Source organism: Lissotriton helveticus, chromosome 1_1, assembly GCF_964261635.1.
Source record: "Lissotriton helveticus chromosome 1_1, aLisHel1.1, whole genome shotgun sequence".
NCBI lineage: Eukaryota > Metazoa > Chordata > Amphibia > Caudata > Salamandridae > Lissotriton > Lissotriton helveticus.
This window is the reverse complement of record NC_136057.1, coordinates 152466340-152754697: the sequence shown is the minus strand read 5'-3', so window position 1 is coordinate 152754697 and position 288358 is coordinate 152466340. Positions and strand designations below refer to the sequence as shown.

The window sequence follows — 288358 nt, the reverse complement described above, 5'->3', positions numbered from 1 at the left end:
AGAGGAAGTGAGACGCACCAGACTATGGGCCTAATTTCTGAGGAATTAGCATAGGGCAGCGGCGCAAGTCGTCTTGCTGCATTGACCTACGCCAATGTGAAAGGACAGAAATGCACCATATTTATGAAATATGGTGCCTTTCGCCAACATAGGCACCCTTGCACCATGGTGCAAGGGCGCCTCCAATGCAGGCAAGAGTGTTTTGTGCAGTAAGGGACTTCTTCCTGCACAAAAACAATCCAGAGAGGCATTTACTTCTTTCTGTTGTAGAATACAGGAAACGTGGAAAGAGGAAAAATGTTTTAGCGCTGTTTTGTGATTAAGTAAATCTGGAGTACTGTCAACATCCATCAGTGCTGCGCGGGAAAACCCACTGAAACGCACATGGAACACCTCCTTGAGGCAGAATAAAGCAAAGCAGTGACTTGCACTATTTTGTCTTACTCCATGAAAAGCCACGCATAGATATGATTGAGAGGCTTGCACCTCAAGAGCGTCAAAAAAAGTGACACTCCAGAAGCATAAATAAGCACCTATATTTAATAAGGATGTTTCTGCCCTGTTGTGTCCTATTGCAAAACTTTGGTTGCTGCACTGTGCTCTGTTTTAGTAAATCTGCCCCCTGTGCAATAAAGACAACTCACAAAACACACATGACACACATTTTGAATCAGTTAGGGCCCGATTCACAGAATGAACTTAAGACTCAATCCTAAACTTACTACTATTTTGGTATTCACAGAATGCACTTACTACTTTTGGCATTCACAGAATGAACTTACTACTTTTGTTATTCACAGAAGTTAGGATTTTGTCTTAAGTTTGTCTTAAAACAAACTTAAGACAAAATCCAGAATGAATTTAAGACTCAATCCTAAACTTACTACATTTTTGGTATTCACAGAATGCACTTACTAATTTTGGTATTCACAGAATGAACTTACTACTTTTGGTATTCACAGAAGTTAAGATTTTGGGCCTCATTTATGAGAAATGACGCATCGCTGCGTGAAAGGAGCGATGCGTCACTTCTCAGTGCGCACTCCTTGCGACAAACCTGATGCATCATATTTAATGTATGACGCATCATGTCGCAAGGAGTTACAGATACGTCAGTATTTCTGACGTATCTGTAAGCGCAAAAGTGACGCATTGCTGGAGTGTGTCACAAAAGTGACGCAACTCCAGCAATGCACCCTTTCACATGGGGCAAGCCCCATGTGAAAGGGTCTGCGTCAGTCTTGCGCCTGCTGTGAGGCAGGCGCAAGATTTTGACGCAATGGTGTCCTAGAAGTGACGCAGTGAAATCTCATAGATTTCACTGCGTCACTTCTACGACCCTTTCTTGCGTCAAAACGCCCCCCTTGCATACATTATACCTGGCGCAGGTATAATGTGGCGCAGGGGTTTACAAAGTGACGCATCTACCCAGATGCGTCACTTTGTAAATATGTCGCAACAGGGTGCATTTTTTACGCCACTGGTGCGTCACAAAAAGTGATGCACCGGCAGCGAAAAAGTGACGCGCAGCCTCATAAATGAGGCCCAGAGTCTTAAGTTTGTCTTAAGAAAAACTTAAGACAGACTTAAGACAGACTTAAGACAAAATCCTAACTTCTGTGAATACCAAAAGTAGTAAGTTCATTCTGTGAATGCCAAAAGTAGTAAGTGCATTCTGTGAATACCAAAATAGTAGTAAGTTTAGGATTGAGTCTTAAGTTCATTCTGTGAATCGGGCCCAATGTCACTGGCTAGGGAGACTGACTGTGAATCAGGGTCAAGTGTTGGGTCAAGAGCACAAAGATAATGACTATTGGAAAATTTAACACAATATAACACAATCCAACAAACCACACCATACCCTGACTCATCAAACACGAATATTTCAGGAGAAGCCAGCATATTAATAGAGACAATAAAATAAAGTATCAAAATAAAGAGGCCTGAGGTCTCGTGGACCTTGATGTCAGGTTAGAAGCTGTCAAAGGGTCACTTCTGCAAGATGTGCCGCATTTCTATAGATGAATCATCACTTGTGCTTTATGAAAGTATCCCACAATTTCAGTGAAAAATGGTCACGTAAAATGACTTCTTTGGATTGAACTCGTGCCCATGTATAGCTTCCCAGCTGCCCTTTATTTAGCAGGACATATATTTTTATTTAGAAAACTCAAAGCTGCATTAAGGGGGGGAGTAGCCAGAATGCTCCACTTCAGCTCTGAAATAGGCATGGAACAAAGCCTCGAGCCTGAGCCAGACAGGATGTAGCTTCTATTTGTGCCGCAGGTGCAGTGGCACCGGGTCCCAGAGGCCAGAGTGGCTCGCTGAATACTGATTGTTGTTGTATTTCACAGTTCAAACAGTAGCCAGGGGGGCCATTTTATTCCTAGCACAAGGGCCGATGACACTCACTACCCTACTGGAGCCGCACGGCTCGCCGGAACCTAGCTCGGGGTAGTGTGACTCGCATATGATTGTCATCAAAACGTGTGCAAATGTTAGTGTTTACTGTCGAGCATCCATTTTAGGATTGTCAACGCGGGTACAGAAACAAAATGGATGCAGCTCTCCGAAGGTCACGGCTACAAGGGGGCCGTCCTATCTTGGAGTATCATGGGATGAGACATCATCTCTTCTCCCTCTATCAGGAGGTAGAAACATCCTTCTTCCCGACCCTCACCACAGACCCTGCAGACTGACTGAAAAGAGACACTTGTTTCAAGGTAGCGCAAGGATGGGCTCCAAATCTGTGAAACTTGATCAGCGGGTGAAAAATACATCATCGGAGGGTGTTAGAGGATGATGGATCAAGAGCAGCTGTTAGATTCTCCCCCACACATTGTTACCTTCCTCAGTCGAAGGATCAGGGAGAATGGCTTAGGAGCAGTGTGGGGCCATGCCCTTCACATACAGGATGGGGTTGAGACAGCCATTAAGGAGGGATTTCTAACCACCTCTTCCTGAAGTGAACCCTCCATCTGCACTCTTCATGTCATCTGTCTAGACTGTTATCAATTTATTTATTATCAATTTGTTTACATTATTCGGATAAAACATATCCATAAAAGAGCATGTTACATTTCAGCATACAAAATACACGATTGCATCATAATGTCAAGTGTAAGTTCAAATACATTAAAACATTGTTCATAAAGTGCACATCGTATTGCAGGCGCACACAGCAGTTTTCAAGAAAATGCCTACTCGAAAGGCCAATTCATCATCTTCCAAGAGAAGGATAGATCTATATGCAACTTCAAGCTTGGCAGGTGAAGTTTTTTTTAAAAGAAATGGTATTAAAAGCCATTTACCATACTCTGTATAAAACTTACAGAAGAATAAAAAGTGCAATATGGTTTGCCCGCTCTGGCCGTCACACCTGGAGGCACGAGATTTATTTATTTATTTATGCGTTTTTATATAGCGCAGACTTTACCCGAAGGTGTCAGAGCGCTTCACAATAGGAACAGAACTGATACATGAGAACATTACAAGTGAGCAAAATACAAAAGCAAACGTTACATTAAATGAAGCAAAAATGACAATCATGAGCCAACAAAATACAAGAGGTAGCAAACGGTGCATTACAAAAGTGACAATCGTGAGCCAACAAAATACAAGAGATAGCAAATGGTGCATTACAGGAAGAAAAAGTGACGTGTGCAGGTAACAAAAGCGTACAAAGTAAACATAGAGGTATAATACTGCAATATATGGAGGACACTCAAGCACAAGAACAAACGTTACGTAGGCACTGGTGGCACTTGTGCAGGTATCGAAAACAAAAGAAAGAAAGTGACGGGTGCATGTTACACACGAGTACCAAACACAGGTAGAAAGATAATACTGCAATAAATGGCAGACTCTCAAACCACAAGAACACACTGGGAAGACACTTGCATAGTCATGTAAAGTAGATTTTTCTATAATGGAAGGGCTTCCTTCAGATAATAGAGAGGGCATGGATTACATGTGGAAGTGTCTTTGAAGGAGGAGAACTTTGAGGTCAGTTTTGAAGGCCTGGGAGGAGGTGGTGGTCCAGAGCTGAGGCGGAAGTGAGTTCCAGATTCTCACTGCGCTGATCAAGATTAGCGTGAAAACCAAGGGAAAAACAAAGTAAGAATTTCACAGTGCCCGCTCTTAAGCGAAAAAGGAGTCCCCTCACCCAACGATCTATGGGTTTTGTGAGGTAACTGGCCAACTGGTGAAAGGTACTCTCAAATGACATAAAAGCAGCTACGGTTGGTTTCTTAGGCCCCCTATCTAGTCTTGCCTTGCTATAATGTGTGGACTGTGCCATTCAAACTCCTTTTTTGCTAAAGGTATCTCTACCATTTGGGCTTGCAAAAATGTGTTCATAATTAACCCTGCTTAGATTTGAACTTACCTCTGCTAGCCACAGGATGTCCATTCCCTTTTCGCATTTAAGGCAATCTCCTATGATATCTCATGTGAGGGTTGCCGCTGGATTTTTCCAAATGGCTAGCCAGAATAGGGCAGGGCGTGCCTGTATGTAAGCTTCAATATAATGTAAGTACAATTCACTATGGCAAGTGTATTGGGACATGGAGATGGGGGCACCTAAAAGTTTCCGACAGAATCTGTTTTCTTCACGCTGGATGCTACAGCTCCTTGAAGAGCCCCAAACCTCCGTGCGATAGGTTACAGTGGAAATGCACTGAAGTTTAAAAAAATGTAAATACCTAAAACAGCCTCCTTCATCCTAGGTTGTGATAGGCTAAGGACCACGTTAACGGCTTTGGAGAACTTATTCCTGTAGTATGCCATGTGGTCAGACCAAAGCCAAGTAGGGGAAAGTGCCATTATAAGAACATTTTTTTTAATTAGTGCAGTGATCTAAAGTAGCCATAACATCGACAAAACCTCGTACTAAAAGGCGTAGAGCGCTAGGTGTGCGCCCCATTAAAATTGCATCATCGACGTATAATAGGGCGGATAGTATATTGCTGTTAACTCTGGGGACATCATTGTTTAGTTTAATCAGTGTTTTATGTAAGTTGTTAATATATATAATAAAGAGTAAGGGGGCCAGAACACATCCCTGCCTGTCTCCTCTACTAACCGTGACGTCACTAGAGACCTCACCCCCTATATTGATCCTAACTCGAGCTTTAAGTCCTTGTGCAAATATGTTAGAAAATGTACTAAAGCCTCGTCTAGCCCATAATCTAATAGGATTTACCATAGTTGTGACCGGTTTACCTAATCGAAAGCTGAAGTCAAATCCATAAAAGCTAAATAAATAGGTGACCTCTGTGCAATTGTGTATTTCCCAATTATTGGATTGAGGTTTAAACATTGCTCGATGGTGCCTACTTTGCTCCTAAAAACTAATTGACATGTTGTAAAATAAAGTTATCTTTGGACCAAGTTTTGATCTTATTATATAAATCCCTCTCTAAGATATTCAGAGTGTTTTCAATCAGGGAAATAGATCTGTAACAACTAGGTTGGGAGCGGTCGCCCTTTAAAAAAATTGAGAGGATGATGCTAATTGACCAGGTACTAGGTAGTGGGGCATGGGTTAACGTTCAGCAAGAGTGGAGCCCAAAATCGGGTTTGTGGGTTGATGAGGACAATAGGTAACAATAGGTAACCCATTGAGCCAGGGGCTTTATTGCCCAGCCTCTGATTTATGGCTTCCTCGACTTTGGATAGGTGTATTAATACCCCTATGGGGGGTTGAAGCCCAAACAGATCTTCTTCATAGGTAGTGGGCGGAGGATTGTGCCTACCTAGACTTACCTTGTAATGGCTCTTGGATGTACCCATTTGTGAGGCACGTGCCACCACCAAGATTGGGCCTTGACAACTGTAGCACAAAAGCCCAGATTTTTCCACCCATCCCAGTAACCTAGATCTTCTTCATGTGTGGGTGCTGAATAAATCTTCGAAAATTAGCTTACCAGGCCTGGCTGGTTATATTACAGCAGATCGGAGTTAATAGTTGTCCCACTGCCCTCAAATCTTTAACGGCAGCCCAAAAAGTTTCCCATTCTTTAGGCTAGCAGCGTTGGCACTCACTATTGAACCATCTGGGTCCATGCTGCATAGCGACAGCAGGTTTTGATAGCGCAGATGTTATAGCCTCACAAAGTTTAGCAAATGTGCTAATAACCTCTGGGTTAGGTTCCCGTCCGCACTGGCAGGAGTCAAAAAGTTCCAAACTGTCTCTAACCACCATATGGAACAGATCAGCACTATTAACCCTTGCCACACTAATTTTAATTTGTCTGTTGAGGGTACCAAATCCCTAGCACTGAATTTTATTTGGTACGTTGGCCTCGGAGTCAATTTAAGCACTACTTGGATTGGGTTGTGGTTGCCGTGGTGTGTAGGGACAACCACGGCTTTTGCTGAGAAGTCTTCAAGGGCAGGAGGAATAAATAAATAATCATTGGTGGTTACACTACCCCTTGGTTGGGTCGGGTGGGTTGTTATCATTAGTTGCAGCAATATCCATGACATTATTCAGGGCATGGTTCCGCAAATATTCCTTTAGCTCCACGCCCCTGTGGCAGATTTTTTCTCTACTCCTTCACCTTAGAGCCACGGTTTCTTTACTGGAGAACTTAGCATTAAACTCTCCACCCAGGCAGATACCGGCTTTTGTATCAGGGTCATTGCAATTTTCTAGGGTAACAACAAAGTCAAATTAACAAGTAAAGTTTATGTGGGGGGAATTGTGGAAAACAATTCATTTTTCACTGCTATAAGGCCTACCTGTCCCATAAGATAACGTTGGGTTACTTTATTACATTTAATAAGTGATAACTTTTGCCTGGGAACAGGTACAAAATCTAATGTTTGGTGTCTAAAGAATTGTAATTTAAAAACCTATTTAATTGTAAAGTCAGATTTTAAGTCACAATTCTGAAAACTACTATCCGCAGCACTTTCTCTGTTCTTCACATTCTCCTCCACCATGAACTGGACTTTGTGTCGGTATTTGAGAAGGTAACTGTTTTAGCCGGACTAACCTGGTCATTGTACCCGGCCAGTACTCCATTGCAATCAGCCTGAACGTGTGACTTTCATCTGGTGTAGCACAACCAGATGACTCAGAGTAGTGCTTTTAGGTGCTATAGTTACCTACATCTTTGAAAAGGCATATCTCCAGTTCTACTTATTGGATCTGTGTTGTTTTGGTGTCAAATAATTTAGGAAATGTTACTCTACTATGGAATTTTTCTAGTGTTATGCATTGTAGTTATTATTGCTTGTGTGGTGCATACTTTACACATTGACTGCTTCTGTGCCAAGCTACCAGAGGCTTAAGCACAGTTTAATTTAGTGACTTTTGTGGTTCACCCAGACAGGGAATGTGGTTGTTGCTTGAGAAGGGTATATACCCCTAAACCAAAAATCCTGTTTCTCACAGCATCTTATTGTGAATTCAAAGATCTTACATCATAACTTATACCTGATTGATCAATTGTTAGCCACATGCAACTCCACAGAGGTTCAATAACATTTGCTTACCTGTAAAAACTACACCTTAGACTAAGCAGTACATATTGCCCGAAGCATAGAGAAATCATAAGACGGTGCTAACCAAATCGAAGCTCTCTTGTCTATCATAAATATGGCCAGTGCATCAGATTCCCAAACACAACAGCATCAAAACTTAACATTACAGCGAGGTAAAGTCACATCACCAAATAAACAATTTGTTAGACATGTGTGCTGTATGGATCACCCTCATGTGTCAAGTGCAAAACAATGTCCTGCCATAGATCAGGAGCTATGGAAGTGAACAAAATTGGTCAATTTGAAAATCACTGTCACCAAAAAGTGGTTTGGAGGATGTCCATGCGAGAGAAGCATGAACAAGGTATTTGTTGAGAAAGAGGCAGAAAAGGATGTAATTTCCAAAATAGAATTCCCACAGTCAATCTTGGCCCGGATGAGGACCTTCCATTGCAATACCACATCTGTCTTAGGATCCAGGTAAACAATTTAGGGGCTGAGTTGGATTCCTCCCGCTACATATAAGATGGGGATGAAGCTGGCATCAGGGCAGTTATCCAATCCCCACTACCTGGAGTGAATGATCCATATAAATCCACTTGGTGAAAGGACCACCGTGAGGGTGCACTTGCCAACTGACAAATTGGTATCGGTATTAACTCCTCTTTGAGCGACTGGATCCTCTGCACACTAAATTCAGTTGATAGTGTAATAAATGGGCTTTGAAAAGTTGATCTTGCGTCAAACACCAGAAGAACACTCAACTGGCTCCCCTTGTCTGTTAGCGTTATGTAAAAATTCTGATGTTACACTAGTGGTGTAAGCTGTGCTCAAAATATTAACATACTGTAACAAAGATTTACCTTATTAGTTATCCTGTGATACCTAATGCATGAATGCTGTACTGAGTACGACAGCTGTGAGATGTGTTACTCACAATGCCGGCTGTGTCTGACTGATATCTCTCTTCTCTTTCTCACAGAGACGCTGCAAGCCTCTCCATGGCGCGAACCAATCTCCGGCAGCTATGGTGGCCATTCTTCATAATTCCTTCCGTCTCTGGGTCGAATACTGAGACCGCGTCCGAACTGACCACCGTACTGATCTTGCTATTCGTCTTGCTGTTGCTGCTTATTGTCCTCGTCTTCAGTTGGCACAGGCTGAACCTTGACACTGACAACAAGTATCACCCCCGGCGACTGTGCCGTGGTGGCAGCGATGAAGAAGATGACCGAGGACCCATTGCATCGCTTGCCGGAGCTGCAGCTGACAGGTGGCGGGTCATTCGGAACCGAGTGATGGGGGGCTCATCTGTCCAGCTCAGCCAGCCTGAGGATGGCATGGAGCAGGAGCCGACAGGACCCCCACAGGATGGAGACATGGAAAGCAACGAGGAGAACGATTACCATCAGGATCGCACCAGCGAGTTAGATGATGAGACGGATGGCGATGATGATGATGATGATGATGATTACTCAAGCATGGGAGCAGCTCAGCCAACGACGAAGAAAGAGATGGATGCCTCTGACCTGCCTTCTGAGAGAAGATCGACCAACATCCAAGCAGTGGACACCTTAGAGACCCTGCTACCCAACTTGTCCGGCTCTGCCGTCTGGGAGGACGAAGGCCCAGAGGGCAGCGTCAGTGTACATGTCACCGCACTGTAACAGGCACTGGGGCACAAGATAAACAGAGAACCCATTCCCAACATGAACTTCCTGCCATCTTGAATTACTGCGAACAAATAAAACATTGATACTTCAAGACCAACGCCTTGAACAAAACCTCTTTTCATCCTCTCCAGGATGGCACAAGTTGTAGAACTCCACACATCTCAAACCACAGAACCATGGGCCCCAAAGGTGAGACATACCAATGATCCTGTGGTGCATACTGTTGATATCATGGGACATGTGAATGATACTGTGGGACACACTGCTGATCTGATGGGACTGATTGATGATCCTGTGGGACATACAGATGATCCTAAGGCACACACCAATGATCCTGTGAAACATTTCGATGATCCTGTGAGACATACCAATGATCCTGTAGGTCATACCTATGGTCATGTAGGACATACCAATGGCCCTATAGGACAAACCAATGATCCTGTGAGACATACCGATGAACCAGTGAGAGACACCAATAATCCTGTGGGACATACTGATGATCCTGTGGGACATACCGATGATCTAATGGGACATGCTGATGCTCCTGAAGGACATACCAATGGTCCTGTGGGACATACTGATGATCCTGTGGGACATACTGATGATCCTGTGAGACATACTGATGATCCTGTGAGACATACGGATGATCCTGTGGGACATACCGATGATCCTGTGGGACATACGGATGACCCTGTGGGACATACGGATGATCCTGTGGGACATACGGATGATCCTGTGGGACAAACAGATGGTCTTGTGGGACATACGGATGATCCGGTGGGACGTCCTGATGATCCTGTGGAATATACAGGTGATCCTCTGGGACATACAATAATACTGTGGGACATGCTGATGATCCTGTGGACATACCAATGGTCTTGTGGGACATACAGAGGATCCTGTGGGACATACAATGATACTGTGGGACATTCTGATGCTTCTGTGGAACATACTGATGATCCTATGGGACATACTGATGGTCTTGTGGGATATACCATTGACCCTGTGGGATATACCATTGACCCTGTGGGATGTACTGATCATCCCAAAGTTGCCAAAGCAAGAGAATCAGTTAAAGACACCATAATACTGAAGTTGACTCTACTCTGATCTCTTTTTCCTATTATTGAATGTCCACTGTTTGCACACACTAATCAAAAAATGACCCAGTCCTCAAGGCAACGCAGAAATAAGTCAGGCTGTAAACAGTTCTAGATCGTCCAGAGAGCACTCTAGTTATATCTCTATTCATAGAGATTATACCACCGTTTCAGGCTGTTGCCAACGTTAAAAATTGAGCCCATCTCTGATAAACAGAAAACCATCCAACACAATACAGACATTCACTCAAAGGGACAACATTTAGGAAAAGGTGTGAATAGCTAGATGACACCTCACGGGCGCACCACCAATGGGGCCCCTGGTTGGTACTCACCAGGTCGGCCCTGTTCTCATCATCGGTGTCAAATAGCTTAACGAAAACGTGTCCAAGACCCAAAGTAAGAAAAATAACAGTGAATGGTGCAGTGTACAAACAACATATATGTGACACAAGACTAACAGCGTTCAACATATAACACACACTAAACTGCGCAGCAAGATATTACTCGTACTTTATTGATATCTTTTTGTTGCATTGCAGTTCACTTTGCACAGAGCCAGAGCGGTAACGGTATGAAAGCAAATGTCTTAACTAGGTAAAAAGCATTTTTAATCCATAACAGGGTGCAAAGTGGATATTAAATATGCAGTATTGCTACAGGCAGATGCCCACATATATACATATGTGTGTCTTATGTTTTTGATTTCCAGCATTTAGAAGCACAGTACCGCTGGCAGTGACATCGTAAATATACGTTGGCCCTGAAGAAATTGCCTGATATTATACCTAAGGCAATGAAACATGTCGGCTACGGGTTGAGTATGAGGCGATAGGTAGTATTCATATCTCACCCTTTTATATTACATGTTGAACTGCAATGCACCCTAGGTTCAGAGGCTGGAAGTCTAGAGCAGCTGACGTATCATTTGCCTCTATACATCTGGTTATTATGTGGTCAGAGCCTGGCAGCAGCACGGACCGCAGTGTGAGTTGTACAAAGACCCCATCCTCTTCCACCTCCCCCCAAAGTGCAGGTAAAAAGTGGTGATAGTCAGCAGCAACTTGGGTGTGGTCAGCAAGGCTAGGTCTATAGTATTCAAGATGCAAGCCGGTCCACCCTGAGCAGTCAACCAGTTGCGTGACCCACTAGAAAACAGGGCGATAAAAGCCGCTTTGTACCGAGCACTGGAAACTTGTAGGGACGTCAAACAAGACGCCAGCTCAGATGGGGTGAGGCTGGAGGGGTGAGATGGACACTAGGAACTGGACGACAGCATGCTGCTCACCATGTGAGAAAAGTTTTTGAAGATAGCTGACTCGTGTGAGGGCCATCAACAGAGAAGCAATTGATTCTGGGGCCTTCTGGGCTATTATGCCACAATTGCCTCCTGTGCAGAGGTGATAGGTCATCGCTTCCTTTGCACCGAGTATGTGTAGGCTTCCATCGTAGCTTCTGGTGTTCAACTAGTGTTTTACCAATGTTAGCTCCCATTTGCTTGTGACATAAAAAGAAAAAGAGAATATTTGATTTGTTTAGGTTTTTCCATTTTCGTTATTACTTCCCTTTAGGAAGCTGAAAATGGCTGACCTTGTTGTAATTAGTTTCTGTTTCATTCACATTTGTTTTCTTTAAGCATAGCTTTCATTGCTATTGATGCTTAATATATCGGTACATAAAAGTAGACGGGCTGTCAGGAATTCCAAAGGAATGTCATTTTCTCTTTCATCACTTTAGTGCTTGGCGAAGAGCGGAGTGTAATTACAGCACTATTAGCATATTGTATTTTGTCATGTCACTGGGGAATTATATTAAAAGAGTGTAGTCCTCCCAACGGCCATGTGAGAGTCAGGCAATTAAAAGAGTCTAGTCCTCGCAACGGCCATGGTAGAGTCAGGCAACTAAAAGAGTCTCGTCCTCGCAACCGCCATATTAGAAGAGTCAGGCACGACTATGACTTACTGAAAGAAGGGTCAGATTATATTTATTTTTATTTTCTAAATATTAATAACAGGACCGCAAAAGCATGGTGCATCCTTTATTGAAAGGAATGATGGCGGCAAAATGTATTATAGAGTTCAATGACAATCTTCTCCAAATCTGGAAGCAATTCCAACCTTGAAAACGCATGGGTCATTTTGAATTAAAACTTTTACAAAGATATTTAGAAGATTTATTTTCTTAATTACAGAGATCCCCCTGGCCTCAATGAATAGCAAATATGATTACACATGTGGCAAAGTCTCTGCATAGCAAAAAAAAAGGTATTCACAAAAGGTTCCTAGAAATATGCCTGAAAACCTGCGATTAGTGCAGCTTTCCAGGCCTACTTCTAGAAAGGTTTTAGCTCTTCAGAAAGTCATAAATCTACAGATCTGAGGGTGCAGATTTGCATCTTTGTGATTGAAGCCCACATCATCAGATTTCTCTATATTTGATTACAGATCCAAGCATTGCTTATGGGTTAGGCTCTTTCAGTTTAAACCCTTACGTATGGAATGTTGTGCTGTAGGAGCTGACAGTGAGCAAAACACCCAGGCCGTATTTATCATAGGGTTGCATCGCTTTAGCACCATGCAACGGTGTAAAAGTGACACAACCCTTAAGATGCGATTTGTAAAGCCACACAAGACCCCGAGTGGCTTGATAAATCCGGAGTGACGCAGCGCAAATCGCTGTATTGCGTTACTCTGCCCCAGGGAGGCGTTCCGTGGGAGGTGCGTGGGTGTTCCCATGCAAAAGCCATGGATGTTGACGCATTCCCAGATTTACCAGATATGGTAGAACTGGAAATGCGCCCAAACTGCTACGTCTCCCCTGGTGAGGCGTAGCGAAGAGAAATATATTTATTTCTCCTCGTTTTTTTTCTTTCTCTGTGTGCTCAAGGGGAGAATGCCTCACTGGATTTATTTTATGCAGGAATGAGCCACTTTTGCCATGAAAACAATCTTGCTAACAACATAGGCACTCTTGCACCATGGTGCAAGAGTGCGTACGTTGATGTTACGCAGCGCATTGTGCGACAACGTTGGAAAAGGCAGGAATTCACTGTATTTCATTAAATATAGCACATTCCTGCCCTTTCCCTGTCACGCAGCGCAGCGTTGCAAGGTGTCTCACTGCGCTGCGTCACATACTGATAAATATTCCCCCCAATGGCTTAATGTCTATAGAACTCGTACCTGCCAGGAGGCATTTCATATTTACTGAGAACAGTATGAAAACAGCTGACTGTTACCCTCTGCAGCCAGGCTGTGACCCTTTTGTATCAATGTGTGTTAAAGTGACACAATAGCGATAAAATACTTCTACCGAATGTGCCGCATAATTCTCCCTTTTTCTGCACAATTTAGTCAAACTTGCCACATAAACTAGTTCTTCATTGCCACTTAAGCACAGTGTCCCCTAAAGTATAACTAGTAGAATTATCAGTTCACTTGTAATGATAGGTTTCGAATTGTAAGTTCAGATTCCATTTTGCTGAACGCGCAGTTCTTTGCTCAGATGCGTTGCAGTTTTTTTGTATACATTAGTTACTTGTTTTTAAATGAAAGCTTGATATTATTTCGACCAAAGACCTTTTTAAGTTTTACTATTTCTTTAAAAGTTCTGTCTCCGCAACCCTGCGTCCTGCCATGTTTTTAAATATGTGTCCTTTGGGTTTGAATTGTTGTATGAAGGACACTATGTCTACAAAAGACATAGAAAACATACTGACACTTTTTGTTATCCAGTTTTTTCTCAGTTTCCAGTGTGTGTAGCATTGGCACACAGGATTACAAGATGCCCAGGCTCATGAGCTGTTTCGGGATATACTGATTGCACTTCCTGAACGTTATAAGTTAACGGTGTTAGTGAAACACAGTGCAAACTTGAGTCATTTATTTTTTTGAAAATATTTTTAAAGCTACTCTGGACTAATGTTTTTGAGCCTGACATTATTGTAATCTATTTCTGATGTAATGCTGTAATGATAAGACTGGCTAATGCAACAAACATGTTCCTTTTACTTTAAATATTGTTTGTATGTTATTAAATTGATTTTCATTTTTGAATTTCTCTCCATTTTTGTGCTGTTTTCGACAAACTTGTAAGTATGCCGCTTATTTTGTGGGATTTCTACAAATGGGAACATCTGAAGGGATTTTCTGGCATATCTATAAAGAAATTAATCAGCGTGGCGCTGCAAGCTATTTAGCTGCACTGCGCCATTTCAAAAACGTAGGGATGTTATGTTATGTTAATAAAATGTATTGAGCGCACGAATACCCGGAGGTGTCTTGGTGCTAAGACTGTAGTAAGCCCAGGAAAGAGCATCTAATTCTGAAATAACCATGCTTTGAACCCCTTTCTAAAAGAGGTAAGTGAGCTTGCACTTCTGATATCAATTGGAAGCATGTTCCATAATTTCGCTGTACCATACGAAATGCTTCGGCCTCCCCAGCTTGAGATCCGGATCCTCGGAACCTTCACAAGTCTGGCGCCAGTAGAACGTAACTGTCTGGCAGGATGGTACCAAGTGAAGAGATTTTTAAGAAACATTGGTCCAGTGTTGTTCAGGGCCTTGTATGTAAGCATAGCAATTTGAACTTGATACGAAGAGCCACCAGAAGCCGGTGGAGCCTTCGAATTTACTTAGCTACTGACTTGTATTTAGAGATATTCAGTAGTAATCTTGCTGCTCCGGTTTGTACCATCTGAAAATATTTTTGGTATTATTTCTGCATATTCAGGTAGAGTTCATTGCAGTAGTCTAACTTTGACTGCGTAAGTGCAGTCACTACTGTCCTTCTTAAGTCGACGGGGATATAAGGTAGAATATTCTTACGTTTCTCAATCAAAAAATGGGAGGCAGACACAACAGCATTGGTCTGCTGAGATAAGGTAAATTTGTTATCACTCAGCACCCCTAGGTTTTTTGCCTTTTGAACTAGTTTTGGCAGTTCTCCCATTTCCGCCGGCCACCGAAGGTCATCCCACCTGGGTTGCAGATTCTCAAAGATCACCACTTCGGTTTTCTCAGAGTGACATTTAAGACAGTGCTTTCCCATCCATCTCTTTATTTCCATCTTACGGTTTTGAAACTGCAATGTTGGGGAGGCTTGATCTTGTTACGATGCCACCACCATATGGGTGTCATCAGCGTATGAAGTGAGACTAAAGCGGAAGTCTTGGATCAAAGGGACAAGTTCTGATACATAAATGTTAAAAAGGGATGGCCTAAGTGATGAGCCCTGTGGGACTCCACAAGGAAGGACGTAAGGATTAGATTTAAACTGGTCCAGTGTCACTGTTTGTCTTCTTTCCTTCAGAAAAGAGGATAGCAGGGCCGGTGCCATACCTTGAACCCCTAAAGTTTCCAGACGAAATTGCAGTAGGTTATGATCCACAATGTCAAAAGCCGCCGACAGATCGAGGAGGACCCTCTGTCCACCACAGTCCTAATCTCCTTGATGGCTTAAATTTATGCTGTTTCTGTACTGTGTTCAGGTCGAAAGCCGAATTAGGAGGGATTGAGTAAATAGTTTTTTTGTATAAAATTAGTTAATTGTTCATGATTTTCTCCACTATCTTGGCTGGGATAGGCAACCTGACTCTCGGGCGATAGTTAATTGGGTAAGATACGTTCAGATTAGTTTTTTTATCAATGGGATTATTGATGCATCCTTCCATGGAGCCGGAAAGATACCAGATGTGAACATGTTATTAAAAATTTCTGTGAGCAAAGGGCTCACGTCCTTCGCTATATCTTTCAGAAATGCAGGCGGACTAGGGAATAATGGGGATCCAGACTTAATTTCTCTGATGTGTTTTTCCACTAGTTCAGGAGTAACTTGTGAGAAGCTGTGAAAAATCTTTCCTTTGAGATCTGAACGTGGGGGTATTTCAGTAGGTAAGCGAGTGGGGATGGCTTCAAAGACGTCATAGATGTCTTTAACTTTATTTCCAAAGGCCTCTGCAATGACATCACAAAAGCTTTGGTTGTTCTTGGTGCATTTTTTTTTAGGCAAGGAAGAAAGCTTCTCTACCACGCTTAAAGAAAGCAAATGCCAAACAGGTCTTTGGACGAGTTCTTGACTCTCTCAATCTGCCTGGTAAAAAAAGGCACTTTTTTCTGAAATCAGCAGGGTTTTGCATTGAATCAATGCAGATTTATAGTTGCTTTTTTCTGCTATGTCATATTTTGCTCTCCAGCTTTTTTTCGAGTCTGCTGCATTTTTGTTTTTCCTGTCGCAGAGCCTCCGTAAACCAGGGGGACGATGGTAAGTTACGATTGCCAAAAATTATACCAGTGGGTCCCATGGCCTTAATGGTCTCATTTAGCCATTCTGTGTATCTGCTGACTGCTAGGTCTGGGAGTACATTTAAAAGTGGTTGTGTCCTGTCCAATTGGGATTGAAGTATGGCTTTATCAACCTTGCTCCAGGCATTATAAGTTAATAAATGGGTATTGGCTACCTCTCCCTTCTGGACTTTTGTGATCGTATAATCGAACATGATTAAAGAGTGATCTGACCACGTAAGAGGGTAAAGATCTGTCAGGCCCGATACAGATGTAAAAATGCTGTCAAGTGTGTGTCCTGCCTCATGTGTAGGCTTGTGCACCATCTGAGATAAGCGTAATGTCCCTAGAGTCTCTAGGGGAGAGTTTGTATCTTAATCTCCCTATCCTCTAGGTATACATTAAAATCACCCAGGATAGTAAACTCGTTAGTGGAGAAAATAGGCTCCATGGGCCCGATTCACAGAATGAACTTAAGACTCAATCCTAAACTTACTACTATTTTTGTATTCACAGAAGGCACTTACTACTTTTGGCATTCACAGAATGAACTTACTACTTTTGGTATTCACAGAAGTTAGGATTTTGTCCTAAGTCTGTCTTAAGACAAACTTAAGACAAAATCCTAACTTCTGTGAATACCAAAAGAAGTAAGTTCATTCTGTGAATGCCAAAAGTAGTAAGTGCCTTCTGTGAATACCAAAATAGTACTAAGTTTAGGATTGAGTCTTAAGTTCATTCTGTGAATCGGGCCCCATGAGAGCATCTAAGTTATTAGTGAAAGTACTTCTAGCGCCTGGAGGATGATAGAGAAGTATGCCGCTGGTGGGTTTTTTTGCATTTAATTCTAGTGCAAAGTAAAGTGCTTCACAGTAGGGGGTGGGAGCTGGGGAGAAAGTTGCTTCAAACTGCTCACGGTATAATACAGCCACCCCACCTCTTCTCTTGATGGGTCTATCTACCCTGATGACAGAAATCCCTGAGGGGCTGCTATCACAAAGTCCGGGTCTGAAGTTACATCAGCCCATGTTTCTGTGAGGAACAGAACATCAAATTCATATAGGGATATAATGTCTGCTATTTCATATTTGTGTTTAGCAAGAGATCTGACATTGATGAGGCCGCAGCGCAGCGTACCTCTGTCAGAACTGGGGGTTCTAAATACTTCACCTCATGATTGTTTCTAGAGATTTGGGGCGCCCTAACCATCTGTTGTGTTGGGAGTGAGAATGGCACCGTGTTTACAAAAAATGGTGCACCCTTGTTTTCTCCTTTGCGCCAAAAAAACTGCCTAGTGCCAGCCCAAGCACCCTTTCACCATGGTGCAAGGATGCCTGCGTTGCAGAGATGATTGCTAATGTGCAGGGAGGGACACCTTCCTGCACATAAACAATCTTTAATTGTGATTTGCTCCTTCTGTAGCACACATGGAAAGAGCAAAAAACGAGGAGAAATAAAGGTTTTTCCCCTTGTTGCACCATTCTAACGCCACCCTTTCAATGGCGTTAGCTGTTGACGCTGCTTCAGATTTAGAATTTCTGACGCATCTGTCAATCCTTGCGCCATGGTGCGCCGTATTGTAAATACGGTGCATCCATGGTGGCGTAAGGGTTTTGCATGGTGGCTGAGGGAAAGTGACACATCTCTACGTGGCACAGGTATAATGTAGCGCAGGGGTTTACAAAGTGACGCATCTGCCTTGATGCGTCACTTTGTAAATAGGGCGCAACGTGTTGCATTTTTTTACACCGCTGTTGTGTCACAAAAAGTGACGCACCAGCGGCGCAAAAATGATGCAAGGGCCCATAAATAAGCCCGCTGTATTTAAGCTTTCACGAAATGAGTGAGCTGGGCAGAAAATAACAAATGCTATGCCCCCTCCCCCAAAAAATGCACTAGCCTTTCCAATGCAGCATGTCAGCTGATGACGTGTAGGGTTGGCTTGTCAGTCATGGGCCCCTAGGGCCAGTCACAAGGAAGGATGAAGGAAAAGGGACACCCTTGAGCGCTATCCTAGCTTCTGATTGGATAAAACACGTGAACCTGGCGCTGTCACGCTGTTTGCTGCAGATGCATGCTGGGAATTGTGGGTCCTTGAGCTGCAGGGCAGGGAGTGTGTTGAGGACATCCTCAGCATCTTGCACCTCCTCTGTATGTATGAGTGCTTAGCATGTTTCTGGGTCTGTCTGCTTGTGTGCACCACTGTGCAAATGTTTATGTAAGTGAGTATTCGTTTGTATGCGCCAGAGCACGCCAGCCCCTGCAGTTATTATTATTATTTTGTTTTTACAAAGTAAGTGGTGGCTGGCAGCAGGCACAGCAAAGGAAGCTTGCACAGAATGAAACATGTCAAACAGAAAACAAAAGTCACTGCAAGACTGCCACAAGCTGTTTTAGATGTGACAGAATGCCTATACAGCATCGGTAATGGTGAGCGGGAGAAAAATGCCTTTGTGCGAGTGTGTGCAGCGACAGCAAAACAATAAAGAAAAAAGGTGCAGTGGCACGATACTCTGAGTGAAAGGGGCGTTCTATAGATGTTGATGTGGGTATTCCCACGCAACATCCATGGAACCGGACACATTTCTAGGTTTATAAAGTGTCGTAAACCTGGGCAGTCTGCAACACACATAGAAGGAGCAAAGCGCCATTAATGATTGTTTTCGTGCACAACAATCACTCCTGCAACACATGCACCCTTGCACCATGGCACAAAAATGTCTGCATTGGTGCACTGCTGCTGTTTGTGCGCTGGTGCAGGGGAAAAGGACAGGAATACACCGTATCTTGTGGATACGCCACATTCCTGCCCGTTTATTTTAACGCACAGCAGGAAGGCTTGCTGCGCTGCCGTGCATCAAAATAGAGTAAATAAGGCCCCTAGAGTCAAGCAAGGTTTTTAAGTTAGTCTCAGTATTGGCCATGTATTTAGTAAGGCGCCTTGTGTAGCCAGTGGGATGCTTCAGAGAGATTGACATGGTTATACATCTGCTTAGAAAAGAGTATGATCGGCTCTAGGCAGTGGCATAGTTAGACCTTTTGACACCCGTGGTGGTCGGGGTGTTTGCTACCCACAACGGCTGCAGGTGAGAGCGTGGGGGTGCCGAAGGTCCCTGCATTTGCTGCCTCCGACACCCGCAGGTAAGAGTGGGGGGCTCAGCCGCCCCCAAAACTCATGCCGCCCGGGGCCGACCAGCCCCACTGCCCTCACTTTCTACACCTCTGGCCCAAGGCAGTCTGATCAGATGGGCCTCACCTGTATCCAACGTTCATCATTCACAGCCCCTGAGTGAGATTAGTATTAGCTGATGGCAAGTCTAAATAGTCCAGTTTTCAAAAGTTTACTTGTGGATTTGAAAAGCTTTGAGTCTGAGGTAGGAGGTGAAGGGACAGCACTGTGCATATTCTCTTCTGAAAATATTGTATGTGTTTTAGAATCTATCAGGAGTCTTCTCATCATTTGAGGCTGTGCCCCTGCTTTCTGTTCCTGGAAGCAGACCTAGGAGAGCAGGAGCACAGAAGACGTGAGACCTGGCCTTGATGGAAGAATTTATTAAAAATATATTTCCAACCCTCGCTCACCCAGCATCCCCGCCCCCTCCAGTGTCCTTTCCCGCGTTTCCCATCTCCCAGCTGTCCAGTCCCGCCGCAGCACTACATAATGGCGGGGGCTGTGCAGCCAGGCGCAGCGGGCGTACCACTGGTGTGCCAAAGGCAATCATGTGTGTGTCTGTCCGCCTCTGGACCGCACCGAGCACCATTCCATTTTTTTACAGTCTTCCAGTGTCTCCTCTGACAAAGGATCTGAGGAACCACACAAAAAAGTTATGTTTTTTTTGCACAGGGAAGAAAGTGACTCAAAACCTGGGGTGGTCTGTATCAACAATGAATCATTCACTGGGAATGCAAATATAACATTTACAAAAAAACGTAAAATTATGTAAGGTCTGCAGTGAATTCTCATCACACGGGCACAGACAAATTCATGACTGATCAAATTGACCCAAAGGAAACCCCAGTTGAGATCTGATGACCCCAAGTCTAAACCTTGGTAAGAAGGAACGCCCACAATTATGGGGAACAAATTCCAGCTATGGCTCGCAACCTGAGGTGGTCTGTATTAACAAATAATCATTCACTGAAGGTTTAGTTAGTTCAATCTCCTCCCGAACAACTCGTCTAGATGTTAAAATGTTTGGGACGCACCACATCTTATCGTTAGCTGTTTGAATCTCAGGGTTAAAAAAAAAGGGGCGGGTCTGCCACGACTAATGAGGGGGGACTTCAGATACTGGATCCGAGGGATAAGATGGCCATGATCACATGAAGGACAGCCCATAATGATACCCTTATTTAATCTAGTGAACTCGCTCTGTCATACAGAAAGCCATAATGGGGCATGTTTGGTTGAATCCTCCAACCTAGGCCCAGTTCCCCTTGAAGCATAACACTGGAGTAGCTCTGAGGGAGACCCAGGGTACCGCAAGGCGCTATTCTCCTCTATCTTTAAGGAGCTGTGCTTGCGATGATCCTAAATCTCGGCACCAAAAGTCATGATTGAAAGACACTTGCACTTGCACTTGTAAACTTCTAAAAGGTGTACCAATGGGTCCCCCCCAAAGATTTGATGCCAGAGAAAAAAGTGAGCCCATAGCACCTGCAAAAAGAAGTCCTATTGGCTATGGCAATGCTTATTGGTAGCAAGCAAGGACAGTGCTTTTGTAGTGCTGAGTGATGATGTGGTTGGGCTGAGTGATGTGGTGGTGTATTAAAATGATGTGGTGGTGTCCCAGAGTGATGTGGTGGTGTCCCAGAGTGATGTGGTGGTGTCCCAGAGGGATGTGGTGGTGTCCCAGAGGGATGTGGTGGTGTCACAGAGTGATGTGGTGGTGTCCCTGAGTGATGTGGTGGTGTCCCAGAGTGATGTGGTGGTGTCCCAGAGTGATGTAGTGGTGTCCCTGAGTGATGTGATGGTGTTCCTGAGTGATGTGGTGGTGCCCCTGAGTGATGTGGTGGTGTCCCAGAGTGATGTGGTGGTGTCCCAGAGTGATGTGGTGGTGTCCCAGAGTGATGTGGTGGTGTCCCAGAGTGATGTGGTGGTGTCCCAGAGTGATGTGGTGGTGTCCCAGAGTGATGTGGTGGTGTCCCAGAGGGATGTGGTGGTGTCCCAGAGGGATGTAGTGGTGTCCCTGAGTGATGTGATGGTGTTCCTGAGTGATGTGGTGGTGCCCCTGAGTGATGTGGTGGTGTCCCAGAGTGATGTGGTGGTGTCCCAGAGTGATGTGGTGGTGTCCCAGAGTGATGTGGTGGTGTCCCAGAGTGATGTGGTGGTGTCCCAGAGTGATGTGGTGGTGTCCCAGAGTGATGTGGTGGTGTCCCAGAGTGATGTGGTGGTGTCCCAGAGTGATGTGGTGGTGTCCCAGAGGGATGTGGTGGTGTCCCAGAGGGATGTGGTGGTGTCCCAGAGTGATGTGGTGGTGTCCCAGAGTGATGTGGTGGTGTCCCCGAGTGATGTGGTGGTGTCCCCGAGTGATGTGGTGGTGTCCCAGAGTGATGTGGTGGTGTCCCTGAGTGATGTAGTGATGTTGTGGTGCACGTGAGTGGTGCCCCTGAGTGATGTGGTGGTGCCCGTGAGTGGTGCCCCTGAGTGATGTGGTGGTGTCCCTGAGTGATGTGGTGGTGCCCCTGAGTGATGTGGTGGTGTCCCTGAGTTATGTTGTGGTGTCCCTGAGTGATGTGGTGGTGTCCCTGAGTGATGTGGTGGTGTCCCTGAGTGATGTGGTGGGGTCCCTGAGTGATGTGGTGGGGTCCCTGAGTGATGTGGTGGTGTCCGTGAGTGATGTGGTCGTGTCCGTGAGTGATGTGGTGTTGTCCCTGAGTGATGTGGTGGCGCCCCTGAGTGATGTGGTGGTGTTCCTGAGTGATGTGGTGGTGTCCCTGAGTTATGAGGTGGTGCCCGTGAGTGGTGCCCCTGAGTGATGTGGTGATTCCCCTGAGTGATGTAGTGGTGCCCCCGAGTGATGTGGTGCAGCAGCACAGAGACTTAAGCTAAGAACACGCAGGGTTGAGTGCTACAAAGCGCGTTCAGTTTATCAAAGCACAGAATATTGGAGCCGGGAAAAAGCAAGGGGAAACAGGAAAACACAGGGAGAGTGTATAATGATAGCGGCAGCGAGGGCTGGGACTTGGACCGCAATCAAGTACGGGGTCGAGAAGGCACTGAATGGGAGAACACGGAAAACACCCAGGGCCAAGGAAGGAAGATGCAAGCACACGGGTGAGCAGGCGGAGACCAGCGGGCAAGGAGTAGCAAGCGAAATGAGCTCTCGGCATTGCTGTGGCGGGGGCGCGGGGAAGCGGGAGCGCATTCCTTTGAAGTCTGATGCGGGGGCGGGGGAGCGGCAGCCTTTGAAGTCTGATTGGGGGGAGCGGCAGCCTTTGAAGTCTGATGCGAGGCACAGACAAATGGTGGTGTGTGACGTGGCTGGCGCTGTGCACGTGCACAGATCACATGAACTGTGTCTAATCCGCCGTTTTGGTAGACTGTTCTTTTCCCCTTACTATAATCTCGCCGGAGCAATGCGCAAGCGCATTGGCTCAGGCGAGACCTAAAAATGGAAAGGGTTGGAAGGCTTATTTTTTAATAATTGTTAAATCTGCCTTGAATGAAGCCACTTGCTCAATAGCCAAAAACTGATAACAAATTGTAAACAAACGGGAAAACTCAGATTAAAACTCATTAACCTCACTTAGACAAACTGGTCCAATTCTGTAGTTAGAACAGCAAGGACCTGGGAATGTACGTACATTTCCAAACTGCAGACAAGGACATGCAGGTTGGTCATTCTATGTGTGTGTTTCAATCAATCAGTACACTTATAGAGCGCGCTACTCACCCGTGAGGGTCTCAAGGCGCTAAAGGGAAGGGTGCTGTCATTGCTCGAATAGCCATTTCTTGAGGTGCTTCCTGAAAGTGAGGTGATCCTGGGTCAGTCTAAGGTGTGCGGGGAGTGAGTTCCATGTCTTTGCGGCCAGGTAGGAGAGTGATCTTCCTCCAGCGGTGGTTCTGTGGATCCGTGGAACGGTGGCGAGGGCGAGGCTGGCTGAGCGGAGCTGGCAGGTGGGGGTGTAGAATGAGAGGTGGTCGTTGAGGTATTCGGGTCCTTTGTCGTGGAGCGCTTTGTGTACGTGGGTGAGCAGCCTGAACGTGATCCTCTTGTTGACGGGTAGCCAGTGCAGGTTTCTTAGGTGGGCTGATATGTGGCTGTGATGGGGGATGTCGAGGATGAATTGGGCAGAAACATTTTGTATGTGCTGCAGTCGTTTCTGGAGTTTGGCAGTGGTTCCTGCGTAAAGGGCATTTCTGTAGTCCAGTTGGCTGGTGACGAGGGCCTGGGTGACGGTCTTTCTGGTTTCTGTGGGGATCCACCTGAAGAGTTTCGGAGCATGCGCAGGGTGTTGAAGCAGGATGAGGATACGGCGTTGACTTGCCTGGTCATCGATAGGGAGGAGTCCAGGATGAATCCTAGGTTACGTGCGTGGTCCTTGGGAGTAGGCGCGGAGCCCAGCGCTGTGGGCCACCAGGAGTCGTCCGAGGCGGAGAGGGATTGTCCGAGGATGAGGACCTCCGTCTTGTCTGAGTTCAGCTTCAGGCAACTGAGCTTCATCCATTCTGCGACATCTTTCATTCCTTCTTGGAGGTTGGTTTTGGCGGTGGCTGGGTCCTTGGTGAGGGAGAGTATCAGTTGTGTGTCTTCGGCGTAGGAGATGATGTTGATGTTGTGTTTGCGTGCGATGGTGGCGAGAGGGCTCATGTAGATATTGAAGAGGGTTGGGCTGAGTGAGGAGCCCTGGGGTACGCCACAGATGATCTTGGAGGCCTTGGAGTGGAAGGGAGGGAGGCGGACTCTCTGGGTTCTGTCGGAGAGGAACAATGTGATCCAGTCCAGGGCCTTTCCTTGGATCCCAGTGTTGTAGAGGCGGGTTATTAGGGTGCGGTGGCAGACGGTGTCAAAGGCTGCCGAGAGGTCTAGGAGAATGAGGGCTGTTGTTTCTCCGTTGTCCATCATGGTCCTGATGTCATCAGTGGCTGCGATGAGAGCGGTTTCGGTGCTGTGGTTTTCTCGAAATCCGGACTGGGACGGGTCGAGTGAGTTGTTCATCTCGAGGAAGGCGGCCAGCTGTTTATTGACGGTCTTCTCGATGACTTTGCCCGGGAAGGGAAGGAGAGAGATTGGGCAGAAGTTCTCGAGGTCTTTGGGATCCGCCATGGGTTTTTTCAGTAGGGCGTTGATCTCTGCGTGCTTCCAGCTCTCCGGGAAGGTGGCTGACGTGAAGGAGCTGTTTATGACGTTCCGGAGGTGGGGTGCGATGATGCTGTCGGCTTTGTTGAAGATATGATGAGGGCATGGGTCAGAGGGGGATCCGGAGTGGATGGTGTTCATGATGGGGTGGTGTCTTCCGTGCTGATGGGTGTCCATGCATTGAGGGTGGTGGTGGTAGGGGTCGTTGGTTCTGTGATTGGAGGCGGGATCTGGGGTCCGAAGCTGTGGTGTATATCCACGATCTTACAGTGGAAGAATGTGGCGAGGGAGTTGCAGAGGTCTTGTGACGGTGTGATGTCGTTGTTGCTGGCGCTGGGGTTGGAGAGCCGATGCTGAAGAGTTCCTTGCTGTTGTGGGTGCTCTTGTCCAGTCGCTCTTTGAATGATGTCCTTTTGGTGGTGCGGATCAGCTGGTGGTGTTCGCGGGTGGCGTTTTTGAGGGCTGTCATGTTTTCTGAAGTCCGATCGTCGCGCCAGGTTTTTTCGAGGGTACAGCATGATTTCTTTGATTCTTGGAGGGTGTCTGTGAACCATGATGTTTTCCTGTTGCTGGTCTTGCCTGGGGGGTTCTTCCGTGGAGCGAGGTCGTCGGCGCAGTTGGTGATCCATTGTGCGATGTTGTGGGCTGCATTGTTGGGATCAGTGGTGTCGGCTGGCGGGTTCTGGCTTAGTGATGAGAGGAGCTGGTCTGTGGTGATTTTGTTCCAGCATCTGCGGGGGATTTGTTGTGTGCGGTAGTGGGGTGTATTCTTTTTGAAGGTGAAGTGGATACATCTGTGGTCGGTCCAGTGTAGTTCTGTGGAGTGGCTGAAGGAGATGTGGTTGCTGGCGGAGAAGATGGGGTCGAGCGTGTGGCCGGCGAGGTGGGTGGGTGTGCCAACCAGTTGCTTGAGTCCGAGGTTGGCCAGGTTGTCGAGCAGGGTGGTGGTGGTGTTGTTGTCGTTGTTTTTCTCTAGGTGGAAGTTCAGGTCCCCTAGGAGGATGTATTCTGGCGAGGCTAGGGCGTATGGGCTGATGAAGTCGGCGATGGTATCGCTGAAATCTGTGCACGGGCCCGGGGGCCTGTAGATGAGCGTTCCCCTCAAGGTGGTCTTGGGGTCGGTGTGTATTTGGAAGTGTAGGTGTTCAGCGGCAGAGAGTGTGTCTTTGGCATTGGTCATGACATTGATGGTGTTCTTGTAGATGACAGCGATTCCTCCTCCGGTTTGGTTTGTGTGGTCCTTCTGGGTGATCTTGTAGCCGTCCGGGATGGCTATGGCGATGTCTGGGGCCGAGGCCGAGTTCATCCAGGTCTCATTGAGGAAGGCGACGTCTGGTGTTGTTGAGTCGAGGAGGTCCCAGAGTTCGACGGCGTGCTTGTGGACGGAGCGGGTGTTGAGGAGGATGCACTTGAGGTGGTTGTCGTTGTTGCTAGGTCTGGCTGGCAGGGGGCAGGATCGGAGGCAGGTGAATTTGCAGGTTTGACAGGTGAAGGGTCCATGGGTGCGTTTCGGGGTGGCTCGGTAGCAGGCGGGTGGTCGTCCGGTGTTGAGTGCGTTGAGGGCGGCGGAGTCTTATTTCAGACGGGTGCCCTGGCTCCGGTGGGGGGCCAGAGGGCCGGCGCTGGGCGTGGTCCGGGCGTGGTCCGTGCGTGTTCCAGGCATGGACGGGCGCAGACGGGCTTGCCTTGGGCGCGACCGCTGTGCGGCCTCCATATGAGGGGTTGAGGGTGGGAGGAGCAGCTGGGAGGCGGGAGTGGGGCGGCGAATGGGGACGGCAGGGGGGCGAGGACGCAGCGGCGGGGCGAAGGCACAGAGGGGATCGGGGGACAAGCGGGGGACGAGGGTCACAGAAGGCAAGGGGTCACAGAGGCAATGAGAGCACAAGGCAATGGGGGCACAAGGCACAAGGGGAACAGGAGTTACAAAAAACAAAAGAAACGGAGAGTACAATACAAAGTGGTGATCACCTGAGGGGTCTCAAGCGGCACCAGGAACGAGGGTCACAGAGGCAAGGGGTCACAGAGGCAAAGGGGGCACAAGGCACAAGGTGAACAAGAGTTACAGAAAACAAAAAAAAGAAAGAAAACGGAGCAGCACAATACAAAACGGCGATCACCTGAGGGGTCTCAAGCGGCACCAGGCGACAGCGGGGACAGCGTCACAGGAGGACCGTGCGGCGGCTGGGGGGGGAACCTACCTGCGGGCAGGGTCAAAGATCAAAAACTGTTTGGGACAGTTTTGCAAGAAACATTCCCTCGACTTACGACAGATGGAAAGGGTCACCTTTTAACCACAGAGGAGATCAAAGTGTAAGACTTTTTCGTAGCTCGACTGTCTAGGATATCCTCTCGTTTTTTTTTGGTTAGCTTAATTTTAGTGAATTTAACGCAGACCTCTTAGAACCCGACTTGTCCTCGTTTTGTGATGAGCACTAAAATGCAAATACCACTTGTGCATTGGTTGTGGTGCAGCAGCCTAGGTCGAGATGAAAAGCATGCGCTTCTATTTCAGTGATGCAATGGAATTAATTTCACCCCATGCTCTTCTAGTACATCAAACACTTATTTATATTTTTTTATTTTTTTTATTTATGCAAGGAACAGACAAGATACAGAGACAATAAACAATACAGTTGCACCACCAGCAATACAATTAGATCATATGAGCACATCGAAGGATAACAAGCAAAAAGGTATAACAAGCACCAGAATTTGTAAGAACATACAAGACACTTTATATAAGACAATAAGGGAAAAGAAATTGCAGTTGATATTTCAAAAAATATCCCCCCAAAAAAAAGAAAAAGAACAAAAACCAAATGGCTGAATAGGAGCACTACTACAATCAATTAAATCCATTCAGATATAGGGGTCCATATTTTTAACCCTTTACCATTCTTGCGAATACTCTTAGTTTTGAGTATAGCAACTTCAATGTTGTACATAGATAATAACTGGGCCCTCCAGAAAGAGAATAACGGGGGATCTGGAGAAATCCAGGGGCATATTACCAACCAATAGAGATAATTTTTGTCTCTAACTTGTTTAGAGACAAAAATTATCGCCGCACATCGGCGATTTTTATCGCAGATAAACCTTGCTATTAGCAAGGTTTATCGCAAATGCGATAATAAACGGCCGCAATGCATGAATATCGCTGAAAAGTCAGCGATATTCATGCATTATCGAGCAAATGCTCTTAGCCATGTTATCCACCTCCCATTGGTTAACATGGCTAAGAACTGCTCAGGGCAGGTGTTAGCTTTTGGAGATATTCGCGCTTAGCGCGAATATCTCCAAAAGTTGGTAATAGGAGATAGCGATGTTAGCGACTGTTTCCAGTCGCTAACATCTTGGCACGCCCACTTTGCATGTCATTAGTGATAAATATCACTGACATGCAAAGCGGGGCCCAAGATGGTCGCTATCTCCTATTAGCTGTCGCTAACTGGTGTTAGCGACAGCTTGGTAATAGGGAGATAATTTTATCTCCGCTTTCTTGGCTTTTAAAGCCAAAAAAGCGGAGGTAAACCCCCTTGATAATATGCCCCTCAATCCTTAGTAATACAGGCATGCAGAACCGCCATACAAATAAAAAGAAAAGCAGCACGTGCCTCCGGTATAGTTAGAGCATTTGAATCAGTGCCTAACATGACCAGCTCGGCAGAAATGCAAATTGGGGGGCCAAGTAATTCTATCAAAAACTGTTGAATGAAACTTAGTAGATCTGCGAGCTTAGGACATAAAAAGAACATATGTTGCGCATCGGCAGCATAACAGCCACATCTGCTGCAGCTGGCCCCAGCTCCAGTAGTCCATTTGGAGACTTTCCTGGGAGAATAATACAAATCATACAAAACCATATAATGTTGTGCCCGCATCCTCCCAGAAATCAAAACATCATTAGCCAGAGTAATAGAGGTACGAAGGTCAATTGTCACTACATCAAATACTTATTGAGTGAAATGCGCCTGACAGACAAGCGCAAGCCACAGTCAGCTTCTGAAGCCCATTACAAAAATAAAATACACATTCATTTGGTACCACGAAAAGCACAGGACAGCCGAAAGTAACATCCTCAGAACTGAGTACCGTACTCCGCAGCCGGAAGCATGGCATTGATCTATGCATTGGTCTACGCATCGGTCTAAGCATGGGTCTAAGCATGGGTCTAGGCATGGGTGTGCCAAATTTAGTGCATGCAGAATTAGAGGGATGCCACCAGAACCTTCTTATACCAAGAGGAGGCTGCAATACCACAGTCACGCACTGTGGATGGGGGGGAGGGGAGGGGCATCTCAAAACAGTGGTTGGCTGAGAGAAGAGAAACTGAAAAGTTACAGACCTGTTAGAGACACCACAGACCTGGTGACAATCTGCTGGGGTCAGTTGCATGTCAGACATGACCCTGCTTTACCTCCACCAGCCTTTTGAGTGCAATAGCCCATCAAAATCCTCCCAGTTACATATAGTCAAGTCCGATTTGCTGACTTGAACTGTCTAAAGCATTCTAGCCACAACGGAAGGTCCCAACCTTACATTTCACGATGCCTACAAACATCACGTCACCGATTTATCACTCTCTTTCCAATGCACAGCGTCCTTCAGAACTGCACACGTTCCAGAGGAGACTTCCGTGGACCAGTGGTGCCGTCTGCTCCAGTTCCGGTTGGATATGACATCAAACGGGGAGGATGAATAACTCCAGCAGCATCCTCGTGCATCAGAGCCTGTTTGTTTGTCCTCGGTGTATCAACAAACCATGCAGGTTCTAGGCCATGACGTAGGTCTCAACCTTGGAAACGACTGATGGGACAGCTGCTTTGTAGCAAAGGAGGTTGGACCAGTAACAGGAAAGAGAGAAGCAGATTTTGGGGCAGACTGTGAATATGAAGGCATGTAGGTTTCAGGCTTTGTATGACGTGACTTACTCTATGCAATCCAAACCATCAATTTCGATGCACATTTCCCACTATGCCAGTTTACCACTGACATCATGCCCTCATGAGTTGAGTACCCAGAATGCCCTGCTCACCTTATCAAGTTTGGCTTCGATTTCTACCACATCTGTCTCCACGTCATCTATTGAAGCCCTGGAAAACAAGAGCCGCCCCGAAAAGCGGACGTTCGGCAGCGTCACGCCTGTTGTGTGGGGGGGGGACTTCTGCCTTCTGCGGGAAGCCCTAGCCCATGGCCGAGAGGAGCAGTGGTGACGCGGGGCTCCCATGCCTGAAAGAGAGCCCCACGGTGGCTGCAGATGTAAGGAGGGCTGCCGATGCACGTGCGGGGCTCCCATGAGTGAAGGAAGCCCCGCGTGTGCCAGGTGATGCAGGGATGACACCAGTGTAGCGACAAGAGGTAGGTGTAGGTAAGTGTAGGTAGGTGTGTGTGTGTGTGTGTGTGTGTGTGTGTGCGTGTGTGTTTGTGTGTGTGTGTGTGTGACTGTGTGTGTGTGTGAATTGCCTTAGAAGCCGGACAGGAGATGTGCACGGCGCATGGCTGTACGTGCACGCACACATGCTGAAATCGCCGAGAGCTCTGCGCACGTGCCCACCTCCTGTCCCACTTCCCGAGCAAGTCGCTAACAATAGAGGCTTTGCGCTGGTTACACCAGCTCGACCTAAAAATCGGTATGATGGATGCAGACCTCCAAGACTGGAGAATCCCTGAGACACAAACAGCATTATTAACGTCGATACAGTCCTGGGCACACATGTATGATCATATATCAAACAGGATTGAAGGGTCTTAGGGAAGTTTAACGACCCTGCCAGGCTATATCCCCTAATAACTAACATGAATAACCAAAGAAAACCTGGGAGTCTAGAAAAGAATTGGGCTTGGGCCCAAAGCAGTTATTTGTTTATACTGCTACGATTGCGCGTTTCTTGATTTTAATCTGAAAGAGATTAACAGCAATTAAAGTTTACCGCGCTGTTTCTCTCTATTCAATTTTTAACTTTCACGTTTTTGCTTTTTGCACTGCACTCTTCCCATTTAATGGTCACGCATATGGTCTTCAAGCAATTTGGGGGATGTTACCCTGTCTATCATGGAGGGCATGGATTGTGTCTCAATGATCTAGAGACTTACCATCCCTACCTTTGGATGACCAAATGATAGTATTGATCATTAACAAGACTTTGATGGGAATCCATTTCTGGACAATGGGTCACACCTACTGTTGCTGGTGGCTATGTGCGTGGTTACATGTACATTTTGCTTAATTTAGAAAGGATGTCACTTTGCACCTAAGCGTTGGGCATTGGTCTAATCACTTTCTTAGATTAATTTTATTCTTTTCTAGACTCCCAGGTTTTCTTTGGTTATTCACACATGTATGATCAAAGGAATTTAAAACATTTGTAGAAAATGATGTGGTCGATGCCGGTTGATTTTCTAATAGGGGTGAATTATGAAGATTCTCAAGTAAAAGCAACAATGCCAGCCGACACGTGTTTCGTCCACAAGTCGATGCCTGGGACTCTTCAGGGCTTGTAGCGCTAGGAATCAGGTCGGACACACCCGAGAGAGACGAGCAACGTTCTGGAACCAGAAACACAAGGCTCCAGTTTACTACGGACGAACCCGCACGTTGTTTTCCGCATCACCATCTTCTACCGATTATTTTACGGCCATACCGGCCCACCTGAACCCCGTACCAGGTTGGAATTAACACCGGTCTACAAATCCTGATTCCTAGTGCTACAAGCCCTGAAGAGTCCCAGGCATCGACTTGTGGACGAAACACGTGTCGGCTGGCGTTGTTGCTTTTACATGAGAATCTTCATAAATCACACCTATAAGAAAATAAACCGGTGTCCACCACATCATTTTCTACAAATGTTATAAATTCCTTTGTTCACACATGTGTGCCCAGGACTGTATCAATTTGTATTGAGTTAAGAGCCTTGCTCTGTCTGTGGAAAAGTAAATTTTGCCATGTTCTGTGTCCCTACGTGTTCCCCATCTTATGTTATATGTGCATGATTAATATGCATATGTATTCCCTTATGATCGATTAAAGACGCAATTACAGTTGTGTCCAACTCTAGTATGCCAAGTTTCCAGTTCTCGTGAAAGCTACGAGTATTAGGCCTATGTAAAGCTATGTTGCCACGTTTCACAGTGTGCACGTTAATTCAGTAAAAGTCCCCGTTTCTAGGCCTCAAAAGGGCCCGGACACCAGATTCAGCTCCTGTCTCCTGAACCCTCGCTGAGGAGCGATACAGCCCCCACCTGTATCCCTGACCCTTCACTTACTTCCTGCCTCACAGTGCCCGGCTCGGCCTGGCTCTGCCTGCCAGTCTGCCAAGAGTATGTTATGATTCTAGTTATCAGTCCAGCCCTCCTTCTCTGCATTCCTAAAGCTACTGAATCGCATCAATAGTTTCAGTCATCGTCTAGCCTTTACGTCTCCATGTAAGAGAAATACTGTATTAATGGTCATTTAATATTCCTCAACACGCACTACATATAGAATGATGCATGCACCAGTCTTAGAGTCTGTTAGCCCTTACCCTGATAACTTTTGGATTCTATCAACATGTTCTCTAAACATCAGATACTAGATAGTGTTTAGGTACATGTCGCTCTGACACTCCAGACTTCAGTCTCTTCTTCTAGCGCAGAAGTCATAGCCCCCAGTTCCTCCTAGTAACACGTCATTGCCAGCTTGCGCGCACCACTAGGTTAGAGGTCCCGGCTCCTTAGGTAGCCCCCTCCATGTTTCCGCTCCGTTTATGACATATTCTGTTACGTTTACATCACATGTCTATGTATACGCCTCTTGTTCCACCCACTTTATGCCTTATCTTTCGCGACTGCTATGAACTCCACCCACTGCTACGCCTACTATACTGAATGTAATACAATTGTTTAACTATAAATATTGTGCACTGTTATTAAAAGTTACCCCTTATGCTCCCAGATCCTGCCCCCCGGCAGCTGCCATCCTATTCCCGTGCAGGTTGTCCTGTTCCTGTCCTTTATGCTGTATTAAAACCTGCAAACTCCAGCTACCTCGAATCTTGACTCTTATTTATTGAGCTATCTGTTAATTAATTATTCCGAAAAATAGATCAGGTATTTAATTATTTATTTACCACATAATGGCGCCCGAACAGGGACTTGCCCTTTCCCCACGCGCCGGAGAAGCCACGCCAGCCCCCTGACCCTCTGCAGCCGTGACGGAACCATACCGTGCACGTGCAGATATTTCTGCTTCAAGTATCTCTCAGGCCCACGGAGGAGACGGAGGTTGCGGTCCAGCATCCAGACGAGGCGGTGGAGGAACGCGGCGAGTCCCGACCAGAGCCCAAGCCGAGAGTCCAAGATCCGAGGTATCCGGAGGCCCACGCGTAACTGAAGTCCGAAGTTCGTAGTCCGTCGTCGTAGCAGTCCAGTCCAGTCCGAGGCCTTCCGTTCTTGCTGCCCGGTGAGTACCGTTGCTGGGGTAGTATCTAGACAGGGTCAATTAATTTGTCTCTGGTCCGTGGGTTTGGGTACGCAAATCCAACACGAAGTATCCACCTAGGTGGATGCGGGTCCTGACGTGTCTCTTTATGAGACCGGTATGTTTCGTACTGTTTCAGCAGTGCATCTAGTAACTCTAGTAAGTTCTAGTCTCGAGAAATTCATGTGTTTCTGTTCTCAAGTATTCCAGGTAATGTTTCTGTTCGAACTGTTATTTTAAATGTCATTTCAATGTGTTTTTAATGTCGTGGTATGAGTGATCAGTCTCAAGTCATTATTGTGTTCATTGTGTATTGTATTGTGTCCAGATCCCAGTTCACGTCATGCCTCTGTTCTCAAAATTACGTCAGTTAAGAACTAGAAAAGGTCTGCTCGAGGAAGCAGTTCCTGTCCCACCTAGGGACAGTCCAGGTCATTTTATGTATCATAAGCATGGCATAAGTGCCATATTATATCTAGACTTATGGGTCGAGTACACTAAGGAATTAGAAGAGAAATATAGATGGCCTGTATCAGGCACATGGGATGCCGAGTGCATCATGCGAGTAGAAGAAGTATTATGGAAAAAGAAAGCCAGACAGTCACAGAAAGATGCCATCGAGTTATGGCGCAAAGAATCTCATAAAAGAACCGAAAAAGAAATCAGAAAGTCAGAATTAAGTAGAGAATCCTCAGAAAGAGCCCAAGAAAGGGAATTAATCGAAATAGGTGAACGAGTTAAAACCGAACAGTCAGACAGACAGAGGAATGCCCTTATTAAGGGTATGTACCCTCTTCTTGCCGAAGGCTTGCCAAAAGCAACCCCAGAGGCATCCAGTAATTTTCCGCCACCCTTAGTTCCGACCAAGCTACGTCACAAACCGACCGCAGCTGATATTTTTCTCTCGTCCTATTTGGACGACACAGTCCCAGAATATGCAAATCCTGTTCCGCCAGCTCCTGTAAATAATGTAAATCCTGCTCCTCCAGTCACCGGGGCACCTGTTACAGCACCTGTTACGGTACCCCCGGTCCAGCCTACATTACAAGTACCCGCTACACTGGTCACTCTGCCAGCACGAAGAGTATCAGTCGACGATTCCAGTTTAGGGGCCGCGGGAGGAGGTCCTCCGGGAACCCCGCCGCCACACAAACGTGTAACGTCAGTCGAGTTACATGAACGTGCGTTACAGCGCACGCCCAAACATCAGTCTGTTGCAGATATCAGACGAGCTCTTACCGAATGCCGTTATGATCCGGTCCCAGGTGATGATAGTATGGTTATATATTCATTACGTGTAAGACGGGTGACCGAGTATTTGGACACCCTACCAAATATGAAAGAAGATCTAGACAGAATATATCGTTTCATTCGTACAGGAACAGACCCAGAAAGTATTGGCGAAGTCATGTTTCTAAGAAAAGCTGAGATTCAGCTCATGCTATTAAAGTTTCTAATTAATTGTTTAATAAGGGAACAAGATTATCCGACTAAAGATCCGACCGAAATGAAAGTCCTGACAAGGTGGAGTGATAATATAGCCGAGGGAAGACACAGGACGCTCAGTTGTATAGAGAGTATGTACAAGAAAATTCGTAAGGAAATAATAAGGTTACACGAGAAACGCAAAGCAGCACAAGTAAGCGAGAAGGAAAACGACTCTTCTACTGAAGAGGTAGACGACGAGAATACCGCCAGAATAGCGTATGTAGGTAAAGCTAGACTTCCCGACCGACATTCACGTCTAGAACACAAGAAAACTGTTCCTCTTCCAGCACCAGAACAAGGTTCTCTAGAGCAAGTATTTCAAGCTACCGATCACATTCTGAAATCACGAATCGGTTATAGTGAACTTAGTACCATGCATGAACAAGAACTAGCCCGATCAGCAGTCCGATGGGCTACTGATTCTACCACTTTTCCAGACGAAATAGTGGCACAAATGTTTCTGAAATTGCCCCCAGCCGAGCAGCGACTGGTGGGTATGTATATGATCCAGCACCTCATTACATTGTATGAGGGTCAGCATTCCGATCCAGGTCCGTTCCATGATGTTCTGAACGAGTTACTCCAGTATAAATGGAGAGGTCTAGGTACCGACTTAATTAGTATCATTCTAGAACAGCGCCACAAATATAGAACGTTTCTGAACCCGCATTTTGTTCACGTCTCACCCCCAGAAAGTAAACCCTTTTACATAGACCGACAGCATCCGTTACGAGAAGTACACCCAGTTAGGACAGCGGGTGGTGAAATGCAACGAGTATTTGTTTACACCCCGATTACAAAGATGGAACTCTTAGAGATGAAAAAGTTAATTCCCTGTCACGATAAAGATCCAGCAGGGTTCCACCGTGAATTAAAAGACATGCTCCGTATGGGAGAATACACGTATCCAGATATAATTAAAATGTTAAAGGTCCTGTTGCCCGCGGGCATATATGAAAAACTCAAGGAGAAAGAATGGGAGGTGGGAGAGAAAAAGATAGATTGGGCAGCTCTAGAAGCTGAAGAAAATACACGTGTACCAGGTACCGGTCAAGGAGATAAATGTAAAGAATTACCTGAACTGTTAATACAAGTTTTGCCAAGATTACTAGCCACGAAAAAGGAAGACTGGGATGCAATCTCAGCCTGTAAACAGAAACCAGACGAAGATACTAGTGATTTTTATTCTAGATTTGAGAAATGTTTTAGCATCAACAGTGGTTTAAAGACGAGTAGTGAGTCATACCCTCATCTTTTTGTTACTAAACTAGTCGAGAATTCAAGTCCACAAGTTAAAAATAGAGTTTTGAAAGTCGAGAGTACCTGGCAAGCTAATACTCCGTCCCAAATGCTCCAGATGCTCCAGTATCACCAGAATAGAATCAGGGAAGAGCAAGAACACGAAAGGAAACGTATGAAAGACACGAAAATGAAAGTATTAGTTGCACAATCTGTTCCACAGGACAGTCAGAAGAGGGGTCCAAATCAAGCCAGTCATCCTGCAGTTCCTGTTAAAGGGACCTGCAATTATTGTAAACAGCCAGGTCATTTTATAAACGAGTGTGCAGTTCTGAAACACAACATAGCCACTGGTAAGACTAAAGAAAGACCACGTCCGCCTAGACAAGAACAAGTTTCACAGACTTCCCAGTTACCACAGAATACACCACAGAAAGTTACCGCACCGCAGCCTATAGCTGCAACACAGCATGTTACACAGCAGATGTACCAGTATGCACAGTCCGAGTATCCAGAGTACCAGCCGTATTCATGAAACAGCCTAGAGAGGGAGGTAGGCTTGCCTATCATCGAGATTCCTGTAGATCAAGAGGGTCCCTATGTTCACAGTCAAGTATTAGGGAAAGACAGAAAGTTTCTGATTGATACAGGGGCAAGTAGGACTACTATCAGTCATGACGAGGTTCCAGGGGCTCCGCTCTCAGGCTCTAGAAATGTTTCCCTTGGATTTTCAGGAAAGCCTATTGTAAACGAGATATCAAAGCCAGTTACTCTAGAAGTAGGTCCATTGTCCCGAACTACTGACCTACTACTCACGAAATCATGTCCAGAAAATTTGTTAGGCATTAAAACCTTGAAAGAATTAGGTGCAGTCATATGTTGTTCCCCAGAGGGAATACGTTTGTTTTTACGTGACTTTAAGGGTCACTATGTATTACGTGATTTTGATCCAAGATTATTGAATGTTCCGCAGCATCTATGGGCACAAGGTCCAACTGATGTTGGTTTTATGCAAATCACACCCCATCGTGTGACTCTCAAACCAGGTGTAGTGTTACCACGAATCAGACAGTACAGATTGCCACCTGAGGCTGTAGCAGCCTTATCCAAAATTATTGACGAGCTCATTGTTCAAGGAGTGGTTGTAGAAACTGACTCCAATGTATGTAATTCTCCTATCATTCCAGTCATGAAACGTACTGATCCAAATGCACCCCCAGTATATCGATTAGTGATTGACCTTCGAGAACTCAATAAATGTATCATTCCCCAGTACCCAGTTGTTCCAGATATTTCATCCCTATTGACAGCTATTGATTCTGAAGCTGTATTTTTTACAGTAATAGACCTCAAGAACGCATTTTTTAGTGTCCCCATTCATCCAGACAGCCAGTACCTTTTCGGTTTTTGTTTAAATGGAAGGAGCTATAAATTCACACGAGCTCCTCAAGGTTTCACAGAAAGTCCTAGTATTTACAGTCAAGCACTTAAGAGACAACTAGACAATATTCACATGCCAACTGACACTGCCCTGCTCCAGTATGTCGATGATCTACTGATCACAGCCCGTTCTGAACGTGCCTGCGAGCGTGCGTCACTTACAGTCCTGTATTTCCTAGCCGAGATGGGGCACAAGGTGTCCCCTTCGAAGCTTCAATTCTGTGTCCAGCAAGTGATCTACTTAGGCCACTTACTGTCCAAGAGGGGTAGGCAGTTGACACCTGACCGTATCCAGTTAATAGCGAGTCTTCCTCAGCCCAAGACCCAGAAGGAGGTACGAGCTTTTATCGGCCTCACTTCTTACTGCAGACAATGGATTCCTCAGTATGCATTTCTAGCCAAGCCACTGATACAGTTAACGACACAGGAGGCAGCCGTATCGACTGTCCTCCCTTGGACCCAGGAACATACACTTGCTTTTAATGAGTTAAAGAAAGCTTTATGTCAAGCTCCTGTTCTAGCTACTCCGAACTACAGTAAGCCTTTTACACTTTTTGTCACAGAACGTAATGGTACAGCATTATCTGTTCTCACACAAGATCAAGCAGGACAATACAAGCCCTGTGCTTATTTTTCGAGCACATTAGATCCAGTAGCCCAGGCTCTGCCTGCGTGCCTCAAGTCAGTTGCAGCCACAGCACTAGCTATCAGACAAAGTGATTCTATAGTGTTAGGACATTCCTTGACAGTACAAGTTCCACACTCCGTGGAAGTTCTTTTAAACCGAACCCAGACTCAGCACTTGACCATTGCACGTTTAACAGGTTATGAATTGACACTGTTCCAGCCACACATAGAAATCAGACGCTGCAACGTTCTAAATCCTGCTACACTGTTACCGTCAGTTACTTCAAATCCTGCCACACATGACTGTGTGGAAGTAGTTAACACCATGACAAAGCCAAGACAAGACCTGACAGATATTCCATTACCAGATCCCGACCTGACACTTTATGTGGATGGTTCATGTATGAGAACAAGTACAGGAGAACTAGTAGCCGCGTATGCAGTGACTACTGAGACTGAAGTTATAGAGACACACCGTATTGACACTCTGTCCGCTCAAGCAGCAGAGCTAGTTGCTCTGACCCAAGCCTGCATACGTGCCAAAAACCTGAAAGTTAACATTTACACAGATTCACGTTATGCATTCGGAGTCGTACACGACTTCGGAGTGCTCTGGCAGGAGAGAGGTTTCATGACTTCTCATGGAACCAAGATTCAGCATGGTCTCCTTATCCAAGCTCTGTTAGATGCAATACATTTACCAACAGCTATCGCTATCATGAAGTGCAAAGCACATACGAAAGTCACTGACATTATTTCCCAAGGTAACGATCTAGCAGATCGAACAGCCAAGTTTACAGCCCAGACTCCAGACATTCCAGTTAACGCAACACTGACACACGCTGCAGATCCGACTACATGTATGACAGTTAAGGACCCCACTCAAGATGTCATAGATATCCAGTCACATGCTACTCCCGAGGAAATCAAGAAATGGTCCGAACAAGGAGGGGTCCAGACAGATCAGGGATGGTTGACGAAGGGAAAAGCCACATGGTTTCTCCCCGACTCAATGGTTCAAGTCATTATTAATACCGCACATAGTCCTGCACATTTAGGAGGAAAAGCCATGTTAGACAGTATCCAGAACATTTGGTTCAACAAGCATTTACGAGCTGCAGCCAAGCAGAAAGTCCGTACCTGTATGATATGTTGTCAGTTCAATCCAGGTAAAAGTGTCCCGGTGGAACAAGGTGGATTCCAACCTCCTGACCACCCTTTTGAGGTCCTCCAAATGGATTACATTCAGATGGAGCGATGTCGAGGTTTTAAGTATGTCCTTGTAGTTGTATGCGCTTTGTCCAGGTGGACAGAAGCATATCCAGTTCCAGACTACACAGCAGCGACCACTGCCAAGCAGCTGGTTCGTGAATTCTTCCCCCGTTATGGACTCCCTAGGGTCGTGTACTCAGATAACGGCCAGCCATTCTCATCAGAGTTGATGAAGTATGTTTCCCTTCTGTTAGGGTACCAGTGGAAGTTTCATTGTGTACGCCATCCTGAAGCAGCAGGTCTCGTAGAGAGACATAATCAGACCCTAAAAATCCGCATCGCCAAAGTTTGTAAAGAGAAAGGTGTAGACTGGCTAGTAGCTCTGCCAGTCGCCCTATTTTATATGCGCATGGTCGCACATTCCAGATCAGGTCTGTCCCCTTATGAGGTCGTATTCGGCCGCCCCCCGAACATGTGGGGTACACCTAGACCCCGAAGTATTACCGATGTTTCCAGTAATATGCTGACAGATTACCTAGCTTCCTTGATGTCTGCCCTACACTCTTGTCGTTCACAGGTTGCTGCCGCATTTCCAGACAATACCGAGGTGAAACCACATGAGGTCATTCCAGGCGACCTAGTCCTTGTGAGGAATTTTGATCGTTCAAGTCCGCTGGAGCCCCGCTGGAAACTGCCTCAACTTGTCCTTCTGACCACCCGCACGGCCGTGAAGCTGGAAGGCCGCAAGGGGTGGGTCCACCTGTCTCACGTCAAGAAGTTTCATGGACTCCGAGAAAAAACTTTTTCCAAGAACATTTTTAAGGACTGCCAGAATTCTAAAAACTGCCCTATTCTTAAGGACTGTCCCGCTACAAACTTTGATTCCAAGCCTCCCCTGTTAGAGGAAACTCCGCAGCAGGAGTATAAACAGAAGCTCCGGTCTAGTAAAATAAGTCAGCCAGTTTAATTGTCTAAGTCCCCCTCGGGTGAAACGGTTAGACAGGTTTCTGACATGTATGAGATAGACCCCCATAGTGAGAGAGTTAGTCAAAACTCCATCAGATGTATTGTTATTCTATGTTTTCTTCTATTTCTAAGTTTGATGGTTACCTGCACAAGTTATGCATTACATTTATGTTTTCCAATTTCTCATGTAAATAAGTTTTCTAATGCTACAGTAGAACACACATTTAGTGATCTGCCTCCTCACGAGCTATCCTATCGTCTTGCTATGAGAAATAATACGTTTATCAGGATGTTACACTATTCACACCAGACCAGCAATGCCACTAATTGTTGGGTGTGTGGTCGACTCCCCCCTTTCCAGACACCGAAGGGAGTTCTGCCACTCTTTCCTTATCCGTTTTCACATAATGGTTCGTGTGGAGCGTGGTCCACGTTAACGTCATCCTCAACTGATATGTCCCTTCTGAATAGTACATGTTTTCCAGACAAGCAAGGTCTCACCCATAGAACCGGGTTAGACCTAGAAAATGAAGTTTATAATTTAGGTAATTATTCTTCGAATTTTATGGTCCTGAATGTTCAGTCTGATACTACTCCAGATTTACCTGCTATTTCAGTACTACCAGTCAAAGGCGAATTATGTGTCCGAAAAAATGGTTCCGCACATGTAGGACATAGTGATTGTACTACTATTGTCAAGTATAGTGACAGTGGGAAATCTATTTTCAAAGCCTCACGTCATTCTTATTTTGTGTGTGGTCAGACCGCATATGTTCGTCTGCCCCTCGATTGGGATGGAACATGTTACATTGCCTTCCTACTGCCACCAGTTTTCCTAGCCCCATCCGATTATCATAGAAACACACATCTAGTACACATTAGACATAGAAGGGAGATTGAGTCCCCGATTGTCGATCAAACTGAAACTGCTCTAGAACAGTATACAGACTTCAATAGAGGTTTCTTCTTCTTTATAGGACCTATCCAGAATAGTAAGTTAATCCGTAGGTTAACCAGAACCCTTGAAGCAGTAGTGAATGAGACTACTTCTGCTCTAGGTAACTTAACCGAAGAGATTTGTCGTGCTCCAAAATCGTCTCGTTCTTGACGTCATACTGGCCGATAGAGGAGGAGCATGTAGAGTCATCGGATCTAGTTGCTGCATTTTCATTCCTAATAATGCGCCGTCTGTTTATTCAGCTATAACCAGACTTCATAAAATTGCCCATCAGTTACACCAGAATCCAGGCACCTGGACATGGTCCGGTTGGCTCTGGAGTATAATCTCTGCCTGGGGATGGAAAGTATTGTCATTCCTAGGTATAGCAGTAATGATCATTTTCAGTTGCTGCCTCTGTTTACAATGTGGCCCTGCGATTTGCGGCATTTGTGCTACATCCTGTATTCCAAGTCCTAGTCCTAAGTCCCGTTCCAAGACAATTCGAGACGAGCAAATGATACTGTATGAAATGATAGATGGTATCATGAATATTGATGTTTCCTGATGGAAACGTAGTGACAAGGAGGGAATGTGGAAAAGTAAATTCTGCCATGTTCTGTGTCCCTACGTGTTCCCCATCTTATGTTATATGTGCATGATTAATATGCATATGTATTCCCTTATGATCGATTAAAGACGCAATTACAGTTGTGTCCAACTCTAGTATGCCAAGTTTCCAGTTCTCGTGAAAGCTACGAGTATTAGGCCTATGTAAAGCTATGTTGCCACGTTTCACAGTGTGCACGTTAATTCAGTAAAAGTCCCCGTTTCTAGGCCTCAAAAGGGCCCGGACACCAGATTCAGCTCCTGTCTCCTGAACCCTCGCTGAGGAGCGATACAGCCCCCACCTGTATCCCTGACCCTTCACTTACTTCCTGCCTCACAGTGCCCGGCTCGGCCTGGCTCTGCCTGCCAGTCTGCCAAGAGTATGTTATGATTCTAGTTATCAGTCCAGCCCTCCTTCTCTGCATTCCTAAAGCTACTGAATCGCATCAATAGTTTCAGTCACCGTCTAGCCTTTACGTCTCCATGTAAGAGAAATACTGTATTAATGGTCATTTAATATTCCTCAACACGCACTACATATAGAATGATGCATGCACCAGTCTTAGAGTCTGTTAGCCCTTACCCTGATAACTTTTGGATTCTATCAACATGTTCTCTAAACATCAGATACTAGATAGTGTTTAGGTACATGTCGCTCTGACACTCCAGACTTCAGTCTCTTCTTCTAGCGCAGAAGTCATAGCCCCCAGTTCCTCCTAGTAACACGTCATTGCCAGCTTGCGCGCACCACTAGGTTAGAGGTCCCGGCTCCTTAGGTAGCCCCCTCCATGTTTCCGCCCCGTTTATGACATATTCTGTTACGTTTACATCACATGTCTATGTATACGCCTCTTGTTCCACCCACTTTATGCCTGATCTTTCGCGACTGCTATGAACTCCACCCACTGCTACGCCTACTATACTGAATGTAATACAATTGTTTAACTATAAATATTGTGCACTGTTATTAAAAGTTACCCCTTATGCTCCCAGATCCTGCCCCCCGGCAGCTGCCATCCTATTCCCGTGCAGGTTGTCCTGTTCCTGTCCTTTATGCTGTATTAAAACCTGCAAACTCCAGCTACCTCGAATCTTGACTCTTATTTATTGAGCTATCTGTTAATTAATTATTCCGAAAAATAGATCAGGTATTTAATTATTTATTTACCACATGTCTCTTGTTTCAGGGGTTTTTGGGTCCTCCTCTGACCTGGCAGCACCACATACTCCCACTCTCTACACGTCCTCATCGGACAAGGGTACCTGTATGAGCGCCATTTACCTGCTACCCTAAAACCCTTCACAGAAGTTATTAGCATTATTAACGTTGGTTAAAAGAGGTGCCCTCACCTCAATATTACCTTTAAACAAATCTAGAGGGACTCCATCCGGGGCCTTGTTACTGGGGAACAGTAAAATGGCCACCGTAAATTCTGAAAGGTCAAAGGCAATATTAAGAGGCCAGCAAGGGGCATGACCCTCAAAACCACCATCACTGTCATGGCAAAGGGAATAGTTTGTTTTAAATATGGGTACCCCACTCTTCAGGCCCAATATTCTGTGTCAGATTGTTAGCAGGGGTCTTAAACAATTTACTGGAATAAACCGCTTTCCAAAACTTAGAGGCATTATTATGAGCACAGGAAAGTACCAGCTCATCCCATACCTCCATGCAAACTTCTGCTTTACATTTAGATAAGGCCCTTTTATAAGATTCCTGCAGTTTTACTTCCTCCCTAATGCAGGGAATACGTTTTAGAGCTGTTCAAGTCTAGCATTGGCTGGTTTACTTGCGGAGTAAACCCCCCCGCAAGGATTGGCCACTCTGTTCCTTACAGTTTTTGTTAACAGGGCCCTAATATGTAACGAGGAACCGCAGAAGGGCCCTAGATCCCCAGAAGGGCCTGAGAACCGCAGAAGGGCCTGAGAACCACAGAAGGGCCCGCGATCCCCAGAGGGGCCCAAGATCTGCAGAAGGGCCCAGGAGCTAGTGAAGGCAATGCTGAGTGATAGGGTAGTAGAAGATTCTGGGAACTGGTGCCATGGGGTTGTGAGGACCACTCTATGAGCCTAGATCTGGGGGATGGAGCACACTACTGGCTGCCCCACTCCAAGCAGAGTACAAGAGTCATCACCCAGAGGTGACTGATGACCAGAAGGCACAGGGACGTCTAGCAGACCAGAAATGAGCATCCTTGACTTTCAGTGGACAGCATTGGTTAGCAAATTCTATGGAAAAGGGGGTGGAATACGCTATTTCATTAGTGGTCCTCCGTTTTGGGTGCTGTTTCCTACACCTGCGGTTCGTACCTCGTTCTTGGAGAGCAGCAATAGTCCTCCCAATTGATACGAAAGGTCCCTGGTGTGATCCAGAGAATTACCGTCCAATATCCTTGCTTGATGGCAGAGCTATGGGAAACTAGCGCTGGGTGGAATGTGAGGCTGGGCTCAAAGGGAAAACATCTCGGCAGGAAATCCAGCGCAGCTTCTGGAAAGGGGTGGACACTGTGGAGCCACCAGGAGGCTCTATTTAAAATGCACAAACTATACTTAGTTAAAGACAGCCCCTTGTAACCTGACCTTTGCAGTCTTCACAGCAGCTTTTGATTCAGTGGGTCAGAGACTCTTGTGGGCAACTCTGATGCACCAGGGAATGCTGGTCTGCTGATAGCCGCCATGGTGCATCTACACCAGGGTTCTCCAATGTCGGTCCTGGAGGGTTGGATCCAAACTTATTTTTTAGCATATCTGCATTTAGATAAATGTAGTTATATAAAAATTTGGCATGGATCTGTCCCTCCAGGATTGACATTGGAGAACCCTGATTTAAACCATCAAACAGCCCCCAGGGTCATATAGAGAAAAGATGTGGCTTGTACCACTGACTCCACAATAAAGAGTGAGTACCTCGGGATGCGTACTCTCCCCATTATTATTTATTCTTTACATAAAGAAGGTGCACAGGTACCTCTTTGATTTGAGTTTGGGTACACGCAAGCTCGCCAAAAGTGTGGATTCTACTCTTCTCAGACCACACTGTATGTTGAACCCAGACAGTGAAGGAAGTGCCCCGTTTAGGGCCACCCGGGTCACTAATGACCACCTCTCAGTCTTCCGTACTAAATGAAGAGTCGGTCAGACAGTAGAGAATACAAACCAATAACTGTTTATTCATATACACTCAGAGCAGAGCCCCATCTGTCCTGTTGCTAGAAGGGCTACAGAGGGAACTGAAATCAACAAGCATAAAGATACATTATGTACGTTTCGTAACTGGGCTAGAACGCACCCACAGTGGAATTTTCCAAGGAGGTGCATCTAAAACAGTGAAATACAGAAAAAACGGTTTCAGGGCTCATATCTTATACAAAGTTTCAAGGTTCCATATGGAGCCCGCCACCAGACAAGGGGGAGAAGGACTCTATCTCGCGAGAAAGCTATGTGCTGACATGAACAGTGTGCTCATTACTGAAACAAAACCCAACTGAAGAAATGAAACTCAAAGAGGAGAGTTTCTCGGCATTAAACTAGATCAGTTTTGAACAGCCTAAAATGGCGCTCAAATGAAAATGGCACAGCGAATGCTAACTTACATGAAGCATGCGTGAGCATAATACATTTCTATTCCAACAACAGAACAGTCAATACAAAGCTTCTGGGGTGCAAAAACTGTTGTGACAACAAAAATCTCAGTTTAGGTGAGCAAGTCAAAGCACATGATAAAGAACCAAGGGGTATATCAGCAAGCGGCAGCGATAATTATCGCTGGCCACGTTTAGCGTGCAAAATCCTATTGCCGCCTATCGCCATATTCTATCGCCCGGTCAGCGCAATATTTACAAAGCGCAACGCCGAGGCAATAGAAATCCCGGCAACAGCAGCGATAAGCAGGAAATATCGCAGGATTACCTGCGATATATAACAAAGCGTTAGGGAAAACATTATAAATAGGGAGAAGTGGACTTAGCATTATGATCCACCTCCCATGCAACATATAGCTAAGTCGGGAAATTAGCAGGTGTAGGGAACCGGCAATATAGCCGTTTAGCGATTTCCTAGTTAATTGGGAGAAGCTGTGTTAGCGATTATTCCAGCTGAATTTCAGTCGGGAACGCCTAACTCTCATCTAATTAGCTATGCGAGGCAAGGCGCAAAGAAAATGGGCCCAAAGGCATGGATTCACGCGTTAGCATGTCCGTGCTGATAGGGCAATAGAATTATCGCCGATTTTCATCCGAAAACAGATGCTAAAGCGGCGATAATTCTACCGCCGTGCCTTGTTGATATGCCCTCAAGAAGCTAACAGAGTTAATGGAGCAAGGCAGGAAAAGGTCTTAGGATGTGACAAGGTTCAATCACGAACAATCAAGACTAAAGTAAACAAAAAGCAATAGAACAGCATGCACCAAGAGCCAGAATGAGGGAGCTGAGCTGATCTGTACTGGTGAAGAATCAATTAAAACAAAATCAATGCTAGTAGCCAACAGGATGTAAGTAGAACCACAGCTACATATAAATTGTAAATTGATACTTGTATAGCGCACTACTCACCCGCAAGGGTCTCAAGGCGCTTGTACGAATACCGCTGTGGAACCCATCCTGGCTTTCCCTGTGAGGTGTCCACTCCTGGGCACCCCCAAGGTGGAGGCCAGGCATCCTTAGTGTTGTGGGGGCCGTTGTGGAGATTAAGCAAGCTATTGCCCAGAGTTGCAGAGTGGGACTCCATGATTGGAATAGGCACCGAGGTGAGAATTATCAGGTCCGTGGAATTTTGAGCCCAAGACCGAATTGAACCCTGGTCCCGGGCTAGACCTCTGCATCAGGGTTTGCCGCTCTAACCATTGAGCCACACTTATATATGGTGCTGATAGTTGGGACTTCATTAAAGTAACGCAACCACAAAGAATTTGAAGTCACATCTTGAGAAACTGACTGCAGCAGGGGCCAGGTACCCCCTTGAAAGCCCTTAGGTTTGAACTGCGTCTGAATAGTACAGAGAGGAGAATCCAACTGAAACCAGCCTTAGTTTGGGCCAGGTTCCATGTGGATTCTGCTGCCCAACTTTGTTTAGACTTTTTATTCGCCACGGTGGGTCTTGGTGGATCAGCGAGAAATGGTAGGGTGAAGCATGTGGGTAAAAAAAAGTAAAACAATTAGCAATGGTGGCTTCTGTGATAACCCGACTGCAATCAATGCCTTGCGCCGTTCGGTCATAAAAGCAAAGGTACTGGAAGGAGCACATGCAAACTGCTGATGGTGCCCGAGAAAGGATCCTGCTATTAGGCTACGAAGGGTCTGAACCATCAATGGAGGCCAGCTCTACATGGCGATAGTCATGCCTGAGTATCCACAAGTTTTACTCTTAATACTAAGGCCTTGGGGCATATGTACCACAAAATGTCGCAGCGCTGAGCTGCCCTAATTTGGCAGCACTGCGCTCCGACATTTTAAAAACGCAGGGATGAGCCATATTTACTACAATACGGCGCAACCCTGTTTTTCCCTAATGCTGGCGCTAAAGGTAGCTGCCTAGCGCCAGCGCTGATACCCTGCACATAATCAACCCAGAATGTATATTTGTTACTTCCATTTTGCTGCATTCTGCACACATAGAAGTAGCAAATCATTATTAATGAAGGAACACCTTCCTGCACATAAACAATCATTAATCGTTTTTTGTAGAATGCAGCACACATAGAAAGAGCAAAAACGAGGAGAAAGAAAAGCATTTCTCCTCATCCGTCATTCTAATGCCTGCTCTTGCATGGCGTTAGTTGTTTGCGCTGCTACAGATTTACACCTCCTGGTAAATCTGGGGCAGCGTCAAAAAGCAATGAGTGTTGTGGTGGAATGCCCACAGCAACACCCACTGCATGCCCCTTTTTGTGTAGGATATTTACAAAGCGGCGTTAAACCAAAAAAGGGGCTTAATGACAGTTTGTAAATATGGTGCTGGAGCGTCACTAAAAAGTGATACTTCGGTGGCGCTTGTACATATCCCCACAGAGTTTGCCTGTGCAAGCACTCAGCATGAAATGGCACACAAATATGAAAAACACAGGCATGTAGAGCTGTGAATTTTTTGTGGAGGGGGGTAGTCACTTTATATTTCCTTGCACACAAAAATGATGGCTCTGAGAAGACTGTCACCCTTCCAGTTATTTAAAAAAGCGGAATACCAGAAGTTGCAAGTACGCGATGATGTTATCCTGCCACACAGACATGGAGGCCATCTTTTCACCTGGTGTACCTTATGGTCTTTAGTCATGGCGACTTATGAAAGAAGAGCACCTGGGCAGGCGGGGACAGTGAAAATGTCTGTCAGTGACCAACTTTCAACAGGATAAGCTCCTTTTTGTGCTTTTATGTGTTGGTGTATTTTTCATATTTTAAACTTCTACAATGTCAGTAATGCTTCTCATTATGACTATTGTATGACTTTTAGCTGTAACAATGACTACTTAAAAATAAATAAAAGTATTTGTATATCTGTGCCATTTAGTTACCTCAAAAAGAATAGAGGCTCACTATCCTATGTCAGACTCAGGTAAGATGTGGTCAGATGTTCGGCTCCTCGCAGCTAATTCCATGGGGACACCGTGCTTTCTGCATACGTGATGCCTGGAAGAGAATCACAAAGGAATGCATATAAACAAACCCCCAACAAATTCGCACCCACAACGCAGATCTTCAGCAGGAAAGCCTCGGCCCCTCAACCATCCCCACTATCCACGCATGAAATGTTGCAATCACCCTTGACGGCAAGCTCGACATGACAGCCAAGTAAACACACTGACCTCCACTTGCTTCCACAACCTTAGGATGCTCAAAAGATCTTGAAATGGCTATACACCAGGAAAACAGTTACACAGGCCATGATTACCATCAGACTCGACTACGGTACGACACTCTACGCAGGAATCACGAAGAAGTTCCTGAACTGCTCCGAACCAATTAAAACGCTGCAGCAAGACTCATACTCAACCTTCCTCATCGCACGCACATTATCCCGCAGCTCAGACAACTGCACCGGTTCCCAATCCACAAACGCACCCAATTTATACTCATCACACACAGACACGAAGCACTACAAAACACTGTACTTGCATAGGTTTACAGCCACAAACACCTCTACATACCTCCCAGGCATCTACGCGCAGTCGGGCTGTCGCTGGCACACACACCTCGCAGCCGTGAGGCAACAGCCAGAGGCGACACCGTCTCATATCTCTCCCCCAAAGCATGGAACGACCCACCGCACATCGGAGCTACCGCCCTGCTCCTCATTCTTTCTCGAGTTCCACAAGAAGCTGAAGGCCTGGCTCTTTGAATACCCTCCTCACCTAGGAGACAGGTGCAACTCACCTCCAATGCACCAGGATTCCCTCATGGGTGGCTGTGCACTATACAAATAACATACCATACCATGCGCATTCACGCTGGGTCAACTACAGGATAGTTATAACTTCCTGGGGTGTAGCTAAGGGAGTTTCATTGAAAGACGCGTGTATGGCGGTGTCCTGGGCGCACCTGACACATTTGTAATGCATTGTAGACTCCACATGGTAACCACTCTTCAAAGGCATTTGGAGAAGCGGATTCCAGGTCAGTTTGTAAACAATTGGGATGTTAATAGCTTTTTCTTTTTTGAAAAAGAAAAAATAAGATTAATAAAAGGGACTGCAATTATGTTTCTTGCTGATATTACTGCTTGGTACTCCCCAATCAGTAAGGACTGGGACGAGGAGGACAGTGTCAAGGATTAGTTACACACTGGTAATCCTTTCACCCTGACGTCTAGGCCTTCGTCATAACAATCCTACATTTCCACCCTCCCTCCATGTGAATTGTTATGACTCAATTATTACAATACAGAAAGTGAAAGGGGAGAGAATTGTGTCAAGGAGGTGGTGGGAGTGTTTTTTTTTTTTTGTAAAATAATTTTTATTGCAGAGGTAATTCGGGTCATTTCACACACATACCAGTCAGCTCTTAGGGTCGTGATCCACGTCCGTATCTCCACCCACTATGTACACTGCCTTACAACCCACATCCCGGAGGCTGGGCGGCGTATCATGGTGTTCAATCATTAGTCACAGATGTCACAGTGATTCAACCCCCTCCGCTTTTGTGTGAGTCGCTCCCACTGCATCCCCTCCTCCCGCGGTGGTGTAGTGGTTCCCTTCGCAGTAACGATTAATTTAACTGTTTTCTCCCATCTCCCTCCCCGTGTCCCTGGTGTCTGTGCCAACGCGTCATGTTCGTGAACGCAGTCGAGTTGGAATAAGTAGGATCTTGGAAACCGTGCTTAGGTGTGTGTGTCCGGTGTTTGTGCAGTGTCCGCCCTGGTCTCTCCTGAGGGCTCCCCATGTAGCATTTCGTCGTCATCTTCTCTTGTGTCTGCACTGTCCCTCAGCTCTTGGACTAGGGTCTCCCATGCTAGCGCCGCTTCCTGAGCCTTTTCATTTGCCGTGCGCCGGGCCAGTTGGTACCTAAGTGTGCTCTCCGCTGCCGCCCATTTCAGAAATTCGTGTAACCATTTTTGATGTGTTGGTGCTGTCTTAGATTTCCAACCCCTGGTGAGCTCCCTCTTTGCAATCAGTAGGCCCATGTCTATGAATTTGCTCGATGTTTTGGTTTTGCGTGTGTGTGGAAACCAGTGTAGGAGGGTGACCGCGCTATCGTAATGCAGGGTTCTTTCCGTGACCTCATTCAGGGTGACCCCAATTCCCATCCAATACTCCTGCAGTCGCGGACAGTCCCTAAGCATATGTAGCAAGTCCGCACCTATTAGCGCGCATCTGGGGCATGCCGCGTCCATCGCGCCAAAGTATTGTATTATTTTACTCGGAGTGAGGTAGGCCCTATGCAGGATGTAAAGGTGTATTAGTTGGAAACGGGCGTTTCTAGTACTCTTCCTAGCTCGCTGAAGTAGTCGGGACCACGTCGCGTCCGGGATCTCTTTTTGCAGGTCCGTCTCCCAGTGCGTTTTGAGGCGCGTTAACGGTGGAATGTTTTCCGTGCTCATTCGGGAGTAAAGACAGGTCACCGCCTTGAAAGTGCCCGCTGTCATCATCGTGTATTGACATGCCAAGGACAATTTAGGTTCAATCAGTCCTTCCCCCCAGTGTTTCTGAATTGCCCTCGCCACAGCTGCATGCAATAAATAGTCTCCATGAGGGAGGTCATATTGTTCTTGCAGAGATTGGAAGTCCATTAGCACCCCGTCGGTGTACAAGTCGCCGACCATATGAAGACCCGCTTCTTCCCACAATTGGAGGTTCGACCAATCCCCTCCGTGCGGAAGCGCCGTCAACATCCCTAAAGGAATCTCAGGTGCGTAAGGGTGGCCTGGACCCGCACGTCGTTGCATGCGGTTCCAGCATAGCCGCAGTGTCCTTTCCTCCTGGGTCAACCCTCTCAGGAGCAGTCTCTGTTGGAGGGCTACGTACGCCAGCACGTGGCGGGGGGTGCCCGTGTCCCTCTCGTGGTCAGGACCCCGATATACCCTTGCCACCTCCTGCGTGAAGAATTGTAGTTGCGCCGCCAGATAATAGAGCTCGAAGTCTGGGACCGCAAGCCCCCCTGGTCTTTAGGGCGCATGAGAGTCGCCAACGCTATGCGCCGCCTGCCTTCCCCCCATAGGAATGACACCACGTTAGATTTGAAGCGCCTGAAGACGTCCCCCGGTATCCATACCGGAAGGGTCCTAAAAAGGTACAATAAACGTGGAAGTGCGATCATTTTGAGGAGGGATACCCGTCCCGTCATGGATAAGGGAAGGGTAGCCCAGAAGGACATGTTGCCCTTCAACGCTCGAATACAGCGACCAATGTTCCCGTCCAACAAGTTGGCGGGGTCGTGATAGATGTAAATCCCAAGATAGTGCAGGCAATCTGGTTCCCAGCGCATGTTAACGCTTGCCGTCGGCCGCTTCTCCTCCTTTCGGAGTGGGAAAAGGCAAGTCTTCGCCCAATTCACCTTCAAGCCCGACAGTGCCCCGAATCTCATTAGCAGACCCTCCGCGCCCCTAACCGCTTCTTCAGTGTCATCCAAGAACAGCAAGAGATCGTCCGCATATAGCGAGATATGATGGTGCACCCCTCTCGCTTCGAGGCCACGGTATGCATCCCCTCTCCTAGCCATCATTGCAAACGGCTCCATAGCCAGAGCGAACAGCAGAGGCGACAGGGCACAGCCCTGTCTCGTTCCTCTGCCCACCTCGTAGCGGTCTGATATCAACGCTCCCACTCGTACCCTCGCTCCTGCCCGCGCATACAACACCTTGGTCCATTTTATATAGTCATCCCCTAGGCCAAAACTCCGCATCACTGCGTAGAGGTAGTCCCATTCCAGACTGTCGAACGCTTTTTCTATGTCAACTGACAACACTACTGGGCCTCTCGCTGCCTGTGGCGGGTCTGCTAGCAGCCTTAGCAGCCGTCGTATATTGTGGGACGTGTTCCTGGTGGGAATAAAGCCCGACTGGTCCTCGTGTATTAAACCCCTCATATGTGCTACCAGTCTCCCCGCCAGAATCGTGCTCAGGATTTTGTAATCCGTCGTCAACATTGATAACGGTCGGTATGATGCCGGATCTGTGCCATCCCTACGCGGTTTTAGCAACGGTATCATGATCGCTTCGCGCATCGATTGGGGCAACTCCCCCTTCTCTTTGGCTTCATTATACACCGTTCTAAGTTTGGGGGCTAGTATCTCCATATACTTCATATAGAACTCAATTGGCAGCCCATCTATCCCCGGCGTTTTGTTTCGCGCCATTTTCGCAATGGCTCCTCTAATTTCCGCAAGGTCGATCGGGCAGCCGATTGCTTTGGCGATGTCCGGGTCAAGTCGGGGTAGTCGTGATTCCACCAGTAGGGCTTCCGTCGCCCCAGGTTGGTTCGCCGTTCCCCTTTTATATAAAGCGCCATAGTAGTTTGTAAAGCATTGCACTATACCTGGTTGGGTGTCGTGCACTTCCCCGCTCAGATCCGTTAGGGTCAGTATCGGGGAGGAACCTTTATGGGGGTTGGCCAGCCAGGCTAGGAGCGTTCCCGTCTTGTCCCCCTCAGCGAGAGTCTTAGTTAAATAAGATTTATAATCGAAGCTGCGTAGGCTCTCCATTGCGACCGCAACTGCCTCTCGCGCTGCACTAACCCTGCCCTGCAACTCGGGATGGCCAGGCCGTGATTTCTCTGCGTCCCGCAACGTCCGTTCCGCTCTGTCTAAGTCCTCCACCAGTGTTCGACGTGCCCCTGCAAACTTCCCGATACAGTGTCCCCTCACCACCACCTTGAATGCGTCCCATTCGACCGCTCTGGAGGCGGTGGTCTCCTCGTTTTCTGCAAAGTATTGGGTGACCCTAAGTTCTAGGTCCGCCCTGAATGGCGGGTCATCCAGCGTGTCCGGTCGGAGCCGCCACGTTGGAATTGGTGTACTTCCGTTCATCCAGGCTAAGGTGAGTAGCAGGGGGTTATGGTCTGAGATCGTGCGTGTTAGATACTCCGCCCGGGTCACCAAGGGTAATACTAGTTGGGAGCAGAGGAACGCATCTATACGGACATGGAGGTCATGCATGCAGGAGTAAAAGGAATAGTCCCGTACACCAGGGTGCTGTGCGCGCCACACATCAGTGAGGTCCCATTGCCCCTGGTGGTGGGAGTGTTTAGTGGCGTAAAGAATGGAATTGTGGGATTGTGGTCCCGACTGGTTCTTACACAATAAATGGGACAGTCGTAAACATGTCTCTGAAGCAGGAAAGCATCTTTAAGGGCTGGGACGAGGAGGGCCTAGACCTGGGAGCTATGAAGGTTCCTGGCAAGTAACTAACATTCTTTCTGCCATCTTTACTTAACTTGACTCAACGTGTAATACGGTATTTATTACCTTTGTTAAAGGAGGAGAGGGGCATTCGCCTCTTTTTGAGCCATGGCTCCTCGATACACTCAACAATTACAATAAATATCATATTACACTTTGTGTATCTGCATATAATACCACACACAAATGCTTCTTCCCTTCCTTCTGTAAATTACTTATTTCTTTTGGTTTTAGTTATTTGTAGTTTAGTTTTCAATTCTCTTTCTCTGTTTTGTTTATTATTATTATTATTATTACTTGAGAACAATATAACACCTATACGTTTTCTGTACGGTATTTCTTTTTTTTTATTTCAGTAATTTTTTATTGAATAAAAGAGATTTATATATACAGGGCACAGCGTACAGGGGGTACAGTTAGCAAAAGCCCCCGGGGGGAGGCCTGGCATAACATTTCTTATGTGCTCGTTTTCATTCATTTTACCCACCAGAAACAACTGTCATGAGAATGTTGGTCTGTCGATCAGACAGCAGGTGGCGCTGTTGGAGCACAAGCAAGATGATCTTCTTTCCCTCCTTCAGTCCCACCTCAGTCAGTCCTGGCCCGCCCTCTTTCATATCAGCATTTTTTTCCAACTTTCATCCGAGCCCCCATCTGTTTCCATATGCGGTGGAAGTAGGAGCAATAACCTTGCTGGAGTTCAGAAGGTGCGTGAGCAATAGAGAAGTCATTACATTTTATCTTGTCATAGAGGTCGAATGTCAGGCTGTGTCTTCTGATACATTTCTGCTTATTCTTTTAACATAGAAATTGATGCCCATTTCTCATTCTCTGACTGCAAAGTGATATGATTTTATAATGTGAATTATGTGACAATGTTATGTTGATTTCTAATCACCTGTGAGGGTATCTAGGCACTTGCTGAGTGTGAAAGAAAAGGCTGTAGAATGTTATTTTTTTTTAACACTACAAAACTTCAACTGTACAAATATTTCTAAATGTAGCAGCAGTTAGGAAAGCACACATGTAGCACAAATGTAGTGTGATTTCTGAATTTGATGGAAACCAATGTTAAAATTAAATTAAATTACAATTAAAATTAAATTTAAAATTAAAAATTAAAATGTAATTGAAATTTAATAGGATCAAAACAATCAAGACATTTTACCAAATTATAAAGTCACCCTAATCTGATTTGAACAAATTATCGTTTATGCTCCTGACAACGCTATCATTAAAACTTCAGTTCTCCAAGGGGCATATTAGCAAGGCAGGCGAAATTACATTATTGCCGCGTTTTCGACTGCAAAGCGGCGATAATTTCATCGCCCTATTAGCAAGCTGTCGCTAACATCAGTTAGCGACAGCTTTTAGGTGATAGCTAACGGTTTGGGGCCCGCTTTGCATGTCAGCGATATTTATCGCTAATGACATGTAAAGTGAGTGTACCCAACCTGTTAGCGACTGAAAGCAGTCGCTAACATCGCTATCGCCTATTATCAACGCAGGCGTAGCGATTAAAAAATTCAGGCTAAGCGCGAATATCGCTGAAAACTAACGCTTGCTCAGACCACTTTTTAACCTGTATATCCAATGGGAGTTGGATATTCCGGTTAAGACCCTGTTGGCGTTAATGCCTGAATATCGCTGGATTCCCAGCGATATTCACTAATTTTGCCGCTATCACCGGACATTTTATCGCATTGGAGATAAACGTTGTTAATAGCACGTTATCTCTGCGATAAAATCCGTCGATGCGCGGCGATGAAAACAATGTTGCTAAGCTTATTTAGCGATAAATATCGCTAGTTGTTGATAATATGCCCCCAAATTCGGTGGGCGATTCCTGTGCTGATAGTAAATGACATTGCGCTGCCACTCCATGCTTTAGTGATATATATCTGTGACAGTAGCTCCAGAGTTCTCCACCCCACCCCCCCCGCTCCATACCACACACCCTCACCAAGCAGTTGCTCCAAGGGCGCATCCGATTGCGTCACTTGTTCTTTGTGTGAGGCTTGGATTCTTCACAACCCCTATGCCTTCAGTGAGGTAACCCGGATTACCACACCCCCACTCAGAAAACTGTTCCAGCACCCCTTTACGATCCTACTCCAGGCTCCCACTCGCGCCACAGTGCGCATCGTTCCCTCCTCTGCTGCTCCCCTATTCCTCTTTTAGCCCCATCTGACGTAGCTCCACCTGAGCTCACCTCCCCCCCCTTCAGCATGTAAACTCACCCTCCATCAGCCTAGCTCCCCCCTCTCAGCTGCAGCTTCAGACCTTTTAGTCTACCGCCAGGCTCTCCCCCTTCTGAGGCTGACACGCGCCTTCCCCAGCCCCTCCGTCAGGGACATCTTGAGGATCTCGGGGTCCCAGGGACAAATGTACTTCGGAGGCCCGTGATCAGCTTTGAATTTATGATCCAGTTTCAGCTCTTTCATACCCTCTTTGGCCAGGCGACTTACCGTGCACAATCACACTCGTTAAATTTCTAAATGGGTTTACATCTACTATTCAGGGATAGTGACTTGTGTTTTCAATATTGTAACACAGCAGCAGCTCACTAATGTTACTGCACATAATCCCTGTGACACCCTCCCACTTCTCATATCTGAGGTCCCATTTTGCGCTAAAAGAAACCTTTTCTTATGGATGTTGCAACATTTCTCTGCAAAATGCTTCTAATAGACTCTCACACGTCACCCACATTAAAAATAAATTAAAGGAAAACAGTGCGTAAAACAATCTGTTTAAGAATGATTCAAGGTCATCAGGGCGAGACTCAACAGAACAGAGCTGGCTTTAGGCCCATGGAAGGCCAGGGCCCGGGCCAGATCCCCACTTTGCCCATGCCTTAAAACGTCTCTGCCCTCCGTGACTCCACTGGTGGCCCTCACGTAGTACCATCTGCAGCACGTGCTGCAGCTGTTCCAGGCAGGCTCACCACATGGGTGTTGCAGGCACTAAACCTACATCACACCGACCTCTAGGTCGCGCATGGGCTCAAGAAGAGGGGACCAGCACAGTGACTTTTTTTCAGCCTCTTCAGACACGGGCAGCTGCTGCTGCTCGCACTGTTCTGATAAATAACTTTTTTTTTTTAGCATTCCAGTTTATTTTTCCTACAATTATCTATGTTAGCCAATTAGCAGCTTCGTGTGAAAGGGTTTCTCTGCCTTCTCACCCACTGCGCTATTTAACCCCTGATGGCCTACAGGCAAAAAGGGCAGAAATTCAGGTACTAAATTTAATTTTGCATTTCACAAGTATTCCACCACCAGCCAGGGCTTTAACTGGGCTGGGTCCCTCCTGGTCTCAGACCCGGTAGTAATTAAAAACGAACATTGAAACAAGTCCCTTTTGGGTGCATGATGTGTAGCATATCCCCATTTAGATAAATATAGTTATCTTAAAAATCTGGCATGGATCCGGCCCTCCAGGACCGACATTGAAGAACCCTGGCTTAGAGCATAGTAACTCAGGCTGGGCTGCTAAGTGGTCCCAAACCTTCTTTTTGCTCCATTTTCACAATTGAAGTGGATGAGGTGACTCTGTAAAGTTTTAGAACCAGGCTGACAAGAGGTTGCATGTAATGTATAACACCTTCTGCCAATTTTGGCGTTTTACCCAACAGCACTTCCCATGCTGCGGTTTAGAGCCCATAATGAGGATGTTAAAAACAGAACGGCAAGCCCCACAATGCAACATTCTGTTACCTGAAGAGCCAAGGATGGCTGGTGACAGGATTTTGAGTTGTGATGAAAAAAGTGTGGGGTCCATAAAAGGGGCGGGCCTATACATAGACCGTGGCTTAAACATATACGCTAAAATTCCAATAGAGTGCCACCCTGCCCACACATTTGCATAGAATCACAACTGCAACTGGCATATGTGACCATCGCTATGTGTGCTTTGCAGAGAGACCAAGGATTGAATGACCACGTACTCTGACACCATTTTGCCCCGCTGATAGGTACTGATGGAAATTCGTACTGCCTTCAGCCACAACGCAATTGTGCCCCTTATAAACACCTGGTTCGACTCAGATTGTGCACTAGACAAGAGTAATATGCTGCCTGAACAAAAGGATGTGACACAAGGTAGACAAGTGATGAGCAGAGAAACCACAATACTATCAGAGACAGACCAGGGATAAGCAGAAAACCCCCCAGTACGGTCAGAAACTGACCAAGGATGAGCAGAGAAACCACAGCAGTATCAGAGACAAACATGTGATGAGCAGAGACACCACAGTACTATCAAATACAGACCAGGTATGAGAAGAGAAACCACAGTACTATTAGAGACAGACAAGTGATGAGCAGAGAAACCACAATACTATCAGAGATAGACCAGGGATAAGCAGAAAAATCCCAGTATTATCAGAGACTGACCAAGCATGAGCAGAGAAACCACAGTAGTACCAGAGACAAACATGGGATGAGCAGAGACACCACAGTACTATCAAATACAGACCAGGTATGAGAAGAGAAACACATTACTGTCAGAGACAGACCAGAGATGAGCAAAGAAACCCTAGTAGTATCAAAGACAGAAAAGTGATGGTACAGAGAAACCACTGTACTATAAGACAACCCAGGGGTAAGCAAGCAACCCCAACTACTATCAGAAACAGACCAGGGATAAGCAGAGAAACCACAGTAATATCAGCGCCACACCAGGAATGAGCAAAGAAACCCCAGTAGTATCACAGACAGAGAAGGGATCAGTAGAGAAAGCCCCAGTACTATCAGAGATTGACCAATGAGAGCATAGAAAACACAGTACTATCAGAGACAGACCAGGTGTGAGCAAAGACACCACAGTACTAACAGAGACATACCAGGGATGAGCAAAGGAAGTCTAGTAGAATCAAAGACAGACAAGTGATGAGCAGAGAAACTACAGTACTATAAGAGAAAAACCAGAGACAAGCAAAGAATCCCAACTACTTTCAGAAACAGACCAGGGATGAGCAGAGAACCAGAACTCTGTAAGAGACACACCAGGGATGAAGGGAGAAACCACAGTACTATCAGAGACACGCCAGGGATGAGTAGAGAAACCACTGTGCTATCAGAGACAGACCAGGGATGAGCAAACAAACCCCAGTAGTATCAGAGACATACATGTGATGAGCAGAGAAACCACAATACTATCAGAGATAGACATGGCATGAGGAGAGAAACCACACTGCTGTCAGAGACAGACCAGGGATGAGTAGAGAAACAATGGTACCATCAGACACAGACCAGGCGGGAGCAAACAAACCCCAGTAGTATAAAAGACAGACAAGTGTTGAGCAGAAAAACCATAATACTATCAGAAACAGACCAGGGATGAGAAGAGAAACCACATTGCTGTGAGAGACAGACCAGGGATTGTGGTGGTGAGTCTCAGCAAGGCTTACCAGTGCCAGGGGTTCGCCCTTCTCTGCACAGAGTACTCAGACCATAGAATAGAAGTTGGCACAGAAACTGGAATAGAAAATACAAGATTTATTAAACCTAATGAGGTGGATCTACATTCACACAACACCCTTCGGTAATGTATAAAGTAGCACCCTGATTGGAAGGAGCTTGGTCCTTTTATACCCACACAGGGGCTCAAAAGAAGGCGGTACAAGTACAAGAGAAGGTTTCAGGTACATAAAAGCTCATACAGAAAATGCATAGTCAACAAGTGGGAGGAGCTAACAGTTGCTAATTCTGGTGAACACATCCTGACATTTACAGACTAGGGACAGCTGCAAGGACAGCTGCAAGCTCAACTGAGCATGTGCGAAGCAGAAGAGGCTAACTATAACCTGTCTCTAGGCAGATTTCAAGAGCAGACAACAGCAAGGTAGGACAGAGCACATGGCACGCACGTGGTAACACATGGCAAACAAGATGGCTGCCAGAAATACAAAATGGATTCCACAAAATGGACAAGATAGCCTCTAAATACAGACTGGCTTCTGCAAATGCTAACCCAATCGCTGCCAAATTACAACAGATGACCCTTTTAGTATTAGCTGAAGACAGTCGTTTATCCGGGGTAATCTAGATATGCATCCTGTACATCCATTCTCATCAGTTCAGTGACCTCTTTATTTAGCATTTGTTGGGCTTTCATTTCTGCAACATTTCTCTTGGCAGGTGTACAAGCAGTGACGCAAATAGAGCAAAGCATAGGACCACAATGTATGCATATACAGCATGTAAATAGTATCACCAATAGTATACATAGAATAGTCAGTAGCTTCCAGCCCCAAGTAATAAAGAGTGTCCATATCCAGTTCGAAAAAGTCCTTATACCAGTCTCTGGGTGAATCTCTGCAGCAATCGTATGCAGTTTAGAGATTGCATCATATACTGAAGGCGAGTGATCCGGAATGAAAACAGCTGCTGCCAATGATGAGACATGCACCACCTCGATCAGCCAGAATCACATCTAGCACCATGCAATTCTGGAGTGCTACTATCCTCGCAACTTGCAGCTCCTCTGTAATGTTCCCAAGTGCCAGAGCTGTCTGATTGGTAACAGCTTCCACAACACGAGTCAATCGCCTTATCTTTCTGCTGTTCAATAGAGCACCCGTAAAGAAGAATAATCCTAAGTTAAAATCAACGTATTGTTGTAGAGCAGTTTCAGTTTGGTCCACTTCATCAGTACTTATTGTCCTCCTATTTCTGTTCTTGGAAATGTCATTATACAATTTAAAGTCGAGGTGATATGACGCAGGTGCCAAAAACACAGGGGGCAATAAAAAGGACACATAGCAGATCCCTGACCACCCAACGGGTAGTTGATAGTATCCCTTATTTCCGCGCACGAAATAGGTATTATATGAAGACGTAAAACTGCTGTTATAAGCACCTTCAATGGTCAGAACTACAGTACATTCACTTCTCCCCACTGGAATTCTCCCAATACTACTAATACATAAATCTGCTTTAGCTCTGGTCACAGAAATTACAAAAGGTCCATTGTTCTTGATAGTTCTCATATTCGTGAAGACATATGGTGTCGAAATATTGTCAGGTTGATACTCTTCCCATTTCCATTTAGTCCCTTTAGCTTGAGGATAACCATCTTTATCTTGATAGCATACTTTATTGAGGTGAAAGTTAATCCCACCTACTGAAGGCTTTCCAGATGCAAACAAAAGCGCATACGAAGCTTGACAAGAACCATTGTACGAGAATGGAAGAGGAATGAAAGGTGTTCCTCCCTTTTTCTGGTGAGCAGGTATCATCCCACACACCCAACAGTTGGTAGTATTTGTGGCATTATGAGTATGATGCAACATCTGGATGAATGTATTATTTAGGTAGGATTGTCGATGCTTCTGCTTATGGTAGGGAAGCGTAAAGTAGTGGTGTTCAACTGGCACTAGAGTAGTGGCGATCAAAAGTTGTCGAGCAGGAGCCACTTTCTCAACAAACCAAGCTATTATTTCCATAACCACCATAGCAACAACAAACCCTATAGCACAAATTATTTTCTTATTGCAGATCTTAGCAATTGTTGAACTTTCAACAGACATAATTACTTCGTCGCCAAAAACAATCGTTGGAGCTCTTATCCCTGGGCAGCCGTTGATTTCTTCACCGAGGGTCAAGACGGGTGTCACTAAACTATGCAGGACTGACCCCCCCCCTTTCCACATCGGCATTCCGTTTCACCAACCCAGGGTGGTAGCTCAACCTGTCTTTTTCGGCAAAGCAGATTCTTTCCTTGGTCTCAGCATATATCGGGATTCTCCAGCGATCGTGTGGTCCGGGAAGACTTCCGCAGATTCGTCAGGTGAGATAGCTTGACCTTTCTCCGTCTCCAGAATCTCTCGATGGTCGTTCAACACAGCAGGTTCCACCAAGGTAGGTAGTACTCTCTTACAGTGAGTACTATGGACCCAATTCTTTCGATTCGTCACTCGAACTGCAGTCCTTGTTGCAAGGAGAACTTGCTCTGGTCCTCGCGACCTTGGCTCCAAGCTGTTCGATCTGTCGAAGACCTTGACCATCACGTGGTCGCCAGGACGGAGTTCGTGGGCCTCACCTGTAGATCTGTCAGGAAGAGCTTATCAAACCTGTTGATGAATAGAGATCAAACTGTCAGTTAACTGTGCCAAATAATCATTAATCAGAACACATGGAACATCATGTATGGGGCGTGGCTTAGGAACTCCCCAAATGTTCATCGGTCCCACCTCATATGGTGTAAGCCCAGATCGTGAATGTGGCACCGATCTTATGGACAACAATGCCAAAGGTAGTGCATCAGGCCATTTCAGAGATGTGGAAGCCAGTATTTTCGCTAACTTCAATTTCAAAGTAGCGTTGTACCTCTCCACTAACCCTGCTTATTGTGGGTGGAAGACTGCATGAAATTTCTGTTTGATCCCTAATCCTTTCAGGACATGCTCAACAACTTGCCCAATAAAATGAGGTCCGTTGTCACTCCACAAAAGTTTACAAACACCATATCTAGGGAAAAACGCCTTTAGAAGCACCTTCACTGTAGTGAGAGCTGTATTATGCTTTGTAGGGTATGCCTCTATCCATTTACTGAAGGCACATACCGCCACTAGGACATACTTTAAGTTATTGCAGCTTTCAAGTTGGATGTAATCCATCTGCAAAACTTCAAAAGGTGCAGTCGGTGTAGCAAACCCTCCTGTAGGAGTCCGTGTCCCTTTACCAGGATTATACTGCCAACAGATCAAACAGGACTGTACTACTCTCTTAGCTGTGCTGGCAATTTCAGGATGCTCCCAAACTCGCGTAAGCAATTTCGTTATTGCTAGAGCTCCAACATGTGCCAGCCCATGTGCCATTTGAACCATAGGTTGTAAATAGGCTGCAGGTAGTTTCCATGTATCCATGTCTTTGTTGCGCCAACAACCCTCATCGTCCAAATCTCCTTCTTTAGCCCATTGCTCAAGTTCTGCTACAGAAGCAGATCTCTGTACATCTAACACTTCCTCTCTAACATCATGCCATCGCTCAGCTTGAGACTTCACTACGTACATAGAAGTGGTGCTCGTTGCATTGCAGTCTCACAAGCTGTTGGAGAACCGGGCCTTATGGGCCGAGCGGCGCAGGGCACGCCTAATATCTCCGGGTTCACCTGCCTTGTCAGACAGAGACAGGAGACACTCTGTTAGGCGTAGAAAATCAGATTTATTAGCTGCAGCCAAGCACAGTTGTCCAAGAAGTACAACAAAGGTAAGTTCTTAGGAGACTGCCACTTAACTCCGTGGCTTACAATCTCTTATAGTTCATATGTTTACAATGCTCAGTCCCAAAACATACAAAACCAACTAATAGGAATAGTTCGAAAACAAGCTATCGAGTATCCAAAACACGCCCTCCTTTCAGACCCCGTGTGCTCTCCTCCCCTCAAGTTAATCAACACTAGTGCCCGTAATTCAATTTGCAGGAGGTAGAACATGGTCGTATGTTTCGAAGGATAGTTTATGTAACAAGAGAATACACGAAGAGAATAGCGAAGGCCAGTCAAATAAGATAAAGCAAGAAAGAATGGTGGGACCCAAGCAGTGGGGTAAGACAAGGATTAATCAGTCTAGACATGGATTTAGCAAACTCGGCCAGGCCCTGACATCAGTTTCGTAAACAAGGACAAGGGGTTACTCTTTAACAGACAAGACACGTAGCAGTTGAAAGAGCAAAAACACTGTTCGCCATGCAGCCTGAGTGAGGCAACACAAAATGGCGGCTGAACACAAAATGGCGGCTAGATACGAAGCGGAGTCGAAAACCACAGAACCTCACTACGCGTTCTGCAAAGGCATTGCCTTGTCCTGTCTTATCAGTCACTTTCTTGTGTGCGCTACACTTCACAATCGCTATCTTCTTTGGATATGTCAAAAGGTTATGCACTAATTCTCCATGCATCACCTGCATCCCGTGAAATGTAAGAAAGCCTCTTTCCTTCCAAAGCAGGCCAAAATCATGGGCCACTCCAAAAGCATAGCGGCTGTCTGTATAGATGTTCACACGTAAGTCAGTACTAAGTTCACACGCTCTCATTAAAGCTATTAGCTAAGCTGCTTGAGCCGACTTCTGAGGTATGCGAGCTGTCTCCACTATTGTCTCAAGTGTCGTCATTGCATATGCAGCTGAGGTCGTGCCATACGGTAATTTCAAACAGTACCCATCAACCCACAGTTCCCCATCTACATCTGAAAGGGGCGTATCTTGCAAGTCGACGCAACCCTTTGTCTGTTCCTCAGTAAGAAATATACAATCATGAGGCTCCTGTGACTGAGACGGAGTCACAGGATATGGCAACAAAGTGGCTGGGTTTAGTGTTGCACACCTCTTCAAGGTAATATGAGGTGCTAACAGTGTCAATTCATATCCTGTCAGGCGAGCACTAGTTAAGTTTTGTGTCTTAGTCTGATTCAAAAGGGCATCGACTGCATGGGGTACTAGCACCAACAGCTTATGTGACAACACTATCCCTTCACTTTGACGTATGGACACAGCTGTTGTTGCAACTGAACGGAAGCATCCAGGCAACGCAAGAGCAACAGGATCAAGTACTGCGGAAAAGTACGCACAGGGACGCTGCTTGTCACGGTGTGTCTGTACTAAAACCAACAATGCACACCCATCTTTCTCGTGTACATAGAGCACAGGGACGGTGCTTGTCATGGTGTGTCTGTACTAAAACCAACAATGCACACCCATCTTTCTCGTGTACATAGAGTGTAAAGGCCTTCGTGTAATCTGGAGTGCATAACACTGGTGCAGAACAAAGAGCTTGTCGTAACTGTTGGAAAGCAGTCTCACATTCATCTGTCCAAGGAAGGGGCACTGGAGTGTCTTTAGTCAAAAGCGCTAGCAGAGGTTTAACAATGTGTGAAAATCCTGATATCCATTGCCTACAAAACAAAGTCAGACGAATGAATACACGGACATCTTTCTGAGTGGAAGGCACTGGTGTGTCTAAAAATGCTTGAATGCGATCTGGTGTAAGTGCACGGCCCTCCTTAGACAGAAGGTGAACTAAGTAGGTTACCTTCGGTCTACAATATTGCAATTTCTTTCGTGACACTTTATGATGGTGTGTAGCAAGAAAAGAAAGCAAAGACAAAGTACACTCTTCACACAGTTCAGGCGTATCGGCTGCCAACAAGATGTCATCGACATATTGTGTGAGAGCCACTCCTTTAGGCAAAACGAAATAATCAAGCTGTCTCTTCAATGCTTGACTGTAAATACTAGGACTCTCAGTATAGCCTTGAGGAACTCTACAAAATCTATACGATCTATTATTCAAAGTGAAACCGAACAAATATCGGCTATCAGGATGAATAGGGATCGAAAAGAAAGTGTTCCTCAAGTCTATCACGGAGAATGTAGTTGCTGTCGGAGGAACAAAAGTAAGAAGTGTTGTTATGTCAGAAACCACAGGATATTGCGGTACTACAATCTTGTTAACTTCTCGCAAATCAATAATGAATCTGTAAATCCTAGTGTCAGTATCTTTTTTCAAAATGGGAAGAATAGGACTGTTGCAAACATTGTAAGGGACATCCTCCACAATCCCCTCTTTAATCAAATCATGAACAATGCGTATAAGTGCTTCTTCGCCTTCCTGAGAAATCTTATATTGCGGCAATCGTGGCAATGAAGCGCCCTCCTTGATACTAATATGCACTGGTGGGATAACCATTTGCCCTACATATGTGTCTGAAGTAGCCCACAAAGTACTAGGGAGTGAAGCTAATGCAGTATCCTCTTTAACGAGACAAGATCTCTCAATTGTGGGGTAATTGTCATTCAAAATAACACGTACTCCTTCAGGAGAACATCGTATCGTAGCCCTGAAATACTTGCGCATATCAAGACCCACAATATTGTCTGGTGTATTCGGAGAAAGCAAAAATGGACATGGAGCAGTAAACTTATCAACATGGAATGCGAGTGGTTGGGACAATGGGCTAAGGGAAGGTGTTCCATCGAAACCTATCGATGTGAGCCAGTCAGGGGAGCCCTTGGAACCAATTGCTTAGATAAGGCGCTAAGAGTAACAATAACAATAGGGTCATTTGTAAAGCGCTGAGTTACGCACATCGGCGTGTCCCCGCGCTAAGGTGAGAGAGGCAGAAGCTGGAAGTCTAGCTGACGGGCAGGCAGCCTATCTGACAAATAGGTAGGTTTTTAATTTAGCGCGGAACTTGGTTCCTGCCGGTTCTAGGCGCAGATCAACCGGAAGTTTGTTCCAGTGGTTTGCCGCTAAGTACCTAAACGATCTGCCTCCCATACGTGCTTTCTTAACCTTGGGAATTCTCAACAATCCTCCACCCGCAGATCTTAACACTCGAGCAGGTTCATAGGATTCAATCAAGCTCTGCAGTGGTCGAGGTGCCCTGCCATTCAGGTGCAGAATGCCTTGTACTCTATTCTGCTCCTCACTGGGAGCCAGTGTAGTTTCTGCAAGGCTTCCCTCGAAGGGGCCCTCTTGGGCAGCCTGAGGATTAAACGTGCTGCCGCATTCTGCAGCACTTGAAGGCGACCAAGACTTTTCCTAGGTGCCCCCAGGTACAGCAGGTTCGCGTAATCCAACCTTGCGGTCACCAATGCATGTACCAGGGTTTTACGGGCCTCCATAGGCAATAGTTCCAGAACTTTCCTCAGCCTTTTCAGGACTCCAAAACACATACCCACCACATGGTTGATTTGGGGCCCAAAGGTGAGACCAGCATCAAACAACACTCCTGTTTTTTTGCCTCCAGACAGGGGGTGGGGGTCGGCCCAAGGCAGGGTGGCCACCAAGCCGATGACCAAGCGGACTGGTCTCTCCCCACCACCAGCACCTCTGTCTTGCTACCGTTAAGTTTTAAACAATTAGTAGCCATCCAATCGGCAAGATCTTTCATGCACGACCGGAAGCTATCTGCAGCCAGACAGGGCGCGTGTGACAGGGAGATGACCAGCTGCGTGTCATCGGCGTAGGATACTATTTGGAGGCCATACCTCAGTACAATAGAGGCAAGAGGCGCTATATAAAGATTAAAAAGGGTCGGGCTCAGAGACGAGCCCTGAGGCACGCCCTGGCCCAAAGGGACCCCTTTGGAGTAGCAGTCTCCTTGCCTCACTTGGAAGCTTCTGCCCGTTAGGAAGGCCTGGATCCACCTCAGCGCGGTATTAGCAATGCCAGCTCTGCTCAGACACTGTAGCAAGGTGGAATGTGCTACAGTGTCGAACGCCGCGCTGAGGTCCAACAGGATCAAGGCCATCGTATGCCCCTCATCTACACCCTGTCTCAGATGTTCAGTAGCCATCAGTAGGGCAGACTCCGTCGAATGGCGGGGTCTAAAGCCGAACTGCGTGGGATGGAGCAGCCCTGCCTCCTCCACATGTTCCATAATTTGGGTGTTTACCACCTTCTCAGCCACTTTGGTCATAAAAGGCAAGAGAGAGATGGGCCTCAGATTTTCTAACACCTCAAAACTCATGTGAGGTTTCTTCCGGAGAGGGAGCACAACTGCCTGTTTCCACCCCTTAGGTAGCATACCCGACTTGAAAGAGACATCCAGGACATGCCTAATATAAGGCTCCAAAACCTCCAGGCTGTCTCCCAGCCGTTTAGGGGACACCGGATCTAAAGGGGAGCCCGATTTTACAGAAAGGCATATCCTGACTAGCTCCTCAGGAGGGGGGGTGCTGAAGCTTGTAAGAAGCCCCAGGTTCTCCATATCCTCCGATGTTGTCTCAGGCTCAGCCCAAACGGGGGGAGAGTTAGGGAAGGTCGAGTAGATCTTTGCAACCTTAGCGGAGAAGTAGTCGGCAATGCGATCGCATGATTCCGTCGAACAAATCTCCGGATCTGCAGATGAATCTATCGTTGTCAAAGACTTGTAAATGCCGAAGAGCTCCTTAGCCGAGTTCTTTGCCCCTAAGATTTTTCCTGCGAAGAAGGCCGCCTTCGATTTTTTGATCAGCCTATGATGTATCCGCCTTTTTTCTAAGAACAGTTCTCTAGCCTGACTGTCGTACGCTACCCTCCATGATCTTTCCGCTCGCTTACATTCCGCCTTTGTCCGCCTCAGCTCCCCATTGAACCATGGAGCTGTTCTCTTCGTGCGGCCACCCGCGGATGTACGGCAGAGTGGTGCCGAATGATCTAGCGCCTCTTTAATGCGCCTATTCAGGTTAAGATCAGCCGATTCTATGTCATCTCCTCCTGGCAGACCTTCCCGTATCAATGCTTCATTAAAATCCTCCAAGGAGAATTTAGCCCACTTCTTCCTCAAGTAATTCAGGGGTGCTTGAATATAATTTACGGCCTTAGTGCTCTTTATGGAGAATATCACCAAAAAGTGGTCTGTCCAGGGGATCAGCTCCACTGCAGAGACCTCCACCCCTTCCCAATTTGCGAAAATCGGGTCCAGAAGATGTCCCTGACGATGAGTGGGGCTTGAGATCTTCAGTTCTAGCTGAAGGGCTTGAATGTCCCTGCAGAACTCCTCCACTCCTTTATCCCCGGGGCTATTCAGGTGTATATTTAAATCTCCCAGTAATAGGAATTTATCCCTGCGTAGTGCTGCCTCAGTTATGTTATCTAACATACTCTCCCTGAACTTAGTGCAAGGCCCCGGAGGTCTGTATATAAGAAAACCTTTAATCGTCATTCCCCCATTGATTTTTATAGTAAAGGCACCCACCTCACTATCTGCGACCGAGGCCATCTCTAATAAACAACCAAGGTGTTTTTTAAAAATGATTGCAATCCCCCCTCCTTTCCCCACTGGCCTGTCCTGCCTAACCATGGAGTAATCTTCCGGCACAGCCTCGATAATATCCGAATCAGAAAACTGGTCCAACCACGTTTCCGTGAGGAAAAAAAGATCAAACTGTCTATCCATGAGCTGATCAAATATATCGAGCCTGTGCTTCCTCAGTGATCTTACATTGAGAAGGCCACAAACAAGCGTGGCTTGCTCCACAACACTCGGCAGCCGGGTGATGAAGCGGAACCGACAATGAGCACATTCCGCGTCCTCAGCTGTCAGACCATGCCTACACGGGTAGGTGGTCTCCGGGCGTAGACTGATGAGCAACTCCCTGTCCCAATAGATTTTACCATGAGGAGCAGGGCCTACCGCCCCGGGCCGTAGTCGGCCGCGGACGGGCGCAGACGGGCTCGACTTTGGCGACACTTCGGCGCGCCTTCGTCACGCCCGCTGCGCTCGTCCGCTGCGCTTCCGGGGGGACATCCGCCTTTTGTATCCCTCAGCCCGTCTGCCTCCCAGCCACTAGACCGCTAACCGGCCCCTCGCGCAGCGGAAGTGACCGTCTCTTACCTCCACGCCCTCCGCTCAACGGTGCTAGCCACCCTGTCGGAACGAGTCGTGGAGGAAGGAAAGACAAGACAGCCGCCCCGAATGCGTCAGGTAAGTCTGGGGAGTGCGGGGGGGCGGGGGGGGAGTAGGAAGCCTCAGCCACTAGGGACTTGACCCCAACCGAGTCTCCGTGCAAACGCACTGCAAAATAAGAGTTTAAAAATAAAAGTTTAAAAATGCAGCAAAGTCCGCTTTAAAACACACGTATGCCAATTTGCAATCAGCGCGCTGGCGCCACACAAGCAGCTATGGGCCCTGCCACTGCCCACTCACCACCCTAGTAGCTCCTGTATCAACCAGAAACTGATCAGTAGAACCCAAAACATGTGCTGTAACATAGGGACCCCTCTGATCTACTGGAACTTCAACTGATTCCTTACCCCATCCTAGGCAATCCTATGCATAAGCAGAATCTTGAAAATCAGACGGCACATATTCTAACATTTGATATTGGTTCCGTCTATCAAAAGTGTTAAACCCCTCCTGCCCACATGTATTAGCTTCAAACCTAGAACGATCACCTGTGCTTCCTCTAGGCCCTGAATATCCTAAACAATTTCTCATTTGTCCCCGTGGACACTGCTGAGCACGCAGTGCTGGACAATCGGAAGCCCAATGTCCAAATTTCTTACAGTATGCACACTGGTCAACAGACAAATTCGAACGAGTATAAGAAGAAAAAGACAAACCATAAGATCCACGTCCACCTCTATCACTACCTCTAGAAGGCGGACCATAAGCCTGAGCCAACATAACCTTAGTTTTTAATTCTTTAGTCTTCTTATCCTCATTACCCTTTGCTTCTAATTCCTGGCGTTCATAATACTGAGCCATAGTCAGGCGTTCATAATACTGAGCCATAGTCAAAAGGGAAACCGGAGAAGCGGTAGTCCATGAACTCTCACTGGCCTTTAGGCGACTAGCTATTCCTGGCAAAAGGTTTGCGACATATTTATCGACAAACAGATGCCTACCCGTATCATCTGTCAATGACTGGCCACTAAAATCGTGCAATGCCTCCTCAAATCGTGTAAAAAAAATCTGAAACTGATTCATCTGCCTTCTGCTTGCATGACGCTAAGACAGTCCAATCTATCTTTTTAGGGGGAATAATCGTTTTTAACTTAACTAATATAGCTGCAGGAAGATCTAAAATTAATTTACACGGTTTCTGTGCTGGCTCCATCTCTACATCCATTTGTTCTAACACTTTCCATAATGCCCCAAAAGTCGCACGATCATCAACTTTACGCACAGTTCTCCACATGTCAGGCGGTAATATCAACCCAAAAAGCATGTCGATGTCGGGCAAAGTCATAGTACAAGAGCTAATGGCTACCTCAACTTCCTCATAAAAAGCGGCAGGATTCTTCCGCGGATCAGGCAATGCACTTTTAAGAGCCATAACATCCGCTCTGTTCCAAGGAGTATAGACCCAATTATAAATAAAATAACCCTTAGCATCGGCAGAACTCCTATCATCATCTGTTCCCTCGCCTCTAGGAGAAACATACAAAGGCGCGGCTTCCCGCATGGGTTTCACATGAACTATCATAGTCTTATCTGTTTCGAAGATAGAAGCTTGCGCCACGCCGGTCTGAGATGTTTGTACAGCTGCATCTGCTGCCTTTTTCTCCTCTCGCAAACGGACTGTCTCAACACGTAATTTAACCAAACGCCTGATTACGTCAGCCACCTGAGAAAAGACAAAAAGACCATCATGCATTTGCTTACAATCATTTGCTATATCAACAGGCTCGAATTCTTCAGAATATTTCCTAAACCGTTCAACAACTTCCGTGGCAAACACCTCTGTAAAATAGATTTGCTCCCTTTCCTGCCAATCCGTTATGCTATCTAAAAGTTCAGAAGCAGAATTACGGGCGGCTTTGGGAGCAGCGATCTAAGCTGAGACGCACGTTCAGCGGACAACATAGAACGAGTTTCTCGTGTTTTGTCCTGGTCTGTAGGAGAGACCTCATCTGAATCATGAGGAGCTGAAGGAAGAGTATACGGAGGTGGAGAACGATCTAGTAACAAGAAATCATCTTGAAGTTTATTAAGTATAGGATAAAGGGGTTGCCTAACAGCGTATTGGCCAGTTACCTGTAAATGGCGTCCCCGATCTTCTCGCTCTTTTGATTCTTTAATTTCTTTATTTTTCAACTCTAATGCTTTCGCATAAATGTTCTTTGGCTGTTCTTTGTCAATCACGGCTTGCTCACGCTTCATTAGTTCACGCACTTCTTTCTCCCACATTCGTACACAGTCAAATATATCTTGCCTAGTCTTTCGCTTAAACATACATTGTTCCACATACTGAATCTTTCGTAAATCAAATGACCCATACATAGGCCAATGCAACTCAGGATCCTTACTAGTATATTTATTCCATAACGTGCTGTACATTATAGAAGAAATACCATATTTAATATACATATCCCTATTAGGCATCCCCTCTGGGGGGGGCCGGTTCTGCTTCATCGAGTCTCAAACTGGTAGCACTACAAAAGCAACACATCCTACGAAGTGTGCTAGAAACAGGCATTCCAACAATAGTGCAGAATATGCAGTATTATAACCAAAGTAGCACTTAAGGTACCTTTAGTACAATGTGCCGTTCAAATCAATTCAAATAGAGAAAATTCTCCTCATTACCTGCATATATAAATTGCAATTTATATATTACACATTTCCAAATACAAATATTGGCCAATCATACAAATCAAAAGCCACAGTAAGCGTTACTAAACTACCTTACCAATCCCAGGCATCAAAACCAACAGCAAGTGCTGCATAAAGACTCTTACCAATCACTTGGTGTCCAGATTCCAACTGGCAAGTTCTGAAATCAACCAAATGGTCACTGCACGGCGAATCAACAGAAGAGATCTCAGTCGAGGACTGGCACCACCTGGATGGTCAGATCAGAAAGAAAGCTAAAAACTCTGTGGTTGCCAAGACTCGGGTCTCCTTGGGCAGAGATCGCGTCCAAAGCGAGATTCCAATCCTTTATTTCGACCACTCCTTCGGGCATTCGAGTCGCCAATGAGCCCCGCGTTGGAGAGCCAATTTGTGGTGGTGAGCCTCAGCAAGGCCTACCAGTGCTAGGGGTTCGCCCTTCTCTGCACAGAGTCCTCAGACCATAGAATAGAAGTTGGCACAGAAACTGGAATAGAAAATACAAGATTTATTAAACCTCATGAGGTGGAACTACATTCACACAACACCCTTTGGTAATGTATGAAGTAGCACCCTGAATGGAAGGAGCTTGGTCCTTTTATACCCACACAGGGGCTCAAAAGAAGGCGGTACAAGTACAAGAGAAGGTTTCAGGTACATATAAGGTCATACAGAAAATGCACAGTCAACAAGTGGGAGGAGCTAACAGTTGCTAATTCTAGTGAACACATCCTGACATTTACATACTAGGGACAGCTGCAAGGACAGCTGCAAGCTCAACTGAGCATGTGCGAAGCAGAAGAGGCTAAATATAACCTGTCTCTAGGCATATTTCAAGAGCAGACAACAGCAAGGTAGGACAGAGCACTTGGCACACACGTGGTAACACATGGCAAACAAGATGGCTGCCAGAAATACAAAATGGATTCCACAAAACGGACAAGATAGCCTCTAAATACAGGATGGCTTCTGCTAATGCTAACCCAATTGCTGCCAAATTACAACAGGATGAGTAGAGAAACAATGGCAACATCAGATCCAGACGAGGTATGAGCAAACAAACCCCAGTAGTATAAGAGACAGACAAGTGATGAGCAGAAAAACCACAATACTATCAGAGACAGACGAGGGATGAGTAGAAGAAAACCCCAGTACTATCAGAGAAAGACCAGGGTTGAGAAAAGAAACTGCAGTAGTATCAGAGACAGACCAGGGATGAGAAGAGAAATCACTTTACTATCAGAGACAGAATGGGATGAGTAGAAGAAAACCCTAGTACTATGTACTAGTACTATGGAGAGAGTTTCATGAGGATCGATCAGTGGAAGTGGTCGAAACAGGTCTGTTTTTGAAGTGCGGGTTTCCAATGTTATTCTCAGGGCCCGATTCAGATGTTGTCAACATTGTGTGCTTCCGGATGGCTACAGTCAGTTTCCACCTGCTTACAAAGCACACACGATTGGCCCTGTAACTTCGTTCAACCCCTTGCGCCCAGCACTCGCCTCCTGCTATCTGGTTCAAGGCTTCGTCCTCGGCGCCCAGCAACCGCTGCGGGAGCCGCTTGCTGCCGCCAGGGCCCGGGACCTCCGTTGGGATGGGTGAAGCGCGCTGGAGGGTCCGGGGAGCGGAAACGGTAGCCTGCCACACTGTGAGTGGGATCTCAGGGAGAAGAGGCTGAGAGGGGGAGGGAGCAGCCTGCATGCCGCCCCCAAACTGCCTCTTCTCTGAGACCACCTGTGTGCATTTTCCAGACTGCCCCTTCAGAGGTACCCACCTCCCCCATGAGCAGCGACTCATTGACGGCGCAGGCAGAGCAGACAGCTCCCCGCAGCGCTCGCTCTCTCTGGCACGGTAACGGAGAGAGAGCAGCGTTAAAACTCTAGGCCACCCTTACACCATCAAAGAACATCAAAGATGTTAACGGTGTGGCATTTTTTTTTTTAGATATAGCACGAACTCCGTAGGCACTGGAGCGCTTTACATGCACATCATTTTTAGGCATTAGGCACGTGGAGAGGAAGTGAAATGCCCCGAATCACAGGGTTATGAGTTGACACTAAGACTCCACATCAGCACTAAAATGGAAGCGCGCCTCGCGCTAAAAGTGGGAGGGTTGAGGGGAGTGCGGCCGAAGAGCAACAAAGCATTTCCCTTGTGGGAGCGAGCCAGGGGCACCATGTGTTTGAAGTTAATTACAAACATATGGTGTCAAAGCCTGCTCACCCAAGGGAATCGACAAACGTGCACGCGTTGCCATTGAAAGCAATGTAACGTGTGCATGTTTTTAGGGCAAAAAGCCAATCGATTACAAAAGGTCTTTTTCCTATGCAGCACATGCTAGGCGAGACCTAACTAGGGTCATGGAAATACATTATAGAAAGCTTGACATATTGTAACTCTTTTTAACATCTCTGCTCCATTGTTCATGAACCCAGCGCTTCTAGAAATACCCACAGAGGCAGCATGGCCCTGATGGAATGAACACAAATGCACTCTGGAGGGTCTTTCTTGGTCAGGGTAGATTATGATAAAGAGAATGACTCAATGTGAATGTGAATGACTCAGTGAAGCCCACAGGGCATTGGTTGGCAACTCTGTCCTGAGGTGTTTCATCAATGTAGCCTAACACTGTGTGTTTGGGTTAAGTCTTATGATGCTCTTCGAATGCGGTGGAGGGAAAAAAGACGAAAGAGTGACAAACTGGCCCATATGAAAGGCAGAGACAACCTGGGCTAAAAAGATAGGCAGGTGTGAGTAGCTAATTTATCTGGGTAGAAAACTGTGAAGAGTGGATGAACTTAGAGGGCTCCAGTTCTTCAACTCAACAAACAAAACTGTTATTAGAGTACAAAGTTGCAACTGTGCATCAGTAAAAACAAACATGCCATCAAGATAGTCAATACAAGATTTAAATCCCACAGTGTAATAATAGTGGGAGGAAACCAGAAAAAACAAACCTTTCTATAAGTCATGCCACTAGCAGCAATAAAACAAGAAAGGTTAATCAAGCAGACTCATGAATGAAAACAGCCAAGACCACAAGGTAGCCCTAACTGTAGACACCACCAGGCCCTGTTGAGCAAGGGACGACTCAAATCGCATGATGTTGAAAAGATGACATTTGAAGAGGTTGATGACTTCTGTCCAGCCCACAGGACAAACTTAAACCATCTGCCTGCATAGATGGATTCAGTAACTGGCTTGCTGGCTAGTGTCTAAGATGACTTCACCAACTGATAAATGGACTAACTGGCAACCCACACTGCTGACACGTGCAGCTGCAGAGTTTTGGGATTAGGGTGGAGGACCTCAACATCCTGCTGCAAGAACAGGTCCATTCGATGTTAAGGGGAACAGGTGGTTGCAATTTGAGCCCCAACAGATCGGTGTGCCAGATCCTCCTTGTTCAGTCTGGGGTGATCAGGAACCAGCCAGATGGAAGCGCACGGCTCAAAATGGAGGACACTTCCTATACAGGGATGTGGTGAAGAGCTCCACTAACCCTGGTGCACAGAATCGAAAGAAATCGGCATCGGAGCAGAGTCTTCCTTGGTTTTGCAACCACGGTCTCCTCAGACACCATATTGGGGGCGCTCATCTGCCATATGGAATGCAGCACTAAAAGTAAGCATGACACCCTGAGGTTTAACATGTACAAAATCTGCATGACCTGGATCAGAATGTAAAACAGACACACCAGAAAAACTGGCAAGGTATCTGCGATCCTTCGAGGACAAGGGAAGGTCTTCATAATGGTGATGCCGGGCACAACCCCAATAAATGCCAGACTGTAGGAGTGAGGTGAGGTTTGTGAACCCTTATGGTACAGCACAGGTTGTAGAGTCCTAGTCAGTTGAAGTTGTTTCTGGACCAGATGCGGACATTCACCTCCACCAGACAGTCAGTAGTTCAAGTACAGAAATAAGTGAACTCCTGAGGAGCGGTCAACGACCACCAGCCCGTTCGTAAATGGTGAGTTCGAATGGGAGGACCGCAAACTGACAGAGGTGGGGCCCCATCATGAACGTCAAGAGCGTCTGTGCACAGGTAGTATTGGAGGAAGATAGAGGAAGGCAAGCTGGTAAGTTCAAGAGCAACAGACCATAGCTCAGAAACAGCATGATGAATTTGTCCTGGCAGGTGAACAGGTTCACCGGGTGAAGAGCCAAGGTAGGCCTTTGTAAGGAGATTACAATTCTGTGGCCCCATCTTCTAGAGGAACCAATGCTATGGTCCCTTTTTGCAGCAATTTCCACCTACAGCATGGAGGCATGAGCCAGCGAGGACATTGAAATAAGAGTGTGTTAAGGTGTGAGAAGGCTGGCTTCCATAGGTTAGGGGATCTGTTGGCTGCAGATCATATTGCGTTCTTCGAGATAGTCAAGGAAAGATTCAATATTGGTCCCCGGGACTTTTTTAAATTTCTGCAATTAAGGGACTTTTAATATAAGAAAGCTGGAGGAGCTGCAGGTTTTACATCGGTGCCCGTTAATGGAACTATTAACAAAGAATGAGAGCTCTCAATTTCACAGCTATATAGCGGTCTACTGGAGGAGTCCCTGGACGATTTGGATAAACACAGCTTGAAGTGGCAGGTCAGGCAAGGGTTATCAGATTCCTTGTTTCTCGAATCATTAGCATATGGGGCTCAATATTATGTTCTGCTAGTTTACAGTCACACCATTGTAAAACCTTGTTTGAGCTGTACGTAATACCTTCAAGACTTGTAAAATTGGGGTGGAGAGGGGGTGGAAGGGACCCGGTGTTTCATGTGTAGGACGGAAATAGCGGAATTAGATCACATACTTTCCTCATGCCCTCACCCCGAATCAACAGCTAAGGAAAAAATTGGCTTTGTACGAGACATATTGAAGATGGATATTCCAGTCTCTCCTCAGATTATGTTATTAGGAACAGACGAACAAGCTAGGGGAATTGGGAGGGAGCTAATCTTTATTACGATGTCAGTTTATAGGCTGTGTGTTGCTTCAGCCTGGCCGGATCCACTTCCATCGACCTTTCTGCATTGGAAAGGACAGTTCCTGCATGTCTATAAGCTCGAGACAGAGCTGTATGATCAAAGAGGCAGGAAGGGAAAGATCAAGGTGAATAGGATTTGGGGGCCACTCACAGCTTGGATCTCCCAGTAGATCTGAATTAGCTCTGTTTTAAGATTGTGTCTGCTGCTGTTTTTATTAAGTGAAACAGCTCACTCCTATTTATGGTATCTATGATTTGTAGATTTTCCCATAGAAGTAGCGTTTTATTGGTTTATGAATTGCTATGACTGTATTTTTATGATCAATTTGGCTTAATATTCACTATCCGTAATGTATTTATGCCTATGATTAATCTTTTCCAAATGGCTGTAACTGATCTTTGCTCAGGAAAAAATAAAATATTTAAAAAAACTATTTAAAAAAGAAGAGCGGTGGTCTGGAGGGCTGATGGGATGAGAAGGGCATAGCATCGGTGGATCACCTCTATCACCCAGCATTCCGTTGTGATCATCTCCCAATGAGTGAAAAAATGAGCAACCTCACCCCAATCTGAAGATGCTGTGATGGGGAAAGCAGAAGCAGAGCCCACAGAGAATGGTGAGGACTGGATCTGCTGCTGCCAGCGACGCCTCCTAAATCCACACCTAAGTTCATAGCCATGATGTTCTAGAAAAAGCTTCCATAAGGAGTTGGCCTTCATTCTGAATAGCCGCTCTTGGTCAAGGGGGGGAAGGGTGTAGATAAGAATAGACTAGACAGCTTCCATAAACCCACTGGAATGCATCCAAGTATGCTGATGCAGTTAGACAGCCTTACCTATAGATTGTGCAACAGTCTCTGCGGAGTCAAAACCACGCATCAGGATCAGTTTAGAGGCACCTAGGCCATCCCTCACCAGGTGAGAGAACAGTTTTGCCACTTCCATAAGGCACTGACGCATCACCCTAAAGCGTAGTCAGCATTAGCCAGGCAAAAAGCCAACATGCTGGAGCCAAAACCTTTGTCACCCAAGCGTCAAGCTTTTTGGACTCTGTGTGCAGTCTGAGGGAGCCCTAGGGAGATATTTGGATTTTGTTTTGAAGAGGATGTCCTGTGACAGGACAAAAAGTTCAGGTGACCTGGAGCAGGCCTATGACATCTGGCAACCTGCCTGTGGACGTGGAAAACTATTACACAGCCTGGGAAGGCCTCCTGGGAGCTAATGCTCAGTCGAACCGGTGAAGGCGTGCAATATATCTGTAAAAACATTCAACTTTAATTCTGCGGGAGGGCAAAGTTAGTTCCAGGACCACTGCCACCTTGCAAATGACTTTTGTAGAAGAGGAGACCTCCTTCTGGAGAATTATTTAGGCCGCTGTCATTCTGTTAGTTCTAGGAAATGCCAGCATCAGTAATGTAAGCGATGATCAGCTTCTAAGTCATACTCCTCAGAGTGGCCAGAGTTTCCATCATTCATAGTCAACGCAAATTAAACAGAAAATCTCCCTTCCAAGTAGGCAAACCCTTGGAACCTTGTGTAAATGGCCGCACAGACTCACAGCCCGCAGTGACACGCCCCAACCCAGACACCACGTATAGATGTCACAGTGATCCGAGAAGATCATCTTGCAGCACCATCTCTCAGGATTGAAGCCCGAATTCCTTTTAGGAGACATTAGACCTTGAAAAACGTGTCGGTCACACACCGCCCGAGTGCTCTGCACCAGGATGAGGCGGCAAGGTGCAGCGGACACCTGCGCACTGGCTGGCGCCTAATATATACCAGTGATGTCACATCCAGGAGCGCAGCTGCAACTGAAGAGGTATAGAGCATTATGGTGGTGCTGGAGGGCAATTGCTGGGGGGGGGGGGGAGGTATGGCCCAGTCAGACTTCTGGAGGGAGTATTTACAAGGTGAGGAGGCTTCAGGAAGAGGTATCCATCTTAAAGATTATGAAGACTGTTGAGGACACCCAAACTATTCCTCAATAGACAAATATTGGCCTTCCATGATAGCGCTTGGGGTCTTAACTTGGCCACAAAGTGTGCTAGGGCTTTAAGATTGAACCCTATTTTCGATGCTCTCCTTCTCTACACTCAGATGAGGACCAACTCTTTTGATGTCTCTACCATTTACTAGACAAAGTCTTCACTGCTAAACTTGATTGCATTGGAGATTATAGCAAATTGTAACAGCACCTGAAGGAGGAAAACTTAACTTCATGGCAATTCTGGAACTCTTAGTTCTGGCTCGCTCACTTACAAATCTGGTCAGAAATGCTGCCCCTATAACTAGGACCAGAAAGGATACTCAAAATATATTTTTGCTCAGGGAGCCAGCCCAAGCGTTTCACCCCATGGAGTACCAACCCTACCCAAACATACACAGGTTTTATTCTGCTGTGTAAAGTGATAACATTGTACACGGCTCAGCATGGCTTCCGTGATGTTCTGGCTCTCCTTCGTCCATAAATGGTTTGGAATCAGACACCCAATATCTAGAAAAGGGGGAGACAGAAAATGCCATGCAAGACTTCAAGAAAAGAGGCTGTGGAGAACGTCTAAAAGCTGAAACTTTACAGGAAGATATACGTAGTAAATAGTGGGAATCTATGAAAGGAGCACCAAAGTAGATGAATTCACGATTAACAGTCCATGTTAATGTCCATATTCATTTTATTCAATAAGAAGTTGTTCGTATTCCAACAGAAGCGTTCATTTTATACGATGTATCCATATTTCTTGTTACAGAACAATCAACAGCCTGTTCATATTCCAACAGAAGCGTTCATTTTATACGATGTATCAATATTTCTTGTTACAGAACGATCAACAGCCTACGCGTTTCGTCCCTAATGGGACATCATCAGGGCTTATAAGGGAAGATCCTTTCTCATGGAGTATTGAGAAGATTAGCCACAAACGATCCTGACCTTAAGATATCGATCTTGACCTGTATAGCGATTAAATTCCTCTTATGTTCCTAGATGCGTGTAAAATCCGCATGAAAGTACCGAAATGGGTTCGGAAAATGGCACCCAATCTCAAAAAACTACAGTTTCAATCTTAACTTGTAAGGCAGTTACATTCCTCTTATATTCCTGGGTGCATATGAGTCCGTATTAAAATACTAGATTACATCAGATAATTGCACCCAATCACGAAAAGTTTAGGTCTCAATCTTAAATTGTGAATCAAAATAGAAACCATTTCAAGTTAATGGTACAAGGCAGAAGGTCAGCCTAGAAGTCGTTTCTTACTTCGGACCAGTAATCCTCACTTAAAAACGATAAGAGTAGAGCCAGCCAAGTACGCTGTTGCGGCATCGGTAGGTCCTGATAAACCTGTGGTCCCTGTTGCATGCGGAGGCCTGCCCCCACCGTTGCTTCTTCTTAATACGTAGTAAATAGTCCTTGCAGGTGGCGTGGAGTGTAGCACAAGTAGCTGTCTCAAAATGTTTTGTAACATGCCTCTAAAAACACCACTGAAGCGGGCTTATCTTTGGAGGAATGAGCATAAAGTTCCGTTGGTAGTTACCCTCCTCAGATGTCACAGGCTTTCAATATACAAGAAACTATTGACCTGGTGCTACGGGTCTTTGCTGCCTGAAGACCCGGGAGGAGACCACTCCAAGCGAGAACTAGATACTCTTTCTAAAAGGAATATGCTACTTACCAGTATGCATCTGTTCTTGGCATGTAGAGCTGCAGAGTTGTACACTTAGCAATAGATCGCCACCTGGCGTTGGGCTCGGATGATTGCAGGTTGTTGTCTTCTTGGAAGAAGTCTTTGTAGTCACGAAATAGGTGACTCCTCCCTTGGACAATACTGCGCATGGTCATCGACTCCATCCTCAGATTGTTTTTCGCCATGATGGGAAATGATGGAGTTAGTTGAAGTAAAGAGAAAGGATGTTCATGCGTGTGCATCTAAGTAAGATGAGTACTGGAACGGATACAAGTCCCGGGGAGGCGGGAGGGCGTGTACAACTCTGCAGCTCTACATGCCAAGAACAGATGCATACTGGTAAGTAGCATATTCCGTTCGAGGCATATGAGCTGCAGATTGTACACTTAGCAACGATTGTGCAGCAGTGTCTCCCCCAGCGGTGGTCGCTTGTATCCGTTGCAGCATACTGAAATAGTGTTTTAAGGAAAGCTTGGCCTACTGCAGCTTGCTGCTTGGCTTGCACATCAACACAATAGTGTTTAGTGAAGGTGTGTATGGTAGACCATGTTGCTGCCTTGCATATGTCCTCTAGTGGTATGTTTCCTAAGAAAGCCATAGAGGCTCTTAGTTTGCGCGTGGAGTGCGCTCTAGGAGGAACTGTTAGTGTACGTTTAGCTTTTTGATAGCACATTTGAATACACTTTACAATCCATCTGGCAATTCCTCCTTTAGAGATGGGATTGCCTTTGTGTGGGGAAGAGAAAGATACAAATAGTTGTTTTGTCTTTCTGAAGGATTTAGTCCTGTCTGTGTAGTATAAAAGAGCTCTTCTAACATCTATGGTGTGTAAAGCCCTTTCCGCAACAGAGTCTGGTTTTTGAAAAAAGACTGGTAACTCTACTGATTGGTTAAGGTGAAAAGGAGTAATCACTTTTGGCAGGCATTTAGGATTGGGTCTAAGAACCACTTTGTTAGGGTGTATCTAAAAAAATGGTTCTTCTATTGTGAATGCTTGTATTTCACTAACTCTTCTGAGAGAGGTGATGGCAACAAGGAAGGCAGTTTTCCATGTTAGGAATTGCAGTTCACACTTGTGTAAAGGCTCAAAAGGGGGGCCCATAAGCCTTGTAAGGACCACGTTTAGATTCCATACTGGTGCAGGTGGTAACCAAGGTGGGATTATTCGTTTTAATCCTTCCATAAAAGCTTTTATTGCAGGAACTCTAAAGAGAGATAGATGCTGTCTATTTTGTAAATAGGCTGCAATTGCTGCTAGATGCAGTCTTATGGAAGAATAAGCCAAGTTGGACCTTTGTAGGTTTAGAAGGTAGCAAATAATATTTTGGATGGAAACATCCAATGGATCAATGTGATTGTTGTTACAGTATATTGTAAATCTTTCCCACTTAGCAGCATTGTATGCTCTAGTGGTGGGTCTTCTAGCTTCTTTAATTATATTCATACAGTCTGGTGGTAAGTTTAAGTAGCCAAACTCTAAGACCTCAGGAGCCAGATCGCCAAATTCAGTTGGTTTGGTTCTGGGTGCCTTATTTCTCCATGGTTCTGTGTTAACAGGGATGGCGTGAGCCTTAATTTCTGATGTGGAACCAGTGAGAGATCTAGTAGCGTGGTGAACGATGGCTGTCGTGCCCATGTGGGGGCCACTACTATTAATTTGAGAGACTGTTGTCTGAGCTTGCGTACTACTAGTGGAATGTGTGGGAGAGGCGGAAAAGCGTACGCAAATCTGCCTGACCAGTTCATCCATATTGCATTCCCCTCCGACCGTGGGTGTGGAAACCTGGCGGCGAAGGTTGGGCATTTTGCGTTTTCGTGGGTGGCAAACAGATCTATTTGTGGCTGCCCACACCTTTGGAAAAATGGTTGGAGAACCTGTGGGTGCAACTCCCATTCGTGAATCTGTTGTGACTGACGACTCAACAGATCTACTATCTGATTGTGAATTCCTGGGAAGTGTTCTACAGTCAGGTATATGTTTTGAGGGATGGCCCATCTCCAAATGTTCTGTGCAAGCTGGGACAGTTGCAGAGAGTGTTTCCCCACCGGTTTTTGTATATAATACATAGCTGTCATATTGTCCGTCCGGATTAGAACAGCTTTGTTTTGTACTTGTACTTGAAAAGTCTTGAGTGCTAGGAAAATCGCTAGCAACTCTAAATGATTGATGTGGAACAGTTTTTGTTGGCTGTTCCATTGGCCTTGAGTGGTATTGTGCAGGAGTGTGGAGCAGGGTCTAGGAACAGCCGTCCCTTTGTCAAGTTTTTGGTGTTCCACCATTGCAGAGAGCGATATGTACGGCTGTCCACCAACACCAGGTCTGTGAGCTGACCTTGAGCCTGATTCCACTGTTGTGCTAGACATTCTTGTAGTGGACGCATTTGTAGTCTTGCGTGAGGAACTATGAAGATGCATGACGCCATCATGCCTATTAGTTTCATGAACACTCTGGCTTGAAGAGAGTGCTGGCATTGAAAAAGGGAGACTAAGCTCTGAATGCTTTGAATCCTGGTGACTGGGATACGCTAGAGCTGCCGATGTGTCTATGGTAGCTCCTAGATATTGGTGAACGTGCGAAGGCTCTAGGTGCGACTTGGTGTAGTTTATTGTAAACCCTAAGACGTGTAATGTTTGTATTGTTTGTTTTGTGTGTTGTACACACTGGTTGAACGATCTTGCTTTTATGAGCCAGTCATCGAGGTAAGGGAAGACATGTATCTGTTGTCTTCTGAGATGTGCTGCTACTACTGCTAGGCACTTAGTAAACTCTCTTGGTGCTGTTGTGATCCCGAATGGAAGGACTTTGAACTGATAGTGTTGTCCTTGTATGACAATCTTAGATACTTACTGTGCGCAGGTTGTATAGGAACATGAAAATAGGCGTCCTTTAGGTCTAGTGTTGTACGAAAGTCTCCCTGTTCTAGTAATGGGAGTACTGTTGTAAAGTGATCCGGAGGTCGAGAATCGGTCTTAATGTCCCGTCCTTTTTGGGTATTAGGAAATACAGGGAGTAGACTCCTGCTCCTTGTTCCTGTAAGGGGACCACTTGAATAGCATATTTTTGTATAAGTGCTGTTCCTGTTGAAGCAGAGTTATGTGTTCTGTGGACATTGGACGCTGCCTGGGTGGTATGTTTGGGGGGTTTGCTGTGAGTTCCGTCTGTTATGATGGAATTCCAGACAGGTAGGAACTGTGATAGTCTGCCCCCCCACAGGAGTGGAATGCTGTAGGGGAGGCAGAGGGAAGTCACTGTTTGGGAGTGGAAGAGGAGCGGTTGTTGTTATTACCTCTACCTCTTCCCTTATTGTTGTTGTCTCTGTACCCTCCTCTAAAGTAGCCTTTATTAGAGGGGGTTTGTGTATGTGTTTTAAAAGATGATGTGTTATCTGCGCCGGTCTGCTTGGAGCCTCCTCTATAAGAGGAGCGACGAAAAGAACTTCTAGTCTGGGTGGATTGTAATGCACCCATAGACTTAGCAGTGTCTGTGTCCTTCATCTTCTCTAGTGTGTTATCTACTTCTGGCCCGAACAACTGGTTCTGATTGAAGGGCTGGTTGAGGATGGTAGTTTGTACCTCTGGTTTGAAACCGGAAATGCGTAACCATGCATGACGTCTGAGGATAACACTAGTGTTAACTGCTCTGGATGCTGTGTCAGCTACATCTAGTGCGCATTTAATTGAGGCATTAGATATTAATTTGCCTTCTTGTAAGAGCTCTGCTGCCTGATCTTTGTATTGATCTGGTAGGTGTTCCATTAATTTTTCTAGTTGGTCGTAGTGAGCCCTGTTGTAGCGTGAGAGTAAGGCTTGTGTGTTTGCTATGCGCCATATGTTTGTTGCTTGCGCAGCAATCCGTTTACCTGACGCATCAATAATTTTTGATTCTTTGTCAGGCGGGGGTGTGTCACCAGAAGTCTGGGAATTGGCTCTTTTACGTGCATTTGACACTACCAAAGAGTCTAATGGCATATGTCCCTTAATGTAGACTGGATCAGCTGGTGCTGGTCTATACTTTTTCTCTATTCTGGGATTTAGTACCCTACACCTTACTGGATCTTTAAAAATCTCTGGAGCATGTTTAATGACCCCTTTGATCATAGGTAGTATTTGAGTAGACCTTTGTAACTGTTCAAAAGTGTCTAATAAGAAATCCTCCTCAATGGCATCAGAGTGCATTGGAACCCTGTGGTAAAGTGCAGCTCTGTTTAATAGATGATTGAACCCAATAGTATCCTCTGGAGGGGAAGGTTTTGTTGGGTAGTATTGAGGATCAGGGATGTCTGGTGCATTATTTGGTGGGAAATTATATGCATCATCCCCTTTGGGATATTCTGGGTTGACATCTTCCTCATCTAAAGGGTATGTATGTGGCTCTGGTACATCATCCCCCCCACCTAAGTCATACTCTTTGTCAGTGTGGTGTGATGATGCAGGAGATTGAGCAGGAGAAGTTATAGGCTCAATATAAGGAGAGATAGGAGAGGAAGAAGGTGAAGGAGAGGAAGGGTGCATTGGAGAAGTTGCACAATCCTTTTTGGCAGGAACCACAGTTGGAAGTGGTGTGTCTGCTGGTCTTCTTTTGTGAGGAATTGCTTCCACGTGTCCAGTTTTTGGATTAATATAGACTTTTTTTCTGTTTTGGATCCGGTCTACACAGATCTTCCTCTTCTATAGTTTTCTTCAGCGTCGATTTCTTCGGTGCCGATAGTGGTTGTTTAGTGTTTTTTGCCTTAGGGGGGAGTGATTGAATCGTGTGGCAATTTCTTCGGTGCCGAAGGTGGTTTAGGCTTGTCTGTATCAGGCCTTGTAGTCTTTGGTACCGCTATTGAAGATTTTGGCGTGGAGACAGGTTTTGTTGGGCCTGCAGCGCCGGAATCTATCTTCCCGTCTTTATTTTTGGAACCGGATGGTTTCAGAGTCGAAGCTTTCGGGTCCGTTACTGTTTTTGGGTTCGGCACCGATGTCTGTTTAGGTTTGGGTGCCGAAGAGTCTTTGGGCGCCGAAGGGCGTGTTAGCTTCGGTGCCGAAGAGTCCTTCGGTGTCGAAGGATGTTTCGGTGCCAATGGAGGAGGTGGAATTGGCACATGTTGTTTTTTCGGTGCCGAGGCACCGGAAGGCGTAGTCTTTTCCCTCGGAGCCGAGCCCGAAGGCGGGGCGTCGGAGGGTAAATTTCGGTCTCGACTGGGCCCCATGGGCGGAGTGCTGACCGGTGTCTTTGGTTTGGGCAGTGTCTGTTGTGCAGGGGCAGAGGTACTCACGGGTTGTCGAGATGGAATCGAATCGTCCGAGTCCTCTGCTCCCGATATGATCTGGAGATCAGGCGAGTCTTCCTCGGCGACGAGTGGAGCCACGTCTTCTTTGACAATCTCCTCCTTAAAGGTGGCCTCCGGTGCTGGCACTGATCTCCTCATCTCGTGTCGACGGGCCCTCCGATCCCGAATGGTCTTCTTCGATCGGAAGGAGGCACAGGCTGTGCAGGTCGACTCGTCGTGTTCTGGCGAGAGACAGAGGTTGCAAACCTCGTGATGGTCGCTATGAGGGAATTTTGCTCGACATACCAGGCATCTTTTGAATGGAGTTCTGTCCATGAGGCGTAGGCCGTACGGCGCCGATAGGCCCAACAGCCCTCGTCGACGCACTGGGATGTAGCTGGTGATGTCAAAAAGTTTATTAGATGTCGAAAGTTGTTTATCTAAAGTTTCACGCTTCGAAAATGCCGAAAAGTGTCTTTTCTAGCCGGAGCGGAAAACTTTCATCCGAACCCAGTGGCGGAAAAAAACAATCTGAGGATGGAGTCGATGACCATGCGCAGTATTGTCCAAGGGAGGAGTCACCTATCTTGTGACTACAAAGACTTCTTCCAAGAAGACAACAACCTGCAATCATCCAAGCCCAACACCAGGTGGCGATCTATTGCTAAGTGTACAATCTGCAGCTCATATGCCCCGAACACAAGGTTAGGAGATTTTAGATGATGTAGATCACCAATTCGACACACAGATCCCACCATACCCGGTCTATGTGGTGCTTGGTTTGCCGAATCCGCTGACGTATCCACTGAGATCTAGAAGGGGCAAAACAAATGGGGCTAGCATTGGGGGCGGCTCTCTAAAACATATCGCATTGGGGGACACGGCTGAAATCGACACATCTAGGAGGGCTACACAGGCTATGGTACATTATAGGAATGGAACGCATTCAGGCCTCTCCGACCAACTCCATGACTAGTTTTAACAAAATCTGGCAACCGCGGCTTTCACTTTTATCCACGCAGATGAATGAGATTACGTGCCCCAGGTATCTTCGCTTACTACGCCTCACGAACTCTGAAAAGCAGACCTAGTGAGCCTCCACCATACCTGTGCACAGGACAAACTATTGATTAGATTAACCAGACCCAAGCACACAAATTTGAGGGAGGGAGGCGAGGGTGTAGGGAGTTGTTTTCATATCTTGCACTTTCTTTCCTCTTATCTATTAAATGGCATTGGAAGTCGAGATTTGAGGCTAGATCCCATAAAATGCAGAGACCCTATGGACACAAAAGTTTGCCCCCGCGGGGCACTACTGGGGCACCCATCCATAGCTTTTTAAGAACACTTGAGTATCATATAAGGATCCGCTCAGTGGAAACATTGTACGGATCTCTGGAGATGTATGTTATATTTATTACTGAATGCCAATAAACACAAAGTTAAACATAAAAACAAGGTTAGGAAGAGTTTTCTCTGCGAAGGAACAGGAGGTCTTGGTTAAAAACTGCAAAAGTAATGTACTGTACATGTACAATGTACATCCCCACAAAAGGATGTTAAAATATTTGGTGTTAAAAAGCAGACTTCGTAGAACTACTCAATTATTACAGGCCATTCAAGGCAAGGGTTTGAAGTCCACCAATTCTTCCTGTGCTGAGAATATGACCAAGACAGCAATTTTCCAAGCCAACAGGTCAATGCCACTAAAAGCAGTGGGGTCAAATAGGTTGAGCATTAAGGTGTTGGGACTGAAAAGTCCCCTGCTCGGTGATTGATGTGCATCGCTATCCTGGGTGCCTTAGCTGCAAGGATATCTGGATACCTAGTACTGATATGTGGCCATGGATGAACACGGATCATACATGTGCACCATGACCTAGGCCTTCCTCCCGGCAATGCGGTCTGCTTATAACGGGAAGGCTGCATCAAGCACTACCCTTGTGACTGCAGAGTGGTGCTCCCCTTACCTGCAGTTAAGTGTAATGAGGGTGGTGGTGGTGGTGGTAGCATACCAGTTTTGTGCTCAGTAGAATCAGCAATGTGAATAGGTCTTTTTGCCAATGTCACTGGAGTGGTGCCTACTGGCCATAGCTGCGCACTTAACTCACCTTTGGCCTGCATGGATTGCGTGTAGTGCCGGAGAGTGGTTAATATTGGTGTGTGCGTGCTGGGCTGCATGTGTTGCCTGTGGATGGAACGCAACATGAAGGCCGGCGGGGATTCTATTTTGGAAGTCCAGGGCCCAGAGACGCCAGAGAGTTGAGGGGAGCATTCTCCAGACTGGGGATGTGTTTTCCTGACATTCCTGAGGGCTGGGGTCAGACACGCACTGAAGAGAGGAGCAGAGCATCCTCTGTGCACATCGGGAGGCTCTTTCAATCCAGGATGAGTTACTGGTCAGTGGGGCCTGGGCTCAATGTCAGAGATGGTGGGACTGAGAAGGTTGGCACTACCAAGAAATCTTGATGGAGAGGAAGGCTTAGCCCTTTGAATCTTTATAGGGTACATTTCAGTGGAGGCTGGCAGCTGGGAGCGTTCCCCGTTTACCCCTCTGGCCTCAGTTTTGGAGCCACTCCTGCTTCTGCAGACTGTCCCTTTGACATAGGGCGGTGTAGGGGAAAGAGCACTTCGAAGGAGCGGACACCTCAATACAATTTCCAAAGGCCAGACAAATCACATATGTGTCTGGATTTGAACTACAAAAGACAGAGCATGAGACCCATACTTTATTGAACAGCACCGTCTCATCAGGAAAAGGGTAGACCGCCAAGACTTCTTGCTGCTGGAACTAGGACCAAGGAATCCAGCCTCCCTGCTGGATGAAGAGCCATCACCCAGGAAGTCAAGACTACTTTCCCTGAGGCTGGAGCACCTGCTTCTGCCTGCCCACCAAGACAAGAGCCTTCTGTGAAGAGAAGAGTGTCTAGGGTATGCCAAGACCAGAGTACCTTGTGAGGAGGAGAGTATCTAGAGTCTGCCTGCTAAGACCAGACACCCCTGTGAGGAGAAGGAGGACAGAACCTGGAGGGATCGAGGCCCAGCGGTAAAGTGTGAGATAACCAGTCTGGCTGGGATTGTTACAGGAGTGCTGCAGTGTGCCCGAACTTGCCGAAGTTCGAGCTGCTGCTCTGGCGTATGCGCTGTAGATGGTGGCCCATGTGCCAGGAGGTGCCCATGACAAAGTGCAGGCCGTCGCCTGTGTGTGGTCAGTGACCCAGTGTGCCAGGGGGGCTACTGTGAAGAGCAAGCCATCACTCTTGTGCGCACTCTAATCGGTGATCCCATGTCCCAGGAGGGGTCACAGTAGAGATAACACCGTCACCCATGATGGAGCCACAGTTGGCGACTCGTGTGTGCCTGGAGGGGAATGCCGAGGAGATCGAGCCACTGTGCTGGTTCGTTGTACAAAGGACGAAGTCGAGGACACTTATCAACTGCTGCTAGACCCGCAAGAAGAGATATCACAAAGATGTGTGCCGCCCCATGACTGAGGACGCCAGATGAGTTATTGGAGAAAGAAAGCGCGATGCTGTGAACTCTGGAGAAGCTCTCCTAGGATCACTGGCTGCCAGCGACTCGAGTATGACTGTTCTGGCTGCTGAGGACTTGCACGAACTTAACGCGGAGGCACGGGTGAATCTTAGGTGAAAGTATAGACTTTGGAGTGCACGGGACTAGTGTAGGACCCACCTGGGAGTCGTCCTCATTACTTGAATGGGAAATACCCACCACTTCTAGAATGGACAGAGGGGCTCTGGGATGGCGCCCCAGATAGTGGTAGAACACTGACCATAAGAGGGATGTGTGGATTATTTAGTGTGTCACACCTGTTTTGTGTGCTAATATTAAATACGTTTTTTTCATAAAAGCTAGTATTTGGCTAGACAATGATCTGGTTTCTGCAACTGTTTGTATGTTGAGTTACGAGCCTGGGAATGCCTAGCTCCTACCCCCCCTGCTGAGAAGTCTTTGACTGCTCAATGGTGGACAGGGCAGAACGTATCCCAGTTACTCGGGACCCATAGCAGGCTGGGTCCCGGGTGATCCGGAGTGAAAGGACACAACCCCAACAGTTGGGCCCAGTAGCTCCTGCTTGCCCCATGGCTCTCTGAAACGGATTCCGACAGAAGAACCGCACTAAGATACCACTGAGGTACGTGATCTCGGATTGGTGGGTGTAAAAGCAGCCTCTTTGATGCAGGGAAAAATATTTCCTCGTTCATGAAGACAGGCAGAAAAAGCAAAGAAATCATATTTCAAGGATCAGCAAGAATACCGAAACGTTGATTCGTAAACGTTAAGACATCGTAAAGACATGTTAATGCAAGGACCAAACGCTCTATAGACTAAATGCAGCGACCTGCCTTTAAATCTATGTCTACTTCAAGCATTCATTGTTGCCCACAGTCATGTTGGATTGCAATAGGCACAACTGTGCATGTCTAAGTGATGGGGTAATGAGAGCTTGGTACTAGGCCATCAAGAACAGTAATGGAAGGAAAGGTGGGAAGTAATGGAAGGATAGGCTGCAGGGGGAGCCCTTCCTTCCACTTCTGCACCAAGAGATCTGGTGTCTCAGCCAAAATGGAGTAAGCTCTGTCTACAGAGTGGTGGAGATTCACACTTTCTGAAGAGTCTTGTGAATCAAAGGAGCAAAAAGCAATTAACAGAGGAACGTGTCTGACCAACTGATCAGAAAAAAATCCCCCAGAGCAGTTGTTCTTAACCTAGGGTCCGTGAGGCCTACTCAGGGGGTCTGCAACTGTTTCATAAAATTAATAATATTAAAATTAATGTATAAATAAAGAAGCAACAATGAAAATGTGATAACCTTTTCTATATTTGATTGCGAATTGAACAGAATATTTCAGCATGTTTGATGTACAATTGTTTTTCCATTTTTGTGTATTGTTTTAAAGTTTAAATCAAAGAAATAGCAAAGGCCAGTAGTGCCCAGCCTTCAATAATAACTCAGTGGGGGTCCATGGATTCAATCTATGATTCAGGGGGGGCAGAGGGGGTGTCAATAGGGGGCAGAAGAATTTTTGGTTCATTTCCCACTTTTGTGTAACATGTTTGAGCCCACTGAGCATGACCGACTGAGAAACACGTCCTTCTAACACATCCATAGATGAATGGCTAGTTGATGCAGGGTACAGGACTTTATCCCTCCACATTTGTTCATGCAGAACAGGGCTGCTCTGGGTTACTTAGTAAATGACAGTCACACGTTTCTATACAAGAGAAAGAAAAGATTTAGGAACCAAGAAAACAGCTTTCAACACCAGAAGGCGGACCACAGACCATGGGTGTACAGGCAGCCTGCACAAATAATATATACATTATATACATAACCACCCTCTTTCACCCCTCTTTCTGCATATGATCATCACAAGCAGTTCTTCAGAGGAATTATCACCACCCTTCCCCATCTTCCGCCTAGCCCAACATAAAGACTGCAATGCATTATAAGACCACAGCAACCACGTGGTCTTCAAGGCCTCTGTAATGAAAATTAAAAACATAGGCATCCATAGCAGATCTCCTGAAATTAATGTATTCAGTGGGGGCGGAGGGGGTGTCAATAGGAGTCAACAGGGTAAGAACCCCTACCCTAGAGAATTTTCCCTTATGTGTAATGAAAACAGGGGACACTGAATTTTCCTCTTTCATTGCCATAAATGAATGGCTAGTTGATGGAGGGTACAGGACTTTATCCTTCCACATTTGTTCATGCAGAACAGGGCTGCTCTGGGTTGCTTAGTAAAAGACAGTCACACGTTTCTATACAAGAGAAAGAAAAGATTTAGGAACCAAGAATACAGCTTTCAACACCAGAAGGCGGACCACAGGCCATGGGTGTACAGGCTCTGGTGGTACTGGACAATACTGAGAGGAGTTACACATTGTAAAGCAAATAAATCACTGTCCGTGTAGACATGTGAAATTTCCCCGCTGAAGCCACACGAAGAGCAAGTCTACAACAGTTTTTTGTAATGATGATCTTCTTGCGCTATGGTTCTGAAGATGATCCCAACGTGTGGCCAGATGAAGTTCCATGGCTCACACTTTCATACCGCGAGTGCAACTACATGAATGCAGGAGGTCATTAGCCAAAGTAGACTCTAAACCAATAGCTCGCTTCTTAAGGACTCAGACATTTGCTTGTTGGTTTCAGAGACCCCAATCTTTCTGGTGGAGCACAGACCATGCCCAGAGAAGCATCAAGTGCAACCATCCAAGTCTTTCGGATGAGTATCACACACCGATATGAAGGTCCTTACCATATCCTTAGGAAACAGAGCTCTTTTCAGCGGGTTGCCCAAGGGAGGCTTGGATAGATGAAGATGGGATGCCATCACAGTGGGTATCTGTGTAAACACCCTGGCAAGCATCTGTACTGCTATTGTTCACCTCCAAAGGCAAATCAAACGCGCTGCAATGCGATTTCTGAATGGGGTTGTGGAAGTATGTATTTCAGACACACAGAGGCTAGTCAATCTACGCAGATGCAACACACGGCACATTTGAGCCACGCTGCCCAAATGAAACGAATCTAGTAGTAGAAAGAGATTCAGATTGTGCAGTCTAAACTATACCTTATGCCTGCACTCATTTTTGGGGACAATCTAAATGCCTGGTACAACCCCAGGCCCTTCTTGCAATCTGAAACTAGTTTCTAGAAGGACGAAGTTCAGAGTCTCCTGAATAAGTTCTGAAGATGGTTTCTGAAATTTAGAGGGAAGGAAGATGCATCTTTCAAGAGACTCGGGGGGACATTCTGAAACGCACACATTGGCCCTTTCCAATAGGGGACCACCGTTGTTTAAATAAGGAATGTGAACCTCTCCCTGAAGTGGAAGGGTTGAGAAACAGATGTCTTCTGGACAAAATCTCTACTTTCATAGAGTATTGCTTCCCTTTGGCAGCCTGTCTCACTTAAAAGGTTTTACATTCATTTGCAGGTTAATAGGAACACTCTGGTTGGCAGCAACACCTTCAGTCAGAAGCATCATATACTGAGGTTCAGAATGCAAGTGCTTTGGCTGGAACTGTCATAGATGGCACTGTGTTATTTACAACTATCTGCATCATAGGAGAAAGATATAGTCTCATGCCCAAAAGAAATTCAGATGTGCTGAAGGCTCTTAAAACATACTAACTGCCATTCCAAGCTATACCACATCCCATACCGAGCCTCCGTGCTCAGTATGGGAAGCATGTACCATGCAACCTGCAGGGTGCACAAATGATATATACATTATATACACAACTACCCTTTTTCACCCCTCTTTCTGCATATGATCAACACAAGCAGTCCATCAGAGGAATTATCACCGCCCTTCCCAATCTCCCTCCTAGCCCAACATATAGACTGCAATGAATCATACGACCACAGCAACCATGTTGTCATCAAGGCCTCTGTAATGAAAATAAAAAACATAGGCATCCATAGCAGATCTCCTGAAATTAATGTATTTTGGCTGTCCATGATTGGTTGGGTGTACGTGTTCAGTTGTCCGTTTCCCACCACTGATTGCCTGCAGGGATCAAGCACATTCAGTCTCTCTCTCCTAGAGTGTCCCGAATTGTCTCGTCCTGGCCCTATGCGCCTCTGGAGGGGCACAATTCACCTGTTGAGAACTTCATTTTCAATGTTCTATGTGGTTGGCTTAGTATTTGTGGCCAGCGTGAAGAAAATCCATTCCCTCGTCCACTATGGGTTCATCTCCCTTTCTTCCCACGCCGTCCCGTCTTTGACTTTAACCCCTTCGGGTTCTGGATTGCTAGTGGTGGCGTGGTCTCAAACCGCTGGGTAGTTTCCATGGGCTCCACATTACTTGTGCTTGGCTTGAAGGATTCAAAAGGTGTGAACTTCAAGGGGCTGTAGAAAAGGCAGAGAACAGGAGTGAGTCACCATCACTACAGCACTACAGACGAATAAGCATCAAAATCACTTCCAGTAAAGACACCCCTTAAACCGCTGCCCGTCACCGCCTAGATATGAAGACGTCAAATACAGATCAGTATGAAATAAGATCAGATGTCAAGACACTCAAAGGCACAAGACTAGAAGTGAGCAATTCAAGACAGCTTTTGCAGAAATGCCCTACAATGGTGTCCTATTGATAACTTAGAAACAATTCATAATATAGACACAGACTTTTCTATACCGATACCAAGCCACAAATGTCAAACTCTACACAGCCAGTGGGAGACATGCCTGAAGAACACACCAAGAAAAAGACAAATCCAAAGCCTCACACATGCCTGCTGTAAAAGGACACAGAACTGGACCTCTTCACACAACGCACAGGGATTTGTACAAGTGCAAACATACAGCAGCCCTGGTTCCCAAGCCTTCACAAACCAAAGTAAAAACAATGCTTAAAATGGATTTCTTGGATAGCAAGATCTTTCCATACTGGTCAATTACTGACTGGAGGGTTTACCAATGTGTGGAATTCGACTACTGATGATATTGGCAACAAAACTATTCAAAACAGGTGCCAGTCTATTTTGATAGTTTCACAGACCCAGATGGAAATTAGTGGCTTCTGTTTTCTTTTTATAATTTCCTTATTAATTCATTTGTTTTACAGGTTTACAGTATCTCTGCAGTAAATCAAAACGGCTAAAAAAAATCACCAGTTATCAAATTTCATGTAGACATCTCTAACTCTGTACATGCATTACAATTATTCACATTTATTTTTTCTTTCAAGCACATTGTGACTGGTTTCATAGCTGACTTTTTCATATATAATACAGATTATCAATTCATAGAGAAATAAATAAACATGTCATAAAAACATTAGTCCAGAATGAGCTATTGATTCACTCCATCATTCCTAGGTGGCATCACAACTTCATCAGGGCAATTCTTACTGCCGGTACACAAGTTTATCAAGACTCCTACTCTTTTGCTGGTGTATAATTTCACTGAGGAGAAATATCTACCCTCATAACGGATCGAATCAATTGCACATTCTAGATAGCGCTTCTTACCCCTGATGAGGCTATTAAGTCCTCCAATTCACATAAAAATTCCCGGGCGTCCCTTTAGAGTGCATGATATGGGTTGTAGTTTGACCTACACGGAAGGTGTTGGGTACGGTGCACAAGCATTGGAACTTGCACCAATAATAGTGTGGTGCAATGGTAACTGCACATAACCATGAGATGCTGCTGAAAGGTGTATGTATGTTTACAGTAGCACATGCAAAAACCTGATTAATCCCTTACGCTTCATAGTCATACGCACTTGCGATCCAAATCTTGAAAGTGTAGACAAAGAAAGAGCTTCACCAGAGCAATGCTTTTTGAAAGGAGAGATGGCTTAAGAGTAGGCCCAACCTAGAGCAGAGTGATCTAGTTTGGGGGTAGGAACATAGTTCATGCTAAAGGAGGAGAGGTCCAGCGACTTCTTTAAAAACCTCTACCAAATATAAGCAAATGTGTTTATTCATAGATCACCCAACCTTACCATGTAAAATAATCCGTTTTCGATAAACTAATTACAAGTGAATAAATATAGTTGTCATAAAGTCTGCACAGACGCTCCTCGCCAGGCTCCCATGACATTTAAAACAACATGATTAAATTGAATATCTATTAGTTTTAGGTTTGTATTGATGTTTATAATTTCGTCATACATTTTAGAAATTCGAAGGGATTAATACTGGGACTACCCATGTAAAGGTTGATATAATTAAAAAACCATGGAATTAACTAGAGTCTGCTATTTTTGGGACCAGAGTGTTCCTTCTGATTATGGTTTTAAAAAATCAACTTTGGAATGTTGGAATTATAGAATGCAGACCTCCGATTCAAAGCATCTAGCCATCAACTTAAAGTGAACCAGGGACTACAAACTGCTTCGGCTAATCACGAATATGTATGTTTAAGTTAAAGAGAATGCCACTTACCAACCAGATCTGAAGCTGATGTCAGCAAGATGCTCCCACGATTACTGTAACACCAGAGACTGGACAGTTTTCTTAAACAAGTGCCCTCTAATGAGCTTACTGAATATCTCAGAACGTGGAACCAAATTAGTGACCCATATTTATAGGAATGTCACTTTAGCATGGTAAATCTCAATTAATGGGACAACCAAGTGGCCTCTGGAATTGACTGAATTGAAATATAAAATTGCTTGAGAACCATCAGAAATGTTGTAGCGATAAATAAAGTCAGATCAAACACATATCTCTGAAGTACATCCAATCTTAAATAAGGGGGTTGGACCCGAGTATTAAGGTGCAAAGTAAAAAAAAATTGAATATGGCGATCAGGAAACCCAAGTGATTGAGCAATTAGATTGATCGCTTTGGAATAGGGAATAAAAAGCATAGAGTGTACCAGCAGCTTGAGGTAACAGGCGCCCAGGAAAAAGATAGACGATCATCCTAAGTGCACGTCTGCAAGACCTTTCCCGAAACCCATTTGTGTACTGGCCAAGTTCTGCTCCAGCGCAACAGACCAATAACGCTGGTCACAAAAATCATTTTAGATTGAGCATGGAAAGCAAACGATAGTTACCAGGAATATGAGAATCGCCTTTCCTAAGGATTCCCAAAGAAAATGCACATTTCTACTTTTCAGGTATCTTAGAGCCACTGAAACTGGCCCAAACTAGAGTAGGAAGAATTCGTGCCCATCAAAGTGGATATTGTTTTTAAAATGCTAACGGACAAACCATCAAGTACGTTGGCGTTGGACACATGATATTTTTAAGAGCTGGATAACTTGGCGGTTGGAAACAGTCACATCAGGGCTATCTCCAATGTTAGTCTCAAGTGAAATTACGGTGGATGATGCATTATTATAAAAAGTGCTGAAATAATTGGGCCTGGTCTTGTTATTAATCTTAGGGTTAGAGTCATTGCTTTTAAATTGTAATCCACCAGACACACGATTCCCCCCAAAATTACCAATAGCAGATTAAGGCCCTTTTTAGGTCTCGGACCGAAGGCTGGCTTGCCAGCCGGAAGTCGGAGATTTAATGATCTTCAGTAGGGCAGTTTAACCCGCCTCTCTCCTCTGTCTCTCCTCCATTGGCTGGCTTCCTAAACGGAGGCCAGCCATTGGAGGAGAGAGGCGTCCCTCGAAAGAAGCTCTGTCTCTTTCGGATTCGGGGGTGTGTTCGTACTGTTCTTTCCACTTTTTAGCCACGCCCCTTTTTAGAACCCCAAACATGCCACCGAATCTGAAAATGTTTTTAAGCTTGCGGCCGCCATTTTTTTTTTCTCGGTGAACGCTGTCATGAGTGGATCCTGCTGCCGCTCCAGAGTCTCTGCGTCTGCCGGTGAGGATCGTCTTGTTTTAGTTTCATTTTGATAATGATGCTGGCTGCACAGCGCACAGCTAATAGGCCCAGCGTTTGAGATCTATCGGCTTTGCCAAGGCTTGTTGGTTTTGAGAATCACGCCATCCTAGCTGCAGCAGTCTCCGCCTGCACCCTGCGATGCCCTTGCCTTCATCATGTCTGAAATCCCTCGGAGAGGAGCCCCGGGGAGAGCAGCAAAAGGTGGCGGCCGTTTAATCGGAGCCGAAAGGTGGAGTGCGGAGATACGCAGCGCGCCTTCTCGGGGGCGTCAGAGGGCGAACAGAGCACAGACTCCAGATGGCACCCTCGGAAAATGGATAGGACTACAACAACTGCAAGCGGTGCAGTGGCACTCAGCGCGCACACCACAGGGCTTCTCGCCACCACCACGGCTGCTCCCTCCTCCCTCTCTCCACTGCCGGCTGGAAGCCCTCATGATAGCAATTCTGCAGACACAAAGGAGACTCCCTGGCGGGCTTGCTGAGGGATAAAGGCTCAAAATCTTACCACAATTGATAAACTGCTCGAAAATTGCCCTGATCGCATACAATTGTCCCAAATATTTCTGAAGTAGGGACGATTACGCCAGTGGTTTCTGGCTGCCAAAATCCACGACCGAGTTCTAGAGAGAGAGAAAAACAAATTATCCCACATATTTTAGAGCTGAATAGCAATCGTACTCTGGGATGGGTACACCGTTTCAAAGCAGAGTCTTTCTCAGCATGGATGCCCCCAGGAGGGGGAGGCGCGCAACTGCCTTCCCTCTCTAGGGCAGGGAGGCCATGGAAGAGGGCTACAAACACTTTGCATCTCCGTCGCTCCCTTGAGCTAAGACACGTGGGTGCCCCGGAGATGGGCCTCTGACGTTTGTCCCGCTCTGGTTGCCAGTTCTAGACCAGTGCAGCCTCTGGCATGGCCCCAAAGAGCTCCTACCCTCCTCCCATGAGCAACGGATGTGTTGGTGCTCTGTCACCGAAAAGACGTGAACTCTTTGGGAGGGAGGCGCAGCTCCCTACTTTTCATGGCCCCGTCCTTAAGTTGTTTGCACTTTAACCTCTGCCTTGACAGCAGAAGTTTCCTGCGGCAAAAAGCCATTACGTGCCTGTCTCCACTGCAGAGCCGCAGAAGAGCACTTTTAGCAACCATCAAGGGGAGGGTTCTTCGCTTCAAGCACCAACGGACTCTGACAAAAACTTACCTCAAACGAGGTGACAATAGAAATATTGACACGTGTTTCACTTTGGGGCAGGGTGGCATCACCAGAGAAAACAACTTGGAAGGGGCTAAAGTGCCCTAGCTTATGTGTACATTGAGTTTAGTATCTTATTGATAAAGCTCACTGACAAACAGGCGCCAACACTTCCAGGCACTACAGGCCTATGCTCTTCATACAAATCATAAATCAGATGGGTTAAAATCAAGGTGGTGAAAAGACGTGGGGGATAGAAGGGGGGGGGGGGGGGGGGGCGTTCGTCTAAAATATGCCCTTCTGTAAATCACCAATGCGATTTTAGGAAAACCAGGAAGTCAAACACGAATATTAAACTGTGCACAAAGTTCCAGGCAGTGACGTCCACACCTGCTTCTTTAAAAATCTTAACAGTAGCTTATCTTTCATCTGCTATGTGTCTAGCCACCGGAGAACGCCACGTCTAATAAAAAATGATTTGTGCTGCATTTGTTTTATTTCAGCTGTGCGCTGAGAACAGTGCACTTTTAGTACGGCTGCTGGTACGCCTCGTACCTTCCATTTACATTGATCGCGCCGTACGCCGCCTCACGCGAGAAGCGTGAGGTATAGTGGGGCTCTTCCCTGAAAGCCGTACAAAAGCGCTACGAAGCGCCCAGAAGCGCTAGTAAGCACCGTACTTTCCAGGAACTTTACCAAAAGCACTGAACTTGCCTAAAATAACTTAATTTGGCAAATAAGAACTGTGGCATTTTTTAAAACATTACTGGAACCTACCCTGAAGCCTGATGACTGTATTTTGAAGCCTGCTTGGGGAGCATCTGGGGGGAGGGGTCGGAGATGTCGTAGCCGAGTGCATGGATTTAGGGCGCACTTGTCCTCTCCGCACTGCCCCCTGGCCCAATTAAGAATAGGGTAGCGTTGTTAATTTTGAGAGGACTCCCTGTACTGGTCCGCACTCTGTCACTCCACAAAGCTGAGGGACGTCTCCCTGCCTGCCAAGGGTGAACTTGGCGCTGTGCTCCCCAAGGAAAGCTACCATAGGGCCGAGAAGTTAGTTCTTCATAGAGACACTGTCCTGCACTTTTCACGTTTAGACGTTGTTGCGAAAGCAGGGCAGCCTCTCACTTTCACAAGCTTCAAAGTGCTTCAAAAGTGGCCCGGTAGTGCGTTTTTTCTCATCTAAAGGTGTTTGTTGATATTTTGCTGTAGATTCCTGCTGTTTGCGTGCCCTTTTGCAGAATACGTGCGTCGGGGTCTTTGCCTATTGGACAAACCAATTCTGTGCACAATTAAGACTGTGTAAAGTCTGGTCCCTGTTTGCTTCGTGTGAGCTGCTCTGCACAGCCATGTTTTGGTGCTTATGTTGCTTGCGAAAAGGACTATTCGTTGCTGGTTGTGTTCACCCTGAGATAACCAAGACACACTCCCCCCTGCTTTGCGGCACACACACAAGTGCATAGCCCTTCTTTGTGCGCACACCCCACGCTGACACTTGGATGCATGTTCCTCAGCTGTTACAATTTTGGCAGGTGTGTTATTTGCTGAGGTGGGAGCTGGCCTCGACAAAGGCACCCAAATTGTTGTCAGAAACAGAGTAAAAGGACAACTGCTTAGATAACAGATCGTTCTGTTAAATGTCGCAAGAAACATTAGCCCCCTGGTTCTCCTGCCCCTTCGCTGTGCTTGTTCTCCTGCCCTCTCGCTGTGCTTGCTCTCCTGCCCCTGGCTGTGCTTGCTCTCCTGCCCCCTAGCTGTGCTTGCTCTCCTGTGTGTGTGTGTGCCTCTGTGTGCATGTGGCTCTGGGTGTGTATGTGGCTCTGGGTGTGTATGTGGCTCTGGGTGTGTATGTGGCTCTGGGTGTGTATGTGGCTCTGGGTGTGTATGTGGCTCTGGGTGTGTGTGTGGCTCTGGGTGTGTGTGGGGGCTCTGGGTGTGTGTGGGGGCTCTGGGTGTGTGTGGGGGCTCTGGGTGTGTGTGGGGGCTCTGGGTGTGTGTGGGGGCTCTGGGTGTGTGTGGGGGCTCTGTTTGTGTGTGTGTGGCTCTGTTTGTGTGTGTGGCTCTGTTTGTGTGTGTGTGGCTCTGTTTGTGCGTATGTGGCTCTGTTTGTGTGTATGTGGCTCTGTTTGTGTGTGTGTGGCTCTGTTTGTGTGTGTGTGGCTCTGTTTGTGTGTGTGTGGCTCTGTTTGTGTGTGTGTGGCTCTGTTTGTGTGTGTGTGGCTCTGTTTGTGTGTGTGTGGCTCTGTTTGTGTGTGTGTGGCTCCGTTTGTGTGTGTGTGGCTCTGTTTGTGTGTGTGGCGCTGTGTGTGTGTGTGTGTGTGTGGCGCTGTGTGTGTGTGTGGTGCTGTGTGTGGTGCTGTGTGTGGTGCTGTGTGTGTGTGTGGCGCTGTGTGTGTGTGGCGCTGTGTGTGTGTGGCGCTGTGTGTGTGTGGCGCTGTGTGAATGGTGCTGAGTGTGTGTGGCTCTGCGTGTGTGTGTGTGGCTCTGTGTGTGTGTGTGTGTGTGGCTCTGTGTGTGGCTCTGTGTGGATAGCTTTTTTTGTAGGTGGCTCTATGTGTGGATAACTTTTTTTGTAGGTGGCTCTGTGTGTGGGTGGCTCTGTCTGTATGAGGGTGGCTCTATGTGAATGACTCGGTGTGGGTGGCTCTGTATGTGTGTGTGTGTGTGTGGGTGGCTTTGTGTGTGTGGGTGTAAATGCAATAGGTCATGCATTTGCCAGCGATTAAGCTATTGGCATTGTAAATGACAATGCCATATATTTAACGATAAAGCTATTAGCAATGTAAATGACAATGCCATTTATTTATGATATAAAAAAAAATGCCATGAGCAATGCCAATAGCTCTACCTTTAATAATGCCGAGACCATTGCATTGTAAATGCTTGTTTTTAATGCATATTGGTTTCTTAGGTTATGACATTTTTAAATGTGGTATCTGTTTTTATAATAATTCAAAGCTACATTATATGGTGCAAAGCTCAAATGGCTTCAATTATGTAAAAGCTTCCTCAATTATCCATGTTATTAAATGAAGATACGATTTCTTAAACGACTGAGTAGTTCGTTATGTCTAAACTATGGGGTAAAGCTTTTTAATGATGCACAATTTTGTACAGGCTAACACTGAACTCACATATTTTGACAATTATATTTAACAATTTAATAATTTGATAGTGTGTAGGAATTTTGTATACATCTTGAAATCGTCACAGACATCAAAATATATTAAATTGGGAATAGACTTATTAACTGTAAATGAACTCTTCCGACAGACTGTTGTGGCCGACACAGGTATATTGCTCTTGAATTGCCCATTCAAGTGGTGAAAATGATGCTTGCCATTGTATTTGGAAAGCAAGCTGCCCCTAGAATCATTTACCTGTGCAATGGAGCTTGTTTTTTTTTTTTATTCTATGGCCTGCTATTGTTCGCCAGGAAGTTCTTCAGTCATTGTATAATTTGTCATATTTATTCTTATTTTTGCTTGTACAGTCTGTTCATGCTGTGCTTGAGATTGTGTGCCTTTTGCCTGCGGCGCTCCAATTCTATGGCCTGTTATTTTTGTTTGTTTTATTCCTGCAACAGTTCTCTCATGTAACGTAACTGGTTCTATTGTACAGTGCTCTGACACTTTCGGGTAAAGTCCGCGCTTTATAAAAATGCATTAAATAAAATAAAATAAACAAGCTTGTAACTTCAAGAGAACTCTGTAGATGACCGATCTTGGAATTAAAACTGGCCCAACAATAAAATTAGTTGATCGAAGTTGGACAACACAATTACAGAGAGGACTAGAATAAAATCAATTTGTAGCATTTTAGTTAACTTTTAAACTGTAAGAAAATAGCCGACAGATGCATTAGGGAGGGGATGTTCGTGTTGGCTATTACCCAACAATGGGGATGGCTATAAAGGATCCTCGGATGCACGCACCAGAGGATTCCTTTTTCAAAAACACAAGGGTGGGATAGAAGTGGAATCTGCCCCTGCCCCCTCCTGCCCACCTGACACAGATTCCCTAAGACTACAGGTACCAGGGGCAGGTGAGTGCTATCTCCCGCTCCTGTTGGGAACACATAGCCAAAACAGCCTCCCCAGGTTTCAGGCAGGCTTCGGTAGAGAGTCTCCCCTTTCCAACAAGGTCTTCCTGAAACTGTTTCCTGACTGAGGAAAGGGGTCTTGCCACGATCCACAGCCACAAAACCCACTATGTCCCTAGGTGTTTGGGGGGGGGGGTCAGCCCTTGGGAACGGGCCAATCGCCTTGAGGGGCAATATCTAAAAACATAATGTGTTTTGTTCACCTAGAGGCGCGATCGCTCCCATAGGGCAAATAAAATCGAAAAATGAAATTGTCATGGAGTTGGCCCACCTGACATATAGGCCGGCCACCTACTGGGCCCTCATTTATTTTGGGAATGTATGTTTTTCACCCCCTCCTCCCAGGAGAAAATACAAAAAAATTAATTGAGGAGGGAATGTGTGCTTCATGCCACACAGACGAAAACCCTGAAGACATGGCTCAGCCACCTTGGGAGCTCTTTTTCTATTTTTTTTATAAATCTGTGATTCCCCTTTTACAAGAGGAAAGTAGGAGATTTTATAAGAAAAATAATCTCAAATGGACCAAGAGTTACAAAAAATGTGGCAAAATATGTTTGCATAGAGTGGAAGCCCCTGCACAAAGGCTGACTGGCCATCATTCAGTTGCTTATTTCTGTATTTGGTTGCTATTCTAATGAGGAGGTAAAATATTTGCCTATCAATCAATCAATCAATCAATCAGAGTATTGCTGCTACTGCTCGAAGAGCCAGGTCTTGAGGAGTCTTCTGAAGGCGAGTAGGTCTTGGGTCTGCCGTATGTGGGTAGGGAGGGTGTTCCAGGTCTTGGCGGCGAGGTAGGAGAAGGATCTGCCGCCGGAGTTCGTTTGTTGGATGCGGGGGACAGTGGCGAGGGCGAGGCTGGCGGAGCGGAGCTGGCGGGTGGGGGTGTAGAAGCTGAGTCTGCTGCTCAGGTAGGCAGGACCCGCGTTGTGGAGTGCTTTGTGTGCGTGGGTGAGGAGCTTGAAGGTGATCCTCTTGTCGACGGGGAGCCAGTGCAGGTTTCTCAGGTGGGGGGTGATGTGGCTGCGACGGGGGCGTTGACGATCAGTCGGGCGGAGGCGTTTTGGATGCGTTGTAGTCGTCGTAGGTGTTTGGCTGGGATTCCTGCGTAGAGTGCATTGCCGTAGTCCAGTCTTGTGCTGACCAGGGCCTGTGTCACCGCTCTTCTTGTTTCGGTCGGGATCCACTTGTAGAATCTGCGGAGGGTGCTGTAGCAGGAGGAGGAGACGGCGTTGACCTGCTTAGACATGGAGAGGGAGGAGTCGAGGATGAATCCTAGGTTGCGTGCATGGTCAGTGGGTGTTGGTGCTGTTCCCAGTGTGGTCGGCCACCAGGAGTCATCCCAGGCTGAGGGGGTGGGTCCGAGGATGAGGACCTCCGTCTTGTCCGAGTTCAGCTTCAGACGGCTGCTCCTCATCCAGTTGGCGACGGCCTTCATTCCCTCTTGGAGGTTGGTCCTTGGTGAGAGAGAGGATGAGCTGGGTGTCGTTGGCATAGGAGATGATGTTGAGGTTGTGATGGCGGGCCACTTGTGCGAGTGGGGCCATGTAGACGTTGAACAGTATCGGGCTGAGAGATGAGCCCTGGGGGACGCCACAGATGATGTCGGTGGCTTCGGATCGGAAGGGTGGGAGGCGGACGCTCTGGCTCTATTAGCAGGTTTTAAAATCATAAAATAATAATGTAAGACTATCAAACAATGTGTTGTATAATGCAGCATTATTTACCTTTTCTTGTCGCATAATTTAGTCAAACTTGTCCTATAATTGGGTGGTGTCCAGCCGCATGATTCCAGTGACCCTAGTGATTGCACTGTGTGTTTTCACAAGGAGCACATCTGCGCACAAAGATGCAGGGGCTACCATATTAATATGTGCTTCTTGAGATCAAAAGTTGATTTGTGCCTTCTGGAAATGTGTTGTATACTGGCAAAGGTCCAGCAACTCCCTCAACAAAGCTTTGCATAAACCATGACAAAAGTATGCTGTTGTATTGGGAAATACTGCAAGGTGAAGTAATACTATGTCTTTTTATAGTGTCTTTGGAAAACCTGCAGATTCAGCTAACAAGAGAAGTAATTTTGTGTTTATTTACCGTTTCACACATCACATACGCACACATCCAGCGACTGATTTAAAACAATACTTCTGCTTTCTATATAAGACTGTGTTTTAGAAGGAAGGTTTTAGCCAGTACGCAGAGATGGTATCTCGTTGGATGACTGATGCCCAGGCCCTAATTCGGGGGTACGGAGGACAACTCTGAGGCAGGATCAGGTACTGAGACAGCAGATACTGAGACAGCACCTGAGAAAGAGGAAAATGGAGCAGAACCTGGAATCGATTTTTCAGTCAGCAGAGCTCCATCTGACGACTCTTCTTCAAACGATTCTGAGGGACATGATGATGATGATGGCAGTCATACTGTCCTTTCGCAAGAGCAGTTGTGCAGCAGAGCGAGCGCAGCAGGGTAGACCAACTCAGAGAGCAGGCATGGGTGTTGCAAGCACAGAAGGAATGCTCTTGGCAGCCCCCCATTTAGTTCTGTCTCAAAACTGTTGCTCACTGGCGATGCTGGATGTGAAGTAGATAGTCATTTTTTGCCTAATGACTACGTCCATCTCTTTTTAGATTTTAACTTCTGTGAGCAAATTGTGCAGCAAAGAAAGCTGTGTGTCAAACAATTTTTGAGTGAGCATGGAGGAACTCTAGGGCCTCATTCTAGGGACACCAGTGGACTCCACTTCACTTGAGGTGGTGGATATTTTTAGGCCTTCCGCTCAAAATAGGATGAGTGCAAAAACCAAGCTTGGAGTCCTGCTGGTCTACTTGTACCGTTTGGGCAACACTCCTCTTTGAAAGCATACATGAGCAGAGATCAGTTTTCGCTATGCAGCATTTCAATGACCATTCTGCTGCATTGCCCCCGTGACCATCCAGGCTATGACAGGTTGTTCATACTTTGGCTTGTCGTGGAACATTTGTCTGCCAGGTTTCAGGAGATTTACACTTCTGGAAAGAATATAGCCATTGATGAGTCCTTCCTCCTGTACAAAGGACGGCTGCTGTTGAGGTAGTACATTGCGAGCAAAAGAGCTTGCAATGGCATCAAGTTGTACATGCTTTGTGAGAGCTCTACTGGCTATGAATTCAGCTAGAGAGCGTATACAGAGAAGGACTCCACTCTAAACCCTGTAGGTTGCCCGCCCAGGCTAGGAGTCATGGGAAAGATCATATCGGAGCTTGTCCAGTCACTCGTTTACAAACGTTACAACCTTTATGCGAAAACCTTCCATATGCGAGTAGAGCTGTTCAGTGAGCTGCGTAAGGTCCTTCCTCTCCTCCCTGTGCAAGCCAGACCAGAAGTAGTGCGTTGTACCATCCTCAGTCGACTTGACTATTGTAACGCACTACTTCTGGAGGCCCCGGTAACACTCTTGGGCAAGCTGCAAAGGGTGCAAAATATCGCTGCTAAACTCGCCCTTTCTCGCCCTTACCATAGCTCTTCTACGGCAGCACTGCGAGAACTTCATTGGCTGCCAGTTCATCTACGGGTACGCTACAAAGCAGCGTGTATTGTGTTTAGGGCTATTCATGACCTGGGCCCCATTCCTCTGCGGCGAATGTTTGCCTGGTATTGTCCCTCCAGAGCGTTACGCTCCTCGTCATCCAGACTACTGGTAGTCCCAAGATTCCAGAGAATGAGGATGGGGGGCCGCTCCTTTAGAGTAGCGGCAGCCAAACTCTGGAACTCCCTACCCATATCCTTGAGAAGCCTTGGAGATCTCTTTTCCTTTAGAAAGGCTCTGAAAACTCATCTCTTCCCAGGATAGGCTGAGCTACTGTTTCCACTGAGTAGGGTTCAAAGCGCCAGGATGCCCTTGGTGGTGACAGGTTGCGCTATATAAGTATGCCACAATAAACAATACAAAGGTGGCACATGGTAAATGCAATATAGTTCGTTGTTGCCGCAAAAGATTCTCGCAAGAGCTTGTTTGAGCGAAGCTCAAAAAATCCCAGAGCACTGCGTTGTGTTCCAATGTACTGCTGGCAATCACGTTCTCTGATAGGCATGATGTGTATGTGCTCATTACAAATCATGACAGCACTTCCCCAGTCAAGATTTGGGGTCAGGTGGCAGAAGTTCACAAGCCTACCGCTTTAAAAGTACAAGGGCGGAGTGAATAGGAATCACCAGGTTCTTCGGCTATACAATGCGAGTCATAAAATTCACACTTGGAATATGGAGCTGTTTACAAACACACCTGATCCATATGGCAACATACAATACGTATGTTGTTGATCATCGGACCACCACGGGAAGTCTCGTATCTTTCCTTGACTTTCAGCTACAGAAACAGCAGCCTCTACTCGATCTGCTCTGGAGGACGCTACAAGGCTGCAGATCGACACTTTGCCAACTACATTCCTGAACCAGCTATAAAAGACTACTACTATGCAGAGGGCTCCCATTAACCTTGGTTTAATCTCTTCCTGTAGTAGGCACTAGGCCCAGCCACACAAGTGGAATCAGCATTTCTGTCGGCACACGTGAGGTAATGCAGGGTGATAGGAATTTTGTGGATTCCTGCAGATTCCGGCAGTGGCCATCACAGAAATGGAACGAAAATACATGTCAGGTACAGTTTGAGTCTTGCAGGGCATTGTGGGCGAGAAAAGCATGTGAGATCCACACAAGTCATACCCCCCTTCACTCCCTCAGTTGTCTAGTTCTTAAAAATGTCTGTGGTTTATGCATTTGCATGGGTGGTGCCACAGCACATGCCCAAATACAGCAGTTACCCCGCTTTTGGCCCGTTTATGTCGTGGAAACTAGGCCCACCCACACTGGTGGGGTATCGTTTTTATTGGAAGATGTTGTGGGAACTCAGAATGCTAGGAAATTTGTGGCTCACCGCAGATTTCAGAACTTCCAGTCACAGAAATATGAGGAAAATGTGTGTTTCTTACCAAAGTTAGACATGTGCAAAGGGTTCTGAGTAAAATTACCTAGTAATAGCTATGCAAGTCATGCACCCATGGACTGCCCTTGCTGTCTAGTTTTAAAAATAAATGCAGTTTTGGTATGTGCCGGTTGAGCTAAGGCTCAAACTTCACAGCAACCCACTTTTCCAGAAAAGGGTCAGTTTTGAGTGGAAAAATGTGATGTAGAGTTTTTTTTTATTTTCAATTGGGTTTCACTGCATTTGTGACTCCCAAATGTAAGCCAGTGTGTAAAGCAGAAGACATTTTGAAATATACCATCTAAATCATATGCTACTACGGGCAAATTCAGAGATATACAAATAACCACTGCTTCCAATTCCATATCATGTGCCAATTTCAGAAATACATAGTGTTCCTTGATAACCATTTTTCACTCTACATATTTCACCATGTGAATTGGTCTATACTTGGTACAGTATGAAAAACGTTTGTACGGTGCAGGTTAGTTGTTGGCTCTGGGTACAGTGGGTTCTTGGAAAACCCAAAAACACTAAATAACCCTGCGTTACGAATCTTGGGAGATCTACACATATGACCCCTTACAGAATTCTGAATGATGTGTACTTTTCAGAAATATATAGCTTTCTTGGATCACCTATGGGATTCACAGTGGTTTCCAGCACAAACTGGACGTAGGTTGAAGTCACAAAAAATAGAAATCTTTGAAAAATGCCAAAACTGTGGTAAAAAGTTGTTTTTTCATTCAAGTCTGTAAACCTGAATCAACCTTAGCACAGCAAAGCAATGTGCTCAGCTAGCAATCATTGATGGTATTTTTCGGGAAAAACCAGACACTTTTATCCAAAGCGCTTTTTTCTATTGTTCCTCAAAAACTCTACATTTAGCTATATTTTGCCTATTTTCTTTGTTCTTTCCAGGTGTAACCACAACGCCAGAGTACCTTTACAATCCCTCTTGGAAAAAATGACACAAATTTGTTGTGGGTACCCTATGTGGACAAACAGGCCTAAGCACGAACTACCTCAAATAGCCAAAAAAGGGCTCAGCACTAGGGGAAAAGACCCAGTATTTTAAGGGGGTAGTGCAAAGATGGATTATATGCGCTGAGTAGCATACATTTTTTATACAAATTGCCAGGCTTCAATAAGGGTGGCCAAGATGACATAGGAAGGTTGTACTAACATATACACAATATGCTATGAGGTCAAAATGAACCAGCAGCCTTGGCTTGTGAAATAAGAGAATATCAAAACCTCTTACATAGTCTAAAAATCAGGGCTGGTAATTGCTTTGTAATGCTAGCAGTATTCCAAGTCTTTTCAACAAAACAAGGGAACCCACTTGGTACCTAGGGACCATGGGCAATCAATTATTAAGGAGAACAAAGGTCCTTAGGATTAACAACTCTAAACAGTACAATGGAATATAGACTCAAATCAGTACTATATCAGAAGGTTTATTCAGTACCCAGCCGGGCCTGAATCTTTTTAATCAAAATATGTACAACAAAATAGGTAGAGACCACCAGAGGGTCTAATTCAAAAGCTGATAGGGTACAAGCCTGTACCTATCCAGAGCACACTTGAACAGGGTTCAGGAGTGAAAGAAAAATAGGAAAGCAAGAAAACGTGAAGAGAATATCAGGCAAGAACAAGGAGCCAACTGTCCCTTGCAACTTAAATACAATTGGTAAAGCAAGTTCAGACATACAATTACTGTAACATTATTGACAAAATTGAAAAAGATTACAGAATTGTTAAAATGTCGACGACGTTTCGATCCCTTGCTCCTAGTGAACTGGGATCATCATCAGGACTTAATAATAGAATGCCTGTTTGTACTTTTATCAAAGCCTGCTGGAGTGTTTACTCCAAATCAGACGACAGAGGGTAATAATCAGTTGATATGGGAGAACATCTTCTATTGTAAAAGGGTGGACACGTTAATGTCATACGTTCAAGGTGATTCTTAAGATGAAAATTGGTGCTCGAATGGAGACCTTAAATTGCAGTCAATGCATTCTCGGGAGCATGCCACTGAGCACGCCGAGTGAATTCTGCTCTGATCTCGAGCAAGACAGCATTGACTGCAATTTAAGGTCTCCATTCGAGCACCAATTCTTGTAATGCGGACCCCGATGTAATTTTCATCTTAAGAATCACCTTGAACGTATGACATTAACGTGTCCACCCTTTTACAATAGAAGATGTTCTCCCATATCAACTGATTATTACCCTCTGTCGTCTGATTTGGAGTAAACACTCCAGCAGGCTTTGATAAAAGTACAAACAGGCATTCTATTATTAAGTCCTGATGATGATCCCAGTTCACTAGGAGCAAGGGATCGAAACGTCGTCGACATTTTAACAATTCTGTAATCTTTTTCAATTTTGTCAATAATGTTACAGTAATTGTATGTCTGAACTTGCTTTACCAATTGTATTTAAGTTGCAAGGGACAGTTGGCTCCTTGTTCTTGCCTGATATTCTCTTCACGTTTTCTTGCTTTCCTATTTTTCTTTCACTCCTGAACCCTGTTCAAGTGTGCTCTGGATAGGTACAGGCTTGTACCCTATCAGCTTTTGAATTAGACCCTCTGGTGGTCTCTACCTATTTTGTTGTACATATTTTGATTAAAAAGATTCAGGCCCGGCTGGGTACTGAATAAACCTTCTGATATAGTACTGATTTGAGTCTATATTCCATTGTACTGTTTAGAGTTGTTAATCCTAAGGACCTTTGTTCTCCTTAATAATAGCAGTATTCCAAGAGCACTGTGTGGCATTGAAGTTAATTGAAATGGCACAGTCAATTATACTTCTAGTTAAGTATTCATTTACAAGAAATCTTTTCAATCGAAGTACCGGAGTATCCATTGTCTGGTCCATAGCCCGTCGTGAAATGTGTTTATTGCTCGACAACTGGACTAATAGAAGGAGCCAGGAAACTAATTTCGTAAGCGGCTCGCAGCAGCCCATTGGAATGGATCTATTGTCATTTGAAATACTAGGCTCTGAACAGTGAAGGCCAAGTCTAACTCTAGAGAACGACCACAGGTTGGCCTTTTTAGTGAAGTACTAAAAATTGGTTGTGGGCAACATAAATAGTTCCCGGAAATTAAGAATCTCTCTGAAGCCCCACACACAATCACAATGTTACATACACATTTCCATTTACTAAAAACTGAGCCGAAATGGCATAGCCCCAGTAGCTTCCTCCATACTTACTGGTCAGACTTGCAAAGGAAAACTAAACTGGAGACCCAGGGGACTGGGGTGGCTTTTGAATGGCAGACATTATCCCCAGGGTGAAGTGAGCAGCCAGCCTACACAACTAAAGCGGCCCAAAGCCTTCACCAATGCAGTGAAGCACCAATTCTTTGCATCTGCCCATGTACAGAATGCAGTATACTGCTCAGTCCAGAGGTTCAGTCTTCAGGATCAGATGATACCATGTCACTGGAGTAGTAAGAGAGCAGGTGACATTTCATTTCTCGTACCTGACTGGCGTTCGAGGGCTGCTGTTTAGCCGGCGTGGGGAACGTTTCTTTGGCTGGTAATAAAAACTTTCTTTGATGCTTTCCCACACCGAAGGGGCCACATAGGTAAATCCCTAGACAAAGGGACAGAGAAAAATGATCAGGTAAAACACTTTCTCACTTACCATAGCAGAAGGAAAAGTTGGTGATCGGAAACTATAACTGGTTCGAAAATATTTATAGGAAACAGCATTTACTTTTTTTCTTCTCCTAAAACATACATGTTCCAATACATGTTGGGTACAAAACTATTTACCATTTCCTATTCTTCATATGTTTCAATTATGCTTTATTATTCTTAGAAGCAGCATTTGTTGGGTTGGGCATCACTATCAGCAGAGACGGTCATGTTTGCTCTTAAACCAACACCGCCTGTCATCCTTCCTGTGTTTACAGAGTACCATTAGCACATTTTATGGAAGCTGTACTACTGAGGCCATAACTGTAACAAATATTCTCACAGCATGGTCTCTTCTATGTGTATTCCTGGACAGTATGCTGGAAAAATTTGAAATCCTTCAGTAAAACAACCTTTTATAGTCTGTTGACATTGTCTGGTTTCGCCATTTTATTAACTGCTCGTGGCATGAAAGTACCAGAGAATCCCCAACCTATAGTAATTTCCACGATTCCTTTTTCAAACTAGTCCACAATGACTCCTCCACACACTCAACCCCGGACGAGAGCACACCTGCTAAAGAGCCACACCGAAGCGCACCCATGGACCCTTCTCCTGTCGGAACTGCAGCCTCACCAGCATCCAGCCCGCCAAACCGTCAAGCAAGGATCCCAACCACCTCCAATGCATCCTCCTCAACATCCGCTCCGCTCGCAAACACGCCATCGAACTCTGGGACCTCCTCGACTCAACCGCCGAACCCCACTGGACCGACCACAGATGCGTCCACTTCACCTTCAGGAAACCCACCCCACACCACAGCACCCAACAGATGCCACGCCGCTGCTGGGGCAAGGTCACTGAACACCAACTGACCACCACCCTCGCCCCGAGACCACCCCTGACCCCACCGACCCAGACACCGCCGCCCTCAACCTCAAACAATGGATCAACAACTGCGCCGACACCCTCGCTCCACTAAGGACCCCCGCCACCAACCACTCCAGCAAGAAAGCGACATGGTTCACCGAAGACCTCCAAGCCTCCAAGCGCACCTGCCAAAAACTGGAAAAGTACTGGCTCCGCGAACGAACACCAAACAGCTACACGGCCCACAAGAACGCCACCCGCAGACACCAACAGCTCATCAGGACCGCCAAGAGGACCACTTTCAAGGACCGCCTAGACAACAAAGCACACAACAGCAAAGAGCTCTTCAACATCGTGAAAGAACTCTCCAACCCCGACTCCAACACTAACAACATCCCCCCCCCCTCTCAAGACCTGTGCGACTCACTGGCCAACTTCTTCCACCGCAAGATCGCCGACATCCACAACCGCTTCAGCACCACGACCCCCACATCCACCGCCAATCCCACCAACCCTAGGTTGGCTCGCCTGATCGCCTGGTCCAACGTCAGCGACGAAGACACCATCAAGACCATGAACTCCATCCACTTCGGATCCCCATTTGACCCATGCCCACATCACATTTTCAACAAAACCAGCAAAGCCATCGCCCCCATCTCAGGAAGATGATCAACATCTCCTTCGAGACAGCAACCTTCCCGGAAAGCTGGAAGCACGCCGAGATCAACGCCTTACTGAAGAAACGCAAGGCGGACCCCAAAGACCTCAAGAATTTCCGGCCATCTCCCTGCTCCCGGCGAAAGTCATAGAGAAAATTGTCAACAGACAAATGACCCGAAACCTCGAAGACAACAACATTCTTGACCCATCCCAGTCAGGCTTCCGCAGCAATTACAGCACCGAAACCGCCCTCATCACCGCCACCGACGACATCAGGACCCTTATGGACAAAGGAGAAACAGCCGCCCTCATCCTCCTGGACCTCTCAGCCGCCTTCGTCACGGTCTGCCACCGCACCCTAACAGCGCGCCTCCACGACGCCTCGCCAACCTTCCGCTTCAAGACAACCAAGATCATCTGCGGTGTTACGCAAGGATCCTCTCTCTGCCCAACGCTGAGATATCTACATGGCCCCTCTCGCCCACATCGCCCGTCAGCACAGCCTCAACATCATCTCCTACACCGACGACACCCAACTGATCATCTCCCTCACCGAAGACCCTCTCACCGCCAAAGGCAACCTCCACAGGGGAATGAAGGCAATCACCGAATGGATGAAGGACAGCAGGCTGAAGCTGTACTCTGACAAGATGGTGGTCCTCATCCTCGGTTCCACCCCCTCAGCCTGGGACGACTCCTGGTGGCCCACCTCACTGGTGTTGGAAATGGGATCCCTGGCTGGCCAGGGCTTTCGCCAAAGTCAGTCAGAGACCACCACTCCCAAGTCAGGGCAAGGGAGTTACACGCCAAGATAACCCCTGCTCACCCTCTAGGTAACGTGGCGCGAGCAGCAAGGCTAAACTTGGAGGCGATGTAAGTTAAGTATTTGCGCACGCACCCCAGCAACAACACCCAGGACCCACCAGAAAGGAAACTCCACACAAGGTTATATAAAATTGCCTTTGTATTACACCAAAACACATTAGATAAAACACACACTTTACAATGTGCCAGAGGCACGGGCAGACTTTACAGGGGATATGTACAAGACAGGGCCACCTGGACCACTGTCAGGAATCAGCACTTTTAGAAGTAACAATACAATACTTGTAGGCCTAGAACTTTAGAACATAGAGCCTATCTGACAGTACCTTCCGGCCTGGTTGTGTGGGATAATGCGAGTGACCTCCTTAGTAGGCTTTAGCGGGCGGCCGGCTAGCTACAAGCGTTTCTCTGGGGCGACCAATGTGTGCGGCTCAGAAGAGGAAGGGGGAGGCAGGATGCGGGCGGCCCAGCGAAGCGGCGCGGCTCAGGGGAGAGCGGCGCGGCTCGAGGCTTGGACGGGCAGCCGGCACGAGCTGCCGAGGGGAACGAGCGAGGCACACTTCAGCGAGGCCCCAGGGGCCCAGGGAGATCAGACAAGTCCCAGCAATTTGTCAGGGAAGGCACAATAGAGTCCACTGGTCCTGGGACTCTGGTAAGGGGGCGAGCTCAGTATCAAGCCCTTGGAATATCACTTAGACCATAACAGAAAATCACTGTAGCACAATATAAAAATAGAGCACACAACCAGTAACTACTGGTAACCAGGACCTCACTAGCACCACCTGTACTAGCAAGCACATAACACATGATGTAATGCATAACATTCATTCAGAGGTGTAAGGGAGGAAAACACATGACGCATCAACACACGTTCAGCGGTGTAAGGAACAAGGCACATGATGCATCAACAACACATTCAGAGGTGCAGAACACAGGGTGCACAAAACATACTACACATTGTACATTTCCTAACACCCAAAAGCAATAGGACATAGATCATAACAGCATCTAAACCTCAGTTAGCGCCTAAATCACCTTTAGCGCAGAACTCACAAAGTCCAGGTTGCGCCACTTGTGCCAGAACCTAAACGTAGCAGCTGCCCACTACTTGCTGGGCAGCTGAGGGACAGAACAGGGGGGCCTAAACGCTGCAGCGGGTACTAAGTGCTGCGCAGCTGGGAAAAGGCCAGGGATGAAGGAGTGCGCCTCACTCCTAAAGTCCAGAGTACATGTCCCTAAAAGCAAAATACCTACACGGTGCAGCTGCCCACTACTTGCTGGGCAGCTGGGGAACAAATCTCGCCAGGGGCCCTCACTGGCCCCTCAGGAACAAAACTGCATCAACTGTTGGAGCCCTCTAGGCTCTGAAAGAAACAAGAATGCGCAGGATGGGGGAGCCCTCAGGCTCCTGAAAGAAATCAATGTCCCCATCGTTGGAGCCACGGGGCCCTCGAGGCTCTAAATACGGATGCCCAAAATGTGGGAGCGGCCCGCTGCCATCGGGGGCCGCTCAGTGCATGAGGAGGTGGGGCACTGTGCCTTGAAGGCACCAACAACATAGGGCCCCCTTCACTGGGGCTCTGCAGGGGACAACCGTTGGGGCAGCCCTCTGTCGAGCGGGACTGCCCTAGAAAGGAAGCACCGACCAGGTCTCCCGCCCCCCTGCCCCCCCGGGGCAGCTCTACTCACCGGCTGCTCTCCGGAGGCGGCGGGGGACACAGTCTTCTTTCAGCAGTCTGCCGGGGCTCTCCCTCGCTCAGAGGGGCCTTGGCAGACATCTTCTGGCAGGAGCGGGGCACTCCCTCACCTCATGGGAGCCCCGCCCACTCTCTCGTTCGTCTTCACCCGGTCCCCCATCTCGGGACCGGGACTCAGCTCCAGGCTCAGTCTTTCTGATGGCACTGGCCAATCCCAGCGCGGCGGCGGGCGGGACTTCCTCCGGCAAACCGGAAGTCCCGCCCCGCGTCAGGCACCGTAGTGCCTGGCTTCCTGTTTTGCGGCGCTCGGGCCGCGGCGGTGAATCTCGGGGGCATTTCAGAGGGGTGGCACACTCGAGATGAAATAATACGGAATCAAGCGAGGTAGGCACTCGCTGGGGGTCAGGGACCCCTCACACAACGGGCAAATGCCGAGTGGGCACCGGCTCGAATGAACAGCACTCCCAAGCGCTGTGGGCAGAAATACAGCGCTCCCAGCGCTATGAAGGCACAAAAAGCAACAAGTCCTTCAGTATTCCAGCATCTCAGCAGTCCAGGGGCTGGGCAGGGCTCAGGGAGGCAAGCCTTCCCCTGAGCCCAAGCAGCAGCACGCCCCTGGCAAGATTCAAGTTGGGAACAAGAACCTCTTCCAAGAGGTCACAGCCTCTTTTTATACAGAGCAATCCTTTGTCTTTGGGCAGGGTGGGGGCAGAACCAGTCGCAGCTGGTCTGGGAGCACTGTTGATGGGCTCAACCACCCTCTCTATTCACTGGCAGGGCTTGGGTCATTAGACGAACCACAGGGGGGCGGAGCCAGCATTGTCAGCGGAAAACCCAGCCTCATTCAAGACACAGGTACACTCCTCCCCAGCCATCAGCATTCTAATCTCACACTCACCACCGGGCAGACCCATCCAGACTTCCTGGAGCCTGGCATGCCAGCCAGCTCCAGCCAATCACGCTCCAGCACCCTCACTGCATACACGCATCAAGGTCCAGAAGTGGTACTTCCCTACTAGACACATACAAGCCGCGCATACCGTTGCGCAGCATTCACTCCCACGAGTTCACCCATACCAAGCCTGCACTCCCCACACATCAGGAACTACCAGGGACACATACATTCCCCATGCATTCCTATGGGAGTGCAGGCCTATCTCACACACGCACTCAGGGAGCGCACGCACTTTACACAGCGCCACAGTGTCAAAGTGCGCAAAGGCCAGAAATCACTATACTTTAAGGCAAAAAGTTCAGGGGTGAACCTGCCAGACGGCCCAAGTCCAACAACTGGGAACAGCCCCGACACCCACCGACCACGCACGCAACCTAGGGGTCATCCTCGACTCCACCCTCTCCATGACCAAGGAGGTCAACGCCGTCTCCGCATCCTGCTTCAACACCCTCCGAATGCTCCGCAGGATCTTCAAGTGGATCCCCCTCCGAAAGGAGAAAAACGTCACCCAGGCCCTTGTCACCAGCAGGCTGGACTACGGAAACGCCCTCTACGCCGGAAAAACCAGCAAGCTCCTGAGATGGCTGCAACGCATCCAGAACGCCAAGATTTAAGCAGCATGGGCACTGTGGTGGCAGCATACTGTGTAAAGATCAGTAGTAGTGAACAGATCCATTTTACCATCTGTGACTGGAGTGCGGCCTACTGAATATGCTACTTACCAGTATGCATCTGTTCTTGGCATATAGGGCTGCTAACATTCATATCTTTAGCATAGATCGCCGCCTAGTGTTGGGTCCGGATGATTGCACATTGTTGTCCTGGAAGAGTCTTCGAAGTATCACGAGATAGGTGGCTCCTCCCCTGGACTACAGTGCGCATGGGCATCGGCTCCATCCCCAGATTGTTTTTAGCCATTGTGGCAGAGATGGAGTGAAATAGTGTAAAGGATGTCCATGCTAATGATGAATGCAAGATAGTATCTGCAGCCGGGCACCGGGGAGGAGGGAGGGCGATATGAATGTTAGCAGCCCTACATGCCAAGAACAGATGCATACTGGTAAGTAGCATATTCAGTTCGAGGCATGTGGGCTGCTAAATTCATATCTTTAGCATAGAATACATAGCAGTCCCTCCATTAAGGGCGGTTGCCCGTGCCAGCTGCAGAAGCTTGAAAAAGTGTCTTGAGAACAGCCTGTCCTACAGCTGCTTGCTGCTTGGAATGTACGTCCACACAGTAATGTTTTGTAAATGTGTGCGGTGTGGACCATGTGGCTGCTCTGCAAATGTCCTCTAAAGGAATGTTCCCCAGGAAAGCCATGGACGCCCCCAATTTGCGTGTGGAGTGCGCCCTTGGGGGTATTGTTAAAGTGCGCTTAGCTTTTTGATAACAGATTTGGATGCACTTAACAATCCATCTGGCTATTCCCGCTTTGGAAATGGGGTTGCCTTTGTGCTGTGCTGAGAAGGCAACCAAAAGTTGTTGAGTTTTCCTGAAGTGTTGTGTCCTGTCAATGTAGTACATCAACGCCCTCCTAACGTCCAGTGTATGGAGCATTCATTCAGCTACTGTTTGAGGGTTTTGGAAGAATGCGGGTAGGTCAATAGTTTGGTTGATATGAAACTGTGACACTACCTTAGGAAGGAATTTGGGGTTAGTGCGTAGCACCACCCTGTTAGAATGTATTTGGATGAAAGGCCCTTGGATTGTGAGCGCCTGCAGCTCACTAACACGCCTGAGCGATGTAATAGCAATGAGGAAAGCCACTTTCCATGTCAGAAATTGAATTTCACAGGAGTGCAGTGGCTCGAAGGGTGGACCCATCAGCCGAGTGAGGACCACATTGAGGTTCCACACCGGAGCTGGTGGTGTTCTTGGAGGAATGACTCGCTTCAGAACCTCCAGGAAGGCTTTAATGGCAGGCACCCTGAAAACAGAGAGGTGCTGTCTATTCTGGAGATAAGCCGCTATGGCGGATAAATGTATCCGAATGGAAGCATACGCTAGATTGCATTTGTAAAGATGTAACAAATAGCAGATGATGTTAGGAATGGATGCATCTAGCGGGTTGATATTGTTGTCAGTACAGTAAATGGCAAACCGCTTCCACTTTGCTGCATAGCAAGCTCTGGTAGTGGGCTTCCTTGCCTCTCTGATGATGTCCATGCATTCAGGAGGCAGGTTGAGGTAGCCAAACTCTAGGACCTCAGGAGCCAGATCGCCAGATTGAGCTGTTGCGGATCTGGATGCTGAATGTCGCCATGGTTCTGCGTCAAGAGGCTGGGGGTGAGATGCAGCCTTTGATGCGGTACCACGGAAAGTTCTAGAAACGTGGTGTACCATGGTTGGCGTGCCCATGTTGGAGCAACCAGGATGAGGGTCATCGAGTGTTGCTTTAGCTTTCTTGCCACCAGCGGAATGAGAGGCGCTGGGGGAAAAGCGTACGCAAATTTGCCTGACCAGTTCATCCATATCGCATTCCCCTGCGATTCCGGGTGAGGGAACCTGGCGGCAAAGCTTTGGCATTTTGCGTTTTCCCTTGTGGCAAACAGGTCTATCTCTGGATGACCCCACTGCTGGAAGTACGGGTGGAGTACTGATGGATGTATCTCCCACTCGTGCATTTGATGGCTGTACCTGCTGAGCAGATCCGCCATCTGATTGTCCTTGCCCGGGAGGTGTTCTGCCATGAGGAAGATGTTCCTCTGAATGGCCCACTTCCACATGCTCTGAGCCAGATGAGACAGCTGTGGCGAGTGAGTACCTCCCTGCTTCTGGATGTAGTACATGGCTGTCATGTTGTCCGTCCGGATCAACACGACCTTGTTGCACAGATGTACTTTGAAGGACTTGAGCGCCATGAAGATTGCCATCACTTCTAGGTAGTTGATATGCAATCGTTGTTGCTGGGTCGACCACAGTCCCTGCACCGTGTAGTGGAGCACGTGCGCTCCCCACCCTTGGAGAGATGCGTCCGTCGTTAGGACAATCTGTGGCACAGGCTCTTGGAACGGTCGTCCTTTGCAAAGGTTGTGTGGATTCCACCAATGCAGAGAGTTGTATGCCCGACCGGTCACCAACACTAGGTCTGTCAGTTGTCCCTGAGCCTGTGTCCATTGATTTGCCAAGCATTCCTGGAGGGGGCGCATGTGCAACCTTGCGTGAGGGACTATGAAGATGCAGGAGGCCATCATGCCAATCAACTGCATGAACACTCTCGCTGGCAGGGAGTGTTGCGGTCTGAATCTTTGGATCAGCGACTGAATGCTGTTGATTCTGACTGTGTTTGGCTGAGCCATAGCAGTCAGGGTGTTTATTGTCGCGCCCAGATACTGCCGCACATGGGCTGGTTGAAGGTGCGACTTTGGGTAGTTTAGCGAGAACCCCAGGCTGTGAAGGAGTTGAATAGTGTGGGACATGTGTGAGGCGCACTGTTTTTCCGACTTTGCTTGAACGAGCCAGTCGTCGAGGTACGGGTAGACATGTATGTTCTGTCTCCTGAGGTGCGCCGCCACTGCCGCCAGACACTTTGTAAACACTCTGGGGGCAGTAGTCACCCCGAAGGGTAGGACTTTGAACTGGTAGTGCTTGTTGAGAATGGTGAACCTGAGGTATTTTCTGTGGGACGGGTGGAGTGGGATGTGGAAGTAAGCATCCTTGAGGTCTAAGGTTGCTAGGAAGTCCCCTTGGTTTAGAAGGGGAAGGATCTGTTGCAGTGTCAGCATGTGAAAGTGTTCTGACAGTATATACATGTTGAGAGGGCGTAGATCCAGAATGGGTCTGAGGGATCCGTCCTTCTTTGGGATGAGGAAGTACAGGGAATAGACCCTTGTTCCTTCCTCCTCCACTGGCACGAGTTCGATTGCTCCTTTTTGCAGCATTACTAGCACTTCCTGCTGCAATAAGTGCAAGTGCTCTGCCGACATAGGACGTTGTCTTGGGGGAATGTTGGGAGGAGTGGATGTTAACTCCAAACAATAACCGTACTGGATACATTTTCTCACCCACCTGTCCGTGGTGATGGACGTCCAGACCGGCAGGAACTGCTGGAGTCTCCCCCCGACAGGTGTTGGATGGTCGGGGGGCAGTGACAGGGAGTCACTGTTTGTTTGCGGCAGAGGAACGGGAGTGGTTGTTCCCTCTGCCTCTGCCTTTGGTACTGTTACCTCGGTAACCCCCTCTACCTTGCTTGTGGTACGAGGATTGTGCACCACCTTTTGTGAATTGTGTTTGTTGACCCAATTGTCCTCTGGTAACACCACGCGCACCTGAGCGACGAAAAGTGTTTCCCCTGAATTGTTGAGACTGAAGTGCCCCCATTGATTTAGCAGTCTCATTGTCCTTTTTAATTTTTTCCAGGGTGGTGTCTACATCTGGCCCAAACAGCCTGTCCGGATTGACAGGCTGATTAAGTATTGTTGTCTGAATATCGGGCTTAAATCCAGATATGCGAAGCCAAGCCTGTCTTCTTAGCATGACACTGGTGTTAATACCCCTAGCCGCCGTATCAGCCACATCAAGCGCACACTTTATTGCAGCGTTTGATTGAGTTTTCCCTCTTGTATGAGCATCTCGGCCCCTTCCTTAAACTGATCAGGTAAGTGTTGAAGGAGCTGTTCTAGGGTGTCGTAATGCGCCCTATCATAACGTGCCAATAGTGCCTGTGTGTTTGCTCTACGCCAGACATTGGCAGCCTGCGCAGCCACCCTCTTGCCGGATGCCTCAACCACTTTCGACTCCTTGTCGAGGGGAGGAGCTTCACCCGTTGTTTGGGAGTTGGCCCTCTTGCGGGCATTTGCGACCACCAAGGAGTCCAGAGGCAACTGTCCCCGAATATAGGCAGGGTCCCCAGGTGCTGGCCTGTATTTTTTCTCGATACGTGGGTTCACCACTCTCGCTCTTGTAGGTTCTTTAAAGATCTCCGGCGCATGTTTAAGGACACCTTTCAACATAGGAAGTGTTTTGACTGTTCTTTCGGAGACAGAGAAAGTGTCAAACAGGAAATCCTCTTCCACCGGGTCAGCATGCATGTCTACATTATGATTTGCAGCTGCCCTCTCTATTAAAGCATTGAAAGCTGCTGAATCCTCTGTCGGTGATGTACGTGCCCCAAAACCCTGTGGGTCCTGTATCACCTGATGGCTTCCCTGGTCCCCAGCGTCATCATATGAGTCCTGTTGTACATCAGGGTCATTGCCAGTAGGGAAGTTGTATTGTTCATCTTGGTCATCATCTTCACCCCCTGATTGGTTGGGGGAAGGTGTTGGACTCCTCCTAGGTGGAGGGTGAAGAGGTTCAACAAGGGCAGGTATGTCCTGTGATTGCCTTTTCTTTTTCAGTGGAATAACAAAAGACTCCAGTGGCTGGGAAGTGATCTTTCTCTTGTAAAGTGTCAGTGTCCCTGTGTGTGCATCGATATAATGCTCTGATTCGTCCTCTGACGCGGTTTGTCGAGGCAAATTAGCACCGGGCGTCGAATATTCCGACGGTCCCGAAGTCTTCGGCACCGTTTTGGGTGCAAACGCCTTTGGTGCCACCTTCGGTGGCAGTGTGTAGAGAAGTTTCGTCGACGGCTTGGCAGTTGGCTCCACTGGTTTTGGATCCGACGGCGCGGCCTTCGTAGACGGCACGGCTTTCTCTCGAATCCGTTTGAGGGAGTCGGAGACCTTCTTAGTAAATGAAGCCGAGGGTTTGGTAACCAATGCTTCATGTTCGTCCGCTTGGGAGGATTCCGGCGTGGCAGAGGTAGGCACCGATGAATCCTCGATTCCAACGGTTCGCTGGCCTTTAGCAGTCTTATGCGCCGACGCCGTTGATGCAGATCCGGCATCTTTGCCTTTAGTGATCTTAGCTTCGACCGTATGCTTGGAGGTCGACGCTGCAGCCGTCGAGACGTGATGGACTACCTTCTTCGAGGATGTGTCCTGGCCACCGTGTGTGGCGCAGGTGACTCAACAGCCTTCTTCGACTGTGGAGGGCCTGAGGGCGACGGAGTCGAAGACGGAGCAGGCTTCGTCATCTTGGACGGGACGTCGGCCATTTTAGACGTCGACGAATCCGTTTGTTTCGGTTTCGTTTTCGACGGGTTTTCGGCCATCTTAGGTGCCGTCGAGGCTGTAGGTTTCGGTTTCGGTTTAGGCGTGACGCCGGCCATCTTAGATGTTGTCGACTGCAATGGTTGCCGTTTCGGTTTTGATACGCGCAACGACGGCTCCTCCGGTGTATCCGTGGCCGGGCCCGAAGGCGGGGCTGGGGATATCGGTGCAGGGTCGTGGGTAAGGCCGAGTGGCGATCCCGTGACCTGAGCCTGAGTCGAGTAACGTTCGGGGCATAGGTCTTCCTCTGAGCTATCTTCCGCGGCCCCATAGACTTCTTCGTCGTCCCCTACCTCATCGACGTATTCAAGGTCTTGGTACTGTCCTTCGATGTATTCCTCTGGATCGGCCTCGACCTCCGTCGATGGTGGCAAAATTTGAAGATGATGGCTTAGGCCCTCTTCTGCGGGGTCGAATATGTCGTCGGGTGCCGGGGCTGCGTGGAAAGCTTCCAGGCGCGCCGCGCGCCGATGCTTGAGTGTTTTCTTTGACCTGAATTTGGAGCAGGCCATGCAGTTGTCCTCGTCGTGATCCGGCGAGAGACATTTATTACAAACTGGATGCACGTCGATGTGTGGGTACTTGGACCCACACACGGGGCAGCGCTTGAACGGACTCCGTTCCATGATGAGTTCGTCGGGGTCTTGCTGCGAGCACAGGGCCTCGATGCGAAGAGTAAGAAACTCCTCAGAATTCCGACACGAAGAGTCGGACGATGCTTGGGACCGTTCGCAAACAATACCGACGCGAAGAACGAAGGCCTTTTGGCCTTAAGGCAGTAATATTTTCGATTCCGACAAGGAGGCGTCGAAATCACATCCGAACCCAATGGCGGAAAAAAACAATCTGGGGATGGAGCCGATGCCCATGCGCACTGTAGTCCAGGGGAGGAGCCACCTATCTCGTGATACTTCGAAGACTCTTCCAGGACAACAATGTGCAATCATCCGGACCCAACACTAGGCGGCGATCTATGCTAAAGATATGAATTTAGCAGCCCACATGCCTCGAACAGGCTACCTCTCCTTTCTAAAAGTTCTGCTGCTGTGTGCTGTACTCCCCCCTGGCCTACATCAGGTAGATGTGGAGTGATGTGCAGCCCAGTAGTATTGACTCTGCGCTGAATGTATGTGCACATTGGAAGGGTGCAGTACAGGGATAGAGCAGTACTCTGCAGTGTATGCGTGGCTAGGGCATGTACTGGGTGTATGAATGCCTGCGAGGAATACAATACATGAGAGGTGTAGGGCTGTGCAGTGAGTGCTCAATGAAAGCAAGTGCTGGATGTATGCATTCTTGAGTGAAGTACAATACATGAAGAGTGACGTTTTGTGCAGCAGACACAGGGGGGGTGTGTGTGTGCTGGCAGTGTGTCAATTTGTAAAGCACACCCTGGTACAATACAGAAAAGCTACAGTACTCAACTGTGCACCCAGACAATGTGTGAGCTGAATGTACATATTAAATAACAATGGGGTGACCCTGTGATTCTCATAACCCGGGTATCCTATGCAATACAGACAAAATTGGGTCGGTCGGCTGAGTAAAAGAATAGTGATTTAGTTCTATATTATATCTTATACCAAATTACTTATATGAATAAACCACTTATAAAAGGTAGAAGAAAAAACATGGCGATTCTGAACAGTTCAATTACTAAAAATGAAATTTATTCCATGGGTAAAGAATGGATATCAATTTGAAGAACCCATGTGATAAGAGAAAAAATTGCTTGTGCAGTTCAACGAGAAGAAAGTAATTTAACACTTGTGCATAAACCATCCAATTCTTTACCGTTTGTCCAACATGGGCAAATCTGTGGTCACTCATTGATGGGCTAAGTACATCAGTCTTTAGATCGCCCACGAGCCGGAATGCATTAGTAAAGGCTGAATACAAGATCATCGACGTTGTTAAGAAGAGTGCGCTTTCTTTACATCATAGCAGGTCTTATTCGGGACTAAATATGGAACAACCTGGAAGCATTGTAGGGATATGTGTGGCCTTGTCTCTCTTCAAAAGGTTTCCCCCTTGTTAAATAAGTGGGCGATTCCTTACTTCATTCAAAAGGATGGCATAAATAGCTCATTCAGCATTTTCTCTGAAACTCTGAACAGAAAGGCGTGTAACTTGCTACATCACATCCAAAATCATGTCATTTGTTTTGAAAACCACTTCCTTTTTTTTTACATTTCTTTTTCATTGAGTTACACGTGATCGCACAAAATCATATTTAACTTACAAAGTCATACACTGATCCTTATTATAAACAGACGCGAAAAAGAGAAAATGTTAAAAATCACAATTGAAGAGACAGTGCAGAAATTCAAGCACAATCAAATATGTTGGCCCGACATGATTAAGGCGTGTGGCCCTCTACCTGTTTACCTCTAAGTATAGCTGACTACAGTTCAAAGATATGAGGGGGGGGAGGAGAAGGGGGCGGGGGAGTGCCCACCACTCAGATACCGTACAGGGCACAGAACTGACTCAAGATCGAGCAATACAAATCTGAGCAGTGGCAATCGCAATTGATACCACCAGAGATATTCTACGCTAATGTTGGATTTGTGTGCCAACATAATGTCCCTCACTGATATCTGTACATCATGACCCAGATGGAAGGAAAGAAGCTGCACCATGCCAGACCGGAGAGCTTTCCACACACTGTATACTGCAAACATATGAACAGTGTCCGCAGCATGTAGACCACACTTTGGACAGCAGGACTTCTGATTAGAAGTGGCCCACTTCTTTCCGGGGAATAGTACAACATGTAAACAGTATAAAATTGTAGGAGTTTAAGACCAACTAAGCAGACTTATCAACTAATAATATTTAAAGCATCAGTAATATCTTCTGATAAAATAGTCTGTTCACTCTATTTAGCAGCCAGGATAAGCTGGTCATCCTCTCCATAAGCATCAATGATCTTATAAAGAGTCCTAACTACCGACAGTATATAGATGATTATGCAAGATAAAATAAAAAAGGACTGTTGTGGAAGATCATAAAGCATTTGCAGAGCAGAAAAAGTACAGAACCCGTTAGAATCGAAAATCTGTCCAAGGGTCTTTATTCCTAGATTAAGCCATAACTTAGCCACTGAATCCTGAAAGTTGCATGGAAAATTGGGATTTCCCCACACAGAGGTGTAATCGGCTGTGTAAGTGGAAGGGAATATTTAGTGCAAAACTCCCCCCAGATCTGAGAACAGTCATTGACAATCTTAAACCAGACCTGTTTGAAAAAAACCTGGTATCAAATCGTTTTTTAAGAAAAAACTACTCATCGAGCCCCAAAACCAATTGAATTCTCAGTAAAAGAAAGCTTGGGTCATAATTAGTAACAAAATTCTTAATCCGAGAACCAACAGGAGCCCAAAAATACAACTTAAAATCCGGAAGTTGTAGTCCTTCTTGATTAAAGGTTTAGTTCCAAGTAACATATAGCCTTCCTAGTGCTCTTGTATCTGCAAATAAAGCTGCGATAGCCCCCCTTAATTGTATGAAAAAGGAGTCAGGGACTTGTAGTGGATCACCTAAAAAAGATAAAGAAATTTAGGTAAGATATTCATTTTACTCGAACAAACGGAGCTAAGAGGGAAAAATACAGGACCTAGATTGCCCTCCATTCACACTATATGAAACAAACTTAACCTGGTCCACAGTAATAGGCAATAATTCGGTCATCAGCTATGATAGCCACTACTACAGACTCAACCTAGTCTATTAGTAATCATAATTCTATCGAAAACGTGTGCTTCTTTCATATCTTCTATAAATCAACTCTAAATGTTTATGTGTGATTGCTTGTGTATCAAGCAAGCACTCTACTGAATATGTAGAAAAAGGAAAAAAGGTGTGGGGGGGAAAGAAGGAACCTCACGGGAGCAACCACCAGGGAAATACTGACTGGTACTCGTCAGTGTGTTCCTCTTATCATCGGCTCCTTCCAACCCAAAGAAACAAAGTTGCAAAGAATGATGTAGAAAGGAAAACAATAATAAACAACTCAAATAGTGGTAATCCCTATACTACATATATGTGCACTACAACCCTCTAGGGAGTGAGAGCCGCTATCTTGCGCTCAACTACTGTTGAGAACTGGGTCAGGTATCCCTAGCTATCTGAAACTTTATTCTGTGTTGGGTACCTGCACCTATTAAAACCTACACTCAACAGTTGTGCTTCGGTTTAATGTATACGAAGCCAACATGTTTCGTTGCCTGTCACTCTTGGTCGGCAACTTCTTCAGGGCTGGGGGTTACCTTTGCCACACACTTCTGGAACCTTCCAGTGTTTAACTCTAAGGACATATAGAGACACATCAACAAAGATAAAACATAGAGGGACACTGTTAGATATATTGCCCTTACTATAAACAAATTATCATATACCAACTGTTCATAGGGCTTGTCGTATTTACCTTGTTAGGGGTACGCGGTAGCATACCTATGATTTACTCCTGTACACGCATTTCGCTGTGTCGGCCCCCTATTGATAGAGGCGGTCGCCTTATGTCAACCTACAAGTATCATAATGAGAACAGGATTTAAAATAGGCTTAGAAAACGAGTGGTTGAATAGTTTATAAGGGTGCCCCCTCATTCACTCGCTTGCTTATGTACACATTCCTAATTGTTTTTCCAAGTTGGACCCTCTGTGCCAACAGCCTGAATGGAACCTCAGCCGTCAATTGTCATGGTCGGTTACGGACGTGTATTACCCATATCCGACCTCGCCGTGCAGCAATTAGCCCACAATGCCAGCCTACAACTCTTCCCACCCGATGTTATAGGGAAGACTGAGCGCTTAGCGTTAAAGATGTCAGAAGCTACCCAACGCACACCCGCAGTCTACTGTTAGTAGCAGGTTTACCCCAATCGAGTATGCCAAAGGTCCCGCTGCCCTTACCGTCACTCAGTGGTTATGTCGCTATGTATCGGGCTCCCGTTCCCGGTCAGCTACGCTATGAAGCTTGCGGGTGTATATATTTCCGGATCCTCACGTGGGACGTTGGTACCTGCGTGCGTGGCGTAAAACGTCACGGGACCTGTTTTCAGGGCGGCCATCTTAGAATGGTAAAAGTACCCTTTCACCTACGCTCAGTCCATATGTACACAGGGTTACTGTTATGATAAAGCCCTATTGTTTCTCGCGGATTCTGACAATTCACCGGAGGGCTTAGTACAGGGCTATCAAGGATGTCTGCTCAAATGCCTGTTGTTACTCCACCCTAAATCCATTATCACAGTATGTAATTATAATGAAATAGTAGTGAACTCATGAGGCGGAACCCTTACTATTCTAAGTGATTCTCCCCTTCTGTATATTAATTGTGTATCATATTTCCAGGAGGACAGTCACCTATGTATATTAGACAAAGAATAAGGGTGCTGGATGGTCAAAATGAACATTTAGTCATAGAGTCTCTGCTGCTACAACAATATCATTGTGTAATGACCTTATTCCACTCGATGAGGTCATTGAGACCTTGTCTGTCAGCTCGTTCCTGGTAAATCCAGCGGGCCTCTTTAGTTATTAGCCGGGTTTCAATGTTCGTAGAGTCCCCTTGGATTTTTTCCAGAATTATCCAGCACATCTCTCTGGGTTGGTGTTTCAACTCTTTGTAATGTTCGACCAATCTGGTGGTTAATCGACAAGCTTTGATCGTACTCAAGTGTTCTTGGATGCGGATCTTCACTTTTCGCGTAGTTAAACCGATATAGTGAAGACCGCACGGGCATGTCAAACGATAAATCACATTGGTCGTATTGCAATTCGGGAGGGAGTTCGGTACCATGTCTTGCCACTAATAAGTTGTACACTTTTAGTTTTTCCAGTAAGTCCACATACAGAGCATCCTCCACACGGGTAATGTCCAGACAAATTCTCTCCTGTAGATGTCGATTGTTTGGTGCGGGAATGCACCAATCTGTCTTTCAGGTTCTGTGATCTTCTAAATGCGAACCGTGGAGGCAGCATTTTGAAGTTTGTGGTGCTGAGAAAGTGCCAATGTTTTCTCAGAATTACACGGATTCTTGTGGATAACGGGTCAAACGTGGTGACCACTGGTAAACAATCTCCTTTTTCCCTCGGAGTTCTTTCTAAAAGGGCCGCTCTTGGTGTGTTAAGGGCCCTCTTCCATGCGGTCTTGACCACTTTGCTGGGGTAGGCTCGTTTCTCCAGTTTCTCCACCAGATCACTCGCTGATTGTACATATTTCTCTGTGGTGCTGCAGTTTCTTCGGTAACGGAGAAACTGTCCCACCGGCAGGTTGTCACGAAGTGCACAAGGGTGGAATGAGCCATAGTGCAGCAATGAGTTTTTATCTGTGGGCTTCTTATGAACTTGTGTAGTAAGCTGGTCGCCCATAGCCTCAATGTCCAGGTCGAGATACACTGCAGTTTCTCTATTGTAATGCCAGGTAAATTTGAGACACGGGTCCAAGTTGTTTAACCACGTGAAGAATGTTAGTAGCTCCGATTCGGTGCCTTCCCAGATACATAACACGTCATCAATGAACCGTTTCCAGGGTACGGGTTCGATGGATGGTCAATGTAATGTTGTTCAAATTGTCCAACATAAATGCAGGCGAGACTCGGGGCAAATGTAGCCCCCATCAATGTCCCGGATATCTGTAGATACAGCTGGTCTTTATATTGAAAGAAGTTATGTGTGAGGGCTAACTCTACACATTGGAGGACAAACGATTGTGGTGTGTCAAAAACCACTCACTAGTCGCTAGTGCCCGCGCTGATGCCACCAGCGTGGCATCCTGAGGTATAATGTATATAGCGACTCGATGTCAATAGTGACTAGATATTGTCGCTTAGGATCATATTTGATAGTTTCTAAGATGTTAAGGACATCAGTCGTGTCCTGCACATATGTGGCTTGAGTGATGACACACTCCCGCAGGAAGAAGTCAGAAAATTGAGACAGTGGTTCCAGTACAGATTGGATGCCTGCGACTATAGGACGTCCTGGTGGTGGACGTTGTGCCTTGCGAATTTTAGGCACAATATAGAATGCCGGGATCTTGGATTTGGCGTCGATTAAAAAATCCATCTCTTTTGCCGCGATCCATTTCTTTTCTTTAGCACTGGTCACCATTGTTGTAATGATTGTTAGAAGTTCACTCGTGGGGTCACGTGCCAAAGGCTGGTAGTTCTGTCGTGCCCCCAATAGGCGCATGATTTCGGTCTCGTAATCCACAGTGTTCATCACGACGACAGCACCGCCCTTGTCGGCCGGTTTAATTGTCACCCGATCATTACTTTCCAAGGATTTAACCGCTATCCATTCCGCCTTACTCATATTCGTTAGTTTTTTCACCGACTTGGAACTGGCTTTGAAAGGCACTGACGGAGAGCCACGGAGGGAAGGGCGTGGGGCAAGGACGCGAGGCATTGAAACCAAAAGGATGTGACCATGCGGTGGCAACGAGCGTGTTTGTGTAGAGCCAGCCCGCCTCGCACATTTATTACTGTTATCAGGCCTCAGCCGAGGTGACGATGATGAGGAGGGCTGCGGGATAGGTGTCACCCGAGGCGGGCGAGAGCTCAAGTCCCTGACAGACTGCAGAGCGCGCGCCTTGTTTACATCTGCCCAGGCAGCCTCAAGTGAAGGTGGAACACAAACGGCTCCTCTTCCTGAATCAACCTCTTCACCCAACTGTACAGGGCAAGAACCACTGATTATATAGCATTCTCGGCAAAGGACAGCCCCTAGGGATGAGGGTAACATGTGGGGGCAGGTCAGACTAGTGGCGTCACGTAAAACGTAAAGCATTTTGGTGCAAAATTAATTAACTATTTACCACAAAAAAACATCCCCGGGAGCTCTCGCTCGGAGGGTGTCTTTCATTTTATACTTATGTTTGGTCAGTAGTAGCAATAACGTAACGTTTAAGTGGTTCTTACTCGCGTATGTCTGATTTTTTTCTCCTTCTTTAGAAGTCGATGGGGTTTGTTTTTGGCAGTTTTAATCTAGCGCGAACTCGACCCGCAGGTATTGGAGCGCTTTATTTATTTATAACGTTTATGCGCACCAGTTACATAACACAAGGTCACGTTCATGTTTGTTATTTAAGGCACAGGTGACCCCAGAATCATAGGGTATTGATCCGACGCCCAGACAGATCCTTGTCAAAAAATGTACTATGTCCTTGCTATGGCCGTACACAATATGCTTCCAGCCCAAGGCGCTTCAGTGGAAAGTAAAGTGACATTAGCGGGCGCCATGCACAGCACTGACTAATTCTACTTGCTGCTTCTGTGGTTGCTGCCTCTCTCGAGCTGCATGCGAGCGGTGCATGTGCTGGGAGAGCGTTGAGTGGGTTAAAGGGATTGGTAATATTTGAGAAATTTGTGGGAAACTGAATTCGAAATCTTGCCTAGCCCAAGGCTGAATCGGGGACTGGGCAAAGTGTACATTAGTGACGGCGCACGCACGCTATAAATATATATTTCTACGCGTGCGCCTCTCCTCTGGGGCTATTAGTAGGTTAATTGATAGGCAGCAGATGTAGCCAATGGCTACACGGATATTTGTTGTATCAGGAGACTTTACCTCTAATACCTCCGCCCCTAAAAACGTGATTTTTCTCAAATTGCTTAATCTGTTGTTTCAGATTCATTATTGACAACAAATGGGAGTGCTTAGAAACGGGTTTATTGCCAATTGAAAGGCGAACATTTGCCGATGTATCACAAATTCGTTGGGAATAGCTGGATTTGTCCCCCACGAGGTCTTTCACTTTCAAACAATTACAGGTCTCACATATTATTTTCAAGAACCGTGGATGTCATTAAGGGGTCGCCCATAGCTTGCCCCTTGCTACCCCTGACACTGCCTTTGTGACCTTGGCCACAGAGGTAGCAAAATCAGTGCCAAGAACACAGGGGTGTTTGTGTCTCGCATTATCAGTCAGTTTCAAACCTCATTTTCTGATCTTTTTTTATTATATAAAAATAGTGAATAATAGTTTATTATTCACTATTAATGTAATAGAAAATGAAGGAACATCTTGACCTTCACTGGCATCTTAGATAAGATTTGTTTTTTGCTTAATGTGTATGTTGTGTGTGTGTATGGGAGTGAGTTTGGGTGAGAGATCGTGTACATGTGTAAGCATGTATATGGGATTGTGGATATGTGTGTGATAAAATGAGTGAATAACTATAAGTGAGTGAGAGTAAGAGTGAGTGAGAGAGTACGAATGAGTGATTCAGGGTGACAGTGAGTGCACAAGAGTAGGTGAAAATGAATGAGTGCAAGTCAGTGCTAATGATAGAATTAGTCTAAATAAGGAAATGTAAATGAGCTTGTGTTCCAACTGTCCCATCTTCCTTGCATATGACTATATTCCCTTTCTATTTATAAGCGTTACCTCTGACTAGATAATTAATTTATTATGTGAGAATGCATTTGCGTTCCAAACCTACTGCCACCTGCTGGGGTGAGGAAGGACTGCTATCCTGAGCTACCAAAGGAGAATCAGGAGCACGGTTTGATAACTTGCCTAACCCATTGAAGGGTAATAGTATTGGGCCAATGCACCAGAGGTAAATAAGAGTGCATACTGTGAATACTCTTGCGTCACTGTGATATGTTTCCTGGGTCAATATTTCAGAACATGGCCCGGGATTGACTTTCTAGATGCCTTGGCACTAACAACTTTGTCAATGTGCCAATCCTAGAAAGAGAGCCAATTGGACTGACCGCACCCCCATGCCCACTGAGCAATGCCTGAATGAGATTGAAATCCTATCCTAATGCACAGTATATGAATAATTCATTGATGAACCCTTTAAAGTAAACAATGAGCAGAAGAAGGCCTGATTAAACCTTTACTTGTTTCAATTCTGTGAAATGGTCTCCTTTATTATTAGAAAAACATTCAAGAAATGAGATTATGAGCTTCCATGATGCCTTGTCCATAACAATTAAAAAAGAAAAATTTTAACAGAGAACGAGGTTCATACTAAATACTGTAATATTCAAGTAGACTTCTTTATCACATTGCAGTGAAAAATGACATTTGACACGCATATCTAAATAATCAACACATGCAGCTCTGAAAAGGGTCTATCAAGAATGGGGAAAAGATTATAATATAAGTATTATATATTATAAGTTATAATAACTGCTGCTGCTCTAGAATCTGGAGGAAAGCCCATACAGCCCCCATTGATTACTCGGGTATAAAGAGTTAATTTTGATGTCAGTTAGACCGTGGGCATGAGCACGAGATATCGACGAGCACAGTAGCTTACCCAACTAAAACGCAATAGCGGCTAGTATGAGGTGTATTGGAAGGATAGAGAAGGTAGGTGGGGGGTCTTTTGAGGCAGAAAGTTTGTATTTTGGAATGTAATAACATTTTTAAAACCCTTAAATCGATCCCAGCACTGAGGTATCTGTGTGTTGCACAAGAAGAACTTCAGAACCGTTCCAACCAGGAGTAAATGTAGGCCATTGTCACTTGCAATGTACAAGCTCCAGTCCCAGAAAGATAGCTCAAGAGCTGGGTGCCTGCCAGTGCTATGTGGGTACCTGCTGGTCACCGATTCCTGTGACACGAAGATGGCTTGGCGGGTTAATACATGCAAGTGTGTGTGTTTAGCTCTTTAAAGAGAACATATTTCTGTTAGCAGGAGTATCTGCACATCTGTAATGTGTGTGTGGGACTCTGTTGAAATGAGGTCTTTGTGGCCGGGGGTAGGGGATAGCCTCATTTTGGGAGGGTATAAGCCACCAGGTCTAAATTTGCATGATTTTATTCCATTTATTTTTCATGCCCTGGTGTGTGTGTGTGTGTGTATATGGGGGAGGGGGAAGGTTCTGGGAGGGAGGTAAGAAGTGAGCAGGGCTTGGTATACAGTAACACCTGAAAGATTTGGATGTGCGTGTCTGTGTCTCCAACGCTGCTGTAACCAAGGAATCTCGACACAGCTGACCAGGAACCTCCGACCCGACCAGCTAATAAAAACATTTATTAGTGGATTTAGCACATCCAATGCCCCACCTTCAATAAGGATGCACCCTGAGCATACATCTATAAAGCTCGCATTTGTATCCACCTCTTTCCACAAAAGCTTTTTTCGGTTACAGGGTTTTCATGTTTTGAGCTGGGGGTTTCCCCTTTGGATGCAGGAAACAGTCTCTAGGAATTTAGTTACAAAGGTTGCTTAATTCCGCTCCCCCTCTCCCCCACCGGTGCTGTTCGTTTGTCTTTTGGTCTTTTGTCCTAGGTAGAAAGAGCACTCCCCAGCGCGATAGCCGGCCAATGTTTATACAGCCGCTGGCATGAGGGGTCGGGCACGGCGCCCCCCTCACAGGTATCAGACACAAGACTGTGTTCGGTGCTGGGCGAGGCGACGGAACTCTGACTCTCTGTGCCGTGGAGGCTTTTAAAGATGGTGAGAGATCGGCGGGCTGCTTCATCTGGTGGGGGTTGCTGAGTGCACAACACAGCTGTGGCGAACCAGCTGCAGCTTCTCTGTGACTGCCCTACGCCTGTGTATCCTCCCAGCTGTAAGATCCAGGCACACTTTGAGTGATTACGATCGCGTCCTCCCACCACGACCGATCCTGGGTTTGAAAACAGCGTTTCAGCTGGGCTATTCTGGGCATGCTGATGCGAGCTCTTCTTTTCCGGTTGTGCTTGCTCCCCTGCCCCCTGGCTGTGCTTGCTCCCCTGCCCCCTGGCTGTGCTTGCTCCCCTGCCCCCTGACTGTGCTTGCTTCCCTGCCCCCTGGCTGTGCTTGCTTCCCTGCCCCCTGGCTGTGCTTGCTTCCCTGCCCCCTCGCTGTGCTTGCTTCCCTGCCCCCTCGCTGTGCTTGCTTCCCTGCCCCCTCGCTGTGCTTGCTTCCCTGCCCCCTCGCTGTGCTTGCTTCCCTGCCCCCTCGCTGTGCTTGCTCTCCTGTGTGTGTGGCTCTGGGGGTGTGTGTGTGGCTCTGGGGGTGTGTGTGGGGGGCTCTGGGTGTGTGGGGGGCTCTGGGGGTGTGTGTGTGGCTCTGGGGGTGTGTGTGGGGGGCTCTGGGGGTGTGGGGGGCTCTGGGTGTGTGGGGGTGTGTGGGGGTGGCTCTGGGTGTGTGGGGGGCTCTGGGTGTGTGGGGGGGGCTCTGGGTGTGTGGGGGGGCTCTGGGTGTGTGTGGGGGGGGGGCTCTGGGTGTGTGGGGGGCTCTGGGTGTGTGGGGGGCTCTGGGTGTGTGGGGGGCTCTGGGTGTGTGGGGGGCTCTGGGTGTGTGGGGGGCTCTGGGTGTGTGCGGGGGCTCTGGGTGTGTGGGAGGGCTCTGGGTGTGTGGGGGGCTCTGGCTGTGTGTGGGGCTCGCTGTGTGTGGGGCTCGCTGTGTGTGGGGCTCGCTGTGTGTGGGGCTCGCTGTGTGTGGGGCTCGCTGTGTGTGGGGCTCTGTGTGTGTGTGTGTGTGTGTGTGTGTGTGGCTCTGTGAGTGTGTGGGGCTCTGTGTGTGTGTGTGGCTCTGTGTGGGGCTCTGTGTGTGTGTGTGTCTCTGTGTGTGGCTCTGTGTGTGTGTGGCTCTGTGTGTGTGGCTCTGTGTTGGTGTAAATGCAATAGGTCATGCATTTGCGAGCTATTAAGCTATTGGCATTGTAAATGACAATGCCATTTATTTAACAATTAAGCTATTGACAATGTAAATGACAGTGCCATTTATTTATGATTTAAAAAAAAAATGTCATGAGCAATGCCAATAGCTCTACCTTTAATAATGCCGAGACCATTGCATTGTAAATGCTTGTCTACATATTCAGTAGAGTGCTTGCTTGATACACAAGCAATCACACATAGACATTTAGAGTTGGTTTATAGAAGATATGAAAGGGGCACGTTGTCGATAGAATTATGATTACTAATAGACTACGTTGAGTCTGTAGTAGTGGCTATCACAGCTGATGACCGAATTATTGCCTATTACTGTGGACCAGGTTAAGTTTGTTTCATATAAGATATTCATTTTGACAATATTACAGCATTCAATAATGCTAATTGAAGGGCCGTTCCATGATCGCATCTTGGTAGTAGCGGACTGTAACGAATATGCTACTTACCAGTATGCATCTGTTCTTGGCATGTAGGGCTGCTGACATTCATATCTGTGCATAGATCGCCGCCTAGTGTTGGGTCCGGATTATTGCACATTGTTGTCCTGGAAGACTCTTCGAAGTATCACGAGATAGGTGGCTCCTCCCCTGGACTACAATGCGCATGGGCATCCTCTCCATCCTCAGATTGTTTTTCGCCATTGTGGCAGAGATGGAGTGTAGAACAGTGAGTGATGACCATGCTAAGAGTAATTCTGAGTGCTGCAGCCGCTACAGGCGCCGGGGAGGAGGGCGGGCGATATGAATGTCAGCAGCCCTACATGCCAAGAACAGATGCATACTGGTAAGTAGCATATTCGGTTCGAGGCATGTGGGCTGCTGAATTCATATCTGTGCATAGAATAAATAGCAGTCCCTCCATTAGCGGCGGCTGCCCGTGCCAGCTGCAGCAGTGTGAAAAAGTGTTTTTAGAACAGCCTGGCCTACAGCTGCTTGCTGTTTGGAGTGCACATCTACGCAGTAGTGTTTAGTAAATGTGTGAATGGTAGACCATGTGGCTGCCTTACATATCTCCTCTAAGGGAATGTTACCCAGGAAAGCCATGGATGCCCCTAACTTTCGTGTTGAGTGGGCCCTTGGGGGAATCGTTAAAGTGCGCTTAGCCTTTTGATAGCAAATTTGGATCCACTTAACGATCCATCTGGCTATACCTGCTTTAGAAATGGGGTTGCCTTTGTGTTGAGGTGAGAAGGCAACAAACGGTTGTTTGGTATTTCTGAAGTCTTTCGTCCTATCAATGTAGTACATGAGAGCTCTTTTTACATCTAGTGTGTGGAGCATTCTTTCTGCCACCGAATCTGGGTTTTGGAAGAACACTGTAGTTCTATTGTTTGATTCATATGGAACTGTGAAACCACCTTAGGCAGAAACTTAGGGTTAGTGCGTAGTACTACCCTGTTGGAGTGAATTTGTATGAAAGGCTCTTGGTTAGTTAGTGCTTAAAGTTCACTAACGCCTCTTAGCGATGTGATTGCTATAAGGAAAGCCACCTTCCACGTTAAGAATTGTATCTCGCATGAGTGGAGAGGCTCAAAAGGTGGACCCATCAGCCTGGTAAGGACCAAATTTAGGTTCCATACAGCGGCTGGTGGGTGCCTGGGCGGAATAACTCGTTTGAGTCCTTCCAGAAAAGCTTTGATGGCAGGCACTCTGAAAAGCGAGAGATGCCGCCTATTTTGGAGATAAGCTGCCATTGCGGATAAATGTATACGAATGGAAGCGTAGGCCAGATTGCATTTGTATAGATGTAATAGATAACAGATGATGTTTTGAGTAGATGCATCCAGCGGATTAATGTCATTATTTGTATAAATGACGAAACGCTTCCATTTTGCTGCATAGCATGCTCTAGTTGTGGGCCTTCTTGCCTCCTTTATGATATCCATACAGTCAGGAGCAGGTTGAGGTAGCCAAATTCTAAGACTTCAGAAGCCAGATCGCCAGGTTGAGCTGTTGCGGATCTGGATGCTGAATGTCGCCATGGTTCTGCGTCAAGAGTCTGGGCGTGAGGTGCAGTCTTTGATGCGGTACCACAGAGAGTTCTAGAAACGTGGTGTACCATGGTTGGCGTGCCCACATTGGAGCAACCAGGATGAGAGTCATCGAGTGTTGCTTTAGTTTGCGTGCCACTAGCGGTATTAGCGGTGCTGGTGGAAAAGCTTACGCAAATTTGCCGGACCAGTTCATCCATATCGCATTTCCCTGCGACTGTGGATGTGGGAACCTGGCGGCAAAGCTTTGGCATTTTGCGTTTTCCTTTGTGGCGAATAGGTCTATCTCTGGATGACCCCACTGCTGGAAGTACGGGTGGAGTACTGATGGATGTATCTCCCACTCGTGCATTTGGTGGCTGTGCCTGCTGAGCAGGTCCGCCATCTGATTGTCCTTGCCTGGGAGGTGTTCTGCCATGAGGAATATGTTTCTTTGAATGGCCCACTTCCACATGCTCTGAGCCAGATGAGACAACTGTGGAGAGTGTGCACCTCCCTGCTTTTGTATGTAGTACATGGCCGTCATGTTGTCCGTCCGGATCAACACTACTTTGTTGCACAAGTGTACCTTGAAAGCCTTCATTGCCATGAAGATTGCCATCAGTTCCAGAAGGTTGATGTGCATCTTCCTTTGCTGTACTGTCCATAGTCCCTGCACTGTGTAGTGGAGTACATGAGCTCCCCATCCCTGGAGAGATGCGTCAGTTGACAGAATGATCTGTGGTATAGGCTCCTGGAACGGTCGGCCCCTGCAAAGGTTTTGTGGGTTCCACCAATGCAGAGAGTGGTATGCGCGGCCGGTCACCAACACTAGGTCTTTTAATTGTCCTTGAGCCTGATTCCACTGACGTGCTAAGCACTCCTGAAGCGGACGCATGTGTAGTCTCGCGTGCGGGACTATGGAGATGCAGGAGGCCATCATGCCTATCAACTGCATGAACACTCGTGCTGGAAGCGAGTATTGTGGTCTGAATTTTTGGACCAGCAATTGAATGCTGTTGATCCTCACTGAATTCGGCTGTGCTGTGGCTGCCAGAGTGTCTATTGGCGCACCCAAGTACTGCCGTACGTGGGCGGGCTGAAGGTGGGACTTTGGATAATTCAGTGAAAATCCCAGGCTGTGAAGAAGGTGAATGGTGTGGGACATGTGGGTGGCACATTGCTGGGCCGACTTTGCTTGGACAAGCCAGTCGTCCAGATAAGGGTAGACGTGAACATTTTGTCTCCGCAGGTGTGCAGCCATTGTCGCTAGGCATTTGGTAAACACCCTGGGTGCTGTTTTTACTCCGAAGGGGAGAACTTTGAACTGATAATGTTGATTTTGAATGGTAAATCTGAGGTATTTTCTGTGTGACGGGTGTACCGGTATATGGAAATATGCATCCTTTAGATCTAGTGTTGCGAGGAAATCTCCCTGACTGAGCAACGGTAGGACTTGTTGTAATGTGAGCATATGAAAGTGTTCCGAAAGGATGTACAGGTTTAGGGGCCTGAGGTCCAATATGGGCCTGAGGGACCAGTCCTTTTTTGGGATCAAGAAGTACAGCGAGTACACCCCGTACCTCTTTGTTCCACAGGCACGAGCTCTATGGCTCCTTTTTGCAGCATGCTGACAGCCTCCTGCTGCAATAATTGTATATGTTCTGCGGACATAGGACGGTGTCTTGGGGGTATGTTGGGTGGAGTGGATGTTAATTCCAGACAATAACCGTGCTGGATAAGCTGTCTTACCCACCTGTCTGTGATGATGGATTTCCAGACTGGCAGGAACCGTTTTAGTCTCCCCCCGACCGGTGTTATGTGGTCGGGGGGCAGGGACAAGACGTCACTGTTTGTTGGTGGCGGAGGATCGGGAGTTGTTGTTTCCACGACCTTTGCCATTGGTGCTGTTTCCACGATAGCCACCCCTATTGTTTTTGCTGTAGGTGGTCTGCGTGCCCCCCTGATTGTATTGTGCCTGCTGGGACACTTGGCCTCTGGAAGCTCCTCTATTGTTGGAGCGATGAAAAGAACCACCCCTGAACTGCTGGGACTGAAGAGCTCCCACAGACTTTGCAGTCTGTGTCCTTTTTGATTTTTTCCAAGGTGGTGTCCACTTCTGGGCCAAATAAGTGATCAGGGTTAACTGGTTGATTGAGAATGGTGGTTTGTATTTCAGACTTGAAACCAGAGATTCTCAGCCAGGCGTGTCTACGTAACATAACGCTGGTATTAATTGCCCTGGCCGCAGTGTCTGCTGCGTCCAGTGCACACTTAATGGACGCATTGGAAATAAGTTTTCCCTCCTGAATGAGCATTTCAGCTGCCTCTTTGTACTCATCTGGCAAGTGTTGTAACAGGGTTTCAAGTGTATCATAGTGAGCCCTGTCATATCTGGCTAGGAGCGCCTGTGTGTTGGAGATTCGCCAGACATTGGCCGCTTGAGCTGCCACCCTTTTCTCTGAGGCTTCTAGCACTTTGGAGTCTTTGTCAGGGGGAGGAGCATCACCTGTGGCTTGTGAGTTCGCCCTTTTACGAGCATTGGAAACAACTATAGAGTCCAATGGTAACTGTCCCTTGATATATGTAGGGTCCCCAGGTGCAGGTTTGTATTTTTTCTCAATCCTGGGGTTTATCACTCTGGCCCTAGTAGTGTCCTTAAAGATGTCTCCAGCGTGTCTTAGGACACCTTTTAGCATGGGTAGAATTTTGACAGTTCTCTCAGAAGTTGAGAAGGTATTAAATAAGAAATCCTCCTCAACAGGGTCAGCATGGAGTTGGACATCGTGATTTTTTGCTGCCCTCTCAATAAGTGCGTTGAACGCAGCTGTGTCCTCTGTTGGTGATGTTTTAACAGTATAGACATTGCTGTCAGTGGTAGGACGCGGTTCCCCTGTTTCAACAGCGTCCGTCAAGGGTTCATTGTGGTCTTCTGGATCAGAGTCTATAGGATAATTGTATTCCTCGTTGTAAGCCTCTTCTACATCCGCATCAGAACGTGTGGGTGAAGAAAATTCAGGATTTTGTCCACATGGTTGCAGAGGTTCAGGCAGAAGAGGTGACGTTGCTGAATCCCTCTTCTTCTTTAATGGAATCTTATAGGACTCCATTGGCTGTTCTGGGGCGAATTTCCGCTTGTGAATGGAAAGTCTACCAGTTTCAGCGTCGATGAATTGCCTTGGTTGGTCTTCCTGGAGAGGCTGTCGATGCTTTATGGTCTCTTCAGTTGTTGTAGGCTTTTTCCCCCATGGACACCTTCTTGCCCGGGTCGACGCCCGTAAGTGGGGCGAACGCCTTAGGTGTTACCGGTGGCGGCAATATAAACTTTATCGGCGCCGACGCCTTGGGAGTCGTGACGACTGATTTTGGGGGTGGAGCGGCCTTTGGTCCGACAACCAGGGCTTTATCCTTTATGCGCTGCAGCGAGTCCCACACTTGCTTCGAAAAAGTGGCGGATGGTTGTGTCGACTCGATGGGATCTTTAGAGCCACGGTGTGTTGAGCGCTCGGTGTCCTTGCCGACTTTGGCTTTGTCGAGTCGACGCGTAGGATCAATAGCGTCCTGCGCTTTGGCTCCTTTAGTTGTATCAACGGTCTTTGGCGCCGACGTCTTTGGGCCGATGTCCATGACCTTTTTCTTCGGTGTCCCGGATTTCGGCTCGACACCCTTGAGCGACTTATCCGGCCCGATAGCACCCTTTGTCGGCGTCGAAGCCGACGGTCCAGAAGCCTTCGATCCGATCAAAGTTACTTGCACTTTCGGTTTCGATTTGGTGTCTGGTGCTTTCGGTTTTGTGGTCACCGATGTTGTTGGTTTCAATTTTGATCGATCAACAGACGGCTCTTTAGAAATGTCCGTAGCCGGGCCCTGAAGCGAGGCTGTAGAACTACTCGTTTGATCTTGGGTAAGGCCGTGTGGCGATCCCTCGACCTGAGCCTTATCAAGTGTCTTATCGTAGGCCCCTGAACTAGCGGACGGGCCTAGCTCTTCGCTCGAGCTATCGTCCACGGCCCCAAAGGGCTCATCGTCGTCTCCTACCTCGTCGACGACCTCGATATCCTCGACCAATTCCTCATCTTCTGCGTCATAACTGGAGTCAACCTCCGACGCAGGATCCAACTGGGTCTCCTGAACTTCCTGCTCGACCCCGTCGTCTTCAGTGTCGAAGATGTTCACCGGGTCTGGCGTTGTGTGCTGGGCATCCTTCCGCGCCGCGCGTCGAAGGCGAAGTGTCTTCTTAGACCGGAACCGAGAACAAGCCATACAGCTGGCTTCATCGTGATCCAGAGACAGGAACTTGTTGCACACCGGGTGGACGTCGATATGAGGGTACTTGGAGTTGCAGACTGGACATCTCTTAAATGGGCTCCGTTCCATTTCAATCGTCGACAAGGCCTACGGCGTCGACCGGGCCTTTGGAGCTGAATAGCCACACGGCTTTTCCTCGACGTTCGGCTCGAAAATCGAGCTGGAAGGAGTACTCGGCACCGATCGCAAGACAATACCGACGATACCTATAGGCCTTTTGGCCAAAAGAAAGTTTTCTATTGATTCCGAACTTGAGTTAGCAAATATACATCCGAAACCACTGGTAGAAAAAAACAATCTGAGGATGGAGAGGATGCCCATGCGCACTGTAGTCCAGGGGAGGAGCCACCTATCTCGTGATACTTCGAAGACTCTTCCAGGACAACAATGTGCAATCATCCGGACCCAACACTAGGCGGCGATCTATGCACAGATATGAATTCAGGAGCCCACATGCCTCGAACAAGAGGGTCCTAGTTCAAGTGTAGAATGCGATCAACATTAGCACAGATCTTGACCCCTAGTTAGGTAACAGCTATGACAGTCCCTGCAACTGGGCTGTCAGCTTCGAAATTCAGTACAAAATGGGTTTTTGATGACTTGAGCTTGTAGACAGGTACAACTCCAAACCTCCCAGCTTCGATTGATATTTGATCCAGAGCTAACACGGAATTCCGAATAGACTGCAAAATCATCAGATAATGCAGTTACTTTAAGTTCGACCCCCATTTAGAACAATAGGGCACTTGTATTGATTTGCAACAAGTAATCTTAAGTAGGGGCAGAGCTAGCCGTGAAGAGCAATGGCCGCACTTTGAGTGAGCTCCTCCGTGGGCCCACCAACATCATCCTGATCCTGCACTGACAGAGTGACCACCGCACCAAAAATCGAATGAACTCTGAAGCCTAACACTCTAACAACACTCGGTGAAGAACTAGCACGAAACTGGACACTGTGAGTGCACCATTGGCCTCTGTAACTGGATGCGGCCTACGGGACGACGGCATAAGCGGCGCATCGGACTATAGTGCGGGACTGAGCCGATACGTACAGCACGTCGCCCGGACCGGGACGGCCCCGCCCACCGCTGCGGAGCGGAAACAAAGGTCTGATCAGTTGGGAGACTCCGGGGCCGGCTGCAGGATCGGAGCACGTCCCGGCGACCTTCAGGTACAAGAGACGAGGCAGTTGGGGGAAACTACAGGGTGCGGATCCCCCAATCTGACCGCGTAAAATACCGCGGTGCCGCCCGCAGAGCCGCGTTTGCACGGGGAGCCCGGGGGCTTGTAGCGGACCTTGGCGCAGACCCGAACAGCACAGAAAAGACCCCAAAGGAGAGGAATTGGGGCAATACCACATTAAAGTGGGGTTGGCACTAAGCACACCGCACGGACCGACGCCACCAGACTTCTGCACTTAACGCCTAGTGAGATCAAAGGCGGCAAAGGGCGAGTGGACCTGGTGAGCTCCAGCATATCACCCGGGTGGGCAGTTGGATCGACCCCAAACCTTCTGTGGTGTCATCAGCTTGCCAGCTCCGCCGGGCTGCTAGGCCCCTGAGGGTGCGTGACACTTGGTTTTGGAGAGCGCAATCGACTGAGACCCGGCGCCGGAGGCCACCCTGACACGGTAAAGACAAGCGACAGGCAACGCAGTGGTGAGAATCAGCGAAACACCGAGAGGCGAGGCAGCAAGGCACGAAGATGGGCAAACCAGACAGAAACCAACCAAAGATAAACTTCGATCAAGCAAAGAAAACTCAAGAACAAAATGCCGCCGGTCATCAGCCAACCGCTCAATCTGCGCAAGCAGCGGGAGAACTTGCGACAGATAACATACAGTCAATGTTCCATACGATCCAAACGGCACTGACAAATATCGATGGTAAAATTGACAACCTTACGCACAGAGTTGATCGAATGTCTGAAAGGTTGGACAGACATACTGAGAGGATCGATATGGCCGAGCACAGGATATCGGAGGTGGAAGACGCGAATACCCAAATCTCTGCAAAACAAACGGGAGTGGATAAACAACTAGCTGCACTGACAGCCAAAGCCGAAGATTTGGAGGCCAGGTCCAGACGAAGTAACATACGGATTATGGGAATTGCGGAAACCACCAACACAGGCCCAATGGAGCAGTATGTGGTGAAACTATTAATAACCCTGATGGGTAGAGAAACTTTCTCGGAAGTATTCCTGATCGAACGAGCTCATAGATCCTTGACCCCGAAGCCACCAGTGGGCTCCAGACCGCGTCCCATCATTGCAAAAGTATTGAACTATCGAGACCGCGACGCAGCATTGCGCAAAGCGCGTGAATTGGGGTCTCTGAAACATGAGGGAATGGACATAGCACTATACCCTGACTTCACTCAATTTGTCCAAGAAGAGCGTAAGAGATACATACAAGTTAAGCATAAAACTTCGAGATCTGCAGAACCCATATGCCATGTTGTACCCGGCCAGCCTGAAGATCACAGATGACGGAACTACAAAGATATTCAATGATCCCAAAGCTGTGTCAAAATACCTGCAACTAAGGAAGCCAAAAGGAGAACGCAGGAGATCGCCAAGAGACAGACAACAAGAACAGAGTCCCATGTCAGATGTGGAATAAAGCGATCAGAGTGGGGGGGGAAAGTTGCAATTGAGGATGGCAGCAGTCTTTGCCTAACACGACTCTGCCCAGGGGAACTATTGACAGTCTACATCACAAGCACCTGGTAGACGTGCCCCTAACAGGCGGGGGCGGACTGCGAATCCTGAAGCTTCGAGCTCTCCACATCCTGAGAATCCCGAGATGAAGACGGATGGATCAGATAAGTGGAATACAGGACACATTGAACTATACGAAGCAGTGAAATGTTGGATTTTGTGTGATCGTTTTGGTACAATACGCCTAGAGTTAGGTAATACTAGACTAAGTCGAGTTAGATTGGGGAGCGTGGTCCACAGCCGCAGTGCGCTTCCATGTTGATAAAAAGGCCTCCCCGCCCAAGTAATTTAGGAGAGGGGAGGGCTACGGCCAGGCAGTTCCCACCCACTTGTGAGCACCACAACTGTTTGGTAACAGGAGGAGAAGGAGACAGTGGGGAGATGTCTTTGTCAAGGGGTTTGCGACAAAGTGGGTAGGGGAGGGATAGGGGGGGAAAAGTTGAAAATCACCAAGCGGTAGATGTCACCACTACTATCAGTTTACGTGACGACATGGTCTCAAGACCAGACCCTATTACACGATCTGCTCAATACGACTGGGATACACAAAATGGCCAGGACACACAAGGTTAGGACGCTGACTCTCATGTCATGGAATGTGAGAGGCCTACAAGACCCACGCAAAATTAGGAAAGTAATCGCGTACTTGGACAGACACAAGATAGATGTTGCATGCATCCAGGAGACTCACACTGCGCCCCGGAGGGATAGCAGGATAGGGTATAGATGGGCTCAATACCGGGTGGTGTCGTCATATCCAAACTACGCCAGGGGTGTACTGATCTTAGTAAAACGCAACATCCCGTTTACACTCCGTCACACGGTCACGGATGATCAGGGGAGATACATAATACTGAGGGGAGATTTTGGTGGTACTGATCTTACAATAGTCACGTCTTACGGCCCCAACACGGATGACCCAGAATTCTATGATAATCTCTGGACCAAGCTCCGTGAAACATACCCGAAAGAAGTAATATGGGGTGGAGACTTCAATACATGTTTGGACCCGCTGCTGGATAGAGCTAATGGCGCCGACAGACACGGGAGACGCGCGGCGCGCAATCTATCCTTGAGGGCATGCACGAATGGTCTATGGTAGACGTGTGGCGACTGAGACACCCGGGGAGGAATGAGGGCACGTCCACTTCACTGACTCACAATACCTGGTCCAGAATAGATTACTGGCTGATCACACAAGAGGCTGGCACGTGGGTCACGGAGGTGGAACATCTGCCTAAGACCCTATCGGATCATTCACCCGTAAAGATGGTGTTGGTAATACCCACTCACACCCCAAGACAGTTCACATGGCGGCTCAGACAATCAGCACTGAAGGATCAGGTGTTTCGTGAAGACTTGAGGCAGGCCATTGAGGGTTTTTTCCAGACTAACGTGGGTACAGTAGATAGCTATAGGACTTTGTGGGAGGCCAAGGTGACCATAAGGGGACATTGTATAAATAAACATGTCAGAATACTAAGGGATATCAGGCAACAGTTGCAGATGGTGGAGAGGGACATCCAGACACTAGAGTTGGAATATGCGGACACCTTACAGGGCTCCATTTTAGCGGATATACGAAATAAGGTGAACACATATCATGAATACGCTGACACAGAGATAAAATATCTGTCCAAACAGCACAGAGCTAGAGTATACGGAGAGGGACGGCGACCAGGCAGGACGCTGTCGCAAAATAGCAAGCCGATGTCAGACAGTTCCCTGATAACGCAAATTACTGACGAGCAAAACGAACGGCTTTATGATACCCCCTCTATATTGGAACAGTTCCACACATATTATTCAGCACTATACACCACTAGAACAACGCATACACCACCAGACATTCACGAATACCTAGATGACGTGGGGCTAGCATGGCTGTCGGACTCACACAGGGAGTATCTGGGCCATCACATAACGGAAGAGGAATTTATAGAGGCGATAGCCTCACTGCCAAATAACAAAGCCCCGGGGTTAGATGGGTTGCCCGGGGAATTTTATAAGGAATTCAAGGACCTTCTGATTCCACAGCTGGCTCAGATGTTAGAGAAAGCATACGAGGAAGGAGCTCTCCCGCCAATGCTGCGAGAGGCGCTATTGATAGCGCTTCCGAAGCCAGGCAAAGACCCCACGCTCTGTGAATCTTACCGCCCTCTCTCCCTTATAAACATAGACGTAAAAATACTTGCCAAAATACTAGCTACCAGACTACAACCGCTGTTGAAGATGCTGATACTCCCAGACCATATTTACAACAAGGGGTGGTGAGGGACAGAGTCTCTGAATTAAGCAGAATACTCTCACCCAGTCAAGAGATCAGGGCTAGATCCAACACCGTTTTTTAGCTCACTGCACCATCCCAGTTTCAGAACCTGGCTGTATGCAAATTAGTCTGTTCCTGTCCCAGTGCATGATGGGAACAGGGAAAACCAAACTACAAAAGCCAATTCTTACACTGGGAAGGAAACAAGCTTCCGGGGACAGGTTTCTGGCATTACAGCCGTCTTCGGCCCGGCTTGCTTGAATCCTGATGGTGCAATGAGCAAGGGACTCGTGTCTGAGTATACCCTTCCACGCTAAGGGTGGACAAAAATATTTACAACAAGGGGTGGTGAGGGACAGAGTCTCTGAATTAAGCAGAATACTCTCACCCAGTCAAGAGATCAGGGCTAGATCCAACACCGTTTTTTAGCTCACTGCACCATCCCAGTTTCAGAACCTGGCTGTATGCAAATTAGTCTGTTCCTGTCCCAGTGCATGATGGGAACAGGGAAAACCAAACTACAAAAGCCAATTCTTACACTGGGAAGGAAACAAGCTTCCGGGGACCGGTTTCTGACATTACAGCCGTCTTCGGCCCGGCTTGCTTGAATCCTGATGGTGCAATGAGCAAGGGACTCATGTCGGAGTATACCCTTCCACGCTAAGGGTGGACAAAAATATTTACAACAAGGGGTGGTGAGGGACAGAGTCTCTGAATTAAGCAGAATACTCTCACCCAGTCAAGAGATCAGGGCTAGATCCAACACCGTTTTTTAGCTCACTGCACCAGACCAGGCGGGGTTTATACCCACGCGCTCTGCAATCCAAAATATACGAACTATATTTACAATGTACCATAGTCTGAACCCTGAACTGCCGGCAGTAGCCGCGCTGCTTGACGCAGCAAAAGCCTTCGATTCAGTGGAATGGGACTTCATGATGACTGTACTCACCAGGATGGGCTTTCCACAAGCCTTTCTAAAATGGATAGCGCTCCTTTATGTAGAACCTAGAACCAGAGTACGCATTAACGGGCATACCTCACAGCAGTTCGAGATAAGCCATGGAACAAGGCAAGGATGCCCACTGTCACCGATCCTCTTTGCGCTCACACTGGCCGCTGGCCTGTAAAATCAGGCAGAACCACCCAGAAACGGCACTCCAGTTTAGTCTACGCCCTGTGAGCATCTCGCTCTATGCGGATAACATGGTGCTGTATGTTAGACACCCGGACACAAACCTAAACCCCCCAAAAAAAAAATAATCTTAAGTAAAGTTTGATATAGAGGGCAAATAACGGTAGGGGAGGGAGATAATTGGCAGCCCTGGCAAGTACCCCAACAGATATTAAATGGAGAAATGGTATGCCCATCCAGGACCAACCTAGCCATAAGGTGTCTATAGAGAGACCTGATAGGGGTTAGAAAACCCGATACCCATGGTGGACATAGTTGACCAAAGAAATACCCATGAAACCTGGTCAAAGGCCTTTTTGGCATCCAACAGTACCATACCAAGCCTGCTGCCAATTGTCTTTGGAACATCAGCAAAGGCTACCGTAGAATTTGTATGACTACCTGGAACAAAGCCATATTGCTGCAGTGAGATTAAATACTGAGCTAGAGGAGCCTTGCGAGCAGCTAAGATTATAGCAAAACATTTCGCATCAGAGTTAATTAGACAGATATGCCGTTATGACCCTCTCTCCTGAGGGCGTTTCTCTTTTTTTTTATTTTTAGAAAAGCTATAATATTGGTGGAGTTCCAGGAGGCAGAAGTGTCCCCTTCATAATCAATTCTTGTCACAAGATTCATAAATAGGGTTTAGTAATATTTCTCGAATGTTTTACAGAATTCCAAATGGCTAGTGTCCTCCCCCGCTACCTTCTCCAGCACTGCAGTCTGATGAGGGTCAAGACAGGGCAGACATGCACTCTATATATATGCATCGATTTCTGACTGTTTAATAGGTAATGCGTGACCATAGATATCTTAATAGAAAATCAGTGAACTATTCCACTATAGCTTGGGTGCTTTGGTGAGGAATACAGTCTTTATCCTTAATACATTCAATAACGTTCCTGTGTCTTCTGTCCGCAATTTGATGTGCAAGCAACCGTCCAATATTTACCCCTTACTCATATTGGAGCATCTTATTATTATGATACTTAGATGCTGCTCTTTCCAGGATCCCTCGATCCAATAACCAACAAAGTTTCGCAAACGCTAAATAGACAGAATGCTTATCCAGGTTACTAACAGAAACTGCATGGGCGTGCCTGCTGCAACTGAATTACTTATTACCTTCCAAAATAAACTGCAGTGTAGCCCTTGTATGAAAGACGTCATTGTGTCCCATACAACTTGGGTGGAAGCAGAGCCAGTATTGACTACAAGAAGTTCCCAGAGGCAGTCATATTCGTTTTATAAGCAGAGTTGGAGAAGAGTGATTGAGGAATCGTTAAACAACGCCCTTCCTTAGTAGAATTAGGTAACTGCAACGTCAGCAAGACTGGGTTATGATCCCAGGTGATCTTAGAACACACATCCATGTGAGCCAATTAAATCAGTCGCTGAACAATAAAAAACATATTGATTCTAGAGTAATTCCTATGTGGTGCAGAAAAACAAGTGTAACCAGGTCTCATAGGATACATGGTACTTCACACATCAACTAAGCCATGAACTTAGGCTATATCCTGGATAGAAACTCTAGTTTTAACCCTACAGGGATGGGCAGCACGGTTGGTAGTGTCCACCGCATAACTGCTAATGTAGTTAAAGTCAATCCAATAATTCTAAACTGAGCCAATCAAACAACCCCAGATCATCAATATTTGGACCACATACAGTACAGATAGTGATGATCTTAGCAAGAACCATAATCTGGCAATTGCACACCTACCCTTGGTGTCAGAAGCAGTTCTCAAGGTTGTATATTCAAAATGTCTAGAACAGAGTATGGCAACCCCCGTTATAGAGGTTGACTGACTGGTGTTATTAACAGTTCTCTTCTAAAGCAGCTTGGGTAGAATTCTAGATTCATACCCAGGATGAGTTTCTGTTAAACAGACAATCTCATTGATAACTAACCAGCGATTAAGAGGGCAGTTAAGTCCAGCAACATTCCCACACATTACTTTAAATCGAGACATAATGTGCATTTGATATCAGCAAAAAACATCTCTAGAGTATACAGGTGGTACTCATCAGCAAAACTAAAAAGTATGTGATCAAAACAACTCATTTTTCCAAGCACCCTCTCAATCACTCAAATAACCCAACCAAGCTAGTGATAGAATACTCTGGGTGAATGACAAACACCCTCCAAACCCATAACCTCCACCCCAACCACAGTGATAGAAAATCATCCCACCCCTTAGGCTGTAAGGTCACCAAGACGGCCCTTACTGCGCTCTCTGCCTTCCCCCAAACTCCGTCCCGGCTACCCATTGCTTAGACACCTTTTGGATTTCTGTGAACAGCTATTATTTTTTAAAGCCCAAAAAGCAGCAGATGTGAGATAGCTATGAAAGGAGAAGCTGTAAGCTAAAGAGAGGGAGGTGCTAAAGAGTGGGAGGTGCAAAGCAGATGAGATAGCTAAATAAAACAAAATGGCACATCAGTATCATCTATCCTTGCCACTGCTTAATAACTCTTGCAGTAGCAAATCTGTGTATGACCGTCCCAGAAGGTCTTTAATCTGGCAGGTTCCTGAAGGAAGACCTGTGCTCTCACTGCTCCCAGCAGTGGTGGATTCTGCTTAACAGGGGTAGCGGGGATAAAAAAGAAAAAAACAATTTGCTTACCTGCAGGCCGGCTGCTACCTCCTGTTCCTCTTCACTCATTAACATGCAGGAAGCACACAGGCTCCTCTAGCCAATCCAGATGCTGCAATCAGCAGCATCGTGATTGGTCGGAGAACTGTAGTTCAACACTCAGATAGGGACTTTGAGCCTGTGCATGTTTTCTACCCAGGCTGTGCAATACAACCGGTGGAGAACATGCAAAGTGCGTATAACTGTTTGGCCAGCCCAAGATGGCTGGCCAAACAGTCATGCGCACTTGAAGCGTGCTCACCACTCATCCCCCTGGCCTCTTCGCTGGCCAGCCGAGCCCCGCCCGCACCTAAGCATGCAGAGTACTTTTTTGTGCCAAGAGCAACTCTGTTTGAGATCAATCACTTTTTCTGGAAATAGAGTTTCCAGGGACATTCAGCACAATTTTACTTAATCAGTAAACATGATCAGTAAACGGTTAGAATCTTCAAGGCACTGGAGTCACACATGACTGTTGTTCTTGCTTGTGCCGTCTGGCCTGCTTCCTCTGCCCAAATGAAAAGTTAGAAAGACTAGAACAGTGACAAGTTGTCAGGTTACGCCCTGCAATGTAAAAGTAAGGTATGAGAGCACCTTAATAGACACCTCAAAACGGCAAACCTCCGCCCTGTTCCAACTTCAATTCAAACCATCTTAAGCAATTACATCAAAAGAAAACTCTGTTGGGCAATAGATTAACGGAGGTCGCTGATTACATCAGCCGTGGATCTTTGAGCACACAACACTCACTGTAAGTCTACATAGTCTATACCATCTATTTACAATGACCTGTTCCAGAAATATGAGGCTCGTATGACACACACGAACTTCATAACCCATGGTAAGACAGTTCTCAGGGGACAGCAGGGCAATCTAAATACCGAAGTGTGTACTACTTTTCCCCAGTAGAGCTGCATCTATAACAAATGTCTTTCCAAAGTCCAAGCCAATTACTAATGGTCTAACTTGTTGACTTGACGGAAACTATTGCAAAGTGTCCCCCCGTTTCGTACATCATAAACCCCATAACCCAGGAAATTACGGAGTCAAAGAACCCCTAACTTAGGAAGAGACAGACTCTCAGGAGTTCCTTCACACCAAACAAGGACTCTTATGGGAGAAGTACACACTTCACTTGGAGGGACAACACAGGCTGTACAGCCTTATGCGTTAATACAGAGCTTTGAGACTCTCTCATCTAAAACACTAGCCGTAGTCAATGCCAATCAATAGAATTAGATGAAGCGCCTATGATCTGATCAAAGAAATACAAAGCTTACACCGAATGTCCTATGTGAAAAGGAGACCAGGTTTAGTTTCTCTGACACTCAGACTAGCTATACTAGTTCTCAGAGAATCAAGCCCTTCCCCAGCTGCAAATCAGCACAATAACTCAACAATAGCCATCAGCATCCAAACTGAGAATCCATGTCGCAGCAGCTCAGATCCAGTACTAGTGCCTGAAATTGATATATTTTCTAGAAAGAATAATTTTATTGTGTATCAATTCTGGCCATTTTTATATGGTTCAGTCCTTGTATTTTATTTATGTTGGTTCAAATGCTATGTGTAAAGATTTGATATGAAAGACTTGTAATGTTCAGTGGTATTTGACTTGATCAGTGTTGGGGTTGCTCCAGAATGGTGTAGGAGATCCTTGCAGTGAAAGTCTGAAAGTATGCCTGCAGAAACATAACTGTGGCTGATTTTAGTCCCAAAGGGAATTTTCTCGACTTTTGCATGATCAGTAACCTTACAAACCAGAGGAATTCCCAAATGACATTGCAGATTACATCATCAATGTTTTAAATAAAGCTGAAAACTGTAGCACTTTTTCACATTTGTTTACTGGAAGTAGAAATATTCAAAGTACCTGTTAGGAAATATTCAAAGTACCTGTTAGGACATTAAGGTGTTAGAGCTACTGTAGCGCCACAACTGCTGTTGATATCTGTAAGGGTACTTCCCACTTGTGAGCAGCCTTTCTTGTCACTACACTCCCTGTAAAGACATCTAGTTCCAGAGCATGTAAAAACCACCTTACAACTCCAATGGATGTTTGAATATCTATTCCTTGGGAGTGGAAGAGCAGCAGTCTTTCTTCTCGCTGTATTCGGTGCAATGAAATCTACTTTCGGACATTGGTACTGCCAACTGCACTGTACATCTATCTCTCTGGGCTAGGAAGAAAATAGACCGTTTCAGCCTTTTTAACTTACATAGCCTGTGAGGGCATCTAGTTCTCGGTGGCTGATGCCAAATGTGACATCACCATTGGTGCCACTGATAATGCCATGCAATATATTATTAGGGTATTCTGGTTTTATGGTATTTATTTGTTAACATTTCCGTCTGTATTTATCCATATTTATTTTTTGGCCATCTTATTGGTATTTATGCATATTTATTTTTTGGCCGTTCTTATTGGTATTTAACCATATTTATTTTGTGGTTTGAGACTAAAAGGAGTCTCAAAATTGTATATTTCTACATGTATTTAACTCTTACACATGCAGTTATAAGTGGATGCCTGTCACGTTTTAGCAAATAAAGAAGCCAGATATAACATAATACTATGTCCATAGGTACATATTAGCAATGTACTACAAATATACGTTAACATATACCTGTCTTGAAGGAAATCTCATCCTGTTTTTTAGCTCCCTATGTTGTCTATCTGTTCAGGTTTTGCCTGGAGTTCATGAAAGACAGCACGGAGAGTCTCTCACAAGAAGCACCATTTTCTGTATTTTTCCGCTTTTAAAAATATATACAGACAGGAAATATTGTTTTCTGTCTGTATTTATCTGTAACAATCAGTAAAAATGGAAAACTGGGAGCCTTATATATTATCTGGCTCCGTCGAAGTCCTTACCAGTGGATCAGCAGCAAGGAGTAGTTATTGTGGTTTACCCACAATAACTACTCCTTGTTGCAGATCTACAGGGGTCCAATGTGGGGGCTGTCGGTGTAGTAGCATAAGCTGAATTTATTCTCTATGATTCTACAGCAATCTTTTAAAATCTATCCTGAAGATTCCATGTTGACCAGAGTGATCATTCGCCTCCTCACGGAGGGCTAACCGCTGAAGTATCAAATCAAATAAATGACATAACTCCTGGGACCAAACCCCAAGGCTCAGTGAGGAGGAGTCCTTACCAGGAAAGCTTGGTTGGCACTTTCACTGATGCTGGAGTCGTCTGGACTATCTACGGGAGTCTGGCGTGTAAACCGCGTGTCAAACTGGCTCACATCATCATCTGATTGCTGGGCAGGAAAACAAAAGGGTATGGATAAGACACTGTAGAAGTTAGGAAGGAAAGGAGAAGAGGGCAGTGAGGGAGGGACAGAGGAGGAAGGGAGGTGAAGAGTGGAGGGAAGGGAATAATGGCCAAAAGGATGAAGGGTGGATTGGAGAAAGGAGGCCAAATGCAGGTTGGCAGAAGTGAACCTGAAGCAAAGAAGAAGAGGCAGAAGGGTAAGAGGAACAGGTGAGAAGAACAGATGTAGGAAAAGAAGGCAGGGATGGAATAGTCCAGTAGGAAGGAGGAGAGCAGTAGGAGTGACAGAAGGAGAACGTAGTAAAGGGGTAAGTAGGAAAACTTGTTTGAGAGCACATGGTATTAAGAATCGCAAAACTAGGAGAAACACAACCTTAGGGGAATACAAGCAGTCAACTGAGAAGAATGGGGCCGGTGGCAGGAAAAGTATAAATACGATCAAAGGAGGACTTTAGGAGGTGAAACAATGTTGTGGTTCAAAAAGGTAGGCAGAGACGGATGCAAAGGGTGACAACCAAATGGAATGATAAAAAGGTGAAAAGGGGAGAGATGACAAGAGGAAGATTAGAAAGGGATGCAGTAAGTCTGTATGCAACTCCATCTATACAGGTAAAAAAGTGCTCCAGTTAACTTTTTCTAGTTAGTTTACCATTTTAAAAACATTTGTGTGACTGCAATTCTTTAAAAAGAATCTTTACTTGAATGAATAGGAGGGCGGAGGATGAGGTAGGGTTGAGAAAGAGTGAGAGAAGAGATAAAACTCGGGGAGAACAATAAACGAGGGCTGGCAGAGAATTAGGAGGCTTTTAATTGAGCAATAATACAGCAGAGTAAGTGGAAGCACAAGAAACAGATATCAGGAGGGAAGGGTAAGGCAATAAAGTAACTAAAAAGACAGGCAGGGATGGAAACAGCAAAGTGAAGCAGAAGAAAAATGAGCTACTGCTGGAAAATCAGAGGAAAAAAAGGATAAATCCCGGGGAATGTGAGAAGCAGGACCAGAGAGCGAGATGAGAAAAGACCGAGGAGACCAAGGTTTGCAGTGCTTTTCAGAGCATCACTGGCCTCCACAAAAGGACAGCTAAAATACTCACCAGGTACGGTTTGAAGGGCGGGTCAATCCTTCTGGCCAGCAGCTCGTCCCAATTTACGTGCCGGAAAAAGGGATGCCTCTGGGGGGAATGTATGTAAAATGGATTACTTTCCTTCATCTTCACAAGAATGTAAAAAGTTACTTAACTATTTTGGGTCTTGGGTTTTTAGGTTATTATATATTTTATGCGCACCATAATCCTGATATGTGTAAATGCAGAGTCAGTATGCCTTGTGAGAGCATCAACCCAAAGCAAACAAGTTCAGATGGACTTGTGCCCTCAGACACTAGCGAACAGCAGCTTCCTGCACACTCATACTGTTAGACTAAACTACCCAAGTAACACAATGAAGACCAGGTACACATTCTGTACAGCTAGAGCACAATTAGTTGCACCGTTTTTACTCAAAGTATCCTAGGCCAATGATGTCATTTAGATTTTGATCGAGCGAGAGGTCCATTAGAATTCAGCAGACCGCCCTCTCTGCCAAACCGTCCGGTCTCACACCCCACTTTGAGGTCGAAAAATTGCTGATTTGCCACTGGCAGAGCCTCTGCTGGTTTAACCAGTGGGAAACTAACTGGCGGTCCAGCCACTACAGTATAGCTAATGAAAATCAGAAGACTGCCCCCAGCATGGTGTGGGGCCTTCTGGCGTTCATATTTACTGCCTACGTACATCATGCTAGTCACAATCGACCCGGGCAGGAAAATCAGAAATGGTGCTCACGTGCTGGGAGCAAATTTGCAGCAAGTGAGGGCTATGTGTGTTTTGGTTCCTTTTGTCCAAACCTCCTCTATAAAAAGAAATGAACTGCTGAGCAGGTCTCCATGCCACGGCAGCTGAGTCCAGCAAATATTTTTGAAGAAACTGCTCAAACTGTCGCAGTGAGAACTTTTCGGGTAGCAGAGGAGGGACCATTTCCACACCAGTAGAAAGTCCACCGCACCATAAATCCATCTGTTACAAATATCCGAAAGTGACCCTATGGAAGTGGTACACCTGCCAGAAATCTGAACTACCCCACTTACCTGGAGGTGATTTCAATCATGATATGTATTGTACAAAAGTCCTGTGTTAAACTGACAAAAAGAAAATCACAGAAACCGAACATCTGGAAAAAGTAAATACTCTTATGGAATGCAAGATGAGGTAAACCCCGAAATGTAAACAGAGACATCATCTCAGATATAGATTGCCTTGAGGGTGTATGAGTGCCTATTTGGATGATTCAGTAGATGCATGACAGACTGTATAAACGAGTGATTAGGTGTCTCAGTGAATGTATGAGTGTGTGACTTGTCATGTGAATGTCTGTATCTGTCTGTCAGTTGGTGTCTAAGTGGCTGTATGGCTGTATGTGAGTTTTTGAATGGGTGAGTGATTGGTTGTCAGTTCTTTTATTAGTGCCGGTGAGGGTGTGTGATAGGCTGTATGGCTGGCTGAGTGAGTGAGTCAGTGGTTGTATGGGTTAGTGAGTGCGTGTGTAAGGGCTGTATTTGTGTGCGAGTGTGTGTATGGCTGTGTCGGTGAGTGAGTGCAAGTGTCAATGGTTTATTGGTGAGTAACTGGGTATGTGAAAGGCAGCAAAGGTGACTGATGGGTTATGTCAGTAACTGTATGGGTGAGTGTATGTGAGCGAGGCTGTTTAAGGGGTTTCCATGCAAGAAAAAGCACTTTAGTATTAATACAATTTAAAATGAAAAGAAGTTAGGCCCCAATCAAATGCAGCAGGCTAACAAAGCCAGGTCATCTAGAGACACTAGAAAAAGCAAGACAATCCACCTGGCTTAGAATCACTGGCTTTAGGACTGTGATGCGAAATCTGGTTTTCTACTTCTTTTAGCACTATGCACTTTAGCGCTAATTTGGATCTGTAAATTTAAAAAAAAGAAAAGCTAAAATACCACTTCATCATGACATGTGTGGCGATATGTCATCATGCAAAGCATTAAAGCGCACTATGGCCCTTTTTGTTTTCCCCAATGCAGAATAGCATTGACAACAGGATGATTTTTTTTCTCTTTTTGACGATGCTGTAAGCCGAAAGCAAAAGGCCAGCTAACGCCTGCTGAAGGCGCGATCTACTGCTTGTTCTTTTGGCCACCATAGCTTGAGTAAGCAGGACAAAGTACATAACGGATGTATCATCTTTACAGCATTTTACTTTTAGCTTCTTGTACCTGTGAGAGCAAATTATTGCACACAATGAAGAAGAAAAGGGCCTGGTTTACAGACCCGCTTTGCAATTGGTGAAAAAACAGGCATGCAAGTATGTCTGAGGCGGGGGCAGTACTAACATGTGAATATAGATCTCATGCCAGAGAAACACTAGTACTGGACACGGTCTGTGACCTTTTCTGGCATGATTTTGCGTACTGATCTCAGTGAAAGTGCAAAATGCCTGGTGTACGTGTCCTTACACGGATTTAAGTCGGCGTCAGGATGGTGGGAATTAATCCCAACAAACACAAAAGTGTGAGGTTTAGAGGCTTCAAAATGGGGGATAAAAATAAACAAAGGCTATCAGCACACCATCAAGCGAAGAACACAATCTTCTCTCTCCAGCAGCAGTGCCAAAACACAGAAGCGTGATCTTCTATCCAGACATATTCTCTCTTCTTCCCTGCTTTCTTTTCTCCATCCCCCTATTCTTTTTCGCTCTCTCTGCGTCCCTATGCCGTCCTTCCACCTCTCTGTACATTCTCCTAAAATGTGTCCTTCAAGACAGGAGGCAGAGCCTGTTTCATTGGAAGAGCACTGTCCATGAAGAAGAGAGGGTTCATACTCCCTGCTTTGTCTTGACAGCCACCAGGACTGTGGGGGCCTTAGTCATCCAGCCTTTGCTCCTATGGTGCTCGAGCAGCCTGTGGTGTGCTGCTGTCCGAGCCACACACATGAAAGAGCTTTTTGTTGAAGAAGTCCCAGACTTGATGCCAATTTATGTCATTGCCCCTCGCAAGCTTGCATTGGTATCATGCAGAATGGACATTTCATGCCACCCTGCATGGGTGATTTGTACCAAAATACGGCTATCATTTTGCAGCGCCATGATGTGGGGTTTGTGGCAGAGTGGTGAAGGAGCTGCAAATGATGGGACGACGTTTCTCTTCCATGAAAAAAGATGTGGTCAGTACTGTGCCATGAATCTGAGAAGTGCTTTCTTTCTGGCGCAGAATTTGGGATGGGGGTAGAGGGTTTCAAAGGGATGTCTTTCATCAGACGCATGGTTACCTTGTGCAGCATCTTAATGCACACTTCCTCACATGCATGGCTTGCCTCGCACCACTAATCAGGATGTCACAGCACATTTAGGGGACTTAGTGTTCCTTACCACTCCAAGCCGATCCAGCAAGATGGCTCAGAGAGAAAATCCGATTTTGGCAAAATGGCAGCAACAGGAGGTCACAAGTTTAAATCCTTGCAAGGCAGACTCACTTTTCTATCCTTCCCACGTCAGTAAATTGTGCACCATTACATCTGCGGCATTTGTCATTTACAGTCCTTAGAAACCGCAGAAGCGTGTTATCAAAAGCAAAATAAAAAAAAAATCGAATTCTTATTATTCAAAGGCCGCTCTTTCTTGTGGTGTGATGGCTGCAGTGTCCCCTGGAATAGTATCCCCGAAGGTTGGTATTCTCTGTCCAGTATTGGTCACATGATCATAGGATACATTAGTCTCCTAGCACAGGACTGCAGAGGGGTTAATTCTCTGGCACAATACTGCAGATTGGAAAATTCTCCTGGCACAGTACTGCAGAGGTACATTAGTTCACTGAAACAGTATTGCAGATGGGCATTTTTCTCCTGGCACATCTTTCCAGATGGGCATGAGTCCCCTGGCACAGCCTTCCAGATGGGCATTAGCCCCCTGGCACAGCATTCCAGATGGGCATTGGTCCCCTGGCACAGCCTTCCAGATGGGCATTAGCCCCCTGGCACAGCCTTCCAGATGGGCATTAGCCCCCTGGCACAGCCTTCCAGATGGGCATTAGCCCCCTGGCACAGCATTCCAGATGGGCATTAGTCCCCTGGCACAGCATTCCAGATAGGCATTAGCCCCCTGGCACAGCATTCCAGATGGGCATTAGCCCCCTGGCACAGCATTCCAGATGGGCATTAGCCCCCCGGCCCAACACAGCAGATGAGCATAATTCTTCTGCACATACGGCAGATTGGAATAAATTCCCTGGTACAGCATTACAAATAAGTATTCCCCCACAGGCACAGTACTGCAGATTGAAATTATTCTCCTGGCACATACTGCAGATGGGAGTTCTACTAGCAGAGCACTTCTACTACCCAGCACTCAGTGCCATTTAAGTTTCACTGGGCCCTCGTTCTGGTAAGTAAAGTTTCTGGGCAGAAACCTGCTCTATCTGGCATTATCCCTCATGGAGTACAACTTCTTTTTAAAAAATATATATATATTTTCATCAAAAAGGGACAAGCAGAAAGCAGAAGAAAAAGAAACATTTCATACAAACGTAAAGAATAATTGATACATTTAAAGTAAATTCAGCAAGGCCATACACAAATCATAGAACATTAAGGACATATGATAGCAAAAAAAAGAAGAATAAACAAGTATTAAAACATTAACATTCCCCAAATCCTTTCCACTTTTAATTTAGTTTGGAGACCCCTTATTGTTGCTAAAGCCTGTTCCATATTATATATTTCCTTTACAAGACTCCACCATTCCAGAACCGTCGGTGGGTTATGTTGAATCCAGACCCTAGCTATTATTAGTCTAGCGCATGAAATTAAAATATTCAACAAATCACACGGAAAGCTGTTTGCCCCAGAAGTGCCCACAAGCACGTCGAAAGATGTCAGTACTATTGGACATGCCAGTTTTGTAGACATAACTTTAGTTACACAATTCCAAAATTCACTCAGTTGCGGACACGTAAAAAACATGCGAGTAATATCAGCTGATCTTAAATTACATTTTGGACACTTCGTGCGTTCACTAAAACTATTACCATTTGCCCATTTAAGAATCCTGTCTGGCGTATAGTAGAGTTGACAGATAGTTTTAAATAACTGCAGCTTTAGACTAGAGGAATGAATGGAACGATTTAAACTATCTAAAGAAGAAGTGATCAGATTAGGGGTCACATCAATACCCAACTTCCTACTACATTTCTCGGCTAATTTTGTAGAATCGTCTTTTCTATAACCAGTAAAGATTTTATATCCAATGCTAATCCATGCTTTATCAGCTTCTCTATAAATACAGTTCCAAAAATCGGAATCCAAAATATTAGTGAGTCCTAGTTTCCGAACCAGATAATCTCTAATTTGGGAATACTTAAACCGGGCCCCCTCTGTAAGATTATGGCACACCTTCGACCTTTCAAATGTACAAAACCCCTGATGGTCATATAAATCTCCTAATTTTTTTAATACCGGAATCAAACAACGCTAAACCAGCTGTATCATGAAAGATTCCTGGTAAGCCCGGATTAAGCCACAAAGGGGTGCTGCAGTGGAAAAGAGAGGTTTTACACTTAACAAGAATAGAGCGCCAAATGCTAACAGTATCTCGTAGCGTCTTGAATTTCACGCGTTTAAAATAGTTAGGGTAATTTAGTCTGTAAAGGAACATATTAACATCCACACCCAACATAAATTTGTGAAAGTACACACATTTATCGGGGATAATCAAACTTCGAAATCGCATCAAAAAGGTGGACCAATAATAAGATTTAATGTCTGGTAAAGACAATCCTCCCCGATTAAATGAGAGTTTGACAATGTAACAGCCCGGCGAGCTTTCTTATATCCCCAAACAAAGCTACTAATAATACCATCTAATCTATTGAAATAGGAGTTATTGATCCGTAAAGGAATAGATCAAAAAAGATATAGATATATGGGCAGTATCTTCATTTTGAACAGATATATTCGGCTAATAATACTTAAAGGTAGCTTGTGCCATTTCTTAAACAAAGCAGTAGTTTCTTTTAGTAGCGACTCATAATTTAAAGCAAATATTAAATTAATATTCGAAGAAATTTTAACCCCCAAGTAAGTGCCTACATCACATACCCCTGTCACTAAGCTTGGTGGTTTATAATTCATAACAATTTGGGTCTTACCAGTATTAAGCCTGTATCCCGAGACCAAGCCGAATGCCCCTGCCTCTGTTATAATGCCCTTCATTGGTTCAGAAACGTTAGTGGAATAAACCCCGACATCGTCAGCGTAGACGGTAATTTTAAGGGAGTCTACGCCATTTACAAAGGAAGAAATCTGATCTTGGTTCTGCAGCGCAATCAAGAATGGTTCTATTATAAGGGCAAATAATAAGGGTGATAAGGGACACCCCTGTCTTGTCCCACGTTTGATCGAAAAGGTGGGAGAGCTTTTGCCCAAATAACAAACTTTACCAATAGGCTCATCATATAATGATTGGATCCACTTCAAAAATTGACCTTTTATACCAAAAGCCAATAATGTGGCCCACAGAAAGTCCCACCCCACTCGGGCAAATGCTTTCTCTGCATCTAATAAAATCATGCCAAGTGGGGTTGACTCGATCCGTGCAATATCGAAAGCCATAATGGCCATATTAATATGCGCCGTAGTATCTCTCTTAGGGATGAACCCGTGTTGCTGGGGTGATACTAATTGTGACATTACTGGTGCCAACCTATTTGCTAATATCTTTGCAAATATTTTAGCATCATTGTTTATAAGCGATATAGGTCTGTAAGACCCTCTTTCATACGCAGGTTTGCCTTTCTTTAGAAAAAAAATAATTTGGGTAGAATTCCAGGACTTTGGCGCTTGCTCCCCATTACCAATAGCTTGAATAACCTTAAACTAATAACAGTATCAATTCTTCCGTACAGGTTTTAAATAATTCTAAAGGAATCGAATCTTCTCCAGTAGCTTTGCCAGATGCCAAGGAACTAATAGCCATTCTAATTTCTGCCGGTGTGATATCCCGCGTTAATTGATCCGATTGTTCTTCTTCAATAGTGATAACTTTATTTAATGTTAGATATTTTGTAATATTATCTTCGCTGATCTCACATTCCGGTGTGTATAGCTCGATAGTAATGAGCAAATTGCTGCAATATTGATTTAGGCTCCTGGAATATTTGATTATTAGCCCCTTTAATTTCTCTAATAGCCATTTGAGCTCGATCTTCAGCCACTTTATACGCTAAAATTTTGCCTATCCCATCACCCCCTTCATACTGATCTAATTGATATTTTTTAAGTTTAATAATCCTTTTTTCCCTGAATACGTTTTTTACCGCTGATTTTAGCTCAATTAATTTAAAGTTTAATTCTTCCACACTGTCCCCTTTTAACAGAGCTTCAGACAATAGATTTTCAGTGCAGAGTATATCAGCTATCATTTTCTCATTTTGGCACCTACGTTCCTTGTTCTGTCGCCAGATATACTGTTGTGTAAATCCTCGGATGCTGGCTTTACACGCATCCCATACTATCATTGGTAACGCTGAATGAATATTTAAACCTATAAATTCTTTTATATGATCTTTTAATAAGTTTATAAAGATAGAATCAAAAAATAAATATCTGGGAAATGAAAAAGAACGAGGAGTTTGTCTTTCATTAGTTACATCGAATGACAGAATAGGGTTATGGCCCGTGGTAACTCTTGGACATATTACCATAGTACTGGTTTCTAGAATAGAATCCGAAACCCAGACCATATCTATGCGTAAGTATAGTTTGTGAGCGGCAGAGTAGTAAGTATAACCGGCTATGTTAGGATACAAATACCTCCAAGCATCCTTAATTGAATGAATTGCTGCAAGGTCCCGAATTGCAGCCCTGGTCTTCCGCATCCTCTGGAATGAACCCCTTCTAGTTGTATCCAAGTTATAATCCATAATACAATTAAAATCTCCCAGTACTACACACTCCCCTTCCCAGATAAGCAGTTCCAAATTAATTTGGTCAAAAATTCTAGGTTCATCCAGATTAGACGCATAAATGCCGCAGATTGTATATTTACGGCCTTCGATTGTTATCTGTACAATTGCCCACCTGCCAGCCTTATCAGTTAACGTTTTGTTAAAATCTACTTTAAACTGCTTATGTTTTAGAAACGCCACCCCCCGAATTGAGGCATTAAAATCGGTACAGGCCAAGATATCATAGCCCAGTTGTTTAAATAGTTTTCTATCCTTGAATGCAATATGAGTCTCAGTTATTACTGCTATCTGAGGATTGTACATTTTCAACTCCTCTAACACAAGGCTTCTTTTAATCCTACTATTTAGGCCAGCCACATTCCATACCAAACACTTTAATTGATACATTTAATATAATGAATTTTTCTATCCTTAAAGTCAATATACCAAAAAAATCATCCTTGCTACATCTTAACATTATCAAACTGCTTGTCCCAATGATGCCTTTTTTACCTTTTACCTAAAACCTCCCCCTCACCCCCCCCCCCCCCCCCACCTAGCAGCTCTCTGCCCCACCCCCTCCCAATTTTGTGCCTACGTGCAGGTCTGTATGGACAGGAATGTGATCTTGTGTAGTATTTAGTGATGAAATTTATTGTAGGAAGATACAGCTATATGTATATATTGATTGTATTGAAATATTATGGCAAATACTGATGTACAGACTATAATTCATTTTGGAAATTTTATTTCAAGAAAATAAATTTGAAAGCATCAAGACTAGTTAAGAGATTATGTAGTATTTATCTTACTTTAATTGTATTAAATGTACTGAGAAAGGTTTTTCTCCAGGCACAGTGCATCCTGCAGGTAGGCCCTGCTTACTTTGTATTACAGTGTTTTCACATACTGTGCAGCCAACACAGTCAGCAGTTTGCACCCTTAGTTTACATTAGATTAGCGTTACATAAACCAGGGTATCGTAGAGAGCTCCTCTTCCCCCTCTTATAGTAGTACGTGCAGGTCTCCCCATTAACCCAACTGCCGCTATAATGGCAGCAAAAGCGGAGTCACGGCCCCGAAGATCCGGCCATACACTGCTACAAGCTCATGTCTTGCAGTATCTTGTATCAAAATATCAAAAAAACTATTCAGATTTAACTGCAAGTGCAACTAATAAATGACCAAGATCCAATCCCAATCCCAATCAACCTGTATGTAGAATAATTCATCATTGTTCATAAGACAGTACATAAGATATACTTCATTGTCCATTTTTTTCCGATTTTTATTTACAAATAGTTTGCTCAACCTCCCTTTCTTCCAAGAAATAGTGTACACGGCCATTCTTTAAAACCTTTAGCTTGGCTGGTTCTTGCAGAAAGGCCTGGCCCCCAAATTCCTTTATTGGGTCAATATATTGTCGTAATTTCCATCGCCGCTCCATAGTAAGTTTACTTAAATCCGATCGAACAAAAAAAGTAACTGAATCAATGGTAACAGGGGTATTTGGTCTTGCCTTCAATGAAATTGCTTGACGAAGCAGAAAATTACCGATACAGATCGAAATAGTGAGCGGGTACTGACTACCCTTATTTCTTTGGATCAGAGGAAGTCGATGGGCTCGTTGTATTTGTGAGTCCCAATCCCAGTCCGATAACTCAGGAAATGCTTTCTGGAATAAATGAACCATATATGCCCTGGGATCGGCTCCTTCGGCCCCTTCCACTATACCAAATATTCGAAGATTCTGTCTTCGTTGTCGATTTTCCAAATCTTCAAATTTGGCTTGCATTTGACAGATCTGAGCCTCATGTTTGTTCACTGTAGTTTCGGAATGAGTAGATTTCTCCTCCGTTAAAACAACCCTCTGTTGTAACTCTTCTATCTCCTGGGACATAGCCCCTAATTTGCAGGACATCTCTTGTAGCGTTGACTGGGTCTTGCAACTGTCCTCCCACATCTGTTGGTAATGAGACTGAGCTTCATGTTTTTGCTCACTGAGCAGCTGCAGAATCATCTGAAATGACGAAGATACCTCCCCATGAAGGTTCCAATCGATAGGTGGATCACTTTGAGAGATATTTAAGGGGGTATATCATTACAGTTATCTACCCCTATTACAGTAGAGCCGGTATCTTTTGTTACTACTGCATCTGAAGCTGCCGGGGATAATACGGGTAATAAAGTTGGGACCACCTGGGAGGTAGAAGGGAGGATAGAAGAGGCCTCCATTGTTTCCAATATGGCAGTCGGGTATCACCACCATTTACCAATACCACTGCAGAAGTTATCTCATCACCAAGGCAGTTTATTCCCCCTGGTATAGCACCTGCCTCGGTAAGGCTGTTCCCTGATAGCCTTAATGCCATAGATTTAACACCACCTTTAGCCTGTACCCATTTCCTTATAGGGCTATTCTCTGCTATTACTTTTGCCGTAGTAGACTTTGATTTATTCATAATCTTCTTCACCTTATTCTTGACTTTGCCTCTTCCTTTCTTTACACTATTGATTTTGTCTTTAGCTGAGCTTGAGAATGTATTATTGCCTGGATCAGGGAAATCACTATTATCCTCGTCTGTTTCAGTTCCCTCACAATGTTCATTCGGCATAAACTCTGCAGCCCCCTCAGCTTCCCTGGTTATCTCCTCTCCTGCCTCTGATATCTGCCCAACCTCCGTTGCTACCTCCTCGCCTTCCGTCAGTACTTTTTCGCAAAGGCTTTCCGATATCTGACAAGAGTTAAATCCGGTGCCCCATCAGACAACTGTCCCCCCCCGCATCCTAAAAGAGTGTTTTTCCACCTACCCGGCCCCTGCCCTTACACTCCTGAATGACTCCCTGACTTCTGGCATAGTCCCCTCAGCGTTTAAAGAAGCTACGGTCATACCCCTTCTGAAAAAACCCAGGACTGACCCAGCCTGTAAAGCCAACTACAGGCCCATTTCCTTATTGCCCTACCTGGCAAAGGTCCTGGAGGCACAAGTGGCTAAATGCTTATCTAATTTTCTTGAGGAGTCCTCACGCTTCGACCCCCACCAGGCTGGATTCCGGCCGGCACATTCAACAGAGGCAGTAGTCACCACAGTTCTGGATACGTTGCGGGATTGCGCCGACAAACGCTCCCCCCAGGCTTTGGTGCTCCTGGACTTGTCGGCCGCGTTCGACACGGTCGACCACAACATCTTGATCGACCACGTCGGACAGGCCGGCATACGGGACACGGCGGCCTACTGGCTGAGGTCCTTCTTGGAGAACCGTTCTCAAGCGGTGCGCCTGGGAGACCTAACTGGCGCCAAACAGTCAATTACATGCGGAGTGCCACAGGGCTCCTCCCTGTCACCCCACCTATTCAACTTATACATACTCCCTCCGATTCAGACCCTTAGAGAAGAACAGGTGAGGATTTTTAACTATGCTGATGATTTACAGCTACTCTTCACTATTGACTACTGAAAACTCCATCCTGCATTTCCAGTCAACCATGAGGTTCATTAAATCCTGGATGGACCAAAACCAGCTGAAATTAAACCCAGGAAAAACCGAGTTGGTCCTCACTGGGGACAGCGCCAAGCACTGGGGCCCCCACCATTGGCCATCGGATCTGGGTCAAGCCCCGCCACCCTCACCATCGGCCAAAACACTTGGAGTCATCGTGGACTGCGATCTCTCATTAAAAGCACAAGTGGGTCAGGTGGTCTCCAAATGCTTCTTCCAGTTAAAAAAAATCCGGAAGGTCCGGCGGTTACTCACGTCGGAGGCAATCATCCAGGTCGTGATCGCCACTGTTCTGTCCCATCTGGATTACGCGAATGCCATTTACCTGGGTCTCCCCAACCATCTATCTAAACGTCTCCAGATGGTACAGAACTATGCCGCGAGGTTGATTTTGAATCAACCCAGGTGGCATGCAGCTACTCCCCTACTCATGAAACTGCATTGGCTTCCGTTCACCCAACGCTGTGCCTTTAAAGCAGGTTGTATGATCTTTAAATCTTTGCACAGCAAAAGCCCCAAATTCATTGACCAACTAATCACCAGATACGTACCATCTCGCAACCTCCGCTCACTCCATCAGGGCCTCCTCCAGACGCTCCCTTTTAAACTCAGCGATACAAAAGGGGATGATGGACGGAGCGTTGGAACAAATCAAACACTCACCCCCAGTCAACTGATCTGGGTTTAATCCATCACCATTCTTTAGTTCACTCAGCCATCCCAGTTCAGACATGGCTATATGCAAATCAGTCTGAACCTGTGCCTTATGGGAACAGTCCAGCCCGAACTGCCGAGCCATGTCTTCCTTGGACCGGAAACAAGCATCCTGGGACCGGTTTCGGATTCATAATCCTCATCAGCCAGGCTATCTTGAATCCAGTGGCCAAGTGAACAAGGGGCTCTCATCTGAGCATACCCTGCCACACTTAGGGCAAACAAAGCGATACAAAAGGGGATGATGGACGGAGCGTTGGAACAAATCAAACACTTACCCCCAGTCAACTGATCTGGGTTTAATTCATCACCATTCTTTAGTTCACTCAGCCACCCCAGTTCAGACATGGCTATATGCAAATCAGTCTGACCCTGTGCCTTATGGGAACAGTCCAGCCCGAACTGCCAAGCCATGTCTTCCTTGATCCGTCCATCACCACCCCCTTTTGTACCGCTTTTTGCCGCCATAAGTGTGGCAGGGTATGCTCAGACGTGAGTCCCTTGCTCAGTTTGCCACTGGATTCAAGCAAGCCGGGCTAAAGACGGCTGGAATGCCAGAAACCGGTCCTCGGAAGCTTGTTTTCGGTCCAGGGAAGACATGGCTTGGCAGTTCGGGCTGGACTGTTCCCATGAGGCACAGGGTCAGACTGATTTGCATATAGCCATGTCTGAACTGGGGTGGCGGAGTGGGCTAAAGAACGGTGATGGATTAAACCCAGATCTTTTGACTGGGTGTGAGTGTTTGATTGATTCAGATGATCCGTCCATCACCACCCCCTTTTGTACCGTTTTTTCCCACCATAAGTGTGGCAGGGTATGCTCAGACGTGAGTCCCTTGCTCACTTTGCCACTGGATTCAAGCAAGCCGGGCTGAAGACGGCTGGAATGCCGGAAACCGGTCCTCGGAAGCTTGTTTCCGGTCCAGGGAAGACATGGCTTGGCAGTTCGGGCTGGACTGTTCCCATGAGGCACAGGGTCAGACTGATTTGCATATAGCCATGTCTGAACTGGGGTGGCAGAGTGGGCTAAAGAACGGTGATGGATTAAACCCAGATCTTTTGACTGGGTGTGAGTGTTTGATTGATTCAGATGATCCGTCCATCACCACCCCCTTTTGTACCGCTTTTTGCCGCCATAAGTGTGGCAGGGTATGCTCAGACGTGAGTCCCTTGCTCACTTTGCCACTGGATTCAAGCAAGCCGGGCTGAAGACGGCTGGAATGCCAGAAACCGGTCCTCGGAAGCTTGTTTCCGGTCCAGGGAAGACATGGCTTGGCAGTTCGGGCTGGACTGTTCCCATGAGGCACAGGGTCAGACTGATTTGCATATAGCCATGTCTGAACTGGGGTGGCAGAGTGGGCTAAAGAACGGTGATGGATTAAACCCAGATCTTTTGACTGGGTGTGAGTGTTTGATTGATTCAGATGATCCGTCCATCACCACCCCCTTTTGTACACCTTTTAAACTCAAGCGCGCTGGAGGCCGTAGGTTTGCAACACTTGCCCCTTGCTTGTGGAACACCCTCCCTCTGGAGATCCGAAACTGTCAAGACCTCCTCTCTTTCCGGAAAGACTTGAAGACCTGGCTCTACAGACAAGCATTTCAATAACTCTCCACCTCTCACCCACGTCTATGTTTCGGTTGACCTCAGCGTCAAAAAACTAATCAGTGATAGTGCGCTTAATAAATACCTTAATAACATAACATAACATAACATAACATATCTCTATTGGTGATAATGAGGCCGGTATAGGTGAGCTGGCATTAGCATTAGCATTACTATTACCATTAGTCTCTGCTTGAGTCTGAATATTTGTGCAGGGATTACAGTCTTTTAACAATGTTGCATTCACTCCCTCACCATCAGTGGAAGTACTGGGAGCCGTTTCTAAGGTGGTAATTGTAGCGCTATGCTCTCCATTTGTTGAGGTAGCACCAATGTTGCACTGTGGCCCCGAGGAGCCAGGAGTGTCTGATAGCGCTGTGGGATCAACAGCAGTTAATTTCAATGTACTTTTATCGGGTGCCAAATTAGGTTTAACAAAAAGCGGCAAACGGAGGAGTGGCTTAGCAGCATTCAGTCCAAGTTTTTCCGGCTTTGCCACTTTTTTTCCTCCATATGGGATTTTCCACTCAGGCCCCTCCATGGTACCTCCTGCCGCCGCTGCTATTGCAGATGACGCATCACTCTCCAAGACATTATTTGCCCCCGTCTGCTTCATTGTTCGCGCGTTCCTCGTTTGAGGTTTTGGCGCCATTGCAAAACGCTCCGCTGACGCCGTTGACGACCCAGAGCCAAAGCCCCAATGAGTCAAAAAGTTAAGCCAGCCAAACACCGTCCCCCCCCTTTGAAGCTACGGGGGCAATACGCGAAAGCCGGCAGGACCGGAACAGTTCCCTTACCCGGCTCTCAATCAGCCTCAGCCGCCGCATCCAGTTCCTGCACTACTCCTCCTCCACGTTCCTCTATTGCCTTGTGACAGGCAAGCCGCTACTCTCCAACCGCAGATATCCTTCGGTTCTCTACCCGTGGCTCCTGCTCCACGTTCCTCTGTTGCCGTGGGGCAGGTAAGACGCTCTCAATCAGCCGCCTCCAGCTCTTGCTCTGTTCCTGCTCCACGTTCCTTTTGCTGCCGTAAGACAGGCGGACCGCTACTCCCCTGCCGCAGGGGACCTTCGGTTCTCGCGCAGTTCTCTGCCACTGCTGTCGATCGTTATCGTGAAGGAAATAAGACGCTCTCAATCAGCCGCCTCCATTCCATGCTCTGCTCTGTTCCTGCTCCGTGTTCCTTGGCTTTCGTGAGACAGGCAGACCGCGACAGCCTCCGGAATCCTTCTCTGCATAAACTCCGCGCGTTTCTCTGCATAAACTCCGCTTTTGTCCCGAAGGAGGATTCTGTGATAAACCTTCAAATTGAATCCTGGCCAGTTAGAGAGTTAAAAGCCATAGTACGCACGGCCGGACCCTCAGAAGCCGTTCTCCGCACTGGCGGCATCAATCCGCCATCTTGGACCTCCCGACGCATGGAGTACAACTCCTGTTCGCTCTTTTACTTTTCTAGTTAGTTTTCTATTACTTCTCAATGATGCGCTGCATCATAAATCCCTATTACACACTACTATCCATCAGCAGTGAGGGCCTGGCAACTTCATGCCTGTGCCTTTGTTCACAAAACAACATTTGAGGCGGCTCATCCACAAATAAAGCCTAAACAGGACATCTTTAGATCGGGAAATATACAGTAATAGGGGGTAAATGGGTCGGCTGGTTACAATCTTAAATCATTTTCTTGGTGACTAGCAGTGGGGGTTTTGATGAAAGGAGACACTGTTGATGTGCAAAGGGGTACGGGTGGTGCCAACATAGAAACATGGTGCAACTATATTCAGTGGTAAAACTAAAAAACAGCTTCGTACTTGATACTACGTTTGCACCACTCCTAGCTTAACATGATCACTTGGGTGGCTGTTCCCCAAATCACTTCTATTGGCTATTGTGCATCTTCTGTGGGTCCCATTTATTAGGGCTAGCCTAGAGGCAGCTTAGATAGCTCACCCTCCTGATATAATCAAAACAATTAAGATCATAAATAAAAATACAAACATTTATATGTTCATAGAAGAGGCAGACTTGCTTTTAAAAACCAAGTGTTCAGGTTACCCGAATTCAAAGCAAACAGAACCTTTCCTTTGTTACACTAACAATTACATTTTATTGGCATGTGCATTAAAACTAAAAAGTTTCTAATCCTGTTCTAAGTACGCCTTCCTCCTGGCGCGTTCAGGGTATTTTTTAAATGCAAAATATTTATAGAAAGCCAAGTTTAGGCGGCAACATGTTTTCAGCTTTCTTTTCTCTTATTTTATTAGCGTAGGCACGCAATAATATATTTTTTTTAAATTAGGCCACTTCAGCATCCAACCAATGCCAAATCTACTGGCTTTGCCAATTGATTGTTTATAAAGGGGTTACTTCATAGTGGATGCTTTAGCAGTGCTAGATTATCCAAACAGAAAGAATAATTATCATGGTCCTGGCTTAGTTTTAATAGGGTGGCAGTTGCTAGGATTTGTGCAAGGTATAGAGATTTCGATTTTCACAATAAGTGTGTGCCAGTAAAGTGCCTTTAGGCACATTTGTCCAGCTCATTGAGTCATTGCTGAGCAATGATGCATCACAAGCCCCTTCAATGTCATGGAAGGGCAGGTCTATTAGCCAAGTAGGCAGGATCGTAACTAGGAACACTGAGTTTTCAACCGAACTGGAGCAATTAACCAAATGTGGTGAACGTGGGCAAACTTAGCATCTCCATGTACCCTGTTTGTATCTGTAAACAACTCATATGTGAAACGAGTATTGCCAGATAGTCTAGTTTTAATGTTTCATTCAGGTAAACAGAAGCATTCACAAATGGAGTTTGTAGGAAACTAATTTACTGGTTGAGGGGGTGAAACCCCACTCGGGCAGCAACCACAATTCTTTTCAGGGTGAAACACAAACACTCCCCAAATTAACCTGTGCTTAACCCTCTGGTAGATTGGCACAAAGCAAATCAGGATTAACTTAGAGGCACTACAAACAGTAATAATGTGAAAACACTACACAATAAAAATGCCTCACACCAATTTAGAAAAATAAGAGTAAAATGTACTACATTATTTGACACCAAAAGGACAAAAATCCAATTAGTAGAACTAGAGATATGCAAATGTTAAAGCTTCAAGTAAAAATAGTGCTTCAAAGCACAAAGAGCCAACTGTGGTTATTTGATCACAACACAAAGTCATAAGTTCCAGCCAGCTGCAACAGAGCACGGGCGGATACAGGGATCCTTTGGGAGAGGTTGGCCTTGCAGTAATCAAAAACGAATGTAATTGTTTTTGATCACCAGGACATGTAAAACATAAAAGTACATGTTCAACTTTTTAATTACACTGTAGTATTTCCCCTTTCTTGACCCACTTTGGTTCTCCCTTGGGTACTTGTATTAGCAGCTTTCTGCTGCCTTTGCTTCGCACAGCAACACCCAACATATTTATTGTTGTGACATAATACTGTTTTAGAATACGCTGCACAGATTTGTTATTCAGTTTGAACATTTCATACAAGGTCGAACAACATGGTGTACTGTTTACTTGTGCCCGGTTAGCAACATCTCCTAACATTTTTAGACACAGGACAGTAGACTTAGCACAGTAGCCCAGCTGCAGTCTTTCGAACATAACAGTTCTTATAATATAAACTGTGTCTTGATCCCTTAAAGGTCAGAGGGTAGAATTCTAGCAAAGACACCAGTCTTAGAAAGGAGGCAGCAGCCTTGTGTAAACTGAGGTTATGCCTATGATGCTGACCACCTAACCACACATACCAGATATGCGCTATTCTCAGAGATCACGAATACATCTCTGTGCTCACCTTGTGAAGGTAGGCTTAGATAGATATATTAGTTGCCATGGTCGGGCCAGGTCTACAGCCTGTTAGTAATGTTAATTACTTTTCTTAGTTGTATATGTCTAATTGCAGCAAACCTGCTTTTAACAAGACTACAGTAGTTTCAATAAATAAATTGTAAACTTCCTTCATGTCTTCCATGTCTTTAGTATGGGCATGCATGAGTGAGAATGAAAGGTAAATGTAAATGTAAATGTACATGTATTTATATAGCGCAAATCACCGACCCGGTGATGATCTGTTTCCACGGTTCCCTTGAGGCCCAGAGGTCCATGATCTAGGTTTGTCTAAATCACTGGTTATCTGGAAAGGTTAGGAGTGCAAGTGAGGCACTGTGAGCTGGTTAGATTTGGGCTTATAGGTAAAGACGTGGTAGAGAGACTCAGTCACTACATTCCGACTTCCTGCTCTCCCAAGGCACAGTTATGTTTCAGAACAGAATCCATGCAACAACTGCACCCTGACCTCTGGGCAGTGTAGGGCTTAACCTACGTATTAAAAAGTAAGGTTTAGATCTGGCTTAAGGTTTATTTTGCCACGTTGATTTGGCAGTTTAAAATTGCACATACCGGCTGCAATGGCAGGCCTGGGGCATGTTTGACAGGGCTACTTAAGGGAGTGGCACAATAAGTGCTGCAGGCCCACTAGAAATATTTAATTTACATGACCCGGGTTGATGTAGCGCCACTTTACTAGAAACTTACAAGTTAATTAAATATGCCAATCGGGTGAAAGCCAATGTTACCATGTTTAAGGGAGAGAGTGCAAGCACTTTAGTACTGGTTAGCAGTGGTGAAGAGCCCTAAGAGCCAACAAAAATGGGCTCACAAAACAGGAAGCAAAAGGTTTGTGGTGACCTTGTATAGAAAGCCAAGTCCAACACTGTTTTGTATTCAACATCAAGGCACAGATCCCACAGAGGGTTAAGAAAGAAGAGAATTGGTTCCCCTCAGAATCACAAATATGTATCCTTCACACCTTTGGCTCCAAAAGTGCCTGATTACAGGCCTCATGGCAGTCAGACCTGACAAAAAGATGGTGCACATGGTGTGTCTCCAAGAAAACAGAGCCCTGCTCTGGGTCTCAATCCATGTTGCAAACTGTCTTTAGCGCACAAATGTGTTTCTGGTGTGTGCTGAGGTGAGGTTCGAAACCTTTAATGTCCTCTTTAGAATTCAAGGCAGGGACACAGGCTCTCCAGATGCCAGCAGGAAATCATCACCAATCTCAACACCAAGGCATTCTAGTTATCCACACACCTAGTGAGTGAATTCACAGCGACTGCCCAGATGCCACTGGCCTTTTGAGGTTTCACGGAGCCATGTGACAAAACTGGAATGGGTGGAGGCTTTGTACTTTTATGTATAAATGCATAGTTGTTTGAAATGTTACCGTATGTGTGCAAGACAACTTTTTTTTTTTTTGGTAGAGTTTTATATAGCACGAACTAGACCCGAACCGAATCCGGTATCAGAGCGCTTTATATAGCACAAGTTACGTTTTTACATGAGGACACACACACACTTTCATTTTTAGGCACGGGGAGATTAAGTGATTTGCCCAGAATCACAGGAGGTTTTGGCGTCGTTACCGAGACTCGAACCCAGATCCCCAGGTCCGAGGTCGAGCGCCTTAGCCGTTTTGCCAACTCCTCTCCCCTCTCCCCACGGTAAGGTCTTGCCTTACCGTGCTGGTGCAATGGTTAGATTTAGTAAATTCTTTGTTGCAAGCATATGCTACAAAAATAATAAGAATAAAAGGATTTGTTGTGCCTGAAAATTGTAGCCATATGCTTCCAGTAAAAATTAAAAGCAAGCATTGGCATAGCCAATAGGTCTCGCCCTTGGGACCCTACAAGTATTCAGTCATGCAGCACAATATCCTTGGTGCAACAACATCAACTGTTGCATGGCCAAACACTCACAAGGTCCCAAAGGCAAGACCTATTGGCTATGCCAATACTTGTTATTGTTGTTTACTAGTGCAACATCACATCCATTTTTACGGAGGATCTCACTTTCTTTTAGAATTATTGCTGGAATCACATGAGACCAAAATTCGACAATGGCCATTGTGCTTTTAGATCTGATCAGGAAGGCCACTAGTTTTATTTCCAAGCTCATTAGTGACTGAAGCAGATGGATCTTACAGATAAGGTTTGCGATTCTCCCTCGGTTTAATAGATCATTCCCTGTAGGAAATAAGTTGGTGATTTCTAAAAAGCATGTTTGGACCAGCTGTTCCTGTGGAATTGTGTCCTCAGAGATGTGATGGGTCGGTTGTACAAGAGACACTAAAGGTAGCTGATTGTCATTCAAAGCCGTAGAAAAACTTGAGGCCAGAGGATTTCGTGGTTTGTAATTCTCTCTTGCTTTAGTTGTTGCGTGACATTTGCTGTCGTTATATGAATTTGCTAAAGATTTTATAATTTGCTCTTTTTCTGGGGTTTTCTGATCGAGAGATGAAAGATTCAGAAATTTTAACTTCGTGCCTTACGTTTCGAGAATCTTCTGATTACTCTATTCCCAGTCCCTTTCCGCTTTATGTTGTTTCTTTTTTCCTTTCTTCCTGAGAATAGGTCAGGCAGGTCTGCGACTGAGGTTAACATTTTTGGTGTTTCTTCTTAACTTGTAAAATGATTGTTGAATGGTTCCGTAGGTCTGTGCTGGTTAAAAATTGGATGATAAGGTATAACCTTATGTTGTTTGTTAATGATGTTAGGTTCTTTGAATAAATTTCTAAAATAATTTATTTTTATCGTTCTTAAACTTTGTTTTTTTCTTTTTGCATAATCCAGCCCGTTTGGGTCGCCATTTGTTTCTTTAGTGGGAGTAAATCGTCAATTACTAAGGCATCTTTAGGTATATGTTGGTTTTCAGCAACATTTTATTCTTCTTTTGTTATAATTGATATTTAAGTTTTTTTGTTTTTTTTTGTCAACTAGGTATTGCAGCATACACGTTTGTTTCCAAAATCTGGTCGGAATTTTCCATTACATTCTGCAAGAGTCCGTACTGATTCCAGGATTTTTTGGCGAGTGAATAGAGAACCAGAAACAGGGATTTGTCCGTTGAGAGATTGCATAATATTAAACAACAGAAATTCTGGTGCGTGAGAAAGGTTCCCTGCTACATCAGGTATTTTTTGTGGAGTACTGTTGTATAATGCAGTGACTCCGTCACTGTTTTGACAGCCTGAGGGAAGAGAGAGCCATTTAAGTGTAAGTTTGGTAAGGTGAAGTCTGTTTCTGAAATTTGATGAATCTTAGAATCAACTGGACTAGGAGGCGAGTCGGGGCGCCCTTGGTATTCATTAGGTTTTGCTGATGCTGAGTTTGTGATGTCGGTTATCAATTCTCCAGCGTAAGCTTTGTTGCTAAGTGGTGCTATCCACTACTTTGTCTTCTCCTATTTTCTGCACTTTTTCCTGTTCGATTCGTGCAATTACTTAATCTATTTTAGGTCTTTTTGTGAAAACATTAGTTATTTCTGCGTTCGCTGGGAAAAGTCCTAGGTGGCCGGCTTGACAAAGCTCTTTCGCATTGATTGTTGTGTACCCTGTCTTTTCATATGAATCATTCGCGATCCTAATTTCTTGTAGGCCATGGTGAGAAAATGAAGGAGAAGAGAACAGTTGGATGTCTAAATGACTTACTTGATCGTTGGAGTTACGCTGGGTTAACAATTTGTGCCGAGTGTAGCATTCTTGTTAGCTGGATTGTCTTTAGAGAAGGAATTGGTCTTGATAGAGGAAAAAGTGCTAAGCAAAATTTTGCGTAGATAGGGAAGGCTCCCAGTGTTTAACAGTCCTTGCTGTCTCCCCGCCCCCCCGCCTTCTATTCGCACTCTCCAGCCCAGTCTCGCCCCATAACCCTTCCCTTGCTCCAGTCACAAGGTGCACCATGGGGACGAGGACCAGGGGGGGAAGGAGGCCAGGCCGGCTTACTTTTAAGGGGCGTACAGAGCAGGATGGAGTGGGGCTACACAAGGTTCAGTGCACCAATATACAATCACGAGAGAAAAATACAGGCAGACCTAGAGGCTTTGTCTATAATAGTCAAGTAGCAAATGCAAGGCAGTATCCAGGAAAAAACAAAACACTTGAAGTGATATGTAAATAATACTGAGCGAGTGATGCAAGTGGGCAACTCGTTCTGAGGCATTGGGGTCTAGAGCGAGGGGCCTGTCTTTTCCTTTCTTCCAGCTCTCGATTCTTCTTTTTCTGTCCTTTCTTTACTTATCTGTGTTCTTCCATACATTCTTCTCTCAATTTACCTTACGTCTTTTACCTTCTTTAATTCCATCCCTCCATCCATTATTCCTTTCTACATCCATCTCTCCATCCCTTGTCTCCTCCTTCTCGATAGCTGTTCATCAGCTCATCTTCCATTTACCACTCTTTCCATCCTTTTTTACATTTACCTATCTGTCTATTCTTCTCCTCCATCCAGCCACTCTTCTTTCCATTCATCCACTCATCTCTGCATCCATCCACTGATCCAGTCATACTTTTATCCATCCATCCATCCTTCTTTAAAATCTGATCTCCAACTACCCATTCATCAATCTGTCCATCGCTCTCCACAAACACATTGTTGATCCTTCTCTCCAGTAATCCACCCACCCATCCCCCTTTTCCCTCCTCCTTTGATTTTGGGCTCTCTTGTTACATTTTTTTCTTCAGCAACCATCCCATAGAACCAACATACTATCTCTTTTCAGCGGTATTTAGGAGCTACTGATTAAAGCAGTGGCAGCCGGTACGAAACAGGGGTGGTGAGGTGAGGGTTGGAGGAGGGGGAACAAAAAAATGAAAATGAAAATTCACTCACGTCAGCACGCCATCCCTCCCAAATAGTCTATCCTCCGTCCTCTTTCTGGCTTCTCTGTGAACAGGAAGCATCCAGTCTCCCCAAAGCCAATCAAAACATTGCAATGCAGTGTTGATGTGGGTCTGAGCGCCATGGTTCCCCTCTCAGACAGATACAGGGAGCCTGTGCACAGGTCTCCACTAGGCTGTAATGCACAGCAAAGTGCACATGACTGGCCGAGTAAAGATGGCCAGCCAAACCGTCATGCGCACTTTAGAGTGCGGCAACCACTCCTCTTCCCTGACGTCGCAAGAGCCCAGCCCCATCACGTCCCGCCCTAACCTGGCCGATACTAATAATAAGATAATAGCTTTCATTATAATTTTATTTTTCCTTTAACACTGCTCCGAGAGCAGTGGGGAGATGCTCATACGCCTTAGCCAGGGGAAAAGGGGGGGGGGGTTGCCACTGAATTAATGTCAAAAGTCCTGTAAACATCAATTTAAATATTTGATACCACACATAACTGTGATATCCACCACCCCGCCTGTTCACGCCGCTATAGCGGCGGCTTTAGGATGCCCCTCGCAGGATGCATTAAAGCTTCAATACTGAGTGCACTGTGTTAAAACATACAAACAGATGTCCCTCCTACCTGAATGTCCAGTGCGTCTGCTGGACCTCCTCCCAGTCTCGAGGTTGAATTTCTCTTCAAGAGCTGTAGAGGAGAAAAAGGGACATACATGGTCAGCAGAGATATTCACTACAAACCCTGGCTACGGATTCTGGTACAGCAAATGCCAGAGTACTTGTGAGGGCAGGTCCTCTCGGGCATGAATCAGCAGTGACCAAAGTCTTTCCTATGATGTTATGCACATTGTCAGATTCATAAAGTCACATCTAATGGCGTATGATGACCAGGATAATGTTGTAGAGAGTGACTCAAACTTGGTCACAGAGTACGGCCTGTAGATCTTTCTAGAGGGTGGTGTGGATTCTGTAGCAGTTTAGTTAAAGTGGGTGGCTTGGATACTCTGACAAGGAGACTTAACACACGGAGATGATGGACAAAGCGCTGAAACTTTTCTGACACTCACCCCCAGTCACAGATCTGGGTTGAATCCATCATCGTTTTTCAGCTCACTTCGCCACCTCAGTTCAGACCGAGCTATGTGCAAATCCGTCTTGACCTTGTGCTCATGGGAACTGTCCAGCCCGAACTGCCAAGCCAGCTCTTCCCTGAACCAGAAAATAGGCATCCTGGGACAGGTTTCGGGGACACACCCCTCATCATCTTGGCTAGCTTTAATCCAGTGGCAAAGTGAGCAAGTGACCCACGCCTGGGCATGCCCTGTCAACATAGGGTGAACAAAGCAAACACAAGGAGATGGCTATGTACTGGGGTGGCGAAGTGAGCTTAAGGACAATGATGGATTGAAGCCAGATCTGTGACCGGGGGTGAGTGTCTTAAAAGTTCCAGCACTCTGTCCATCATCTCCTCGTGTTTACAAGGAGACTGTTGTAAATAAGATAGGGCCCCCCTGCTACAAATGGAGAGTTCCTTTAGGCAGGGAAATAATGCACAATGAAAGTTCCTAGGGCAACTCAAACATAATATATAAAAATGCTCTTTTCCAACATAAGAAGGGACAAGACAGACTATATCTAATACAAGTTTCAAAATTAGTTTTTATTGAAGAATGGGTAATACATATGTACACAAATCACATATAAAACAATAAACTGAGCATTGCCCTAGGAACTTGCATTGTACAAGGAGACTGTTGCCATATTGTGGATCAGGAGTCATAACGAGGAACAGAGTAACAGGAGCAATTTGTGTGATGGGCAGCATTTCAGTATTAGATGAAAAAGGACTGTACAGGGAAGCCAAGGGAAGCCTTTTGGCAAACACAACGGTGTTTTACACAGACCCTCACAGATGGAGAGCTGCAGAATGAAGCTATTGGCTAAGCTCTGGGGAGTGTGGTTTGCAGCTATGGTGAGGTGACATACGTTCACAGGTTGCAGGGTGTTAAGAGTTAATGTCAAGTATTTTCATGTTATTTTCAAAGACTTGGAGAGCTCCAGTTTCAAAAGATTTGTGCAGCAGGTCACACTGAAGTAGGAGGCTAGAAATTAAGCAACTTTCTGCAAGAAAACAGGATGATAACTTCGTAGACGATGCATAAAGTATTGAGTTAAATTGGTGCAAGGAGCTAGAGTAGGTTTGTGTTTTGAAAGATGTGGGTGTTTGGTTATGTGGTCGAAGCAGTTACACTTGCGGGGGCGAGAGCGTCATCCCTCTACCAGAGAGGCAATTACAAGGCAAAAAGCCAGGTCTTCAAGGCCTTACGGAATGGAAGGTGGGCTTCCAGGCAACAGATGGATGGGGGGGGGGGGGGGGGGGGGGGGGGGGTAGTTGCCAAAGCAAAGGCTCTTCCTGACTGACTGACTGACGGTACTGAGGAAAAAGCCAGGTCTTGATTTCTTTCCTAAATGCTAATCTATTAGGTAATCTTCTAAGATGTGGCGGAAGTGTATTCCAAAGTTTGGACGCTAAAAAGGAGAACCGCTTTCCCCCACAGCGTGCTCTTTTTATCTTTGGAATTTGTACAAGGCCAAGGAAAGATGACCTTAAAGTCCGGGTGGGGACATAATGAGAAAAGAGAGCTTGCACATCTTCAGCCCCCTCTCCGAACAAAGCTTTATGCACCAGACAGAGTGATTTGAATTCAATGCGTCTTCGTACCGGGAGCCAATGGAGATTCCTTGTCGCTTTTGATGTTGGGTGATGCTTAGACAGCCCAAGTAAAACTCTGGCTGCCGCATTTTGAATAGCTTGAAGCTTATCTAATTGAGCAACACCCATTCTCAGGTAAAGGGCGTTGCAATAGTCAATTCTTGACAAGATGGTAGATGCAACCACCGTTTTCCTCAGGGCGAAAGGAATATAAGGGAGAATCTTTCTCAATCTTTTTAAGGTAAAAAAGCACGCGGACGTAACCTGATTAATCTGTGGCGCCCAGGTAAGATTTTTATCAACCATTACTCCCAGATTCCTAGCTTTTGGGACCGGTACCGGGGGTGAGCCAGCAGTACTAGGCCGCCATAGCTGAATCCAGATTTGGTCTTTTGAACCAAATTCCAGGACTTCTGTTTTCTCAGCATTTAGCTTCAGAAAGTTCACATTCATCCAGGTCATTGGATGAAATACATTTACAGAAATCAACAGCCCGAGCATCTACAGACTCAGCTACAGATACTACGAGCTGCGTGTCATCAGCGTAAGATAACAACTTAAGGCCATGGCTCTTTACCAACCTGGCCAGAGAGGCTACATAAATGTTAAATAGTGTTGGTGATAAGGCCGATCCCTGCGGGACTCCACCCGGGAGGGTAAATTCCTCTGATCTGAGGCCGTTCCAGCAGATCAATTGTTTCCTGTCGGACCCCTGCATCCTGCAGCCTTTGATTTAATACTGTGTGGTTTACAGTATCAAAGGCTGCTGTTAAATCAAGCAGGACCAGTACAGCCCTTCCCCCTTCATCTGTTACCTTACGTATTTCTTCAGTTGCCAGGATTAAAGCAGTCTCCGTTGAATGTTTCGAACGGAAACCATGTTGCGTGGTGTCCAATAGGTTATGTATCTCCGGGAACGCCATTAATTCTAGGTTTATTACTTTTTCCAATACTTTTGCTGCAAAAGGCAAACAGGAGATAGGTCTATAGTTCATTTCAATCTGTGGATCCAGTTTGAGATGTTATCCAATCTATTCATCTCACCCATATAAGATAGGGGTGCAAAATAATAGTGGTCTTTGTACCTGCCCTTTGAAAGCCAAATGTACTATTACGCATATTCTTATGGACTGTGTTTTTTATCTTACAAATCGGATAAAGTTTTTAAGACCTTTGTTTTATAAATATGATGCTCTTCATAGGAACAAGGCGGTAAAGTTACTGTCTGAGATGCGATTAGACGTGGCAGTTGGGATTGCTCGGTTCCTACGATCTGTTAAACAGAATTTAAAAAAATGAAATATAATGGGGATGGGGTGGTGAGGAGGGAGGTTCATTTGAAGGTTTTAATTAATGTGTAATATTTAGAATGTTTTATGGAAAATTGTCTAAATAAACTTGTTTTTGAACTTGAACTTGTGGATCCAGTTTTTTTTTTTTTAAAGCGGACGTATACATGCTTTTTTCCATGCTGTGGGAAAAACTCCTTCAGACAAAATTGTATTTATTACTGGAGATAAGAAAATACTGATAGCTTCTGATGCCATATGCAGTATATAAGGTGGGTAAGGGTCCAGAGGGGAGCCAGATTTAATGCTTAGTACCAATTCCTCTACCCTTTCCTCTGTAATTAGGGGAAAGGATTGCAGACCTTCATGGTCCACCCTAAATTCAGACTGAGCTATATTTTGTTCTTCTGACTTATTTATTGATTCTTCTAAACTGTCATAAACTGCTTGCACCTTGTTTTGGAAGAAGACAGCTAGTTTGGCAATACATTTTTGTTCCGGCGTAAACATAACATCAAGCGGGCATTTCAACAGGGCATTGACTGTTTGAAATAATTCTTTTGAGGAATTTGCCGCTTCTTGGATTTTAGTAGTATAGTAAGTAGCCTTTGCCTGTATAATTGCGACCTTGTAGTCTTCCAAAGCTGCACAATACTCTTTCTTGTGACCAACATCATATTGAGATCGTGGTGGTCGCCATGGAACTGAGGTCTTGTTTGGGTGTGTTGGAAGGGTTTCCTTGAACAGTGTTGGCTCGGTGGTGCATGGTAAATGAAATTAAGGTCGGGAACTGCTATAACCAGTCCAGTGGCATCTAGGAGAGGACACTGAGGTGAACAGGTCTACTGTACTCCCTTTGGAATTGGTAAAGAAGCTTGAAGAGCGCCTTATTTGTTTCTTAGAGGCTGATGGGTGGATGTGGGGTGGGGGGAGGTGTAAACACATGAGTTTTGCTTTTTTAAGAAACCTGCCCGGAACATAAATCTTTCACCTTGGTGGGTTAGAATGCCTCAACTGTGCAAAATATGACAACTGTAGGTGACATACTATATATGGTGCTTTCACTGGAAAAGGGCGAACACAGAGTCGATGAATTGGCATTATCAGACCGCAACAATGATATTTTTACTGGACTGTGAGCAGTTGGCCTGATAGGTGATGTTTCCAATTCTGGAACCACCGGTTATCAGACCAAACAATCCCTTATGGTGTCTGGTTGTAAGTCAACCTTATTAGACAAGCTATCCTAGGGGTAGCATGGACTAAGCAGCCTAAAGGCTTAACTTAAGAGGTCGTGTTAAGCGAGCTGTTTTACCACATACAATCCTGTAATAAATGTAATGTAAATGTAAATGTATGAAACTTATATAGCGCAGGACTTACCCTGGGGCATCTCCGCGCTTGCTTAGGGAACCCGTCCTGGTATTCCCCTGTGAGAAACCCCGGCAGGGTATCCACAAGGTGAAAGCCAGGCATCCCGCCGCGAGGGGCCGATGTGGAGATTAAGCAAGCTATTGCCCAGAGTCGCAGAGTGTGACCCAGTGAGTCGAGTAGGCACCGGAGCGAGAATTGTCGAGACCGTGGAATTTGTGAGCCCGAGACCCGCCGAGGCGGGGAATCGAACCCTGGTCCACGGTCGATCTCAGATTCCGGGTCTGCCGCCTCTAACCACTGAGCCACACTTCCCCAGAATATCAAATGAAAGGACACCACACAAGTATATATTATAAAATATATGTATTTATTACTAAAAACAATCCCCAGTATTCTTTATGAATAAAGGGGCACAAGCGTTAAATCAAAAGCACAGTTTAAACATACAAAGTTGCACAATTATGGATGAGGGCGGGGGGCCACTCAAACCATATACTAAACAAGTGGTATAAGAGATACCAATCGAACAGTGGTTAGGCCTAGGGCCTAGGGAATCGCTGGGAGCAGTCGGGACAAGCAGTGCTGAAGTCGGGAGAGGCCCACGGGATTCGGGTGCAGTGCGGAAAGCGCACGCATGCACCAATGTTAACCAATGGTGCGTAAAAGTTGTAAAGTTAAAGTTTAAGGACACTTCCGCTGAACCTAGAGGAACAAAACTTAAGACACAGACCCTAGAGATGTGTACCAGTGTGGGAACACCGGCGGAGCAAAGTTACCTCACCCACAGGAAGCGGGTGCACAGGGTCGAAGTTGAGTCGGATTTCGTCACGCAGGCTCTTGGTGCTTGAAGCTGAAAGGGCTGCAGGCGGGGTGAAAGAGAAGTGTCCGGTGGAGTCCAAGGGTGGACTCAAGTCGAAAAGTACCTGAAAGCAGAGGGGACAGAGTCTGGGTCACTCCGCAGTGACCAGGGTGGAACCAGGACGGAACCAGGCAATGTCGGGCGCAATCAGGTGGTCGTCAAGGAGCTTCTCTCCGCTGTCACGTGGGCTCCGGGGCATCTACGACATCCAGGAGCGGGTCACGATCTGTCCCACGCAGGCTCTCGCCGTCGGCGCTGTCGGCTTCAAGTTTGGAGCAAACAACACTTGGCAAAAGCAATCCACGCGGAACCGGGAGATTGCTTCTCACTCGAACCAGGAGGGTCAGAGTGGGGGCTCCTTTTCAGGGGAGCTGGTGCAAATCTGGAGCAACCAGAATCGCAGGTCGAATTTCAAGTTTCGTCGGCACAGGGGCCACTAGCCGGCTGGCAAGTGACTGGGCCAACGCGTTGAGCCATAAGAAGCAGAAGGGCCCCACGCAGCACTCGTCGAGTGTGGAGGGCTGAACTTCGGTGCAAGTGTGGCTCAGGGTTGGGGCTTCTCAAACCCCGGTGTACAGCTTCGAGGGTCACTCGTGGGCTGCACGGTCAGCGTCTCGTGGTCTTTCCAAGATGGCGTGCCCCACGCTTCCGGTCGCCTCCACGGGTCTCAGCTCTGCAGGGACTGTGGATCGGGCTGTTGGAAGGCAGGCAAGCTTGATCTCGTCGATCTCTGTCGCTCGAGTTCCGGCGGGAACTGCGACAAAGCAGACGTCGATGGCTGGATGGTGCCTGTTTGCACAGGGTGGTCACTCCTTGACCACAAGGGAGATTCTTCGGGCTTCTACGTCGAGTAGGATGTCGAAGGGTCCAGAGTTTCGTTTCTTATGTTTCATCAGGATAATCTGAAGTGTCTTGGCACTGCTCCCACTCTTATTCGAATCTGGGGGGCTGGATTACCTGCTAGGTCCCCTCCTATGGGTGGGACCCAGGAAGTGGGTGGATACACCCCCTTCCTTTGATCCAGGCCGCTCTGGCACGAGGGCTGGAGTGCCCCAGAACCGGTTTGGCCGGATTATGCAAGGGGCAGCCTTGTGCGCCCCAAGCAGTGTCTGGTTTCTTTCAAACCTCCCTGCTACAATCCACTATCTCCTGTCTGGGGGGGTGTAACACCTCCCTGCGACAGGAAACCCTTTGTCCAGGCCCCATTTGGCTGAGTTTCGGTCAGCTTCAGTGGGTCAGACTCGTGTCTGTGGCAGAGGCATCCATTTTGTGGATCCAAGGTCCTTTTAGAAATTAACCGCATTTAAGTAAAGTAACATGTCTTACCCCTCTAGAGGGGTGGAATGCTATCCCCGTCGCCAGAACTGGCGAGGGGATAGTATTCCAAATCGTATGACACCTTACACGACATGTTTTGATAAAGCCAAACCAAAGTTGCTATATAACCGTGAGGATTATAATGCACTTAAGAGTATATGGTATGGCATTATCCTGAAACCGCTTAGGGAGTCGTTCCCGACAGCTGCAGATAGGCTCAGCTCATGCTAGAGCTCCATCTCACATTAAACCACGCACTCTGCCTCCAGGATTGATGAGGCCTTCCATAGGAGTGGCTCACAGGTTTATATGTGTCCAGATATAGGTTTAGATATAGGTATACTATATCTAAGTAAGGGGTGATTACACCACCTTACCCCAGCTGAGTGATCAGCCAGTTGTGTCAATTTAAGAACCAGCCAGGGGTGGCAAAAGATATGCTGCAGCCCCTGGTAGGCCTTGGTGGCCCCTATGCCCTGGGCACCTATAGTGCATTATTCAGGGGCTGACAAGGAGTCCATTTCCAATTGTGGTATGTACCTAGGGTACATGGAATCCATTTTACAGAGAGAGCAGATGGCCTGGGGCCCTGATTAGCAGGGAACCAGGTCAACTAAGTCAAAAACCAGCTAAACACAAGGCAAAAAATCTGAGGTAACCATAGTCAGGTAGCCACCTTCCTACATGGACCAAGACTAGACTATTGCTGTATTGTTCGTGGGTCCATACAGGAAGTTACGGAGCAGCTTTGTAACAAAGTCGTCCGGTTGTTAGCATTGTTTATCTTCTTGTACCTCACTGCCTGTAATACACTCAGAAAGGAAATAAAATAAGCCTTTAAAGGACTCTCACTGATCCTAAGAGGAGTACTAATCCACTTCCACAATGTGTGCTAACATCTAGCTCTGCAGTGGAGATTAAAACATAACTTGCAGTATTTTCTGAGAAAACTGAAAAGTCTTTTTCCACAGATTACGGTATTCTGTGGACAGTACAGTGGTACATCTGGCAAAGAGCATGTATTGCCAACTCGGACTTTAGCACTATAGAGATTCGTTGATCAAATCAAGAAGTTAATGATTACTAACTACAGGTCAGTCAAGGTGACCATGATTGAAACTCAGAAGTGGTGTGGAGGCTAGTAAGGGCAGGTACTACAGTGAGATGAGAGTCTGGGGTTCCTAGAGTGGAAGAAATGTCAGCAAACCCTCCTCCAGCCTTCTCTAGCAAGTTGTTGTGCCGTATGCTGTAGGCTTGGTGGGTGAGAAGAACTATAATCTGACGGGCAGGTCATTCTCTCAGAAGAGAGTCTAGATTCTGTGGTATGAATTACTTTGACTTGCGTACGATACGCTATGAGGCAAAGCTGCTAGTCAGGTGGGCTGTATGTGGTAGGGAGTGGAATAATGGCACCCGCACCAGACTGTAGCATTAAAGTGGATGGTTTGTGTGTGCAGGTGTGGGAGCTGATCGGAATCTTCTACAGGATGGCAACTAACAATCTGACCTCCCCCACCTTTGAGCACCTGGCTACACATTTTACTTGATGCAGGATTGAGCCATTGCAAGCAAGAGGAATTAACAAAGATCGCATGTTAGGAATATCGGTCTTGCATTTACTTAAACCATCCCGAAGATAGAAGCTGACAGTGAGCGAGAGGAGGTATTACTGTACCTTCTTCAGGAGGTCACGTGCGTCCGGGGTGAGGTAGGGTGGGAATATCAGCTTTCCCTTCAGTATCTTCTCGATGGTCTTCTTCCGATTCTCTGCAGTAAAAGGCGGCTGAAAGGAACAAAGGCGACCAGGTTAGCTGAAATAGCTGTGGTAGTGCTGAGTGTGTGACGAAGAACACAATAGCTCGCCAAGTGGGGGAAGGCAGGAGTGGTGCAGCAATGCCACACCTGATACAGTCAGGGCAAGGTGGAGTCTTGTGGGATTCTCTACCAGAGCAGCACCATGTACTGTTACTTTCAGCCATACTACCAGCAACTCCCAAACTACCGACTCATGAGCATCATTACTGTCTCTGCACATGGATTCTAAAGATCCCATTAGCCCAGAGGCTGGAGGATCTACTATTTAGTATAATTTGTTATCACAAACCTAGGAGAGCATTTCACTACCTAGTGGCTCAAATAAGATGCACAACTTGCAGTGTCAATACCCAGGAGTGTGGGGAGCATGTGACCTACTGTAGTATCGGGTGCAAAATGTCGCTTTCCATCACGGCTTGCAGGGAGAAGCAACTTGTGATGTCACTTTTGGTTATGGCTACAGGGAGCAGCATCTCATGACGTCACTTCTGGTTATGGCTGCAGAGAGCAGCATCTCATGACGTCACTTCTGGTTATGGCTGCAGGGAGCAGCATCTCATGACGTCACTTCTGGTTATGGCCACAGGGAGCAGTATCTCATGACGTCAGTTCTAGATATGGCTGCAGAGAGCAGCATCTCATGACGTCACTTCTAGTTATGGCTGCAGAGAGCAGCATCTCATGACGTCAGTTCTAGATATGGCTGCAGAGAGCAGCATCTCATGACGTCACTTCTAGTTATGGCTGCAGACAGCAGCATCTCATGATGTCAGTTCTAGATATGGCTGCAGAGAGCAGCATTTCCTGCTGCGACGGCCAGCACCTGTGTTGAGGAAGCAGCTTTCCATCTTCTGGGTGTTTCCAGCCGCTGAGAGGGTCCATGTATCCTTAGCCCCATTCTCCCATGCTCTAACGTGCAAGGGGATTCAACACCCAACAAGCCCAATCAAGTCACTGAAGTCTTGTGATCGTGTTTCTCTCTAGCAGGACAAAATACCTGTGAGGTCACTTACTCTCATAGATGGATACAGAATCACGTATTAGTGACTCCTTCTGGCTTGTAATGTCACTTTGGTGCGATCAATGTGTTTCCGTCTGTAGGGGCGATAATGCCAGGAGAGCGGTATTACGGACAGTCCTATCACAGGCAAAAGAAAGAAACTAAAGTGATTGCTGTTGGTATTAATGAGTGACAATTCATGCCACAGAATTGGGCAGAGCATCACCTGATGCCAATACATTTACTATTTTGAGATTCCTAGTTGATGCAGTTTGTGGAACAAAAGGTCATGCGCTGCCACTTTCTCCTATATTCGGAGGCAACAAATGTGCTTGACCTAACAACTTTCTGTTTCGGGATGACACTTCTTTCTGCGACATCTACTTTTTTCAATCTGAAGCAGTCACTTGCGTCTTAAGTAACTTCCTACTAAAGGAGGCAGTGCAGTCGTTAATGGGATTTTACCTTTCTATTAGTCTAAAGGGAGTGGGGCTGTCTGCTATCACTTTAGTTATTGATGTTACTCAATAACTGATGGTACTTCCTTTTGGCTATGACGTCACTTCCTTCTTCAATCAGAAGGTGCAGCCCATTCCCTTACACTTGCAACAGTCAACCAGGGCAAAGAGCGAGCTGAGAACTTGCCGATCCCGTGAGCATGTCGTACATGAGCGCTCCGAGGCTCCACCAGTCTACAGCCCGATTGTGCCCAGCATGAACAAGAATCTCCGGGGCCCTGCAGAGAAGGAGAAAACAAATGTTAACACACAAAACAAGATCCAAACCTACTGTTGTAAAGAAAATGCCCTGCTCCAAACTTCAACAAGCTGGTGTGAGCAAAAGTGAGCGAATGTGTCAGCCCGTGCACTGCCGCCTATGTGTGCGCTTTACTGTGTTTAGTGTAATACGGACAGGCACACAAGTGCCTTACCTACATGTATTCAATCGTTCCACAGAAAGTGTGGGTGACGGACCCATCATGGATGGACTCCTTGCACAGCCCAAAGTCTGTCAGCTTCACGTGGCCTGTGAAGAGAGAACAGGAGATCAGATGCTGTTGGAGAATGTGTCAGCAGCTATCAACGAGCCTCTAAGCTTTGCACTTCTTCCCAAACCACACTTCACTCTTTCCAAGCGGCCCATCTCACTCTACCCCCATTCTCCCACCACCGAAACCTCACATTTCAAAGACCCCAAAAGGAATACATACCGCTCACCTGTAGTCCCCTTTCCAAATCTCCTACTCATGTAAAGTTACTTGGTTACCTCCCCTAGAAACACAGCTGATCTACAGCTCCCCTAGAAGCTTCACACGATCCCACTCCCATTCACCCCCCCTAATCTACAGCTCCCCTAGAAGCTTCACACCAGCATCCCGCTCCCCTTCACCCCCCCTAATCTACAGCTCCCCTAGAAGCTTCACACCAGCATCCCGCTCCCCTCCACACCCCCTAATCTACAGCTCCCCTAGAAGCTTCACACCAGCATCCCGCTCCCCTCCACACCCCCTAATCTACAGCTCCCCTAGAAGCTTCACACGATCCCACTCCCCTTCACCCCCCCTAATCTACAGCTCCCCTAGAAGCTTCACACGATCCCACTCCCCTTCACCCCCCCTAATCTACAGCTCCCCTAGAAGCTTCACACGATCCCACTCCCCTTCACCCCCCCTAATCTACAGCTCCCCTACAAGCTTCACACCAGCATCCCGCTCCCCTCCACACCCCCTAATCTACAGCTCCCCTAGAAGCTTCACACGATCCCACTCCCCTTCACCCCCCCTAATCTACAGCTCCCCTAGAAGCTTCACACGATCCCACTCCCCTTCACCCCCCCTAATCTACAGCTCCCCTAGAAGCTTCACACGATCCCACTCCCCTTCACCCCCCTAATCTACAGCTCCCCTAGAAGCTTCACACGATCCCACTCCCCTTCACCCCCCCTAATCTACAGCTCCCCTAGAAGCTTCACACGATCCCACTCCCCTTCACCCCCCCTAATCTACAGCTCCCCTAGAAGCTTCACACGATCCCACTCCCCTTCACCCCCCCTAATCTACAGCTCCCCTAGAAGCTTCACACGATCCCACTCCCCTTCACCCCCCCTAATCTACAGCTCCCCTAGAAGCTTCACACCAGCATCCCGCTCCCCTTCACCCCCCCTAATCTACAGCTCCCCTAGAAGCTTCACACGATCCCACTCCCCTTCACCCCCCCTAATCTACAACTCCCCTAGAAGCTTCACACGATCCCACTCCCCTTCACCCCCCCTAATCTACAGCTCCCCTACGAGCTTCACACCAGCATCCCGCTCCCCTTCACCCCCCCTAATCTACAGCTCCCCTAGAAGCTTCACACCAGCATCCCGCTCCCCTCCACACCCCCTAATCTACAGCTCCCCTAGAAGCTTCACACCAGCATCCCGCTCCCCTCCGCCCCCTCTAATCTACAGCTCCCCTAGAAGCTTCACACGATCCCACTCCCCTTCACCCCCCCTAATCTACAGCTCCCCTAGAAGCTTCACACGATCCCACTCCCCTAATCTACAGCTCCCCTAGAAGCTTCACACGATCCCACTCCCCTTCACCCCCCCTAATCTACAGCTCCCCTAGAAGCTTCACACGATCCCACTCCCCTTCACCCCCCTTAATCTACAGCTCCCCTAGAAGCTTCACACGATCCCACTCCCCTTCACCCCCCCTAATCTACAGCTCCCCTAGAAGCTTCACACGATCCCACTCCCCTTCACCCCCCTAATCTACAGCTCCCCTAGAAGCTTCACACGATCCCACTCCCCTTCACCCCCCCTAATCTACAGCTCCCCTAGAAGCTTCACACCAGCATCCCGCTCCCCTCCACACCCCCTAATCTACAGCTCCCCTAGAAGCTTCACACCAGCATCCCGCTCCCCTCCACACCCCCTAATCTACAGCTCCCCTAGAAGCTTCACACGATCCCACTCCCCTTCACCCCCCCTAATCTACAGCTCCCCTAGAACCTTCACACGATCCCACTCCCCTTCACCCCCCTAATCTACAGCTCCCCTAGAAGCTTCACACCAGCATCCCGCTCCCCTCCGCCCCCTCTAATCTACAGCTCCCCTAGAAGCTTCACACGATCCCACTCCCCTTCACCCCCCCTAATCTACAGCTCCCCTAGAAGCTTCACACGATCCCACTCCCCTTCACCCCCCCTAATCTACAGCTCCCCTAGAAGCTTCACACGATCCCACTCCCCTTCACCCCCCTAATCTACAGCTCCCCTAGAAGCTTCACACGATCCCACTCCGCTTCACCCCCCTAATCTACAGCTCCCCTAGAAGCTTCACACGATCCCACTCCCCTTCACCCCCCCTAATCTACAGCTCCCCTAGAAGCTTCACACGATCCCACTCCCCTTCACCCCCCCTAATCTACAGCTCCCCTAGAAGCTTCACACGATCCCACTCCCCTTCACCCCCCCTAATCTACAGCTCCCCTAGAAGCTTCACACGATCCCACTCCCCTTCACCCCCCCTAATCTACAGCTCCCCTAGAAGCTTCACACGATCCCACTCCCCTTCACCCCCCCTAATCTACAGCTCCCCTAGAACCTTCACACGATCCCACTCCCCTTCACCCCCCCTAATCTACAGCTCCCCTAGAAGCTTCACACCAGCATCCCGCTCCCCTCCACACCCCCTAATCTACAGCTCCCCTAGAACCTTCACACGATCCCACTCCCCTTCACCCCCCCTAATCTACAGCTCCCCTAGAAGCTTCACACCAGCATCCCACTCCCCTCCGCCCCCTCTCATCTACCATTCCCATCAAGACCTCAGGAGCAATCAATGATAAAAGACAAAACAAGAACAGTGTAAGGTGGGATGGGGTGGATATGGAGTGGGAGGAAAAAAAAATAGAAAAGTGAAATCAGAACGGAGTGTTGGAGTGAAGTCTTCTTCGATCAAGAGCAAAGACAGTGACCTTAGTAGAAAGATGGGGAGGAGCACGTACAGGGACTTGAGTGCATTGGAAGTTACACTACAGAAGAGAAGGGGCTCAGCATCGAGTTATTTGTTCTGGGTCCTAGATAGATGGAGAGTTAATTAACAATATCCATGGTGAGCACTGGTCTTCACCACAGATGTCCTACAGCCTCCGCTACGAACGCCCTCCGCTTGGAGGACGAATTGGTCTGTTTGTAGACCCAACATTCCAGGAGTAGTGAGGAGAACTTTAATGTCCATCCAAAATTATTGTTTTTTAACACTAATAACCCACTTCCTTATCTCACAGCTGCACTGCTCCCAAATGGTGTAAATGTCGCCAGCTGATTTGCTGGGCATCTGAACAACTTCGGTGCATTGAATCAATGCTGGCCATTTTCAACTGTGAACTACCTGCTAAACCAGTTGTGTGACATGGGATTTCCACAATACAATAAAGAGTGAAAAGCAGGCAGTGGAAATGATATAACAATGATACCAGTATCACCACTAGTCATGGAGGAGCAAATGAAAACGGTGCGGAATGTGAAGTGGTTGGTGAGACTGCATTGCTAGTGCTAAAGGAGGTGCTCGAGGTTTTAGTCTGGGCACAGTAATTGCAGAGTCAGCCAGAGAAAAACAACATACAAGACAGAAGAGGTCTTATTCTTAAAAGACTGCGATAAGAGAAAGGATGAGAGTTAATATTATCCACACAGCAAGATCAATTGATTGAAAATGAGAACAGGGTAGTAAATAAGAGAAAGGATGCAAGCTGCTATTATCCAGACGTCGTGGTCAGGTGTCTGCAAGTGGGGACAGGATTGCAGGAAGGGGACGTAAGCAGTCAGGAGAGATGCAAGTGGAAGGTTTATTATGGAGAATGTATGGAGAGAGCTTGAACTGCGATATTGCCTGAACCGATACTTGGATGCAGACAGTTGCTACACGTACCTGAGAGCAAAAACAAGGGCACGTGGATGAAGTGTCCAATGGGACAGGGAACTTTAAAGGACATTGCTAAATATACCTGGGCACATCTGACAACAAATCTGGGGCACAGGGCCGCCGCATGGTATAGAAAGGTGGTGTGAAAACTCCAAGCTGCCTTGGGAGAGTGGCCTTTAGTAGTCCGTCTCAGTAAAAGTGTGCTCTCCTTTGCAATCCTTGTAGCTATCAACTGGGAGAAGGAGACAAGAGTCACCTGGAAGGATAGATGGGTGGATCCATCACTCTTGGGAAGGATTCACAGAGCAGTCCTGCGGCATGATAAACCCTACAGGTGCAGAGTTAAAGACACAACCCTTACCGAAAGGAATCACAGCTGAAGGTCAGGGAAGCGAATAGGAGACCAAGACTCCCCAGCAGGATGGAGCAGCTGATGCAGTGACCCCAAGTGGCAGTTCATGTCTCCTGCTTTTCCTCGAGCTTCACAGCTCTGTGAAAATCTACAAAACTTTCACCCAGATTTAAAATAGCCTCATCTCACTCTCCACAGCCTGTAGCCTCACGGAGGCATTATTGCCCTCCTCTCCAATCTACCCCCTTCATTCCTACGTGCTCTGGACCACAGACCATCTTTGATGCCCTAGCACTAGCAGCATAGTGCCGTGCAATGTGCCTCCACATCTCCCCACCTCCTCTGCCCTCACCCTCTCAGGCTCACTCCGTCCTCCTCACCTACCTTGATTGCTCAGCATGATGTTCTCTGGCTTCAGGTCCCGGTAAATGACGCCATGAGAGTGCAGATGACCCAGAGCAAGCGTGATCTCGCCCAGGTAAAAACTGAAAAACAAAGCAGCCGGCTGAAAATCAGAACAGCATAAAAAGGCAAATCCAGCAGCAGCACTGAACGTGGAACAACTGAGCAAAGAAATCGCATTAGACTGCATAAAGCACAATGTACCAAGGAACACCAGAAGCTGTTTGATAAAGATGGCTGGGATAAAGGCCTGCAAACCTGTACACAATAAATCATGGCCAAACTCTGCAGACACAAGTAAAATTAGTATAACAAGGTTTGACAATAATCAAAACAAGTACTAATAAATTGAACTCTACTGAACAAAGAACGGCAGACGCTGCGTGAGAGAGCACATGGCAGGAGAGTCGGCTACTGGGAGCAGTAACAAAGCAGCACATCAGACCAAGACTGTGCACAAAGGAGCTCTACATGCAGCTTGTGCTGCGTAGAAAACATGGATACATCTATGACAAAGTAACGAGCAATGCAGCAAGTGAAGTGCTAGAAGAAACACTACGAGGGGTGTGGTGACAGCACAAGGGGCGCAGAATCAACAACAGACGGGTAAGCTTTGCAATGAGCCAACACACATGAACAGTTGAGCAAAAGCAAAACAAAAAGCATAGGCTGCTAAAGGGTCATCTGAACAAAGAGCTGGATAATACATGAAGAACCACACTGGGCCTGGCAACGCCTGATCTGGGCACTTGAAGGGGGTTGGTTAGCAGTAGTTAAAGTCCCTACTGAGAAGCATCTGCCATACAACAGACTTACCAAGCCGTGTCTTCCAGGAATATTCCTTCCCGCTCGAGTTGCATGAATAATTCCCCACCTGTGGAGGGAAGCAGCAGAAAGGAGATGAGCAGAGCAGACACAGAATGCTGCCGAAGAGAAGACAAATTCATTTGATGACCTCTAGAAACTGGGAAAAATCCCACTCTTAACAGAGGAGGGAAGCAGAAGCAAACAATCATCTTTCATCAAAATATAAATTCTCAGATTGATTTCCCAAGACTTTATGGAGAAAATACACAAGTAAGCATCTTTGTAAAACATTTTTTAGAAAGGTGGTTGCTCTAAAAAAGTAAACGGGGACTCGCAAACCCATAGAAGGAAGAGTCATTGGATGGGCTTTGGCAGTCTAGCATGGTAGGGGGGCTCCTTACTGTGTCATAACCACCAAAGAGTGCATGTGCCAGAGGGCAGGAGACAGTGGTGGTCAAAAATGCCATGTTAACAGATGAGCTGGACTGGGAGTTTACGGATTCTCCAAGAGCTCCTCCCATATTTTATTGCACCATTTACTACCTGGTAGCATTCCTGTTACTACAAATGGACTTTGGCACAAAGCTGTAGAGGGCACCACTCTAGTACCATCTACTCAGACAACCTACAGTGACGTTTTCAACTCTAACTAGAAATGTACTGTTTCTAGAAAGTCCTAACGGTGGGCCAGAATTAAACATCTATGAAGATTTGTTTTAGGGACATTTTCAGATCAAAAGGAAAATCAAGATCACAAACCAGGAGAGCTGGAGGATCTCTACGCCCTTGGTATCTGGCGAACTACAGAGGACCCATCAGAGATTATGACAAGAATCCTGTGCACACGTTAAGCGAGGTGTATACATGTATCATGCTTAATCAAAAGAACACAATAGGTAGTAAATGAAACTAAGTGGACACGAAAGAAAGTCTTTTTGTTCTTCAAAGGATTGTAATTGACCTTCCTTTGTTGAAAGGTAACTTCAAAAGCAAATGACCAGCCGACACGTGTTTCGTCAAGCGGGCAAGGAGCCCGAGACTCTTCAGGGCTGTAAGCACAAATGGGGTAACAGTCCGTATAGCCGGTGACATTTCGACCCGGCGTCTGGGTTGAAAGAATCAGCGATAGTGAGTCACTGTGGACTCAGAGACGGGCGGGTACATCCGTCTCAAACCAGCTAATGCCTGGAATATGGCAGCAGAGAGAGTGAGTCACTGTGGACTCCCCCAGTTCAGACATGGCCATATGCAAATCAGTCTGACCCTATGCCTCATGGGAACAGTCCAGCCTGAACTGCCAAGCCATGTCTTCCCTGGGCCGGAAACATGCATCATCGTCCATCATCCCCTTTGGTTTTGCTTTGTTTTAAATATGGTCACTAGTATTGTCTCTGTAAATCTGTTTGTTCTCGTTTTAACCTCTAGTCCCCTCAAAGCATTACTGTTCAGGCACTCCCACATGAGAGGAAGCTTTCCTGCTGTACACCCCAGAACATTGCTGCTCAAGGACCCCAGGATGAGCTTTTCCCTCTAGACCACTCAAAGTATTACATCCTGGACACCGACTAAAGGGTATCATACAACATTCGTTTTTGGGGACTCCAGGATGACAGAATCGCTCAGAAACTATTACTGTTCCAGGACATGGCTGAGGGAAAGCATTCACCCAACCCTTAAAGGATCAGGGCTTGTCCTATATTTGGCTTATATATCTTTGGGGAGTACCTCAAATCGTATTTGTATTACTTGGTTGTGCATTAAGGCTTAAGATCACACAAGTCATTATTCGTTATTGTACAACAGCGCATATTACAGTTATTGTGTGTTCTAATAGTATTCTTCGAGTTCATACTCCTATATTGATTTTATTTCATAATCGTTTGACTGCACAGACTACATTTGGCCTTGTCTCGTAGACTAGCACACCCTGGACAAATATGAAGTTCAGGTACAAATGTGCAGCAACTATTAAAATACTGAAACCGCATTGTGGCAAAACCTTTTCAGCCTTGAAAATTAGGCAAGCAGGTATACTTAAAACTGCACAGTATAATATGTGGCCTAATTCAGATTATAGTTATATTCTTTGCTTTCACTCTTGCTAAAATTTTACTGATTTCTGCATATCTTTTCATTTATTCTGCGCCTAAACAGACTTAAAATACCACCTTTAAAACTATCACTGTGAGTTTTGAGTGTTTGTGTAAGTTGTCAGAACTCAGAAAAATAATTTTAAAAAGCCCGATAGTCTCGGACAGGTTTGTTATGCGCCCAGTACATATGTTGTCTGGGTAAGTTTGAGAAAACATATGGGTCATACCTGGCTGTTCCTTCCGCTTAGAGTTGTTAACTTGGCCCAAACCTGCCCTTCCATAGGGCTATGAAGCCTCTATTGAGTTGTATTCACAAACCTTGAGGTACTTGCAGACAAGGTAACATTTTCCCCCTAGACAGCAAGAAGTTTTACCACTCAGGCATTCACGAGGAGGTAAAACTTTCCCCCTAGACAGCCAGAAGCATTACTGCTCAGGCACTTCACAAGGAGGTATAACTTTCCACCTAAGACCCAAGAAGCCTTACCGCTCAAGCACTCCAGGATGAGGTAGAGTTTCCCGCCGGTCTGAAAGGCATAGATGAGATCCACGATGAAGGGGTGTTTGATCTCCTCCAGGATGTTCCGTTCTGCCTTGGTGTGAGCTGTGTCTTTTGCGTTGCAGATTATTTTTGCCTATCGTGTAAGAAACAAGGTACTATGGTAAGTATCTACTCAGAAGTGGCCGGTCAGTGTTGTACGGCTCCAACAGTGTTGGAGGATAACAGCAGGATTCCTATGTCACTATCATTAGTTCTTCAGGCCTTCAGCATTTAAAACAAATATATATCATACATACCTTCTTTAACACTTTCATGGCAAATACTTTTCCATTGTTTGACCCCTGTACTTTACGAACCTGAAAAACCTGCAAAAAGACAGCATGTAAGAAGTTGGCACCACATGTGTGTACATAAATAAGCTAAGCCCTATGTCCCTGCATAAAAAGTACAATCAGCATGCTTTAAATTAGTAAGTGATGGTCTCAGATTGCGACACTGGTGAGGAAAGACTGGCTCTCTAGGGGGTTGGTTTGCAGCCTGTCCACCTGTAATTTACTTTCAAGGTATTGAAGGTGATCACTGAGCCACTGACCGAAGCCATCTAGCGCCCACCCCAGCGCAAGATCATCAATTCCCATCCATTTTTTCAAGCCTTCGAGGCAAGAAGACGGATATTGACAGAGTGGTGCAGTACCAAAACTGACTTGGGATCTTGTTAACTTTCCCTAAAAAAACATCATTAAACAGGGAGGCAGGAGTGTTCAATGAGGAATCTCAGGTAGATAGAGTAATCACCAGGAAGAAAGTTACTGCACATTTCGTTTTTCTTTTGATGGATATATCTACCTACAGATTTCTCACCTGTAAGATATATTTCAATCCGCCCAGGGAGAGAGGTGATGGATGGTTAGATGAGAAAACTCGGTAGAACGGGTCTGGCAAAGTGTTCATCCCTACACACTTCAAAATCCAATCAGTAAAGCTTGGCGAATGTGTGTAGGGATGCCCATGTTGCTGCTTTGCAAATCTTTGCAACTAGAACTCATCTGGCAAGAGCAGAAGTGGTTGCTTTGGCTCCGTGGAATGCATCCTGATCCCCTTCCAGGGACTCCTTCTTAGTCACATAAGAAAAGGTCTTAATGCAAACGATGAGCCACCTGGACATAGTCCTTTTCTGCACCGCTTTAACTTTTTTACCACCACAATTACCCAAAAAGATCTGGTCATCCAGTCACATGTCCTTGGTGAGATCCAGGTAGGAGTTGACTTTCCGCTTAGGATCCAAAATATGCAACCACTCCTCCTCCTTCGTGGGATGGGATGATGGATACAAAGAAGGAAGAGTGATGGATGTCTGAGGTAAAAGGGTGGCATCACTTTCGACATAACACCAACTTGTCTGGATAAAATGTGGTGAAGGTTGGGTGAGAACTGAGAGCTTACAACTCACTTTCGCATCTGGCGGAGGTAACTGCCATAAAACACGGTATTTAAAGTCAACATTCTCATAGGACAACTATGCAAGGACTCAGAGTCCCCTATAGAAAAGTTAAAACTCCCATTGTGGCATAACAAAGAGGGGTGAAGGATACAGAGTGTTCACCCCTTCAGAAAACACATCACAATTTGGGGCTTTCAAAGATTGTTCAGGTGGAGGTTGAAACTCTTCCATGGCCAGGTCCAGTGAGGTCACCTGAGTGGGGCCACTCAGAGGGGACAACAGGTACCATGACAACTACCTGCGATTCAGAGGATGAAGATCCTGTGGGAGTCAGAGGGAGCTGTATGGGACTTTCCTTTAAAATGGTTTCTTGTGACTTTTGTGCTTTCACCTCTTAGCACCTGAAGAGTGTGACAAAGGTGACTGGGAGTGAGGTCTAGAGTGGGGTAGATTGCGCTGCTCATTCACGGCTTAGGCCATGAAAAGTTTCACCTCAAAATCCCCGATACCTTTGGGTGCATGCTCAGGCAGTAGTCACAGGATCAGGAGTAGTGGTCCAGACCGAAGCACCAGAGGCAGAAGGAGGGGGAAATAATTAATGGACACCAGCCCCTCACAATCCCTACAGTGTGTGAACATAGTTTTTGGTTTTAATAAGTGCTCCCGAGAAATCGGTCTGTGGGAAAACTCATAACTGTTCGAGAGAGTGCACTCCAGGAACTGACGCTGTTGCACTGGGGTGGGAATATATGGCTTTGGTGACCTCATCAGACGCCACTTACTGTGTCGATGCAAAACTAGCGCCCCTATCAGCGACGTGAGACCTTTGAAGTTTCCAGATCCAGTATAATATCTGGGATTCTTATACAGGTGAGGAATCTGCAGGTAGAAGTATCCATGAGAATGCAGTCTACAACAATTAAATCATTTTAAAAAGCTAAGAAAAATGGAACAGGGAGCTGTGTACATGGCAAACAGCTGTGCTTTGCTTCCATCGGTCTCTCAAAGAGTCTGCTGGCACCTTGTAACCATGTCTTTTCTAACAGTCTATATATTTAGGGTCTATACGGAGGTGAATGTACAGAATGATTATATGTACAAATCACCACTAACAAACATGCTACTGCCAATGTAGAATTTCTGGCACCTATAAATCAATCACCAATGAGATACAACATCCTTCCCACCCGAGAAAGAGGCTCGGAAATAAAACACAACAAGACAACAAGATGTGCGGATTCATGTGGACACCTGGAAACACCTTTTACCAAGAAGAAATAGTACATGTTGGCAGGGCTCACAGGAGAAAAAGACTGTTATTGACTCATTGATATGGAAACTACAACAAATTGCCATCTCGGTCACCCATTTAAAATCAGTGAGGAGTTAAGTAGGCAGTAAAGAAAGAATTATATTTAGGGCCAACATTATTACGTGAATGCGAGGCTGCAGCTTTTTTTTACATAGTTAAGGATTTGCTACATAATCCACCATCTGCTGCATAATCTGCAGATTCGTTGGTTGACCCTTTGCAAAGGTTAACTGGTCATCTTTCTGTAGCTTTTTTGTGTATTTAGTTGTTAAACTGGTACTAATGAGGTTAAATATTTGCACACACAGTACTAACATGCACAAAAAAACAAAATAATGAAAGCTCTCAAAAAATGTGCCGGAATGTTCCACATAATTTGCCTTTTCTTGCTGCATAATTTAGTCAACTCTGCCACATAATTTGGTGATCCCCTCAAGCACAATTCTAGTGGAAGGATAAAGACTCCCACTGCTGCAGGCCCAACCAACACCCCCAGCAAAAGGCAAGGATGGAGTTTTAAAACAAAAAAAGCAACTTGTATAAATAGGAGCTAAAGAATTCCGGAGTAGCCTGCTTGAAACAATAGACAACAAATGTAAAATCTCGGGAGTATGGGAAAGTGTTACTCTCCTTGACTGATGTCCAAACAAGAAGCCATTTGCTCTGATACTGGATCCAGGTAGAATACTGGATTCTTACTGCCTGCAGAAAATCTAACACAAACAATCACCATGAACTAGTTCTTCCGGAACCAGATGGCCAAGCTCAGCAGTTGAGTGCAAGGAGGACGTGCTAAGTGTGTCACAATAGGGGTGATTTCATTACTAGATTCAGAAGAGCTGGGATTCTAATTTAGCTCAGCCAGTCAGGACCTTTAAAAGAATATTGCACCCTGAGGAATGTCTCAGTATCGCTATGATGTGCCTCTCAGTTGCATCTCTATAAGAGTATAAAAAGTAAAGCATCAACTTCCAAAGCAAGGCTTCGACCACAGAGCCTGGAGTAATGCCCACCAATGAAGCAGAATCAACACGTTTGGATGTTGTGAGTACATGCAAGCATATCCCTAAACGAAAAACCATACCAGTGGCTAGGATGGACACCACAATCAGTGGAACAGGAGGGACACCTACACCAGTTGAATAGGAGAGTTATTAATACTGCTGGAAAAGAAGCAGTATCACTCGCTTAACTCCTACTTATAATTCAAAGATCAGCCAAAATGATGGAACGCTGGAAGCTGAGAGGCAGAGCTTTTGTGGTTCGAAGCCATAATCAGACATCAAGGGCTGCAAGGCACAGCTACACATGTCCCCCACTGCTTGTAGAGTTAGGACACTGCTGTGGTGATGAACTTCAGGTTACATTCTTCACTCCCTGAGAGAAGGCAAAAAGGCCTTGTTTACCAGACAAATGCCCTTTCAACCTAATCATAAGCTGTCCTGCAGGTGTCACAAGTGGTGAACTCTAGGTACCACCAGTGCTGCGCCCAGGTCTACTCTCACAAATCCGTGCGAAACAAAGCCTCTTGGTGCAAAGGATCAAAAGGTTTGATTCGTCGAGAAAGATTAATCTCCTCCTTTTGGATCGACAACCATACCGGTGATGAAAAGCGCTGGGATGCCTACGGGTAGCCATGCGCTATACAAGTGCGTAGTCATTCATTCATTCATTCATGTTGAAGGTTTAGCTTTGCCCCACACACCTTCAAACTGTTCATAGAGATCACATGTTGGCAGAAGACAATGAAAGCGAAGGCTCCAAGGTTCCCTGGAACATCCATGGAAGTGCCATGTTTATGTCGAAGGTATATTATTTTCTGGAAAAGCCTCTTTAAAAGAATAGTGCTCAGTAAAACCAACCCAAGAAAGTTAATTTTCTCATTCATATAGGTGAAACAGTTCCAAACCTCTGACAACCGAAAGAGGCCACCACCAAAGGTATGATCATAACAAAGACCCAAGGAAACCCAAGGATTTCGGTCTGATCAAGATCACCAGGAACAGTTGGTGAACTGCCTCCGTGACAAGCCTCCTATCTTCTTGTGAAGCTTCCATGTCGGTTCAAGGGTTATACATCTCTGATGCATACGCCATACCCTCATGAATCCAAGAAGTATCAAAAGCAGTGTGATCTACTTGATGAACATTTTGGAAAGAAAAAGATGGAAAGGGGGTTGGGGTTGCGGGGGAGGGGAGCATTGATGAAAGATGTATTATTCTTTTTTCAAGTTTAACACACTTTTTAGATTTTCCTTATACCTCTGCACAGGGAGATATTAGATCTTTCTATGGTGAGGTTGTGGAAAAGTAAATTTTGCCATGTTATATGTGCCTACGTGTTCCCCATCCTATGCTATATGTGCATGATCGATATGCATGTATCCCCCTATGATCGATTAAAGACGCAATCACAGTTGTGTCCAACTCTAGTATGCCAATTTCCAGTTCTCGTGAAAGCAACGAGTATTAGGTCTATGTTGCCACGTTTACAGTGTGCACGTTAATTCACCGCATTGTCCCCGTTTCTAGGCCTCAAAAGGGCCCGGACACCAGATTCAAGCTCCAGTCTCCTGAACTCACTCCGAGGAGCGATGCAGCCCCCACCTGCACCCCTGACCCTTCACTTACTTCCTGCCGCGCGGTGCCTGGCCCGGCCTGGCTCTGCCTGCCTGTCTGCCAAAAGTATGTTATGCTTCTAGTTATCAGTCCAGCCCTCCTTCTCTGCATTCCTAAGCTACTGAACTGCATCAACAGTTCCAGCCATGGTCTAGTCTTTCTGTCTCCATGTAAGAGAAATACTGTATTAATATTCGTAGAATATTACTAGCTCATGCAATACATGTAGAATAATGCATGCACCAGTCCTAGTGTCAAGTAGCCTTTGCCCTGATAACTTTTGGATTCTATCAACATGTACTCCAAACACAAGATACCAGATATGCCATAGGTACATGTCGTCCTGACACCGCAGACTTTAGTCTCCTCTTCTAGTGCAGAAGTCATAGCCCCCAGTTCTCCCTGGTAACACGTCATTGCCCGTTTGCGCGCACCACTAGGTTAAAGGTCCCAGCTGCTCTCAGGTAGCCCCCTCCATGTTTCCACCCACTCATGACATTTCTATGACGTTTCACACCACATGTCTATGTATACGCCCTGTACACGCTTTCTAGTTACACCCATTTTTGTTCTTATCTTTCGCGACTGCTACGAGTTACGCCTACTGCTACGCCTATTGTATGCAATGTAATGTAATGCATTATACTATATATATGCTGCACTGTCGATGAGGCATTGCAGCTGCCATCCATTCTATTTCCGTGCAGGCTATCCCGTTCCTGTCCCTTCCCTTATGCCTGATTAAAGCCTGTTAGACTCAGATACCTCGAATCCTGTCTCTTATTTATTGAGCTATCTGTTTTATTCACTGTATTCAAAAATAGTACCGGTAATTAATTATTTATTTACCACATAATGGCGCCCGAATAGGGACTTGCCCTTTCCCCACGCGCCGGCGAAGCCACGCAGGCCCCCTGACCCTCTGCAGCCGTGACGGAACCATACCGTGCACGTGCAGATATTTCTGCTTCAAGTATCCCTCAGGCCCACGGAGGAGACGGAGGTTGCGGTCCAGCATCCAGACGAGGCGGTGAGGAATGCGGCGAGTCCCGACCAGAGCCCAAGCCGAGAGTACAAGGTCCGAGGTATCCGGAGGCCCACCTGTAACTGAAGTCCGAAGTTCGTAGTCCGACGTCGTAGCAGTCCAGTCCAGTCCAGTCCGAGGCCTTCCAGTTTCTTGCTGCCCGGTGAGTACCGTTACTGGGGTAGTATCTAGACAGGGTCAATTAATTTGTCTCTGGTCCGATGGGTTTGGGTACACAGATCCAGTCCGAAGTATTCACCTCGGTGGATACGGGTCCTGACGTGTCTCTTTATGGGACCGGTATGTTCTGTACTGTTTTAGCAGTGCATCCAGTAATTCTAGTAAGTCTGTTCTCGAGAAGTCCGAGTATTATGTTTTAAATGTACCAGGTAATATTCTGTTCGAACTGTTATTAATGTTATTTAATGTGTTTTCAATGTCGTGGTATGAGTGATTTGTTTTTCATTACTGTGTTTATCGTGTATTGTATTGTGTTTGGATTCAAGTCTAGAATGCCTCTGTTTTCCAAGTTACGTCAGATAGGAACCCGGAAAGGGTTACTCGAAGAATCAGTTCCTGTCCCGCCTAGGGACAGTCCAGGACATTTTATGTATCATAAGCATGGCTTAAGTGCCATATTGTATTTAGATTTATGGGTCGACTATACCAAGGATCTAGAAGAGAAATATAGATGGCCTGTATCAGGTACATGGGATGCCGAGTGCATCATGCGAGTAGAAGAGGCATTATGGAAAAAGAAAGCCCGACAGTCCCAGAAAGATGCCATCGAGTTATGGCGTAAAGAATCTCATAAAAGAACCGAAAAAGAATTCAGAAAAACAGAATTAAGTAGGGAATCCGCAGAAAAAGCCCAAGAAAGGGAGTTAATCGAAGTAGGTGAACGAGTTAGAGCAGAACAGTCAGACAGACAGAGGAATGCCCTTATTAAGGGTATGTATCCTCTTCTTGCCGAGGGCTTGCCGAAAGCAACCCCGGAAGCACCCTGTAATTTCCCGCCGCCATTGGTCCCGATTAAGCTACGTCATAAACCAACCGCAGCTGATATTTTTCTCTCGTCCTATTTGGACGATACAGTTCCAGAATATACAAATCCCATTCCGCCTGCTCCCGTTAATAATGTAATTCCTGTTCCTCCAGTTGCTGGTTCCGTGGGTTCAGTTAATGTTACAGCACCCGTTACAGCACCCCCGGCCCAGCCCAAGGTACATGTACCCGTTTCGTCAGTCACTCTACCAGCACGTACAGTACACACCGACGATACTAGTTTAGGAGCCGCGGGGGGAGATTCTCCTGGTACCCCGCCTCAACACAGACGTATGACGCTACATGAACTAGCGTTACAGCGTACGCCAAAAGTGAATACATACGTAGATATCAAGCGAGCACTTACCGAATGTCGTTATGATCCAGTTTCAGGCGAAGGTCATATGGTCATATATTCATTACGTTTAAGACGGGTGACCGACTATTTGGACACCCTGCCCGATATGAGAGAACATCTAGACAGAATATATCGTTTTATCCGTACAGGAGCAAATCCAGAAAGTGTTCACGAAGCCATGGTTCAAAGAAAAGTCGAGACTCAGCTCATGATTTTAAAGTTTCTAATTAACTGTTTAATTAGAGAGCAAGATTGTCCGGAAAAAGATCAAGAAGAAATGAAAGTCCTGACCAGGTGGAGTGACAATATAGCCGAGGGAAAACACAAGACACAAAACTGTATAGAGAGTATGTACAAGAAAATTCGTAGGGAAATAATAAAGTTACACGAGAAACGAGAAGCAAAACAAGCAACCGAGAAAGAACGACGACTCTTCTACTGAAGAGGTAGACGACGAAAATTCCTCCAGAATAGCGTATGTAGGTAGAACTAGACTTTCCGACCGACATTCACGCCTAGATCACAAGAAAGTTTTTCCTCCTCCAGCACCAGAACAGTGTTCTCTTGAGCAAGTATTCCAAGCTACCGATTACATTCTGAAATCACGAATAGGTTATAGTGAACTTGATACCATGCATGAACAAGAACTAGCCCGATCAGCAGTCCGGTGGACTACTGATTCTACCACTTTTCCAGACGAAATAGTGGCACAAATGTTTCTGAAACTGCCCCCAGCCGAGCAACGTCTGGTAGGTATGTATATGATCCAACACCTCTTACGCTGTATGAGGAACAACATTCTGATCCAGGTCCTCTACATGATGTACTAAACGAGTTACTCCAGTACAGATGGAAAGGTCTAGGTACCGATTTAATTAGTGGCATTCTAGAACAGCGCCACAAATACCGAACGTTTCTGAATCCACATTTTGTTCACGTCTCACCCCCAGAAAGTAAATCATTCTACATAGACAGACAGAATCCGTTACGAGAAGTGCATCCAGTCAAGAAAGAGGGTGGTGGTCTAGAACGAGTATTTGTTTACACCCCTATCACAAAAATAGAACTTTTGGAGATGAAAAAGTTAATTCCCTGTCATGATAAAGATCCAGCAGGGTTCCACCGTGAATTAAAGGACATGCTCCGTATGGGAGAATACACGTATCCTGATATCATTAAAATGTTAAAGGTCCTGTTGCCTGCGGGCATATATGAAAAACTAAAAGAAAAAGAATGGGAGGTGGGAGAGAAAAAGATAGATTGGACAGCTCTAGAAGCTGAAGATAATACACGAGTACCAGGTACCGGTCTTGGGGATAAAGCTAAAGCTTTGCCCGAGTTATTAATACAAGTCTTGCCAAGATTACTAGCCACGAAAAAGGAAGATTGGGATGCCATCTCAGCCTGTAAACAGAAACAAGACGAAGATACTAGTGATTTTTATTCTAGATTCGAGAAATGTTTCATTATTAATAGTGGTCTGAAAACAAGTAGTGAATCGTACCCTCATCTTTTTGTTACCAAACTAGTTGAGAATTCAAGTCCACAAGTCAAAAATCGAGTCCTGAAAGTCGAAAGTACCTGGCAAGCTAATACTCCGTCACAGATGCTCCAGATGCTCCAGTATCACCAGAACAGAATCAGGGAAGAGCAGGAAAATGAAAGAAGACGTATGAAAGACACGAAAATGAAAGTATTAGTTGCACAGTCTGTTCCACAAGACAGCCAAAAGAGGGGTCCGAATCAAGCCAGTCATCCTGCAGCTCCCGTTAAAGGGACATGCAATTATTGTAAACAGCCAGGTCATTTTATAAACGAATGTGCAGTTCTGAAACATAACATAGCTACTGGTAAGACTAAAGAAAGACCACGTCCGCCTAGACAAGAACAAGTTTTACAGACTTCCCAGCCACCGCAGAATGCACAGCAGACAGTTACAGCACCGCAGCCTATCGCTGCAACACAGCATGTTACACAGCAGATGTACCAGTATGCACAGACAGAGTATCCAGATTATCAGCCATATTCATGAAACAGCCTGAAGAGGGAGGTTGGCTTGCCTCTCATCGAGATTCCTGTAGATCAAGAGGGTCCCTATGAACACAGTCAAGTATTAGGGAGAGACAGAAAGTTTCTGATTGACACAGGGGCAAGTAGGACTACCATCAGTCATGACGAGGTTCCAGGGGCTCCGCTCTCAGGCTCAAGAAATGTTTCCCTTGGATTTTCAGGAAAGCCTATTGTTAATGAAATATCGAAACCAGTTACTCTAGAAGTTGGTCCATTGTCCCGCACTACTGATTTGTTACTTACGAAGTCATGTCCAGAAAATTTGTTAGGCATTAAGACATTGAAAGAATTAGGAGCAGTCATTTGCTGCTCCCCAGAAGGGGTCCGCCTGTTCTTGCGTGATTTTAAAGGTCATTATGTATTACGTGATTTTGATCCAAGATTATTGAATATACCACAGCATTTATGGGCGCAAGGTCCAACTGATGTAGGTTGTATGCATATCACACCCCATCGTGTGACTCTAAAACAAGGTGTTGTTTTACCACGAATCAGACAGTACAAATTGCCACCTGAGGCTGTAGCAGCCTTATCCAAAATTATTAACGAACTTATTGCTCAAGGAGTGGTTGTAGAAACTGACTCCAATGTATGTAATTCTCCTATCATTCCAGTCCTGAAACGTACCGATCCAAATGCACCTCCAGTTTATCGATTAGTGATCGACCTTCGAGAACTTAATAAGTGTATCATACCCCAGTACCCAGTAGTCCCTGATATTTCATCACTCTTGACAGCCATTGATTCTGAAGCTACGTTCTTTACAGTTATCGATCTCAAGAACGCATTCTTTAGTGTTCCTATTCATCCAGACAGCCAGTTCCTTTTCGGATTCTGTTTAAATGGAAGAAGCTATAAATTCACACGAGCACCTCAAGGTTTCACAGAAAGTCCTAGCATTCACAGTCAAGCACTGAAAAGACAACTAGACAATATTCACATGCCAACTGACACTGCCCTACTCCAGTATGTCGATGATCTGTTAATTACAGCCCGTTCTGAACGTGACTGCGAGCGTGCGTCACTTACAGTTCTGTATTTTCTGGCCGAGATGGGGCACAAGGTGTCCCCTTCTAAATTACAATTCTGTGTCCAGCAAGTGGTCTACTTAGGACACTTACTGTCCAAGAGGGGTAGGCAGTTGACACCTGACCGTATCCAGTTAATAGCGCATCTTCCACAGCCCAAGACTCAGAAGGAGGTACGAGCTTTTATCGGCCTCACTTCTTACTGCAGACAATGGATTCCTCAGTATGCATATCTAGCCAAACCACTGATACAGTTAACGACACAGGAGGCAGCCGTATCGACTGTCCTCCCTTGGACCCAAGAACATACACTTGTTTTTAATGAATTAAAGAAAGCTTTATGCCAAGCACCTGTTCTTGCAACACCGAACTACAGTAAGCCTTTTACACTTTTTGTCACTGAACGTGATGGTACTGCATTATCTGTTCTCACACAAGATCAAGCAGGACAATACAAGCCCTGTGCTTATTTTTCTAGCACATTAGATCCAGTGGCCCAGGCTCTGCCTGCGTGCCTCAAGTCAGTTGCAGCCACAGCTCTAGCTATCAGACAAAGTGATTCCATAGTGTTAGGACACTCCCTGACAGTACAAGTTCCTCACTCCGTGGAAGTTCTTTTAAACCGAACTCAGACCCAGCACTTGACAATTGCACGTTTAACAGGTTATGAACTGACACTATTTCAGCCACACATAGAAATCAGACGCTGCAACGTTTTAAATCCCGCTACACTGTTACCCTCAGTTACTTCAAGTCCTGCCACACATGACTGTGTGGAAGTTGTTAACACCATGACAAAGCCGAGACAAGACTTGACAGACATTGCATTACCTGATCCCGACCTGACACTTTATGTGGATGGTTCATGTATGAGAACAAGTACAGGAGAACTAGTAGCCGCGTATGCAGTGACTACTGAAACCGAAGTTATAGAAACACATCGTATAGACACCCTGTCCGCCCAAGCAGCAGAGCTTGTCGCTCTGACCCAAGCCTGCATACGTGCCAAGAACCTGAAAGTAAATATATACACAGATTCACGTTATGCATTCGGAGTCGTACACGACTTTGGAGTGCTCTGGAAAGAAAGAGGTTTCATGACTTCTCATGGAACCAAGATTCAGCATGGTCTCCTCATTCAAGCCCTGTTAGATGCAATACATTTGCCAACAGCTATTGCGATCATGAAGTGCAAGGCACATACGAAAGTTACTGACATCATTTCCCAGGGTAACGACCTGGCAGATCGAACAGCCAAGCTTACAGCTCAGACTTCAGACATTCCAGTTAACACGACACAGACACTCATTCCAGATCAGACTACTTGTATGACAGTTAAGGACCCTACACAAGATGTAATAGATATACAGTCACATGCCACTCCAGATGAAATCAAGAAATGGTCCGAACAAGGAGGGGTCCAGACAGATCAAGGATGGTTGACGAAGGGAAAAGCCACATGGTTTCTCCCCGACTCTATGGTTCAAGTCATTATTAACACCGCACATAGTCCAGCACATTTAGGAGAAAAGGCCATGTTAGACAGTATCCAGAACCATTGGTTCAACAAGCATTTACGAGCAGCAGCCAAGCAGAAAGTACGTACCTGTATGATATGTTGTCAGTTCAATCCAGGTAAAAGTGTCCCGGTGGAACAAGGTGGATTCCAACCTCCTGACCACCCTTTTGAAGTCCTCCAAATGGATTATATTCAGATGGAGCGATGTCGAGGTTTCAAGTATGTCCTCGTAGTTGTATGCGCTTTGTCCAGGTGGACAGAAGCATATCCAGTTCCAGATTACACTGCCGCGACCACTGCCAGGCAGTTGGTTCGTGAGTATTTTCCCCGCTTTGGATTACCTAGGGTCGTGTATTCAGATAATGGCCAGCCATTCTCATCCGAGCTCATGAAACAAGTTTCCCTTCTGTTAGGGTACCAGTGGAAGTTCCATTGTGTACGCCATCCTGAAGCAGCCGGTCTCGTGGAGAGACATAACCAGACTTTGAAAATCCGCCTCGCCAAAGTATGCGCAGAAAAAGGTGTAGATTGGTTGGTAGCACTGCCAGTTGCCCTTTTTTATATGAGAATGGTTGCACACTCTAGATCAGGTCTGTCCCCGTACGAGGTCGTATTCGGCCGTCCTCCAAATATGTGGGGTACACCTATGCCCCGAAAGATTACAGACGTTTCCAGTAATATGCTGACAGATTACCTAGCTTCCTTGATGTCTGCCCTACACTCTTGTCGTTCACAGGTTGCCGCTGCTTTTCCAGACAACACTGAGGTGAAACCGCATGAAGTCGTTCCGGGGGATTTCGTCCTGGTGCGCAATTTTGATCGTTCAAGTCCGTTGGAGCCCCAGCTGGTGTTATTGACAACAAGGACCGCCGTCAAGCTCGAGGGACGCAAAGGCTGGGTGCATACCAGCCATATCAAGAAATTCCATGGATTACGGCCAAAGACATTTATCAAAGACTGCCCCGTTCTTAAGGACTGCCCAAAGACAGACTCTGAATTCAAACTTCCCCTGTTAGAGAAAACTCCGCAGCAGGAGTATAAAGCCAAGTTGAGGTCTAGCAAGTCAGACAGTTTAATTGTTTAAGTCCCTCTCGGGTGAAGCGGTTAGACAGGTTCCTGACATGTATGAGATAGACCCACATAGTGAGAGAGTTAGTCAAAACTCTAAGAGAATACGCTATCGAAAGAATATTTGCAGTAGATGCATCGTTTCTCTGTTATTTTTTATGTTTCTGAGTCTTATGGTTACCTGCATAAGTTATGCTTTTCATTTATGTTTTCCTATTTCACATGTACATATGTTTCCTAATGTTACAGTAGAGCACACATTTAGTGACCTGCCTCCTCACAAGTTATCCTATCGTCTTGCTATGCGTAATAACACATTTATCAGAATGTTACACTAGTCACACCAGACCAGCAATGCCACTAATTGTTGGGTGTGTGGTCGACTCCCCCCTTTCCAGACACCGAAGGGAGTTCTGCCACTCTTTCCCTATCCGTTTTCACATAATGGTTCGTGTGGAGCATGGTCCACGTTAACGTCATCCTCCACTGATATGTCCCTTTTGAATAGAACATGTTTCCCAGACAAGCAAGATCTTTCCCATAGAACAGGGTTAGATCTAGAAAATGAAGTATATGATTTAGGTAATTATTCCTCGAATTTCATGGTCTTGAATGTCCAGTCCAATACTACCCCAGAATTGCCTGCTATTTCAGTACTACCAGTCAAAGGCGAATTATGTGTCAGAAAGAATGGTTCCGCACATGTAGGACATAGTGATTGTACTACTGTGGTCGAGTATAGTGACAGTGGGAAATCTATTTTCAAAGCCTCACGTCATTCTTATTTTGTTTGTGGTCAGACAGCATATGTTCGTCTGCCCCTCGATTGGGATGGAACAGGTTACATTGCCTTCCTACTGCCACCAGTTTTTCTAGCCCCATCTGATTATCACAGAAACACACATCTAGTACACGTTAGACATAGAAGGGAGAGCGAGTCCCCAATTGTCGATCAAACTGAAACTACTCTAGAACAATATCAAGACTTCAATAAAGGTTTCTTTTTCTTTATAGGCCCTGTCCAGAATAGTAAGTTAATACGTAGGTTAACCAGAACCCTTGAAGCAGTAGTGAATGAGACTACTTCCGCTCTAGGTAACTTAACCGAAGAGCAATCTGCTATGCGTTTTGTTGTGCTCCAAAATCGTCTCGTTCTTGACGTCATACTGGCCGATAGAGGAGGAGCTTGTAGAGTCATCGGATCTAGTTGCTGCATTTTCATTCCTAATAACGCGCCGTCTGTTTATTCAGCTATAACCAGACTTCATAAAATTGCCCATCAGTTACACCAGAATCCAGGCACCTGGACATGGTCCGGTTGGCTCTGGAGTATCATATCTGCCTGGGGATGGAAAGTATTGTCATTCCTAGGTATAGCAGTAATGATCATATTCAGTTGCTGCCTCTGTTTACATTGTGGCCCTGCGATTTGCGGCTTGTGTGCTACATCCTGTATTCCTAGTCCTAAATCCCGTTCCAAAACAATTCGAGACGAGCAAATGATGCTATATGAACAGATAGATGGTATCATGAATATTGATGTTTCCTGATGGAAACGTAGGGCACAAGGAGGGAATGTGGAAAAGTAAATTTTGCCATGTTATATGTGCCTGCGTGTTCCCCATCCTATGCTATATGTGCATGATCGATATGCATGTATCCCCCTATGATCGATTAAAGACGCAATCACAGTTGTGTCCAACTCTAGTATGCCAATTTCCAGTTCTCGTGAAAGCAACGAGTATTAGGTCTATGTTGCCACGTTTACAGTGTGCACGTTAATTCACCGCATTGTCCTCGTTTCTAGGCCTCAAAAGGGCCCGGACACCAGATTCAAGCTCCAGTCTCCTGAACTCACTCCGAGGAGCGATGCAGCCCCCACCTGCACCCCTGACCCTTCACTTACTTCCTGCCGCGCGGTGCCCGGCCCGGCCTGGCTCTGCCTGCCTGTCTGCCAAGAGTATGTTATGCTTCTAGTTATCAGTCCAGCCCTCCTTCTCTGCATTCCTAAGCTACTGAACTGCATCAACAGTTCCAGCCATGGTCTAGTCTTTCTGTCTCCATGTAAGAGAAATACTGTATTAATATTCGTAGAATATTACTAGCTCATGCAATACATGTAGAATAATGCATGCACCAGTCCTAGTGTCAAGTAGCCTTTGCCCTGATAACTTTTGGATTCTATCAACATGTACTCCAAACACAAGATACCAGATATGCCATAGGTACATGTCGTCCTGACACCGCAGACTTTAGTCTCCTCTTCTAGTGCAGAAGTCATAGCCCCCAGTTCTCCCTGGTAACACGTCATTGCCCGTTTGCGCGCACCACTAGGTTAAAGGTCCCAGCTGCTCTCAGGTAGCCCCCTCCATGTTTCCACCCACTCGTGACATTTCTATGACGTTTCACACCACATCTCTATGTATACGCCCTGTACACGCTTTCTAGTTACACCCATTTTTGTTCTTATCTTTCGCGACTGCTACGAGTTACACCTACTGCTACGCCTATTGTATGCAATGTAATGTAATGCATTATACTATATATATGCTGCACTGTCGATGAGGCATTGCAGCTGCCATCCATTCTATTTCCGTGCAGGCTATCCCGTTCCTGTCCCTTCCCTTATGCCTGATTAAAGCCTGTTAGACTCAGATACCTCGAATCCTGTCTCTTATTTATTGAGCTATCTGTTTTATTCACTGTATTCAAAAATAGTACCGGTAATTAATTATTTATTTACCACAAGGTAAAGGGAATATTTAAAACATGTATTACACTTGGAAGAAAATCTAGTTAAAATATTTTTGGGGTTGAATAATTATGTAAATTAATTTTATGTATTTATTTCAAATGAAGTACAAAATGAGAGAAATGGTATAGCACTTAATCATGAACTGATTTTTTAAACGAATTAACATACTAAATAAAATGTAATTATTTTTCTGAAGTTTAAATTAAAAAATAAAATCCCAACTAAAGTAAAACAATATATATATATATATATATATATATAGTGTTATGTATTATTATGAAAGGTAATGCTTAGAATTAAACTTAAATTTAATTACATTTTCATAAAAAGGAATGTTACATTCATTTTTTAATTTGAAAAGAGTAATTAAAATATGTTGAAATGAAATATTTATGTTTTACTTTTAGATCATTCTTTACCATTTTATATTTGAAATAATTGAAATAATCTAAATGTAACATTTCCTGTGGAGTTTTATTTTAAGTCTCTACCTCCATTGATTTGTATGAGACGGTGTTGTAGTATCATTGATTGGCCATGTATGGTGCTAGATTTACAGCAGCTCTGAGCTATAGTACATTTACTACATTTTGGGGTCATTTTTGTTTGTAGTAACTTTAGAAGTGCAGTTTGTGAATAGCAATGGGCTTACTCTTTCTTGAGTAGGTGTCTGTCTCACCGTTAACTCCTACCTATTCCTCCCGAAAGCCCACATATTTTGTGGTAAGCATGGCACAATTTTCAACCACTTCCCCAAATGTACTGGAGGGATGGGGGGGCGGGGGGGAGAGAAAGAGAGAGAGAAAGAGAGAGAAAGAGAGAGAGGGAGAGAAAGAGAGAGAAAGAGAGAGAAAGAGAGAGACAGAGAGAGACAGAGAGAGACAGAGAGAGAGACAGAGAGAGACAGAGAGAGAGAGAGAGAGAGAGAGAGAGAGAGAGAGAGAGAGAGAGATAGAGAGATAGAGAGATGAGTTACACTTGCACGTTTGTGAACAACATTTTGTAGCACTACTAAATGTTTTACGAAATTAAGTTTATGAAAACAGCCTTTAAAGTATCAGTTTTAGCGGTCTTGCCAGTCTCAAGTAATGAAAGAAAAAAGTTATATTTAATATATGTACACACACACACACACACACACACACACACACACACACACACACACGTCCTGTCATAAGTACACATTCACACATTTATTATTACAGAGCAAAAGGTGAAATTAGACTGGAAAACACTTTCTACAGCTTCACAGATTTCATAAAACAATACTCTAAACAGAGATCCAACTTTCCTCAGAAAGTGTTATTTTGTTGCAAACATTTTACCTCTTCCATTTGGTTAAATTCATTTGTTGAAACCAAAACAAAGGACAAGATGCCATGGCATAAACTATATGTGCAGATGAGCAGAGTGGAACACGCTACTCATTATCATTGCTGAGAGAAAGGCATGGCATCATGGCTCACTCTCGGCTGCGCCTTTCATGAGTCAAGGCCCCTCCCTACATTCAACAGTGGTAATATATAGCATGTTACTTTCTGTTCTCGGTCTCCCTCTCCTCTCTCCCCTCTCTCTGCCCCTTATTTACATTTTGCCTGCGGTAATGGGTCAGCCCACTTCAGCCACTGGCTCTCTTGCACTGCTAGTGATGGAATTTTGCTTGATCACAGGTGCAAATCTACCTAATAATCCAAGAATAGAAGAAAGCTGACAAAACAGGTCCCCCTTTTTTACCTGATTAGCTGGTGTGTTCCACCTCTTTGCAGTTTGGGATTGGTACAAAAGCCCTAACTTCAGTCATAAACAAGGCTGTTTAGTTGGCAGATGTGACATTGGTGTAAGTCAACAGTCAAGTGCTAACAAATGAAGCGCGCTCCCAGATGGGAGTGTGTTGAGACGATTACTCAACTCACGTTTGGAACAAACCTGCACCATGACCTCAAGAGCCATGCCAAAGTACAGGCTACGCCTGGGCGTCGGCAGCCAGCTGAAATCATTCTCACATTTAAAGTGACAGACATGGCATTGTGATAGCTGTAGCCGCACCCTGTACAGAATTCTAAAATGTAAAGTGTGACAAGAATACTATTTAAAGAGTCTTGCAAGCACTTTGTGTGGTTCAAAGTCTGCCCAATATTTCCAACTAAATTGTCTCTGCTTCCCAAGCATAGATTTGAAATTGCGACCTCTTAGTTGCTAGACAGAGGACTGCTCTCGTCCTAGTGGAAACTTGGCTTCATGTTCAGTACTCTCTAGACATTTTAGATGCCATTCTTACGGGCTTTGCAATTACAAGGTTGGACCGGCCTCAGGGGAGGGGAAGCGGGCTGGCGGTTATATACAAACAACAGTTGCACTGCAATTTATCGGAAGTCCAGATCAGCGGATCCGAAGCAGCCTTTTCCTCCGTAACTATCACGGGCCAATGTTCTCTCAGTGGCCTGCTGATTTATAGATCTCCTGGGGCTGCTACCCCCTTCACTTCAGCCTTACTTGAAACTATGCTGGCATTTGCTTAGCAACATTCGAATTTCCTAATTTTAGGGGACCTTAACCTACACTTTGATGATCCAACCTCACTCACAAGTGTAGACCTAATGGAGGTCTTAAAGTCGCTTCAGCTCCAACAGTTGGTATAGGAACCCACACGTACTGGGTGGCACATTCTTTACACCATTTTTGCTAACACCGATGTAGTGAAAGTTGCTTCCTCGATTACTATTGCTTGGTCCGATCCTTTTATTATCCCTTTTCATATTCTGAACACGCATCCCTCATCGACACCATTACAGGCCCAATCCATCAAAACTCAGAATAGTAACAAAGGCTAGTCAGGAGGCTTTCCTTTCTGCCCTGAGCAGCCGCACCCCATGCATAGAAAACTGTCCACAGGCCGTTAATCTGCAAGTCTCTGCATGGTTAGAGGAAGCATTAGACCTGATAGCGCCTCAAAAACGCAACATTTCTCTCGTTCCAGACCTTCGGTAGGATGGTTCACTGAGGACCTCTCACAAACTAAAAAACTATGTAAGCATCTAGAACGAAACTGGCGACGAACTACTGTTCCATAGACAAAGACAAAGCTGCTTGCACTAAAGGAATACCATAAGAAGGTCAGGGCGGCTCGGACATTATTTTAAACACAAAAGATTGACGAGGCGAAGAATGCTCATCAAGAGATCTTTAGAATTGTTAAATCTCTTACATCCCTGGACACGGTATTAGCAGTCAGGGCACCGAGTAGGAGCAGTTGTAATGAGATTGCCCTCTTCTCTGATAAAATCTCATCGATATATGCATATTTTCTTGAAACTGCTAAGAATCATGGCTTCCTGTCTTCAATTAGGAATTCCAATCATTACCCAGGTGGCTCCTTCAAGACTGGGAGCCTCTCAGTGGTAAAGCTGTGCTCCCTAGAGGAAAAAAATCTAATCTGGTTCACCACTAGACCCTGTGCCTCTGGCTATTCTGAAGTAGGGGCTAACTTCACTTGCTCCCAGATTATGTTCTGTGCTCAATCTGTCGTTTGAAGCTGGCTTACTTCCAGCTGGGTGGAAACACACAATGGTGATTTCTCTCCTCAAAAAACCATCTCTTGACTCCTCTAAACAAGAGCATTTTCGCCCTATCTCCCTGCTTCCTTTCCTGGCGAAATTGGCTGAAAAACATGTCAATTCTCTACTGACAGAGTTCATCACAGAGAACCACAGTATAGTACCTAATCTGCCTTGCTTCTGAACTCAGAGATGCTATGCAGGGTGGCCGACGAAGGGAAAACTGGGGCTCTCATCATGCTAGATCGTAGCGCAGCGTTCGATACAGTCTCGCACAATGTGCTGCTGGACCGATTGTGGACACAGGCTATAAAGGGTAGAGCTTTTTACTGGATGGCAGAGTTTTTCAATAAGCGCTCTTTCCAGGTAACTCAGAAGCCATATACCCCTTACAGCAGGGAGTGCCCCAGGGATCGGCACTTAACCCTACTCTTTTTAACTTATATTTCCGCCCACTGGGTAACGTTATCGAGGGCCATGGAGTGAAAATAGTGTCATATGCTGATGACACTCAGCTAGTTATCACACTAACTAATGATGACGGCAAGGTGGCAGTACATTTTAAATCATGTATCGCCGACCTAGCGACATGGATGCAGGCTAGCTGCCTGAAGTTAACTGCAGATAAAACAGAGGTGTTGGTGGTTGGGAAACAGCCCTCATTCTTGTCCTTGGCGTGGTGACCTGCTGATCCGGGCCCCACCCCTATTCCCAAACCTAAAGTGAAAAGTCCAGGCATCTTCTTTGACACTCAGCTATCATTTGAAAGCCAGATCAGGGCCACAGCGGGCACCTGTTTCGGAGTGCGGAGGCTGTTTTAAAGTCGCTTCAGCTCCAACAGTTGCTATAGGAACCCACATTTTTTAGGCTAATACCGGACTCGGCACAAAAAACAGTAACACAGGCATTACTGGTGTCCCGGTTTGACTACTGCAATGTACTCTACTTCGGGATTTCTTTTTTTTTTTTAACTTTATTTTTTCAGTTTTGTAACAGATACAAAAAACAAAAACAAAAACCTTAATTGGCATTGTTACTACTTCGGGATTTCTAATGGCAGACTGGCAATGCTTTAAGGATTATAAAATGCAGGATCCCGGATGCTATTAAGAACTCTGAAATGGACCACCATTAGCTCAAGTTTGGCTGAACTTTACTGGCTTCCTGTTAAACACAGAATCTCATTTAAAGCTCTGTGTTTTATGCACAGGATATTGAATAGGAGGGGTCCCAGGTATCTCTTCCCCTTGATCAATGCTTACACCCTTTCCCCAGAGATCCGGGGAAGCAGCTCCGGCAGAGATTCCCAGAGTTCGTTGCGCTCGACTGGGGGCTGCTCCTTTGGTCTCTGTGCAGCCAAGTTATGGAACTCAATGCCCCTCAACCTAAGACGTGAACAGTCTGAGGCAAGTTTCTGTAAAAGCCTGAAGACCTGTCTCTTTAGACCGAATTAGAAAGAGCATTGGACCTTCTCGTTTCTGACTATTTCTGACCCGGATTTGTGGCTACTGCTTAGCGCGGGGACATTACATCGGAGTAACAAGGCACTTTATAAATCCAAAATTCAATTGAAATCAATATGACCTGAAATTTATGTTAGTAGTGAAGCAGCAGCCAGTCTGCCTTCTTTCAAACGCGTCAGGATTCAAAAACCTATTTCCACATCACTTCAGTGGAGAGACTGGCAAGAAATTTGTTCTTGCAATGCAGACATAAAGGCAACTAAAGACCTATCCAAATAAGGTTTTTATTTTATACATCACAAAGGCTTCTTTTAAATGTCTTCAAGCTGAGGGGCGTGGCCAAGATGGCGGCGGAGTAGGACGTGTTCCTGAGTGCCTCCGGCGCCACGACATCTAAAGCTTTGCACAGCACCCTCTCGGGACCAGCATCCACCCGTGATTGTTCTCCTGGGTGTTTCCCGCTGCTGCGCCCGTCCGACTGAAATGAATGAACTTAAATTAAATTTGATTTATAAAGCGCATGGCTGCCCAAAAGCGCCCCAGCGCTAACAAAATAGAACAAAGAATTAAACTGAAGAGGGTACCGATAATTAGGAGTCCTTGGGAAAAAGAAATGTTTTAAGGGCCTTTCGAAACTTAAAATAGCAGGGTTCGGTACGAATCCGACTGGGGAGAGAGTTCCAGTTTTTTGCCGCATTTACAGAGAAGCGGCGACCCCCTGTGCGTACCTTCCTAACTCTGGGAACCTTGTCTAGGTTTCCGAGGTCCGACCAGAGAGCCCAAGTAGATTTGTAGGGGCAGATCAGGCTCCTGAGGACCGGAGGTCCTTTACCCTGAAGAGCCTTATGGGTGATACATAGCGATTTAAAGATCACTCTTTCGCGTATTGGCAGCCAGTGAAGTGCTCTCAAGACCGGTCTAGCCGAAGATCTTCTTGAGGCATCCGCAAGCATCCTGGCTGCAGCATTCTGCACTCGTTGTAGGATATTGATGGTAGCTTCAGGAGCTGCTAAAAACAGGGCGTTACTATAATCCAGTCTGGATAATATTAACCCCTGGATCAGTAATGTCCTGGACTGGGGAGGCAAGAGAGGGAGAACTTTCCGTACTGATCTTAGTAGGCCAAAACAAATGCCTGCAACTTTCTGTGCTTGCATCTTAAAAGTTATGTCGGGCTCAAACCACACCCCTAAGCTTTTAATTTTATCTTTCGGTATGGGCAACTCACCCAAGCAGGGGGTCAGACAGCTTTGGGGAGAGATGTAAAATGATGACCCAGGAGCATGATCTCCGTTTTTGCTCCATTTAGTTTGGAACCGCGAACTGGACATCCAGCAGAATATTCCGGCAAGGCAGGCGGAGAGGTTATCCAGACATCCCTCTTGTTGGGTTAGCGAGACGACTAATTGGGTGTCGTCCGCGTAGGTGACTGTTTTGATCCCAAAGGGAGCCACCACCTCCTCCAGTGGGGCCATATATATGTTAAACAAAGTAGGGCTCAAAGAAGAGTCCTGAGGGACTCCACACTGGAGGGGGTAGATTTAGACAGTACACCACCTTCCCAGATTCTGAAAGAGCGGTTATTCAAAAAGGATGTAAGCCATTTCAGGGCCATTCCTGTTACGCCCAGTCTGGCGAGACGGTGTGTTAGAATTTCGTGGTCCACCATATCAAATGCTGCACTTAGATCCAGGAGGATCACAGCAGCGGATCCTCCCGAATCTAAGATACACCTTGCCTCCTCCGCCACCACTATCAGGGCTGTATGCGTGCCTTGCCCTGGACGAAAACCCGTTTGGGAGTTGCTCAGCAGCAGGTTATTTTCAAGGAACCCGGAGAGCTGCTGATTGACCATTTTTTCGGCAATTTTGCCAAGGCCGGGTAACAACGAAATCGGGCGGAAATTGGCCAGGTCCGAAGGATCAAGCACCGTTTTTTTTTAAAAGGGTTTTGACCCTGGCCTGTTTCCAACTAGGTGGCACAACCCCGCAGGAAAAAGAGGCATTTAGAAGCTCTGTTGCCAATGGGGCGATCGTATCTGCGATCCGCTTAAGGATATACATGGGCGCAGGATCAGACGGAGAGCCACTTTTCAAGGAAGATAGAGCTTTACAGAAGTCATGCCTGGTAATACAACTAAAGGAGTCCAGCCGGGGGCCAGAAGTAGGGGCCAGGTCAATGTCGCCATAAGAAACAGAGATTCTGCGGTAGACTATCAAGGATTCTTAATATCTTCGAATCAAAGAAGTCCGCTAGTTGATTACATCTTTCTTCTGTACATTCCAGGGCGCTTACAGGAGAAGGAACCTTAAGTAGTTGTTTAACTATTTTAAAAGTTTCTCTCGAGGAATTGGATGACAAATGAATTTTATTCTCAAAGAAAGCCACCTGTGCTTTTTTCAGGGAGGTTTTATAGAGTCTCAGGGCAGATCGGTAGGCCGCTTTATTATTAACCGCCCAGTCTTTCCTCCATCTGCGTTCCAGTTTTTTGCAGATTTTTCTGAGGTCTCTAAGCTCTGGAGTGTACCACGGTGATTTAAAAGTACTACTTTTCTTTGTGACTGTTTTAAGAGGTAGTACCGCATCCAGGGAGTTGTTCAGCCAATTACAAAAGCTTATATCTGCAGCCAATTAATCCGATTCTGTTTTAGGGGCAGTTTGTTCAAGTACTAGAGTCAGCCTTTCCAGAGATAAGTTGGGCCAAGCCCTTTCTAAAGTGCGAGGTAGTGCTGCCCGTCGTACCTCTGTGCAGGTTTTCCAAGAGAATGGTACTAAAAAATTATCAGACCATGGTACAGGAAGAGGGGGGCTAGTATTAAGCCGACTACAATTTGAGAAAATAGGGTCTAAAAGATGACCTTTGACGTGTGTTGCCTCTTTATTTATGAGCTTCAGCTTAAAAGATTTAAGATCAGAACAGAGATCTGTGGCAACTTTATCATTCGGATCATCAAAATGTAGATTCAAATCTCCTAGAATCAAGAAATTCGAACATAAAGCCGCTGCAGCTAAGGTAGTATCTAATAAGGATCCTATGAACTGTCTTGTGCAGCCCGGCGGGCGATAAATAAGAAGTCCTGAGAGAGACTTGTTAGATGTTATTTGAATACTGAAACAGACAATTTCTGAGTCTGATATATCACAATCTTCGATTCTGCAGGTAAGTTTGTCTTTGTAGACTATAGCAAGTCCACCTCCTTTCCCTTGTTGTCTATGTTGGCACTGAATAAGAAATCCATCCGGGAGGGCAGCAGCGATATCGAACTCAGAAGTTGAAGATAGCTACGTTTCAGTTAAGAACAATACATCGAGATTACCTTTTTGGATCATAAGATTGATCTCGATGGCATGCTTCGGTAGGGACCTGCAATTCAGGAGCGCCATACCGAGATCACTATGAACCTGCTTACCAGTATCCCTAGCTAAGGTGGAATTAGTACACAACTTACACCTCCTGTATAGTTGATCAAAACTCTCAAACTGGCAACACAATGAACCTCCCTTATCTTGAAGCTCCATAAGATCTTCCCTAGAATATCCAATCCGCGGTTTAGTGGCCACAGGCATAATAACTGGCCCTAGGCCCGGTCTGGCCCGGTCTGGCCCAGACGGGCTTGCCTCTGGCGCGCCCGCTGCGCCCGCCGCGCGGACGGGAAATAACATTCATTTTATAGCGCTCGGGCCGCCACTCGCCCGACCACTAGTGCGCTAACCCAGCCTTTCGCCCCAAGATGGCGGCCGAAGTCGTCACCCCCGGGGAAGCTGCCTGTGACCGAGCAGAGCCCTAAATTGACCCTCGGTTTGCCCAAACAGGAGAATTAAGAATGCCCAAAGATTCAGAGAGCAAAAGCAGGTACAATTTAAAATATAAATGAAACAGACAAAAAAATAAGGGATTTTTAAAATCCACGCAGCCTCTTGGCCTGGGAGAACAATGCAGTGAAAAATAGGTCCTAACTCCCGGCTTTTCGCCTCAGGAGCTCTATGTTCTAAGCGTGGTGGTGGTTTCTCCTTGCCCACCGAGTCGGGATTCACCGAGTTCGTCGGAGCGGCCTGCAGGGCGGGCGGATGGCCTGCCGACGGACGATCCCACCCCTGAGAGAGCGGTGAGAAGTAGCTGTCCCCCGGGTCGGGACTGGCAGCCTGAGTGCGTCCGCTCGCTGGATCTGGCGGCGGACGGTGGCGGAAGACACGGTGATCGCGCCCCCGCCGCCCGTGGAAGGAGGAGCGCGCTTCGCAGGCGCCAAAACGCCGGTCACGTGAGCGCTGGGGCTCGGCAGCGTGAGCTAACGGAGGCCGGGGCTTTGAGGCCTGGTGGGACTACCCTTGCGGACCGGACCACCGCAACTCGCATCGGGGCCTGGTACGGAGAGCTGGCAGTTGTCCCCTGTCAGGTGCTCAGATTCGCCCGGCGCGATCACTGGGCGTGCTTAGCTGGCGAGGGCCGCAACGCCGCATTGGGCATTGCCGGAGTGGCCCAAGGCCTGGCGAGGTTGGTGGACGGAGGGAAACGACCCTACACGGCCTGCCCAGATAGCACGCCTAAGGTGAGAGGCAGAGGGAAGCAGCGTGCCCGCTACCTGCTGGGAGGAGCAGTGGTTGCCTAGTGGCCAGCACCCCTGGGTCGGCTGGCGGCAGGAGAGACCCGACGCCTCGTGGAGCGGACCTACCTGGGGGCCCAGTACATCGTTTTGCCCCTGCTTGGGCCACTGCTTCGAAGGGCGACCTGGTCGGTGGCGTCCGGCGAGGGTGCGGAGTGGTGAGTTGGAGCAGTGACTTGGTGGGCACGTGGAGCACAGAGGGCCTCGGTGGTTTGGTGTTGGGGCCACCCTACTGGTGCTGGAGCGACGACGCGCTTCCCCAACGTGTCCTAGCAGCGGTGAGCACAGTGGGACAGCATGGCGACGGCCAGATTAAAAAAAAACAAATTGGGGAAGGACGGGCTGCCGAAGGGCACGGTGCAAACTGTATCGCCAGTGGCAGATAAGTCGCCGCGTCAGGGATCGGCAGAGGAGCCCGCAACCAAGGCCTTCATGGTCGAGCTTTTCACGGCGATTAAAGAGGACATTGCGGAATTACGCTCCCAACTGGCGTCGGACCTGCGGGACGTCCGGAGAGACGTGGATGGAGTGGGGAAGCGTGTTGCAACACTTGAAGAGCACGACCTGGGGACAGCGGAAGACATCCACCAGCTCCAACAAGATGTCATACGGCTGACGGAACAAAACCTAGACCTTCAAGCTCATGCGAGGACTTAGAAAATCGGTCCCGCCACAACAACATAAGGATCCGTGCGGTACCGTGGAAAGGCGAGGGGTCAGACCTACGGGAGTAGGGGAGGCCCTGTTTAAGCATGCCTTGAGGGATGAGGAGGTGCAAGAGATCCGCATGGACAGAGTACATCGCGTTTGATTGCCGCGGGGTCTGAAGGCTCCGCCGCCCGATATCCTCGTTTGCGTGCATGATTTCCAATTGAAAGAACGAATCCTCAGGAGGGCACGCGATCTCACTCCCCTGCAGTTCCGAGATCATCATCCCGCACTATTCTAGGATTTGGCAGCATCAACATTGCAGAAAAGGAGGGAATTCAGACCCGTTACTGTTCACTTGAGGGAACACAACATTGCGTATGCCTGGGGTCACCCGTTTCGACTCATCTTTAGAACAAACTGGTCCAAGTTCGCTCACTCACAGATGCCATGAAGCTCTTGGGCATAGACAAACCGGGGCCCGAGACGGAGGGAGCTGGTGCTGCTCCCAAACGGCGGCGACGTTCATCGGAGTGGCAGAGAGTGGGTGGATCTGGTCTGGCGGATGGAGGGCTCCATGATGTGTGGCGGTTGCAACATCCCCAAGAGCGCGACTACACTTACTACTCTGCAGCGCACAAGACGTATGCACGTCTCGACCACTTCCTAGCTACGTCGGCCCTCCTGCCACACCTTTCGGAGGCTGACATTGCCCCCCGCTCTCTCTCTGACCGTGCGCCTCTTTCGGTAAAGGTCTCCCTGGGCACCCCACGTCCCCCCTCGGCTGGCTGGCGGCTTAGAGATTCCATGCTACACGCTGACTCCGTAGTTGCGAAAATCAGGGACACTATCACTCACTATTTAGCTGAAAATACAACAGGGGACACGGCAATGACATCAATATGGGAAGCCTTGAAGCTGGTGGTCAGGGGGGACTTCATTGCGCTTGCGGCCACGCATGCTACACTGCGTAGGGAAAAAAGAGAAGAGCTGGAGGGCGAAGTACGGGGACTAGAAACTGTGCATAAGAGGATGGGTGCGCGCAGGGTATGGAGAGAACTCCAGACAAAGAGGCGCATGCTCAAACACCTGGACCTAGACAGGGCAGAACACGCGCTGCTGCGCCTGCATCACAAATTCTACCCGAGTGGGGATAAAGGAGGCAGGATGCTGGCACATCGCTTACGCGCGCGGGCTCAGGCCTATACCATCACCGCAATCCAGGATCATCAGGCGACGTCCCACACTAACGACGCTGCAATCGTTGACTCCTTTCGCCATTCTTACCAGACTCTGTACACGAGGGAAGAGACGTTACCGACTGATATTATCCAATATCTTGAGAAGGCGGGCATTACACATCTGTTCACTAATGCGGTGGAGGAGCTGGAAGCGGAGATCCGCGTGGAGGAGGTTATCTCGGCCATCTCCCGGCTTAAGCTGGCCAAATCCCCCGAGCCGGACGGCTTCTCTGCAATTTTTTATAAAACCTTTTGCAGGGAGTTGGCTCCATTCTTAACCCGGCTCTTTAATTCCTTTCTCGACACTGGCTCGGTCACCCCTTCTATGTCTGATGCGGCCATCCTTAAACCTGGCAAGGACCCTGCCGAATGCGGCTCCTATAGGCCAATCTCGCTCCTTAACATTGATGCCAAACTATTCGCGGGAATCCTTGCTGCGCGTCTTAGCCCTCTCATGGATGGAGTGGTTGACCCGGATCAATCAGGCTTTATTCCCACCCGGCAAGGTGGTGACAACTCCAAGAGACTGCTGCATTTGCTGGACGTTGCGCACAGGTCGAAGACGCAGGCTTTTCTACTGTCCATTGACGCGGAGAAAGCCTTCGACCGAGTGGACTGGGGTTTCCTCTTCCAGGTGCTACGGGCATATGGTTTTGGTGACAACTTCTTGCGGTGGGTTCAATGTCTCTATGCGGTGCCCAAGGCAGTGGTTCGAGTCAACGAAGTCGGCGCCCTTTTCCATCGCCAGGGGGACGCGGCAGGGGTGTCCCCTCTCGTCGCTCCTCTTTGTGTTTTACATGGAGCCATTTGCCCAGCGAGTTAGGTCACATCCTGATATCACCGGTATCCGCTTTGGGGTAGACGAGCATAAAATCAGTTTATATGCAGACGATGTCATCTTTGCGCTGCAAAGCCCCTACTCCTCCTTACGACACCTGTCAGCAGAGATCCAGGCCTTTCATAGAACGTCTGGATTTAAAGTTAACTTCACCAAATCACAAATTTTGAATATATCTATTTCGCCGACTGAGGTGGAGGATCTGCAGAGGGACTTCGACTTCCGTTGGGCCCAGTCCGACATCACGTACCTGGGCATCCGTCTGGCCTCGACTGACTAAATCGCTTTCTCTGAATTACACCGGGCTGATCGAGCAGGTCTCCAAAACCATATCAGAATGGTCCAGTCTCAACTTAGCCTGGTTTGGTAGGTTGGCGGCCATTAAGATGACCCTCCTCCCCAGAATTCTGTACGTGTTTCAGATGCTGCCCCTGTCGCCGCCATTGGGCGCGCTGAAGAAACTCAAGGGATTACGGAATAGGTTCTTCTGGAACAATAGGCGTCCCCGCGCCATGTTCACAACAACTATATCCCCGAAGACAGCCGGTGGTCTAGGCTTCCCGCACCTATCGACTTATTTCCAGGCTGCCTGCCTAAGATACATCATAGAGTGGAATAGACCCATGTGCAGTAAACACTGGCTTTTCATGGACCAAACAGTGGCAGGATGTAATATCTGGAGAGAGCTTTGGTTGCTGCGTAAAGACAGGGCGTGGGGGCTATATTCCTCACCGGTGACATCACCGACGCTAAAAGCATGGGACCAGTTGGCGATTCGTAAAGGGTGGACCTCCTTCCCCTCGTCAATGACACCGATCGTAGACAACCCTGACTTACCCCCCGGACGGGCATCGCCGGTCTTCCATCGCTGGTGGGAGAAGGGGTGTAAGAGGGTGGGCATGCTCTTTGATCTGGGGGGTTTGATCCCCTTCCCTGTGTTGCATTCGGAGTACTTCTCGCTGGATGTGGGGGATGGATTCTTTCATGCACAAGTGGCGCACTGGGTAACCCGCCCGGCCAATGTGGCACTTATGTCGCGACCTCTCACGTCTTTTGAGCGTTGGCTCGTGTGTAAGAAGGACGACCGGAGCCTTATTTCCGAGCTGTATGCTATGATACTGCGTTGCCCTCGGAAGCAGCACACGAAAGCGCAAGTGCGATGGGAAGTGGAGCTGGGGCGCCCCCTCTCGAACAAAGAATGGGAACAAGTGTTCTATTGTGCGCATCACACGTCCTCTAATACGGCTGGAACGGAATCAGCCTATAAAACAGCGACGTACTGGTACTATACGCCAGCCCGCGTCACAAAGTGGGATAAGACAAAATCAGGTCATTGCTGGAGGGGATGTGGGATGCCCAGGACCCTTCTTCACTTGCTGTGGCATTGCCCGAAGCTGGAGCGTTATTGGAAGACGGTGCTTGATGAGTTAGACAGCGCGTTCCAGATCACATTGCCCAGGCTCCCCAAACATACTTTGCTTGGATTGCCTTATCCTACCTGCTTCCCACTACGCTCGATGACTGGACGACAGTTAGCGCTGGCGTTACTGGCTGCGAGGCAGGTGCTGCTGGCGTTCCCCGGAAGTGCCTGACATACGCGATTGGCTGATGCGCTTGTGGCATGCCCTGGCTATGGAGCGTCTCTCTTTGAGTATAGACGGTAGAGGTTCCGAATATGCTACCCTGTGGGCCCCATTTTTGCAGCTCCTGTCCAAAGACCTTAGGGAAGTTACATGCCCGAAATACCTGCAGATACTACAACTCATACCCTTGGAACCGGTGGGCGCCGTGCCAAGCACTTGAGACTCGGGGACCTGCGTGGTAAGGACAGGGGTAGGCCTATGGGAAGGTGGATCCTAGTTATGTCTGATGCGGAGTGGGGTGGGCGGGGATGGATGGAGGCGGGCGGGTTGGGGGGTGTGGAGAGGGGAGGTTGGGCAACGGGGTTGTTTGTGATGTCTTTTTGGGGTTTTGTGGGACTTTTTCTCTATAAAAACTGCGGACGAATTGCCTCCGGTGGGGGGTTGATATTGTTTCTGATACGCGGACCGCCCTCCGGGTTGTAGGTCCAGACGCTGTGTACGAGATTTGCTTGAGTATGCCCTGCCGGCGAATTGATGTAGGCAGCTGGGCTGTGTACAATGATATCTGACCGCATAATAAAAAGTTTGATTCTAAATGTCTTCAAGCTATTCAGGGTGCACCAGTGGACTTAATATTTTATACAAGTAATTAATTAGTGTCATTACCATAAAAACCTTCTCCAGAAAGGGATGCGACATTCTGTCACTACTCAAAACATTCCCTGGTCAAACCGTTTTTTTATCAGAGCCGCCAGGTGAATGTGGATAAATCTCTTAGTGAAAGAAGAGTGTCTCCCCAGCATCTTTGAGTCTTTCAATGTAAACTGAACAGATGTGCTCAGAATGGGTGGGAGCCTTGCTCTTCTGAGGAAGCAATGTACTTGCTTTGGGAGGACTTTAATGAGAGAGAGTAATTTCACTGATGGTCCCATCCGCCACACACCCACCTGAGGAATACCTTCTGTTGTAAGATGTCTAGCTGGGGCAGGAAATGTATCGTAAACTTATTGCAGTGGAGGCAACAATAAGTAGGGAAGGGGTAGGAACACATAATGGATTTGTTCCGGGACAACACAGGCAAGTTAAGCCTTTGAGAGCTGCTGTTCAACACTTTCGGTGAGAATTAAACTGGAAAATGAGAAGGTGGAATATTGGAGTTATTCTGGTCTGTCCAACAATTCGCCTTAATCTCTGGACCTGGAAAGCTGATATGAGGACTAGGGAAGGTATTCTCCTGCTAAATGAAATGAAATGAAGAAAGTTCTTAATAAAGCGCACTGCGACCAAGCGGCTTCCTGGCGCTGAAAGTAGAGGACTGAGGAAAATGGAATTTGCCGAAGGAGATTAGCCAGTGTACGCTATGGAAAACAAGTGGGTCTTGAGGGCTTTGCGGAATTGGGAGTAGATTGGGATCGATCTGATCGACAGAGGAAGACTGTTCCAGAAGGGAGGGGCCAATACAGAGAATCTGGTGCCTCCAGTTTTAGATCTGCGAAACCGTGGAACATTGAGGAGGGATTGATTGGAGGAGCGAAGGGCACGGTTGGGGGAGTAGGGGGTGATGAGAGAATTGATGAAAGCCGGGGCAGTGCGGGTACGAGCCATAAAGGGCAGGCAGCCCATCTTAAAGAGAGATCTCTGACAGATGGGAAGCCAGTGAAGGGATTTCAAAACAGGCGTGATGTGAGAGGACTTGGGCAGGTGATGGATAAGACGAGCGGCCTGATTCTGAATAGCCTGCAGTCGGCGTAGTTCGTAGGCCAAAATGCCCACGTACAGGCTGTTCCCGTAATCAAGATGGGAAAGAATCACTGCCAAAATAATAAGTTCGAGGGCATCGGAGGAAAAGAAACGGGAAACTTTCCAGATGATCCGTAGGGCGAGAAACCAGGAAGACACAACGGAGCTAATCTGGGCATGCATGGAGAGGTCACGACTGACTTTAATGCCCAAGGTCTTTGCGGAGGCCGCCAGTACGGGCGGGGGGCCGAAGATGGAAGGCCAGAAGGCGGCTGACCAAGGGGAGATGGTGGGGCCAGTTAGGACCAGCTCCGTCTTGTCCAGATTAAGATTGAGTTGATTACAATTCATCCACTCCGAGATGAAAACTAGAGTGGAGTGGAATTTAGGTAGGGAGTGCAAAGGAGAGGAGAGATCGAAAACTAACTGGAGGTCATCCGCATAGTTATATACGGAGACCCCCATATCAAGGAGGGAAAGAATGAGGGGCCGAATGTAAAGATTAAAAAGAAGAGGGGACAGGGAGGAGCCTTGGGGGACCCAAGGGACCAAGCGGGTTGGGGCAGTGTGGCCCGAGAGATGGACAGCCTGAGTCCGTTCTTTAAGAAAAGAGGCGAGCCAAGAGAGGGCGGTGCCCCGAACGCCCGCTGCGCAGACACGGCCGAGAAGGATGGAATGGTCGACCGTGTCAAACGCAGCGGACAGATCAAGGAGCACCAGGGCTTGAGGCAAGTTGGAGTCCGCCTTGCTCTTTAGCTCGTCTAAGACGGACAGGACCACTGACTCGGTGGAGTGGGCCGGGCAAAAACCCGCTTGGTGGGAGGCCAAAAGATGGTTATCCTCAATGAAGGAGGAGAGACAAGATGTAATATAACTCTCCAATATCTTCCCAAGGTAAGGGAGAAGGAAAATGGGTCTGAAGTTGGAGGGAAGGGAGGGGTCTGAACCAGGCTTTTTTAAGATGGGACGAACTATAGCTGATTTGAAAAATTTAGGGACTAGACCTGAGGAGATAGAGGCATTAAGGAGGGGAAAGGGGGGGGATCAGGACAGTGAATGAAAAGCTCTCTCAGAATGCGAGCTGGAGCACAGTCAGCCGGGGAGCCTGACTTCACTTTCTGAAGTAGAGCCAGAAAAGAGTTCAGAGAAATAGGGGGAAACTGATCAAGAGACAAGGAGGACAGAGGAAGTGCGGGGGAAAGAGGGGGAGAGGATAAGGATGCTAGAGGAATATTGGATTTGATCTTCGCGATCTTCTCTTGAAAGAAGTCGTCAAGAGACAGAAAGAGCTTGGGAAGGGATAAGGTTAGGGTTGGCCCTATCCGAAGCAACTAAGTTGCGGATTATGGAAAAAATCTCCTTAGGCTTGTTGGCTGACAGAGATATTCTCTCCGAAAAATAGGTAGTTTTGGCTAAGAGAATAGCCTTCTTATAATTAGCTAAAAGACGCTTGTATTTGGCACGCAAGGAGAGACAATAACTGCGTCTCCAATGGCGTTCGGAACGCCTAAGGTCCAATTTAAGGGTTTTCAACTCGTCTGTAAACCATTTTTGGGCGTCGTGGGGGCGGCAGGTCTTGACTTTCCTGAGGGGGGCGACCTGGTCGCAAGAAGAGGACAGCCAATGATTCACAGCGTCTACTTGAAGATCAAGGGAAAGAGTACCTAGGTCAGGGGAAGAGGTAGTGAGAGAGGGGCAGAGAGAGTTGAGGTCGACCTGATTCCAATTACGAGCTGTGACATTCTTGGAGAAGGGGAGTTTCTCTTGTACTCTAAGTTCAATAGGGAATGAAATCAAAAAGTGATCAGACCAAGTGCAGGGGAGGACTGTGGGGGGGGGGGGGGGGGGGGGGGGAGGATAGTACAGCTAGCTGACCATATCTGGTCTAAGATATGGCCATGAATATGGGTGGGGGAGTGAAGGTGAGGAAGGAAGTTGAGACGCTGGAGAGTAGCCGAGAAGTCTTTGGAGGACAGATCCTCCCTAGGGTCGCCCGGCCAATAGTTAAAGTCTCCCAGGACGAGCACAGAGGAATTATTGACCACAAGCGTAGCCAGTAATTCTTGCAAGACAGGCACAAAGGAAGGCATATTCTGAGGGGGACGGTACATAAGAACTATTGTAAGGGGGGCTGAGAGGTTAACTGAACGGGCAACTAAAAAATCGACACCAGGTATGGGAGGATGGGGAAGAAGCTGAAACTGAAGATTAAAACGAATGATCATCGCCACACCTCCACCGGCTTTACCAGCTGGACGATCCGCCCGAAGGGCGTAGTAAGAGTCGGGGAGGGCGGACAGAAGATCAGGAAGGGAATCGGCCGAGAACCAAGTCTCTGTGAGAAACAGAAAATCAGGGGCGTCGGTGTCCAATAAATTAAAAAGCTCAAGCTGGTGCTTGCCTGCTGATCTAGTATTAAAGCAGGCCGGCAGTGTCGGTGAAGGGGGAGGGAGAAGAGCAGGGGGGGGGGGATGAACCTGTAACCGGGGAGAGAGCGGAGTAGGGTCAGATGGAGGGAGAGGAGGGACAGAGATGCCCAAAGCGGCAACGTGCAAAGACAGGGAAGGGGCAATAGACTGAGCTGCATTCAAGGAGAGCAGTTGAGCTGGGTTATAAGTAAGGGCGGGGGCAGGGTGCGTGGCCCCTGGTCCCTGCCGGGCGCAGACGGGCTTGCCTTTGGCGCGCTGATGGCGCGCCCGCTGCGCCCGTCCGCTGCGCGACCGGGGGAAACACATTGTATATAGAGAGGGAAACAGAAGGGGTGTGGCCTGTTGGTGGTGGGCGTGGCCAGTGGCCTCTCGAGAGAGTAGTGGCCCGCGGCAGCGATAGAATCCGCTGCGCGGGGATGCCCAGAGCGTGGAGGTCGAAAGTGCTAATGCCCAGGAAGGAGCGAGTGAGTAAATAAAAACAACAATTAACAGACAATTTTTTTTAATTAAAGTTCTAGCGTTCTCCCGGCTGCGCCTCAGGAGATTGTATGGCCTCTAGCTCGCGCTAGCAATGAGTGCGATTAAATGCCTTCGGCGGGGGGGGCGTGGCCTGCTAAGTGGGATCTATGCCATCAAGACTGGTAGGAAATAGGTCTGTCCCGAAAGAGCCTGCCAGCTGTGGAGCTTCCTCTCGTTTGAGCATGAAAGGCCCAAAAAATAGAAGTAGCTCAGTCGAATTGTAAGAAAACCAGAGAAGTCACTGGTGGCTGCCTGCGAGCATGATGGAAGTAACAAAGAGCCGTAACCCCACTTAAACCAGTAAGGTGATGTCCAACAGTTCCTGTACATTTAGGAACTTTTGGAGCCCCATTAGGGAAGATACAGAACTTTGGAAACTGCTGGACATTTGCTATTCCCAATGTTTTTCAAAACATAGACACTTCCTTTGTGCAAGAATAGATGTAGTTTTGGACTGAAAGCATTCTCCTAACAAGCAGTGGCGAAGAGAACAAGGCTTTTTTCATTTTAAGTGCACTTTCATTGATTGGTGGTTTTGAATGTGTGCATGTGCTGGTGAGCGGATGAATGAATCAATGTACGGATGAGTAAACTGAGTGCAAGGATGGAAGAATGGGTAAGTGAACAGAAGAAAGGGTTGTTGGATGGATAAAGTGGTGAAAGAGTTAACAGATGGATGAATGGGTGAGATGAGCAAGTTCATAGACACCAAGGCCCAGGGTGCTGCCATCTACCAACAACAAAATGATATCTAATTATGCCATTGTTGCTCACTCACTCATCCCTTGAACCCACTCATCCACCCATGTGCCAAGTTAGTCGCCCATTCATCCACCCACAGATTCCTTTCTACATTTACCAATATCAGGCATAAATAATTATACAGATCAGCTTGAGAAGAGAATTGAAGAAGCAAAGAGACCTCTGAAATCATGCCCGCCATTTGGAATCTTCCTGTGGATTTCTAGTCAATTGGACATGTGTTTGGGGGTGGTTGGGTTGGTTAAGTATCACTGTCACAATTACAAGTTCTTACGCAAACAAATAGAACTACAGATTTTCTGCCACTGCCTGAAAGGTTGAAAACAAGTGTCCCATGTTATTGCAAGGGGATAACTCCTGGCAATGTTCTTAAAATGGCAAGATTGAGACAAATATTTCATAGGGAGAAGTAAAGGGTCATTCAGGGGAGGCACCATCAATCTGAATGCAACTGTTTCAGAGTGCGTCTTTTGTGGCCATAAGCAAAAGAACATGATGGAAATGTGCAGTAGCCAAAATGTGCTTTGTCCCTTGCTCAGCGCCACTCACAAGCTCCTTACCCAGCGACTGACAATATGTAATAAAGGTAAATGCCTTTGCCGTTCACCACTCACCATTTCAAACATTAGACCAAAACAGTAAATAGGGCAAATGCAGCCTCTCACCCTGTCTGACATGCCAAGAGCTTAAAAGCTGAAAAGTGGGATGATCCAAACATGAATGACACTGGCATCAGCCAATCACTGACAGGGGCTGGCCCAATACCCAATTTCATGTACGCTGACCTCCTGGACCATACAACATGTTAATACTAAAATGAGCAACAGTAAGTGGGACGGACCCAAAACAATCCCTTTATATGTAACACTTTATTTCATGTATAATTATTTTATCTGATTACATGATGCTGGCAAACTGATGGAGCTGTCAGCCTAGACTAACACTGTCCACTTGTGAAACCATTCATTGGGGGTGAGAGGGGGCACTGCTTTGTTTCAGTGGCAAACCAAATTGTTTACCTGGTGCCCTGATGGCAATTTTCGAAAAATCACAGCCAGTTTATTAGTGAGATTGATTTTTAACTTTCAGAGACAGCCTAAAAATCATAAAATAAGAAAATTTGCTGTTGAACATCTCTGATGCCTACATTAGAATGCGGTCACTTAAATGATTACATCATTTTCTTTTACCGTTGATTTGGAAATTCTACTGTATTGATTCACTGCATTTTTTGTGTTACTGTGCCAAACTAACTTGGGTATGCCCATGACTCTTCACAGAAACAGGTTTACTCCCAGGTGACAGATTATCTTGACTGAGTGGGATCTATGCAATAACTCACTTCAACTTTAAGTCGGTCTTTCTCACAGTAGAACAATGATGTTTTACAGTTCAATTCTGAAAAGGGGCGGAGCCTCAGAATCCCAAAGCAACATGGCTGCAGAGCTTGAGTGTCAAATCAGTCAGTGAGAATTATCGGGTACCAGCATCATACATTACCAAGTGCAACTTCCAGAGTACTCTCCTCTCTCCCAAAGTGGAGCAACACGGACTACAATCTGTGGCGATCAAAGAAGGGGCAAGAACTAAGAGGCTCTGGGGATAGTCTTACTCCCTGAAACACTATCATAAAAAAACCTAGCAACACCTAACATAATCTAGCCAATCAACTGTGCTGTTTGCATCTGTCGTCATGGAAACGATCTTACAAAAGTGGTGCCTTGCTCAGGCTTCATCAAGAGAAAGATAAGATTGAAACTTATCAGAAGAAAAAAGGGAGGACAAAGCACCTCACTTACGGGTAGTGGTCTGTATGCAAGAACACAATTCTACAGGTTACTGTTCAATAGAGTTAACAACTGGTTGACAGAGGCGGAGGGACAGGAAAGACAGTATGTTTTGTGGCAGCGCATACATAGTGCTCGAGCCCTACCACAAGCACTACATAAACAGGTGCTACATAGAATTAAAAATGCGCAAAGCAAATAATGGACAGGGCACGAGTCATGTTTACAGTCAGGAAACAGTTGATCGATACACAACTGGACTGAAGCACATATGGGTTCCCGCTGGACGGCACCCCCAAGTGGTCTGTATAACATCTTCAGGATCACAGATGGGGCTGAGGAAGGAAGAAATAAAAAAGTGAAAGTGCACTCTTGCCATGGTCTCCACTGAACACTGTGCCTCAGGTATTCAGTCTCCTTTGACTGTCTGCATTCTGTACACAAAGATAGCATTGTCTGTGGTTGTGCTTTGATTACTTAACACTTCTGTGACTACAATGAATGAAGCTTTCGTACCTTTCCATAGCCACCTTTTCCCAGGACGCGCAGAAGCTCAAAGCTGTGGGTACCAATGTCTTCCGTCCCATGGTTTACAGTGCTTCCTGAAATCTCAATCTCCTCACAAGCACCCACTGACCTGCAAGTGACCAAGAAGACAGCGAGTAAATAACAAGAAATCTGCAGCAAACACAAAGAGGGGAGTGGACGTATAGCTAATGGGTGGCACAAAATTGCATAAATAAATATTAGCATTTGCTGGCATGTCCCAGGCCAAAGTACTTACTGCAGTTCACTCCCCTTCAGCTCCCAGTCCAGTTCCTGTTGTCCGCAGGAGCAAGAAAGAGAAAGAGAAATAACTTAGTCAGTACAATGAAAGTGTGCTGTACCATCCACACCCATAACGTGTCAGTGCATCCGTCACCTAATAATGCGTCTACTTCCACAAATGCTTGCCTTAGTTATAACAGATAAACCCCTCTGTTCAACCCCATCAAAGCAGCCTCCAGGACCGAACAGAAACAAGCAGCCCCTAGGATCGAAGATAAACATACAGCCCTCGGTTCAGACTGCTAACATGCCCCCTCCCCACTCAAACAACAGACATGCACCAATCCGGCCAAGACCACAAACATGCATCAGCCCAGACCACAAACATGCATCAATCCGCACCAACCCACAAACATGCATCAATCCGGGCCAGACCACAAACATGCTTCAATACGGGTCAGATGACAAACATGCATCAATCCAGCCCAGACCACAAACATGCTTCAATACAGGCCAGACCACAAACATGCATCAACATGGGCCAGACCACAAACATGCATCAATACGGGCCAGACCACAAACATGCATCAATCCGGGCCAGACCACAAACATGCATCAATCCGGCCCAGACCACAAACATGCATCAATCCGGCCCAGACCACAAACATGCATCAATCCGGGCCAGACCACAAAAATGCATCAATCCGGCCCAGACCACAAACATGCTTCAATACAGGCCAGACCACAAACATGCTTCAACATGGGCCAGACTACAAACATGCATCAATACGGGCCAGACCACAAACATGCATCAATCCGGCCCAGACCACAAACATGCATCAATACGGTCCAGACCACAAACATGCATCAATACGGCCCAGACCACAAACCTGCTTCAATACGGCCCAGACCACAACCCTGCTTCAATACGGGCCAGACCACAAACATGCTTCAATACGGGCCAGACCACAAACATGCTTCAATACGGGCCAGACCACAAACATGCTTCAATCCGGGCCAGACCACAAACATGCTTCAATCCGGGCCAGACCACAAACATGCATCAATCCGGGTCAGACCACAAACATGCATCAATCCGGCCCTGACCACAAACATGCATTAATCCGGCGCGGACCACAAACATGCATCAATCCGGGACCGACCACAAACATGCATCAATCCGAGCCAGACCACAAACATGCATCAATCCGGCCCAGACCACAAACATGCATCAATACGGGTCAGACCACAAACATGCATCAGCCCAGACTAGAAACATGCATCAGCCCAGACCACAAACAGCCTGGGACGACTCCTGGTGGCCGACCGCATTGGGAAAAGCACAACACCCACTGATCACTCACGCAACCTAGGGTTCATCCTCGGCTCCACTCTCTCCATGACAAAGCATGTCAACGCCGTCTCGTCCTCCTGCTTCAACACCCTCCGCATGCTCCGCAAGATCTACAGGTGGATCCCCACCGAAACAAGAAGAACGGTCACCCAGGCCCTCATCAGCAGCAGGCTGGACTACGGAAACGCCCTCTACGCAGGAGCCTCGGCCAAACTCCTGAAACAACTGCAATGCATACAAAACGCCTCTGAACGCCTGATCCTCGACATGCATCAATACGGGCCAGACCACAAACATGCATCAATCCGGCCCAGACCAGAAACATGCACCAATCTGGCCCCGACCATAAACATGCATTAGCCCCGACCGTAAACATGCATTTATTTATTTTAAAGGTTTTCTATAGTGCTGGCTAGACCCAGGGCTATCCGAGTGCTTTACAGGAATGTGAGGAGGTACAGTATTCAAAAACATTAGAACAAAACAAGAGCCAATATAACAAAGAAAGCAGATAAAATACGAAAGCTATTTATAGAACAACTATATTAAGCCAACGTGGGTAGTGAGAACTTAGGTTAGGGAGGGTGGGTGAGCGAGAAGAGAAAAAAAGAGGGGAAAAAGAGTAGGAGTTCGGGGAGTAGCAGGAGTAGTAAATCAGTGGGAGGTCGTGCATATGGCTAGGAGTCATAAGTAGATATAGAGAGCAGGGGGGTGTAGGGGGGATTGGTGGGAGAAAGTGGAGGGGATAGAATTGGAGGGCAGTAGAGGGGGACATGACGGGGTCGTAGCACGTGAGATCATTGTCAGAGGTAGGAATTAGGGACCCAGTATTTGTTGAGGAGGAACAATTTAAGTTCTTTTTTGAAGTTGAAGTAGGAGGGGTTACAGTGTAGATCTTTAGGTAGGGAGTTCCAGATTGAGGGAGCGTTACCGGAGAAGGAGCGAACTTGTGTGCCCTTCTTCTTAAACAGGGGGGTGGATAAGAGTGAGGGCGTTAGTGTTCCTTGTCAGTCGTGCGCAGCCTGCTTTGTGAAGTTTATCTGAGAGGTAACGTGGGGTGTTTTGGTGAAGGGCTTTGTGTGTGATACATGCAATCTTATAGGTGGATCTGTCTTCGATGGGTAACCATTTGAGGGTTTTCGGGGCAGGGGAGATGTGATCGAAACGTTTGTAGTCGGATATAAGTCTAGCTGCTAGGTTGAGCACAGATTTGAGTGGAGCAAGGTGGACTTTAGGTGTTCCAGCTAAAATAGAGTTGCCATAGTCGATTCTCAACAGGACATGCATCAATCCGGCACAGACCGCAAACGTGCATCAGCCCAGACCGCAAACGTGCATCAGCCCAGACCACAAACATGCATCAATACGGACCAGACCACAAACATGCATCAATACGGACCAGACCACAAACATGCATCAATTCAGCCCAGACCACAAACATGCATCAATACGGGCCAGACCACAAACATGCATCATTACGGACCAGACCACAAACATGCATCAATTCAGCCCAGACCACAAACATGCATCAATACGGGCCAGACCACAAACATGCATCAATCTGGCCCAGACCACAAACATGCATCAATCTGGCCCAGACCACAAACATGCATCAATCCGGCCCAGACCACAAACATGCATCAATCCAGCCCAGACCACAAACATGCATCAGCCCAGACCACAAACATGCATCAATACGGGCCAGACCACAAACATGCATCAATGGGGCCCAGACCACAAACATGCATCAATGGGGCCCAGACCACAAACATGCATCAATGGGGCCCAGACCACAAACATGCGTCAATGGGGCCCAGACCACAAACATGCGTCAATGGGGCCCAGACCACAAACATGCGTCAATGGGGCCCAGACCACAAACATCCGTCAATGGGGCCCAGAACACAAACATGCGTCAATGGGGCCCTGACCACAAACATGCACCAGGCGAGACCACAAACATGCATCAATCCAGCCCAGACAACAAACGTGCATCAGCTGGCACAGATCACAAACATACATGAGCTAGTCCAGACCACATACGTGCATCATCCGGCCCAGACCACATACGTGCATCATCCGGCCCAGACCACAAACATGCATCATCCAGCCCAAACATGCATCATCCAGCCCAGGACACAAACGTGCATCAACCGTCACAGATCACAAACGAGCAGCATCCGGCCCAAACCACAAATGTGCATCATCTGGCTAAGACTACAAACAAATATCACACAGCACAGCAGACACCACAAACATGGGCCCACATCCCCTTACAGACACTTCCAGCCCCCAGCAAAATGCACAAATAAAAAGCAGCTGCTTCACATCCTGTGAAAATCTTGTGAATGCTCAGCACAAGTATATGGTCATAAAAGAAAACAAGGTAAATACGTAAAGCAGCATAAATAGGTTAATAGGAAATTACTAGACAATAAAAATCTCACGCAGTTCGTATTTCATGTCATTATTTTCCTCCATTGACAAGTCACATCCCCTGATTTTTAAGTTCTAATAGCAGATTTTAAAAAAGAAGTCATACTAAAACAGGAGAACTCAATAGTTGCAGGAGAAACAAGGCTTCGCTACACCGACGGTGCCCTAACTTTTTTAGTATGGGCTCCAGAAAGTGGTTTTGTGACAATTTTTACAAGCAAAAAAAATAGGGACTGTTCTGATTTATTTTCACATAGCCATGGTGATAAGTCGTTCCCCTCCTAGAAAGATACGGAAAAAAGCGATCTCTACCAGTAAGAGAGATCTAAGGTTAAATATAGAACATATTCCACTGAGGCAGACGATCTAAAATAAGTCAGCACAGTATACTTGGGTAGTTCAACTTTCATTCTGGCTTCTTCACAGCGCTCAAAGAACACAGCTTTAACCTTTAGCTTGCCCATGCTATTGATGTTGCCAGGATCACTGAACAGATGCAACAACCCAAGGGTGCATAATGATTTACAGATCTAGCTCAACCACGGAATAGAGGAACCCTTCTCCAGGCTGAGACAGTCCAGAATAACGTCCCAGCATAAAGATGTTATGTTAAATTAAGTTTATACAGCGCCCAGCTACCCAACAAGGGTTTCCCAGCGCTAAACCTGACAAAAGCAAAAAGAATAAAAAAGGAAATAAAGGGATGCAGTAAAAAGTGAATTATTGGTTGAATAACCAGGTTTTTAAAAGTTTATGAAGTTTCATTGCGCAGTGCAATGGGAAGAGAATTGCACATGGATGGGCCAAGACGTTCAAACGAGCGACCTCCCATTCTTGTGAGTTTGATCCTAGGCACCAAGAATTATCCCTGAGTGGTCGATCGTAGTAAACAAGGAGGTTGGTAAGAGTGAACTAGGGTTTGCAGATATTTAGGAGCAGAGCCAACCTTAATTTTGTACATATAACTCAGGGCCCTAAACTTAACATGGTTTTCAACCTTAAGCCAATGAAGATTTCACAAAGCACTGGAGGTGGAAGATGTTTTAGAGAGCTGGCAGCAGAGTTTTGTACCACCTGTAGTCTCTGTGTAACATTCTTATTTGATCCCAAATAAAGGATGTTTCCGTAGTCCATTCTAGATGTCACAAGTGCCTGGACTACGGTTTTCTGAGTGGATACCGGAAGCATCCAAATAATTTTTTCCAACCATTTTAAAATGACAAAACAGGTGGCTGCCACCTTTACTGCCTACTGCTTCATTAGTTTGTCATCAATCATGACTCCCAAATTACGGACATGATCAGTGGGCTGAGGAAGAGCAGCCATTTCACTCGGCCAAGGCTCGGGACCCCAGAGATTTTTATTTTTACCCAAAACCAGGACCTCATTTTTTTCTCCGTTAAGCTTAAATAGATTTGCTTGCATCCAAGATGCAATATTCCCCAGACCAGTTTGAAGAACTGAAGGAAGAGGCATCTTTTCCGTAGAAAAGGAAAAGATGATTTGAGCATCATCAGCAAAAGAAAGAAGGCACAACCCAGCCTCCTCTGCAATTGTCGCCAAAGGTTTAACATACAAATTAAATAGAAGAGGACTTAGGATAGAGCCTTGGGCTACCCCATAAGAAGAAGAGTAAATTTTAGAAGTGGCTCTAGATGAAAAAACTTGAAATGTCTGTTTAGCTAGAAAAGATGAAAGCCAGCCGAGTGCTGAGAAGGTAATGCCAAAGGATTGCAAAGATACAATTAGCACGGTATGGGACACTGTCAAATGCAGTGCTCAGGTCCAGCAATATAAGAGCCACGGTGTCCCCAGAGTGCAGTCGTTGTCGTAACATTTCTGATACTCCAAGAAAGTTGTCTCAGTGAAATAGCCGTCCCTAAAGCCGGATTGAGAGGAGTGTAGAAAGTTTACAGATTCGACAAATTGAGTAAGTTGCTGGTGAACATGCTTTTCCAGGATTTTAGAATAGGTCGGAAGTAGAGAAATAGGCCTAAAATTAGATGGCTGGGCTGGGTCAGCATTGGCCTTAAGAGAGGAAGGACCATAGCATGTGTCCAGACAGTAGGGACAATAGCTTCTTGAATAGAGGCATTAAGCAGCTGCATAATTAACATGAGAAAAGATAAATCCAACTGCTGCAACACAGATATAGGGATGAGATCATAAAGGGAGCCGGATTTAATGCTGTTTTAAATCTTTTTAAAATAATTAATATCAAAGAGTACCGCTGGGTTGATCCATATACTGACCCAGAGCATTAAACGGGCCTCCCAAGTCTTATCGACGATGGAACCCTGTTTGGGCTCTGAATGGATGATAAAACTTGGGGTAGACTGTGGTAGGTGTAAAATTCTACGAAGAATACGGTTTTCCTCCACCTTCAAAGAGGAACAGTTATGGAAGCCCCAAAACCTGCAAACATTTATGGTTGTAAAAGCAAACTGGGAGTTTGGACAGAGTGGAAATAGTCCCTCTACTTCCAGATGTGGCCAGATTGAGCACTGCGCCTCCTGACCTGCTGAGTTTAAGGCAGGAGCTATAAAGTTAAGAGTGCCAGGTTCCTAGACAGTTAAAAGTTACACCTAAATAATAAAAGTCTCTCACACTAGAAAGTAGATGGCAGTTGATGTTAAGTCTCCTTAACCTGGATTTATCAGACCCACACACCATGTGTGATTTGTCATATTTGGTCACTAAATCAAGATTACTCATAAAAAAGACAAAATGGTCCACCTGTAGATTCAATGAGCTCGGAGTATGTCCTAAGAGGACAGAATCATCAGCATAAAATTATGTTATGTTATATCAGCTTGTAAAGCGCGCTGCTACCCGAAGGTGTCCTGGCGCTGTGCACTATTGCCTGGGGGGCGTCTAACACCTGCAACGGACCCATGGCTAAACTGGGAACAACCAGGTTTTCAGGCCCTTTCTAAACTATATAAATTCCATAGTGGACCTTAGAAAGAGCGGAAGCTCATTCCAGGCCAAAATGGCTCTGAAAACAAAGCTCTTCCTGCCCCAGTTCGCCTTTGGGACGGCCGCCCTCTTTGCATCCATTGAGCGCAGTGCTCTTCCTGGAACATACCATTGGATACGTTTTGTAAGATCTTTTGGGCCCTTACCCCTCAGGGCTTTAAAAACCATAGAGAGGGCTTTGAATTGGGCCCGTTGTTTAACCGGGTGTCAATGAAGTTGACGTAACCCATTTCTAACCGACAAAAACCTCGGGGTGCCTGTGAGCTGCCTGGCCGCCGCATTCTGCACATCTGTAACCTATTAAGATGTTTCTTGGAGATGGTCAGATACAAGCTGTTACAATAATCCATGCGAGAGAGAATGAGAACTGATATTACTGTTCTAAAGGTTTCATCTGTGAGGAGGGGTTTTATTTTCTTAAGTGTTCTCAGTATAAAGAAGCTGGTAGATACCACACTATTACCCTGATCCCCAAAGGAAAGGGTGTTATCCACAATAACTCCCAGCTTTTTGACCTTCTGAACTGGTGGGGGCGGAGGGCACATGTCGCTGGGCCACCAAGCTGGGGACCAGAGGTTGGGATTATTCCCAAAGATCATCACCTCCGTTTTGTCTGCATTCAATTTCAGGCATTTGGCTGCCATCCAGCTGGTTATTGCCACCATACAGTTGTGGCAGCTTGGGGCCTTATAGGCTTCTTTGCCTCTCTGCGAAGATAACACAATCTGAGTGTCATCCGCATATGAGGTTAACAGTAGCCCAAAGGATCTTATTATGGCAGCCACTGGTCTTACATAAACATTGTACAGGAATTTATATAGCGCAAATCACCAAGCGGTTTCTAAGCGCTTGCTTAGGGAACCCGTCCTGGTATTCCCCTGTGAGATAACCCAGGCAGGGTATCCGCAAGGTGAAAGCCAGGCATCCCGCCGCGAGGGGCCGTTGTGGAGATTAAGCAAGCTATTGCCCAGAGTCGCAGAGTGTGAACCGAGTAGGCACCGGAGCGAGAATTGTTGAGTCCATGGACATTTTAGGACTCAAGACCCAGCCGAGCTGGGAATTGAACCCTGGTCCCGGGCTGACCTCTGCTTCCAGGTCTGCCTCCTCTAACCAGTGAGCCATACTTCTCCATTCTACATTAAAGAGTATTGGGCTAAGTGAGGAGCCCTGGAGAACCCCACAGGGAAGAGAGAATGGTTTAGATCTTGCCCCCCCAGATTGTACTCTGTTGGCCACAAAAGATCTTAACAGGTTCCAGGCTTCACCCCCAACCCCCGCCTTCGATAAACGATCCATCAGAATCTCATGATGGACCGTACAGACAGATCCAGCATGATCAGAATGGCAGAGCCTCCCTGATCCATCGCCTCACGCACCTCCTCCGTAGATTTAATCAGGGCTGACTCCGTACTGTGACCCGAACGGAACACGTATTGAGAGGGGTCCAGAATGTTGTTGTTCTCCAAGAACAGGCTTAGTTGCGGGTTCATGGCCTTCTCCAGAATTTTAGCCGGCAATGGGAGGCGGAAGATGGGTCTGTAGTTGTTGGGATCACTGCGATCTAAATTCTATTTTTTTTATAAGGGGAGAATTGAGGCAGTTTTCCAGGCTACCGGATAATGCCCAGCCCTCAATGTCTGGTTAAGTAAGGGGGTGAGGGTGTTGGAGATTGTGATTGATGAAATTGTCATTATCGCAGCCGGACACGGGTCATTAGGAGAGCTGGATCTACAGCCCATCAACAAGTTATTAACCGCATTAACCCCCAATGAAGTAAACTTGTTAAACATAGAAGGGTGGTAAGTTTCATTATACCTGAATGCCTCCGTACTGGTCTCATCTTGATTGTGGCAAAAAGAGGTAAAAATAGCTTCAACTTTATTTAGAAAGAATGAAGCTAGAGAGTCACAGAATTCTGGGCTACTGTGAGTAATAGGTTCAGGGGGAGTCGTAAGATTAGAAACTGTTCTAAACAGTTCCTTCACTGAAGATGATTTTGCACCAGCAATCTGTTGAGAGAAATATGTTTTTTTTGCTACCTGAATAGTTTTTTTATGGTCAGTAACACTATCTTTGAAGGCTTTTTTATTGGTCGGGCTGTAACCATTTCTCCAGAGACGCTCCATCCTCTTACACTCTGATTTTAGATCCTGTAGATTCTGGGAGAACCAGGGGGCGGAGTAGCACAGGCACCTGAATACTTGCAATCCTTGGGGTGTCTACCGGGTTAGAGATCAAGTAAGTGGATAAACTGTTTAAGTCCAAGATGAAAAGTATCGGGGCCAATATGCAGCCTTGACACAACGCCAGTTTTAAGGAGAATTCTGGGGACAGTTCACCAAGCGCACTCTTGCGTTTAAATGTACATGCAAAGAACATAAGAAACTCACTTAAGGGAGATCCACGCCTACGTCCAACATCTTTGTCCACGGCTTGGTCCTGTTCACGGAGTCAAAAGCAGTGGACAAAGCCATGAAGACCATATAAATTGGAGAGCGCTGAGCATAAATATATTTACTTATTAACAAGCATAAATTCAAGCACTGCTCCACTGTGCCCAAGCGAGGGCAGAATCTGAATTGAAAGGATGTGAGAACATCGTTATCACTAGTCCATGTAACTAACTGATTATAGACCGCTCGCCTGATAAATCGTACTGTCTATAAGTGAACTGGGTCGATAACATTTAGGAGATGAACCATCACCCTTTTTAAATAAGGGAACAATAGAAAAAGAGGTCCAGGATGGAGGGATATTGGAAGTAAGACAGCTGTTAAATATTTGTGATCAAGGGCCTCCATGCATTTTATGAGATTTATTGGGACCCCATCTAGACCTGTACTCTGCGGTATAGCTAATCTAACTTCCTAGAGGAAAATGAAAAAAGTCAGTGAATGACGCAATCTTTTGTGTAGAGCAAGTACCAAGCCTTGGTCCTCGATGTGATGTATGGCAGTGAAAGGTGATACCGAATCGGAGCCTAGGATATTACACTGCATTAGGGGATTTTCGTGGTGTGTGTTTCTGGATCTAATTTTCTTTATTAATTCCCAAAATATTTTACTGTCATTCTCTGCTGCCGCCGATTCCAATAATTCCCAATCTTTTTTTGTAACTCCTCTTTTCTAGATTTAATTACAATTTTATATTTACGGCGCGCCCTCCAGACCGCAGGCTCAACCCTTAGAGAGGCGCCTTCCTCAGTCTGCGGTTGGTTGCTGAGCAATACTCGTCGAACCAGCACAGGCCCCTTTTCTCAACAGGTGGACTTAAGTGGGGTCGGTAGGACGCATTGTGTTAAACTACTAGAGTGAGTTATCATCTCCTCAATACCAGAATCGGCTAAACAGCTAAGAAATAAACCCCGATTTGATTTAACTAATGGTGTCAGGGTTTTAATTGGGTTTTTGAGGCGCCTAATGCTGTCTGGTGACAAATCACAGTCAGTGCCCAGTGCCCACCTCAACCCTGGCACAGAGGAGCAGCACTAACATCTTTCAGCGCAGAGAGCTTGAGGGAGGCACCTCAGCAATCCTGACTCATCTGAGCTCTGTAAAGAGGCTACCGGCAAACCTGCAGGACAGAGCAGCACAAGCTAAACCTCAATGCATGGCCTGCCCCATACTGCACTGAAAGTACCTTTGTCATCGTGAACTCTGCCATCCTACTTGCTTTACTGCACTCAGTCTCATCTGATATCTTCCCTGCTCAATAGACTTTAAACTTGACCTCTCCGAGAGTCTCTTGAAGACTTGTACTTGGCAAGCTGAGCTTGTGTCGCTGGGACTGCAGGATAGAGGTATCTGCAACACAGACCCACTAGAGTATGACCGCTTTCACCGGAGAGTCCTTTACAAATCATCTTGATTGGTTGAAGGTTTTATTAGAAGTGAAAGCATGTTCTTAACTGGTGCTGTCATTTTACAGTAGAGTAATGAGTAGCATAATCCTCCTCAACATCTTTAAAAGAATTTTAAAAACTTAGCACAATAGCTAGAACTTTTTTATTCCTGAGCTCTTCATGAACTTAAAATTACAATGTTGATCATTTAGAGCAGTTGAGGGGATGCGGCAGAATTCAGACCATCAGATAGTTGTAGCACCCGGGTTACTGTATGTTTTGCTAATGCTACCAGGCACAATACCCCATACAGTCCTTAATATAATAGATACATCAAATCCACATCTGGATTAAAGTATATTTGTCAAATCTATATGCAAGCACACCTGCAGAGTCCTACGGCTATCCAACATCGAAAAGTATTAAATGGTACATCAGTTGTCCGCTTGTATATGGTTTCCACACGGACATAGAAATGAAGATGGATTCCTTTTGGGCATACATACAAAATGATGTAATGGGAACTTGGGTTAGATATATTAGATATAGTGTGCAAAAAAATACTAGTGATACACTAATTAAGTTATACACAGCTCAATTGACTGAAGGGCTTCAATTCACAAATCTGCCAAACAAAATCGCATTTTCCATCTTAAGACACCAATCTAGAAAAGTGCAGAGCTTCTCATAGACTATGTCCTTTTCCATGACCTACTAAATCCTCCAGAGGGGAATGTAAACGTCGGCCACCTTCTAATAGAAGAAATAGTCTTTCCATGATCAAGAGGAATTCACCCTTACAACAGATCAGTACTAGTGACACTTGCAGTTGAAAAACATTGAGTTAAAAAGGTTAGGGAAGCTGTCGTACTTGGAAAGAAACTCTATCATACACAATTATTTAAAGAAATGCAGCAATTACAATAATCTAATTTCTGGCCAACATAAAACCGTAATCGATTAACTATACTTCAAATGCATGAGAACTCTTCTAGAGACTATGTGGTTCATAAAATGTCTACAGTGACACACTGAGGAGGAATGGATATACCTCCTTAACTTTCAGGTAAAGGCCTGAAAGAAGTCTGACTGAAGTTCCATTATTTTAAGTTTCTGCATGACTGGCATTGGTCTTTCCCTAAATTACACAGAGGACATCTCACCCTTTCCACTGAGTGCTGGAGAAGCAATCATCCAGAAAGGGAGATGATCTGATTCTCTGGTCCTGTTCCAAGATCATGCCATTGTGAAGAGCAATGTGAAAAACTATAAAGAAGTCAAGTAGCACTCTCTACGTCATCCATGGAACTGGCAATGGCAAAGGTATAAATACTTCAAAAGTGGAAGTCTAACACTACCTCAATGCATTCTAAATGGGTGGAGACGATGGCTACTCTGGCCACATTGGAAAGAATTTCTATAAACTGAATCAAATGCAATTGACTAATGCAATACGAGGCCATTCTATTCACAACCTATAGTGACTGAAACTCTCCTGCACTGGGAAACGTTCCTACCCCCGCACGGATGACAATGCTATTAAAGACCTAAGAGGCAAGCCAGTTGTCATGTGTACCATGGATGGGGCCTAGATTCTTTTCATAGATGGAGCAACATCAAATGCTATTAGATCACACAAACAAGGTTTTTATACGGTACACATCCTGAACTCACATGTTTAAAAATGCACTTGTGTGTGAAAATAAACAAAAGGAGTCTCAGTGAAATAAAGGATTTCCCAAGGATCACACAATTTGGTCCATCAGGGAAGCCAGAATTGAACTCATATTTTTCAGTTTCACACTACTATTTGGCCACTAGATGGGTATCTCTTTCTGGTTTCAAAAGTAAATACGTTGTCCTTAATTCTTGGAGAATGGGACTAGAGCATCAGTATTTGGCAGAATCCACATTTAATTTTTGGCAGCTTACACTGTGTGAACCTCGCTCAAGGACATGAGAGCTCTTCACAACAAACAGACATTACACCATTTTTAGGCATTGGGAGATCTGACAGAATTCACAGATGCAGAGTAGATTTGATGGGATTCACAGGATACGATGCGGAGTCAAGGGGGAGTTCCACACATGGTTCCCCAGGTTGCATAAAGCGCAGGTGTAGTCAATAAGCCGCATCGGCTCCCATGAAAGCTCAGCTCGTTTTGGGCTCAAGGTTCGAAGAGGATTGTGAGTAGAGCCAGATCCAGGTTTCTGGTTTGGGATTTTAGTGCCTCGTCCATCTCTAGTTATAACTATTCCAATTCCATAACCTGTTCAGGTCAAGATTTTTTTCCTTGTTTTTGGTATCAGACTTATTGTTGCATAAGTAGAAATCTAGAGCTGAAGCATCCCCTTCAAAATCAAATAGTAGTTTCTTAGTACACTACCTCTATCTGTAGTTCACCTTTCTTTCTTTTACGCATTATATATCACCTGCACCCTGTCATTAAAAGAGGAAGATTAGAAACTCATATTTTAAGTTGTAGTCATGGTATTTTGTTAACCAATACTGATAAACTTTCTCATTGTTTCTTGTTATATATAATTAGAAACTAATATGCACTTTGAAAACCTAATTAAACAAGCATTGGAAATGCAATAGGTCTCGCAATTACGCGAGTCTGAACTATTAGCATTGTAAATGATAATGCCCTTTATTTTTGCGTTCTGGTTTTTGGAACATAAATAAAAGGCTTTGCCATTTACAAGGCCTATAGCTTAAATTTGCGTTAAAACGAGACCTATTGCATTGCAAATGCTTGTTTAGAGCACGTCCCCCACAAGCACCTTTAACGCCTCAGTCAAGTGATAGAACATGAGGACTGATCCAGTATTTCACCATTTTCCTGATTACCCTGCGTGTTCTGGCATTTAGTTCTGCACGGTCATTCTTCTGCCCACGCCCCCCCCCCACATGTCACCTAAAGTGTCCCCCAGTTCCCTTCCCAGCGTCCCCTGTGAGGCATTACTTATTCCTCTTACCGTCTAAATAGGTGGAAATGTGCCGGTTTACTGCTTTATATGGAGGGCATTTCAATTATGGTACAAATAGACCTGTTTATGGGCTTTCGATTCTTTCCAAAACGTCATTACTGGGCCATTTAGTGCACTTTATGTTTTTTACTGAGACGAGTCTCATTCGGATGTATCTCTCGTTCTGGGGATTGAAGTGACGTACATCTCTCTATGTGACGTGTTCTGGGGACCCTTTGGCACCCCTGTGGCTCGAGAAGCCCCGCACCAGAGAGAGGGAAAGAGACAAAGTCCGAAAAAGAAGCACGAGGAGGGAAAGGAAAAAAACAAAAAAACATTTGTGACAGAGGCAGGGGACAGGCCAGGAAGGAGGGGTGGAAGGACGATAGCTAGAGGGAAGGGATGAAAGAAAGGGGGAGAGGAAGCGAGTATGGGCAGAAGTAAGAGACGAAGCAACAAACAATGGAAGGGATGAAGGAAGAAAGGGACGACGTACATATGGGCCCGAAGGAGCATGGGGAACGGAAGCAAAAACAAGAGGAAAAAGTGACATGTGTGCAATTACAAGTAGAGGTAAAAAAAAAAAGGCAGATAACAAGACCAGGGAGACATGGACGAGAAGGAAGACACTGGAGAAGAGACGGAGCAAGAAAAGTCAAGGCAGGAGCTGTACGAGGTTGTTCTAAAAAAACAAATCTTCTGGTCGTGACGTGCGATCATTGGAGGGGGTGCAAGGGATGAGGGAACACGGCCTGGGGGAAGCTGGCTGGGGAGAGGGAGGAGAAATGCAAGGAAGTTAGGGGAGGAGAAGCCGAGAAGCCGCAGAGCGCACGCTGGGCGAAGCCCTTTGATGTGCTGTGCGGCAAATGGAGGGAGGCTGATGCGCGTTCATGTTTGAACACGTGGTTCACATGAACTGCATGAAAACGCCAGCAAAAAGCTGGTGGTTTCATGAGCATTTTGAGCACTTGAATTCTCGTTCCTCAATGCGCTTGCGCGCATTTAAAGGTCACGAGACCTAAAAATGATATAAAACTAGAGCAGTTGAGCTGAGGTCGCGCCATACCAAACTCTATAAATAAAATACCCATCTCTCTAATTAAAGTTGTCTGTATAGCATGGACCAAACAGGCAGTGCCTGTACTCTGAAGGGCACCCACTCAAACCTCGCCCGTGGACAATCCAAGCAGCGCCTGAAGATTCTCACCATCGCAAGGTTAGAAAGCTGTCAAGCACCATTTTCCAATCGCCTGCCAGACGCCCCCCATCTACTCATCGGGCGCATAACTACCCTTCGGCCCCAAACAAATGGACAAAGCCAATATCTTTGGCTAAACACTTATAAGGTCCCAAAGGCGAGACCTATTGGCTATGCCAATGCTTGTTTAACAATCAATAGCACCCAATGGTCTGGGCCATTCTGCTAAACAACATGTTCTCACAGCTAGTAATCACGAGAAATGTTAATTTACAAACAACATGCAGACTGCCTTGCGTTTCATTATTGGCGTGGCAAATAAACCAGTAACTCAATACATGTCCCTGGCTGGCATAAACAATACAGGTGGATCAGAAGGATGAATTGTGTGATGTCGGCACATGCTTGATGCTCGCGAGGAATATCCATCAATAATAGATTTGGCGAGGAATATCCATCAATAATAGATTTGGCCTTGAAAAAAAATTCTACTGAAACACATTGGCTGGGCTATATGAAGTTTTATTTTTTCTGAACATTAAAACAATAAAGAAGTCAGAAAATATGGGCTATATTTGGCCATCCTAAGAAGACGCTTGAGAGGAGAGAGACCATAGAACAAACAAGCTAATAAAATAGTTAACTATACTAGTTACGATTACATATCAAGAGCACTTCGACTATCCCCAAACTCAGCAATCAAGATAAATGCCTGGTCAGTGGTGGCACATGCACAAATATCGATCATTAAATTCCAGATGTAACAAATTAGAGGTCAGAAACTTTACAACATTTAGAAGACTCAGAGCAGATGTATCGTCAAAATTCACAGGGCTCCTCATTTTAAGATTTTAAGATTCTGGCAGACCACAAATGTTTCTTGCAGACATGACCTAGGGCACTCGTCTGCTACAAACTGTTCTACACGATTATACTAGTTTACGCATCCCTAGGCTTTATTAGGTGAATGGGGTCCATCCTTGGGGTCACTGCAATGATGACACTGCAGCTGTGGAGTTTCCTAGATAATTATAGATTTATCACTTTCACAAGGATTCTATTAACCAGGCTCAGGGGATGAGATATTCCGGGATACTCCATGCACTTACAGTCCCAAGTAAGCATAACAGGAAGTGTTCATGACCACCCCGGGTATTAAAATCGTTGGCCTCACCGCAGAATTACAGTGTAGAGCCTCGACTCTGCAGGGTTCACTGGCAGGCATGGCATTGGTTGTAGAAGGCACCACGAACAAGCTCCATCACAATGCACGCTCTCGCTTGGATGTAGGCCGTACTTTCAGGTACAGACTCTGGGGTAATTTGTTTCCACCGCTGCAGAGAAATGTAACCATGGACTAATCCCTCAAGAGGAGGAACGTAGTCCCAGCACCGACAGTCCCCCTGGCAGTTAACATGCTTTGGATACGGAAGTGGTCCACACCCTGCCTTGGCCGTTATACTGGTTTGACCTCCTGGTGGGGCTCATCAGAACGACCAGAGGGGGAAGAAATAATTAGGAGTCCCAGAAGAGACGCCAAGGCAGGCACGGGCAAAATGCCACCACTGAAGAGCAAAGGGCCTCCACCCCGATGGGCAGAAACAAAAGGGAGCCAACCAACGGAGAGACGAGGCAAAGCTCCGGGGGTTCACAAGGGAGAGCTAACATCTCTACCAACAGCTGGTGAGCAGGCATCTAGGAAGCTCTACCTCAGTCACTTCTAGTCCTTTAGGGCAGTGGAGAATAGAGGGTAGAGAGTGGATGGAACCAGGGCCTTGCTGTTCTAAGGGGAGAAAACTGGAGTTCCTGCAGGACGCTTCGACAAACTCCTACAAAAACACTTGAGAGGGAGTAAGCAGGACATATCAAGAAGTAAGCTGCTCCTTCAAACAAGCACTGGCGTTGCCAATAGGTTTCGCATTTGGAAAGTTGGAGCTATTGGTTTTGTAAATGACATTTTATATTTATATATTGTTATTGACAATGCCAATAACGATATATAAATATAAAATGTCATTTACAAAACCAATAGCTCCAACTTTCCAAATGCGAAACCTATTGGCAACGCCAGTGCTTGTTTTGTGCTTATGTTCCTGGTTAATTTCTGAAGGGAGCCCTAAAAGCCAATGTGTGGGTACTGTCAAACAACACCATATGAGCTGGTGACTGATGATGTTTTTTCCGTTAATCACCATGGAAATAGTTTGGCAGTAATTTGTGTTGTTTTCATAGGGCTGTTTGAAGTAGGCGGGTGTGAAGTTGGTTCGTGGTTTTGAGGGAGCTTGTGTGGGTGGGGGCGATCCTGTTTAATGGAGTTTGCAAGTTACCATGGCATTTCAGGTGTAGGCTGTGATGTTACCAAGTTCCCTAGTGTATCCTGGCATACACAGGCGCTGGCTTAAGCTTCATATTAACAGATGCCCTTAGCGTGAAATAAATTACTGAATAGTGTTTCTGGTTAAGTTTGATTACCTGCTCCACTAAGATGATGCTCCACTAAGATGATGGCACATCCCGCCTTACTTTTACACTTGTGTCTCTTTGGGAAAGTGTGGCATAAATGAAATGCACGTCTGATGGTTACAGCATCAAAGGCTTGCTTGCATGCATAGTACTGATTGAGATGCATGACTAGAAGTAGGAAGGTGTAGGAAAGGTGCGGCTATTTAGTCTATGCCGCAGAATCGACTGGTGGGCGGCGTGATTTCTAAGGATTGCACTTTTATCAAGACGTGATGGAAAGTGTAGTGTAATTGCGGTAGTTTGGTCAGGCATAGGGAAAAACCATAAGCCATAGTAGGACCCTGGTTTCACATGTGGGGGACTCACGAGCAAGCATATCGATAATCAAGCATACGGCATGCAGAACAATGAGAGGCGTACAACAGAGCGCCCTGTAATAACTTGAGCATCGTGATAAGGCAATAAATAAGGAGTGACATGGTCAGTCTATAAGCAACGTAATATGCACAATCGGAATGACCTCATACATAATACGACACAATAACGGCAGGTTCATTTCAGCTTGCAATCAAGGTTACCAAGTGCGCGAATTATACGGTATGAATAAATAGTGAGCCATGTGCAGGGGGAACCAATGAACGTTAATATCCAACACGAATTGCGATATAAATTAATCATAGCAGTACTGATATTGAAGGAGGTACCAGAAAAGAATTAGATAAGGCCGCTAGCATTTCTGCTATTCACAAGGGGGGGGCGGTGTGATAGTGAGAAGGAAGTGGGGGGGAAGCAATTCAGGTGCAATTGCGCAAGTCTTACCGCCAAGTCCGGAATGGGTGAGCTTGGGTGGGGGAGGAGGTAGGTGTCTGGCGGTTCCTAAGTGAGGAAGGAAGTGGTCAATCATGCGTATTATTTGAATCACGGTGTGGCCGGTTAACAGAGAGGGACTCACCAGAATTTAGGAATACGGAGTTCAGGGCTGGAGATTATCGAGTCGCTGAAGCGTACTCGTATGGCTCAATCGCCTGCAGATAGGGGAAGGGACAGATGTATGGGTTAGACACAGCTTGCCCTCAGTGCTGGGTCTCCTAAAAGTACGCGCTGACAGTGCTTACCGGTTACAAAGTGAAGTTAGCTGAATAGCCTGTGTGAATATAGGGGAGCCCATTGAACCTGGTGCGTCATATATGGAGGCAGGACTAGAGCTGGATTGGGCAATGAAGGTCAGGTGGTGAAGTCGTGAAGATTAAGGAAGGACTGCTACTCGAGGCCCCTAGCGGAATCAGCAGTACTGAAACCCACACAACGCCCACGTTTTCGGAATTTTAAGCATGTGATGTGAAAAGTGTGCTTACAGGAACTACTCTCAGCTGGATAAACCCTTATATACAGTCTCTCTGGGCAGGTTTTGTGTGAACGTCATCACAGACGTAATGCAGGCAAATGGCCGGAGGGAAGCCGGATGGGGGCGGGAGAGCCTGGTGGGGGGGGGGGCGGGAATGGGAGCGAGGAGAGAGAAGTGTGGCCGGCGGATTAGGGAGATGCGCGTGCTTGTGTGGTCACGTGACCCGCTTTTGTGGTCACGTGACTCACATGCACTGGGAAGAAACCGCAGTGGTTTGACGAGTCGGATCAAGCCCTTGAATTTTCGCCTATTACATTCGCAAGCGAATGATAATAGGCGAAACCTAAAAACGGGACACAGTATAATGTATCCTTCCCAATCGTAGGGCCCGATTCACAGAACTAACTTAAGACAAAACCTAAACTTACTACCATTTTGGTATTCACAGAAGGCACTTACTCATTTCGGTATTCACAGAAGTTAGGAGTCCTAACTTTAGGACTCCTAAATGCCTTCTGTGAATACCGAAAGTCTTAAAATTAGGATTTTTCTCAGTTTAGTAGTAGTAAAGTTAGGACTCCTAACTTTCGGACTCCTAAATGCCTTCTGTAAATACCGAAAGTCTTAAAATTTGGATTTTTCTCAGTTTAGTAGTAGTACAGTTAGGACTCCTAACTTTAGAACTCCTAAATGCCTTCTGTGAATACCAAAAGTCTTAAAATTTGGATTTTTCTCAACTTTACTACTCCTAAACTGAGAAAAATCCTAACTTTAGGACTTTCGGTATTCACAGAAGGCACTTAGGAGTCCGAAAGTTATGACTCCTAACTTCTATGAATATCGAAATGAGTAAGTGTCTTCTGTGAATACCAAAATGAGTAAGTGCCTTCTGTGAATACCAAAATGGTAGTAAGTTTAGGATTTTGTCTTAAGTTCGTTCTGTGAATCGGGCCCATAGAGTGGAAAAAGAGGCTTTCAAGAGACATGAAGTAACATGCAAGGATTTAATGTTACTACAATAAACCATAGTACTTCTTTATGGATGAAGGGGTCACAACCACAGTTACCATATAATCATCTACTGCATAATTTGCACATTTTAACAAAAAAATGGTTTCTAGATCAAACAGATCAAGAGCTACTAAGAGATAGTGTTGGACCCTTTCACTTTTTGGTTTCCAATTCCTGGGGTTCTTAACATTTTGTCTTCTGCAAAACCCCTTTTTAATCACTAAAATGGAAACCATGGACCCCCAAACAACCTGAATGAATTGATCCTCAAAGATAATACCCAAAAGTACAGACAAGCATTTGCAATGCCATAGGTCTCGCATTTACACAAGTCTGAGCTATTGGCATTCTAAATGATAAAGCCTTTTATTTATGTTTTAGTTTTTAAAACATAAATAAAAGGCATTGTCATTTCCAATGCCAATAGCTTAAACTCGCTTAAATGCGAGCCCTATTGCATTGCAAATGCTTGTTGTTAAAGATAGGGTTTAACACTTACACTCAGCTGTGACTCTTTCTGTCTCCAGTAAGCGAACACATCACTTGGAGAGGGAACTGCCACCTACCTGGATACACGAAATGTAAAAAAATTATCTACATTTACCAGAGATTCATTTTTCTGCAGAAGAAACTAAGTGAGCAGAAAATGGTGCCCTCTACTGGACCAAATATGACGTTTTCTACTTTTGATTTGTTTGCTACGGTGTTGCAGTGTTATCTCCAAGCTGACATGGTGATGTTTGTCTTGCATATTGTTTTGCATATTGTTAAGCCGATTAAGGTCCGATAATGCGTAAAGATGCATTTAACCTTGATACCAACATTGCACTGACATTTTTGTCCTTCTCTTAATTCTAATAATTGGATTTACAACAAGCACGAATCACGTGGTGTCCAGTTAACCAATAGGGTGTAGGGTCTCGAGTGCGAAGTGAAGCGGCGCTTGGTCGGTCCGGCGGCAATCAGTGATGTCAGGAGAGTACGAGAGAGTGGAGTTTCGGTGTCTGCGAACCTTGGAGCACGGCCAGCAATGACCCGTGAGTACATAGAATGGGGGTGTTGTGTGTATGCAGTGTGTATGCAGTGTGTGCCTGCCTACATGTGTGCAGTGTGTGTTGTGCAGAGTGTGTGTGTGTATGCATGCAGTGTGTGTGTGTGTGTGTGTGTGTGTGTGTGTATGCAGTGTGTGTGTGTATGCAGTGTGTGTGTAGTACACACCGACAAGTGTAATAATTCCATTACCAAGCTGAGCATCCATAAAACATTGCATTTGCCCCCTATATATATATATATTTTTTTTTTTTTGTTAAGGTATGTGCACCATGGTTTATAGACATTTTTCAGAAGGAGAAAGGCTTACAACTTAACTGTAGACGGTTTTGTTTTTTTGGCAGCCTTGTGTCTGACTCTGTCCCACGCTCGCTGACCCCGCCCCAAAGCACTCAGGATCACAGTTCCCATTACTATTTTAAGCACTTCAATGGCTACCCAAACGCGCGCGCCAATAGAGTCTCATCCAAAGGGCAATTAGAAGCACATGAATTAGGCCTCATGCATCAACGCCTTCTTCCAAATAAGCGCGCAGGAGGGTACAAAAACAAACAGAAACGCGTATCGTATTCAGGCCTCTGCACCCTGCCAATGTGTAAAGTGCACATTGCATAACGTCGCAACTGAAGTTGGATTCCTGCTTGGCCTCCAAATCGTTTTAAAAACATCTGCTCTGGCTCGAACAACAATGTGCTGACTGACTTAATCACAGATTGCTGGCACTCTCTGAATGCGAGCTGTACACTGGCGGGTCCACCCACCGAATCACAGACAAGCATAATTTCCTAACGGGCCCCCCAAGCCCCCCTCCCCCCTCTCTCTCCCGTCCCGTGATCCCGGCTTCCACGGGAGAGCGCGCGCTTTTAGTGCCAAGACACACCAACGCGGACCCTCCGAGTAACCTTAAACGTCTTCTTACATCACGTGACAAAGCCCCAATCTCCAGCCGCGACCCCCGTTTTACTTAAATGACAAGTGTCGAGCGGCTATTAACCGCCTGGAGTCTGTCTGGGAAGAGGACAAAAAAAACCCTACCCGACCTCCGACACATGGACACAAACGATCTGAGCATTACAAGCCTTTTCAGCTCCCTCGCAGGCTACAACAGACAAGAGACGTGGCTGAAGTCCGGGGTCAACTCACATAAAATGCAGAGAGGGGCAGATGATGAAGAGGGCTGCTGATTGACCCTAAAAGAGGTGAAACCAAGGCCTACCAGCGACCCGCAGCACAGAGACGAAAGAAAGGCACTGACCAGGCTTATCGGCATGCCTGGATTGCAGTATTTTTTTTTTCACTGAAAGTTTTCCCAGAACAATCAGTCACCAAAGAGAATAAAAAAGCAGGCGCTGCCCGGGTGAGGAGCGAAGAAGCCCCTCCCGCCCGCCGTCGACGGGTCTTCCGTTGCTAGGCAACGGCCCCACCGGCACCAATCCCAGCGCGGCTCCTCGTCTGACGTCAGAGGAGCTGCGCTCGGGATTTCTCAGGCTCCCGATGTTCCCGGGCTGCGGCGGTGTTTACGGGAGCTAAATTTTAATTTCCCTACAATGCCGCTGTGGGAGGCGGCGGTGATTTCAGACAGCGCTCCTTCTGCCACAGAGCTCCACAGTGCCTTCCCATGCGTAAGGGGAGAGGAGCCCGGTGAGTGGGGTTGAGGGTGGGGGTGTACGCGCGTGTTTCTGTTTGTGTGTCTGTGCGTGCTTGTGTTTGTTTAAGGGGGGGTGCGTGTGTGTATGCAGCGTGTGTCTGTTTGAGGGGGGGTGCGTGTGTGTATGCAGTGTGTGTATGTGCGCATGCGTGAGAGTGGCTTCGTTTGTGAATGGGAATACGAGGCACGGCGACGTGCGCGCTCCCGAGGTCGAATCTCGGCCTGCAAATGCGTGTGGCACTTTGCTGTCCTCATTCCCCGAAAAGTAACTACATTAGTTGTCTCGCTAGACAGCAAAAGCTTCGCTTTTGCTTACGTCTAGCGAGACCTAAAAAAACTATACACTATATGAACTCAGCACATCTACCTTACTTTGCAACTGTGTGTTTAAATAAGACAGCAATTACACACCAATATAAGCCTAGGTCGTATTCACCATTAAATAAACATGTGTAATCCGTGCTCTCAGAAGTAGTGGTGGGACAGAAGTACCTCGATTGGCACGGACATGGGGCAGACACCGCAGAGAAATCAATCTTGCTATAGTGCAGGATATGGGCAAATTCGCACGCAGGTTTTAATAGGAAGGAGATCTCTGATTGTCTAGCCTACGACAGAGGCCTGGCCATACCCTGGTTACATTATGTTAAGCATGAACGGACTATCCTGGGGGAGACCAAAGATCTTTTCTTCCCCCTCTGTTATTAAGGCCGACACTACCTGGGTAAAAAAAGCATTTCTTGTAAGGAAAATGTGGCTTAGAGAGGTTGAAGAATTAGCCAAACCCTCAGTGAGAGAGTGTGGGCTAAGCAGACTACCCCCAATATAGAGCTATACCTGTTTTGGGTGGATGCCACCTGGGACAGAGTTCTTTTAACCAGATTTAGACTTGAATCATAAGGTGGCATTTTAATTTTCCTTTGGGCCAGTTTGACCCCAATAAGGTGTTAATCTGACCGTGTGATGAGTCCTCGCCCAATTTGCTTCATTTCACCTTTTTTTGTAAATTCTGATACTCTCCAAAAGGGGTTTAATGCCTTTAATTCAAACTAGTGGTATCAGAAGATGGGCTGAGGCCCTCCTTTATTTGCAAGGGTTAACTTCTCCCACACTTTGTATCTCTATTTGTTCCTTCTTAAAGGGTGCTATTGCCAGGAGAAAACAGATGTTTAATAGTTTGATCCTGCCAGCTTGATCTGTATACGATGACTGTGGGACACTGTGCCCCATGGCAGGATTTTCTTTTAACTTGTTTGAAGGGGATTCTGCTTGTGTTTTTATTGATCATTCTATTTGCCGCTATAAGATTTATTTTATTACGGTGATCATGAGATGTTTTTTTAACAATGTATTTTAATGTTTGTAATGTGTTTTTATAGCTGTGTCTCACCGTCGAAATAAAGTTTGATCTAATCTGGTATGGACAAACATGGAGAGTCTGTGTGATAAAATGTGATAGAGGTTGCATAAAATGAGGACACCGGGGGTTTGTAATGCCAGAGTACTTGCTGCATAATTGCAAATGGTATTTTGCTTACGGAAATACATCAGTGTTGCTGAAAAGTGCAAGTCTGCCCCCTTTCAAATACAAGAAGTGTAGATGTCCGGAGTCTGTACGTGCCTAACCATGTAAAGCAGTGGATGAGAGAACGTGTATCCTGGATGGGCCTTTTGGACAGTCGATCTGTATATTCATACATAAATCACTGAGCTGTCAAAACACTGGCTCTCGGTGGCTCTCAGATGCAAATGATTTTCTAGAAAATCTTAAGCAATCTATAAGTATTTAAGAAATCGCTTGCTAGTTCAGGTCGAGAAGCGTTTGAATGAGAACAGCGAGTGCACAGTCACACGCTCCGTCTTTGACTAGCAATCAGCTTAGGACTAAAAACGTTTTTGAAAGGTGTAGGAAGCTCTCTCTGTATGTATATATACTATACCAAAGTATTGTATAGTGTGCAAAGTCCAGGGAGTACCCAGAGGTATAGCAGAGGCTAAATTAGGTAAGTAGTAACAGCTCTCTTTGTGGTAATGTGGGCAAGCGGTTAGGCTTATCCAGAGGGTGTGTTAAGCATTAATTGTATTAAATCACTCAAAGACTGATGCACACACTCGGAGATTGAAACCAGACCAACCAGGTAAGTATAAAAAAAAAAAAGATATACTTGTATTTTATTTCTAGAACCAAGCAGGACTTGGTACAAGTAGGTGAAATATACTTTCAATTTTAGACCTTCACACCGAAATGCAATTGGGAATAGATTTAGGACTCTTACAGGTTGGTATGGCTTTAAAAAGCAGGTTATATTACACAGTAATTACTTTTTAGAACCCTTTTTGATTATTTTTAGATTACCATGAGTACTGGGTTGTATGTCTAAACACCACATCTAAGGAGCTCACTATAATAAGTAAGACTTTTCTTGGCTTGAGTTACAGTTACTGTTTTCCCCATACAAAACAACAGTTCAATACTTGAAACATTTTTAGGCCCAAAATTCATAGTTTCCATTATGAGAAAAATAGTTATTGGTTTCACAGGTAAGTAAACATCTTACAAGTGAGAGTTTTGGGGTTAGGACCAAGTTTCCCCAAGGTCTAGGTAGGAACTCGAGTTGCAACACCAGCAGTACTAGGGCGGCTGGGTGCAGAGTGCAGGAGCCCATTGTTAGCCATTGGGGCTAAGGGGATCTTTGGTTAGGGACTGCTTACGAGCAGGCCACTCGGGTGTGGGTGCAAAGCTCCTGGGGTTAAGGTCAGCATTGCACGGGCCAGCAATCAGCACAGGAGCTGCACCACCAGCGGCTCTGGGACAGCCTGGTGCGGTGGGCCAAGGAGACGTCGGCGACTCTGTGATTCTCAATGGAGACCTTTGGTTCAGCAAAGTTGCTGCAGACTCTGGCAAGGAGACTTCCTGAAGGCGACCAATGGCTGGAGAGGTAAGCTGGGATCTTTGGGGATGCCTGGACACAGTTGTTTGGGTCACCCACCCACGTGAGGCGTCAGGGCATGGGTGTCTTCTGGAATCAGGTTTTCTTACCAGCTCCGGTCACGATCGTGGGGGCTCTTTAGGCGGATGCTACAGGTGTCGTCGTGGAGCTTGAGGGTGGTCGGGATCACCAGATCCCAGGTCAGGATTGCTCGGGATACCACCTTGGGGTGTTGGGCCACTCAAACTCGGGCCGCGGGAGTAGAGTGTAGAGTGGTGCAGATTCGCTGGAATCCGGATTCTGTGTGTGAGCCTTGGCTTGAGCAAATCCGGTGCTCACGAGAGACAAAGTTGGTAAGAGGATTGCAGGGCAAGTCTTCTGGGCTCTGGTGGTTGCTGGCTGAAGGACTCTCTAGGTTTCTTGCTGCACAGGCCGGTAGAGCTGAGGCCAAAGCGGTTGGTGTCCTCTTCTTCCTGGGTCAGCACAGCTCTTCTGTCCTTCTTTCTTCCTCGAATCTGAGGAGGCAAGATTCAGGGTCGCCCCTAAATACTACATTTAGGGGAGTTAAAAGGGGTGAGCGGGTGAGCTCGAACTCGGCTGTGGGTGTCATATACAGAATTGCAGTCTCGCCGGAATCCGGATTCTGTGTGCGAGTCTTGGCTTGAGCAAATCCGGTGCTCACGGGAGACAGAGTTGGTAAGAGGGTTGCAGGGCAAGTCCACTGGGCTCTGGGAGTTGCTGGCTGCTGAACTCTCTGGGTTTCTTGCTGTAGGCAGGTCTTAGACGGGACCGGCCAGTAGGGCTGGGGCAAAAGCAGTTGGTGTCCTCTTCTTCCTAGGTCAGCTTGGCTCTTCTGTCCTTCTTTCTTCTTCAAATCTGAGGGGACAAGGTTCAGGGTCGCCCCTAAATACTGCACTTAGGGGCGTTAAAAGGGATGAGCAGGTCAGGACTAATGAGTCTCTCCCTAATTGGCTAAGTCCCCTCATCTTCAAGATGGAGGGGACTTAGATGTGTACTTCCCCTCGCCATCCCCACCTGAGGGGTGGGGTTGACGAAGGTGAGCACACTTCTCTTCCTAGCTTGGTTTACCCGCTGATTTTCCCACCCAAAGGGGGTGGTAGAACCGGTGGGAGCCAATTGCTGGGGGTAGCAAAAGGCAGTGACAGTTTCTAAAGGTGGCAGGCCTTTGAAGCTTCTCCTTTGTGGACCCAGACCTTCCTGGGGGGAGGAGGCGTGACACCTCTGCCCAGGATGGGCTTTGTCTCTGGACTCAGAGAACGGAGGTTCTCTACCCAGGGGTCCAGAAACCGGTCTGGTGGTGGTAAATGGCGGGCAGCCATTCAGGAACCACACCAGGGATGGTTGTTTTTCAGAGGGCATATCTAAGATGCCCTCTGAGTGCATTTTACATTAAATCCCACACTGGTATCAGTGTGAGTTCAATGTGCTGAGAAGTTTGCTACCTAACTTCCCAGGTTTAGTAAAGCGATTATGGAGCTTTAGAGTTTGTAATGACTAACTCCCAGACCATATACTCTTTATGGCTTTACTACACTTACAATGTCTAAGAATGGACTGGACACTGTAGGGGGTACAGGGCTCATGCCACTGTACCCTCACCTGAGGGCTAGTGCACCCTGCTAGTGGGGTAGCTTACCTAAGCCTCAAGCAATGGGCTGTAGGCATGGCACACAGGGATGTGTGACATGTTGACTTTTCACTTTTATCTGCACCAAAACACGGAGCCTGCAATGGCAGTGTGTGGGTGTTAAGGTGCAGGGTCTCTAAGGGTGGCACTATAGGTGTTGCAGCCCTTAGATGCCTTCCCTGGTCACAGTGCCCTTGGTACATTTTACAAGGGGCTTAGCTGTGGCCAGAAATGTGCCAATTGTGGGTACAAAGGTACAGTTTCGGGAAAGAACATGTCCTGGAAGACTCAAAATGGACCGCCAGATCAACTCAGTCTCGTCCTCCTGCTTCCACATCCTCCGCCTCCAACATAAGACCTTCAAATGGATCCCCTTTGAACACAGAAAGACAGTCACTCACACCCTGATCACCAGCAGACTCGACTACCACAACGCACTCCATGCGGGAATAAACAAAAACCTCACCCGCAAGCTACAGAACGCTGCCGCAAGACTCGTCTTCAACCTGCCAAACATTGCCACATCTCCCAGCACCTGCGCACACTCCATTGGCTCCCCATCGAGGCAAGAGTCACCTTCAAGATGCTCACCCACGCACACAAGGCCCTCAACGATACCGGCACAGCATACATGAACAGCCAACTCGAATTCCATGCACCCCAAAGGACCCTACAATCAGCCCAGATCTCCTACGCTGTGGTCCCACACACCAGAAAAACCAGATAGGGAGGCAGCTCCTTCTTCGCGGCCAAAGCCTGGAACGTCCATCCACTCCACCTCAGATAGACAACATCGCTTCCCATCTTCGTAAGAGACCTCAAGATCTGGCTCTTCGACTGACCCTCTCCTTAATGGACTGGAATCTGTACACTCCCCCCCCCCCCCCCCCCCAGCGCCTTGAGACCCTTACGGCTGAGTAGCCAAGCGTAACAAACGCTTGATTGATTGATTGGCAGGGACCCAGGGAACATCAAGTCAGGTTGCATCAGAGGTCAGGCAAAAAATGGGGGTAACCATGCAAATAGGGGTACTTTGCTACAGGAGGATATTTTGTTTTAAACATATAAGTTTATTCATTGTAATAGGTATATTTCATTACATTGTTAAGGCAATGCAGTAAACTTCAAATAAGTATTTTTGTTATTTGATGAAACTATTCCTCGTAGTAGGAGACACCTTTAAGTAGTTAAATGCTCATGATTACAGTCAGAAGATAATGGTTAGATGTCATATTGAATAGGTGCTGGGGACACCAAAGGATATGCATACCACAGGTTAGGCACAGCTGACCTAGGAACTTCCACTAGAACTGATTTGTATTACTGCCTAGTGAAATGAATCTTCTATTTTCCATTTATAACTTTTAATCGAATTAATGTCAGAGTGCTAACTTTATTTGTACCCCAAAGATATTTTTATAAGTTCCCAGTTAGTATTTCAGTAATATCCTGAAATGGTGTGAATTAACAACCGAGACTATACATTAAAGCCCTGGTAGGTTCGTAGCTGTCCCAGATATTAACTCCAGTAATTCATGAATTTTAGTTCCATTCGTGGCTACGTATTAAACGAATAAATAAAAAGTTTCTCTGTTAAAGCCCTTGAGTGGTTCTATTCGTTCGTGTCTGGCTCCAATCTCAATTAATACCCAGGTTACATCTATTTATGCCAGGGTGTGTTGTCTAGACTGATGACCAAAGTTATCCACTTCCTGTGTATTTTTGTTAATGCCCAGGTGTTAATGTGATGGCACCCGTGTCCTGAGCTCCACTAACCAGATCCTCGGGATCGCTGACCCCCTCCGTCTCCAGGTCCAGGTCGAAGACCCCGGCCATGGCTGTGTCAGCCGGTCCTCCCCGGGAACGCCGCCACTCCGCCACTCTCCTGGATCAGCGTCACCTGCGGGTCCGAGAAGCTCTCCGGTAGGACAACTGCCGGGAGCGCCTGCGCACAGCTTCGAGGGAAGCCGCTTCCGCCTGTACTGCCTGACCCTCCATGCGTGAGTCGTCCCATACGTTACATAAATGATGACGACAAAGTTGGACGTCTGCGCGCGGCTTCTAAGGAAGCCACTTCCGCCCGTAAGCCCTGGGTAGGACGTCACAAATGCCACGTGAATGGATGACTACAGGTTGTGCGCCTGCGCAGTAGCTGTTTCTGGCCACCGGTGCTTCCGCCACGCTTTTGTCTGTGAAGTATGTGTCCCGAGTTGGAACTGGCCAAGGAGCGTTCGGTCAAGGCTCAACCATAAAAATACAAATTGGATGACTAAACATGATCCATTACGTCAAGGGAATAACGCCATAGCTAATAGGTTAACCTTCCGTAACGGGAAATGCCTATTCTGTGGCAGGACTGACGAGGTGTGCTTGCTTTTCTGTTCACAAACAAAGCAGCCACAGGTCCAAAAACATTGCATATAGGCTGTGTCTCCCAGCAAGACAGGACACACTGTGGTGCAGTAAAAGGCTTGAAGTAGATGTATTACTTGTCAAATGAAGATCCCACGAAGAGCAGCCACTGAAAACACTGCTGTCCAGTCAGATAACCCAGAGTGACAACCGCGGAAACCAGGGCAACAGGACACACATGATCATGGTAGGAATCAAAAGTAAACAAGGTATTTAGAACAACATACACAACGGGCATCACCCCAATACATCTCCCTTTCTTATGCAATGCAAAACCAACGACTAATATTAAATTACGTTTCGTCAACAAATCTTAATACAGAAATGTTTAATAAACTTTAACATATCTAAGGTCAGAAGAACAAAAACAAATAACTAATCTGATGACGAATGCATAGGAATAAATTAGATGCAATACATAAGAAACCATGCATGTAAATACACTAAGTACCAGATGGATACATAAAAGGCCACACAATTAGATGTAATACATAAGAAACCCTGCATTTAAAAACACTAAGTACTAGATGGATACATAAAAGACCACACATGTACCCGAACTAAATAATAAAAGAGATATCACCACATCTCTTCCCCTTCAAAACCACAGTAGACATCACCGCACTTTGCCACACCCCATCTCATACCAAACCCCACATGCCACAGAACACGCCAGTTGGCCAGACTAGCATTAAAGGCAGCGCACAGGGAAACAAACACCGAAGCGGCACGGCAGAGAACAACAAAGATCATAAATACACATCAAAACACGAACAACAAACCAACACACCATCAAAACAGTACTACACTCAATTACCCACCAAAAGAAAAACTCTTATACTCATAAGACCACGGGTGACTTATCCACGCACAGTCATCCCAACAACGAACACCTCTGGACAGGTGTCTTATCCACGCACAGTGATCCCAACAACACATCTGGACAGGTGACCTATCCACACACAGTCATCCCAACAACCCGCACCTCAGAACGGGTGACTTATCTCAAAGCGTCATCTCAGCAACACCTCTGGACGGGTGACTTATCCATGCACATTCATTGTGAGAGTCTGGCCTGGTATATGATGTCCACCAATGTAAGTAGCCACCTTGCACTATCCGGAAAACCCTTATGGTGATTTAGGAGGTCTCAGACAACCTTAGAAAGTATCCAAGTGGAAGCTGTGGAGAGCAACCTTCAGGCTTAGTCTTGAAGGAGTGTAAAACAGCTTGTTTTACCAGAATGCAATCTTATAGTATAGATTAAATGAAAAGGAACCACACAAAGTATGTATAAAAAGAAATATGTCTTTAATATAGAACACTAGTACGTTACAATATTTTCTACACGGAGATAGACACCAAGCACACAATACTTTAGCAAAGAAATCACAGTAAATAGCACTAATATACAGTGGGCCCCAGGGGGAGACCAAACCATATACTAAGAGAGTGGTATAAGAACCACGACTAGAGTTAGGATAATGTCGAGAGGTCGTAGAAGTGCTGGGGACCCACAAAACCTCCCAAGGTAAGTAGATGGGGACCTCACAAATAGCGTGTGCAGTGTGTGAACACGACCGCATGCTCCGTACAAGCCTATGTGCAAGTCGTGGTAGGAATTTTAAAGATTAGGGACCCTTCCTAGTGGATCTGAAGAAATCCAGTGGAAGACAGAAGGTTGGAGAGCCACTCCACCCGTGGATACCGTGGTATCCAAGTTACCTATCCCAGGGAAGCCGGGTGCATAGGTGTGAAGTAGAGTCAGGAACCGCTGATGGACCCAATGGAGGACTTCAGGAAAGTGCCGCTGCTGGAAGAGGAGCAAGTGTCCGGAGGAATCCAAACGTGGATTCTTGAAGAGGAGTACCTGAAAGCAGAGGGGACAGTGTCTATGTCACTCAGGAGTGAACAGGAGACTTGGAAGACCGATGCCCTCCGATGTCGGGTGCTTCAGGAAGGATGACGGTGACCTTGACTCTGCAGCTGCGAGGACCAGGCGACGCTGAGGATGACCAGGACCCAGATACGAGCTGTTCCACGAAGGATGTCGAGTGCTAAGGGGTCCGTGTCCAGCGCAAGCACCAACAAACCTTGGCAAATGCAACCCACCCAGGAAATTAAGAAGGTGCACGGTTGGGACCAGCAAGGTCCCGGAGACTCCCCACAAGCATGGGAGCCAGGGCAGGCCCGAGCACTCAGGGGAGCCCAAGGAAAACAAAGGTGACCCTCAAATGGACCCTCAGGCGACGACCTCGAGCAGCTCACCAACAGGAGCAGGCTACGGTGCCAACAAGGCGGTGTGGCTGAAGATCTTGGTGGAAGAAGTTGCCGGAGGTTGGGGCTACTTGGAGCCCAATGCACTTGTTGGAAAGTTGCCAACAAGCATATGCTCTTGCAAAAGTATGCGGTGCACAGGGGTACGATTAATGCAGCATCACAAGTAATTCTGATCTCAAACTCGGTGAGAGGACAGCTTGGGCCTTGCAAGACGTAGATAGCCACCACCTGTGTTGTTGAACCCTTCAGAGTCTGCGGGAGCTCGGGATCAGCAGACCGGTCAGCAGTGTTGAGGTGCCGGCGAATGCAGGGAAGTGACTCCTTCACTTCAAGAGAGATTATCTCCAAGTATCTTGGATGCTCCACAGGTCCTGCACGGATCCTGTATGGTGCACAGGCACAGATGATGCAGCAGACTGAAAGGGAGACAAAGTAAGGCCCAAGCGAAGTCCAGAGTGCCCAGGCGATAGAAGTGCAGTGGTTTCAGATCTGAATCTTGTCCACGACGAATCTATGGACCTATGACCAGGTAAGCCCTTGAGTACCCTGAGGAAATGGTTGGGAAGCTTCAGGGTACTCAAGGGTTACTCCTCTGTCCTTTGTCCAATTTTGCCCTAGAGCAGGAGCCAACGGCTCCCAGGACTGGTTGGAAATGGACTATGCACAGGGACACCAAACGTGCCCCTCATGCAGACTATCAGGTGCTGGCAAGTGCAACCACCCAGCCCTAATACATTAAATCCTGTATGGGAGGTGGTCACACCTCCCTGTGACAGGATGTCTATTGTTCTGCCTTCCCCTGCTCGAGCTTGGCTCAGCAGCAGGAGGAGGGCATTTGTGCTGTCCGGGAATAGAAGGCTGGTACCAGTAACGCTGAGACACTAACGGAGGGCTCTCCTGATGCTTGAAATCATACCTCGACACCGTTTATGATGTGGGAGTATGATTCCAACATGTTTGATTACAAACATAATAGGATTCGTTGCAGCCGTTTTTTAGATGGTCATCGTGCAGTCATGTGATGCCCCTCTATATAGTATATGGCTGCTTCACTAACAAGCCAGGAGAATGGACTCCGTAGGCTGCAGGGGTGTCTTGCTCATGCAGGGGCACCCTCTCACTTAGAACCAAATACCCCACCATTAGGATTGTGAAGGTCTGCTAGAGGGGTGACTTAAAGGTTTTAAGTGCTGTGACCCTTAGATATAGTAAACCTATATCTTTAGTAAGTGGTGCATGCACCAACTTACACTAGCTGCAATGGCAGGCATGTTGTTCCATTTGAATGGTCTCTCATGGGTGGCATAGTGCATGCGTCAGCCCATGGGAGACCTCTGGGGTACCCATGCCCTGGGTACATGGGTACCATATACGAGGGACTGACAAGGGTACCCCAGTATCCAATCTTGGATCTTAGGGAGAAAGCAGATATACTGGTTTCCTGATTAGCAAGATTCCAGTCAGACTAGTCAAAAACAGCATCATATCATGCAAAAAATGGGGGTAACCATAAGAAGCAGATCCTACTTTCCTACAGTCATCCCAACAACAAACACATCAGTAATCTCAAAATTATAACATCTGAATCAAAATTGGATGACTCAACCTCGCACAGTCATCCCAGACCACACATCCTCTATCTGGAAAACTAGGATGACTTATTACCTCACAGTCATCCCTTAAAACTTGTAACGTCTATCTCTGATAGATTATATGCGGAGAATAGAGACGTACTGTTAATATATCTCTAGGGCACATGACCTGAGCGCAAATATTGGAGCATCCTGCTTAATAATAGAATGGATCGTAACTGTGATTGTCCATGTTGTAAGATGGATAGATCCTGTTTCATTATATCTGTTGCAGAAGACAGTGTTGCCCAGTGAATAAATCCTGGATGTTAGTGTGGTCATACCATTGTCAACCACAGCAAAAGCCTTTTCTAAGTTAAATGTCAATTTCATGCAATCTCTCCGCAGTTTCCTGTTGAGAGCATTTCCAAATTTCATTATAAACAGCGAATAGGAAGCATTTCTGACGTGGATTTTGGGGACCTAGCAAAAAATCCCTAAGATCCATGTCAATTGAGAGTATGGACAAGTGTTGTTTCACCTATGACAGTGTCGAGGTTCGTAACCAATCTAGTCATAACTTCCCAAAATTGCATGATATAACAGTTCGGACATCAGCCGAATGCTGAGGTCAAACCCACAGGAATCTAGAGCATTAATCCACTTCCACCAAGATGTACTTGCAAGCCCCATCAGATTGTAAGGGGCTGCAGTGGTCCAAATAGGCACAAGCGAGAGGTCTGTCTGATATTAATAGTGGTGTTTGCACCAGACGTGCTACGGTGCGACCTTTCATCTGCTGACAGATGTCGCACTCTAGGACAAATGCTTTTGTCTCTTTTGTTAAACCTGGCCACCAATAGCGTTTCAGTAGAGAAACTGCCCCGGTAATCCCTGCGTGTGCCGAACCCAGACCCTCGTGTGCAGCTAGAATTAAACCTAATCTGCAATCCATGTTTGGTATTACTCAATCCCCCACTCCTGGAATTTGAACATATGGAATATTTTTTGCATCTAACTTGTAGGAGTGCTTGCGTGGAAAGCCTTTTGTCATGGCTGAGCTGTTTTTGCGTGAAGCAATGACAGCTACCATTATCTGTCCGTCAATTCTTGTGCTAGAACGAGTGATTGCAGCTACAGCAGCAGTTCTCACTGCCACCTTGGCTTCATCAGCCAATGAATTCTTTTCAACATGAACCCCATCACATTGATGACTCAGCGTATGTATCGTGAGCTCTTGACAAGTCTTTTTTCAGCTCTGCCACTTGTTCCAAAAGCAAGTTGTGCTTTATTGTGCAACCTTTTGAGTCTTTAAACCCATTCTGACCCCAGTAGTGAAGATATTCGTTGTAAGACTGGACACAGTAAAATGAGTTCCACACTATAAGTGTGGGGAATTCCCGATCCGTATTTATAAGTGCAAGTAATAGGGCTTTTAATTCTGCCAGCGATGCCATGCGGTCCCCTAGAGACTGTGCCTTCATACTACTAGGATGGACCTTGCCTTCCTGCATACGTCCTTTTACAATCGCACATGCTGGGCTATATTACTGTTTACTCCTATGGCAGGCTGAGCAGAACCAGCAGTGTAAATAATATATTCATACCGATCCAGGGGCATTATTTCATTCGGGAGAGGATATTCTTGTTCGTACCGCAGGAATGCTTGTGTTTTTAATGTAGAATCAAATTTGTAGTCTACATCTGTTGCAGTGAGAGAATTAGCCTATTGTATCCATCGTGGATGTAGAGCTTTTGTATTTGGAACACTAGCTTTTGTTACAACCTCTAAGGCCGGTACTGGAGTCACGACGATTATTCGTTTCCCCTGTGCCAGTGCTCTTTCTCTCACTACAGCAGTCTGTGCTGCTGTCAACATTTTCTCTGTAGAAGCAAAGCCCATTTCACCATTTGTGTACACGTGTGATTTGTATGCTATGGGTAGCATTTCGCCTTCATTGAATGTTAGGTAAGTGTACCCTGATTGACCTGCAATTACACGGATCACCAAATTTGTGGTATTTACATGTGTATGTAAGGATTTGGAAGCTATCAGCTTGTAAGGAATGACGGATATCTGTGTGTTCCTGTGTCCAATGTCTAATTGAAAAATCAGGTCTGATTAAGTTGTAGAAAAGTTTTACTTTTTCTGCGTTATCTAAAATGTATGTCCTGCCAAAATTTAGGAATCCCAATATGGATTGTACATTTTTCAGAGTTTTTGGAGGTTGGAGCAGTGCACACTTGCCTAAAAAATTAGCTGCTAGTTTTTTTCCTTCAATGATAGCTCTTATCCCAAAAATAAGACATTGAGGTGGGCTATTTTTGATTTTGTAAAGTTGAATTTGTAGCCCTCAGAGGCGAATCCCAAAATGATGTTGTTAATAAATCATCATCCGTCAGATAAATATCATCTACATAGGACAATACCTCCTCATCAAAATTTTGAAGTAACTCTGTTACCCTAGCTGAGAAGAATCTGGTGCTATTTTTATACCCTTAGGGCAGTCTACCAAATTGATGCTGAGAGCCTAGAGTTGAGAATTCTGTGAATTATCTGCTTTCAGGCGCTATATTTTGGCAGAAAAATCCATTTGAGATATGTTGGGCCCGATTCACAGAACTAACTTAAGACAAAATCCTAAACTTACTACTATTGGTATTCACAGAAGTTAGGATTTTGTCTTAAGACAGACTTAAGACAGACTTAAGACAGACTTAAGACAGACTTAAGTTAGTATTCTGTCTTAAGTCTGTCTTAAGTCTGTCTTAAGACAAAATCCTAACTTCTGTGAATACCAAAAGTAGTAAGTTTAGCAATTTGTCTTAAGTTAGTTCTGTGAATCGGGCCCCTAGTGTTCTTTTGTATTTTTTCCACGCAATGTTATTCATTAATATGGCACTGTGTGCATTCTGTACTGCAAATGCCTTTATGCATGTATTCAAATGTTTGTAGCCTTAAACTAGATGGTATGAATTGTCAGGTTTTAGTATGGGAAACAAAGGATTATTCATCGAAGAGGTGCAATTCAATTCTCTATTACACCCTGGTATTGAAGTTGACCTTAGATCTCCCTAACTTTTTTTTCACTTCTTACTTTATTGGGTACTGTCTCTGTGGAGTTAGAGTAGATTTTACTGGGATTACATGGTGAGGTGACTCAGTATCCCACCTTACATGGTTGCATGTGCTACCTCACTCCTGCACGTATGAATGTTTTACTGATACCGGAAAGAGGTCGGAAAAAGCCAGTAAAATCATTGATTCTCCCTTTGGGCACTCCATAACAATTTCAGGCGGCCAATCTTTCAGCCAAAACGATGTCATATCCATAAGTCAGGTTCTCCCAAAAGAGACCTTTAATTTTTCTGGGTTAGTCCCCCTCCATTTGAAGTGTTATTTCATTTAACGGGTGTGGGACACTCACCCTAGTATCAGGTGTCTCCACCATGATATGTTCATTCAACGCCGCTGTCACCAGAAATTCCATCAAGTTCTGGCGAGCTATTATTACTTCTGCTTCACTGTCTAGCATTGTCAGAGCCCATTTCCTGTTCAGAAGTTGAGTCCTCAGTATCCTTGGCATTTCTTACTTTAAGACCAGCTTTCTTCTTTTTAAATTGAGGTTTTGATTTTGGTTTGTTTTCTTTTTTGATATTATAGTCTGAAGCGCGTTGCGTATCTCTGGACTTTGTACGCTCTTTTTGTCAGTGTTCTGATGTCCTTCCCTCTCGGAGTGTTTTCATGATTCCTAAAAGGAACTAGAGGAACCTGTATCAGTATCCTGATACCTGTCAGGGTGTTTTAATGTTATCACGATTTTTAAGGTGTAACTCCTTTCGGAGGGCTCCTGTTGAGGAGACCCACCCCTTGATTGTGATCTAGTCTCTCTATTCTTCTGTTTTTTATTTTCCCATTTCTTCTTAGAAAAATCAGGTGCTTGCTTGGTGTTATCCTTTTTAGGTCAACCCATGAGTTGAGGTGTTGTTGCTCTAGCTTCCAAATTATCTCTACCTAATTTGGCATATGTATCTTCGATAATTATAGATAATTCACGCTCCTGTTGTATTGGAGTGAAATCCCTCAGGCGTTGCCTTATTGCCAATGCTGCTGCCTCTCATTTTATGTTTGTCAATATAATAGTTGATACCTGTGCAAAATATCCTAACAATTTCATCCCTAAGTTCAGAGCAGGTTCTGCTCCATACTCATTCTGTATTTGTCTTAATACGTCTGGTATCACTGCTATTGAAGGGATACCATGAGTCCTAAACTGTACCCCAAGAGGTACAACAGGGGTGCTATCCCCATTGGCAAGCAGATTGCCAACATTCAGTGTTTTTCTTGGGGCCTGTGTGTGGAAACACTGCCTCTAACTGTGTTATTTTCTGAGCTATCCAGAATGACATTTGCTCACGTTTATTCTGCATTTTACCCATAACTGTGTTTAGTGTTTGTGGAGCTATTTTAGTTGCAGTTCCTTGTATTTGTTCTCCTGGTGTAACATTTGTAGGTTGAAGTGTGAGTGTTCTCATGATGAACTGCGTCAGATTTCTGTAAAGTTTTTATTACTTCTTTGTGAAGCGGACATAAGTGTGCTACCGGCATTGTGTCAATGCGTGTACAGGCAACTAGGACCGGCCAAGTTGCTCCGTCTCAGCCGAGCTGACCGAGTCTCACTTTATCTGTTGTGTGTGAGAGGGCACTTTTAAACCAGTTTATGTGCTCCTGGTAGGTAAGAGGAACTTCATTGTCCTGGTATGGACAATATTCCTCTGGTATTTCATCTTCAGTGTAAGAATGAAATGTATTTGTGCGTGCGTCTGCTGGTGGTAATTTAACCCATGAATAGAATACCTCTGTCCTGTATGACTTGTGTGCCTCAATCACGAAGGTTACAGTCCAACCTCTTGCTGTTACTCCAAATTCTGCTAGTTTTAAAGTGAGTGCATTTCTGACATTTTCTGAAATGTTTATAGTACCTTCTTGTTCTCTTGCCCCTGCTGCATTTGCATGTAATGCTGCTGCAGCGCTCTCTTCTTCAGTCATTGTTGAAAGAGTTCGGAATCGGAGATAAGGTTTTATGCACAATAAGGAATTATCGGCCAGATGTAGGTGGCCCAATACCGGTCGGTAACGGCCGAAATTCGGTAATTTCGGCCATTACCGACCGGTATTGGGCATTCGGTATGTAGGGGACAAAAAAGTAGCTGAATCGGTAAATTTTCTGATTCGGTAAATTTACAGATTCGACTTTACCGATTCTGTATATTTACCGAATCGGTAACTTTACCGAATCAGAAAATTTACCGAATCGGAAAATTTACAGATTCGGTAAATAAGAAATGGTAAAAATGAATTTCGAGATGTAGGTCCCCTTTTAAATACCGATTTTGCATGAAATTCGGTATTTAAGAGTCGGTATTTACCATGGATTGAAAGCAGGTGGTAACCAGGTGCAGGCTATAAAAAATGACCCAAAATGCACCACTTACACCAGAATAGCGGCATTCTATGTCATTGCGAGGCGGCTACGGCTCCAGGCAGAAGGAGAGAGGGTCTGGAGGAGGGAGGAGCAGGTGTATAGGCAGAGGATCACAATATTCCAGCTCACTGAGCCAGAGATCCTACAGAAGTACAGGCTGGCCCCACAAACAATCCTGGACCTCATCAGGGACCTACACCCACTTTTGTAACCATCCTACCCCAAGGGCGCACGCCATCCCACCTCATGTGCAGGTGCTGTGCAGCCTACACCTGCTTGCATCTGGTAGCTACCAGAGTGTGGTTGCTGCGGTAGGTGGGGTGTCCCAGAGCTGTCTGTCCCGTTTCTTTAAAAAATTCCTTGATGCCATGTTCCAGAGAATGCAGCACTACATTAGCTTCCCTGCTACGCATTTAGAACTGCTAAGGACAAAGACAGACTTTTATCAGATGGCGCTGTTCCCTAACATCATTGGCTGCATTGATGGTACCCACATACCAATATGCCCACCTGCTGCCACAGAGTACATTTATCGGAACCATAAATCCACCCACACCATAAATGTACAGGTGATCTGTGATGCAAAATACGTGATCACTGACATAGTAGGCAAATTCCCAGGGAGTACCCACGACTCCTACATCTTCCAAAACAGTGGAATCTACGCACGCCTGACTGCGGGTGAATTCGGCGAAGGATACTCGCTAGGTGAGACACTGTGTGGAAATCACTTGAATCGTATTACAGGTGGATGTGTGTGAGCATGTGATAAATGTCAATTCCTTTTTCAAAATAGGGGACAGCGCATATCTCTCCGGTCCTTCATCCTCACACCCTACCTCAACCCAACAACACCAAGTCAGAGGAGATACAACAGGGCACACAAAACAACTAGAAACTTTGTGGAGCGCACCTCTGGCATGTGGAAGAGCAGGTTTCGCTGCCTCCATAAAAGTGGAGGGGCCCGCCAGTACACACCAATCACCTGCTGCAAAATGATTGCAGCCTGTGCAATGCTGCACAACCTGGCGGTCAAGAAGGGCACAGAAGTGGAAATCTCAGATTATGAGGACCATGACGACGAGGAAGCAGGAACCACACACATCTGGAGGAGCAACATCAACTGATGGCAGACACAGACGGTAAGAGGTCACACGCAACAATTTTTAAGTAAGTAAGGAGACAAAGACAGGCGTAGTATGCTACAGCACTAGTTTAATTTTGTAATGGCGTTGGTTATTTAAAGCACAAAAGTGCAACAAGAAACACTTCACTGCAATGCTCTCAGTTCTGGTTAACTTCACCATGAACTGTGAAAGTTATTTCCTTGCTCGCTTCCCGGTGACACTAGTAGGTTGTTCAACCTGCTCACTGTCTTGTTGGCCTGTGGCCTCAGCATGGCGCCTGCTCCTCCTAGTTTCAGTTGCAGGGGTGCTTCCAATGCTGCTCCTGCTTGTGCTCTCCTCACTTATAGGCACATCCAGAGCAGCTGTGTGTGCAGTCTGTGCATTCAACAGCACCTCAAGAGCGCTGGTCATCCTGCCCATGCCCCAAGTGTCCTCATTAGTGTTCTGTGTCATGGCCTCCTGCATGTTGGAGCTCCTCCTGCATAACAGGGATGTGGCTGTGGCCAGGCGGTTGATGGCTGTACTTTGGACATGTGCACGATACCTATCCCTGTGCCTTGCAGCAAAATCATTGTCTATTTTGGTGCATAGTAGCTGCCCCGAGTTGTTGATTCCCCGTATCCCTGCTGCCATCTCCTTGTTCACCTGTACCATCTCCTTGTTCACCTGTACCATCTCACTGATGCCCTTTCCTATCTCCCCAATATTACTATTCAGGGACCTCAGCTGTCGTTGGCATGCCTGGATGGCTCTTCCCTGCATCCTTTGTATCCGCACCATGCTCCCCTCAAGACCGAGGAACACACTTCGACCCTCAACTGGTGCATCTGCTGGCCTTTCTTGCACTCTGCGGCGTCTTGCTGTACTATGGCCCATCCCTGCACTGGAGTGTGCTGTGCCAGGGCTCACTACTACAGGCAAGTTCTGTTGTCCGTCACCCTCCATATCAGCTGCTACGGACTCCAAATCGGGGAGTGGAGCCACAACATGCCTCCTGCCTGGTTGTGATGGGGGTATCACATCATGCTCTGATGCTGGCATTTCTGGTGTTGACAGCAGGAGGGGGGACTGAGATCTGCTAGGGGACGCCAGCAACTCTTGGCCCATTTCTGTGTCTTGGGCAGATGCATGGCTACTTGATGCAGCTTTCTCCTGTGGTACGTTGGGGGTACTTTGTCCTGCATCCTGGCTCTCCTCCCTCTCAGGTGGTGTCCCTTCGGCCTCCTGCAAGCGCCTGCGAGACTTTTTACCTGTGGACATATGAGCGTACATTAGCTAAGCGCTACTGTCTCACAGTCACTACAATTAAATAATTATCACATTGGCCATGTTCTGTATGCAGTCATTACATGAACTAGTTGGTTGGTGTGCTGTATGACATGTCCTTACATTTCCTGTCTACATATCGCATCATGCATTGGCCCTGTACATTGCTAGCAGTACTGGACTAGGGTTCACTTGCCCACTAAGGGTACAGGTAAGGGTGTTGCTATTGGGGGGAATGCAGTGCATTTGTCTTACCTTTTTTGCTTGCAGCTCTGGCCGAGCTGTCTACTTCTCCCAGTCCGCAGATGCTGTCTGGTTCTAGGGTTGAGGCCACCAACTCCTCCAGGTCAGTCAGGGGGGGTGCTGGGTTCTTGCCTCCGCCTGTTTTTGCTGCCTGCTTGTGTTCTGCCATTTTCTTTTTTGTTTGGCTTCTCAGGTCATAGAAACGTTTTTTAAGGTCCTCTATGTCCCTGGTGGTCACCCCACGGCATTTACTTTCTCCATGATGTCCAGCCAGATTATTCTTTTGGCTCATTCAGCCACAGTGAGGGACTGCCTGCCAAACAATTTGTGGTGCACCTTGACCACCTCCTCCACAAGGACCTGCAGCTCCATGCTGCCGAATTTCAGCTTCCTCCTCCTCTCAGGCTGATCTTTTTCTTGGCTGCTTGTCATTTTTCACTTTTAAAAGTGCTCCAAACCCTTTCTGTTGCTCCTGCACTCTGCTCAGCTCCAACTGCCTTTCCAGAAGCTTCTAATTAGTTGCAGCTGCCTGTGTATCCACTTCCTGGTAGGGAGGGGGAGAGTGGTGGCCCCTGATTGGCTGCCTACTTGAGTTTCACTTTTGTTAGCTTTCCGATTCGGAATTTACCTATTCGTTATTTACCGAATCGGTAAATACAGATTCGGTATTCCCCATTCATTCCTATGGGCCTTTTGGCCCATAGGAATGAATGGGAAATACCGATTCGGTAAATACCGATTCGGTATATTCCGATTGTCCGATATTGATTTTTACAGATTCGGTATTTTTTACCTACATCCCATTTTCCGATTCTAAAATACCGATTCGGTAAAAATCGGTATTTTAGAATCGGTAAAGTCGATTTACCTACATCTGGCCCCTATTATCCTTCAAGCTTGAATTAACCAACAGCCAATACATAGGATATGCCTATTCAGCTGTAGCAGATTTTTCCCTTACCACTCCAGACGTTTCTGGGATAATGTGAGTAGGGGTCTCTGAGAAAGCACGACTGAACTACTCAGATTTGACTGTTAAATAAGAACCAAACCGACGTTGGCGGCGCCATGTCATGTAGTTCCTATAAATCTATATAAGATCTGCGTGTGTAGACAACATAAACTGTGAGATTGGTGTCTGGACTGATTCCAGACAACCCCAATGGAGCGCACAGTGCCATTGTAAACTCCTCTTACCTAGGAGGGAACAGTTCCTGGCAACTATTGAACTTGACAACCCTGTCCCTTCAGGGATCACGGAAACAGTATAGTACTTTTCGCTCAATCACACCTGCTCACTTTGTCTCAGAGAGATACACAGAATACAATGGTGGGGACGTTTTCAATAAGCATTTATTTCACCAGCGTCATTCTAGTGTAAAATAGGTGTGCTGAAACAACCATAAGACAGAAACAGATATCAATGATTATAAGCACCAACAAAGTAAATGGATGGTAGATTTCTACCATAGTGCTAAAACACTGACTATATGCAGGTATATAAATACATGACAATAATAATGCGTACTCCTACGATGCAACCCTAACTAGATGTACCTTAGTGTACCAAGCATGTATGTGGTTGTAGAGCCAAGAATCCCCCTAGGAAAGAACCAACCCCATTACCTGGTGTGAGACAATTAAGGAATCCGTCTTGGTCTTGAGATGGACACCCCACGAGGGATGTCAGACCACTGCGTGCTGGAGTGTCTGTGTGCAGGAACCTCAGCATCTCGTGTCAGTGTGTCAGCATGGAAGTCTTTCTCCTCTGCCTGCCCCAGCAAAGATATGGTGTTTTTATACCCAAAAGATACCCTCAAGTGTTCTACCATGCTGTGTCATGCCGGCCAAGGATGACGAAAGAGATGACCCTTATACATAGTTATTATGCAGAAGATGGTAATCCTGCTGTGATTCTGAGAATCCTCATGCATAATAAATGAGGCTAGTTTTCTGGGAAAACCACACAACATTTAAGCATCACCTAACTAGGTAAAAGGTCAATACCAAAAACCGTTATGTAGTACAATGCAGGGAAAATGTTGGTAAAACGGTTATGTGACTACCCTGGCCTATGTTGGGGTACATTACAAATTATAATAAGTCTATGATGCATATTTGAAAGTCTGAATCTCTTTAACCTCACTGTGCAATTCAATCTATCTTGTTTCATTATCTACTAATTATTTTTCAGCTTGGCACCCCTCAACTCACACACATTCTTCGCAATACTGTTATTTGTAGTGCTAATAGGTTTGATAACAGTTGGATGATTTGCAAAAGAACCTAAGGCCCCAATAATAGGTCATTTTTCAAATGAAATATGCACATCTGCACCACTAATCGCAAGGCTGTCTTTATCACAAACAACCAATATTGAGATGCTGCATGTTTAGGCTTATGATAAAGGCAGTCGACTGTAGCTTGCCCCCTCTGCAACAGAAATAAGTAGATACATATAGACAAAACAACCTGTGACATACATAAGTGCTAAGTACTCCCTCATCAAGCTAGGATAAGATTATTCACTAAACTCATTCATAGGCACATTATAATTAAACCTCTTATTCCTAGTACTATTAATTTTAATATACAATTCCATTTCAGATTTTGGTGAAGCATATCCAACTGAAGAGTGAAGGTTAACCGGGTCTGGTGGCTCAGTGGACTAATGTGTCCATTGCAGGGGCCTGTGTTCGACCTCATGGTCACAGGTTCAAATCCCGGCGGGTCCACTCAGCCTTTCATCCATCTGAGGTTGATAAAATGAGTACCGTTGGGTAACAATGAACATCTATTATTCAGCACCAAGAAACCTCTGGGTGAACGTGCGCTTTACAAATACACATGTTATGTTATGTTTTGTTAGAATGCCTAGTTAAATTATTATCAAGAAAAGGATTGAAAATATCTTCAATGCTAAGCAACAATTCTCCTTTTTGGCCATGCCTTCTCTATAAACATTTGAACAAAAATAAAAAATTCTGAACTTTTTAAGATGGTGCAAAGTCACAAACTTTCAGAATCTTCAAAATTCTACAAGTGTCTGTATGTTTTCAGCATTGAGAACGCTCAATTCAAGAAATGTTCACAGAACACCTACTATCTGCGTCTGTATACCAAAGATAACATACAAAATACATCTTTAAGGAAGAAAAATCAAAAGGAATCAGACTCTAAGGAAGTAATGAATGCAACTTTAAAAAATTTAAAAACTCAGCAATTGTCTTTTTTATTCTCCATCAAAAATAAATTACCATTGATTGACTTTCATTTTGATTCCAACAAGTTCACAGTGGTTATTCAAAAATGAACTGATAATCTTTCAAGTCAATGTCTCTTTGCTCTGACTGGATATTTAACAAATGTGACCACTCTGGTGCTGCATACTTCTTGTTCAGTACTCCCACTTGTAGATCTTCTGATCGCTTGTTGCTCTGATGACTCTTTGTCACTCAAGTCTGTTTCTGTGTACACTGCTTGAATGAAAGGGAAGTTTTATAGAGCGCACAGCTACTCAGAGAGTGTCCCGGCACTAAAGCTGTTAGTATGACTCAATACACAAAGGAAACCCATAGTGAACGGAAGAAAGAGATACATTTATAGCTCTCTATGAAAGACCTCCTCCAAGGTGAGTATCCCGAGGTCTAAAGGAAGCTCCTCCCAGGGGTTGGTCGCTAAGAACAATATGCTTTATAATCTCCTCTAGAGAAGTATGGCTCAATGGTTAGAGCGACAGACCCTGATGCAGTAGTCTGGCCGGGACCCAGGTTCAATTCCCGCCTCGGCGGGTCTCGGGCTCAATTTCCTCGGACCTGATAATTCTTGCCTCGGTGCCTATTCTAATCATGAGTCCCATTCTGCACCTCTGGGCAATAGCTTGCTTAATCTCTACAACGGCCCCAACAACACTGAGGATGCCTGACTTCACCTTGGGGGTGCTCAGGAGTGGGCTCCTCACAGGGAAAGGCCAGGAAGGGTTCCTCGGCGGTATTCGTACATGCGCCGAGATGCCTATGGGTAGTCGTGCGCTATACAAGTGCGTAATCATTTCATTTAATTTCCTCACACGTTTGATGTGAGGCACTACCACCAAGGCTGCTAACGCCTTTTGCAAAGCTCTGGAGGGACAGTAAGGGAGGAATATGCCAGCGAGAGAAACTGGGCTGGCTTGGAACAAAGCCCGGTAGACCAAAGATAGATTTTTAAAAAGAATCTGCTTCTTAATGGACATCCAGTGCAGAGATGTTTAAAAAGGAGAAATCAAAATCTGTGTAGGAAATCTTAGGATGAGCCGGGCAGCAGCCTTTTGCACTACCTGGAGACAGTCTAGCAGAGCTTTGGACACCCCAAATATAGAGCATTAGCATAATCTAACCGAGATGTGACCAATGCAGGGATCACCGTCGTTCTACAGTTATAGGAAGGAGATACACAAATTTCTTAAGGGAAGGATGCAAAGCAACCCAAAACGTGCCAACCACAGCCCAAATCTCAGGGTGGAAGGAGAGTTGGTTATAGAACTCTCTTCTAACTTGTTTGTTGATCAGTCTCTTCTTTGATTGCTTCCAATCTGTGACTTTCACTTGGTGTGCTCATCCTCCATCCCACGCTCTAATAACTCATCTTTGAGCCAGCTTTCAACTTCAGAAATGAAATGAAAAATAAATTTATAAAGCGCGATTGCTGCCCAGGGGCGTCCAAGCGCTAGAGACCAGAGTGAGTTGCTTGACAGAGAGAGAAAAAAAAAAAGTTTACAGAATTAATGAGGGGCATTAAACAAAAAAGAGATGAAAAGGGAGTGAGTTCCAAGTTATGGCGGCATTGTAGGTAAACGTCCTGCCGCCAGCTCTTGCCTTTTTTATTCTGGGGACTAAGGCCATACAGGATTTGCTGGAGCGGAGGTTTCTGCAGGGTTGGTACTGTTTTACTAGATCCCGGGTAATCATCGGTCCTGTGTCCCAAAAGGCCTGGTGAGAGATGCACATGACCTTAAAGGTGACTCTTTGTCGCACCGGCAGCCAGTGCAGACTAGTCAGCCCAGGTTTGACTGACTGACTGCGTGGCAGCTGGAGCAGTGTGCGAGCCGCACAATTCTGAACTAACTGTAGTTTGCGCAAGGCATATTCCGGGGCGCCAAGATTTGAGGACATTGTTGAAGTCTAAACGGGACTGAATCAAACCTTGGATGGCCACCTGTTTTGCCTCCATAGGCAGAAGCGGGAGGACTTTCTTTAGCATCCTAAGAAGTCCAAAGCAGGTAGCCGAGAGTTTTGTAGCCTGGGTGTTAAAGGAGAGGGTCTTATCCAGCCAAACCCCAAGGCTCTTGATATTGTCCTTGGGTATTGGGGGGGTACCTAGACAGGGAGGCCACAAGGAGTTGAAAAAGGTGGGGTTTGTGGGACCCAGGAGCATCAGCTCCGTTTTGTCCCCATTGAGCTTAAGGGATGAGGAAGTCATCCATCTCTTGACCTCCTCTAATCATTTCATTAGCCCACCTGAAGATGGCAGATCAGCCTCCTGCGCCAGGGAGACCACTAGCTGGGTGTCGTCTGCGTAAGAAATAATTTTAACCCCAAATGGACGAACAACCTCAGCTAGTGGTCTCATGTAGATGTTTAATAGCGCAGGGCTTAAGGAGGAGCCTTGTGGGACTCCACACCTCAGAGGCCTGCTCGTGGACACTGTATCTCCATCAAAGACTTTGAAGGATCTGTCGCTCAGAAAAGATTTGAACCATAGCCAAGCTCTATCCACTATTCCGACACTCGAGAGGCGGCTCAGCAGGGTGTTGTGGCTGACCGTATCGAATGCCGCGCTTAGGTCAAGGAGGATCACTGCCACTGATCCTCCTTGATCCAAGATTTTTCTGGTTTCCTCAGTGACTGCTAGAAGGACAGTCTCTGTTCCATGTCTGGGTCTGAAACCCGTCTGGGTGGCATCTAACAGCTGGTTGTTCTCGAGAATATTCACCAACTGGAGATTGTTGTATCTCTCGAGAACTTTGCTCACCCAGGGAAGTAGAGAAATCGGCCGATAGTTACTGAAGTCAGTGGGGTCCAGATTGGGTTTTTTAAGCAGAGCCAGCACCATGGCTCGCTTCCAGGCAGGAGGGACAGTACCCGAGATGATCGAGGCGCTTAGGAGGTCCATGATGGTTCGTAAGATGACCTGGGATGCCAACATCATGACTTCTGGAGGTGCTGGATCGCATGGAAACCCAGATTTTACCTTGCGGGCACTAGAATCCAAAGATTCAAGGTCAAGTGGAGGAAAGTGATCCAGTGTTGACAAGGATTGAGAAGGAGTATCCCTCAAGTTTGTCTGACCCTGAGGGGAAAGATGAATAGATTTTGTTCACTTTCTGGTGGAAAATAACTGCCAAGTCATTGCAGTGGGCTGTAGTTTTGTCCTCATGCAAGCTAGGAGAGGGAAGTTTAGTAAGATTTTTCAATATTTGAAAGATTTCCTTAGGCTTGGATTTGGCTTGTATGATTTTATTCGAAAAATACGCAGATTGGGCAGAATTGACCTCGGCTTTATAGATTTTAATTGCCTCTCTATATCGAGCTTTTTCCTCCAAAGAGTAATCTAAACGCCACCGTCTTTCTATTTTTCTGCAGTGACTTTTTTTTCCCTAAGAGCCTCTGAATACCAGGGAGCAGTTTTTTGAGAGCGTTTCAACGTTATTTTGCCCAAGGGGAAAGTGGCTTCAAGGGATTGTGCGATCCAGTCTTCATATTCCTGGTTGTCCAGACATGGGTCCTCATTGTAGGAGGGCTGGTCAGACCCACTTATGCTGTTGCATCTTCATCTTCAATTGTCACTTGATTTATGCAGTCTTTGACCCGAACAATTTGACTTGTGGGGGTTTTGAAACTTGAAATTTTGCCTTCTGTTTTTCTTGAGATGCTTTCTGTGTCTCTGGTGTTTGTAGTCTCTTTTCCCCCTCTGGATCCAAGTAGATAACTCATGCTTGACACAGTGAAGCAGTGATCTGTGTTGCCACTTCTTAATCTGCTGTCTTCACTCTTTTCTTGTGAGATGTGTGGATCCACTCTTGCGAGTCTGCACACTTCACAGCAGTATTCTTCGCAAGGATTACTTGGTGGGGTCCATGTCACCTTCATTAGGCCAGCTCTTCCTCACATGCTTCTTCATAATAACCCAATCTCCTAGGTTCAGATTATGACAGCCTAAGTTGATGGTGTACTCATTTTACCTGGTGAGAGATAGTCGGTACACATTAGCCAAACTGTGATGTATTCCTATAGGTTCTGTATCGATCCCCCTATTCCTGACCCTGTTCTGGTTAATAAGTTAACTAGCAGCCATCCCATGATGCAGAAACCGTTATCTGATTAAGCCACACCACGGCACAGGAACGTGTTATCTGATTATGTCATAACGCTTGCCATCTAATTAGACAAGCGATATTCCTCCAGCCCCTGATAAGGCATACGGAGTTCTCAAAACAAATCAAACCTATGACACCCTGGGAAAAACCCTGCGGCCATTGTTTTGATTTCATCGAGAACTTCAGCAAAAGAATGTGCTAACGACCAAGTCGTATGACATCCTTATTGACGTATCTATGTCCATCCTTACGTCAATCTCGGCACCTTACAGGTATAAATATTACCGGTATTGCCTTAAGCAAACACACGCGGTGGTGACGAGATCGGAGCAGCCAGACTTGCCGAAGCCCAGAGCAGAGCAGACCCCGCTGGCGCAGCCCCGCCTTCCTGACGCGCTGAGAACGAGACACTGCTTTCTCCTGCCGAGAAATCCAGCTCCGGCGCTTCCGGGTAGCCCTCGCAGGCAGCCTGGAATATCGAGACCAGAGACGAGAGATACCATCCCTCATTCATCCTAAATTCCAGGTACAGAACTGAATAACCCCTCACAGAGAATTCTTGAGTCAGTCACTTGGCAAAACAAACTTAACTTAAACTGTTACTTTCTATTCCCGCCCACGTATTAGCCTTAGGTCAGGTACACCGGGGTAGGCGTAGTTAGAAACACCAGTTGAGTACGATTAGTCAAATGTATATGTATATATATATATTATCCATTTTAAACCTGCATATGGCTTAGAAACCATATAAATGTTTTTACAGTATTATTTTATACTTCTGCTTTTATTGTATGCACTTTACTTAACCATAAGTATTGCGATAATATCGATCCATTTCTCTTGTATGAGAAAAGAGACTGATCAATAAATACCATCTTTTATTGAACACGCCCGTCTCTTCCTTTTCTCTACAATCTGGTGAGACTAAGAATGCACGTACTGACTGAGTAAAATAAGTTGTCTTTTGTTTTCACACGACTCTAGAGATACACTCTTGATTAGGGGAGAGCAAAGTTGTCATGTTCTATGGTTGTCAGAAACTAAATCCCTTCTTGTCTATCCAGGGAGGTTCAACTCCTCCTTGCCTATTCGAGAAAGTTTCTAGTGAACTCTGAGCTAGCTGGCAAACCCAAAACTTTAAGTCTAATATCGACAATAGAAGACCTAGTTAACGTCTGGTCTAGGCCTATACTATTGAAGGTATTATTCCAATGCGCAGAGCCTATTGGGATAATAGGAACTACACTACATGGCGCCCAAACGTTTGGAAAGGCGATAAAACTAACGCAAGACATTAGAGTAACTCAGTCGTGCTTTTTCACTCAGACCCCTTTTTTCCCATAATACTCCAAAGACGTCTGGAGTGGGTGAAAGGTCATATCCGCCAAACCTCGCAGGAGGAAACTCCTATGTATGGTCCTTGGTTTAGTCAACGTTGAAGGATACACTGTTCCAAAATATTGTGCATCTAATCTTTGTTTCCATAAGAAACCTGATCTGCAAACAAACGGTAAAACCTTCCTGTCGGTAAAATGGTAGACAGTGATGAAGAAAGAGAGACAGCTAGATTAGCAGCTTAACTCGTAGCAGCTGATAATACTATGCAAGAAGCAGACCCGGATTTAATACTCATCGCGGTCAACATAAGGAAATCTATAACTTTAAAACTTATAGAAAATGGACTGACACCTAGAGGTGGCACAGTCATATTCGTAATAGAGGCACACGAATATCGGCAGACAGAGGTATTCTATTCATGGATAAACTTTCCAGCAGCAAACGCTGTAACAAAGGTCTTCCACCATTACAAAACAGAGGAACCTCCTGAAGAATACACTCCTTTCGAGGAGGTGGAAGTACCACTTAAATTTCAAGAGCACCTGCTCTTGTTTAATGGCGCCCTAAAACACAACAATCACATCACCAGGCTCGGTCCATTAGGTAGACCAGGAGCAACGTGGCCGGTCCTAGCCGGATACACACCACATCCAGACATCGATGGGATGTCTGCAGCAAATCTTTTAATACAACTAAAACAATTAATAAAAATACATAGACAATTAGTCCAATATGTAATGCGGACTTCAACAATCCAACCAGCAATCAAAATTCCACAGCTGACCCCTCATCAGGGGAACACAAATAAAATTACACCACAGAACATACAGTCCTGCCTAGGTAAGGTACCAGCTAAAAGGGAACAAATACCGTTCTGGTTAGCACAAAAAATCACCCAAATAGAGGCGGTGTTTCCAGACACCACTCCTGTGGATAAACACAGGATTCTGACTATCTGTCTTCCAATGGGAATCGCACCACACGTGGAGGACTGTGACACTTGGGGTACAGTCTTTGCTTCCATCTACACAAAAACGCATGGTGTTCCATCCATCTCGGTAATACCAGATGTGCTAAAACAAATTCAAGACGAATACGGTCCAGAACCCGCTTTAACTCTTGGTATGAAATTACTGAAAGACTTCAAGCAGGTCTCGGCTATATTACTAGCCAACATAAAGGGAGAAGCAGCAAACGTGGCGATCCGCCAGAGGTTAAAAGAAACAGATATAGCAGACCAACCAGCTGAAATTGCCCGAATCATAGAAAAATCCTATGAGGAACTAGGTAGAGATAGTTTAGGTGAAATACCAGTAAAACCCCAACTGATTGAAAGTCCTGAAAAAATATTTATTAAAAATAATTTAACATCACAAAAGAAGAACTGGGATGGAAACAAACAATCCAATCCAAAAGAAAAGAGATTCCAGTCCAGAGGAAGGTCTCCTCGGCGGAGAGAAAAATCTCCAAACCAAGGACACAGGTCTCCCCAAAGTGAGCCCTCTGGGAAAAAATACAACCTTAGAAATAGGGATAATATAAAGAAACCAGATAGATATCAAGATTTTGATACACGTCCCTCTCAATCTTTTCAGACTTCCTCGCAGAAATCGGAAAGAAGAGGACGATCGGAACCCAGGGAAGGGCACGTCAAGTCCACCTGCTCATCCAAATAAGAAATTACAATTTCCAAAAAAGAAGGTAGCCAGTATTAAAGTATTCAACAATGCCGAGAATACTGAGGACACAACTGAAAAACGGAGAATGGGCTCAGACAATGCTAGACAGCGCAGCAGAAGTGAGCATAGCTCGCAAAGTCCTTATGAATCATCTGGAGACAGTGGACACGAATGAATACCTTCAAGTGGAAACTGCAGACACCAGAGTTAGCAAACCTCACAAAATATATGAAATAACATTACGTATAGAGGGGGATAAGACTAGAAAAATAAGGGGACTATTTTGGGATAATCTCTCCAAGGGCTATGACATCCTTCTAGCTGAAAAAGACTGGCCACCAGAATTTGTCAGGGACTGCCCTCATGGCGAAGAAATAATTATGCCTGCCTTCTCAAATCATATCCCAATTCATAAAAAATATACACTTGCAAGAAAGTGGGAAGTAGCTCAAGCTCCTGCTTTATATAAAAATCATGTAGGATGGGATGAGGATTCTCCTCCTCACAAAATCCAGTTAAAAACACAACCTACTGCACAAAGACAGTACCCAATTAAGCAAGAAGCTAAAAAACAGATAAAAGAAATCCTAGACCAATTAGAATACCAGGGGGTGATTGAAACTTGCACCTCACAAATGAACAACCCTTTGTTTCCTGTCTCCAAACCAGACAATTCATATCGTCTAGTTTTGGATTACAGACACCTTAACTCATGTTGCAAAACTTTTGCAGTACAAAACTCGCATAGTGCAGCACTAATGAATAACATAGTGCGCAAAAAATACAAAACAACATTAGACATCTCTAATGGATTCTTCTGTCAAAATATAGCACCAGAGAGCAGATACTTGTCTGCGTTCTCAATAAATGGCGCTCAAAAACAATTCTGTCGGTTACCCCAAGGGTTCAAGAACAGCCCAGGATTATTCTCAGCGAGAGTAACAGAATTATTACAAACATATGACGAAGAGGCATTATCTTATGTCAACGACATATACCTAACAGATGATGACTTGGATACTCACTTGAAGAGAGTGAACACCATAATACTTGGGTTCGCAGCAGAGGGTTACAAATTCAACTTCAAAAAATCCAGAATTGCCCATCTAACAGTCCTGTTCTTAGGATATGAATTATCAAGTGAAGGCAAAAGCCTGGCTGACAATTTCCTAGAGAAATGTGCCGTACTCCAAGCACCTAGAACACTAAAAAACCTACAGTCAATTCTAGGCTTCCTAAATTTCGGAAGAACATACATTGCAAATTACGCAGAAAGGGTCAAACCCCTTTATGATCTAATAAAACCAGATTTTAAAAGAACCAATTGGACTCAAATACACACAGAAATTCTGAGATCCTTACAAACAGATATGTTAATTAAAACAAAATTAGAAACACGTGATAACACACGCAATCTTGTGATTCGAGTCATCCCAGGAAGATGCGGATTCACATACCTGACCTCTAACGAGGGAGAAAAGGTACCAATTGCATTCAAATCACACTTGTACACTAAAGCTGAAATGAAATTTAGCCCAACGGAAAAAATTCTAACTGCAACACAGACAGCTATAGCAAAAGAACGAGCCCTGGCACAAGGTAAACGAATAATAATCGTGACACCGATACCAGCCCTAGAGGCTGTAACAAAAGCAAGCATTCCGAATGCTAAAGCGCTCCATCCAAGATGGATACAATGGGCTAATTCTCTTGCTGCAACAGACGTGGCATACGAATTTGATCCTAACTTAAAAACACAAGAATTTCTCCAATATGAATTTGAATGTCCTCCGCCGACCAAAATTCTGCCTCTAGATCATTACGGCTGTATAATATATACAGACGGATCAGCACAACCCGCAGTGGGGGGTAAACAAGCTTACAGTGCTGCGTGCGCGATTGTTAAAGGTCGCTGGCACGAAGGGAAATTTAAACCAGCCATCACCAAAACACAATCTCTGGGAGATTGTACAGCTCAGCGAGCTGAACTACTGGCTTTCAAGATGGCGCTTGAAAATACCGATCGAGAATTCCCCACACTCATAGTGTGCGATTCGTATTATTGCGTTCAGTCTTACAATGAATACTTGCAGATCTGGCTTCAGAATGGTTTTAAGGATGCAAAAGGAGGCACGATCAAGCATAAAATGCTCTGGGAACAAGTAGTTCTTTTACAAAAAGAACTACCAAAGACTCACGTGATACATACACTGAGTCATCAACGTGATGGCGTTCACGTTGCAGGGAATTCATTGGCTGACGAGGCCGCGAAGGCAGCTGTGCAAACGGCTTCCGTAGCTGCCATCACACGGTCAAAAACAAAAATAGACAGCGAAATATTACAGGCTGTCAGCGCTACAGAAAAGGATTCAATAGAAACACTTCCGAAAGGCTTTCCAGTAAAGTACTCATACATAACTGATGCAAACAATGTTCCTTTTGCTCGAATCCCTGGAGTGGGGGATAGGGCAATTCCAAACATGGAACATAGGTCAGGACTCATCATAGCGGCACACGAAGGACTTGCTTCTGTACATGCTGGCGTCTCAGCCACAGTATCGTTATTAAAACAGAGATACTGGTGGCCACAAATGAGAAGACAAACAAGGAACTATGTTCTAGAATGTGACATATGTCAAAAAATGAAAGTATC

The 288358-nt window shown here is 46.1% G+C and overlaps 2 protein-coding genes across 5 annotated transcripts in view; one reads left to right on the top strand and one right to left on the bottom strand.

Annotated features, from left to right (window-relative positions):
• LOC144775537 (uncharacterized) overlaps positions 1–14319 on the top strand; it is a 116352-nt gene extending 102033 nt beyond the window's left edge. For 3 of the 4 annotated variants that reach the window (XM_078659237.1, XM_078659243.1, XM_078659247.1), the window contains exon 2: positions 8474–9158. In XM_078659237.1, the coding sequence (XP_078515363.1) occupies positions 8474–9158 (685 nt within the window). Of the gene's footprint in view, positions 1–8473; positions 10334–11099 lie in introns of those variants that run through there. The other variant, XR_013600561.1, reaches the window with a different exon arrangement.
• Positions 14320–90435: 76116 nt separating this feature from the next.
• Positions 90436–262940, bottom strand: RPS6KB2 (ribosomal protein S6 kinase B2). The gene is made up of 15 exons (XM_078659228.1): positions 262723–262940; positions 234087–234121; positions 233819–233939; positions 196197–196265; positions 195886–196033; positions 193315–193372; positions 192481–192581; positions 187766–187856; positions 187476–187566; positions 185691–185798; positions 177089–177151; positions 154054–154131; positions 152838–152945; positions 110704–110816; positions 90436–93498 (listed from the first exon to the last, which is right to left on the bottom strand). The coding sequence occupies exons 1-15, from the start codon at positions 262780–262782 to the stop codon at positions 93339–93341; spliced, it is 1404 nt and encodes a 467-aa protein (XP_078515354.1). The 5' UTR covers positions 262783–262940; the 3' UTR covers positions 90436–93338.
• Between the last annotated feature and the right edge of the window lie 25418 nt (positions 262941–288358).

Excerpts from the sequence above, each read along its gene's own strand:
- RPS6KB2 (XM_078659228.1), bottom strand. The coding sequence starts at position 262,782 with ATGGCCGGGGTCTTCGACCTGGACCTGGAGACGGAGGGGGTCAGCGAT. Across the intron at positions 187,567-187,765 it reads TGTGGAACGATTGAATACAT|GGCCCCGGAGATTCTTGTTC; the intron begins GTAGGTAAGGCA and ends CCTTCTCTGCAG. Across the intron at positions 154,132-177,088 it reads CAGACGCACTGGACATTCAG|AGGCATCCCTTTTTCCGGCA; the intron begins GTAGGAGGGACA and ends CATTCCCCCCAG.